Genomic DNA, 282,047 nt, shown 5'->3' with positions numbered 1-282,047 from the left:
AGCCGGCATTGGTGGCTGGAAACAAACTTTATGGGATCACAGGAAACTTGTCCACATCTATGATAAGTGGTCATCCGGCTAACTAAAATCATGCCAGATTATGGAGCTTGTCCAGTGTGAGAGTTGCAGGTTAGAGAGGTTCAACCTGTAGTATATTAGTACAGTGTGATTTAGCAGATACTGATATAGATACACTCCCTCTCAGGGGTGTCCTCTTTTTTTTTTTTTTAAAAGGTCAAATATGATAACCCTAGTTTTGTCATCTCCATAAAGCACTCTTGGACGGGAGCTGGAGCTGGAGGTGCTCGGTAGCTAATAAATGCCTCAAGGTTCTCGTATATTATTCCACTCTGTGCTGAACACCACCACAAGGTATGTGTTAATCCCCAATAAAATATGCCCTGGAGTGTTTTATTAAACAGAAATCTGTCAAATATACTATATAAAAGTCAAATGCTTGGGTGCTGCCAGCTGCAATAAAATAAACCCAGTAATATAACCCACCTGTTTGCTTAGATACAGTCCTGCAAAATTTTTAGTAGTGCATGAGGAGTTCAGTATGTTCACCAAAAAGACATCTGGATTGCAGACATCTGGGCAGGCTTTTCAATCTGAAACAGGTGACACAAGTAATCCTCTCTCCTGCAGTGGAACTGTGGAAGGAGTAACAGTGAAGAGTTTAGTAGCAATGGACCAACTCTGCAGCAGAGAATTGTTTTTTTGTATTGTATACAGGGTTCTTTATATATAAAAAATTAAAAAAGGCAGAGAGAAGGCAGTACTCAGCTGGCTTGCCACTCCAGCCAATCCCGGGGCTAGGGCTGCCAAGGTGCCCGTACCAGCCCAAAAAAGCACTGGCTGTACATGTTTCTGAAACTATAGCTACGTAAAATAAACCTATCTGGTGTTGCCATTGAGCGAAACCTGAATCCAATCTCAAATGTCTCACAAATAGATCAGTCATACTTAGCCATCAGGGTCTATTTATTAATAGTTTACAGAGGGTTAAATACATTATTAATAGATGTTTTAATAATTGTCAAATCAAGTGTGATAGTCCAATGGGTCATATAAGTTGCTTGATGACACTGGCTCCACCATTTGTGATGCTTCGTATTGATGGGCTTAACTGTCTAGAACACATACTGCTTAGATCATTAATATACTCATAACTAGGGCTTTTTTTTCCTGGCAGAACATATCAGAATGGTGTTCCGGCACCTTTTATTCCCATGAATCTGGCCCTTGGAGCCAGCAGTGCTGCCATTTTGGAAGCTGGCTGGGCAGCTCCAAGCCACTTGTGACTCTTTAAGGAGACATTTGTGGCTCCTGACACTGCTGCTGCTCATTCCTCCAGCTTCCTGCCTCCCATGGTGAAAGAGTAGGACTTGATTTAATTGGTTTAACAGCTGGCAGGAGGGAGCCAGCTGTTAAACCAATTAAATTGAGTCCTATTGTTTCAGTGTAACAGGGCACTGTAGGAGGCCTGGGGGGAGCCATGCAGCTGTGGTGAAGAGAAGATGGCAGCTTGGTGAAGGAGCAGTGGGGGGCAGCAGCATGTGGCGCTCCTGAGTAAGGTAAGTTAATTCTGGGTAGCAGTGGGGGGCTGTGGGGTTAAGCCTGAGGTTGGGAGGGGGTGTGGTTTGGGACTGTGCGGGGTTAAGCCTGGGGATTGCGGGGAGCAGTTTGGGGCTGAGGGGGTTTAAGCGTGGGGGTGGGGGGAGAAATCATCAGACTTGAGTTCCAGCACTGTTTTTTTTTCTAGGGGAAAAAAATCACTGATAACATTTATAAATCATCAGTAAATGTGACCAGTATAATCTTACCAGGGATCTTCTTAAAAAAAAAATCATCCCAAATAAAGTTTTCCGAAAGTTTATTGGAGTTTTTGCTGAGCTCTGTTCACAAGGATGCCTGTTTTTGACCTGACTGGTGACACTTCATTTAGAAGCAGTCAAGGTGCATGAGTAGCATGCATTCTTTTTTGCTCTCTATTTGATAGCTATGAATTCAGCAGTGAGCGAGTGACTGATTTGGCTAGAGAATGTTGCAAATTAAGCTGCAAGTGACTGACCTGAGGCCTGTTACTTACACATGGAGGGTATTAAAGTTCACAAGTGGCTTCAGAACATGGAGGAGATGATTTCCCTGAGCAAATGGTGGAGGGAACCAGGCTTTGGGAAGATAGCCTAGAGGCAGATGGTGGGCATGGTTAAACTGTCCCAGGCTAATAAGAAAAATTCCCATGCTTGTGTTCCTGTGTGACTGCCTCAATGTGTGTGGATGGGAGGCAAAATGGGGCTTCCTGGTTTCTGTATCTGAATTGTCAGGTCCTTGCTTCCCTCTGTTGGCTGGAGGTGATTGGTGAAAATTGGAGGCTGGATCGCTGTGAGTACAGCACTACTCAGCTTTAGAATATGCCTTTGAAAGTGTAGCCCTCTTTCAGGTCTGATTTCTGTGTAGTTTATGAGGGTAGGATGCAACTCACTCTTTGCATACAGGAGTGTCGGCGTCAGCCAACTAGCCTTCATCTTAAGCCCTCCTCTATTTCAGAGATTGCATCATTATTCCCCTGAATAAAGTGTGGATGAAGAACAGGCAGGTCGGGGTCACCATTGCAAAGACACTATGCTGTATGTTTCCTAACCCTGCCCCCAAAGCCTTGCACACAATAAACAGGAGCGACCACAGAATGAGAATCCTGCAGTGTCTCACCTGAAATGCAAAACTTCCCAAAATTATCCTTTGGGACCTTTCACATTAAAAGGATCAGATCCCCTCAGACCCCATCTCCTTCTGCTGGTTGCTGCAAGCAAATCCTCAGCTTCAGAAGATGTTATATTAAAGGCAGCTGGAAGTTTTATCAGAGTCAGCATAGGCTGTTTTGTCTTCACCCACGCCAAGACAAGGACAACAGATGAAACCAGCAGATCCTACATTCAGTTCTGAAGCATGATTCACAGGGGGTCTAAGAAATCTAAAAGTTCCAGATACTACTGGCATTACCTTACTGCTATCTGCTGCGGTCCTAGGACAGGAAGACTGTACACAGGTTGGTCGCTGGCAAGATGGTCAATATCAAGTACTCTGTGGAGCAGAAACCTTACAAGTTTCTCAAGGCCACCTTGCCCTCCCTTTCTGACTGAGGTCCTCTAACCAGCAACCGACCCTGGGCTGGCTGGCTTGTTTTTGACCAGCTAGGAAGGAAATGTGTTGTGTTGTATAGTCTGGAGCTCCCTCCCAGTGTCACTAGATACACAGTTACACCAGCTGAGGACACAACATTAATCCCTGCACTGTCACCAAGGAAACAGTTCAGTCCAGATCTGAGCAATTTCTTTCTGTCCTCAGAGCAAGCACCACAACTATGACTGAATGGGTGTGGAATGGGTTAGCAAAATGCCAGTGTTATGGTACGGTGGGGAGAGTTTTCTTCCTGTGCTGACACTGGCACTGACCCCCAGGCATCCTCCCATCTACGGTACAAGAAAAAGAATTACTCATGGAGTCCCTCTGATGGTCGAAATGACAAACTGGACCTATACATAAGAACGGCCATACTGAGTCAGACCAAAGGTCCATCCAGTCCAGTAGCCTGTCTACTGACAGTGGCCAGTGCCAGGTGGCCCTGACGGGGTGGACCGAAGACAATAATTAAACTATTTGTCTCCTGCCATCCATCTCCAGCCTCTGACAATCAGAGGCCAGGGACACCATTCCTACTCTTGGCTAATAGCCTTTAATGGACCTAACCTCCATGAATTTATCTAGCGCTTTCTTAAATTCCACCAGCGTGCACAGGCAGAAATTGTGGAAAAGAGGCATCACTTACCCCATAACCTCAGCCGTGCAGAACGGCCATCAACAGCCTCAGAAACAACTCTGACATCGTCATCCAAGAGGACGACAAGGGAGGCACCGTTGTCGTCATGAACAGGACAGACTACTGAAAGGAGGCTGGCAGACAATTCTCCAGTACCATATTCTACAAGCCTCCGTATGAGGATCCCACTGAGGAATACATAAACTACAGCATCTGCTCAAGACTCTCCCTATAAAAACACAGGAACAAAGTTACACAGATACACCCCTTGAACCCAGACCAGGTTTATTCTACCTGCTACCCAAGATCCATAAAGCTGGGAATCCCAGACACCCCATCATCTCAGGCATTGACACCCTCCCCACAGGATTGTCTGGATATGTAGACTCTCTGCTTAGACCCTATACTACCAGCACCCCCAGCTTTCTTCGAGATACCACCAACTTCCTCAGGAAACTACAATCCATTGGTGACCTTCCTGAAAACACAATCCTGGCCACCATGGATGTAGAGGCCCTTTACACCAATATGAAGATGGACTCCAAGCTGTTAGGAACATTATCCCTGATGAGACTGTGGCACAAATAGTAGCAGAGTTTTGTGACTTGGTCCTCACCCACAACTATTTCAGATTTGAGGACAAATTATACCTTCAAATCAGTGGCACTGCTATGGGCACCTGCATGGCCCCACAGTATGCCAACATTTTTATGGCTGACCTGGAATAACGCTTTCTCAGTTCTTGTCCCCTAGCGCCCCTCCTCTACTTGCACTACATTGATGACATCATCATCATCATCTGGACCTATGGGAAGAAGGCTCTTGAAGAGTTCCACCGTGATTTCAACAGTTTCCACCCCACCATCAACCTTACCCTGGACCAGTCCACATAAGAAATTCACTTCCTGGACACTACTGTGCAGATAAGTGATGGTCACAAAAATACAACCCTATACCGAAAACCCATGGGCTGCTATGCTTATTTACACACCTCCCAGCTTCCATCCAGGGTATACTACATGATCCATTGTATACAGCCAAGCACTAAGGTACAACCATATTTGCTCTGATTCATCAGACAGACAAACATCTACAAGACCTTTTTACCAAACTTCCCTCAAACTACAATACCCACCTAAGGAAACGAGGAAACAGATTGACAGAGCCAGACACGTACCCAGAAGCCACCTGCTATAAGACAGGCCTTGCAAGGAAAACAAGAGAACACCACTGACCATCACATACAGCCCCCACCTAAGGCCTCTCCAATGCATCATCAGTGATCTGCAACCCATCCTGAGCAATGATCTTTCACTCTCTCAGACCTTGGGAGGCAGGCCTGTCCTCGCCTACAGACAGCCCGCCAACCTTAAACAAATTCTCACCAGCCACTATAGATCGCAAAACAGTAACTCTAAGCCTGGAACAAATCTCTGCAACAAACCCCTCTGCCAGCTCTGCTCACATATTTACACCAGTGATATCACAGGACCTAACATCAACCATACCATCAGGGATTCCTTTCCCTGCACATCTACAAATATAATATATGCCATCATGTGCCAGCAATGCCCCACTGCAATTTACATTGGCCAAACTGGACAGTCTCTCCGTAAAAATAAATGGACATAAATCAGACATCAGGAACGGTAATGTACAGAAGCCTCTGGGAGAGCACTTCAATCTCCCTGGTCACTTGGTAGCAGGTTTAAGGGTGGCAGTCCTGAAACAAAAAGAAATTTCAAAAATCAAATGGAGAGAGAAATCTCTGAGCTGCAATTTATTTGCAAATTTGACTCCATTAACTAAGGATTAAACAGAGACTGGGAGTGGCTTGCACCTTACAAAAGGAGCTTCTCTGCCCTAGGTGGTAACATCTCCACTTTAGGCAGACAATTTACATGAGTTTACATGCACTGCAGCTCTAGAATTATTGATATTTTTACCAAATTCAGCAAAAAAGTCTCTTGCTATTTTGGTTGCCAGCCCCTGGTCTAAATGAAAAATTTCAGTTTTCTGGACTGAACAACTTTTTTGGTTTTAAAATTTAAGGTAATTAGACTGAACAAAAATGGTTTTCAAAAAGAAAAGCATCAGCCAGAAACAAACAAATTTTGGTACACAAATATTTTTCAGATTTTGACTTTTGATCACAGTTGAAGTGGTGGTGGTGGGGTGAGGGGGACAGCAGAAAATTCAGATATTTACAGGATGCAGAAATTTTCCCACCCAGGTCTGGAGTAAATCCCTGCATCTTCCAGGTCACCAATGACAGACAGAGCCTAAAGCAGGGAAGGCCAGACATTCGTTCTAACCCTCTAGATGTGCACTGTGTACATCTCCAATAATAGGCAAGGGAGAGCAGCAATCCCATTTGTCGTGTGTGTGCGCGCACACGCTCCTCACCAGCTGTCAGCATCAGACTTGCCAGCACTGGTCACAGTCTAGACCTGATGTGAGCAGCAAAGGCTGGTGAGTGGGCCATACGACTGGAGTTGGGCATATGCATTAACCATGGCCCCAGGAATAAGATTAAATACATTGCACTTGAGTCTCCTCCTTTATCATGTCTTTTCAGCACAAACAGATCCCTGATTAGGGGCAAATTCAATTGCCAGAAGATAAGACAGAAGCAGAGGGAGCACACAGGTCTTGCTGTGTCAGCCTGCACCTTGCATGTGCCCCTGCTTGAAATGCTCCATCCAACGCTCTACTCCAGGACCCACTTCCACCAGGCCTCTTCCCTGACTCTCCCCCAAGCATGTCTTGTCCCTTCTCCCCTCCCTCCAGGCATTTCCGGAGCACTGATAATTGGCTTCTTTGCACCCTGTCCCCACTCCTCAACTTCCCTTCCAGGACTTTAAAGGCTGTGAATCAGCTGATTGGTGGCATTAAAGCTGGGGAGGAGGGGGTGGAGTAGGTAAGTGTTGTACCCCCAGTGTGCGAGAAGCTTGTGGGGAGGGGGCCAAAAAGGGGGTGAGCTGCACATAGAACCGCAGTGAGCTGCAGGTGGTGAAGACCAATGTTTCCCGTATGCTGAGTGCTTGGACAGCTGCTCAGGAGGGATTCCGGTGCCACTCAGCTGATCAGCAGAGCACCCCCAGCTGCCTGTAGCCAACAGCGTGTTTCTATTGGTGGCACACAACTGCGCATGCCTTGGTGCACAGAACAAAATTTATTTGGCACATGGATAGCCAAAAACAAAGGGAATGTTGGTTAAGACCCTTGCTGCTGGTGTCCCCATGAGCTCATGTTAATCTTGGGGCCATGTTATGGTTTGCAGATGGAGAGTCCTTTCTAACGATGGCTCACCAGGCAGGGGCTGAAGAGGTTACATAATGCTTTTCCAGGCATGCTGTTAGGCATGTGGGTTGTGTGGGGTAAGCAGAGAGCCCTGCTGTCAGTCTTGCTTGTTTCTTGCTTCTGGCAGGAGCAGATTTCTTAAGACACAAAGCTCACAGCTCCCCTGCTTTCTCTTCAGAATAAACCCTGCTCCTGGTGTCCCTGTAACTGGTGAATGGACTATCCTGAAGACACCTGTATCAGGTACTATGTTGTACTCAAAGTAGTGAACTCCGTGCTGACGACAAGTAATGAGGTTAATATTAGTACACACATTGTGTGGGTGGCTTTTAGGAGACTGTGCTTGAGCATGGTCCTTCAGGCCTATCTGCCTCCCCACTTTATTCCCCTGTTTCTAGTTCCCAATTAAAAAAACAGACAGGTTCCCTCCCTCTTGCCTGCTGCTGCATCACACCATTTCTCTGCCAGTCTTTTGTGTGCTACACTGTTCATGTGTCAAGCTACAGGAGACAGGTGCAGGGCATAGCCACGTCTGCTCATTGGGCATGGGAGTGACTCGTGTCCGTAGTCAGCTGAAGACACTTCAAGAGGCCTGATATTGTGGAAGTGATGAAGTCTCATCCTCTGTGGGCCAGGCACAGGCAAAGCATCTCATGTTGGGCACCCAAAATCTCAGGCACTTAAAATGACTAATTTCTTCTGAAAAAATCTTGTCCGACATCTGTTCAATGTCACAGAGTGAGTCAGTGGCATGGCTGGGCAGGGCTCCTGGCTGCAGGCAAGACCAGCCCGTCAGCCTAAGATGATGTGCTGTTGATTTTCAGGCCCTGGCAAAATATTCCCAGCATTTGTAGATTTGCTCAATTGATACCAGGGCCAATTTCACATGATCTCTGGCTGTAAGAAAATAAGACTGGCCACACTGAGTGGGCCCAAGGGTCTATCTAGTCCAGTAGCCTATTTTCCAACAATGGCCAATGCTAGGTGCTTAAAAGGAAATGAACAGAACAGGGAATCGTCAAGTCATCTCTCTCCTGTCATCCGTTTCCAGCCTCTAGCAAACAGAGCCTAGGGACACCATTTCTACACATCCTGGCGAATAGATTCATAGAGGTTAGGTCCATCAATGGCTATCTAGCTTTTTTAGAGCCCTGTTGAAGTCCTGGTCTTCAGGATTCTGTTCCTATGAAGCTCTGCATTTCCTACAGAAATGCACAGCTTCACACACCTTCAGGACCGCCAACAGTGTTGGGGGGGACAAATGGTGGGGGGCATAATTGCACAGAGGCCAAGAGGTTCAAAGGGACCCACAGCTCCTGGCCACAGCCACTGCTACTATGGTAGTGGTGATGGCCTGAGCCCTGGTATGTGTGGCTGTGAGGGAGGGGCATGAGGAGATCTGAACAGCATGAGGGGCTGACTGCCAAGACCCTGCCACTTCCAGGGGGGTGGAGCACCCTTCCCCTTGCCCTGGAGCCTGTGGTGGCTGTTGGCTCCACTGCACACTGATATGCAACCTCTAGTTTCTCCTGAAAGTACGTATTTGAAGGGGTCCTCAACTGGCTCACATCAGAACTGTGTCTGATTTTGCTTTGCTTTTTTTCTTCCCTTACCAGCCAAAGAATCTTTGGTCTCTTCTGTTAGCCTAAGTCTAGCCTGAATAGCAGCAGGTCCAAGCCTCTCCTTCCCCAGGGGCGTTTAGAAAACCAGAAGGGAAAATAAACCAAGGATACACCTAAGACACTGAAAAGCCGTTTGCCTCCAGAACAGTCCTCTTGTCATTTCCTGTTTATGTGTAACTGCTAATTAGATCAGTCAAAGCCGCTGCTTCTCAGTTCACAACCACCTCTCCTCACCTCCTTGCTTCCAAAATGCTCCCCCATTGCCCTGGCCCCAGGTGTAATAACGCCAGCCATTTTTTTTGATTCCCAATGTGATTTGACCAGGGCAATGAGGTGAGTGCTCAGGTCTCTGAGTTCAGGATGCCTGTGTCAGAACGCGGGTTTTGTCTTGCCCTCTCTGCTTCTCTCCTGTCTAGCATTGGCAAGAACATCATTTCTTTGTGACCACGGTGACTTGTACAAACTCTCATTGGTTTTCTCCGTCTTCTTTCTGCTTTGCTTTCATGGCCTTTGGTGGGATCATCAACTTAAGTTCCCTGCTGGGGAATTCTAGCTCCTCTTCGTTTGTATCTGCGTGCATAAGTATGTCTCCACTTAATGCTTTATTCATGTTTTAATACACATTTGAACACAATTGTAATTCTGGGTTGACAGGGTGCATACATTTGTTCCTGACTGTGGTTTGTTTAGTTGTGTCAAAGGAACCTACGCTGCAGGATAATGTTCTGAGTTGTGCTGGGAATCTGACTTGATGTAATGATCCTCTCTGGTCTTAAACTCTTTGCAACTAAGTGGCTGTTTGTGCATGGCAATAGATATTTAAATTGCATCTGTGCATGCTGGCTTATATTGAAGACTTAGAGCTAAATTCACACTGATGTGTAAATTTCATTTGTGAGCTCATCAGGGCAGGGACTGTCTGTTCCTATGTGTTTGTGCCTACTTTAATGAATTCCCTGTTCCTGGCTGAGGCCTAGTAATAATGTTATGGGGGGGATATGTTATCATGCTGTATTTCCATTTGGGATGTATGGATATTCATGCACACTCTGAGAATGTCACTGATTGATTGTTTCTGGCTCTTGCTCTGCAGCCTTTTCAACAAAGTAGGTTTTTTAAACAGGGAGTCTTTTAACCAGTGCCGGTTTACTTCTTTGTTTGTTCGGCAGATTCCCTTCTGTTGAATTAGGACAGGTTCTGGAAAAGCAAGCCATTTTGGCAGCTGAAATGAAGGGCAGTGTTACCATTTTTCATCATTTCTACAGAAAGTTGCAAGGCTCATTCTAGCTCTAACAATTTCCTGATGGGCAAATAAAGGCTTAAACTCCCCTCCCACAACCTGCCTCACCCAGTTTACTGAGAACCACCCAGCTTATCTGATTCAGGAACACACCCATCCTAATAAGCCTAAAGTTTCTTCTACAGGAGCTCTCTCAAAGCAACTGTTTCTCAACTGTAGTGTTTGAAACAAAATCTGATCAATACCAAAACTTTTCACGCTCTTCTAACTTTGCTATAATTCTCTGTTACAAGGGTTTCAGAAATCTTCATTTGGTGGTCTCAAAGCACTGACTCCCTTTTGTGTGAAGCATAATGGTCTCCGTTGAAAGGTCGGGGCTCAAGGACACATCTCAAATCAGTGGCGGAACTGAAGGCCCCTGTATTTCTAGTCTAAGGCTACGTCTACGCTAGCTCAGAAGAGTGACCCACTCAGGGTCAAACTTCCGAGGTTTGATTTCACATGTCTAATATTGACATGCCAAGTCAACTTCTCAGGGGTTCCACTCAACCCTTATTCTCCTGTCAACCTGCCCCTGTGTGGACAGCCAAACTAGCTGAACGCAGATAGGTAGATTTTAGCTACACAATTGCTGTAAGTAGAATTGTGTATCTGTGGTCGACTTACTTTGCCTAGTGTAGACCTATCCTTAGTTGCCTATTGGACCATACAACCTCCCTACCAAGGCTCAGAATGCCATCTATATGCTTTATAGTACAGGTGGACCTGAACTAAAGAAGTTGGGCTCAACAATGAGATTTGGTTATACTCAGGTTTGTGGTTCTGGTTCAGGCCCAAATTGTGGCTATTAGAAGCAGGAGAATTGAGTGGGATTCTGAAAGTTATAATTCTTCTGTTTGCTTCTGATACGACTGTTGCTGGAATACTGTGCCCAGTTCTGGTGTGCACAGTCAAAGAAGGATGTTGATAAATTGGAGAGGGTTCAGTTGAGAGACACAAGAACAATTATATGACTGGAAAACATTCCTAATAGTGATTTGAGCTGCTTGAGTCTATCTTAACAAAGAGGGTTACAATGGAAAACAGAACTGTGATAATTGAATCTAGCAGGCCAACGCAATACAATCCATCAGCTGGAAGCTGAAACTAGGAAAATTCAAACTGGAAATAAGGAACACACGTTTTGTAGGATGAAAATTTGCATGTCTGGTAGGGATATGCAAAATTGACCTCAGGGATCACAGCTGACCTTGGCCCTCCTCATGAGATGTGAGGAGTAAGGTTAGCCAAGCAAAATTAGCTGAGTGTCAATTCTAGCTATGCAATTGACATAGCTGAAATTGTGTATCTGTGGTAGATGTAGCCTAAGTGGCTTCTTCTGTATTCTGAAGCTAGAAGATTTGTTTGTCTTGCACTGATATGTGGGAGGAACAGGAGTCAGGGCAGGCAGGTGGGAAGTGTGAGGCCTCAGGGGTGGGGGTGGAGTAGCCCTTAGCTGCTCCCTGGGACTGGCAGGGGGCAACAGGGTCTACACTACCTGGCTGCTCCCTGAGGCTGGCTTGGGACAGTGGGGACCTCTACCCCTGGCCAGCCAGGGAGACGGGCTGTGCTGGGCTGGGCTGGGCTGTGCTGTGCTGTTCGTCTGGCAGCAGTTCTGTGGCTCCTGGGACTGTCAGACCAGGGGCCACACTTGCTTCTGCACCTGGCATGGTCATTCTGGAGTATAACTCTCCCTGCTACCAGAGTCCTCCCTTTCCATTTGGTGAGAAACAATTGCATTTCATATGCAGCCCATTGTCCTGGCCAACCAGCCCCTTACTTTGCTTTAAGTTACGATATAAGGAAGCAGCGTACCAAATTTGGTGGTCCTCGCTCTGACCATTTAGGAGGAGCTCTTGAACAAACAAACTCATGGGCAGACAGATGCACAAACCCTCTCAAATATATACAGTACAGCTCAAGGCCTTTGGCAGTAGACAGAAATATCAGTCTCTCCAGCCTCTTGCAGCCTGTAATTTGCAAGTTACACAACACTGCAATTGGAAAGATATTGCTTTTCAAGGAAACAGAAGATGTGTTCTGGCCCGTACAACCTTTGCTGTTTGCAGGGGGAAAAAAGTAAGAGTAGAAAAATTTAATAATCAGATGATGACTTCTCATGAGATTTATTGAGTCTGGAAATAAGCACTGACCACAGTAAAATCACAGCATCTACTTTGATATCAAGAATGAAAAAGTAAAGAGCAAAGTAAATGGGGAAAGGCTCCAACACTGGGCACTGGATGCTTAACCCTAGGAAAAGCAGCTAGAGAAAGCAGGGAGTGTGGAATTCTGCGGGGTTCCATCCCCCAATGAGTCTCTGTCTTCTTATATGGCCTCTCAGAAGGAAGGCCCTGGTGGGATAGTCTTAATACCCAGTTTTCATAACTGCTCAGCACCCACTGATCTGTAAGTAGCTCATGGCCAGGCAGGGGCGAGGGTACTGTTATCACGCAAGGCTCTAAGTAGTTTTACTCCTTGAGAAGTCCCATTGAAATGAAGGCAATTAATCAAGGAGAAAGGTACATGAGTAAGGATACTGGAATCTGGCCGGGGGCAGGGGGAATAATAGATTAGAGGAGATTAAGCCTCCTCTAACCCAGGCTCTAGCCCTGTCCACATTGCCCTGAGGCCCCACCCTCACTCTCCCCTCTAGTGTTCCCTGTAAGCTGAGTGCTTGGGCAGCCGCTTAGGAGAATTTCAGGTGCTACCTGGCTGATTAGCAGAGCTCCCACAGCCGCTTTCAGTGGGCAGTGTGTGTTTCTGTGGGTGGTGCACAGAACAAAATTTATTCTGATCATGGGTGGGAAAAATTAGAGGGCACACTGCTCCTCTCCCCTGAAGCTGTCAGGGATTCAGCTTGGGCCAGCCAGTGGCCTGGAGCTGGGGTCAGGCTGGCTAGCGGACCACGATTGGTGTGCGGTGGGGAGGGGCATAGTGGGGGCAGGGCTACTTTGGCCAGAGTGGGAAAGTGGGGTTCGCAGTAGCTAGTCTCCCCGAAAGTGGGGTTCACGTGCTGCTCATGAAACTTTCCTTCCAAGGGCCTAGTTACACCAGGGTGGAAACCCCACAGTTGGTTCTGGGTTAGAGGAGTGGGGCTCCTGGAGCTGAAAAACAGCTGTGTGAACATTCGGGCTTGTGCTGGAGCCTGAGCTCTGGGACATTCCAAGGGTGGAAGGTCACAGAATGTGGGTTGGAACCTGAGACCAGCACATCTACCCGGCAACTGTTAGCTCCGTGGGCCTGAGTCATCTGACCTGGGTCAGCCAGAGCTGTGCTCTGGGTCTCTTACCCCAGGCTAAGCTTATCCTGAGAGATCATGAGTGTTGTGTTCAATACACACAACTTTATGCATGTTCAACTACACTGACCTTCAACACAAGTTGTTCCACTTCATGCACACTTCTTGTTGGGAGTGATGCAAGCTGGGCTTGGAGCCCAGCTGGGACAACATTATCTCTTTGTGGATGGCCCGGCTGGGTACAGTCTAGATGAGTGTGAAATACCCACTCCAAGCATTCCAAACCAGACTGTTTGACCTATGAGTAAGTGATGCCATAACGCTCTTGCAAGCTACAGAATGGCTGGAGGTTTGCTACAGTAGTTGGGTTTGTTGCATTTTCTGCTGCAATTTCTGCCATATTAAGGAATATCTCTTTGGCTAATGTTTGTTGGGTCATTCCATCTTGTGGGGGATGGAGGGGAAGAATACTGCTTTCTGTATCAGCGTTTACCCCGTGGATTGGGGGAAATTTCCCTATTTCATAGATTTTAGGGTCGCAAGGGACCACTGGAAGGTCGTATTATTTATTTTCATTATTGCGGCACATCAGAGCCCCAGTCACATGCCAGGATCCTGTGAGGCTAGGTGTTGTATGAAAATAGGATACAAACATGGTCCCTCCCCCAAAGAGCTGACAGTGTAAGACATGAGGCAACAGATGAATGTGGATAGAGACAGCGATGCACAGAAACTGAGACCACTGACTATTCTGCTAACCTAATGGTGGTGGTAAACCAGGAGCTGCCCTGTTAAGTTCATATGGGCAGAGCTGTCCCACCTATAGGATGAATTGGGGTGACTGCTCCTGGCCCTGTGCTTTTGGGGGCGTCATATTGGCTGCCCTGCCTGTCCTCTGGGCGAGAAGGACCTGTGGGATTACAGGGCCTGGCTCACGGCAGCAGCTGGACTGCCTCTCCTCTGCACTCCTAGCTCACCAGAAGGGCAGTGGGATGGAGAAGCGAGATGGGGTGGAGCAGGCTGCGGAGCGACTCTTGTTTCCACTGCTGGTGTGATGGTGTCAGGGGGAGGCAAAACCTGCTGCTACTGTGCCCAGCCCTGGTAATCCCCTGAGCTACGTTCCTTGGGGTGGGGAGGGGAGGATAAGGGAGCAGAGTGGGGTTAGGGAAAGGGACGGAGCTGGGGTAGGGCTTGCGGCAGGGGGGTTGCCCTGGATCCCATAGGGGAGGGGTTGTCCCAAGCCCTGTGCCCCCCCTCAGGGTGGCCCTGTCTACAGGCATCCCAGTGAAGGGGAATGTTAAGGAGGGTTTTGAAGGAGACCAGTTAAGAGGATTTGTGGATGTTTAATCCTGTGCCCTGTTCTCCTACAGGGTTTAGCCCACGGGACTTTACCTTGTGTTCCCCGTGGTCCTGGACTCCAAGGATGGGCTGACATTCCATAGAAAAGGGAGCACGTGGAGTGAGCGTTGATAATACTTAGCACTTATTATACATGTGACATTATTATAGATAGATAGATAATGTCGCGTCTTCGCTGCACCCCTGTAACAGGGCCTGCTGCATGGCAGTCATAGTCGTGAAGTTTTGAAACTCCTGTTGCAGTGAAGGTTAACAGGCACTAATACAAATAGTGAAACAGTGCAAATAATGACAGGCTTACCCAGCTCAGTGCTGAAGGGTAATTAACTGTGGCTCTGTGTACTGCACCTTTAAATTTCCAAGGACTCTGGCCACCGAGAGACTGACTGTTTGGGAGCATTGCTTACCCCACTTTCAGAAAGAGCCTTAGTGATGGGGTTTGTGTCCCTCCAGTTGATGAAAGCAGCTAGAACCTCTCTGCTGCACTTAGTATTCAAATACGCCCACCTATGTACGTTATGACTAGCGGAGGCCTCAGCTTCATGCCAGCCAGCTCTTGAGGAAAGCTTGAAATCACGCTATCGGCTGCTGGAGACTCCCTCTTTGCACGAACTTCCTTGAGAAAACATCACCCTGCACTGCGCAGTCCCGCAGACACCAAACAATGCTACATTGTTAAGTGGGACTGCCAAGAATACAGCCTGCACTAGAGGCCGGTTCTGCCCAGTTCCTGTGGAAACTCCTTGGCTGACTGACTCGTGTTTTATTAGATGGTCCTGGAGTTTTGTTTGTGGAAAAACGTACCCAGCTGGAAAGGTCCAGTGACTCATTTCATACTGCTGCAGGGAATGGCTGCTATCTTGGCTCACCTTGAAGCACAGAGGCCCTCTCTGAGTACCTTTGGTCAGCTGTGGCATCTGCCTGCTACTAGGATTAGTTCACATGGGTTAAGTTGCGAATCTGTTTGTGGAAAGCTCTGCCCCTTCATCTGACAAGCTTTGAGTTGCAAACAGGGTGTATGCGCATGGGGCTGGGAGGGGGTGGGGTGGGGGTAGGAGTCGTAATGTTGTAGAAAACAGCTTGACCTGAGGCATCTAAGTGGCACTGCATTTGGAGAGAGTCCGCTATCCCTCCCTGTGCACTGTGGGGAATGAGAGGGCTTGTGTTTGTGTTGGACAGTTCAGTTAAGCACCAAACCACTCAGATACATCTCCAAAACCCTTGTGTCTGCAGACATTGGACAGAAAGCCCACGAGAAACAGCCTTTTATGATGACTAGCACTTCCTGGCTTGGGTTGGATTAGAAATCCTAGAACGGAAGACAGATGTGGCTATAACCACACAGCATACAACAGGGGTCGGCAGCCCCCGGCACGGGTGCCCCGAGTGGCATGTGAGCTGATTTTCGTCAGCACGCAAGGCGAGAGCTCGACCCTTCCCCCGCTCCCCCATGCAGCTGGGAACTTGCTCAAAGCCAGGCTGCCAGTAGATTAACAAAAGACCAGCTAATGCTACCAACCGCCACCTCAATGGTAAAGCGCTATACGTTAATTTATCTACTAATGAAGCTGTTGTAAGTAGAACAATTAGTGACATAAAAAAAGCATCACTGGCACTCATACCATATAGAGAGGTCAAAAGGTCAAATTTCGGCACTCCACTTTGGAAAGGTTGCTGACCCATGGCATAGAATAAAAGCTGTCTATCTTTTCCAGTGCTTCCAGGCCAAATTTGACCCTTGACATGCAGAAGACAAAGGGGGAATGTGACCAAACTTTTCTGAACCTCCTAATTCATCACTTATTTTAAAAAAAAAAAAAAAAACCATAAAGTAACATCACTAAGCCTCAGCCAAGGACTCAGGATTTCTAGTTTTATTCAAATTGGTCTCAACCATCCATATTTTATTTTTAAGGCAGAGGTGCTTTAACTTGGGGTAGTCCAGCCCTGAGAAGAGGTATAAGAGCCCCAAAGGAATGAAGCACTTATGCGAAGGGAGTCTGCCTTGTGAACCTATTCTGACATTGAGCGTCAATGCCCTGAAACAAACGAAGAGACGTGTGAGTACTCTACTCCAGTGCAACATATCTGCAGTATTCAGTTGTTTCCTTAGCAAGAGAGGTTTAACCCACTGCAATCTGCCCACCTCTGGCAGGTTGTTCACCTGGAAATAAATCTCTTGGTTACTTTTTAGAAAGCAAAGGGGGTAACACCACTGTCCATGACCATTGTTTGATGTCTGCGGGGCTTCACAATGCAGGGCTATGTTTTCTCCAGGAAGTTACCTGAGTGCGATTGTGAGCAGATTGCCGGGTGCTCACAATCAGGGGCTGTGCATGCTGGTTGGAAGCCTGGCCTCAGGAGGAAAAAAAAATAGGGGTTTTGTGACTGAAGTGAGTGAGGTCACAGTTTCACTCAAGGGGCTTGTGCCACAGCCAGGGTTACCATATTTGAACTTTCAAAAAAGAGGACACATGTGAGAGGGAGTGTATCTGTATCGGTAGCTACCAACTCCCATTGTACTAATGTGTTATCTATAGTACATTACTACAACATGAATTGATAGATACCAGTATGGATACGCCATCGCCCAAGGAACTGCTGGATTCTCAATGTCTTCTAATCAAGACTGGATGCTGCTTTGGAAGATAGTCTTCATCAAACACTAGCTAGTGTCTTCGTTCTAGGTGTAACAGGGTGGAAACCTGTGGCCTGCATTCCACAGGAGGTCAGACTCGATTTTTGAATGATCTCTTATCTTGATCTTTATATAATAATTTTCACTCTGTATTATTTATAGCAAGGCAAAACTCTTGTGAGCACAAAATTCAGGAGATTATGTAAGCACCACCTTAGTTTCTTTTAAGTCCCATCCCTTCGGTTACAGGCTTGGAAAAGCTGCCATTTAAGTAAGTTGAATGGGGTGAACAGTGATCGCTGCTACTGATTTGGCGATGAACTTTCCATGTGGCTAGTCTGCGCTATGTCCTGTTCTTGTTTATCCACCTGTTATTTACCCACCATATATTCTTTTATGCTGGAAACTTTCTGGACAGGGACTCTTTACCAGCACAATAGGTTGTTTGAGGTTTCTAGGTACCATTGCAATATAAATTATTAGTATTTTAGTGAGTCTGTGCTGAGTTCTGAACTCCAGCTTTGGAATGTTTCAAGTGAACCTGGGTTGGCTGATGGGTTCAGGGTGGAAAGCAGGTAACATGTGATAGTCTTGAGGAGTTGATAGTGGAGATGGGCTGTGTCAACTCCCTAGGTCCAAGTTGTAATCGCAGTTCAGTGTGAGCTTATCCCTGAAAAGTCCTGAATCTGAATGCATCAAAATTTGGTAAAAGTTGAATCTGTATCCAAATTCTGCACTCCCAAGTCTGAGAGCATTTGAAATAGGCATCTTGTGGCAGCTTCTTAGGCTATGTCTACATTGGGCAAAGTAAGTTGACTGTAGATACGCAATTCTAACTAGGGCAGTTGTGTAGCTAGAATCGATGTATTTACGTTCAGCTTACATGGCCATCCTTACTGAAGAAAGTCAATGGGAGAGTTTCTCCTGTCAACTTCCCTTAATCTTCATGTCTTGCAAGGAGCACAGGGGTCAACTGTGACCTCTGAGAGGTTGACTTTGTGTGTCCCTATCAGACATGTGAAACTGAACCTCAGAAGATTGACCCGGAGCAGGTCACTCTTCTAGGCTAGTGTAGACATAGCATTAGAAAGAGTCTGGGTTCAAAGGTGAAGACCAAGTCCACCCTTTGTATCTGTCCCAAAGCCAGGCAAAACTTCACAGCTTTGGCTGAGCTTTCACTTTGACAATCTGACTTCCTTTGCATAGTCACAGATTTCTGAGGTCAGAAGGAGACCAACCTTACCTGCTCTATTGCAGACCCAGGGGTTCTGCATCAAACCCATAATATGATAGCGTTAGAGCAGGTCATTTTAGAAAGACAGCCAGTCATGAGTTTTGCCTCTACCACATCCTGAGATAATTTGTTCCAAGAATTAATTAAATGACCCTTACTGTTAAAAATCTGTGCCTTTATTTCTCATCTGAATGTCTGCCTCTTCAGCGTCTAGCCACTGAAACTTACGTTGCCTTCATCTGCTCTATCAAATCATTTCCTCGTGCAGATATGGACAGACCATAATTAAGTGCTCTTAACTATCTTATGGATAAGTCTCCCTCTACAGCAGGTTTTCCAGGTCTTGGATAATTTTCTAGGAGCTGTCTTGTGAGCTGTTTCCAGTGTGTAGATGCCAGAAATGGACATGTTTTTTTCAGCAGTGGTCTCACCAATGCTGTGTTTGAACCATGCCTTGAGGGCGTGAGCTGGCCTGAGTTATTGTACATAGTCAGGAATTCTGAGATTTTGTGGAGTACTTACCTATGTTCAAAAATCCCACCCTAAGTGAAGTAGGAATTTTTTTCAAATCTCCTAAAGGGCTATATATTGCCCCCACGCTAGCAGCAGAACTCAGATTCCTAAGTGCTGTAGGGCAAACAGGTACTTCAGAAACGCCAGGTCCTTTCTATCAAGTCTGTTCTGTTTACTGATTTTGAGGCAGGACAAAATAGCATAAGGAGCCTTCTTTTTCCAAACCATTTGCAGTTGTATGCTTACGTATTGTCCTTGGAGCCTCTGAAATGCCTGTGCAGAGTCAGAAATCTGTACACACAGGGTTTGCCTGCATCAGTCCAGCCCCTGGACCAAGAGGTGTTTACCCACAATAAGCAAACTGCAAGAAGCAATGGGAGAGAAGGTCCTGTCCTCATGAGACAGTGTGCTTAGGAGCCACACCTAACTTAGAGGGGCCTGTCTACTTCCCTCTGATTCTGTACATGGGCAAGGGAATGGACAAGGTCTTTCTTGTTTCATACATTTCTGGGCTGAAACACAAGCTTTCAAGTCCTGCCTAAAGGCTTCATTACCGCTCATGTCCATAGTGCAGGTGGGAAATTTAGTTTCCCTCCAGGCCACAAGGATTGTCTGTAATTTTTCATGGCTGCTTATTGGAGCCAAACCTTTGGTGGTTCCCCCACAGCTTGTTCCTCTGTCTTCTGTCACCAGCCCCATTTTCTCTCTTCCTCCCTCCTATCTGCTCTTACTGATGCTTCTCTCCTGTTTTTCTTTTCTGCTGCCCCCTGTTCAGCAGCTGTTTCTTACCACCCAGTATTTTTACTATTTACCCAGGTGGAGCTGTTCTGTTGTCTTTAGTCTTTGCGTTTTCCATATACAAATACCAGGCTGAGGAGAGGGAGACAGAGCCACAACGCCTTTGGCTTAAATTCAGCCTTCCACACACCAGCCATCAGTGTGAAATCCCCTTACACTTAAATTCAAATCCCCTTTATAGTTCATGTGGCCCTTCCCTTCCTCTCTGCAGTGGGTTCCTGGCCCCATCACACCTGCCCACCGAGGAACCTAGGGGCCCTATCAGCCTTGATTTTCATACCACTTTATTTTAATCAAAGGCAAATGTCACAAAGCACTTTGCAAATCAAGTGATTTTCATGAATGCTGATGGCTGGAACTACTGTTAGCCAGACAAAACTGCTACAGGAAATGACACACAAGCTGGAGGACAGGTCTGAAGGGAACAGCACAGCAGTGTCCCTAAACCGCCAATGAACCTTTGCTTTTGGCACACCGCTTCTCTCCATGTTCAGGGCCAAAGGCCAGAGAGGACCTGCACTAGGTAATGGGCAGTCAGTGTTGGTCAGAGCATCCAGCAGAGGGAAGGTAGTTCTGCATATCCTTACCTTAGCCTGTCTGGGAACTACACAGTAAAACAAAGGGATTCTGCTGAAAATTCCTTTTGTTCCCGCTAGTCCCCATGACTGTTCTGTGCCCAGACTGACCATCTCGTGTGGAAAGGCGGTGGGGAGAGAATGTCTTCCTGCTTCTGCCAGGCTAACCAAACACATGAAAGAAAGCAAGCAGGCATGCAACAGCCTCAGAGGGAAAATGGAGAAGTGCTACGCCCAGTGGGTCTCCACCAAACAGCTCTGGAAACTGCCAAGAGCAGGGTGCTCGGGAAGAGCTCAGAGGAGATGCTCGACAGAACGGCTTCATTCAAGGCCTCGACTCCAGCTGTCTGTGTTACGTAGCATGAGAGTTTTAAAGGTACCGTGCCCCACAAAGGGATTGAGAGCTACTTGTGAACTCCTTGGCTGATGGGGGGATGAATTTTTGTACTTCTCTTGGACTTTAGCTTAATCCCAGAGGGTGAATGAGTTGGGGGTTTGACAAAAGGGCTGAGCTACTGAACAAGTGAAAGGAAGACTACCATAGAGTCATAGAAGAGTAGGACTGGAAGGGACCTCAAGAGGCCATCGAGTCCAGCCCCCTGCCCTCATGGCAGGACCAAGCACTTTCTAGACCATCCCTGAAAGCCATCTATCTAACCTCTTCTTAAATATCTCCAGTGATGGAGATTCCACAACCTCCCTTGGCAATTCATTCCAGTGTTTGATCACCCTCACAGTTAGGAACTTGTTCCTAATGTCCAACCTGAACCTCCCTTGCTGCAATTTAGGTCCATTGCCTCTTGTTCTATCCTCAGAGGCAAGGAAGAACAAGTTCCCTCCCTCTGCCTTATGACACCCTTTTAGATACCTGAAAACTGCTATCATGTCCCCCCTCAATCTTCTCTTTTCCAAACTAAACAAGCCCAATTCTTTCAGCCTTTCTTCATAGGTCATGTTCTCTAAACCTCTGATCATTCTCATTGCTCTCCTCTGGACCCTCTCCAATTTCTCCACATCCTTCCTGAACTGCGGTGCCCAGAACTGGACACAATACTCCAGCTGAGGCCTAACCCAGCGCAGAGTAGAGCAGGAGAATGACTTCTCCTCTCTTGTTCACAACACACCTGTTAATGCATCCTGGAATCATGTTTTCTTTTTTTGCAACAGCATCACACTGACTCATATTTAGCTTGTGGTCCACTATAACCCCTAGATCCCTTTCTGCTGTACTCATTCCTAGGCAGTCCTTTCCCATTCTGTATGTGTGACACTGATTGTTCCTTCCTAAGTGGAGCACTTTGCATTTGTCCTTATTAAACTTCATCCTGTTTACCTCAGCCCATTTCTCCAGTTTATCCGGATCCTTTTGAATTATGACCCTATCCTCCAAAGAAGTTGCAACCCCTCCCAGCTTGGTATCATCTGCAAACTTAATAAGTGTACTCTCTATGTCAATATCTAAATCGTTAATGAAGATATTGAACAGAACCGGTCCTAAAACAGACCCCTGCGGAACCCCACTAATTATACTTTTCCAGCAGGATTGAAAACCATTAATAACTACTCTCTGGGTACGGTTATCCAGCCAGTTGTTCACCCACCTTATAGTAGCCCCATCTAAGTTGTATTTGCGTAGTTTATTGATAAGTATATTATGTGAGACAGTGTCAAATGCTTTACTGAAGTCTAGGTATACCACATCCACCACTTCTCCCTTATCCACAAGGCTCGTTATTCTATCAAAGAAAGCTATTAGATTGGTTTGACATGATCTGTTTTTAACAAAACCATGCTGACTGCTCCCTATCACCTTACCACCTTCCAAATGCTTGCAGATGATTTCTTTAATGACCTGCTCCATTATCTTTCCTGGCACAGAAGTTAAGCTGACTGGCCTGTAGTTTCCCGGGTTATTCTTGTTCCCCTTTTTATAAATGGGTACTATATTTGCCCTTTTTCAGTCTTCTGGAATCTCTCCTGTCTCCCACGATTTTCCAAAAATGATTGCTAAAGGCTCAGATACCTCTTCTATCAGCTCCTTGAGGAGTCTAGGATGCATTTCATCAGGCCCTGGTGATTTGCAGACATCTAATTTTTCTAAGTAAATTTTAATTTGTTCTTTTCTTATTTCAACTTCTAAACCTACCCCTTTTTCACTAGCGTTCTCTATGTCAGGCATTCCTTCAGCTTTCTTAGTGAAGACCGAAACAAAGAAATCATTAAACATCTCTGCCATTTCCAAATTCCCTGTTACTGTTTCTCCCTCCTCACTGACCAATGGCCCTACCCTCTCCTTGGTCTTCCTCTTGTTACCAATAGATTTGTAAAAAGCCTTCTTGTTTCCCTTTATGCTTGTAGCTAGTTTGAGCTCATTTTGTGCCTTAGCCTTTCTAATCTTGCTCCAGCATGCTCGTGTTGTTTGCCTATATTTGTCCTTTGTAATTTGTCCTAGTTTCCATTTCTTATACGATTCCTTTTTTATTTTGAGATCATGGAAGATCTCCTGGTTAAGCCAAGGCAGTCTTTTGCCATGTTTTCTATCTTTCCTACGCAGCGGGATAGCTTGCTTTTGGGCCCTTAATAATGTCCCTTTGAAAAACTGCCAACTCTCCTCAGCCATTTTTCCCCTCAGTTTAGCTTCCCATGGGACCAGCTGTCTGAGTTTACCAAAATCTGCCTTCCTGAAATGCATTATGTCTATTGTACTGTTTTCCCTTCTACCCTTCCTTAGAATTGTGAACTCTATGATTTCATGATCACTTTCACCCAAGCATCCTTCCACTTTCAAATTCTCAATAATTTCCTCCCTGTTCCTTAAAATTAAATCTAGAACAGCTTCCCCCCGGTAGCTTTTTCAACCTTTTGGAATAAAAAGTTGCCTGCAATGCAATCCAAGAATTTATTGGACAGTCTGTCCCCTGCTGTATTAGTTTCCCAACATATACCTGGATAGTTGAAGTCCCCCATCACCACCAAATTCTGGGCCCTGGATGATTTTTGTTAGCTGTTTAAAGAGAGCCTCATCCACCTCTTCCACCTGGCTAGGGGGCCTGTAGTAGACTCCTAGTAGGACCTCATCCTTTGTTTTTTACTCCTCTGAGTCTAACCCAGAGACTTTCAACCCGTCCATCTCCACCTCTGTCCAAGTGTGTACATTTTTAATATAGAAGGCAACACCTCCTCCCTTCTTTCCCTGTCTGTCCTTCCTAAGCAGGCTGTATCCTTCAATACCAACATTCCAATCATGAGTATTATCCCACCAAGGTTCTGTGATGCCAATGATATCATAGTTTTTATTCATTTATTAGTACTTCCAGTTCTTCTTGTTTATTTCCCATACTTCTTGCATTTGTATATAGGCATCTCAGACATTGATTTGGTCTTGCCTCCCAGTTTTACCCTGGCCCTCTTTTTACTCTCCCAGTGCTTCAAAAACTGCTGGATCAGTTCTCTAAAGCGTGCAAGGACTTTGGGCTTACCATCAGCCTAAAGAAGACAAACGTACTCGGTCAGGATGTTGCTGAATCCCCATCAATCAGCATTGACAACTATATGTTAGAGGTCATCCACGAGTTCGTTTACCTCGGATCCACCATCACTGACACCCTGTCGTTGGACACTGAGCTAAATAGGAGGATCGGAAAAGCAGCCACAACTCTGTCCAGACTCAGCAAGAGAGTGTGGAATAACAACAAGCTGTACACTCACACCAAAATGCAAGTCTACAGAGCCTGCATCCTCAGCACCCTCCTTTATGGCAGCGAGACTTGGACCCTGTATGGAAAAGAGGCTGAAACGTCTTCCACTTGCACTGCCTCAGGCACATCCTTGGAATATCATGGAAGGACAGAGTAACCAACACCGCCGTCCTCAAGGGCCTTCAGAAGAGCGAGATGAAGATCAGACAGCTAGCAGAGGAGAAGCGAGCGCACAAAGCACAATAAGGACTTGCCAGACACCCACTACATGTGCAAGAGATGCAGCAAGGACTGTCACTCTTGTGTGGGTCTTCATAGTCACAATAGACGCTGTAAATGAAGTCCTCAACTGAAACTTTAAAGGGCGCGATCCATAGTCTATACAGACTAAAGAATGCCTACTGTAGCCCATACTCCCTCCCATTTCAAGTTCATCTCCCAGGTATCCATGCTCTCCACTTACCTGCAGGCTTTGCTCCCCTGCCTCCGTCGAGCCTAGTTTAAAGCCCTGCTCACTAGGTTAGCCAGCCTGTGTCTGAATATGGTCTTTCCCCTCCTCGAAAGGTGAACACCATCTCTGCCTAGCAGACCTTCCCGGAAAAGGATCCCATGGTCAAAGAAACCAAAGCCTTCCTGGCGACACCATCTATACAACCAAGATACCAGTGGGGAAACTGAGGCACAGCTGCATCCTGAGAGCGAGAGGTAAGAAACTCCTGCATCCTTATCTCCATGGTGCAATGTCTGCCTTCACAAGTGTAATGATTTTATGATCCTTTTCACCCAGAACAGTGAGTTGGGCCCACAGTGTCCGCCTCTTCCTATGCTCACACTGTCTGTACATGTGCTTGAGCTGACATGATCTGCTTGATTGCACTTCCCCAGTGTTTGGCTGGCTACAGTTAGGTGTGATCCTTTGTATGTCAGGTATCTGAGCTGCAGGTTTTCAAGTGCTGAGCACTCGGGTTGGATTTTTAAGCCCTAGCCGCACCCATCGAGAGACATCTAGGTTCTCGGAATTACTCAGCAAACATGCTCCTTTGCGATAAGCTCTTTGGTAAGTCTGGTCCAACATCTGTCCAATACAGACACTTACTGCAGTTAAACGAATGCTGCTGTTTTGTGATTTGGAACCCCCAGGCTCACCAGAGTGACACCGACGGCCTGCCATTTGTGTGACACCCCCACCCCCACAGCTAGTGAATAAAAATTGCTTCTTTGCACTGTTCTTGACTGTAGCTTTTGCTATTTTCCTTCATGCAGCAGGAGATGCCTAAGCTGGATGTGGGAGGGCAAAGGAATTTACACACAGGCAAATTGAAGGCTCAGTGCAACAGGAGGTATGAAGAATGAGTGTCCTCTAAGGAAACAGCAGGATGTGCGGCTCTGGATTTAGCTTCTCATCTGCATTTGCATTGGAAATTCCAGCTTTGAAATGCAAAAGGCTCAGTGGCTTTTGACGTTTAATGTGAGGCTTGCCTACCTATTACCAGAGGAAGGACGGCTTTGTGGTTAGGGCATTCGCTGAGAATTTGGGTGACCTCAGTTCAGTTTCCTGCCACAGATTTCCCATGTGATCCTGGGGAAGTCGCTTATTGGCTCTGTTCCTCAGCCCCACAGCTGTACAATGGGGATAATAACACTGCCCTGTCTCAGAGGAATATAGTGGAGATAAAGAGATAAGATTGTGAAGTGCATTGAGATCTACTGATGAAAAGTGCAGTGTAAGAGCCAGATATTATTGTTTTCTTAAAAGCAGCTGAATAGTCACAGAACTACAGTGTGATTGCCCTGTGGATGTTTCCATTTTAAAATCCGTTTTTTTTTCTCAGCAGTTTATAATTCAGCCTAAATATTTATTCTGGTATTAACTGTCCACAGTGCTAGAAAATGGAAAATCCTGAGCTTTTCCTCTGCTGGCCAGCCCTTCTCCAGAGTTTTCTTGATTTTAAATTAATGTTTTTTCTAACAAACCATGCCCCCCCCACCAGCCTGCAAATCCAGATAACTTTCCCTTCTCTGAATGAATATGGAGAAAAGTGAAGCTCGGAATTGCCTTCCCTGCAGCCTGTTGAGGCTTTCTCTTCACCGGTTGTAGTATTTTTGCTCATAAAACAGTTGTACCCATTACCCATGAACATCTTGCAATTTGAGAGGCAGCACCAAAGATCGAATAAATCTGTCCTTGCCCCCCACCCACAAAGGTAACAAAGGTAACCCAGAGGTTACCTGGGTGTCATTGTGAGCAATCTCCAGTGTGCTCACAATCAGGGTCTGTGCACGCTGGGGGACACCTGGCTTCAGGAAAAGAACATGGAGTTTTGTATCTGAAGTCAGTGAAGTCAGTTTCACTCACAGGGCTTGTGCCACAGCCAGGGTTACCATATCTGAATTTTCAAAAAGAGGAAGCCCCTGAGAGAGTGTGTCTATATCATTATCTACCAACTCATCTGGTATTAATGTGTTATATGTAGTACATTACTGCAGTGTGCATTGGTAGATACCCATACAGATACACTCCCTCTCAGGTCCTCTCTTTTTGAAAGTTCAAATATGGTAACCCTAGCCGCAGCCCTGATTGGCACATGTATTGGAGGATTTATGTTCCAAAGCTGGCTGTGTTTGACAAGTGGACCCAGGTGTAGAAATAGCAGTTGACTCCTCTTGTGAGGTAAGTATTTGAGAATAATCCCCTTGGACACATGTAGCCAAGCCTGGCTGACGAGCAGTTACAATGACAAACTCCTCTTGCAGTAGTTTTAATGATGTTTTATACCCTTTGTAATGGACTTCTATCCTACACTTTGGGGAGGGTGGATCTCCATTGTACATGTGACATTACAATACCTAGCACCAAGAGGCTCTGATCTCAGATGGGCAGGTGCCTTTGGAGACAAAGGTGTATGGAACATCCTTCTCTCTCTTTTTCCCATGTGGCATTCATGGCTATATGGAAACCCCACTGGCTGCGCTGGCTCAGGCTCCCATCAGAGAGAAGCCGATAGGTTATTGAAGTCACCTCCCAGCAGAACAGCACGTTCTGATGTGCAGGGAGGGGCGTGGGGAGTGGCTTCATTTTTTTTTTTTTTCCCCCTCCCATCTGCTATCACAATAACTAAAAGCAGATCCATGGAAGCCTGCATCACCTGCTGCGTAACCCAGTGTAACAATAACACTGCCCATCCTCTAGCACTGGAGTGGGTTCTGCTGTACTTTCAGGGGGACAATGCCAGTTCATTTCAGGCCTCAACTAACATAATATTTGCAACCAGTGAAGGGGCGGGGGAAGGTCACAGCTCAATTTTAAATGCAGAAATTACCTCCTGGGCCCCAGACACGAAGCAGCTTTGCTTAGCCAGGGTGTTTTCTAACAGCATGTTCTTTGAGGGACATCTAAATTTTCCAGGCTAAGCAGCGCGTGAAGGCTAAGCACTGGTGCTGCTCACAATGCGAAAGGAAAGTTGGCAGGTCTCTGCTCTATTGTGAAGGGACTTTTAAAATTAAAGAGCTGCGGCAGGACTTCCTATCAACTGACCTTATCAGGGCAAACATGCACTTGGTTCTTCCTCAGTCCAAGCACGCTGGCTCCAACGCTGCCCTGAAGTGCCCTGTGGCTGCTCAAAGTGTGGCAATGACAGGAATGAGTGGTAGAGCTACACCACCATGGGTCAGCCCCAGTGTGGGAAAGCACAGACCCATTCCTAGCCCTGTTTTGCTGCCTTTATACCTGCTGCCATGCCTGCTTCCCGTCAGTCCCCTGAATATGGCAGGAATGATGGAGAGTGACCAAATTGTTCTACCAATCCCCAGCAGCCAAGTGATCCTCTTGGAGCCACAGACAGCTGATGCAGGTTAGCACAGTAGCAGAACAACGGATTAGAAATTTAATTCAGACAAGTTCCTAGGACAGGGATCTGCAACCTGCAGCTCCAGAGCTTCATGTAGCTCTTTAAGGGCTTCTTTGTGGCTCCTGACACAAAGTGTTAAAAACCCAAACCCCCTCCTGACTATTTTCAGTAAATGGTGAACCTCTAAAAGCCCAAAACTGAACAACTCCTATCTATGTAGCAAACAGTAGGTGATCTCAGAACCTTGGAGAACTCCCCCTTGTGTCCTCCAGAGAGAGACAGTCAGTTTGGGAGTGAAAGTCAGGAAGACAGTGGTACAAACACACAGGTGAAGTATGAGGAAATAGAATGTCAAACGTTTGAACATCCTGCAGTAAACATGTATCTGATTACAAATCATTATGTGTGCTGTTCTCACAATGGGGGCTACAAAAAGTATGGTTGGACATTATTAAGGACCGTCTCATACTCTCACGCACTGCGGCTCTTGCATTGTTTTGTTTTTTTTTACCAAATTGGAAAATGATGGCTCTTCTTGCTCTATTGGTTGCTGACCCTGTCTTAGGATATGCACAAAACCAAAAAATGTTGTTGCCTAAATGGCACTCAGATTAAGAGAGGATCCTGTGTGTCTCATCTCCTAATTTAAAATGGCAGTGGCCCATCTAACAGCCCATTATGATGCAAGGCATGTACGGGCATTGGGCTCTAGGATCATGCACTCTTATAGGTTGAACTCTTCTAGTCTGGCACCCTCAGAACCTGACCAGTGCCACATGAGAGAAATGTCTGGACCATGGGAGGTCAATGTTGTCTAGCAGCATTACCAACACGTCCACTGCTTAATGGGCTCTTAGAAGACATTTAGGAGTAGATTAGAGCTAAATAACAGCACAGAACACTGAGAAGCAGGACTGGTGGCTGGAAACAAACTTTATGGGAACCACAGGAAACTTGGCCACACCCAAGATAAGTGGTTGTCTGATTAACTAAAATTATGCTGGGTTGTGGATGTTGCCGGATGAGAGAGTGTCACTCTGGCTAAGCTGGCATTACACAGGGACACGTATTGTGGCAAATACAAATGAAAATGGTTTTTAACAAAATTCATAAATGCTTAAATATTAATTATTTTTAAATCATAAAATATTATTGTAATGGAATTTTCTCACGGAACTCTTATTTTCACTTTGTGGCACCCCAGGGTTCTGTGGAACACCATTTGGGAACCAGTGTTCTAGTTCCTTCCTGGACCCAGCACCTGCTGCCTGGCTTCTCTCTCAATTGAGGTTTTTCTAACTGTTCCCTGCAGGTAACTCCTCCCAGACCATCTGGCTGCTGCAGAAAGCTAATCCTGAGTCCTTCTGGTGACCCTTATAGGAAGTTCTGCCTCTAAACATTCACCTGACCCTGGGTCATCTGACTTACCAAGCCAGCCAGAGCCTTGACATAAAGGCACTTGTTACACAGGTGCTTTACAACCGCATCTTGCCTTAAAGAAGAGGTTATCCTTTGATTCCGTACTCAGACTTTCTGGGTTCACTACCTTAACTCCTTCTCCTGAGGCTCAGAATATCGGTTCTTGTTCCACATACAAGCACCTATGAAACAGTTACATCACACTCCCTCCCTGGCTTGCATGTGCAGTGTGGCACTTCTCTGTGTCTACCATGTGTGCAATCCCTCAAGAGGCGCTGTGTGCAAAGAAAATCAACATTGATGGAGAATGTTTCCTTCAGCACATGGTTTACTGTGTGTACTCATTTTGCCTGGAATTTCTAGGTGTAGTGTTTCTTTGCTGTTGACTTCTGCCAAAGCTTGGGCATTAAATATTCGCCAGGAGTTGTAAAGCAACTGTAGATAGACTTGGGGTTAAAGCATTGGATTGGATTTCATGTTATCTAAATTCAAGGCCCATCTCTGTCACGCTTTCGTGTTGTGACCTCAATTAAGTCACTTGGCCTCTCCAGGACTCAGTTTCCACCTCTAACTGGAGAACTGGGGGTTTCAGAGAGTTAGTCATGTTAGTCTGTTTCAGCAAAAGCAAGAAGGGGTCTGGCGGCACCTTAAGAGCCGCGTCTACACGTGCACGCTACTTCAAAGTAGCGGCACTAACTTTGAAATAGCGCCCGTCGCGGCTACACGCGTCGGGCGCTATTTTGCAGTTAACTTCGACGTTAGGCGGCGAGATGTCGAAGTCGCTAACCTCATGAGGGGATAGGAATAGCGCCCTACTTCGACGTTGAACGTCGAAGTAGGGACCGTGTAGTCGTTGCGCGTCCCGCAACATCAAAATTGCCGGGTCCTCCATGGCGGCCATCAGCTGGGGGGTTGAGAGACGCTCTCTCCAGCCCCTCAGCTCACTGGTGGCCGCATGGAGCGGCACAGACTCACTTCATCAGATGCTGGTCTTGGAAATCTGCGGGGCCAGGTATAAATAAGCCAGAGCAAGGGTGGGGATAACAAGGTTAGCTCAGTCAGCAAGGGTGAGGCTTACTACCAGCAGTTAATCTGGAGGTGTGAACACCAAGCGGGAGGAGAAGCTGCTTCTGTATTTAGCCAGCCATCCGCAGTCTTTGTTTAAGCCAGAGCTGAGGGCATCGAATTTGCAGATGAATTGTAGCTCAGAAATTTCTCTTTGGAGTCTGGTCCTGAAATTTCTTTGCTGTAGGATAGCTACTTTTAAGTCTGCTACTGTGTGGCCTGGGAGATTGAAGTGCTCTCCTGCGGGTTTTTGTATATTGCCATTTCTGATGTCTGATTTGTGTGCATTTATTCTTTTACGTAGAGACTGTCCAGTTTGTCCGATGTATATAGCAGAGGGGCGTTGCTGGCACATGATGGCATAAATTATATCGGTAGATGTGCAGCTGAATGAACCCACGATGGTGTAACCAGATCAGCCACACCATCGTGGGTTCATTCAGCTGCACATCTACCGATATAATTTATGCCATCATGTGCCAGCAACGCCCCTCTGCTATATACATCGGACAAACTGGACAGTCTCTACGTAAAAGAATAAATGCACACAAATCAGACATCAGAAATGGCAATATACAAAAACCCGCAGGAGAGCACTTCAATCTCCCAGGCCACACAGTAGCAGACTTAAAAGTAGCTATCTTACAGCAAAGAAATTTCAGGACCAGACTCCAAAGAGAAATTTCTGAGCTACAATTCATCTGCAAATTCGATGCCCTCAGCTCTGGCTTAAACAAAGACTGCGGATGGCTGGCTAAATACAGAAGCAGCTTCTCCTCCCGCTTGGTGTTCACACCTCCAGATTAACTGCTGGTAGTAAGCCTCACCCTTGCTGACTGAGCTAACCTTGTTATCCCCACCCTTGCTCTGGCTTATTTATACCTGGCCCCGCAGATTTCCAAGACCAGCATCTGATGAAGTGAGTCTGTGCTCACGAAAGCTCACGCTCAAAACTTTTCTGTTAGATTTTTTTAGTGGCCAATATCAGTAAAAGTAGATTGTCAGTTTGGCTGTAAACAGTGGAAAAACTATTTCTGTTTGACACAATTGAAATTTACACATAGTCAAAATAAGAAAAAATGCTGGTTGAGAATGTAAAGTTTGGATTCAGGAGGTTGATGTTGTATATGATGGTGATGACCACTTATGTGTTAAGGGTTAAAAAGCTTTAAACTCTTTGAATCCATGTCACCTGTTATAAAATAATAGTTTGCCCTCCTCATAGTTTCCTGCAAGTGTGAAAATTTTAAACAGCTAAAAATAGAGCTGAAAAATAAACATTGAGATTATCTATCAAAATTTTACATTTTTAATAAAAATGGAATCCTGCCAAACCTAATTATAAGCTCTTCAGGATTGAAATGCTTTCTTACAATGAGTCTCCACATAGCACAATGTGGATGTGATCTCAGCTGGAGTGACTAGGTAGTAATATAATGCAAATATTAAATATGAATAGCTGGTGCTGACTTTATTGATCCCTAAAAGTTTACAGAAAAGTGGAATTTTAACAAAGTGAGGCTGGAGAAAGTGCAGGGTCTGTGCTAATGAAGGGAGTAGCCCCGTGCACTGTTCTAAAGCTTCCTGTGCTTGCAAATGAATTCCCAAGCTCTGTAAAAGAATTGTAAACATTCTAGTCATCTTTTTTTTTTTTTTTTGCATTTTTATGTTAATGGTTTTCTGTAATTAAAAACTCCCAATTGATGGGTCAATGAGAAGACTGTGTGTGGGCTCAGTGCTTGGCAAAGTTTCTTTACATCAGTCAGATTGCACTTTAAATCCAACTGGATTTAATAATTAAATCACTAGAGAGTGATGCAGTGGTGGCTGTATAATGACATGACTAATGTGGTGAATTTTTTGCTTTGAGGCATAGCATGAAGGACTACTGAAAGCCCAGGATTTTTTCCCTCCAGAAACTGGCTGTGGTTTCCAGGGACTTTTTACCCTCAATATACAAAGAAGACAGAGGCTGATGCTACACTACCATTGTCCTGTTGGAGGGAGCATCGTAATGAGGCAATTCAAAGCAGGCTAATGAGGAGCTCACATGCATATTCAGCACCTCATTAGCATAACAGTGGCCGCATGAACAAACATCAAATTGCAGATTGACCGTGTAGATGGGGGCAACTTCGAAATAAGCACCCTCCCCTTTGACATTTCTTTATTCCGATCTAGTTCTGTGGGAGTCAGGCAATGTCAAAGCAGGGCGCTTATTTCAAAGCTGCCCCCATCTTCACTGTCAATCTGAAAATCAACATTTGTTCATGTGGCTGCCATTATGCTAATGAGGTGCTGAATATGCATGCTGGCATCTCATTACCCTGCTTCAAATTGCCTCATTACCATACCCACTCCAACAGGACAAAGGTAGTATAGCAGCAGCCAGAAAGAAAGAGATTGAGACACACACCTCAAAGCTTTAGCACCTTGTGTCAAAGGTGGGGGTCTGGTTCAGTTCCTTTAAAAAGAGAAAGAAATTGTGTAATAGACTGGTGAGACAGGGTGTGTCTGAATTTAGATGTCACAGTGTGCCCTAAAGGAGTATTCTGGCAGAGCTTAGTGTAATGTTTGCCCACTTATGATTTATTCACCGAATTCTACCACAATTTTATTCATGAATTGTCTTCTCATCCCACTGTTGCTTAGTTATTTGCCAGATACAGTGTATGAATAACTCTTGGTAAATAAATATTGCACTGGAGGTTCATTGCTGGAATTGAAAATTCTAGTTGCATTGGTCAGTTCTGATTAGATTTGTAGGGTATATGGTGAACTTTTTGTTCTGAGGTGGATCCCCATAGCACTTTCTTTCATATTTCCAGTATAAACACCCAGGTATATGTGTTAAAGATCGGTCTCTTAAAATCCACTGTTTCTCTGAATGTTGCTGCCAGTTAATGTGTTGGCTAGGCCAGAGGTGAGCAAATCCTTTATGTTGGGGCCCCACTTTTTGTCCCTGCAATTAGCAAAGCCACCACCCCCTCAACCCCTCCAACTAGTCTAATGTAATCCAAGCCAACAGAAACGTTGGTTATGTTCATAAGAAAAAACTCTTCTGGTGTGAGTAAGACAAAAAGTATGTAGAATGTAAAATTTTATTTATTGGTATATAAAGGGGAATACTGTACACGTACATGAAAACAGTGACATATTTCAACATTTTTAATGAGATGGATGAGCCTGAGACCCAGCAGCTGAAATTTCACACCTCCCCACCACCCCCAGCAGGGACCTGCCCTCCACTTTCCTCACCCCAGGCTAGAATACAGTGTCTGCAAGAAAGCCCATGCAAAGAAGGTTCTAATGCAATGGTTTTCAAACCCAGACCCCAAAGTGGGTCATGAGCCCATTGTAATGGGGTCGCTAGGGCTGGCATTAACCTGGCTGGGGTTCAGAGCCAAAGCTCGATCTCCACTGCCTGGTGTTGGGATTCAGGTTTTGGCTTTGCCCCTCTCCATGGAGTGGTGGGGCTCGGGCAGACTCAGGCTTTGTGCCCCCGGCCCTCCAGGATTTGTAGTTTATTTTGTCAGAAGGGGGTCACACTGCAATGAAATCTAAGAAACCCTGTTCTAGTGCAATTGGAGTGAATTCACACTATGGGAATCTTTGTTCAGCTTTAGTACTCAGACTTTCTCAGATACAGAAGTAGCTATCTAAGTACTTGTGTTGTCTTCACTGAAGTGCTTGAGCACCTCGCTGTCCTCACAACCACCGGTGAGACAGTTACTTCCCTCTCATGTTACAGTGAGGAACTGAGGCAGAGAGCAAGTTCAGTGACTTCCCCAGGGCCCGCAGGAAATATATTGCTGATTTGGGACGTAAGCTTAGACTTCCTGTGTCTCAGTCCAATCCATGAGGCCGTCTTCCCAAAACTAGTTGATCTGAAGGCTAGACAGAAATTGAGAGAGATGACAGTGTCCATGGCTCCTCTCCTTGTAGATTACAGCAATTCCAAGATCAAAATGGCCACCCGCTCTGCAAACAGGCTCAGTTATTTAAAAATGTAAAGGCCTGGCTCTTAGGCGATCCAGACTCTTGCTTCATGCATCAGTGTGTAGGTGTGGGCGTTTGGCTCAGACTGTTCTCTGTGCTAGTATTAGTGTACCTAATGAGTAACTCAGCTACCCTGTCTAGTCAGCCCCAATAGCATAAAGGCACAGGTTTATCTGGTGCCTTAGAAAGGCTTCTGTGAACATGCAGGTGAGAAGGGCGGTGACACCAGCCTAGGAAGGCAGCCAGACATATGCAGAGCCATTCCCCTTACCCCTCCTATCCCATATTGCTGAGGATTTGAGGCCGAGCTGCAGGTGGCCTTTTGGTCCCAGCCCCAGTGCTACTCATATTTCTTAGGCCTAAGCCTATTGCCAGCATCACTTCCGGGCAGTGTTTGGAGTCAGTCACCTGTTGGTTACTTCAGCTGTTGTGTTTCACTGATCCCTCTTTGGTCAAGGCTGTTAGCAAGTGTTCAGACACCTGTATGTATCTGCACACCACAATAATGTGATGAGACAGTTGCCATGGCAACACTTTCATTAAAGAAAACAGCAGCATATTAAGCCCCTTCAATTTTGCAGCATGAGCTACGGAGGGTGCTCTGGAACTGCAAGAAACTGTGTCTGCATCCTCATTCTGTTCAGTTTTTCAACGATTAGGAGGAGTCTTGTGTTTTAAACCCTTTGATCCCTACTTCTCCTGGCTCCTTATCTACTGGAAATGAGTACAGATGTGCTGGGTGAGAGAAGTAGTCCCTTCTAAAGCAAAGGACGAGTCTTAAGAAATAAACCTCTCCTGGGAAATTTGCAAACTGAAGAATGAATGCACCTTATCCTGAACATTTCTACAAGCCTTCCAAAAAAAAAAAACAAAACAGTCCAGTTTAGTTTGAATCTATTCTGACCTCAGGGTTTGAAATTTATCCACCAGAACCAAACTGTTTGAAATTGTCACATTTGTAAAATATTGCCCTTCTATAGAGTCTTTGTTTCAGATTCTCAGAGCGCTTTACAGACAGCTAACAAGTATCCTCTCTGAAATGGCTATGCATCGTTTAGCTTCATTTTACAGATGGGAAAAGCAAGGTAGGGAGTTACAAGATAGACTTATCCTTATTAAACTCTCCAATATTTTCTCCAAGCCCTGTACAGTATTCAGTCAATACTGTAATGCATTTATCTGAAGAGAGTGACATAGCCAGTTAGTTACAAAGCCAGGAATAGATTCCAAATTCCTGAACCCTCCTGCTCCACCCTGTCATATGCTCCAACCTCTCAACACTTTTTAGTCTCTTGAACTGTTCCTTTTAACGTTTGAGTAAGATCCCCCTCCCACCTCTCCTCTACATCAGAGTCCACAGGTTGTAGGGAGACTGGCATGGAAATTGGAAGCATGGTTAAAGGTGCTGCCAGGAGTTGTGTTTAACTCGTCATGTATAAGTGTTGGAGTTTTGTGTCTTTAGCTCCTGGTACATCCTGGAATTATAACTACAAGCTTTATCTGTCATTTTGGTGCTGCTTGTGTTCATGCTGTTCACATTAAGCTCTCAAGGTTCTGTCCAGTGTTCCCTATAAGCTGTGAGTTTGGGCAGTTGTTCAATTGAAATTCAGGTGCCAGCCAGCTGATTAGCAGGAGCGCCCCCAGCTGCCCCCAGCTGGTGGTGTTTCTATTGGTGGTGCACAGCTGCACACACCGAAGTGCATATAGCAAAATGTATTCTTCCCTTGAAGGAAAAAAAAATTGGAGGAAACACTTGTCCTGTCCTAGTACTAACTGGGTTTACTGTGGAGCTTGGATGGGTTATTTGTCAGAATCTGCTTTTGGTGTCCTACTGGCCTAGCCAGAATGCCAGGGGGAACAAGTGTTCACCACAGTGGGGATAATAACACAGACAGGACCAGAGTCATTCAAAATATTTGCAAACAGCAAGTTTGCTCAAAAGTCCTAGTTGACTTAAAGTCCTGGAGCAGGTGCGGTGCCTAAAAAGTTGTGAAGCAAAATATTTGCTCAGAGTTTTCCATGTGATGTCCACAGTTCTTTTAGGTAAACAGGATTAGGTAGTGCCCAGAGCATGATAAGGACATGTCAATACAGAGTTGAGTGATGCAAGAATGAGATCAACTCAAAAATATTTATCTGCTGTCTGGTCTGATACACCCACGCTTTCCTCTGCCGGAGGAGCTTCCCTCCTCTATAGTTCTCCCATGACACCCAGAGCTTGGTGACACAGGTGCTCAGGAGCAATTTCACCAGGCAGTGAAACACCTGGGCTCACACCTGACCAATCTCAAAGTAACAGCGCTAGTGCGGTATGATAGGCAGGATTTGGTGACTGTATTGCTCTTCAGGTGTCAGGCCAAGTGAGATAAGCATCACATTAAATGGCTGGCAATGCCCTTTAAAAGATAAAGCATTAGACTGGTACACTGGAGGCCTGGATTCTGGTCTTGGTTCTGCCACTGCTCTGCTGAGGGATCTTGGACTGTTACTTTAACTCCTGGTGCTTGCCCAAATGACCAATGGATAATAATTGCTACTTCCTCTTTACAGAGCACTTTGAGGGCCTTTGATGAAAGCACTAGATAAACCCAAGGTGGTCCGGAGTAGTGTGATTATTACTGGTGATCAATTTTGTTTTGTCTCCTTTACTTTGGTACAGAGAGCTTGTGGAGAACTCTCCACACTGCTAGCCCCAGGACAGGGCTTGTTTTGGAGTGAGAGTGACAGCCAAAGGTGGAAAAGGTACCCAAAAAGTTACTTGAGTAAAAGTGCAGCTGCTGGCAGGGGTGGTGGGAAATGAACTTAAGTACAAGTTAGTGTTGCCACTCTTGAAAACTACTTGAGTAAAAGCGCACACATCGCATCTAGATTGTACTCAAGTATCTAGAAGTGAAAGCGGCTGCACCTTTACTCGAGTAATTTTTTGGGTACTTTTTCCATCTCTGTGACAGCACAGTGGCACTCAGGAGTCTGCATGCCATGGAGGTGCCTCTGTTCTGACTCCCACCTGGACCAATGGTGAGAACAGCATCAGGATCAGATGATACAGTGCCAATTGTGCTTCTATTCTATGCAAGTGCTGCAGAGGGGCCAGAGCTGCTTTCCAGCTTCTTGGCCAGAGCAAGCTGCAGAAGGAATGAATGCTGGGAGGTAACAGGATTGCCGCTTGGAGCCCTGTCCCAGATTGGAAGGGTGGACTTCCAACTAGTTTTTAAGGGAACGATGTGAATTTCACCCTTTCTTGGTGGAATCCTAAAACTTTCAGGGAATTCCTTTCAAAACCCACTGCTGCGCACTGGGTTTGCTCACTTATGAGTGCAGAATAGGGTCTAGGAGTTTTCTCCTACAGAAACAAATGTACGTACAGGGATTTTTTGTTTGTTTTTTAACCACAATTTATGTAGATCATAGGGCTCTGTGGCTTACTGTTCATCTAATGTTGCAGAAGATGATAAACCCAGGAATGTTTATGCGAATTATTAATATGCCCTGGAAATAGGCCATAAAGTAACTATATAAGGGGGTGTTTTGCTTCCCCAAGGCAGTCTGGACCAAAGAGATAAGAGACAAGAACAGGAAGCTGGTCAAGCTCGTTGTGTATATGTCTCCTTTTAGCTCTAGGGCTTTCATAGGGACAAGCAAGACAGGGCCTGCAAAGCCTAGATCGGATCTAGGTATTACCCTTTCCCAGGGAGTAATTAGTGGTTTAGTGGCTCACAACACAAATAAACAGCACACTCTTGTACTATGGCAATAGGCAAAGGAAAATATTCAAATAAGGACGGACTTCCCTGTCTGCTGCTGCAGCAGGTGCAGGCATATAGTGTGGGGAACTCCCTTAGAGCAAGTGTTGGTTTGAAAATCAAACTTTTAGCAGCAAAACCTCCAGAGGGACATTCCCAGAGTGGAAGATAACCCCACAGCTGAAATGGCTGAGAAAGCAGGCTGCTGCTGGAACTTAGACAGAAGACTGGCTTCACTCCTAGGTGCTTTACCTAGAGAGGTGGTGAAATCTCCATCCCTAGAGGTTTTGAACTCCTGACTTAACTAAGTCCTGGCTAGGATGCTTCAGTTGGGGTTGATTCTGCTGTGGGCAGGGGGCTGGGCTCGACCTCCTGAGGTCCCATCCAGCCCTATGATTGTCAAAGGAGAGCTCAGTGAGGGAGGGGCGGTCCGCAGGCAGTGTAGCAGGAGGAGCACTGACAAAGACTTGAGCCCTACACCAGGTATTTGTGTAACTAGGGCTGGCTGGGCTATCGGTAAAACTGTGGGACCTGAAGTGCTAAAACCATGAGCCTCTACTGTGCCTAACCCCCACCAGTAACATCACTGTCACACCTGAGCACCTCTTGCTCTTCTCCTCAGAGTGCCTCTGTGAGGCAGGGAGTCACCCCCACTTCTCCGGTTGGGAACTCTGTCTCAGTGAGTTGCCTGAAGTCATGGGAAGTCCTTGGAGAAGGACTTGTCTCTTGAGTCCTAAGCTGGTACCCTCCCCACTGCACTGTCCTACTTGTGACAATGGGAGGCATAGCCCCTGCAACCAGCATCAGCAATAAAAGGCTCATTAACTTCAGGTGCAGACCAGCCTATAGAGAGGGACAAAGTTGCATCTTTTCTCGTGTGTGTTATGCCAGCATTCATGGGAGTAATTTACTACTCAGGCTATTAAATAATAACACCCCTCCCTCACCCTGCTTGTTTTTCCTGAACCTGAGATAGCAGCCATGACAACCTCCTAAGCAGAAGAAGGGGGAGAAGCCCTTTGTTGTGGGGGCGGGGAGCAGAAAGGAAAACACCCCTCGGGAGTTTGTACTCTTAAGAATGGTGCACAGTGTCACTATGAAGCAGTTAAACAGTGATTCTGCAAAGGGCATCGTGGAGCTCCGTGTCTTGCTCTCCATGAGTTCTGCATTGAATGTGCTTAGTTTATTAATAATAAAGCCATGTCTCTAAATGCCAGCTCCACAGACTCAACCCAGGCTCTGACGGTCATGCTGGGCTCTTCCCTTCTCATGCAATGTTGCTGCTGACATAGGTCAGATTAGGCCTGCAGCAATCCCTGAGCACCTCCATTTGTATTCTGAGGTGTTGCACAGCTTTAACTAACCAGCTCTTAGTAAACAATCCTGTTGATGATGAATGGTGTGGGGGGCAGGGGGAATAGAACCCAGCTCATCCTCCCACTGATGTGCTGAATTATTTTAGTCTCTGCAGTGCCACGGGGCTGCTCATGATGAAGGGTGAAAATCCGTAAAAGATTTCCTTACAGAAATAAATCAGATGATCTGAATCTGAAATTTAATACATGCAGGGACCAGGCCTGTTGAGTCAGAAAGCGCCATTTTTCAGTGCAGACTCCCATATTAGGCAGGGATGGTGTATCTGAAAGCTAGTAAAGTTCAAATTGATTAAATAGATAGCTGGGTCCAGAACATTGTGTCCAATTTACTTATATGGATAGAAGATGTAAATCTCCACTGAATCAGACGAGACCCAACATGTACTAACGGACCCTGTAGAACTAGCATCTGTGGCTTGACTTTTCAGAAGCTCACAGGATCCCCAAATGGAGCTAGATTTTCAAAACTGCTCTGGTACCTAAATAAGGGCTGGCAATGGGAGCTGATGGCTACTACAGCCCTTTTGTAGTTTGGTCCTACCGGGCTTAACTCTGTTGCCATTATTTTAAGGCTGTTTGTTTGAAATAATAATAGTACTTAGTGTTTGTCACAGTTGCAAGGAAAAATGCACCTGTATTTTCCTTTCCATGGTCCCTCGAGGGCGCCTTCTTAAAGGTTTCTAGTTCTTAGCCATCTTCTGTCCAGTGCAGAGACTTGCCTCTCCCCCTTCTGGTTTTTTTTTAAGGCTGCAAGGCTCCCAGAACTACACTCTGAAATGCCCAGCAGGCCAGTTTGCCTGAAAGACCAGTGCTCGGGTTTTGCTTTCTCTCCATGGGCTATGAACAGTGTACTGCCACAGTTACACAGCGTCTTCTGGACAAGCACATTTCTTCTTAAGGTAAAAGTGTTGGAGACTGCACATAAAATGGTAAAAGAACCTGTGCCCACACTAGGAATCTTACCAAAGATCACCCCAAGTGGCTAGACTCAGTCCTCAACCCCCAACAACTGGGCTTTCCCTGTGGTTACAAGTTCATACCAGTTTTTAGATCAGGAAGCAGAACCAAAGCCCCAGGTCTTTTTATTCTAAAATCCTTTCTTTGTCTGTTGCTCTCTGGAGAATCCAGTTTGAACCAGAATATGCAAAAGCTCACAGGGAGTGGTTCCTCTCTAGAGGTGGTCTGTAACCTGAGAGGTTTGCTTTAATTATCCTCCTCCATTTTTACTTCCTGCTGGAGTTGTGGTAAATTTCACCCTGTGGAGTGCAAATAATCCTTAGCCCACAATGACACCTAAACCATTCAAAATATAGTCTTCCAGGCTATAGCTACAGAGTTGTTGTTCTTTCGGGAAACAAATGTATCCTGAAATGGCAACTCTGGGGCTAAACCCCATGCGCAAAATAGAAGTGCTATTCCATTTCTGCTACCCCTTATTGAGAGAGGGGTAGCGCAAACCTCAAAATAGTCCCTTATTTTGAACATCAGTGTTGTTTGGATGACACTGAGTTTTGGGTGCTGCATGAGCAACAGTTAACTAGGCCTCAGAGCACATCCTGGAGGGTTGATACATATCTTTCTTTTATAAATAGGAAAAGTGAGACTTAGAGAAGTGAAGTGCCTTCTACAAAGCCATCAAAGGATTTCTTAATGGGGTCTGGAGAAGCAGTGAGGCTTGCCTGGATCTCTGCTCTCTCTTTAGACCACCAAACATTCCTGCTGTATGAGAAGAGGCAGAGGAGCTGAACAGTTACTTGAATAATATGATCCCTTGCTGTGCATTTTAGGGTTTTATTTCTTATCAATAATTGATTGAAGCATTTCAGTCCTAATGGAAGGAAACAGGGAGGAACTGGTTCATGCGTTGTGTTCGTTTATCAAGTGTTGGTATAAATGGCTAAATGGCTTTTGCAGTTGCTGGAAATAGAATTGATTACACGTTTTTGTGTAAAAAAGCCAGTTTGGACTGTGACTGAAGTGGCAGTTACTTGGACTTCATGACACTGACTATCTTTCCTGAACAATAATTTTCTTGTCTTTCCCTTTCCTCCCTATCTTGGCTTCTTGCCATTAGTACAATATATACTGGTGTCCATTGTACTGCTGCAACCAAGCTCCGTCAGTGTCGCATCCCACCCCTGAGCTGGTGTATCAATACCGAAGGAAGAGGTTACTCTGCTGTTGCTTATCCCAGGAGAAGAAATTTTATCTTTCCCCTTCTTAACATCAAGCCGTTCAGATGGCATATAATGGTTGTTCTGAACCTCTTGCCTGTGTATAATTCGATTAGCCAAGTGTTTCTCAACCTCTTTTTATAAAGTACCCCTTTTAAAAAAAATAAGTAGCCCCAGACTTCTCTTGCTTACCCACCAGTTGAGAAATATGGTCCTCATGTAATCTGAGGTCTTGAAACTAGTGCCAGTCAACCTTTCCAGATTATTGTACCCTTTTCAGGAGCCAGATTTGTTTGCATGCCTCCAAGTTACACCTCACTTAAAAACTACTTCCTTACAAAACATGCAAAAATATCACAGAAGACTACTACAGAAAAATAGCTGACTTTCTACCATCTTAGTATCAAATAAATGAACGAGAATAAAAAATATTATACTTATGTTTCAGTGTAAGGCATATGAAGCAATACAACCGAGTCAATGTCTGAATGAACTTTTAGATTGTACTGCCTTTACTAGTGTTTTTTCTGTAGCCTGTTGTAAAACTAGGCAATTATCTAGATGAGTTGGTGTACCCCTGGTTGAGAAACACTGGCCTAGCCTCTTGTGAAGTGTGTTTGTTGGCTGCAGATACCACAGGTTGACTTGTGCAAAACCAGTGATATTTCCACTAGGTTTCACACTAATTTTCACTATGCCAGGCCGATCCTGCAGAGAGTATGAAGCAGAGTACCAAAGCTGCTGCAAAGTACTCGGGATGGGGGGTTGGTGGGGGGGCAATTCACTGAAGGGTTGGGGCATTTTTGAACACTAAAATTTCTTTTCTGCTAAGTTCAACAAAATTGGTTAGTTTTGCACAGAGAACACAGGGAACTGGACTCAACGACCTCTCAAGGTCCTTTCCAGTTCTAGTGTTCTATGATTCTATAATTTCCCATGTGTCTTTTGCCTGAGAATGAGCCTGCTTTTGACGCCTTAGAAATATGAAGGAGTAGTATGGGATGAGTATGGTGGGGGGAGTGGGGTCAGAAGTTAAATGAGTGCATTGATCGTAGTAACAAAGTGTCCCACACCCTAGCATTCTTGCTAGCCTCAGTTTCTTGTTGTGCTGTTATTCTGAAGTCTGTGCATGACTGCAGTCTCTTCCAGAGAATTTAAGCACTTCTGTTTCTAGCGCTAATCAGGAAATTCAGAACCAATATGAAAAAATGAAAACACTGACTTTGATTTTTAACTGAACTTTTAAACTCCTTTAATGGCAGGCTCTAAAGAGAGGTTCAGGTTAATTCTTACTGTATTTGAACTTGTTCCTGAAATCATCGCGTGGCACAGACCTGGGATAGGTGTATTTCCTAACCTGAAATGCCAGAGTATCTCTGGTGTGTGCCCGGAATGGTTATTCCTGTGTATGCCACATTCTGTGGCCAGGGCTTAGACAAAGCAGTCTCCATTGACTTCAGTAGGAAGTAGTCCTTGGTGATCACTGAGATTTGGGAGATTAGGTTTTGTACCCATATTGGGAAGCAGAGAGAGTTCTGCATTATCTGAGTCATTTGCCTTTTTTTTTTTTCTTCTAATCCATTTAACAAGGGGTTCAATTATGTAGCAATGAGGAATGATTGGCCCAGCGGTTAAAGCAGACCAAGATTTGATTTTTTTGCTCTGACACACAGATCCTGTGTGACCTTAGCCAAGTCCCACTACAGGAAGATTGTCAAAGATATTTTGAAGCCTGCAAATGTAGTTCCCTGCTGAAGGAGGTCTTTTTTTTTCTGGCTGGAGCAGAGAAAGACAGATATTTAATCCTGATCAGGCTTAATGAATCCAGTAAATATTCAGGCCAAAACATGATCTGGGCATACAGATATGTAAGTAGAAAGGAAATGTTTTAGTTATTTTAAATGTTTAGTTAGTTTAGTTAGATATGATCAGGTTATTTTTTATTTTAGTTTTGCTGCAGGACTTCTTAAGATGGCTGAGGTATTCCCCCATGTGCACTATCTTCTAAACCAAATCCCATGGAAGTAATTCTCTGTGCTTTAACCTTTTTTAGCTGCTTTGTAACACCTAGCAACCAAGTATGCTTTATCACGTTTTTGATATACTTTATATTTTGCTTGTTAATTATTTTTAAAGGCAATGATTTGATTCCTATGTCCTAGAGGAGGGTCTCTGTATATCTAGTCCTAAGAGTGAAACATCAGCAATCAGATGGCAGCTTAATTTCTTCCTCTTTGTTCCCAAGCTCTCTCCTAAGGGAGGGGTAAAAGCTTGGGGTTACACAAAAGGGAAACATCCCAAGGGCATCTTCCTGGGACTTAAAGATGGCTTTTTTTCACTTGGGTGGTGGCAGCTACCTCCCACGGTCAGGGAATCTGTGACTCTGGGAAGCTTTTATGCAGAAGCCTATAGAGGCAGGGAATTTTAAGATATTTTGCTGGCCCCCACCTTCTGCCCTTGGAGGTTCAGAGTGGTGAAGAGCCTTCACAGAACTGGAAATCACGGATAAATGGAAGCTACTTCAAGGCAGGAGATTCTGCAGCACCTACCACACGCCCTAGCTTCAGAACTTGTGGTTCCCCATCTGTAAAATGGAGATAACAAGGCTGCCCTGCCTCCCAGGTTGGTAGTAGGATAAGTTCATTGGACTTTGTGGCACTCCAGTAGGACAGTGCTGGTGACAATACCTGTGCAATAGGTAGATCATGCTGTGTGTTCTCTTTTGTTCTCTAGTAACTGACTCACAGAAGAATAAAGGACATACAACTACTGCCAGCTTGTGAAGATCTCATTTTGCTCAAGTAGCAGAAACTTGTGGGCTTTGGAGCAGAACAACCAAGGGCCTAGTCCTGAATCCTCAGTAAAGGTGGGTCTAGTGATTTATTTTCTTCTTGGTGGTTCTTCTTGGCTTCTTCCATGGATTTGTTTAAACTAAGGGTTTGTCCACACAGCAGTTGGGTGGATGTACCCACACTATCTCTGCACGAATTAGCACCTACAAACTACAGGGCTACAGTGGAAAGGAGGAGGGGGATGGTTCAAGCATGATTTGTGTGCAGGTAATTATCCTGAGCCTGGGCCCCTACCACGGTGGCCACATTTCTGTTTTTAGAATTGTGCCTAAGCTAATCGCTGTATGCTTACCCCAGCTGGGAATCATATCTCCCAGCTTCTGTCTAGTTGTAGTCTAAGAAAGATGCTAATGTCCATAAAAGAGAACGCCACAGGGTGAAAAATAAGCCCCACCATTCTGTTCTGCAAAATTCTCACCAGCTGTTCTTGGAAACAACATTTCAGCCTCCAGGCTGCATATTAACATTAAAAGTTTTTCTTTTTCTTTTTCTTTTTTTTTTAAAGTGATGTCATACTGGAAAAAGGATGGGGAGAGGATGGCAGCCAGAGCAGATTCTCTCCCTTTTCAGGGAATGCAAGCTAAGGTTTATGCAGATAGTCAGATGACATTCAATAGTTTTTACCTGCAGAAGAGCCCATGATTAATTAATTATATTAATTCTGCCATAATAAAGCTGTCTAGTGCAACTGATATGATGGTACAGAAAGCTGCTATATACAGAGCCTTTGGTGAATACAGCTTACTGGTTTAGGGCACTCCCCTCAGGAGCCCTGTGTCTGTTGCTAGCTTTGCCACTGACCTTCTGGGTGATCTTGGTCACATCACTTCACTGCGCTGTACTTCAGTTTCCCCAGCTATTACAGAGACACAAATATTGACCTTCCCTTGTCAAGTGGTTTGAGAGTTATCACTAGACTAGCAAGTCTACCCCAATGAAATATTAAACCAATGTCAAATGATGGAAATATTGCAGCAGAAATTTTCATGGACGATAATGGAGATATTTCAAGTGAAGTCTAACACCTGCTTTGCAAAATGCAGGGTGTGTGCGCACACTATTAGATCACACACTCTGAGACGGCTGCAAATATGTCAGGGATGATTTAGCGGAGGGAGAGTGACTTTATCACAAGCAATGCAGGTACCCCAGTCTTCTGCTTGATGGAGTGATGGAAATTTTATTAGGATTCCCCTTTAGCCACTGCCATGATGCCACAATATGATCATGAACTAGTAGTTGGGCATCATTTTCAAAAGTGATTTAGGAGCTTTTATGTCCCATTTTCAAATGTGACTGGTGACTTTTTTCGGTGCCTGAATGTTGGATGCTGAAATTGAGGTGTCTTAAGGAGGCTGACTTTTTGTTTTTGTTTTTTGTTTGTTTTTGTTCTTGTTTTTCCAGTGCATGGTTGCTGTTACTTTTATGATGTCTTAAGTAGGGAACTCAAAATCACCATTCAATTCTGAAAATCTTGGCCCATCTCCCATTTTCAAAAGTGACTTAGACATTTAGGAGCCTAAGTTTCATTGAAAGTCAAAAGAACTGAAGGCATTTTTAAAAAGGCAACTTTAGCTCTTAAATATTTCAATATGCCTTTGAAAATGTTACTTTTTCTCTCGAGTAACAAAATGCTCAGGAATACTCATTTAAAGTGAATCCCTGGACGCTGCTGTGCAAAGCTTTCAGCATGGCCTGTCAGCCAAAGACTGAAAAACCTAGCAACAATTACATTGTTTTCTATATTTGCATCACTTAAGTATTAGCAGAAATGATGACACACTGTGGAGCTGGCAGTAAATTTGTTACTGATGCCATCTGTAAGAGCCTCCCACTCATGATGCTAAAATTAAATTTACTTAACTGTTTGTTTTACATTTCGAAGCAGGGCTGCCTCCCCAGCCAGCATAGCCCACACCAGAACATGGATTGTTGCTTAAACCATACTACATGACAGCCCTGCTGAAATCTGTCACAGTCACACACCGAAATGGATCTTTTTTTTCCCATATCTTTCTCAGCGAAGATGGAAGGGTACCAGTTCTGGTGCTGGTTCATTCTCGTTTCTCTTGCTTTGACTGTTCCCAGGTGCACACAGTGTCATGCAGACTCTTTCCAGGTATTGTCCACCTTCTGTTACCGGTATGCAGAGTTGCCCGTTCTCATGACTTATGCTAGGGGACCAAGAGACTTAATTAGATGATCTCTACCCAGACCTCTTCCTTCTGCAGGGAGGATGGATGAGAACACCACTTGTGCTTCGTATTCCTTGTTCTTTCTTCCTAGGGTTATGTAATCCGTTGTGATCTCATCAAGGTTGCTCTTGGCTGTATCATTAGTTCCCACATGGAGAAGTAGGAAGGGGTAATAGTCTACAGGTTTGATGATTTTTGACAGAGATTATAACATCCTGGATGCTAGCTCCCAGCAAGCAGCAAACTTGCTGGGATTCTAGGTATGGACGGCAGATGGATGACTCCATCCCTCTTAGGAAGAAGTCCCTGACCACCACCACCTATCTTCTTCTCTTAGTGGTGGTGGTCATAGAACCTATATCCCTAGGACGGTACATCGTATGTCTTAGAAGCCATGGGGTCTCCTTCTGATCCATTCCCTGTGAGGTATCGGCCCTAGCTGTCTCTACCACGTCACCTGTGCCGAGAGGCTGAAAGCGGTTACTTAACTCCACTGGAATTGGAGAGACCTGAATTCGTTTTCTCCTCCAAGAGGTAACATGTTTCCAGTTCTCTTGCTTGTTTTGAACAGCCTTCTATCCAGAAAGTCTTCACCTTCTCTGATGGATCTGAGGGTTGATATTTGGGCCTCACATCCTCTAACCGTGTCTTTCAAAATGGTTACCAGCTTGCACTTACTTGCAAATCATTTGTTGAGCTCAATAACAGAACTATTATCTAAATGAACAGGCCATTTTGTGTGTTCTCATCAACTTGGGAAGCCAAAAAAAGTTTCTTATATTTATAGCTAATCTTGGCCTTGGATTAATCTAATCTTTGCAAGGAAGAGAAGCAAAAAAAAAACCTAACACCAATACATTCTGCCTTTAGCCAACACATTTAGCCACACGAGTCGCCTTAGAGATATACTTGTAAAGACATGGTGATAGTCCAGAAAAAATGTAACATTATCTGTACTGCACATTCTCTGTCTTTTGTAAGATGTGAATGCCATAATTAAAGAGAGAGCAGGTCCAGCTACAGATTTAGATGCAGGCCATTTACATTTTGATGGCAGGGACCCCCTTTTTATTCTGGGTTTGTACAGCATCTAATGCAATGGGATCCTAGCTCATGACTGGACTTCTATGTGCTACCACAATGCTGCTGTTCTGAAGACTTTTAGAACCTGGGCCGAAGCCTGTTAGAGCCAGTGATGGTCTTTATACCTCTCTTCAGCAGAGAAGGCCATTAGGTATCTACGGACACATTGACAAAAGACATCAAGCTTGAGAATTAGTGTCCCTAAGGTAGCACAAGCGGCTGTGGAGAAACATGAATTCACTAATCCAGCAGTGACATCTATTATGGGCAGCTGAGCATCTATCCACCTAATTTGACATAGTCCCAGAGCTGGAAGCTGGTGAAGAAAGTTAGGCTATGTCTACCCAGCAGACTTATTTTGAAATAAGCTATTCTAGAATAGCTATTTAGAAATAGGGCTGCTACACACAAATGTATTTTGGAATAGGTCTTGGCTATTTTGAAATACATAGTGAGCACACAGTGATTATTTCGAGATAGTGCCTATTTAGAAATAACTATTTCAAAATAAGCACTGTTGATACAGGGAATGCTGCTTATTTCAAAATAGCTCTTTAGAAATAAGCGCTACTTACTGGTCATGGCTACACTGCCCCTCCCTTTCAGTAGGGATACATAAATTATGGCTGTTCAAAAATGCAAATAAGGCACTGATATGAATATTCAGCACCTCATTTGCATTTTCAAACAGCCACCATTTACATGCCCCTTCTAAACGGAGGGGTAGTGTAGCCACAGCCACTGTCTTAACAGCATCTATTTTGAAATAGCTGTTTCAAAATAGGTGCTATTCCTTCTGCAAAGAGGTTTACCGATTTTTCAAAATAACTTAGCCACTATTCTGAAGTTATTCAAAATAGTGTGTGCATAATGTAGATGACTGCAAAGTTATTTCAAAATAACAACTGTTAGGCTGAAATAACTTGGCTGTTTGACCATAGACTAAGTTGCCAGGGCACAGCTTCAGATCTGAACCCCTGAAAAGTTCTCGAGCCCATCAGCAGCCCTCTGAGTCACCAAGGTTCCCTGCTGTTTTGGAGCAATAGCTGAAAAAAAAATTTCTCATCCACTTAAAATCCATAAAAGGGACAAATCAGATTAGGGTTTTTATGAGGCAGGAGCAGGCCTGTGAACACTGAAGGAGTTCTTTATTAAGTTATCTTTGTTTGCCCCACCACTGACTACTGCCAAATCTGGGTCGAAAGTTGTTCTTGGTATGGTTAATATGTCTGATGGACAGTTTTTTGTATCTCAGTATAAAATAAACATCCTCCCTTGGAGGTGACTAGAAGTGCAGCTTGGCTGAGTTGTACTTTTGCCTGTGGGCTTCCCTTCCTCAGAACAGAGAGTTTTTGCAGGTTTGTCTGGTTGTGTTTTGCTTAGTGCGCAAGCATAAGAAAGAGGAAGGAAGCAGACACCACTGGGTCTGATACGTGGTTAAAAATAACAATGCTCACTCGGCCGGGGATCCCGTGTTTGCTAAAGGTCATTTCTCTAAGCCCTGCTGTTGAAAACAAGCCACTGAGCTTCCCGTCAGGACTCATTTGTGACGGGTTTGCCCCTGGCAAGAAACTATTCGCAAACTCTGTCTAATACCAATCAAGATTTTACTTGCTTTCCTCACACCCTTCTTTCCATCTGATTTCTGGCATCCTTTCTCAGGGCCAGACTGAAATAACCAATGAAGTTCACCCTTCATTGATGTCACCTTTCTCTTGCACTGAAATCAGTAGGGTCATGGAGGAGGAAAGTGTCACTCAACAAGAATAAGGTATTATTGCCTCATTGTTTCCTTGTATTTTGCTGGTGGTCTGTCTCCAGCCATTTTCTCCCGTTGTCTTATACTTTCATTGTAAACTCTTTGGGAGCAGGGACTATCGGGTTTTTTTTCCTATTCTGTTTGTACAGCACCTAGCGCAGTGGTGCACTGGTCCATGAAAGGGGCTTGCAGGTTTGATAATACAAGTAATAAATAATATTGCATGTTGACTGTTACCAGGATAGAGGTCTGTGGTCCTTCCTTGCATCTCTAATACTGTAGCTACTAATTGGTGCAGGAGAGTGATAAATTAGTAAGTTCCCACTAATCTTTTCCATCCATGTGTGGAATAAATTTTATGTGCACTAAGGCACCACCAGTGGAAATAAACACCTAGCTGTGGGTGCTCTGCCCATGAGCTTGGTAGCATTTGAATTTCTCCTGGGTGGCTGCACATTCACAAAAGGAACATAGGTTTCCTCCCCATTTCCTCTCTGATGAAAGTGGCTGGGTGAAGGGGAGGAAGGCTTAGCTTTTCCTGAGCTGTAGATAGAGCTCAGAGAATAGGACTGTCCATGCTAGGCCCCATCTGCTTCCTCAGGCATTGAATTGCTCGTGTGCCCTTGAACTCACAACTCAGAGTGGGAGCTCATACAGAAGGGAATTGCATGTGAGTTAACACCACCATCTTGCTGAGCACTCGTAGGCTGGTTTGTCCAACCATCTTTGAGGGAAGTGTGACCCAGCTGCCTTCTTTAAGGACTGTATTTTATTTCCCCAAGGAAATCTCCACTTCTCTCACCAGCAAACCCTTCCTTGCCCTGCTCTGGAAAAGTTCTCCTGTGGGCTGCTGCAGAGACTGTGACTGACAAGCCCCAACAGAGGAACTTCATGGCAAACAGCACATGGCTAGGTGAGGGGGAGGGGAAAGAGCGGATGAAAGAGGAGGATGAACGATGGGCAAAGGAAGAGGACAGCCCAAGCAGCACTTACAGTTCAATGTATTATTAGTCATCACTGGCAGTGACTAGTGGGTCTCCTAAGTAACCAGGAAAGTGAATCATTAATAGCTGAACGCTTCCGCTTCCCCCCGCCCCAACATTCCCAAGCTTGCAAACCAGGAAAGGCAGCTTGAAAAAAATCCCACACCAAAATTGCTAATAAATAACAGTAACAGTAATTAATTGCTAACCAGTGTAAACCTATGTAACCAGTGTAGCTTCTCAGCAATTAAGGACCACACTTGCGCCTTCCTCCGACTGTGACTTGTGTAAAGCTGCTCACAAAATCAAAAGCAGGAGAGTATCTGAATCAGTAGCTGTATGTGGATACTTGAAAGACCAGTTAATTTTAGTGTGTTGTTTACTCCTGGAAGCAACCATGTGAGGCTACTTCCCAGCATGTGTATTGCCAAAACAAGCAAGTCTTGGCACTAACTGGCCAACGGTGTAGGCCAACTATTGGCAGACTTGGTGGAGAAGCCAATAGGGGTATGGAAAATGGAGGCTGAATCATGCTCTCAAACAATGATAGATCATGTCCACCAGTGCCAGGATGGAGGCCAGCTTGCACAACTGCTGTCCTTGCTGTCTAGATGCTCTATTGGGTGGCTACAGAGTGTGCTCTGATGAGCAGTTTATCCAGGCTCTGCTTCCTGCTTGACAACAAACCCAGTAGTGAGCAGAATGGAGGTTTGCTGGATCTCTTTAGAAAGTCCAAATGGTTTATGTGGTTTGGTTAAGACCAGATTTTTTTCCATCTTCTGCTTATATTTAGTTTGAAGTGTGAATTCTTAGCCTCATTGAGAAGAGCCAGGTCAACAACCCTGATAACTTCAAAGACTCTGTTTACCCACAGGCTGGGCATAGAATGGGCAGAAAAAAAATGTTGCTCTCGTCCCTGAACCAAATATGCATTTCTTCTGGCCCCTTTTACTCTCATCATTCCACCAGCCTTTTCCAAGCTGTAGTGAAAAAATGCCAAAGCAAAGAAATGTCACAAGGATAATGTATCTTCTTGGTGTTTTAGAACCAGGAAAGCTGAACTTTGGTTCCAATGTCACAATGTTCCCACTGGATAGATTTAATATATTTTACTAGCATTGAAAGGCATTAAAGTAAAGTAAAAACAATGTGCCCAATATAGGTCTGGTCTCGTAAACAGACACTCCTGAACCCATTGCTGTGGGTTGAAGGAAATGCCAGGAAATTTACAAACTCACTGGAGAGCCCCAGTCAAATCCAGCATCTTTGAACTTTGCTCTTGGAAACAGTGGGCCCATGTTAGTGTGATTGTTCCCAGTTACAGTGTTGAAATGTTCCTTCAAAGGCTGCAGCATGAGCACAACGCTTGGTGCCTTCCTGCTTAAAGGAGAGAAGGAGCAATGCTTAGGGTCTAGTTTGTAGAGACAGAGCCAGGAGTTTTTTGGGGAAAAACACGGGGTGGGGACTTCAGTAATATAAGGTCTTGGCACAGAAAACATTGCAAGTCTACCAGTGGCCCTCCATCTGATTCTGGATCCATTAAATGTTTGCTTTCTTGGGCTCTGATGTGGCAGGTGCTTATTTGAGTGCTTTTACTTTAAGCAGATCTCTAATTTCATTGACTTCATTGGGCCTAGTTCTGCCACAATTTAAACATGCACATAAGTGTTGCAGGATTGGGGCCATAGTCTCGAAAATCCTTCCTCACTCCAGCAGTCTTCATGACCTCCACTTTCCCTCTGTTTCTATCACCCCAGCCGTGTGGAACAACCTATCTCCTGTTGTCTTGTGTACACTAGGATTTCCTGTAAACTAATACAGTGGTTTCACTTTTGCATTTAATTACTAAGCTCTGAGCCATAATAAAACAGCCTTATTTGTGACTATATGGGGTGAGGTATGCAGAGTTTCCAACTTCGTTGTAGAACCAGGAACAGAATGGGAGGAGGAGTGTGTGCCAGGAGTACAGGCATGTGCATACACTCCTTATTTTGTGCACATCAGGTAGAAAATTTGTCTTGAATTAGGGATGCCACTTAGTAAGGAGCTTTCCTTCTTCTATTCATTCCAGTGGGGGGGGGGGGAGAGAATGAGGCCAATAAACAGAGATGAGGCCCAAAGACATTATTTCGCAATTGGGAAGACTTTATAACCTGATGGCAAATAGTCTCAGAGGGGTGGCCATGTTAGTCAGTGGCTTCACAAAAAAGACTAGCAGTCCTGTAGCACCTTCAATACTAATAGTTTTATTTATAAGCTTTCATGGGTAAGGCCCACTTCATCAGATCTGGAGCAAAAGTTAGAATCCAGGGTTTATATATTGGGGGGGCAGGGGAAAGTCAGGAGGGGAGAGGGGGTCACCTGTCATTAATAGGTCCAGTGGAAGAAGTAAATTAAGTGGGATGGGTGCCAATCCTGCAAATATCAAAGGTTTAGAAATTGCCTTTGTAATGCCTAAGATAATATATGCAGGAATGGCACCCATCCCACTTAACTTATTTTCTTTCTTCCACAGGTCCTCTTAATGACAGGTCCTCCTGCCCCTCTTTTTCCCACTTCTTCTTCTCCTCATATTGCACCCCCACCCTCGATTCGTATTTTTACTCCAAATCTGATGAAGTGGGTCTTGCCCACAAAACCTTATAAATAAAATTGTTAGTTTTTAAGGTGCTGCAGGACTGCTTGTTTATCCACAGGGTGCTGTTTTGTGCGGTTAAAATAGTCCTTATTGAGCCTGAAGGATTTTTTGGATCAAACCCACATGAGGCAGGATATCTCAGAATGCTGGATTTACTTTAGAATAAAATCCTAGTCCTGAATCTGGACGGTATGATTTTACTCACTCCTCAGTCTTTCGGTTTAAACATTTTCCTCTGCAGGAGAAGCAATCTTGAAGTTGCAGAAGAAAAAAAGCCCTTTCTAAATGTCCATAATAACGTGGGAGGAGGCTTACAGCACATGAACTTGGGGAGGATGGCTTCATGCGTGACACACTCTCTGTGGGAGAAAAGGGTAAATGAACAAATGGCAGAGGCGTGGAATGATCACAGGAAATGGGAATGCCACTGCCAGCTTAATAATAATCATGCCACCTTGTGTTACAGCCTAGCAGCAAATAGAAGGGTTGGGAGCTTGTCTGATTCCAATCTTGAACAGTGCAACTGGTTCTTCCCTGCATAGTTTTATGACCTAGTCAATTGACTTGGCCTCTGAAGAGAGTTCTACCTCCTTGGACTAGCCCCTTTTGGTTTTGAGCAGGTGCTGGTGAGTTATTTCTCCAGAATGAGGTAGCTTTGGATATTTTTCCCACTCCTTTACCTAGACAGAATTGCTGAATTGGAAACATTTTCAAAGGAGAAGATGGGGCAGTTTTACGAATTATCTTTATGTTCAGGAGGGCTGATATGAAGTGGGGGTGTATGTGATAGGAGCTTAAGTGGCTTTGATATTACAAGCTAAGGATCTGGTCCTGTAGTACTTACTTTCTCAATACTTCCTTTTGACTTCATTAGAAAAATAGGGTTGAAAAATTCATTAGAAAAATAGGGTTTTGAGAGAAGATTGTAGAATTAAGCCTTAAAAGCAAGTCCCAGGAGACAATTACCTGGAAGAGATGATGAGGATGAGCTTGCTGAATCTTTGTTCACACCTCAAACCAGACTCTTGCTGACATCCTTTTGGTTTGGTTAGATTTTTATTTTATTCCTTGTCATAGACATCCACATTTTCTCTGCAGCAGCACAGGTGCCAGAATGGGGATGAAATAGGCAATTCTCTCTGTGTTCCTGTCAAATATTACTTTATTCACAGTTTAGGGAAACAGAGTCCTGCATGGGTAGGAAAATTGTTTCTGCATCCAGTCTGGGATTCCCACGTATGGTCTGTGGATAGAAAACAGATATCTGCAGATTAGCAGGGCTCTAAAAATAGAGACAATGGCCCAGTCTTATGAAGATTGTATTCGCCTTGGGACAAGGACTGTAGTTTCTGTCCAAAGCCATGTAGGAGTCTTTCCATTGACTTCAAGGGCTTGGCTCAGGCTCTATTATGTGCCTGCTTCTCTTAAATCATTTTTACACCAGTGTAACTCTGACTTCAGTAGAATTATTGCTGATTTACTCTCAAAATAACAAAAATCAAATCAGATCCTCATGTAACATTCTCTGTCACGAGTGCAGCTCAGTTCATTGTCAGTATCTTACAAACCAGTGCTTTTCTTTTATTACCTGATGCTTTCTGTTCTATATTGCATTCTTCACCCTGGTTTCAGAGTATAAATTAGTAAGTAAAATTATTTGAATTTATATTTCATTTAACAGAGGTGGAAAAAGTACCCCAAAAGTTAGTTGAGTAAAAGTACAGCGGTTATGCAGGGGTGGGTTGGTGGGGAGTATGTACTTAAGTACAAGTCACCAGCATCCCTCGGCGGGGGGGGGGGACCTACTTGAGTAAAAATACATACCCTCTCCACATCTTGATTGTTCTCAATTATCCAAAAGTGAAAGCAGCTTCACTTTTACTCAAGTAATTTTAAGGTGCTTTTTCCCCCCTCTGCTTTTTAATAAGTATTTTAAGTTTCTTTACCTTCTCCTCCCATTTTTTTAAAGTGATGATTGTGGCAAAGCCAAGTCAAATATGCAAGGCTTGCATTTTGTTCTGAAGGCGGTGAGATTCATGGTTGGTCTGATGTGTTCCAGAAGGGAATCCCCTAGTTCTTGGCTAGCTGCCTAGAAAGCTCTGTCTCCTATGCTCACAGGTCTTGCTCTTGTGGCTGGCTGTTCCAGGGAAATGCTACTGTCATTAACCAGCTGTTAGGCTGGTATCTGCTGTAATAACATAGGCTTTAAATTGGAATTACTGTTTTATGGCTGGTTTTATAAAGTGTTTTCCACACTGGTTGTTGTTGATCTGACTAATGTACTGCTTAAAATTGGTAATTATATTTACTTACTGACCTATTGTCAGAGCAGTTGGTAGGGCTGCCTGTGATTAAGGTTGCCATAATAACACCCTATCATCAGTTATTTATAACTTTGCCAAACTTTAGCCATTTGGGATGAATTTTTATGTGCTGAGTGCCTGCCTTGGGTTGTTTCCAGAAAATCTCAGTCAAAATCATGCAGCTTTTTGAGACCACTGTGTCGCCCATTTTTCTTTAAATTCTGACAACCTTTCCTTTTAAACTGCTCTAGAGCGTCCATGATTTGAAGCAGGGCTATGAAATGTGGCAGGGCCCTGGCCTTTGCATCAGGGCTATATGCCTTTTGCTATCCTTGTAAAAATCTACCCATGCTTGGGCAAACTTAAAGCTTTTGCAAACTAGCAAATCACACATGGTCTGTAGAGACTTGCTTGAACTTAGCTGAAATCTCCACAGAGTTCATCCTTACTAAACATGCTCAAGCCTCTTGCAGTTCCTACCTGTGATTGAACTGTACATGTGCTATCTGTGCAACTGAGTATACTCCAGGCTAGGGCTTACAGATGTTCAGATGGACTTGCCATGTAATAGCTTCTCCCATCTGCTGTGGGAAATGAGTGATCACACCACAGACATGCAGGAGATGCCTGAGTCAAATGCAGAGGGGACAAAAGTTGGACCAGTTGGAGACAAGAGTTGATTGGGACAAGGAGTTTGGTAAGGCTGGGGCTGCAGAAAGGGGAGAGAGACTGAGAGCAAGACTGACTGGAAAAGGAGACAGACTAGATAAGTGTGTGGGTGGTATGGACTTGGGGTGAGGTGGAAGGAAAAGGAAGGAGATTCAACAAGGATCTGAGAGTGCGAGGAGAGAATGGGGACCAGCTGGGGTGGGAAAGAGTCAGGACTGGAATCATTTGGAGGGGATAGGACCCAATGTACCATGTGGCGGGGAGGGCAACTGACAGAAGAGTCTGTGTCCACTGGAGTGTACTACCCCTCCTGAGTCTAGAATGGAACCCAAGGTTCCTGAGTGTCACCATTTCTCTGCTGTCAGCAAATATCTGTGAAACCCACTGGCAACATGTGGGTGTGCTTCCCACTGTGGATAACAACCTACTACTGCTATCATGTATTCTGTTAACTTCAGTGGCAGAGATCTCTGCAGTGGGTCAGCAAGTTCTGAATCTACCGATGACCAATGTGGTTGTCGTCATGGTGCTAGATCATGGAATGTGTGTATTTGCAGTTGGATTGGTTTTAAAAACCTACAACCCTGCTTTTTCTCGCACTCAGTCACACATATACACAAAACACAAACACCATCCAAAAATCACACCACCATCGGCCAGACCATTATTAAGCTAGCAAAATCAAGCTCTCAGAATGTAAGGAATGGCAGAATTAAGGTTGCTGATGCAACCTTAATTCAGCCACCTTGTGTGTGTGCTTGTCCTGAATTCCATGATTGCATATGATTCTCCAGAATGATTTCCTCCCCCCCCAAACTCCTACCTCATTCAATGCCTGGGGAAGCAGAGGTGAGAACTTCATATTGTTTACTATTGGCATAGTTGTTGTTCTGCATCATCCTACAATTAGTGAGGATGAGGAAAACAATAAATAAGCCCAAATCAACCCAATTATCTATAAGGAGCAGAGGAAATATGACACATCCTTCACTAATTAGAGACCAGAATGTACATTGCTGATTCAATGAAGCAACTAAGTAGCTAAAACTTCCATTTAAAAGTGATGCTTATTACAAACAAGTATCCTATTATTAAATTTAATTCTCCAGGCTTCCCACTTGTATTCTGCGCTTCCAGCTCTCCCTCTTTATTATATTCTGTTATAATCTCTTCCTAGGGCATGGTACTGAGAAAAGTAACAATCATCCACCATTACTGTTGGACTCTTCTAGTCACCAGTAGTTGTCTAGCTGCAGCACCTTTCTGAGATCAAGCTTCTTAGGCTATTTGCTCTACAAGAACATATCTTGTGTGGGGCTGTGCTCCAGAGCTGTTGACTTAACCCTAAATCTTAACTCATGAGTTTAGCGCAAGTGTGCGAGTTTAGGGCTTAAATCTTCCAAGCTCATGCTGCTAGTCTTTACCATGCCAACCATGTCTTATCTCTAGCTGCCACCTTATATTTGTAATCCACTGTACTGTGCCCTTGTAATTGGACATAGAGGTTGTTAAGCACTTGTATTAGCTCAGTATTAATAAGGGTATGTAACAGTGAATAATATTCTATGCAAATTTATTTGCTGCTGCATTTATAGTCAGCTCAAAGAATGGCATTAATCAGTTTTTAGCCTGTAGTGTGGAAACTTAATTTGTAGCCATAACATTAGTGCAGTGTAAGTACTCCCCTTGACTTCAGTGGAGTTACAGGTCTATAAGCTTTCAGAGCCTTGAGGACATTCCTTTCTCCGCAGGTGTAACTCACACACCTAGGCGTAGTTAACTGTTCCATGCTGTGGCACCTAGAGCACTTACACGGAGGAAACAAGCATCAGCTCGCTTTTAGCCAAAACTGTAGAGGCTCCTATACTGAGCTTTGGGGGACCCAGGTTTCAGTCTGTCTGTCTGGGGTTACACAGGCTCCCTATGATGCATCTTGTAATGAAGGAGGGTGTGTGAGTGAGATTTTCATAAACACTCAGTTTTGGTTCTCCTTTGCTCCCAGGGCAGGCAGTGGCCCCTGAGCAAGGCAGATGCTGAATGCTTTTGAAAATCCCACACTGAAATAATGAAGACCCCCCAGGTAGCACTGCACCCCTGCAGCTCTGTCCCCCATAACTCTCCCTCACCCCTCGTTTCCACCTGTCCTCTTCTGCAGTCCACCACCACCTCCTGGGGGCAGTGAATTAAAAAGCTGGGTGAGATGCCCCAGCACTGTTGCGTGGCCATAGCTTCCACCAGCAGTGAGGGGCTGCTTCTCTCCTCGGGGGAGACGGGCTCCCCTGCTCCCCATCCGGGGAAGCAACTCTTTGAAAGCGAGAAGGGCAGTGCAGGGGCGTTAGTAGCGCGGCTCCCAGCGTCTGCGGGAAGGCGACCTGAGACGCATCCAGGGCGGGCCTGACAGCAGCGCCCAAGTCACCGGCCGCTCCCCACTACGAAGGAGCTGGGTAGACAACATGCAGATTTGAAAGCCCAGCCCCGCCAATCACAGAAGGACAGGAAGGTGTGTGGGCGTGAGGGAGCCAATCAGGCGGCGGCAGGTAGCTTGTGAATGGGGGTGGTGGGGAAGCGACACTAGATAATCCCCTATCTGCTTACCCTGGAGGCACCGTGCAAACAGACACTCGTCCGCGGGGGAGGGGGCGCTGTGGGCAGCACCCCTGCGGGAGGGGGGAGTGTGGGGGCTGAGGGGGAGGGGCAGCTCCCGGGCTGAGCGGCTCGTGGCTCTGGGCGGAGGGGAAGTTACTTGGTGCGAGTGGCTGGGCAGGGCAGGGCATTGAGCTGCTGCGGCGGCGGGGCGCGCACACGGTAGCCTGGGCGGCGGGCAGGGCAAGGCAGGGCTGCTCCCAGCGGAGGCGAACCCGGGGCTAGGCTCTCACCTTGCAGGGGCGCGGGGGAAGGTGCCGCGCTGGAGGAAGGGAGGACCGAGCCCTGGCAACTTGAAAGCGGACACCGCTCCCCTTGCTCCCGGGAGCTGCCGCGGCTGCAACCCAGCTCGCCCCCTCAAGCCGCCGGCTGCTGCACGCGCCCCTAAAACCCGCGGGCTCCAGCTGCCCCCCTAAGCCAGGAGCTCCTGCCCCCGTCTCCTCCTCCCCCTAGACCAGCTGCCTCTAAACGCAGGAGCTCCTGCCCCCGGCTCCAGCTGCCCCCCAAGCCCAGGAGTGCCGCACGCCGCTGCCCCTACACCAGCTGCCTGCCCCCCCGGTACCCCTCCCAGGGCACCAGTCCCGGGCGAGCGGCTGCGGGGATGGAGAACGCGCACAGTTTGCCGGTGGCCGAGGTGCTGCGGCGCTTCGGGGTGCGGGAGAGCTGCGGGCTGAGCCCCGAGCAGGTCCGCCGGAGCCGGGAGAAGTACGGACTCAATGGTGAGTCGGCTTCGCTCGCGGCGTCCGGGGAGGCTGGGTCACTGTGCCGGGGGAAAGGGGGGTCAGGACAACCTGAGGCGGTTTGGGGGCGTGTGGTAGGGGAGGGGGGAGCGGGAAGGTTTGGGGTACCCGAGGAGGAGTGGAGGGTTTGGGGGTACCTGTGGGAGGGGGACATGGGGCAGAAGGTGGGGTATATGGGGAGAGGGCTGAGTTTGGGGGTATTTGTAGGATGAGGATGCAGAGGGTGGAAGTTGGGGTATCTGTGGGGCAGTGGAGGGTTTGGGGGCCTGTGGGAGCGGAATGCAGGGGACAGAAGGTGGGGAATATGAAGGATCTGTGGGAAAGGAGGAAGTAGGGGGCTTGGGGTATCTGGAGGATACGGGGCAAGAAGTGGGGAGCCAACCTGAGGGCATGGGATGGGGGTTACCCTTGGGTATGTGGATTTCGTGCGTGGTGGGGAAGGTTTATTAGTTTTGATGGGGGCTGGTTTAAGAGGCTGTTTCTTTGACCTGTGTGTTTAGGATAATGGGCAACAGAGGAGGGATACAGGTTAAGATACTTGTTTAAGGGCACATGAGAATGGATGGAAGGATGTGAGATGTTACCTTTGTCTTCAAGAGACATTTATGGAGAACTGGGGTAATTTATAGTGGAAGGCCATCTGAGTGATTAGACTAAAGGGTAAAGGTCCCAGTTAAGGCATGTGCAGGTTACCTGTGTGATTGATTTGGATGGAGACTGGATAGATTAGGTAGTCTGAGAATTTATTTATTAAACACTGATTAAAGAGCAATCTTTTTTGTTTGGTGAAAATAATACTTATGGAAACAGTAAATAAAATGACCACACCTCAATATGCAGATCAGGGCCTGGGAAAGCAAGTCACCCTGGGACAAGGGGAGAGGGGTTTGCTGGGGAAATGGGAAAGGATTGGTTGCTCTGTTGAGTATTAGGGCAGGGAGAATGTAATCTGCCCAAATCAATATTTGTTTTATTTAAGAAGCTCCCTGGAAAAATCTACTCCACCTTGTGCAATATTTGCATATGTATCTTTTCACATAGCTCTTGATGAAGTTGCAGTTGATGAAAGAGAAACTCAGGTAGTGGGGATGTGGCAAGTGATACGTGGATGGGTTATACTGTAAACCAGACTGAATTTGATAAAATGTTTTTGAACATCTGAGATATTTTTAATGTTTCTATAAAAAGGGAAAAGCGGCTCAGAAAATCTATTAATGATTGCGGGATAAAGGATTTCTGGTCTGATGGTTTCGCAGCTTGGGAAGCCCACTCTTGAGGCTTTTGGAGTAGGTTTGGGAAGAAGAAAACATTTCTAACTGATTTCTTGTCATTAAGTCTATTCAGGTTCTTTGAATTATGAATATAGCCTAGAGTGGTTCTAGTATAAGTGAGTGTAGGTCCACTGTCTGATAGAGCTATGTCATTTGAAGATCTTCTGTGTAGTGGAAGAAATCAATACACATTTATTTTTTATGTAATTTTATGTATTAGTGGAGTTACACTGGGAGTGATTTTGGCCTGCCAGTTTATGGGCCTTATTCTAGTTTCTTCCAGACAGCAGGAGTTCAAGATCTCCAGTGGATCTGAGTTTCTTGTTGTTGTTTCTGTGTTCTAGCCAGGAGTGTCCTATATCCAGCACCATTGGTTCTAGCATCTTGTAATCTGATCTTCATGTTTCTAGGTTAGGGAAAGCACAGACCATATAAATTCTGGTAGGTGTTGCCCACTGTACCTTTATTCCCTTAAAAAAAGAATAAGGATAGCTGTGGAAAATATGCAAATCTTTACACCTGTGTTTACAAAATGAAAGGCGTTCTCTTACTCACTGGTAAAATTTGCATCCAGTTCTGTAGGTATTTTTAACTGTGAAATTCAGAACTTGTGGTGTTTGGTAATCTGCTCTCCTTCCGTTAAGTCAGATAATTTAGGGTCAAATCCTGAAGTCCTTCCTGCTCAGTAATCTGCAAAAATGTCATTGCCATGTAAGAATTTGAGCACTTGTCCTTCTTTCTGTCAGAGTGCTGTGGGAAGAATGGTTGGGGAACCATACCTTATATGTAAAGGGGAATTACCACTGGGTGCTGTTGAGAGTGGAACAGCATATGAAGCATTATTCATTCTACAGAAAACAATGAATGCCAATGGCTCTGGATCTAGATGCTGTTTTCCCATTTTCAAAGAAACTCATTTTATCTCCTTGAAAATCGGATAAGTAATTGGAAATAATTGCTGCTTTCCTTGTATTGCCTCACCCTTTGGTTTGCATGGGAACATGAGTATATATTAAAATTGTCTGCAGCACTGAATCCAAAACAAAACAAAAAATCAACCCTGGGTTTTGTGAGAGTTTTGCCTTCTTGCCATAGGACTTGGAAAGAGAGGCTTGTTCCAAAGTGCACTGAAATTTAATGACAGTTTTCTTAGTTCAATAAATAGACCTTGGTTCAGGCACTAGACCACTGGTTCTCAAACTTCATTATACCATGACCTCCTACTGGCAACAAAAATTACTACAAGACCCAAGGAGTGGGTATTGAATCCTGAGACTGCTCAAGTCTCACTGCCCCAGCTGGGGGAGGGGCAATGTTGTCCAAGGGTTTCAGTCCTGGCCAGGCAGCATGTAAGCTGACCCCTGCTGCTCTAGACTGAAGTCCTTTGCAGTGAGGCTGGGCTTTGGCTGTGGGCCCCAGCAAGTCTATCACTCACCTTGACTACCCTGTTAAAATGAAGTAATGACCAGTGGTCCCTCTAATCTTTTCCATCAATATGAAGAATAAATTTTGTGTGTATCAAGGCATGTGCAAATGTGCACCACCAGTAAAAACAAAAACTTAGCAGTGGGTGTTCTACTAATCCGCTGGATGGTATTTGAATCTCTCCTGAGCAACTGCACAGGTGCCTAGCTTACAGGGATCACTGGTATGACCCAGTATGGGTCCTGATGCACAGTTTGAGAATCCCTGCACTGGAGCATTACAGGTGCACAGAGGTGCTGTGTTTTCAAAAGCAAAAGAGGCTGAGGCAGTGCAAGATTTATAAGCTAAGAGAACAGGCAAGTTGTTGGATTTAATTAATTCTGTCAAGCAATAGCTATGTAATATTGCCCTTCGGCTGGATGACTTACCTTGGTTGTGTTTCTGTCAGAAGCAGAAGGCAACTTCTTGGGCAATATTCTGTTGTCATAATCCTTAACTCAGGGAACTATGTATAATGTAGACAGTGAGTTATAATGGGAGGCACAAGTGCTCATGCTATAAAGATGACAGGGCAACCATAAAAGTGAAACTGATGCTTGTGATCAATTTTTGGAACCCAGCGATATACCCGGATTTCTTATTATTTCTGTACTCATAACTTACTGATGGATCATTCAAGTTATTGCCAGAGAAGCATATTTAAAAAGTTACCCAGGAAGGCACCCTGCAAAACTTTCATTGTTGAAAAATTTGGGCCAAATTTTTCAAACCTAAATGACCTTTGTTAAATTACTTAATCTATGTTTTTAGGCAATCTGAATACATGTAGCCTGCTCTTTTTCAGAGGTGCTGGGCACCCACAAATCTCTCAGCCTATTTTTTTAATGAGGTTGTCTCAGAATGAATGTAGGAAGTTAACTTTTGGAGCCAAGCTTTGAAAGTGTTGGATTTGGTGTAATTGAAGCTATTAAATTTACATGTAGGGTTTGATTTGATACACCGTCATGTCGCCTAAAATGGAGAAATTAGACCTTAACATGGAAATTAACTAGGATGAAAAAGGTTTATTATCCTAATAGTCAGCAGACAAAAAGTTTATCTTGTGAGATGCAAAACTGGTATCCGCATCTGTAAAAATGATCTGTGGATATTCACATCCACAGATGCAGCTACCCAATGATATAAAGCAGATATTCGCAATACAATATATGTACCCATAGCTGTGAAAATGAGCTGCAGATATAAAGTGGGTATCCATGGATTTGTAGGGTTCTAGTTCTCTTTTATGCCACCAGTGCAGCATCTGTGCATAGGGGTTTGAGGTGAGACGAGAGACCCCAATTATCTTCACCTATCAGGAATTGCTTGTGGCTGCAAGGGGAGATTAATGATCCCCCAACTGCTTTCCTCATGAGTTGTCAGAGGGAAGGCACAAAACTCCTCTGCCTTGCTCACTGGAGAGAGCCAGGGAGTGGAGCAGGCGAGCTGTAACCAAGTCCCCAAAGTGCTTTGCCAGCACTACAGCGCCTACTCTGTGCACGTGGAAGCACTTCTCTGCTGTGATGTGACCATACTGTACGTTTTACTATCCGATACAGTGACACACATACACCCTTGTTTTGTTTTAATCAAGGACTAGTGAAATCAGTGGGATGTAAGCCTATGCTGAAGGTTAAGCGTAGGGTGAAGGACTCCTCTAAATTGGGGGCCAAGGTGAGTGGCTCTGTGAAGGATGATCTATAACATCACTTAGATTTAGTTTTTCAGCAGTATCTCACACCTGCATTTCAGAAAGCGCTCTGCAAACACGACAGAACTCACCTCATTCCTGTCTGAAATGTTAGAGGTGGGGGGGTGGTAAGTGACATGTGGAGAATAAGGGTCCTGCATCAAGTTGCAAAGCAGGGTTTTTATGTTGGGGGCAGAGGTTGGCTTTCATGACTCCAGTTCTGATGCTTTACTTGCCAGAACAACCCTCCTTTACGTTTACTGGTTTCACTTTCTCATCTTCCTGCTTCTTATCATTTGCTTCCTTGTAAACCTGAAATCAAACTGCCAGTTTTGTTATGAATCACAATCTAAACTATAAATACATTATCCTTCTGCTAAAAGGCATTCTAGTAAATATTATAGGCCTATTTTCTTCTTTGTCTATAGGTGCATTTTTGTGCTGCTGAGGCATTTCAGAGCCATAACATCTGTAGCTGTGCCTAAACATTGAAACGTAAAGCACTATCATTGACAACTGCCTTTTATTTTAAATATAAATATTCTCCTCAAGCATAGAATAGCTCTTTCAATTCCAGTACTCACATTTAAACTTGAAGAAGAAAATGGAGATAGGATCTGTTAATTAAATATCCCCAGTTAGTGATGTGGTAGCAAAATGATTAGATATGGATTTATATGGCCTTTTTGTGTGTGTGTATTTTAGAAGGGGGGGATTTTATTCTTGTTTCATAGTTATTGTTGTCAACATATATATTTTATCTGCATGGAACCTACAAAAATGTAGATCTCCCCATAGTACTACTTAGGAATCTGCAAACAAAATCTTAAGAAATTAATATTTTGCAATGTTTCCACATATTTGATGAAAGATCATTCCCTCATCATTTCACTGTTGCCTTTAAACAACATGTTGTTTAAAAAAATAAAAAAGGCAAATCTATAATAATGAGTTGTGGTTTCTAGAATGCACAGTATAGAATGTGGTAGAAATGCAAAAATCTTTCTTCCCATCTTTCTAGGTTAAAAAACAAAGGTCTGAAATACCTCTTTGTTGCTGTATTGGCATAACTTAGTTGATTTTAGTGGAATTATGCGATGGACAATTGGGTCTTATATGGCTAATTGTTTTAAAAAAAAACATTAGTTTTCCTAATGGAAGTAGTTTTCATGTTTGAAGAAATTTACAATTTATGGCTTAAGTGTGTGCATAATGTTGCTTCCATCTTTAGTCATTGACTTCAGTGCGGTGTGAGTATAGCCTTGCAGTCAAGTGCATGCACGATAGGCTCCCTAATCTGTTTTGCATAAATGATATCACTGGGATATAGGACTCCTTCTGGCTAATTAGAACAGAATTAGTTCAACAGCCTCTAATAAATGAGCCCATATGTTTAGACTCTTTCTCTGGGTCATAGTTGTAATTTTTTCTGGAGCCTTCAAATTGATGCATACTGAAATCTGCACCTGAGGTTTCTAAACCCTGGCACATTTCTGTACAAGACTTTATTACTAGCCATGACAGAATTTGATTTTTAATTTCAACTGGAAGTGTCAATGTTTATTTTTATCAATTGCAGTCTTCATATTTGCACAAAATTATGAGTTTTGCGCTTTTTTCCAATTTTTATCAACTTAAATTCTTACAGTTGTAGGAAATTATGGGGAGGAAGACACCAATAATTATTTAGTGTCAGTGTACTTAGAGATTCAAAGAAGTGGACCTTTACAGTTGTTAAAACATGGACTGTCAACATCACAGATAAAAATACACAAAATAAATATCAGTATTTTTCTTACTTTGCCTACTTGTAAATTTCAGCTATTATCAATGGAAGTATTTTCCATCACTTTGTGTGTGTATATGGTGAAATCAGTATTTACCAACGTTTACCAACAGCCATCTAATCCTCCCAAGCCTATTAATTCCTAATAATAGGAATAATATTTATGAATTAATATTAAGCTCCATCTTAGACATATACTGGTCCAAAGCACTAATTAATTAGTTGAGATTTCTCTTTGTTTTGATTTTCTGATTCTGGGCTTTGTTTGAAAGAGGAGTTCTGCACAGTGCTTGAAATGGTAGTGGCAGTTAGGTGCGCCAGACCTATTTATTGAGGGTTTAAAGAGGAGAAACAAGGTAGAGGAAACCTACCGATCAGAACCAAAGCATGAAATGGAGGAGAAACATATTGTGACTACATCACTATTCCTTATCAATATTCATGCCTTGATGGATAGGGTTGTGTGCTTGTGAGAGGAACTATGTTGGTTTTATGCTGTTCGAACATCACAGCTTTTGAGCTGTTAAGACAACAGAACAGAGTGATAGAGTGTGTGACTTCATTATAAGCAGTGTCGAAATGCACTTGACTTTTAGATGCACTCATATTTTATTTTCTTCTGACAACATATAGTTGAGTGCGTGTGCGTATGTATGTCTAATAGAAATTTGCTGACGTATTGAATTAATTATAAGCAGTTACTAAACAGCCAAGGTTATATTCAGACTGTTTCTTGAATAAGAGATTCTATACCGCTCTAAAATATTTAGCTTCCTGAGAAGCTAGTAGGAAGAGGAAAAACACCACTTTTTTTTCATTTTCTGACTCATCCAACTTCTCCCTCCATTCCTCTGTGCGTCGCCCACCCTTCCCACCCCCAAAGGACATGCTGAACAGTTTGATTCATGAACATGTTCCCCCTCCCCATCCCTTCCCTTAGGAGAAATGCTGATGCATTAAAACACCTTGAGTGTCTGTAAATATACATACATAAACACTATTCCTTTAATCAAGCCACAGAAAATCCAGATTTTGATTTCTTTTTCCATTTAATAATACCTGACTTATGTTTTTAGGAAAAAAAAATTTGAGGCTAACTTAAGAAAATTTAAACTCTTCTCATTTGTCTCACTGCTGTAATATTATAAAATATTCTATATGAATTAGTAGCAGATGCATTATTATAAATAGTTTGTGCATATAAGATCAGTGGGTATGTGGAGTATTACTGTTAATTTTTCTTCTGCTGTTTGGCTAACTTCCTCCTACTTGGTTAATTTACATTAGTAGCACAGTGTTGTTCAATAAAACTGCACCTATTTTTTGTAACAATCTGCATTTCTTGGGGCCATCGTAGAGGGAGAGCTGTACAAAATATTTCTCATTTAAAATGCCAGAGTATGTGGCACTCTCCACATCTTTGGTTTCCTTCTGAACGCAGACTGGGTTTGCTGGCACCTTCGTGAACCTGAACCAGTTTATGCACGGTTATGGAGGTTTTGCTTTGAGAATTTGGTCTCTTAACTTCTTAGTGCCTCCCCCTAAAGTTCTCTCTCTTAAAACCATTTAGTTTCTGTATCTCTTGAGGAAGGGTTAGTCATTTTAGTCCTGGCTCAGCACAGGACTCATGCTGGTGCTGAAATCCCCTCTGCAGCTCACATACTGAGACTGGCCTCTTACACTTATCCCTGTGAAGCAAAATTTAACTTTACTAAACTTTAGCCTGTTGGATCTGAAATGCTGAGGACTGTGTAAATTGAGTACAATATAATGAGCCGTTTTTCACCTTCACACCCCTGGATCTGAACTCACTTCTTCTGTCAGAATTGTAGGTCTGAATCAAAACTAGAATGAACATGCTTGCTGGGTGAGCTGTAGTGATTGCAACTCCATCATAACTGGAGAGAGAAGAGAAGTAAATCACAGGGTGAGATGGCAAGAGATCTGCATTCTAATTCCAGCTTTACAGCTGACCTGTTAGGTGGGCAAGTTATTTCACTGCTCTGTCCCTCAGTTTCACCACTTTACACATGTGGCTAAGTCTCTCTTCATTAATGTTTGCAAAAACACTTTGAAATTATTGGTGGATAAGCAAGTTAACAAAGTAGGAAATATACAGCAGTGTGATGTCATCTGCAGGTAAACTGAATTGCTTATAGAAACAGAGGATAGTGAATAAAATCATATTGCAATGGTATATACAGCTGAATAATTTGCATTCATCATGTAAAGTGTCTAACAACAAAATAAATCCCTGTGTAATGACCTAGACTCTTTACTGAGTATGTGAGATATTGTTTTTAATCTTTCACTTTGAGCTACTTTTTCAAAATATTTCTCGCCCTCTTCTAATAATTCTTACTCTGCTGTCTCCAAACAGTTGCATGGTTGCTTACTCTTAGTTTAATTAAAGATGGTTTATTCTGGTTTATTTGTAATTACTGCCATGTGATAGAATAGGTTTTATGCAAGTTTGTTGTGTTTTTAGCGTCTCTCCCAAGAGTTGTGTCTCGAGCTTGTTTTCAAAAATATCAGCAAGTTTATAGAATAGATATTACCATTGAAAAATTTCCTACGAAACCAGTTAGGTTTTTCAGTGCCAAACTGAAGGTTTTTTTGGAAATAATTTTTGGCGTGGTGGTATTGAGAGTTTTGATTAGTTTGAAGTTTTTAAAGTTCCTTATGATGGTCTGCAGAAACCTGCTATTTTAAATTGTTTGTTGCCCTTGTACTACATAAAGGGCCACTGCTTTGCATTTGGTGTCCAAGTAGGATCTACGTCAGGCTGCCCTTATTCAATGTGTGGGTCCCAGACAGGAGAAAGTGAAAAGGCAGGGGAGGCCCTCAGGGTGAAGGAATATGGCAGGGAGAAGGGGGAGAATGCAAAGGACTTTGAATTAGGGCAAGATGGAGGAAAAAGCTTTGAGGGAAGGAGCAGGAGGCTGCATTTGGACTGGAGACTGGAGGGAAGCCTGGATGGACATCCGGGTGTGAACAGAGTAGGAGGTTTTCAGGAGGGCTTTAGCAGGGGAAGACTTGAGAGTCTGGTGAGAAAGACAGGTGGAGGATGGAGAGTGATAGAAGGGCAGTGTTTCCACCCCAGAGATTAGGGGAAGGCAGGTGCAACCCCCCTACTAGCACATGGGTGCAGATGGGGGTGTCAGGGTAGAGGAGGCGGAGGCTTTATTTGAGTGTGCATGAAAGTTTTAATTTCCAGTATAAAGTGATTGTATGCAAATTGTGGGTAGGGTCAACATAACTAACGGCACGTAAAGCCCAGTGACAGCCCAGTAAACCCCTTCTGCCTGTGTATTATTGTCCAGATGGTTTTTGTTGCTGTTCTAACATATGATTATTATTTAATTCTTAACTTTGCTCATCCTGGGAGTAAGATCTGGAACTGTGACCGCTTTTTTTTCTTTAAAGGAAAAGTGCAAAATATACTGCAACTGATTATTGACTGCTCCAATAATCACTTTATAAAACACGGAGCAAAAGTATAAAATTGCAGGTCCAGAAACATTTGGCAACTAGAGCTGAAAAGCTGTAAAGAGAGATGTGGTTACTTGAGTATTTCCATGACGTGTGCCTCTGTGTGTGAGAAACGCTCCCCAGTTGCGGTGTAATCCTGTTGCTTTAACCATTTAAAGGAATGCAAAGACCAAACCTTTTCGAGGCTATGAAAAATCCATCCAGTTGTCTTGGCAGATTGTGGACATTTTACTCACTTGAGTGGTTCCATTGCAGTCACTAGAATTGTTTATGTGAGTCAGACATCAATGAGGTCCATGTTGCAGAGCAGTGTGAAGAAGGGGTTAAAAAGCTGTCCCTGGGTGAACATTTTTCCTATGAAGAAAGTTATTTGCTGAAGTAAGCTTGCCTCATGCTGATTTTTAATAGGTCATCAACCTCGTGTTCAAAATTAGTCCACGATAACTTTCACAGTATTAAGGGAACTGAGGCCGGTGGGAGTTGAAACAAACATGAAAATGCCTAGAAATGGTTGTCTTTGTTTTGCTGTCATTTTTGGACTTTTGGGATAAATCTGTTGCTGATGTAAACAAGTGTTTTTCCAATAACATCAGCAAACTCTAGCTCAAAATCAATGACCTGACATTAATGGAGCTGGGCCCTACTTACAGCAATGGGTCTTTCTGCCATTGGCTACTCTTGGTGGAAGAGTCAGTGAAATAGGTAATGCCATGTCAGGCTGCTTAAATCCAAGGTCCTGAGCACTTTAAGACTGTTACACTTTTTGCCACAAATAGGAGTTATAAACCTAGTCTGTCTCTTAGTCAGACTCTTTCCTAGATAGCTGTGTTCTGCCTACCTACAGTTCCCTGACTCGCTGAAGTTTGAATTATGCTATTGTTCTTTTTCATTGTTCATATTGCTAGGTCATTAAACCACTTCCAAGTTCTGCCCCAGTGGTAGCTACATTCTTACAGCAGATGAAACCATTTGTGAGTTTCTCTATTAAAATTCTAAAGCACACTGGTGTTCACATAAAAGGACCTAATTAAATATAAGCTTACTTTCTTGCAAGAACAAGAAGATCTGTGCTAAGCCACAGGTTTGCAATGACTGGGACTGGGAATGAGAAGAAACTGGGAAGGAATAGGACATATACAAACAAGGAAAGTTCCTTAAATGTGTCTCAATGGAGGATGTCGAGTGAAGCACCAGAGTACAGCCAGCCTGGTGCTGATGCTGTGTTAGCCATTTTTATATTTTGACAGTTATGTACTCAGTGGTGAAGTTGTAACTTTAGATAAGGAAATCCTCTTCTTGCTCGCTCTCAGCATGTCCTCCGTGGCATTTAGTTCCTGTCCCCGACTTGTATTTTTGAATCTGGTGTCTCCTGGTGTTTTCAGTGATTTATATATTTTAGTTCATTCTAATCATATGCTGGAAGGGAGGGAGGGAGAATAAGAAATGTTAAGAAATTGGTGTTTCTATGATTTTTAACCTTTCAGCTTTTTGGGGACATTGGCAAAGTTTGATTTTCATGGTCAGAGGTGGGCAACCAGAATAGCAAGAAGAGGCATTTTCTCCAATTCTGTAAAAAACCCAATACTTCAAGAGTCGCAGTGAATGTGAGTACAAGACAGCCCTTAATAAATAATGTCAAGCCATACTTTTTGTAACCTCTATTTTAAGAACAGCGCACAAACAACGATTTGTAATGTGACAGCGCATTCACATACTTCTTACATATGCTGTGTGTGTATTTGTACTACTGACTTTCATTCCTGAGCCTTCTCTCTCTGGAGGCTGCTTGGAAGAGTTACGAAATGTTTTGCGATCACATATTGTTTGCTATTTAGAGAAGTGGTGTTCATTTTTGGGCTTTTAGACGCTCGCCATTTATTGAAAATAATCAGGAGAGGGTGTTTTTTCTTTTGTTTTGTTCTTGTTTTTTTAAATTGTAGCGCTGGGAGCCACAAAGAAGTCCTTAAAGACCCACATGTGGCTCTGGAGCTGCAAGTTGCAGACCCCTGTCTATGCTAAATGCAGAAGAAAGTGGAATTAGGAAAACACATTTGTGGTTCTAAATGCTAAACCCTTTCTCTGATGTACATTCAGAAAATTGATCTGATTAGCATAGGATTCATAGCCTGGATAACTAAGTTGCAATCTTTCTACAACACGTGACTAGCTACAGTAGTCTTGCACAAGTCGCTTAACTTATTCATAAGGGGACATCTGTTTACGTTATGAGGTGGTAGAGGTTTATATGAATGCTAAGTATTATTGATCAGGAGGAGCCTTCTCTTTACTGGTTGCTGGGTTGTGTTGTCTGTGCTGTCCTTTAGGACTCAAGTGGTTTATAGAGAGGTTTGAGGTTTTTACGAGATGGCCTCTGTTTGATCAGAAACCGCTCACTGGGAAGTCTGAATGCTCTTTTTTTTTTTTTTTTCCAGAAGTGTGAGAATACATTTTGATGGAAGAGGGTTCTGAGTGAATGACTTGGTTCTAGCTCTTTGGAACGTGGAGTAGCTGCATAGGCTGTGGCTTAAGCTATGTCTGCATTGCCGCGGAAGATTGACTGCTCAGGGTCAATCTTCCGGGGCAGCACTTTTCTGGGGACAACATCGACCTTGTAAGTCCTTGCAAGCCACGAGGATTAAGGAAGGTTGGTGGGTGGAGCGCTCCTGTCGACCTACTGCTGTGAAGACAGTCACGCAAGTCGACAGCTGCAAAGTAAATTTTAGGTACGCAATTGCCATACCTAAAATCGTGTAGCAGCCGTCAGCCTTCCAGGTAAGTATAGACGTGGCCCTAGGCTACATCTACACTTACCATAGAATATCTACCACTCTGGGCGGATCTTCCAGGGTGCCATTTTGCACAGCTGTGAGGATTAAGGAAAGTCAATGGGAGAAGTGCTTCTGTCCTTCTTGTGTCATGAAGACAGAACAGAAGCTGAAGGCTGCAAAACTGATTTTTTGGTACACATTTGACATACCAAAAATGACATAGCAGCAGTCAACCTTCCAGGTAAGCGTAGACCTAGCCTTAGTAGCTTAGAAGTGCTGGCACCAGGAGAGGGTGGGAAGGCTTTTTCCAAGAAGTGCAGTTATTCTGGATAATTGCTATTTGGCTTCTAGTCTCTAGGCAGGGCAATTCATATGAGATCTATAGTGGTGAAGGTGTAAGTACGGTATCCAGTGTAGTTGGGCATTTGCAAAGAAGGGGATTTTATATCCTTTCAGATGGAGGATGAAGTTATCCAAGCTGCTCCGGCTGGTGTAGGGCCTTGGATGCCCCCAGGAGCACTCCCGAGCATGTGGCTGCACTCAAGCCAGAGGCAGCTGGAGAGCAGCGCACTGACCTCAAGGGAGGGGGAAGAGCCCCACCATTTGGGGCAGGCGTGTTGGGAGCGGGAGCAGGAGTGGCATGGTGAGGTCTTGCCATGGGCTGTTGGCGAAAAGGAGGTCCCATGAAGGAGGAGGACAGCCTGGTGGTGCAGCTAGTGGCAATAGCAGCTGCTGCACCGGCCCAACCATAAGCGGGAGGGAGCTGCTGCCCGCCATGAGGCGTAGAAGAAGGAGCTGAGCAGATACTCATAGCCCTCTTTAAGTCTGCTTTTGTGTCTCTCTGGCAGCACAAAGCAGGACTAAAGCTTTTCTAAGTAGAGAGCTGAGGATTCTAATTTTACATGAGAGTCTCCTAATCGGTATATTTGTCCCTGCAGCCACTCTCCCTAGCTCCTGTAGAGGGGAGCCGAGCTGAGGAGAAGTATGACAGCCCCCTCCAGGTAGACATGGAGCCACGTGAGGGACCTGGGGAAGACACCTCTCCGTCACCCAGCACGTTTGAATATCCAGCAACCTCCTGGTCCCAGAGGTGCTGGATATGAAAGAGTTCACTGTATATCCTTGCCTCTGTTCCCACTTTATTTTCAAGAGCAGTGGGGACCGTACTAGCTCAGTCCTCCGGCTTCCAGTCCCTGCCCTGCCTTGCTGCGCTGAAATGGAACTCCACTTAATTGTTTTAATGGCTGGCAGGAGGGATGCAGCCATTAAACCAATTAAACTGAGTCCCATTTCAGTGTCGCAGGGCAGGAAACTGCCTGTGCTATAGGTGGGGGAAGGGTGTCAAAGGGCTGAGGGGAGCCACATGGAGCAGCAGTGGCTTAGCAAAGGAGCAGTGGGGGGGCAACAGTGGTGTTGATGTGAGGAGTTTAAGACTGGGGGTGGGGAGGTGGGAGGCAGATCAAGATTTATTTAAAAAAAATTCTCAGGGGAGAACCTCCACCACCCGGTTTTGAATTGCCTTGGGTCACAAAGTTATGGAATTGTCAGAATGGGTTGCAGTCTTGAAAAGGTTGGGAAGTGCTGCTTTAAGCAGTACCTAAGCTGCTAACTTCACAGGTCACTTTCAAAATTGGTAGGGATGATGTTTAGGCTGAAGGCTGCTGCTCTTCTGGGTTCAGTGTTTTTGCATGAGGGTGTGGATAAGCTGGCTGTGTGCTTTGCAACTCATCCGTCCCTTCTGTGTTTTCACTTTTGTGAAATCAAACGCCTTTCTAAACTTTCTGTAACACAGTTCTGTTTTCTTCTCCCGGAAGTACAAGGGGACAGACGCCCAGCTACATGACACTCGAATGGGGAATAAGTAAAGCAGAAGAGAAAATTGTATCTAAATATGGGATCTTGATTTGCATTCATTGCTAAGAAGCATGTATCCTGTAGAAAAAGGTTTGTGAAGGCAAATTCGTCTTCAGCTGGTAACACCCTGTTGCAGAACAGCAGAGAGGCCCCATTAATGCAAAAGCTGAACTCTCCTTTCAGAGCTTACAGTTATTGGCATTACCACTGGCAATTGCATCTCTTCGTTGTTCCACAGGAGTCCTTTCCCTGATTACAGGGTTTGCTGATGCTCAGCTGCAAAGATAATGTCAGCCAGCTAAGCAGCTAGATCTTAGATCTTGGTTTAAAATCAAATATCAGCTGTCACCAGGTGACATGGCTGAGATCTGTAACTGTAGAATGCTCATGCACGCTCCCACGTGTACTGTTCCGGAGCTGTGAAAACAATTGCCTCCTACTGTCTTTCTGTAATGCGTCACGTGTGATCCAGGTGATCTGGCATGGACACTGATTCTACTTGCTTTGCCAATGGAGCCTGTGCTGGTGTAACATTCATGCTTTGTACTAGGTTATTTGCTTTTTTCAGTTTCTGTGTCGGCCTTGTACAGGTCTTCCTTGTGCAGCTGCTTATAATGCAACCTTGTTTGCTGATATTATGTATGACCATAGTTCTTGGTGCTGTGGCCCAGCTTTAGTCTCCTGATAATTTCATAAACCTGTCAAATTAACAAGACTGCATCAGTTTTGGTATTTTATTATATGTTTATTTGTTGTTTGAATTTCAGAAGCTGTCCTTCCAGTTAAAAGTCTGGCTAAGCCCTGAAAGTTCACCTTGCCAACTAATTCAGTGCACATGATCTTCATTTGCAGATGTTTGGTTTTAGCATGAATGCAGAGACTTCACAAAACCCCCCAGCATCAGAAGGTACCTTAAAATCAAAGGCTCTTACTGTGCAAAGCATTAAGCATCCTTGGTTAGAAAGCTATTACTGGGAGCTAAGGGCACTTAAGCACTCCACAGGAAGTGCTCAGCATGGATCCTAGCAATGTGATACCTTTCTGGCCTGTGATGGCTCATCCACATGCAGAATCTGATGCAGCTTTCGAATTAAGGAACCTGGATTCTTAAGTTAAGCAGTGATTGGCCTAATGTGGATTGATACTTCTAAATTCAGATTAATTTGCTTTTCATTCCTGCAGACAGTGACCTTCCATCCAGTTGTGTGTAATCAAATAATTGTGGAGCCCTGTTTAAAATCCTGTCTCTGGTCAACAGACCTTTTCCTACACTGTGATTAGAATAGACTTTTTTCTTGTGTTTTGTTACAAAGAGTGATAGCCGTGAATGAAAATTGGGGATGGACAGCTTTCCTCCGCCTCCATATGGTTTGTTTGGCTCATTAAGATATTAGGTTTTTAGCATTTTGCCAATTAGGTAGTGTTTCCTAGTTGCATAAATACTAAAACTGTTTTATACATTTTTGCACCTATTGATAAGCATATGATGTCTGTGCATTAATATGGTATCTCCATGCACTGCCACGATACTGTGCATGTTGTCTCATTGCCTTAACATAATTCTTGGTTGGTTTCATTTTTTTATTCCCGTAGCTGAGGCTTTAGTATGTGAGAGCTGTTGTATAACTCCATACACAAATTTGGTTGATTTGGTAGATCTGCATAGCTGTAGAGTAAGCTTATGGAAGTGGGGTCCAGTTTCCAGGTGCTTCACAGCTTATTTCTAGGGGTTTCAAATTCTGACCCGCCAGAGAACAAAACTGCAACATCTCTGCTGTTGAACTAGGAGGTCAGATTTGCTCCTTGGAAAGGAGATAGGAAGTGAGGGGATATGCAACTCCACTGGAATCTTTTGGATACCTAAACTGGTCACATCTTTCTAGCCAAGGTTGCATCTTTATCAGCTCATGGTTTGCCTCTGCATTTGTGCTAGCCATGGACAAGTTCTCTCAAATGGTGAATGAAAATGGCTGATTTGTAAGATCTGGGGAAGGAGGAAACTGTTGTTGTGAATGTGTGATTCTGTAACAGAAGAGTGAGGAAGTGGAGCCAACCACCCAGCTAAAAGGGAGAGGTGCAGACTGATGAATTGGACAGAGAAAGAAAAGAGCTGTTAGATTGTTTCAGCAATTCTGAGTTTTTTCAGGAGGGTGGAGATTGATGCAAAGCTGAGCAGCCTCTGATATGAGTCTATTCCTCTTGACTGTAATAGCAGACCTGTCTGCAGTGGTCACTGTTAAAATTAGCTGGGGAAAATGCAAATATGCTCTCAATCCCTTAGTTTGTTTTTACCTTCTGAAGATGAACAGACCAAATGTGGAGCAACTTAATCTGAAGATTAATCAGTAGTAACAGTTAGTCTCCTATGCTTCTCAGAGTCCCAGTCCACATACAAAATAAACTGAAAAGTGTGATGTTGGCTAATCCTGACAGAATTGCCTGCTGTAAAACAGTGCGTGTGGGGGACGACGCTGATCAGTTGTAGCCTCTGATGGAAGGGAGAGCCCACTGCTTGGATGAGTAAATGTTACATGTGTGTTCACTGTTTTTATTCCATTTTGTTACCTCCAAGTCAACAAAGGATCTAAAATAAGGAAAATGTGGTGAGTGAGTGGAAAAATGAAAACAACCCAGGTGTTCAGTGTATGGGACAGGAAACCTGCAAAGCGCTTATGAAGTTGCAGTGTCAACACTGAAATGAAACATTTGCTGCTGCTCCTGAATTTGATTGAAAAATCATCTTTGAGTGCAAGATTGATGTCTTAAGTTTCAGGCTTGTGTTTGCTAAGGTGTATGAGGGGGTATTTTGGTTTTTAAGGATTTATTATTATTGTAATGAATGAATGTCTTTAAAGGGTTAAACCCAGAGAGAGTAGGTGGGTGCTGTGTTGGCAAGCAGCCAGGTGAGCCAATAGGAAGAGAAATGGGGTGTGGGGGGGTTTGAATTGAAGCAATTTCCTCTGGCCAGACAAAAGAGGGACACCCCCCCCCCCACCCCGTTAGGAGATGAGAGAGACAGAGATGGTTTAAGCCTGAGCAGACTTGGAGGATTCAGTAAATATCCAGGCCTCAAAGAAATCTGAGCATACTACAGTAAACTCTTTCATATCTGGCAGCCCCAGGATTGGGAAGTTGCCGGATGTTCAGATATTTTGGATAAAAAGAGGTATACTGAGCAATGCATAACACTGAAGAAAAACAAGGTTAGCTATTAAGAAAGAAACATATGTATCCAGAGTACTTTTACAGTAGTATTGTACACTGTAAACTTATATTGTATTTATTTGTATTTACTTTCACTGTACTGTACTTAAGGAAAATGTAACTTAAAGTTAGTTATGGTTAAAATTCCAGTGATTTGAGAGTTCCAGATGATAGAATCTGGATATGAAAGAGTTTGCTATAATATGTAAATAAAGAGGAAATGTTTAGTCAGATGTGATGAGGTTATTTTCTTATTTTGGGTTTGGGGTGGGGTGTCTCAGTCTGGCTGATAAACCCCCTGTACACTGTATCTTTAAACTGAATACCAGGGAAGTAGTTCTCTGTGCTTTTATCTACTTTTTTTTTTAAGATGTTCTGTGTGCTTTATCGCATATATCTTTTTTTGTTTTGTTAATAAATCACCTTTTTTCTCTTTTTTTAAGGCAATGTTTTGACTCTTCTGTCTTAGAGAAGGGTCTGTGTGTACGCATGCCTAAGACGGAAAGGTCAGCTATCAGCAGCTTAATTTCTTCTTCTTTGTTTTCAAGCTCTTTCCTAAGGGAGGGTTAAGAGCTTAGGTTACCACACAGGTATTGTTAAGGTCTCTTGTTAGCCCCCACCATCGGGTTGGAGTTTGAGTGGGGAGCAGCCTTGACCATTATTAATTCAATCTCCTTGTATTTTTCTCTTGTTTGAACATTCCTGAGGATGAGATATTTTACATACTGAATGTATCAGTGCACAGTTGAGTGAGCACCAAGAATTTTTCCATGAAGATTTGGTGCGGAGGGGGTGCAGAGGGAATCCCTGTCTTGTTCTTTAGTTTCAAGTATCAAAAAGAGACTGGATCTAATGTATGGGCAGGGTTAAGCAGGCCTGTCAATTTAGGGGTGGAGTGGGCTGACACCACAGCTGCAGTAGTGATGGCTGGGAGCTCCAGGCCCCTCTGAAACGCTGTGGGGGCAGCACGCTGCACAGCTTCTGAGGGCTGCGGTGGGGGCAGCACCACGCTCCAGGTGACGTGAAGGTCTGACTGTCCTTGGCCCCGACTCTTCTGCCCAAGGCTTTGCACCTTGGCTATGGTGGCTGTCAGCCCTGCTACGGTCGAGCATTGTTGAATGTGATGCCTCTGTTACACTAGACCCATGGGCTGAAAACTGCCTAATTAGTTTTTCTGTAGAATTAACAACTGGAATTTGGCTCCAGGTCCCTCTCTTTCCCCTTTGGATCTTAGAAGTGTTTTCCTTCTAGATGTGGAAGTGCCCTTTGTTGCGTGCATCTGTCTGTCCCAAGGATAGTGGGGGTCTCCTCTTTAGAACCTGCTTTGTCAGGACAGGAGAGCAGAGGGATTGTTTTTCAGAAGTCCAAGATTTTCCACGAAGGTGTTTTTTTAGGCCAGTAGCTTTCAATTTATCTAGGGGTCAATTGCAGAGCTGTGTCCTTTTTATTAGCCTCTAATGTGAACTGGAGCAATTTTATCCTTTGTGGGTAGGATTTAATCCATGGGCATCACTTGGAAAGTACTGTGCACAATCAGGGCTGGATAATCTTGCAACCAATAATATTTAGAGTTATTGTTAAATCTCCTGCTCCAGGATGTGATCCAGTAGCTACATGGCGTCAGGAAGGAATCCCTACCCCAACATCATGAGCAATGTTGCACAAGTACCTACGCTATGGTGCATTACCATCTGTACTTGCCTTTCTCTGAATTTGCTGGGTAAGGCGGCTGCTGATGGTTGGGTGCACCTTGCAACATTGCTCTGGCCATCAGTGCAACTCCACTGGTGTGATTTTTAGCCAGATTATTTTGTGTCCGTCATTTAACTACACTATGTTGTGATCTAGACCAGCAGTTCCCAACTTCTTCACGTATCAGAGGGGTAGCCGAGTTAGTCTGTATCTTCAAAACAACAAGAAGTCCTGTGGCTCCTTATAGACTAACAGGTATTTTGGAGCATAAGCTTTGGTGGACAAAAACGCACTTTTTCACTAGTCTGGACCCCCCACTCACACTCTCCCAAACTGTTCCTGGACTCCTAATCACCCTCCAAATAGTTTGCAGACCCTCATCAAAGCCAATTATAGCCACTATCTACACTTCATTAAATGAAAAAAGAAACCACAAGATAGATTTTCAGACAGCAATTAATAACATTACTGGAAGATGTTTAATTTAAAAATAATTGATTTAAACTTTGCAACTTTTTTACAACTTATTTTCTGTGATCATTTTTTTTTATTTATTTTTTTCATGGCCCCCCAGTAATACCCATGCCAACCCCCAGGGGTCCGTAGACGCCAGGTTGGTAACCACTGGTCTAGGCCTCTCTTGAAGGTTTAGATAAGCCTATGTGCAGTATCACTACCAACCAATGATGGGAACTGTGGTGATGTTTTCTTGGGGGAGGAAGAGGGAAAGACATATAGACAAAACAAAATGGACGACTGTTTCATCAATCTAGACATCTCTTACCACAAGACAGAAAAGTGTCTTCAGTACAGAGATGACTCCATGAAAGTTACTCCTTTACAGGTATTTTTCTCCTCCCTGTTTCCTTCCGATGCACTCCAACAGAACAGATCTTTCATACACCACAGACATTTTTTGTCTGATATAATATAAACCAAGTGCACTGTACATTTCATTTTCCATGAAAATCCATCCAAGAAGGTTGCTGAAAATAGACCATGTTCTGAGAACAGATACCAGAAAAAGCAAGCATATGTGTGTTGGGAGGGAGGTCACTTAAGGGGGGAAAAATTCATCATAACTGAACTACAATTTTTCGTGACTGAAAAGAACATAAACTCCCATGTAGATTAGGATTGGACTGTGTATTGAGGGTTAAGGAGGACATGTTTTATAACACTAATTTTGTTTATCAGCAGATGGGGATCAGCTAGAGATTAGAACTGTCATGTTTCAAATTTCACAATCTTACTCTGATGGGAAAGAAAGTTTTCTTCTCCCCTTAAAATATCATAGACATTCCCATGAAAACAAATAAATCCATCTCGCATGCAACCCTGGAATCTACGTGGTCTTAAATGTAAACTATTACAATTTGAAATGACAATATTTGGAGATCCATCTTTTTCTTCCATTATCTGGCAAGATCTAAGTTCTGGGCTCTGTTTCTCTGGTACCACTTGGTACCTTCCTGGCTCCTAAACCATTCCTTTCACTGTTTCACATGATTTAACAACAATCATAATCTGTAACAGGAAAAATGCTGAGTCTGAATCTTGGCAAGTGAAGGAGAGAGAAACTTGTTCAAGCTGTTTGGGCTTTATTCTCACTTAACTATCAGCAGCTTAGAGTCCCAGTAAAGTCAAAGTATTGCTGCTTGTGTGAGTAGATGGTTGCAAGATCAATTAGAATTGTTTTCTGTTTTTTTTTTTTAAATTTAACACTTCCTGGGCGATGCTTTGAATTTCTACACATCTGTATTGTGCTGTGTCCATGTGAGCGAGTGAAACTGACCGTATTATTTTGTGTCCCAGTTCTGTAAAATGCAAAAAGTCAACAAACATGGGAAAACAAATTAGAGGTTTTAAACTAGTTTCAATACAGTACTATGAGTGGATGTTAGTAACACAAAGATAATGTTTTTAGGATTTTTATCTTGAGATCCATTTTAGCAAGGGTACTTCAAAATATATTTTTGCAAACCTCACTAAAGCAAAGTTTGATGGTTCATGATTTTAACTGTTTGCCGGCACAAGTGAATTACTCTGATAAGTTCAGAACAGGTGCTGTGTCCCCCCCCAAAACCTCTGCAGAACTACCTACTACTGGCGTGAGCTGTGCTTTGCTTTTTCCTTGCCAGGTGTAACACACACATCTATTACAAGAGTGTGTTGGAAAATGAACCCTTCCAGTCTGGAAGGCTAGTGAGTAGCTCAAGATGTGAAGATAGGGATGATCAAGGAGGAACATTTCTTAATTGCTTATGGCAGCTTTGTTCCTCTGATAGCGTTTGGTGTTTTTCATGCAGAGGTTAGGAGGGCTTACTGCTGTGGTGTCCCCACAGGTCTCCAGTTCCGTTGATGATGATAATCGGAAGGCTTCTTTCATATGTGCTCAATGGTGTGGGCCCGATGACCACAGCACACCCTGTGGGGGCCCTTAAAGACCACAAACCAGATCAGGATCGAACGTGCCAGGCCAGGTTTATTGTTAAGCAAAGCACATTAACAGTTGTCAGTAGGCTCTACTGAACCACTACACATATGTACCTGTCACAATGGAATGACTCAATCAGTAGGGAGTTTCCGTTGCATGCTAGGTCATACAAAGACTGGCCTCCGCAGGACATCATGTTATGTATAGGTACAAACAAATTGCACTGCACTACTGACGTATGAGGTTGCTACCCTCTGATGTTGTCAGGTTACCACCCATCTTCCTGTAGCCTGTGGTTTGATTAGATCCTCTCTATCCACCATGCTGTCGTTTTAGACTCTTTCCTGAACCTGGGTCTGTATTTATGAGGAATTGGCACCACGAAATGAGCTGGTGAGTACCAAGTGTTTTCAACTGATGACCTGTACCAATTAGTGTTCTGCACCTGGGCTGATTACCAATCAGTGGTTTGTGCTCTCAGCCCTCTTTGTGCCAAGTTCTGTTATCAGGGGCCTGCTCCTGCTCACAGCTTAGCTTTGCTTTATGTTAGCCATGTTTTATCCATTGTTAACTAGGCCTCAGGCTTCAGACCAGCCCTGTGCTGCATGGGCATAGGCCTTCCTCTTACCACACATGCTACAGTTGCTTTGTTGCAAGGTTTCACCTTGTTTTACCAGCTCTCCGTGAAGCTCTACGTTACCCTCATTTTTACATGGAGGGTAAACAGAGGTAGTGGGGTGGGTGACTAACACAAGTCTAACAGCAAATCAGTGGGAGAAAAATGGCACCTACGAGTACTGGTTCCCAGTGCCCCCATTTTACTACTGTCTCCTGCAAAGTTCCTCTTATTTTTTTTCCATCCGTGGATGGAATAAATTTTATGATGTGCATTAAGGCATGTGTGGATGTGCACCCCTAGTGTAAATGCATGCTACCTCTATGGGTAGCTGTGGATGCTCTGCTAATCAACTGGGCAGCTCTTAAATTTTTCCTTGGTGGCTGCTCAAGCTCTCAGCTTATAGGGAACACTGGTCTCCTGTCAGTTGTGACCTCTACATGTTAGATAGTTATAATGAAATAGTGACTTGTGCTTAGAAAATCCCATGATCAGTTCACCCAGGTATCCACCGCAAACAAATCAGGATTCTGCACCATTCCAGCTCTCTCTTGCTGGAAAGTACTGCTATTGCATACATGCATTCGTGCTGGAGGCAGTGCCTTTGGAGGTGGTCCAGGTAACTGTCTGTGGCGTGGAGCTCTACCAAGACAAGAGCAGGATGTTCCTGTTTACACTTTGGAATGATATTCTGTGACCATTGGTGACTGTTAACTTTCCTTGGAGTTGTATTTTTAAAATACAAACCTGTTGAGGTGTTTAATTTTCCAGGTGTTCTTCTGTGGCCCAAGCATGAACCCACCTTTCCAACTTATGCTGTCCTAGGAAATTTATTTAAAAATTTATGTAGAACTACGTTCACCAACGCAGTGTTGTAGAAGCTCTGAGGAGGAGCGTGTGAGATATAGTAGAATGACACCAGTGGTCAATAGCCTTTGACAGAGTTGCTGTGGGACCAAGCTCTCCTCCCCACAGTGAGTGAAAACACCCAACCCTCACTTTTGGGTCAGTGCAGTGTTTGGTCTGGGTGTGCTCAATAGCCCTCTCTTGGCATGGCTGCATGTTGAGCCACGTCTCTCTCGGCCCTTTGTGTCAAGTGAACCTTGTCACCAGGCATGTCCCCCTCTGCATGTAAAGTTTCCTTGTCTAGTACACACATACCAATGTGTATCTCTTCGATTGTGTGTGTAACCTTCCCTCCCATGCATTCAGAGGAAAGATGGCGCACTCTGTGCGTTACTTCCCCCAGCCCCTCAGCAGCTGTGATGGAAACCCATCAGTTCTAACCCAAATCCTGCCCCTGGTCTTTCCCTAGCAACTGGGGCCAGGTGCAAGCCAGCCTTTCCCTGGTCCTCTTGAGCTCCCGTTACTGGCAGGGCTTCTCTCCTTTTCTGCCCCACCCCCCCATGGAGTTTGTTGCCATGGTGTCCAGTTGGCCAGACCTTGAGAGCGTGCCTCAGGCTGTCCAAAGGAAGCCGGCTTCAAAAGGGGAGCTGGTCCTGGCCGTGATGAATCCAGCAGCCCTGTCCTTTAGGGCAAGATCAGGAAGCTGTACAGGCAGAGGCTGTCCCAGCAGGCTGTGCCTATCTCAGTGGGGGCCTCCATTCCCTTTCCCTGCAGAGAATACACCATTCCTGTATGGGATACCACTTTCTTCACTGAGGCCCCTGGATCCTCCATCTCTCCCTGGCTCTGCTGTCTTCCCCCACTGGAGAGTCTGGTTCCTCGGAGTCCAGTCCCAGGAGCTGCCTTTCTACAATGGGCTGGATGACCAGGTGCTGAAGACTGTCAGCTGCCGGTCAGCACCTCTCTGAGGTCTGATTGACCCTCACACTAATGTTGGAGCTTCTGGATCCTCTCTGGGGCACCACAGAGTTGTTGGAGCAGCTAGTGTGACTTTGGGGTGCTGCTTCAGCTAAGATTTCATTTGTCAGAGACCACTGTGCTGCATGATAGATCCTCCCCTCTCACCACCCAACGTGGCAGTGAAGGTGAACGGGAAACTGTACCACCCTCCAAGACTATATCCTTCTCGACAAGAAAGGGCTCAGATGATGCTGCCCATCAGCATCACCTCATCGGTCCACTTGCCCTACTTGCCATCAAACATACCTTCAGCATCCAATGAGCTGAAGTACCAGAGAGAAACTGTTCTGTGGCTGTGCATCTTACAAAACATCTCTGACTTTCTGTTGTGCTGCACAGGCTACAAGACAATGGGATGCAGAAGCCTTACAATTCCAGAGGGCTAATTAAAGAGCAGGTTTGTGAGAGGTAACCATGTTAGTGCAATGTTACATTTCATTCTTTAGAAAACATATATAGACTCACACTTTCCAACTGCGGTTTGTTTAACTCGTCAACCTGCTGTTGTCTCTCTTTTGGTCATTATAAGGTGTAAAGGGAAATGTTTACTGGATGGTTTGTCTGAAAATACTTTTTTATGATAAACTTTTGAAAACATGGCATGTTTTCCTCGAGGAAGAAAGTAGGCAGCTCATCGGTTTTAAAATCAATTGGAAGTTTGTGATATGAATATAGTGTATCAGCATCATTTAATGCTGCTGTATCTCTGCTAGAACATGCAGATGGCAGGTTATCTGCCTGAAAGACTGGCTCATGGAATTAACAGTAGGGCTGCCTAGGCAAATCAGACCCTCGAAGAGAAAACTGTGCTGCTAGTTGTCATTTGTAAAAACATTGTGTGCAGATTAGATGTTAAGGGATAATATGGGCTCCAGAGGGTGCAAAATGATATCGTCTTTTATTGGTTAGAACCCAAACTCTTTTTGGACTGTATACCTAACAGTCTGTAGGACCAGATCATCACTAACTTGTTAAATTGGAAACCAAGTTTCAATATGGTCTCCAGTTTCTCTTACTGGACCAGAGTGGTGGTTGCCTAAACAATTTGAGTATATGTTGTGGGGGAGGGTAGCTAATCGGCAGGTAACCCAACAGATTCGCCAGGCCCCTAGGCAAGGTGTAGGGGGTGGGGCAAGACAGGTTCATCCCCCTGGATGGGGTGGTGCCAGGCATTGGGCACTCTGTGCCATCCAGAGAGCATCCCCCCACCCAGTTGTCTGAAGTGTGCCACTGGGTGCTCTGCAGCACAGCCCATTGCACTCTGGTGGTGATTTTAAGAGCTTAGGGCACTCGCTGCTCTCACAACCAGGAGCCCTGGGCCCCTTTCAGTCATGAGGGCTTGGTGCTATTGCACACTCCCCATTGGTGAGCCTGTCAGTGGGACATACTGTATTTTCCTCAGACTGCGTAAAGGCTGCACTGTGCTACCAAAAGCTCTCCAAACCATTTCCACATGAGTTGCCTAATGGAATATTAGTCGTTGACTTTCTTTTGTATGCTAAATGAGCAACGTGTCCTCTCTGGTTTCATAGTACCTGATCCAAAAGCCATTCAAGTAAATGGCAATTTGCTTTCATTGGGTTATTACGGTGGGATTTTCGAATGGGCTTATGATTGGCTCAGCTTTGCTCCGACTGAAGTTGATGGGAGTTGCTTTTAGTGGGAGCAGAATTAGGTCAACGCTTAATGCTTCTGGAAATTCCATCCATAATTTTGTTCTATGGCCAGCTGATCAGTATCTTCTGGTGTGGGTTTGCTTTATTAATTAATTCATTGTTTGTATTGGAGCTGGAGGTGGCTTGGCAGCTTAAAAATAGGTCGTATTCTATAATTCATTATAAAAGAAGAGTTCCTGTCATAGTTTGGTTTTAATTTTCAAAACATGCATGCAGGCCATACTTAGCAGGGACAGTCCAAATTCTTAATTTTTAGCAAAATATTTATTACTGCTCAATCCCTGCCATTCAACAATGTTGTCGCAAATACAGTACATCTGCATTTAAACAGCTTCTTGTGTTTTTTCTCCCCAAATGTCCCTCCTTGTAGCTTTTAAAATCTGACTGGTATTTTTTTAAAGTGCTCTTGGCAAAGAACTGATCTACCTTGACAACGATCCTTTCTGGAAGGGCTTAGTTTTTGGTGTACTTACTATGTTTGACTTTTTGTTTTCCTAAACTGTTCCATGATGTTGCCAGGAAAAATGTGTTGAGTTGAGTATTTGGCTTACTGTAAGTGACCTCCTTGGGTGTAGCATGGCAGACTATGTTGTGATGTGTCACCGAATTGACAGGTTGTTATTAAGAACACTTAAGTTTTCATCAACTTAGCCTAAATTCTCAAATGTGACTAATTTTGGGTGCCTCTGTTTTGGCTAGGCACCCGTTCAGCCTCTGCCAACTCTAATTTTCAAGAACAAGGGTTCTCAGAACTTTATGAAATCTGGCCTATTCCAAGCATCTGAAGTTGGCCACACAAAATCATTGTTTTAATGTAGTCCATTGATCCCAAATGAATGACATTATCATCAGAAAGGAAACAATTCAGATAAGTCTAAAATGAAGGAGACAAGGAGGATGGAGGAAATAAGAAAGGAAACAATAAAATAGAACTGAATACAAATTAACAGAATGTCACACTCTTAAATTACTGTTAATGCTATTTGGCTTGTATGTATAAAAAGACTGCTGCGCTGCTGCTGTAGTGAAAGAGCAGCTAACTTTCAGATGTGAGAAAAGCTTCTCCAGTTTTTGTTGAAATGCTTTGAGACTGCTGAAATTCAACATCACATCCTTCTTGTAAGGAAAACGAGTGAAAAATTCCCTGTGACTTTTTTTTTTTTGGGGGTGTGTGTGAAGGGGCTGGATGGGGGTGATGACAGACTAAGGAAAAGAATTAATTTTTAAGGGTGATCTATCAAGTGATGAAAACGAATTTTTAAACTATTTTTTGGTATACTTTTTCCTAAAACCTTTATTTTTGGGGAAGGAAGGAGGAAGAAGCAGCTCTTTACTTGAATGTCAGGAATTTCTTGTTATAATGGAGATTTTTTTAGTTGGATCTTTTAATAAAAACTCTTCCAAGTGTTTCTGCAGATTTTTGGGTTCTATTGACACTTGTTTCACTCTTAATTTGAATAATAACTGCATGCCTTGTCAGGTTTCATTTCCTTGGTGTTTCTGAATTGTGTAAGCCTATTTAAACAACAAGAAGTCCTGTGGTATCTTATAGACTAACGGATATTTTGGAGCATAAGTTTTTGGGGGCAAAGACCCACTTCATCAGATGCATGAGTTGGAGGGTTTCAGAGGTCATGAGGTTTTGTGGGACAGTTCCACTTTTTCAGGTCATAGCCTTACCAGAACAGACTGAATATACAAAGCACAGAGGTCCAAAAATTATCAGGGTTGACCAATCAGAAAAACTGTTAGATTTTTAACTAACATCATATATGCCATCATGTGCCAACCATGCCCACACACCATATATATAGGACAGACAGCAAACACTCTTCAACAAAGAATGAATGGACATAGGGCAGACATCAAAAATCCCCAAATACACAAACATGTCAGCCAGCACTTTAATGGAGTGGGCCATTCTGTTAAAGACCAGAGGGTTTGTGTTCTGCTGAAAAGAGAGTTTAACAACGGTCTACAGAGGGAATGCTCAGAACTAACATTCATATTCAAATGCAACACATTAACACGTGGTTTGAACAGGGACATCAATTATTATTATAAGGACTCATTTACATACTTTGATATTTGACAGCACTCTTAACTCCCCCTCATCTCTGTCTCTCTGCTCTTCTGATTTGCCAACCTTGGTGATAATTTTTGGACCTCTGTTCTGGTATGGCTATGATCTGAAGAAGTGGATCAGTCCCACAAAAGCTCATCACCTAATAAATTATTTTGTTAGTCTTCAAAGTGCTACATGACTGCTTTTTTGTTTTCTTTGCATGCCTTTTAGAATCATTAGGGATCACACCGCCTTCTACTTGTCATTTTCTAGTGTTTAGCATTTGTGTCTCTTACAGAAATCATTAGAATTGGCTTTAATACACATGTTCAACCTCTCTAATCTAGAACTCTCTTTTCTGCCAACATCCGTAATTCAGTATGATTTTAGTTATCTGGAGGACAATTTATTATCTGTGTGGCCAAGTTTCCTGTGGTCCCATAAAGTTTGTTTACAGCCACCAGTCCTGGCTCTCAGTGTTCTGTGCTGTTGTTTAGCTGTAATTTACCCCTAAATGTCTTTGAAGAGCCCAGTAAACAGTGGAAGTGTTGGTAATGTACTAGACAATACTGACCTCCCATGGTCTGGCAAATTCTCTCATCTGGCATGGTCAGGTCCCAAAGGTTTTGGATGAGAGAGGTTCAACCTGTACTGCCTTGCTTGGGGCATTTCACCACTGCACAAAAGTTAAAATTAAAAAAAAAAATCTATGGGAACAAACAGGAGTCTCTCCATATACTGTTGTGATCTTTTAAGCTTTAGAAACTCGTTGATCCCAGTAGTGCTGCTAGATTATTCCTAAACAATTTGGAAACAAGAATGAGATGAAACTTAGTAGGGGAAAATTGAAGGCTAAAGATTAGGGGGAAAATGAATTTGAACAGAAAGATTTTGTTAGATTGCAACAGTGCCTGAAGGTACCAGGCAAAACTAAACTGGGCAAAGTACCTGAATGCGCAGAAGGAGAATTCTGTATGGGAGTGGGGTGGCAAGAGCTGTAGATGGTTTCAATTACACATAGGCTTTGCTTGTGATTTCAAGGCGGTGGAGTTGTTCTGTTTTACTCCCCTTTCCACCCCACTGAGCCCTCTACCCAGTGACCTGCTGAGTCTGCAAAGCTGTTTTATATATTTGATCGTGCAAGCATTTGTCCTTGTGGATATGCTGACTCTTGCAGAGGAATAAGTAATTCTGTGTTGGATTATACGTTTGGATTTTAGGACTTTTTCCTGCTTGTAGGAGCCTGTCCTGATTACTGGGCTATTCTGTGTCTCGGATCCCCTCAATCTCTCTGTGCACCTTTGCTCAGGTCTTGGCTCTTGGGCTATCACTTTACTTTGGATGGAATTCCATGGTGCTCCCACTTTTATCTTGGTCCAGAGTTGCATTCCACGCTGTGTTAACCAGATTACTTCAGCATGTACAATTTATGTTCAGTAACTGCAATTTTCTGTCCTCTCCGGGAGCTGTGATGGTGGTAACCAGTGACCTGATAGCCAGCAAAAAACCAAAGCATTATTTAGATTTTTGGAGAAAACATACTGTGTGGCACATCTAGTTTACCAGGTATGTAACCATCTTCAATGTGATGAACCATGGATGTCTAATCTTCCTATAGATTTCTCTCCAGAGCCTCTGTTTGTGTCATTTGTTCTCCTGGAACACCCCAGGCAGCTGATCCTACACACCCCACCCCCACCTTTCTCCTGAAAAGGGCTATTTTACTGTTTGCTGTCCCGTTGCTGTCTAGTTCCCTGGGTGAAAAAACAGCTGTGTCACTTCTGACTGGAGCCTGGAAGTCTGCCATTGTTTGGTAATTTTCCCCCTTCTCTTCCTAAGAGTCTGTTTGGAAGTTACTTCTTCAAGAAGCCATTGTGTGGTTTTTTGTGTATTTCTTCCACGCCCTTTTAAACTCTATCAGTGAATTCCCACAAGAAAGTCTTATTATTAGGCCCTTACCAAATTGCTCAGCGGTTTGCGTATGTGCCTGCCTAACCCAGGGTTATGAATTCAATCCTTGAGTGGACCACTTAGGGATCTGGGGCAAATAGATTTAAAAAAACATCTTTCAGGGATGGTGGTAGGTCCTGCTGTGTGGTCAGGGGACTGGACTCAGTGACATCTGAAGGTCCCTTCCAGTTCCATGAGATAAGTATATCTCCAAATTCAAGGCCCTCTTTTGGTCAGTTTCATGATCATAATATTTAAAAACTGATACCTTTCAAGATTTCAGTTATTTAAATCTGAAATTTCATGGTGGTGTAAAGGTCTTGACCCAAAAAGGAGCTGTGTAGAGGTTGCAAAGTTATTGTATGGAGGTTGTGGTATTGCTACCTCTTATTTATGCACAGCCGCTGGCAGCCACATGACCTTCAGAGCTGGGCAGCTGGAGTGCAGCAGCAGCTGCTGGCCAAGAACGGAGTACTAAAGGCAGAGCTACTGCTGCTAGCGCAGCACAGAAATAAGGATGACATGGTTATGGCATTGCCTTCAGAGCTGGGCAGCCAGCCAATGTTACAACCATCGCTCTCCAGTTGTCCAGCTTTGCAGGCAGCACAGGAGGGCAATACCATGACCCTCCTAAAATAACCTTGTGATTCCCTTGCAACTCAATTTGGAGTCAAGAGCCCCAAATTGAGAAACACTGGTCTCCCCTGTAAAATCTTTATAATGTAGGGTAAAAGCATGTGTGTGGGGGCGGGAAAGGCTTCCCAGGAGGACACCAGATTTCATAGTCTGATGTGTTCTGCATGGATGTGAGTTTGGTAGGACCCTATTTATAATCTAATGTACATTAACTTCTCCTCACTGACCAGTCTTGTAAACTGTTCATCAAAATGTACACCTCAGTATTCTGATATTATTACGTGACATTTCCACCTCTGTCACTGAGTTTATGGCAACTCAGTTTCTGTCTGCTGGCAGTGAGGGAATGTTTGTTTAAAAAAACAAACAAAAAACCCCCAAAAACCTCCTTAAGCTTTATTTTGTTCCTGCTCATGTGGATTTTTACTTTTTCCAAAACCAGTGACTATTTAAATGCAGATTTTAGCTTTCTTTCCACTCAGGGGATTTAGTGGGAAATTGTTTCCACTGTGTTGGTTCAGCAGAGAACAGAACTCCCCTTTTAGTTTTCTCAATGAATATGTTCTAGGATGTTGCAGTGAGCTTTTGAAAACCTTTCCCCTCCACCATGCTGACGCCCCCCTTCCACGCGCACTGCATGCCAAAGCAGTTGTTGGAAAAAGGGATAAATTACCCTGCAGGTCAGGATTATGACTTTCCAAAGAGGGAAAAAAATAAAAATTCAGGCCAGACAAGTTTCTGCAGCTGGCAGCTTAACCGTTCCAGGGCTGGCTCTGTTTGCTTCCCTGTGTGTATGGGCCGCGGGGGCGGGGAGATAGTCTGGGCTCTTGGAATGCACTTGGGCAGGCCTGGCGGACAAGAACAACCTCTGAGTGGAAAGGGGATTCCCTTGATCTGGCATGAAAGGAAACCCCAGGCTTGTGGGTCTGTTACTGTGCTAGGAAACCAAGGGCTGGTTTTACGTCAGGCAGTTGCTTCTGCCGCTGCTGGAGAGCTGCAACTGTGCAAACACAAGGGAGGAATGGAAAAAAAGGGAGGAGAAGCAAAGCAAACAGTGCAGCGTCTCCACCCTGCAGAACAGGGCATATCAGCCAATCTGTCTTCCTATTCTTACTGCCTGACCTGCCAGAAAGCCACATTTGCTTTGGGGTCAGGCTTAAAGCTTGGAGTCTGGAGCATTTTCTTGACCTTAAACTCCTTGGCTTGATAAGAAAAGTCAGCTTCTAAGAACTGCTGCCTGCTGAGGTAGTTCATTTCCGTTCTCTGCTCACTCAGACTTAACCCGTTTGTTGCCTGATGGACTGGTTTGGTTTTGTTCCGTTTGTTTTACCGCCCCACCCCCAGCCAGTTCTACTGACACCAGACTTTGAGTGCAGGTTTTGTGGCTGGCATTTGCCGCAAGGTGATTCTCAAAGGGCCACCACCGTCCTCCCAGCTCCTGCTACATTTTTTGTGAGAAGGGCAGTTTTTTGTTATCACGTGTAAAGATGATTTGAGGTTCCTTCTCCTCAGATAGGGTTGGCAGTTTGTTTTGAACCTGCCTATATGTTTTTTTTTTTTTGCTTGTTTGTTTTTTGCTTTATTGTGCCTCATTTTGGTGTAGGACTGCTCAGAGAACTAGGCACTGTCCTTCCTCAGCTCTCAAATAAAGGGCTTGGCTTGACTATTTGGAGAGTTTTCACCTCATGTTGCTAGCACGAACTGCAGTTAAACAGATTTTGGTGGGTGTCAGTGTTGGGTATCTCTAGGTCTAGGCACAGGCACAGGATGGGCTTAATCCAGAGCCCGTAAAGTCAATGGAAAGGCTCTCCTTCACGTCCACAGACTTTGGGTCTGGCCCTGTCTGTGACCATGGATTTACTGTAGTTACTATTGCCGCATCTCCCTCAACCCCAGCCCCCCCAAAAAAACACCCCCAAACATAGTTGTGACTTATTTTCAAGATTGTATTTTGTCAGTGAAGGTTCCAGCTAACGTGCTGTAAACATGGATACAATTTAAAAGCACGTTCATCAAATACAGACCAAACCTGATAACCAGCCAGCACCACTGCCCAATCACCCCTGCGGAAAGAGGCTGGTTGGATAGATAAGCCTTGTGCTGTAGGGCTGGGGTGTGTCACGTTAACTGAGCAGCTTCTGAAACGTGCTGTTGGAGGGGCATGTTTTAAATATGCCTGAGCTTGGGTAGCGATGGGGCTGTCTAGCTGCTTGCTACTGTGGGGCTGTGAATTTCCTGTTATTGGTTCATCATTTCCCAATTTCTTCCTAACCACCCCCATCCCAGGTAGAGAAAGGCATTTGTTTTTCAGGAGCCATGTGTGAAAGGCCGGGGCTTGTCTTATCTTTGCCTGAGCTGCGCTTGGGCTTTCCAACTGCTCATACCGTCGGGGAGCACTCAGCACCAGACAGGGCAATGACATTCACATCATGGCGAGTGCACATGATGCCAGATTGGCCAAGACCTGTTGCTGGAACTGTGCTAATTTGGCTCCCTGGAAAAGAAGAGGGCAGGTCACAGTTGAGAAGCAGGTACTCTTGTTCATTGAACTCAGCAGTGCTACCACCACAGGGAGCTTTGTCTGAGAGTAAAATTAGCAAGGAGTTATTTGCAAAGTGCTGGGTTGTGCCAGGCATAGTACAGGCGCTAATGGCTAGAGCCCTGTGCAGATACAAAAATCTGCATCTGCCAGGCTCAACTCCTCATCCAATTCACGATCCAGAGTTTACTTGCACCTGTACAGTAAATCATCTGTAGGGGAGGAGAGAAGGAGCAGAGATGAGCAAGAAGGGGACGGGGTCGTGCAGGAAAGACAGGCCGCATGAAAATGGGCCGGGGCGAGGGGCAGCAGGAACCACTGGTAAGGGACAATAGGGATGTGGGGGGAGAGGGGCCGGTCACTTGGACCCCCGTAGAGGGATTTAGGATGGAGCTTTTTGCATAATTTCCCTGCTGACTCTTCAGGGGCCTGCATTGGTGACCGCCCCCCCCCCCCCCGTTCCCCATCCCCACCTGGTGGCCGTGTGAAGGACACAGGGAGAGCCCTGCACCTGCATATATACAGGAGTCTATTGATGGCCCATCAGACCCCTCAGGAGGTGAGTTCAGAGTTTAACAGTCCTTCCCTGAAATCTCAGAGCTCTCAGCTTGGGTGTTAAACTGGCAGCTGCTGATCTGGGTGCCTCAGCAGGCAGGAGATGTGGTTCTAAGGCACCTGTGAACTAAAGCATATTGGGCTTGGATCAAGATCAGTAGCTGGGCTTGGACATTGAAGCAAAATGGTATCTAGTGGGGACTACAGCACGCAAATTAGAGGAAGAAAGCAGTGGAGTTCCCTTCAGTGAGATTTCACGAATCTGTGCTTGAGTTCTTAGCCTCATTATGTTTTCGGTGATGAGTTATTCTATTACAGGTTCATTCTCTAATCAGTCTAGTCCATGTTTTGCTTCCCTTTTCTCCATGCATCACAGAACCAGTAAAATCAAGGAGGTATGAAAAAAAGCAGATGTCGGATTTCTAGGTGTTCAGATTTCTGCAATCAGCATGGCCTATTGTTTGGCAGTAAATCATGTTGGCTCATGGGCAGATGAATCATGAAATCTAACCTTTATTTTCTCTCAGATTTATTTGTAATTGAAAATACAGTAAACCCTCAATTTCATGGGCTAATGGGGGTAAAAGGGTTGTCCATTAAATCCACATCTGCAGGACTGGAGGCACCTTCCAAAGTGCACTGGGGATTGCTCAGTCTGAGATCTGGGAGGAACGCAGTGGGCTCTTCACACTGTTTATAGAGCAGAGCCTCTGGGCTCTCCTGCCATGAGCCGCTCATCAGTCAGCCAAGGCTGGGCACTCCCACAGAAACTGTTTTCCCTCCTCCACCTCCAGCGATGGCAGCTCTGGTGACTCACTGTCATTTATTGGAGCGGGCGGACGGCGTCCATTACTTCCAAAGTCCATTAAATCAGGGTCCGTTAAATTGAGGGTTTACTGTACTGGATTAAATAATGCTGTCTCTAGGCAGGTGCAAGTGCAGAGGCTTTTTACTTGTACAGCTGTGCCATTGCACTTCATTTCTAACTTGCAAGTCTTTGCTTTTCCTCTCCTGCACCTTACCAGTGCAAAGCTGGAGAGCTGTGGAATAGACTCGAAAGGGAAATCATGGAAGCCCCACCACATTTTAAGGGCATTTATGGAAGGACTAGGCACAGCAGTGGAGACTAAGTTGCGTAGTTCTCTCATTTGGTCATCTGTTTCAGTGTGGAAGGGAAAGTTGGTTCCCAACTGTAGACTATCCTCCGCTGAAGAATGAATCTGTCTGCATATTGGTAAAAATAAATGGAGTTATGTTTTGGTGCCTTTTTGCAAATCTGTATGCCAAGTGAAAATTAACAGCAAAGATTTCCAGTTCTGCTGCACTGCAGGGAAAAACCTTGCCATTGCCAAGGGACAGTAGAGGAGGGAGTAGCCAAGCTGCATTGTATGTTCGTGATGGGTCATGTGGCTAAACTGTTGGAAGAGTGGTCATGTTGTTAAGATGCTGCACTGCCTTTACAAAACCTTGGTTCGGTTCCCAGCTGTGCTACAAACTTCTTGGACAAGTTACTTAATCAGACTGGGGGGTGGTAATTGTTTTTAACGTTGAGGTAAGAAAGTGGTGAGGCATTTCTTTTAATTCATACATTCGTACAAGGTTTATATTTGGTTCATGTTGGAAGGGACTCACTACAAAAAGGAAGACCCCTATCCATGGTACATCAAGTTAATGTTTGTGTGTACCTTGGCTGCCACAAAGCACAACCAAGAATTTCTGGTCATTGAGCTGTTAGTAGCTTTATTGTAAACTTATCCCTTAGAGGTGGTAACTGAGATTTAAGTCCCTTTGTATGGGTGCTTTACACACAGAGTAAAAGAAGTTCCCTTTCCTCAGTAGTTTACAGTCCATAAAGAGAAGACAAATGGTGGTATGAATAGATTATTTTTCCTGTTCTACTTATGGGAAACAGTGGCACACATTCAGTGATTTGCCCAAGTTCACACAGGAAGTCTGTGGCAGAGTCTGAAATTGAAACTGAGTTCTCAGAGTCCTGGTCAAACACTTTAATGAGAGGGTCATCCTTCCTCTGATTTATAGCAGGAGTCAAAGGTCATTCAGTTTCAGTCTAGTTTGGGCTAACTCCCTCCATTCTTACCTCTGGGATGGAGAGAGCATAATACTTAAAACTCATACCCAGAAGCTGTATGTCAGCACATACTGTTAGAAGGGAAACACTTTGCCCTTTAAAGTGTTGAAGTTCACCCTGAGGTTATATTTAGGTATAGATATTTAGATTAGAGGATTTTGTTGACAAAACAATTGTTTTGTCGACAAAACCCGTACAGCATCCAGATTCCCAAAGGCATTCTGGCAGAATGCAGTACTTTTGTCGACAGCTGTACCCAGCTTGCCACAAGGAAGAATGCCTCTGTCAAAAGCCGTTCTGGGGGGTCTCTGTGTTGACAGACAGGTCTTCCGGGACACCAGGCAACCCTATCTGCTGTGCTTCCTGTTGGCCGTTTTGCTGATAGAATGGCTGAGCAGTCCAGCCGCACTCTATCAACAAAGTAGCTTTGCTCTTTTGATCCACTTTGGTGGTCTGGCCACAATCTGTGGACAGAAGTTTTCTCAGGAGATATTTTCCGAGAAATCCCTCTAGTCGAGGCATAGCCTGCACGTGAGTCGGGGAAGCTGAGCAATGCTGAGAGAGCAGGAATGCTTTGGGCTCAGCTGATGGTCAGTTGGGCAGTGTGGGCAGGAGGAAAGGATGTGTTTCCCCTCCATTCAGGCTGGAGCTGTCTCATGGCCTCCCAGTGCTATCTGCCAAACCTAACTGCTTGTGTGCACTGAGTGACAAAGAACCGGGCAAGCATCCATTCAGCAGGAGCAAAAGGGGAGAATAATGACACATGGGAATCGGGCAAGCAACAAAGGGAAGGTTTCTGCCAGGGAATGTGGGCAAGAAATTGATGTGCAATGCCAACCATGCTAATTCTAGTTCTTGGGGTTAGGAGTTGCTCACTGTAATGAATACTGGAGACAAGTGTTTTTTCCCAGCCAGATCCAGGGGGAGGGCGTGCTCACGTTGAGTGGAAGATTTCCCTAATGGGAAGAAGTGATGGTGAAGGCTCTTTCCACGTTTGTAGCAAGAGGGCTCTGGTGAGTAGGCTGTGCATATGCAATGCCTCTGTGTGGGCATGTTTCCTGAGCCCAGAGGAGAGGACCCACCCTCCAGACCAGTGTTTGTGCTGAGAGGAAGAGGGTTCCATCATGTGTAGTCACACTGTTGGCCATTTTGTAGTGAGACTGGATAGTAAGACTGCTTGCCCCACAGGGGGAGAGGGGTACTGCCATTTAGATTCTGAATTCAGATTTGTGAAAAGATTAGAAATTGGTGGTTTCTCTTCCTGCGGTAGACAAAGTGAACTGTGTCATGTGTGGACAATGGCATGTACCTAGGAGGAGAAGCAGCCACCCCTTAAAGGAACTCCGGATAGTGGTTTAACCCTTTAGTGGTGGCAGTCGGAGCGAAGCACCTGCAGGTATAACTGCTGGCAGGCAGACACAAACCGGGGACCTCTGGAGCTTAGTGCATGAGCCTTTACAGTGTGGACTAAAAGCCATCCGGCTCTCAGCTCAGGCTGTAGAGGAGACTCATTCTTTCCCTCTGTAAGTGGTCTGGGTGCCACTACTTGGAACAGTGAACCACATCCAGTAGGAGTGTGGGTTACACAAGGATGAGTGCTTGTTACAGGACTGCCACTTAAGAGCGTGTAACAAGAAGTCCTGTGGCACTTTATAGACAAACAGATATTTTGGAGCATAAGCTTTCGTGGGCAAAGACCCACTTCATCAGGTGAGTGCGTGTTTGGAGGTGGAAGGGTGATATCAAATGGCTGATTTGTTCAGTATCTTTCTCATTTGGAGGCTGTGTGGCTGAAGAGTTCATGGGTGAAACAAATGTTCTTCTCTGGAGAACAAACATTCTTCAAAAGGGGAGTCTAGTGGCATTAAAATCCTTTTTCTGGAAAGGTTTGGCAGCCTCCCTGCCTAAAGCCTGCTGCTGCTGTGAAGTTAGCACCTGGCCCTTGTGATACGCTCATCTTAAAGGAGCTGCATTTTGCAGTGCTTCAGACTCAAACCATCTCTCTCCTTTTTCTGGGCAAGGGAACAATCTATCTACGTGCTGTGCAGAGACCCAGAGTATTTCATACAATTTTGGCAGAGCTAGTGTTATTGTTCAAGACAGTAAGGGAGCAGATGGGAACAATGTTGTGGTGTTTCACTGTCCAGGAGACTTGGTGTGGCTTTGAGTTTCCTGTTCCCTGGGCTAGTGGAGATGAACTTACCTTGTAGGAGAAGGAACAAATGACCCATTCAGTTAATTACCAGCTGCTACCACTGGGTTTTGAGTGGCCCAGTGGGAAGACCATGATTGCTACCATAGTGGGTAAGTATTGTAGTTTAGTGGGTAATGCAGTGAACTGGTAATACTGGCTGGTATTGGTATCTGGTAAATGAAATACTAAATTGTTTGGAGGCAGTTAGGTTTGATGAATAGGGTGCTGAAGCTGAACCCAGCAGATCTGAATTCTACTTCCATGTCTGCCACTGTCCTGCTTTGTTGGGTCTTGGCAAGTGGCACCCTCCCTCTCTGCCTCTATTTCCTCTTCTGTAAGAGAGGGATGATAATTTTCTCCTTCTGTAATTTTCTTTGAGCTCTATGGATGAAACTTGCTGTGATTTTTGAATAGCTTAGGTACCAGGGAGAGGCAATTTTAGCCAAAACAGAAAATTCAGATACAGCTCAGTAGAACAAAGAAAAGATATGCTATGATTGGGTGTAGTATGGAAGAGCTGTAGGGATGTTTAACTGAAAAATACTTCCTGAAGAAAATGAGTGGTCACCTTAGACCAGGCATGGATCACATCTTAATTCATTTTGGAATAAACCCAGTGCTGCTGCACGTGCATGTTACTCTTTGGGACATATCCATTTGGCTCTGCCCATATGGCAGTTTTAAATTTGACCTGGAATATAAATGCTTCTGCAAAAGAGCAATAAATTGGTCCTGGTCACCATGTCTCAGGTATGCACAGAAGAGAAGGTTTACAAGTAAAATTTTGATGCTGTAATTTTTAGGGGGAACTCCTATATATTGGAAACTCTTCAAACACCCCCAAATTTGGACCCTAATAATATGGCTCCTGATTCTAATGAGAAATTTTGAAGACCATTTTAATAAGCTTGTGCTAGAGCGCGCTTAGAAAAGCCGCATGTTAAACAGTAAGGAAGTCTTAACTGTAGCAGACCTTCTGTGTTATAATCTTGAGATTGTCTAATGGACATCTCCTCTCCGATCCTGATCATGTAACATCTCTTTGGCAACTACAGTAATTGCTTAAATGGAAAATTAATATTACGAAAGTATTTGTTTTCAGCTGTCTCTTAATGAAATTAGGCAAATAAAAAGGGCAGGGCCAGCTGCTTGTGGACTGGCCAGCTTTCCACAGGCTCTCAGCAAATACTCTGCTGATCTCTGGGGGTCCAGGGACCATGATTTGAGAACCATTACACCAGTTCTAGTGTAGTATTATTCCTAATACTATATATTTTGGTGTACTATGCAGAAGTTAAAATGTTACATTCAGGTAGAAGAAATACAAATCAGTATACCCCACCTTCCCCTGAAGTGAGGGAGCTGCTAACTCTTGGTTTAGTAATCAGCCCACAGCTGACATTGTACATCAATGTTTCATAGTCTTGGCTCTGGCTGGCTGAATGAGTTCATGAGATGATTGTGTCTTTCTCTTGGGAGGGGGATTTAACTGAGTTGTGGGTTTACAGTATGGACTGAGGGTATGTGTTGTGTGTCAATGTTGTATGTACCCCTAGAACAATGGATAGACAAATTTTAAATAACCTTAAATATGGGTGACTGGTGCTTGTGGGAAGCGGGGGTGGTGGTGGGGGGTACATGGAGGGCCCCCTTGAGGAATAGAGAGGAACTATGAGGGGCACCCCATTAGCAATTAAAATTTTGGTGGGGGCATGGGAGGCGTTTCAACAGTCCTTCCCCAACCCGAGTGCTACTGCGAGTCGCCTGTACCTTACATGATACCATCTTTGTGTTCTGCATTACTTAACACTGATGGAGGTTGTAGTTGCTCTTGAACGGCTCCATCCTCACACAAAGCATTCAGGTGCTCTGCACGTGTGCAGTGTACAATATTCAGTTAACTTTTTTTTTCCACAAAGAAGTTTGCTGTTGTGGTTTGTAATTTCTTCACCAAATGGAGGCAGCTTGGGTTTCCAAGCTGCAAGCCTGAGGCTTAGTGCCTGCTTACCAGTAGGTAGCAAACAAAACAAGCTTCCTTTTGTGCAACTAATTTCATTTTGGACTGTTTCCCCAACCTCCCCCAGTTCTGCCCTGCAGAAGTGCAGGGGAGAGAACCCTACACACAGAGATAAGGGGATCTGATAGGCTGTCAGTATTTCCTGTGTGAATCGAATTTCTATCCCATTCTGTTACACTTCTGCTTTGTGACTACCGGTGTTTACTGTACAAGGGCTTTCTCATTAAATGGCTAACTTGATGCTGTGGTATCCCTTATCTATCTCTGTCTCTGGTGTGCAATAACAAATGTGATTGCTGCTGCTGCTTCTGAGGGGCCCCTGAAGCCTTTCTCCTCTCCCTACTCAAACTACAGTTCAGGAACAGGTGTTTTCTGCATGAGCCTACAGAAATGAATTCACCGAGTGGTACAGAAATGTACTTTTTGTCTGAAGGCCCTGCCAGCCTGCTACACTAAAAGTACAGAGAAAACCATTTACGTGGGTCTCCCCTGGAGTTCTCAACCTGGATGCAGCTCACAGAGGCCACGTCTACACGAGCAAGTTCTTTTGGAAAATCAGGCCTTTTTCAAAATAACCCATGGAGTGTCCACACACAATGCTCTCTTTCAATCCGAAATCGAAAGAGTGCAGCTCTTCTTCCAGAAGCCTCCTTCTGCTTCCAGATCAGGAAGAGCACCTCCTTTCGAAAGCTTCCTTCAAAAAAACACGTGTAGATACTCTGTGGGCCAGGATTTAAAAAAAAAGCAGCCCTCGTGGAGCTGGATTTTTTGATCCCTGGCCCTTTCTTTCAAAAGGCTGTGTAGACACTCTCTATTGAAAGAGCAGATTGATCTTTTGATCTGCTTTTTTGTGTGTGGACATGCTCTTTTGAAAGAAGATCTTCTGGAAGATCATCTTTTGAAAGATCTCTGTAACATAGACAAGGCCAGAGTGAGCCAGCATCAGGTGGAATTGCATGGCTGGGAGCACCAGTTTATCAAGCATTCCAAACAATTGGTGGAGTTGTGAAATGTGCAGGATGCTCCCCTAAATAAACTCCATGGGAGAAAAAGCAAAACCTTTCTGGTCAGAATTGAGTCTTACAGCTTTCTGTGTTGTTCCAGAGTGACACCACAGCCTTCAAGAGACCTGATAGTGTAAGAGTTCCACTGAAGAAAATGGTAGGGGGAAGAATCCTTCACTGGCCCTGGCAGCACTGTTGACCTAGTGTTTTCTCATTTGATGCCACTAAGCCTAATTTTCTTTCTGTGTCAAGTTAAATCAGGAGTAGCTCCATGAAAGTCAGCAGAGCTTCACCTGTATAAAAAATGTGGGTGTGACACAAGAATGACTGTTCCAAGACAACAAACTATATTAGAATTAAGTTAAAGTGAGAGTATTTAGGTGGGGAAATTAGGGATATTAGTTATTGGCAATGTGAGCATTTACAAACCAAGGAAATTGAGTTAAGTTTGCACTTCAAAGAAAATTAAACATGGTCAGAGAGATGTAGTTAAGGCACTCAGATAACCTTAACTCTGCCCTGTAGTAATAATACAATTGTGATTGTAGCTTGTTTGAGTCTAGGTTAACTTAAATCAGTTGTTTTAGATATACTGCTTTTTTTTTTTTTTAAATATCTCTCCTCCCCTGCCCACCATCGCATCTCTGTAAGGGTGGTACTCTGTTTAACTCAGGTGAAACTAATGGTGGGACTCCTGTCTTCAGGTTGGATATTCTCCAAACAAGTGATCAGCCAAACTAGCTTTTAAAACAAAACAACAAAAAGTTTTAAAGCCAATGAAATGCATCAAACGCTTTCTGAAGAATGCAGTGAAAAGCTACCAATCTGAAATTGTGTAAACTGTCGCTGCAGTTTGAAACACACCAGATTATCTTTTGTGATGAGAGTTTTTGAGCCTAAGTGTGGGTTGAAATTTAGTTGGTTAAAATAACAATTTATGTTTCATGACATCTTGATGAACAATGGTGTCCCAGAATGGTACTGTCCAGTTTTCTGTTTTGTCATGTATAGGACACCATATCCTGGCTAATGATAGTCTGGGGATTCTTGTTCTTTTAAATGACCTGTTTGCTTGTTTGTTTTTTTTTCCCCTTCGATGTTGGCAGAATGTAGAAAATGAGGCATGTATCATTTAGTGCAGTATATTAAAAAAAAACAAAAACAAAAACCCTGACTCAGCCACTCCCTTCCCCTTTCAAAAACTCAAAACCTTGTAACATGAGAAATACCACTTGAAGAAACCTAGCTGCAGCAGGCATATAAGCACCATTGTGGCAGCTGATCAACATCAGCACTCGCATTCTTCAGTAAGAGGGGACAATGCTGAGATGGTAGAGTACTTGTCTTTCACTGTACACGATTATTTGACTTGAGTGCTGCTGTTACCTCAAGACAATATCAAATCCCCTCTTACTGCCTCACCTCCTGTTCTCTTTGAGCTTAGGTAAGTGACTGAAAGATGGCCACCTTCATCTCCCTGCCTATGGTGAAGTTATTTAGAAGTACCACATTAAGTTTACTTAACCAACAGCTGCCCTTTGCTGAGTCCACCGAGCAGCTATGCTTGCAGGACAGTCTGTCTTTATGGGCTTGATTTTACATTTGGCAGAGTTTTAAGGGTGCTAATGGGGAGAATCTGAGAGCAGTTTTGTGGAGTGAATGTCTTGGTTTCAAGAAGAAAGGCATTGTGGGATTACCACTCCACAGGTCTTTCTGGGGGACAATCTTGATATGTTCTTTATTTCTCCTTGTGACAGCTGAAATACCTTTCATTTTGGGAAGGTTCAGTGTTTCTTACGGACATTCCTAAGGTGTGGGGGGGAGGAATTCTTAAAATAATTTTGTGTAAAGGAGACTGTGGGCAAAGCACTGAATGGAGACTTGAAGACCTGGGTCCTTGGGGCTTGGACAAGTCACTTCCTCTATGCCATTCTGGAAAATCAAGCTATTGATACTTTATCCATAGACATCAAAGCACTGAATAAAAACTGTGGTATGAGAGGATCCTGACATGGGACCGGGGCCCTTAAGCACTACCGCAGTATGTGTAATTTAAGGGTCAAAATATGTAGCTAGGCAAAGCAAGACCCACTAGACTGGCACTTTTTAAATATGTAAGTTTGTGTCTTGTGTTTAGTGCTGTTCTTCCTCCCCATGCCACAGGATATATCAGAACCTTCTCTTCTATGTGTATCACTGGCTGGAATTCCAGTCCTTGTTGGCAAAGCAACATGTGGACAAAGCAGCTTCTTGGGTGCATCCCAGGCTCAGTTTTCTTGTGATCGCCTGAGTGTTGTGCCCTTACTCCTTTCTGTTCCCAACCTGAGGGCATCCATCCCAGAAAGGCAGTTTATCTGGATTGGCAAAGGGTCTAAACTATTAATGTTAGTCAATATCTGTGATATTCCAGGTGCCAGCTCCTAATCTGCCCATGATAACCAGTCTCTGTAGATGACTTTAGAGCAGTGTTTCTTAAACGTTTTGAGACCATGGGACACCAAGCAATAATATTTTTATACGAAACACCTGTGTAAATTTTCATTAAAAAATTGTTGTCAGACCATATCATAGCAATGCAGAAGTAACATTGTATCTGTTTTTAAGAACAGAAAATGTATACTGTTGTGGCACACCTGTGAGTTGTTCACAGAACACAGTTTAAGAAACGCTGCCTTAGAGGACCTCATGTCCATAGTTTGCAGCTCAACCAGAGCAGGAATTATTGCCTGGGTGGTAGGAGGGTGGGAAGCAGAGTGGTCCAAAATGACAAGCTTAGAGTACGTGGCAAATCTTTATAGTAATCCCTCTGGGTATCCACAATAATGGGACTAAATATGAGGAAGTTGTTGATAGTCATGGCTGCTCTGTACTCAGAATGCCATTGAACCTAGTGTAACTGGACAGGGAATCCCAGATTGGCTCACAGATGTGCAACATGTGGACATGTGAGAGAGCCCTTAAGGCACTGTCTGTCTGTTCTGTGTGTCTTTTTAAATTGACCTGACTTTTGAAAGTGGTTATTTTGCCTGATAAAGTGTGGGAGCTCAGCATATCAGCTTTATTGTGGCTTGATTAACATGCCTCATGCAATAAAATTGTACAGTGCTAAAATTCCACATTTTCTCCAAGGGCAATGTCTTTGTTTTACAGGGTGTCAATATTATTTTATGGGATTTCCCCTCTAGGGTACGTAGAATATGAAAGCTCCAGGACAGTAGCCTATATACAGCTGAATGAAATGACTTTCAGGAGATAACGGCAGTCACTCACATTAGGAAATGAAATTGCACATAGGGCTGTAAAGAGTTATTCACCTCTTTGTTCCACTGTTAGAAATCTGTCTGTAATTGGTTGGCTCTGCTAATCACAGCATTTTATTCTCATTTTAAGCTGGATGGCAGGTGTCCCTTCTATGCGCGTGAGAGATGAAAACATGGTGAAACAGTTTGTCCTGCCACTTTAAAGGGGAAAAAAAAACCTTCATGGATTGGCATTATGACCAACCAAAGGCAAAGAGAAGCCTATGCTTATCCCATAGGGCAATCTGGAAAATTTAGTGGGCATAGTTTGAGTGACATACAGCTTTCAAGTCACTCAAAGGTTGTTACAAGAAGGAGGGAACAAAATTATTGCCCTAATATCAGAGGTTAAGGAGCAGAAACAATGGGCTTAAACTGCAGCAAGGGAGGTTTACACTGGACGTGAAGAAAAGCTTCCTAATTGTCATGATGATTAAGCTCTTGAATAAATTGTGAAGAGACGTTATGGAATCTCCATCGTTGGAGATTAACAGCTGGTTAGACAAGGACCTGTTAGATGGTTCTGCTGTTAGTCCAGGGGACTGGATGTAATGACCTCTCAAGGTTCTTTCCTGTTCTAGTATTCTATGATTGTTTAAGATTTTAGATTCTGAGATACAGTCTGATTTATATCTTCCCTTAGTATGATTATGGTAGATTATGGGCCTAGGAGACACAGTAACAGAGGAGGATCCCTTTCAGCTAGAAACTGAGCAAATAGAACAAAAATATTCATCAAAATGATTTTTCAACAAATTAATTCCTTGAAATCCCCAATTTTAAAATTTTCCAGAAGAAAAGTAACGTGAAATATTTAATTTTGGATCAGTTTGACCTGAATCTAAATATTTTGGTTTGTTGACCTGAACAAAAGATTTAGACTCTGCTCAAAAGTGTAATGTTGCCTCATGGGAGTTTCAGTTCTGGATGTTTCATATTCTGTTGTTCCCTGTAGGACAGGTTAAATGGCTAGACTGTATCTCCCATGATGCACCATGCATTCTCCTCTATAGCTGTTTATGGGGGGGTCATGAGAGTCAGTAACTATAGAGCCTGGTGGAATGTACCATAAAGTCTGACCATAGGGGATAGTGGAGTATGAAGCACTCATAACTAGAGCACCGATGATGCAATGTGTCTCTTTATGGAAATTCAGTTTATTGTTGACCTGCCTCCAAATGAAACATTTTGGCTGTGTCTACACTTACCAAAATAACTTTGAAGTTGCTTACTTTGAAGTAAGCAACTTCAAAGTTGAACGTCTACACACACCCTACTGCAAAGTTAAACTTCGAAGTAGGGCACTACTCTGTTCCTGGGAATGGAGTAAGGACTTTGAAGTTGGCTCCCTACTTAGAAGTTAACTTCAAAGTAAGGGAAAAAAATATGTGTAGATTCTCTTTTGGCTACGTCTAAGTAGTACCTAACTTTGAAGTTAGCTGTGAAGTTAGGTCCTTGTGTAGACACACTTTGTTTTGGAAATACAGATAATTTTTGTTTTGATCAGAAATGTCCAAAACAAAACACTCTGATATTCCCAAATTGAAATTTTTGAAGGCTTCTTGTTCCATAGAAAACTACAATACTTTGGCCTTTTACCTTGCCTCATGATGGGGCAGGGGAAGAGTCAATATATCTGAATTTTCCACAGGACAGAAACTCCAGTTTTCACCCAGATGATTAACACTATTGAAGCAGTTAGAAGCTTGGGCTTCTTTATTTGCTGTCAGCTGTTTTGAGGGCAATAATTGAAAAATGTGAGGGATGATTTTCTTGTGTCTCTCTCCCCAAAATTAGGTTTATTTTTGCCACTGTGTATGCAAACTTTGGTGGCTGCTGTCAGCGAGCCCCACACGCATTGCCTTAAATTCGTAGCTGTGAAGTTCCAGTCTAGTCCTTTGGAGGTCAACCTCTGGCTTCCTACAATCCCTCTTCAGTTTCACTGTGCTAAGAGCTGCCATGTGGGTCACTTGTTCTGTCCATTGGGTGTCTGTGTGGCTATGTAGCAGAAGAGCCTCAGTAACCTTTCTTATTCTTGCTTTTGATTTCAGTGGGAGCCCGGGTGCCCTCCATTCGTTGACAGGGTGAGGGTGATGGTGGTCAGTTGATAATCATTTTATGACAGCAGGGTGTGGAGAGTCAAAAAGTTGAACATTTATAAATGTTCAAACACTCGTCAACAGCGCACGTCAAAATAAACAAAATATACAAAATAAATAGCTCTTGAGCAAACTCTGATTTCTGAAGCATCATTTTTCTTGCTCTTTGTAAATTTAGATGGTTATTGATGAAAATTGTTTTTTTGTTGGTTTGCGTGTGTATAGTGAACTCAGCAATTGCCGACATTTACAGATGAAAATCTCATCCTTCCAACCCGAAGTGTAACTATTTGAAGAGGATGTAGTTTCCTAAAAATTAATAAGGCATTGCCTTTGTTATTAAGACTTGATGCTATTAATTGACATTTTGACAGGAAAAAAAATTAAACTTGTTCATTTAATCTGTACATTTCTTTGAATGAAAATAGACAGTGGAAAATTAGTTGCTTTCACTTCCTGATTCTCATTCACCAGCTTTGTATTGTTGCTGCTGTTCTGATGATATGAGGTTCATAATTTAAGTTTGAGTCACCTTTTACTTTACACAAACACAGCCTTAATTTGTATTTACAGTAATTCAAGGATATTTGGTTGAAATCAGTTCTGGTGAAACTCTGTTAAACTTCAACCAGAGACAAATTTGGTCTCTTAATTGCTATCAGTGAGCGAAAGGAAAGCTTGTGTTGCTGTCAGTTATCTATCTCAGCGCTTCACTAATAAAGAAAAATATCAGGCTGAAGACTAGACTTTCTCTCTCTCAAGATCATTGACCTAGAACATGAGTAACTCCTTTAGTCGTCTTTGAAAATTTCAGTCAAATTGGTAGTTAATTGCATGGAACTTTGGTTTTTATTCTGGTGAGAGAACAGTCTAGTAATGAAAGTGGCTTCTATGCCAAATTGCCCCTTAGCCGCTGTGATTGTGAGCAAGGCTCATGTATCTGTGTGTCTGCCTCTCACTACCTGTCTTATCTATTTAGATTATAGTTTTTTCAAGGCAGGGGCTGTTTTTCACTTTGGGTTTGTACAGGGCTTAGCATCTTGATGGCACTGTAAAGGCACTACCATGCTGCAGGTAAATAACATTGATTCTTTGTGGGCTTGTGAAAGCTGGATTCCACAGTCTGCCTTCTGCTTTGTGACACTGAGACAAATCTGAGGAAGCTGGTGAGCCAAATCCCCAGCATCCTGTCCTGACTTAACTTATGATATAAATCTACTAAGAAGTCAACTGTGGAACTTGCAGAAAGATTTGTTTGCTCTGAAAGACTCTGCTGGAAGAGTTTAATAAGCCTTGAAATGTCCCACTCCTGGTCTCAGGCATCCATCAGCTGGAGACTCCAGTGTGCATGTTTCAATGCTCCTTCACAGAAAAATACCTGTTACCCAAGGTTGTTTTTTTTTTTTTTTTAAGTGGACATTTTCAGCACTGGTTGGTTTTGTTCACTCTGGTTTGGACAATGGTCTTGACTCTCAGGTTTATAGCTGAGCTTTCTTAAATTCAAGGGTGTTGGATTTGAGTTTGTTTCTCAGACTCCTCTCTAATCTGGGCATTACCTCTGGCCTCTCACTTTTCATTTTGAAATATATCAGAGGGGTAACCATGTTAGTCTGTGTCTGCAAAAACAACAAGAAGTCCTGTTACATTTTATAGAATCACAGATTTTTTGGGATAGTAACAGAGGTAGCCGTGTTAGTCTATATTCTGACAAAACAAACCTGCAGTCATCTAGCACTTTAAAGACAAACAAAATAATTTATTAGATGATGAGCTTTTGTGGGACAGACCCACTTCTTCAGATCAATCACATTTCTAATATAGACTGACAGTTATACAGCACAGAGGTCCAAAAAAAATGAAATAAAAACTGACCAATCAGATACACGAAACTTAAGGGGGGCGGAAATAAAGGGGGAGAGATACTGTCTTACCTGAGATTATTATGAATACCAAAGTAAGGGAAACAGCCCATGTAATGCATGAGATAATTGCTCTCTCTACTGAGACCAAGTGTTAATGTATCGAATTTGAGCATGAACTCCAGCAAAGATCCACTTTGTCAGATGCATTTTTGCCTCCGAAAGCTTATGCTCCAAAATATGTCGGGCTATAAGATGCCACAGGGCTTCTCATCTTACAGTTTTTATCCCCGCGTCCCCTCTGTCCTTGCATTTTAAGGAGGAAATCTCAGATCTGAAGTGCATTGAATACTTATATACTACAGCACATGTAGTATAAATACCTAGCTAGACAGCGCGGGAATGTGTCTGGCTTTGTCCTATTACCTACTTGGTTTTACTTGTTTCCTCCACAGAAGGAAAAATCGAAGCTTGCGTGAGATGTTTTGTTCATTTATTTCGAAAAGATTCTTCCCTCTGAAATGTCTGCGGTTGAGTCACCAGCGCTTTGCCATGAAATGAGAATTCATTCACTGAATGCTAATGATATTTAAAAAAAAAAAGAGAGAGAGAGAGACCAAGCATGTGAAAGTGAATGCCTTGGCTACCGCTGAAAGATACGGAGCCAGCCATTTGCATGAAAAATTCAGTGCATCTTCACAGCACAGTGCTTCCCTTCTCCTGCTCCTCTGTGGAAGAACAGATCCATCTTTGGGCTGAGACTGACTGTGCTTTAGTGGACCAGATTTGTACTGTGGTAGCCTTGTACTGTGGAATTCTGCATCTCAATGTATCCCTTTCTACTTTCAAAAAAGCTGCCTGAAATAATATGAATGTGGACCCTGGTTGTAGGATGGTTTCACAGCCCATGTTGGAATGTGTACATGCAATTAAATTATAGTGCCCAGTCTTGACAGCAAGTTGCAGAATCTAGGGAAAGTGGAAGAATTGGGATGTATCTTTTGCTCTTCCAGCTCCTGCAGTCTTCCTCTGTCCTCACTTGTGAGCCCATCTGCTATCTGGGCCAATATTCCCCGGCCTTCATCATTGTCAGCTAGATGAAGCTCTTTGCCACACTAAAACCAGCAAAACAAACAGTGGCAAGTACGTGCTGTGTGGGCTTTGCCAGACTTCTGCATAGCTCTGTCAAACTATGCAAAATCCCATAGAAACCTTCATAGTGCACTGCGGGGGAGGCTAGTACAGTCTAGCAGAAACCACTGTTCTTCCTGATCTCCAGTCTCATTACAGGGCTGTCTGAATAGAGAGAAAAATCTGAACATGGATCAACTTTAGCTGTATTTGCTCCTCCTGGCCTTAGGTGTGGATTGCAACAGGGAAAGTTATTGTAACCCCTTGATGGCCAGGGAAAAATAAAAATGTTACGGCTTTAAAATGCATTGTTGTTTGACTTTTGAGAGCTAGATGTGAGTGCTCTCTGTGCCACTAGAAAACTGGTTTTCAGTTAGAATAAAATCCCAGTGGGAGCTGGCGTGAGAGGTAGACAAAAGGGTGCGATAAATACGTTTATCACTCAGCTCTGCGATTCAGCACTTAGATATCACCTTTCGCCTGTGTGCGTGTGAATTGAAAATATTACATAACATAGATTTCCAAAAGTAACAAGGCATTTTGGGTGCTGGACTTGATGTTTTGAGATGCCTAATATTTCAGAGCCTGGGTGTGATTTTTGAAAACTTAACCCTTTCAAATGGCTCAAGTAAGGCACACAAAATCATAGGTCACTTCTGAAAACCTTGGCGCACGTGCGTGTGCACGTGTGTGTGTGTGTATGTGCCAACATTCATTCTCTAAAGTGTGTGCATGCAAAGAATGTAAACAAAATAATTTTTCTGGGTGATTATATGTAGGTGCATGTAATTGCAACATATAACATTGCATAGCCCTATACCTGTGTCATTATTCTGTCTGAATGTGGAAACAGTAGACTGTTAATTATATCTTTGGATCCCGAGGGAACTTGCTTTCCTCTTGCATTATTACAGTTCAGTATTTTTCCTTAGGAACATTTGAGAAGTGTCTGTTGTTTGTAGTCTATCTTGTAACTCTTCTTTGTCAGGAAGTTTCAGATTAGGAGAATTTTTTTCCTTTCAGGCTTTTATTTTCAGCTTGGGGTGGTTATCAGTTTTTGCTTGCCATGATCAAGATGCAGAAAGCTCTGCTTGGCAGACCTATCCAGGACTGTGCTCCTTAGAACTGACAGATTTACCTCAGAATGGCAGACCACCCAGTGACTGGTTAAAGCCGGTTGCACCCTCAATTGTGAAGGGAGCTAAGGCCTCTGTTGAGCATGAGTTTTTGTCGGGGCAGCTTGTAGGAATTCTTTCTCTAGGTTCTCACAAGCAACAGCTAGTAACATCAGTGACCTGTGATTTATTTATGGCCCAGGCAATTGTAGCTATTGCAAGGTGGGGTTTAAATGTGGAACAAATGAGCAGGGGCTAACGGGGTGAGAGAGCTAATGACCAAATAAAGTGGTCAAAATATATGGTTGAAGATTCTGGAGAGCAGCCTATAGCAGATACTGAGACCAATATAATTACTGACTTGTGCAATCTCACGGGTGTTTAAGGTTACCTTGCCCTTCCACGCCTTGTTTGTCTGCTCATCCTCATGTTGTATATTGTCAAAAATGCTAGGCTGGGAACTCTCTGGAGCTATATTTGCACAGCTTGTTTGTATAATGGCTAGCATGAAGAAGTCTGAGTTTGAGACCTGGAGGTGCTACCACAATAGAAATTATAAATAATAAATGCAGCTGTTGTTAACACCAGCAATGTTTGTATATGCCAGGCATAGCAAAATACTAGTGAGGTTTGTTGAGAGAGAGAGCGTGGACACCTGAACTGTTTTTCCAACAGGTTCCATGTTTCCGACTTGCTATCTGTTTTGAGCAATATCCAATCATCCTGGCACATTTAATGTAGATAACACTAATGTCCAGAATGTGAGAGTCAGACATCTCCACCCGTATAGGTGCATCTCCCTGGGGGGAGAGGCTGTATCAGAGCTCTTCCAAACAGTGATCTTTCTGTCCAGTGACGTCTCCTAGGAGAAGAATTAGGAAGAATTTCTGCAAGGGGAACCTTCCAGAAGTCCTTCCAGCAGGTTGTCTCATGGGAGTAGCAATCTACTCTGAATCTCTGAAGCAAATGCTGTAAAATTAGAAGATAAAGAAAAGTAGCTGTCCCTTGGGGGAATAAATTGTGGTGAAGCCTGTTGCAAGCATTCAGAGATTTTAAAAAGGAAATACACCATGGGCTAGTTCTGGTTTATTCATATGTGGGCAGACATTCTCGTCAGACTTACAGGGATTTAATCAGGTGCCAGTGAAGCAACTGGAGGCATGTGCGATGTCCAGACAAGATGGAATTCTCATTTGTGTTTATTTCTCAAGAGGTTGCAAGTGTTCTCAAGTAAGTGGAAGAAGGATGTTCTTGAAATCAAGGCACTACCCTAGGACTCAGCAAATGTGGTTCAGTTCCTAGATCTGTTACAGACTTTTTGTGACCTTGGGCCAGTTGCATCATCTCAAAGTGCTTCAGCTGTAAAATATTCCTGTAAAATGGGAATCTACTTCTCCGCCTTACAGGTGTGTTGAGGTTACACCAGGAATATGCTAAACCCCAGATAGAATAATATAAGACCAGATGCTGGCAATGGGACTCCATGACAGTTCTGACAGAAAGGGATTTTGAAAAATGCTGGCCTAGTTCTGCTCCACTTGAAGTCCGTGATATAACTCACAGGCTGTGTCTGCACTGCCTCCCTACTTCGAAGGGAGGATGGTAAGTAGGGTATTGGGAGTTTATTAATGAAGTGCTGCACTGCATATGCAGCACTCCATTAAGCAAATTTCCCCCTGTGGCAACTCCGAAGTTTTAAACTTTGAAGTGTTGGCTCGCGTGTAGCCACGGCTCACCCGCTGGTACTTCCAAGTGCCTGGGCAACTTCAAAGTCCCTTTACTCCTCACAATTTTCAAAATACCAGTGGGTGAGCTGCAGCTGCACACGAGCCGGCACTTCGGAGTTGCTGCAGGGGGGAATTTGCTTAATGAAGTTCTGCATATGCAGCACACTACTTCATTAATAAACTCCTAGTCCCCTACTTACCATGCTCCCTTTGAAGTAGGGAGCTAGTGTAGACAAGCCTACACTGGAGCAGACTTAGGCCAACCTTTGAGGTCTTTGAAATATACCACCTTTATTTTCAGTCTGGTACTCAGAGGAAAGTGTGAGTGATGGAAATAAATTGAATGAACACCCTCAGTCACCCTCCCACCCCCAAAGCAGCTGAGCTAAGTACTTAATAAAAAATACAAGGCTTGTGAGAGGCATTGTAGCTGACAACTCTGTCAAGGTCTGAGAGGGAGTTTGGGTGAAGGAGTGGGTTGTGGTCTGGGGCAGGGTGTTGGGATGCAGAGCCTGGGAGGGCGTCTGGGTATAGTAGAGGTTTCTGGCCTGGCGGAGGAATGTAGGAGTGGGCGCAAGGTCTGAGAAGGAGTTGTGACCTGGGATGAGGGGGAGAAGGCTGCAGGGGGATAAGGTATTGGGGTGCAGGGTCTTGGAGGGTATGAGTACAGTAGAGGATTCTGGCCTGGGAGAGGGGTGTAGGAGGAAATGAAGGGTCTGGGAAGGGGGTTGTGGTGTGAAAGGAGGTGGGGTGCCAAAGGTAGGCTCTGGATGGGAGGCACTTAACTAAGAGGCTCTGGCCAGCAGCACGCTCAGGCTAGCAGCTGCAGACCGCTCAAAACGGATGACTGTTCCAGGTGGCCTTCTGTGCTGGTGGAGGGAGGGCTTCACACACTGTCCCCGGTCCCAGCAAAATCTCTCAGCTCCTATTGGCTGGAAACAGGCCAGTAGGAGCTGAGAGATTTTGCAGGGGGCAGGAACAGAGATACAGGGAGCAGCCAGCTGCTTTGAGCAGTCCTGTTTATGCTGCAAGGGTGGGCTGCAGCTGGATCAAAAGGGTTGGTGGGTCAGATCCAGCTTGCAGGCTGTATCTTGCCTGCCCCTGCCCTAGGAGGCTTCATGCACTAACTTCCCTTCATTAAGATGTGTTAGTCTGTCTTGTTGTGTTAAATACATACACGCCTTTTTTGTACCCCAACAAAGTTCTTGGGGCCTGTGGTCTGTGTGTAAGAATGTGTGGTTTTCACTAAAGCGTTCTCCTTAACCACTCAGCCAGTTTGTTGACTGCTGATTTTTTGTGTCTGTTTCCAGATAATAATATCTCTTCTTTTTCTTTTCTTCCTTTCTCCATCTGTGTTTTGGCATCCTGATGGAAATCTGCAGAACTCCCTGCTGAAGAAGGTAGGTGGAATTATATTGGCTCTACTTTTTTTTTCTTCTTTTTTTGACCTCCTCTTCACTCTTGGTGCATGTCTCTATCTGGGGGTTGGAGAGCTCAGTGTGAGCTAGTCCAATGGAGACTTCTGGTTAGCTCACAATACCCATGGGAATGTTTTGAACTTCAGCAGCTCTTCTTTTAAGCCTGTGGAGAGAGTCTCAGGCCTCAAAAGCTTTGTCTATCAGAGCCAGATTTGCTCATGCTGGGGCCCAACTGGAGAACCTGTGGACATCTTATGCAAAAGTACTGAGCTTCCAAAACTCCAGATGCAGCCATAGAGAGATGAGAATGCTTAGCACGTACTAGAGGTGAAGCCGGGTTGAAAATGTTAACTTCCCCAGGCCCAGAGGACATCAGAGAATTGCCTTTCCTGTATTTGGATTAGTCTTGGAAGGGTGAGACTGAACAGCAACACTCCAATGCAGAAACTACAGAGCCCAAACCACCATAAAAGGAAAATCAACTGCTTGCTGGTGGCACCTGACACAAGGGGGTAAAAATGAACATGCTTTGGTCTGAACGGCTTTGGGTTGTTATTGAGCAGTATCCATCATCAGCTTGTATTCATGTTTTCTAGAATAGTGATTGAAGCCTGAAGGCACATGTGAACCTTTAGCCGAAGATGAAGTAGGGGGTAGCATAGGGACAAGGGGAAAAAAGATCAAGTGCCCCTCTTATAGGTTTATTTTTGTCTTTGCTGCATCAAGTCCTGGAATGGGCTTTTCTGCAGATGTTGGTACATGCGTGTTATGATTTAAATTCTTTGTGGGAACCTCATGTTCTACCTCTGCAGTTCTAAGGGACAGTGAAAACAGGGCTTGCACCAGGAGCAATACATCCTCAAAGACAAGTGTTCCAATGGTTAAAAGTTGTATTAAATATACCAGAGTGTTTTAAAACTGGAGTTCTGTTAAACTTAGTATCCAAAAAGGCAAACATGGCTAGCACAGGTCCCGTTTCTGAGTCTCTCTGGAGCAGACCAAGTCAGAACTCTTGAGACTACTCCCACTCACCAGGTCTGTATCCTAGAGCTTCTGCAGATACGGCCACCTACTGCTCCCAGGGGCCACACTTCATTGTTCCTGGCCGATGGGAGTGACGGGAAGTCATGGCCAGCACATCCCTGCAGCCTGTGCAACTTCCTGCATCTCCTATTGGCCAGGAATGGTGAATCGTGGATGCACAATATAAGCAAACTCTCACAGCCCACCCAGGGATTACCCTAGTGAGCTGCACTTAATTGTAATGCCACATAATTTATTGGGCTGATAAAAATGTGTTGGTGGGCCAGATGTGGCCCACCAGTTGGCATCTGGGGACCCCTGCTTTAGATTTAACATAGTACCTGTCACTCTTGCTTCTCAAAGCACTGCATAAAGATATATACTTACACCCATTGTGCAAGTTAGTAAACTGAGCCCCCAAGAGGTTTGAGAGAGAGGCCCTGTGTCACATAGGGAGCCAAAGGCATTCAAAAACAGAATGTGAAAGTTCTGTCTTAAGTACAGATCCTCTTAGATATTTAGGTGCCAAACTCTCATTGGTTTCAATGGGAATTAGAGGCTAAAATAGTTTGATCTAGACCTTCTCTCCCTGCTTTAACCACTAAACTGTTGACTCTCAGGTAAAAAACCATCTGTTCTACACTGATCTGTGGCAGGGTATGAAGCAGGGCAGCACAGCACTTTTAAGAAGAATGTAACTCGTGTGTGTGCCATTTTCCAATAGCCACATGAGGGGAAGGAAGGGGGCTGAGTGCTAGTGTCTTTACCTGAAAAAAGCATAGTTTGTAGGTGGATCCATGTCCGATGATGGCCTACAGATAGGTCCAGTGTTGGATGTGAAAATTCTCCTTGCTGTCCCCCTTGAAAGGTGAGTTACCTTGCTCCAGATGTTAGCGCAATGCGTAACTCTGCAATGGCAGGCAAGGACCTCGGTTCCACTGACAGAAACATCCTCAGGCTTTACAAAGTGTGTATCTCTCTCTTCTTTTGTAACCCTGGAAAGTTCAGGTGCATTAATTTTTAGTGATATCGTTCTGCACAGGGCGATTCTATTTCCTAGCCGTCAGGGATCATCAACAGGCAACACTGCCTAGTGTTTTGACTGCCTCCTTTCATCCTCATTTGTCTTCCACTCAGGCCCTGATGTAGCTGTATTTCATGCTGATGGGGCTTAGCGTGAACCAGTGAGGCATCAGTATGTTTGCCACAGACATCCTTTGAGCTGAGCTGGCAATGATGAGAGTCCAGATTCAGGACAGTAATTAAACATGTGCTTTACATTAGGCATGTGGCTTAACTTCACTGGGAGTTAGCCATGTATTTAAGTGCTGTCCCGAATAGAGATGCTTTCTTCAGTCAATCCCTCGGTTAGTAATGCCAGTAATCCTAACCCAGATGTGTCCTCAAAGCAGAGCCCAGCATGTTTGTTCCTGAGCAGGCTCAGTAGCTTGTGATCCAAGTTCATTTTCAGTGCTTCTGTAATGCTTATGGTGCTTTCACATTTTTGTTTTGATAGGAAAGTCACTCTGGGAGCTGGTGCTGGAGCAGTTTGAAGATCTCCTTGTGCGCATTCTTCTCTTGGCCGCTTTTGTGTCATTTGTAAGTATCCTCCTTTCTGTGCTCTGCCTTTGGTGCTCCCAGGTAAGTAAATACCAGTCAGTGCTGTCTGTGCTGTCAAAGCAGCGAGAGTGTTTCATGCCTCCTCTGAAGTTGCAGGAGAGGAATTGATGTTGCATCAGGGAAACGGGACTTGCAGGAGTCTGTGCAGGCGAATGAAAAGTACACAGAAAGAGGTCTGGAATAGCGCTTGTGAATTCACTCTTGGGCACTGTGCTTGGAACCAGCAGCAGCAGTGGCGTTGTGACTCAGGTGGCTAGGGAGCACAGGATTCTTACCCCATTTCTTACCTTCTTTTGTGCTAAATTTTATCCCCTAAATTATAGTGGGTTTGGCACAGCAGAGGTGTGTCTAGATAGAACATAGAGCTGTAATCCAAACAGATATGTGGGATGCTGTGTGAATCTAGGTGCTTTACAAAGCAGCAATACCAGCAATGTAATAACTAATTGGGTCGATAACTGACATCAAAGCTTGCACATGGCTATCATTAGAAAATATTAAATATTTTCCCAACGTTTCCTGTGTTCTTTAAATTTCACACAGCGTTCTACTACTTGGGGGACAGACAGGACCTCATTGGCACAAGTGCCACTGACTGAGCTATGTGTTAGATATTTCAAGTCAATCCCCATAAAATCCACCAAATTAGAAAACCCACAGGATCTATGTATCTTATGCTTTGCAATTGCCAGGCTCTCCTATTGAGTTTATTGGCAATTAGGCGGATGTAATCCTTTGATCCACATAATTCAGGCTGAAAATTCATGTCAGACTTCCAAAAAGTCACAACTGTTTAGCTGCATAGGTTTCACACTGTGCTGTAATTAAGTTCCTTCCAAGCTAGTTCAGTAACTGACAAGGTAGAAGACTGTGAGTCTATTCATTTAATGTGTTGCTTTTTACCTTACTTGTGGCTTGCTAGCTAGTTCCTGAAGATAAACAGCAGGACTGTGTGTGTAGTGGACAAGGGCACTGTACTGGGAGTCAGGAAACGATGGCTCACCTGCTGTTTAATCTTGTATGAAACACATCACCTTGACAGTCATTCACTTTAAGTCCAGAACAGACCACTGTGATCACTTAGTCTGACCTTCTGCATGAACTTCCCTTAATTAAGTCCAGCTTTGAGTCCCAAAAGCTGTGGTTGGACTTGTTAATGTCATTTAGAGACGGGCACTGTCTTGATTTAAAAAAGTTTAGTTATAGAGACTCCACCACAACCCTTGATAAATCATTTCAATGGTTATGTATCCTCACCATTAAAAAAAAAAAAAAAAAATTGTGCCCTGTTATTTAGCTTTCACTTGCTCCCACTGAATCTTCTTATTCCTTTATCGGCTATAGTAAAGAGCCCTCTGTTATCAAGTTTCTGTTCCCTGTGTGGATATTGACATGTTGTGTTCAAGTCAGTCCAACTGGGACTGAGGCTGTGTTTTGCTAGGTGCCATACAAATGAAATAAAATACTGTGCTTGCCCAAAGCATCTATAAGCTCAACTGCATGAAATTCAGGAACCATAATTATGAAGCATGAATACAGTGCAAAAGATCTATAAAAAGGAGGAATTTTAATTGGACTGGTAAAATCCATGTGATGGAGGAGTCACAGTACAGATTCGAATTGCTCAGCATTAAGCTTGTCCCCTGTCAAAAGTTTATATTGACAGATCCAAGAATGTGAGCCGCTCTGAGGAGCGAGCGCAGCAGGGCGATCAATACATTTATTTAATCCTGTGAATGTAGAATTAACGTCCAAGCATTTTAATACGTGTGGAGCAAGAATAAAAGAGGACCGCATGTATGTATAAAGTAGTAGGCAAAGCAGCAACCAAAGGAAGGTTGATGTGCAAAGAGACATAAATGACATGAATAGATCTGGTGGTTTTTGTTCTCTAAAGTCCCAATTTAGCAAAGCATTTAAGCATAACATCACTGTCAGCGTGTGCTTAAGAACTTTGCTGATTTGGGGCCTGAGCAGCCTGCCCTGAAGTCATTTGGGCAATCTCAGTTTTGAACCATTGAGTCTCAACAGCTTGCTTCTTTGCTGCTATCTTTTAATGATTTTTTTCCCATTAAAACTTCCTTTTGCAAGCTATTTGACTTCTGTATCGATCTCAAGGCTAAGACAGAAAACATAGGGAATCCTGTCACATACATGGACATGTTCCCCTTATTTTTGGCCAAAACGTTCCAAGTTACTGCATGAAAAGTCCATAACATTGTATGTAGCATCTCCCATTGAGCCCAAGTGTTGCTTAGTGAGTGGTGGTCTGCTGCAAGATTTTTGTAAGAAACTAAATTCAGCTTCCTGACGAAATGGGTCTTTGCCTAAGAAAGCTTCTGATCCAAAAAATCTGTTAGTCTATAAGGTGCCACAGGACTTCTCATTGTTTTAGCAGATGCAGACTAACACTGCTACCCCTCTGATACTGTGGCTCAGCTTATAAGTGCTAAGAACCAATAGATGTACCCTCGGAAGACCTCATGATACATGGGGAAGTACAGACCCACTGTGTGCCCTCTCACCTAATGGGGCTTTGTAGTGTGGCTGCTCACACCTGGGCTACGACCCATCGGCCAATCATTTGAGTTACATCTTCAGTGAAGATGTCCTTTTGTGCCAGGAAAAGTCTGCATGGGATGAAAAGAATGGAGCTTTGATCTGATCTTCTGCATAGAAGGGGAGTCAGTGACTTATTCCCTTCATCTAGGCCCTGAGTGTTGGGAATCTGTAAGGATGAGTAGTGCTATGAGAAATCTTTGAAGCTTTGGTCATATGCCTGGAAGCATCTTTTTTTAATTTGTTGGAGACAGGCAACTCCATGTCTCTTTTTCAGTACACTAAAGGGGTAGAAGGGGCAGAGTTTCCTTAAAGAGATGTCTTTTGGAGCAAAGGGTGGAAGGATTTGGCACTGGGAGATGTGGTAGGGATTCCAGGTATTATGGCACTGTGCAGGGGAGACGTACGCGGAAGATTGTTAGAGAGGCTCCATGTGCGTATTGGAAATTGTTGGCTGGGGAGGGAGTGACTGGGTGCTGGACTTTGGATCCCTGTGGGGAGATGCAGAGCTATTCTGCTGTTTCTCTCTGCTCGCTGGATCAGAAGGGTCTGTGGAGCCCCAGCTGTGATACAGAACAGGCTTTAGTGGCTTTCTGAGGAAGAGAGCACTAGAAGGCGGGATGTGAAACCCAGCTGAGAAGCCCTTTTTATTTTGGCAAGTACAAACCTGTGGCAGAGCTGTGCTGAGGAAGGAAGGAAGGAAGAGGGGCGAGGCTTATGTTTAAAGCAGCAGTTCCCAATCTTTTCCACACAGAGACCCATTTTGACAAATCAGGAAGATTTGGTGACCCAAGGCAATTCAAAAATGGGGCAGGAGGGGGAGGTTTAGTGCCATACCTAGCTAATTTTGCACCTGAGGCGAGAATATAAAATTGTGACCCCTCATGTTTATATATTCATACTAGTTATTTCATAGAAAAGGGGAAATACATTAATAAAATAATAATGCTATATTTACTATAGTTAATCAGAGTTGTGGTGGTGGAAAGACACTCATCCCCAAACTGCTCCCCTGGCTTAAACCCCACAGTCGGAGGCTATGGGAGTTACATTGAGGGGCTAGGAGTCACATTCAGGGGCTGCAGGGGGCTAGGGGAATCGTATTTGGGGTAGGAGTCACTGAGGGGCTGGAGGGGATAGGGGAGGCACAGGGACCCCTGACCCCCACGTCTGGAAGCCGGCAAGGGTGCAGAGCCTAGGCCGGCAGTGCCAGCTGCAGGAGCCCTGGACAGGTGCAGGCTGTGGGGGGGAGCGATCCCTGCAGCTGGAAACCGGCTGGGGCAGAGCCCTGTCTGGCAAGCACCAGCCGTGGGAACCCCAGCGAGGTGTGGTGGGAGGGACCCCAACCCATGCAGCTGGGAGTGTCCCATAGGTTGGGAAACCCTGATTTAAATGATACCTAGTGGTGCAACTGAGAGAGGATGATGTGAGAACTCTGCCTGTTCACAGGTTGCATGGGTCATTGGAGGTGAGACAGGAAGCTTCTTATATAATGAAGCTAATTTTAAAATTCCACATGCAGTATGCAACAACATTCTGATCTAAACAGCAGGAACTGAGTCCACGTGGCTGCACGTATCAAGGAAGGAGGAGTTCTGAATTGTTTACAAAACCTGTTTGGATGCTTGTTTTGACATAAAGCCTCTCTCTCTTGACAGTTTAATGTCTGGGAGTCTCAAAGACACTTTAATGTTAGTCAGAGGCATTACATTTTCAATTTTAAAATCTAGCATTTTATATTTTCTTCAGCTAGATTCTTGGGTTGGAATTTTAGCAGTATGTCATCATGTGTAGGAGTTGCTCTTACACCTGCTGTTAGCTTAGTCAAGCCTGTTCTGTTTAAAAACGCCTATTGATGCCAAAGTCATGAGTGAACGAGAGTTTGAGATACTGAAGCAAACTCAAGCTTCTCACTGTTGACAAAAAGAATTTTATCCTTTTAGGAAAGGGATTTAATGACATGGCTGAGACTTAATGCTATTTGGAATTTATAAATTTATCTTTTCTGTAAACCTCTATTGGAAATGGTGAGTTAAGCTCGTGCTGCAGAAAATGTTGCATCAGCCAAGAAGTTCTGATTGTCATTCGTTTTCTACTGTGGCACAAATGCAAAGAAAGACAGTCTTTGTTCTGAAGAGCTTGTCATCAAAGCATGTTCTGAAGAGCAAGACATTCAAGCATGGGGAGAGAAACTGGGGCACAGAGAAGTGACCTGTCGCATAGTAGGTCACTGGCAGAGCTGGGACTAGAACCCAGCTCTTCTCTCTCCTCTTCCTTATCCAAGAAATGGTGAACCTCTCCAGAATGTAGGCTGGGCACTATAAACATGCCAAATGCTGTTTATTCAAAACTGAGATGGCAGTCTTATGAGAACACGTTTTTCTGTGAGATTTCTACGACTTCCTGGACAGCTTGGAAACACCACCGGAGTAGTTGTTATAGGCAATTGTGGCACAGAAAATGAAAAATGAGTGATGGGTGGACTTTGAATTTGACTTTGGAGTTGTTTGGTTGGTTGTTGTTCATTCTGCCTATCACTACTTCTTTCTAAGCAGAATATAGGTAGATCTTAAGAGGAGTCTCTCCACTCAGCCCCTGGTGTTTAATTTTTCAATGGAAAGCTTCAAAACCTGTGCTTATTTGCTAGGGTGGAATGTTGATTCATTTGCAACAACTCTTGCAGATGCAAAGTGTACTCTGTAACTGAGTCATATATGCAAACCTTGCCCTGGCGGTTTACACATCCTGAAGCTTTACTAATGTGTGACCTCTCCCACATCTGTTGTTGTTCTGAACAAATGTATAGTGAATCAGCACAAAGTCCATACATTAGCATAGTAGTTGGTCACTCCAACACTGAAAATAATCTGAATGCTGATTGTTGATTCATTTGCTGTCAAAGATGCTTAGAAACTATATAGCTGAGTCCCATAATATTAGTGGTGCCTGGTGCTGTGTTGTCACTGATTTCACATATTTTCAGGCGTGCCTTGAAACTATGGTGCTGGCTGCATTAGAAATGTCTAATATAGCTAAACATATGTTAGATGCCTTTTAGGTGATCTCCAGAGAGTATGTTCTTGCATGTGAAAAAAGTATCTGTAGGTATCTCTTTTTAAGGCATGTGGTCAGGTCAAATTTGTCTCCACATTTACACTCTGTGCAACTGAGCTTTGGAAAACCTAAATTTTCACTGATTTTTTTTTAAAGGAAATTGTCATGGAAATAATTTAGTCCCCAAACAACTCCAGCTTTGTATGTAACATTGTGCCAGAATCTGAAACTGAATTTTACACACAATGCCTATAAAAATATGGACATATGTTTGCTCCTGTGAAGAATTTTGGTGTGGGTGTGGATGGCATGTGTGTTTCTTTCTGGTGGTTCTTTCTTTGAATGCAAAAAACAATAGCTTAAAGCCTGCATTAAGATGATGATGTGCCAGTCAGGTAACTGTATCGTGCTCCATTGCCCTTGTTTGATTTTGCTGCTGAATAAGGGACTTTCCTATAAAGGTTCCAAGTGGTGTGTCTGAAAAGCTAAAGCAATTGTATAGTCTCAAGACCCTCCTTTCAGAAAGAGTGAATGTGCAAAATGTGTGTTCATTTGCATGGGTCTAATTTGTACTTGTGACTGCCTGCCTGTATAGGTATGACTATACTAGGAAATACGGTCAAATTTATTAAGGTTGATTTTTGTAGCCCCCGATTTTGTAAAGTCGAAGGTGCATGTCCACACTGGTAAATGAAGTCGATGAAGCGTGTCCCCCATTAGCGCTGCTAGGTTCAACTTTGTCAGCAATGCTTTTACAGGTAGCTATCCCATAGTTCCTGTTGCTCCGCTGCATTGTGGGTTTTTGTCTCAGGGTGCGATGGGACAAAAATGTGCCACAGGTCATTCTGGGTATGTCTCATCAGCATTCCATAGTACACTTGCCTTCTCCCTGCCCCTTTGGAAAATATGGCAGAAAGAGGTTTTATGGCTTTTTTCCATGCCCATGCCAATGCCATTGCAATGCTAGCATGTAGCCGGTGCATCTTAAAACTGTCGTGGCAAAGATTATGCCTGCATTGTATTGCAGTATGTGCAGAGCCTAAGCAGCTGTGAGAGCAATGAAGACTCTGAGCAGGACATGAACATATATGAAAGGGAAACACTGAAGTGGAAGAAAGGGGAGGCGTTGACTGCACTGGATGCTTTGTACATATTTGTGGTGCCATGAAACAAGCTCAGGTGGGTGGGACCACATTGTTCTGCAAGTATGGGACGATCAGCAGTGGCTACTAAACTTCTGCATGTGTAAGGCCACTTTCATGAAACTTTGTGAATTGCTTTCCCCATGCTGCCATACCAAAATGAGACTTGCTCTAACAGTTCAGAAGCGTGTGGCAATTGCTCTGTGGCAGCTTGAAACACCAGACGACAATCAATTTGGGGTGGGCAAATCTAGATGTGGGGGCTGCTGTGATCCAGGTATCCAAGGCACAAACTGCCCTTTTACGAAAGACTGTGATCTTGGGAAATGGGCAGGACACAGTGGATGTTTTTGCTGCAGTGGGGTTCCCTATCTCTGGTGGGGCAATAAATGGAATGCACATCCCTATCCTGGCACCAGACCACCTTGCCGCAGAGTACATAAACCACAAGAGGTGGTTCTCCATGGTGTTGCTGGCACTGATGGATCACGAGGGCTATTTCACCGATATAAATATGGGATGGTCGGGAAAGGTGCATGATTCACACATCTTTAGGGACTCTGATCTGTTAAGAACACTGCAGAATACCAATAGTGAACCCTGGGTGATCCAGCTTACCCTTGACTCATGAAGCCGTAGAAAAGCATCCTGGGCTTCAGTAAGGATCAGTTTAACTAGCCTGAGCAAGTGCAGAATGGTGAGAGTATCCTGGCTCGGTTAGACTTCAGCAAAGTGACATGGTGGCAGCCTGTTGTGTGCTTCATAAATTATGTGAGAGCAAGGGGGAAATTTTCATGCTAGGCTGGAGGGCAGAGGCAAAGGCAGATCACCTAGCCAGTAACTGTGAGCAACCAGACACCAGGACAATAAGGAGAGCACAGGGAGGGGCGCTGCTAATCAGGGAGGCTTTGAAAAACAGCTTTCTGAATGATTAGACAGTGACATGACAATCATGCCTGTTGCCCTTAAGAAGGTGTCCCCTGCATGATGTGTGCTGATTTGTAAACCACTGCAACATAAGCAATAAAGACACTGACTTTGCAAGCTTTATTGTTTTTATTCAGGGGACACTAAAGGAGTTCATGGCATGGGCTTCGGAGGTTGGTGAGGTGCATGCGTGAGTGAGAGAGAGAGAAGCTGACGTGACTGGAAAGGGGACCCTATAAACATAAACTATCAGTAAATGTGGATTGGCTGATAAGATGTCACAGCTACTTCCTTGAGCAATAATCGCTAGGGCTGTATCTAGATTTGAGCTTGCTCAATGTGCACAGGGGGTCACACACTCCCCGTCTGCCATACTCACTGTGAGAAGCATGCCGCTTCTGATGAGTGTGGGGACCTCCCTCGGAGTGACACAGCCTGAGAGCAGCATGACCTTCCTAGCTCATCCTACTCCTAGGCTGTACTTCTCTAGGGGAAGGGCAGGGTGAGGGTAGAGGGGGTGGACTGTCCCAGATGCATGGGGAGTGGCTGGTGGGCGAGGGTAGGCATGAGTGGAGTAGGGGTGGGGCATGGCCAGACCAAGGGTGAGGAGGGAGCAGCGGCTGGTGCCCCCTCCCTATTATCTCCACAGCAGTGGTCTGTGCTCACAGGTGCTTGACACCCCTCCCTGCCCCCGCCCTCCAATGAACAACAGTGTTTTGCCATGGCAAGTGCATGTGTGAATGCTGCTTTGTGCTCTGCAAGGCACTTGATTCTCAGGCATTTGGTTAAATACACACAATTACTCATTGAAATGTATTATCTCAGGCATCACAGAATAGTGAGCTCTGAACTCTATAGTGTTCAGACACCGAAACTGCCTCTGAACGATTTGAAGTATTATCTGCCTGTTAGGGACCCTTCTCTCCCGTCTTTTACGGAACTCACATGACTCTTACTAGACTCTCTGCTTCTATGAGTACGGGAACAATGCTGCATATACAACTCCATTTTCCTTAGAGGACAGCTGTCCCCAGCTACCTCATGTATTGGTTTTCTGGTTTGAACATAAAAGCAGAGTCATGTCCCAGAATTATTGACTGGCTGAGCAAGGAGGAATTATGAATAGATGTGGAGGATCACGTTTTAATCAGTATATATCTGGGTTCCTTGATTTCTTGGTTTTTTAAACCTAAGGGGGAAAACTTCCACATCTGCTAATTAAGATTACAGAGAGGGAATTTTAGAAAAAAGTATTTGGTAAATACCTGGAGATTTTCCTAACCCTGGCTGAAGTTCAAAGGAGTCTTTCCATTGAATTTTTTGGGCTCTCGCTCCGACTCAAGCCCATCGTGTATGCTGCTCTTGTCATTTCTGACTTTCTCATGTGAGAAATCTAATGTAAAATAAAAACAAAAAAGCAGCCACGTAGCACTTTAAAGACTAACAAAATAATTTATTAGGTGATGAGCTTTCGTGGGACAGACCCACTTCTTCAGATCCATTTCTACAGCCCTACCAGAAGGGAATCAATGTATAGAGCACAGAGGTCCAAAAATTATCAAGGTTGACAAACCAGAAAAATTGTTGTCACTGTTGGCAAATCAGATAGAAGAGCAAGGGGCGGGGGCGGGGGGTGAGAGGTGGGGAAGTGAGGCTTAGGTCAAACATCAAAGTATGTAAAAGAGTACTTGTAATGGGTCGGGTAAGTGCTGTCCCTGTTCAAACCGTGTGTTAATGTGTTGAATTTGGATATGAATGTTAATTCTGAACATTCTCTCTGTAGATGGTTGTTAGTCTCTTTTCTGCAGAACACAGACTCTCTGGACTTTAACAGAATGGCCCACTCCATTAAAGTGCTGGCTGACAGGTTTCTGATTTGTCAACCTTGATGACTATTTTTGGACCTCTGTTCTTTATATATTGAGTCTGTTCTGGTAGGGCTGTAGATCTGAAGAAGAGGGTCTGTCCCATGAAAGTTCATCACGTAATAAATTGTTTTGTTGGTCTTTAAAGTGCTAAATGACTGCTTTTTGTTTTGATAGCATACGGACTAAGACAGCTACCACTCTGTTACTATTCATCATGTAAAATAAAACTTGGAGATGCTATTATTTCTGAATCCTGACTTGCACAGTCATAACATTTTGAATAAGGAGCTTTTAGTGCCTTAATCTTATTTTCTGCTAGTGCAGAACTTTAAGTGGATAAGGAGAGAAGCTAGTGGAAAAATAAACAGATCTGTTGGAATTCACTGAAAATAACCCATACGGTGTTTGATTCCTTCCAAGCCCAAATATATGTCAATGAAGTGTAATGTAAGCCATTCATGAGCTGGTGAGCTAACACACTGGTTTCCAGTCAGTTTGAATAAGCAGCCATCTGACAGATCTTCTACCATCTCCCACCCTCTTTGCTTTGTCATTTTTAAAATAATAATTCCATATCAGCCAGTAATTGTCTTGTGAAAATGACATGTTATCATGCCACTCAATGGGCAATCAAGTCCTGAGTGGCTCCATTTTAAGCCTGACTTATCACCTCAGTGATGCTGGCAAGGAAACCAGTTTGCCTTGTAATTTGTCCTTGAGCAGCTCTAGGTGGGAATGGTTTCTGACGGGAGGAATTGAAGCGGGACGTGGGAGTCGGAACCTCTGATACCTACACACCTTTGATCGTAATGACATTTAAGTGCTTTCTAATGTTGTTGTGGCAGTACTGTAATTTTGGCATACAAATACTTTGACAAGCAGGTCAAGGAAGAGAAAATATGGGCATGAGAGATCCCCTGATGTCCCCCCACGCCAGCATTTCTGCTTTTCTTCTTGGGTATCGGATTCATAGCTCTGGGTGCCTCAGGATTGTAACTAATTTTTAAAATCCAATTCAGCAAGAAGCTTAGGCAGAAGCTGAACTTTAAGTGCCAGAGTGGTCCCGTTACATTGAATGCAATGCAGGTAATTGTGTTTTCAGATTAAGCAATAAGGAATCTAAGACGAAGGGCCTGATCCGAAGGCCAAGGAAGGACTGCCACTGACTTCCACAGGGCTGAGTCAAGCCCTAAACAGCAAGCTGTTCCTAGAGTTACAGTGTCCTTCCGTCTTGCAGATCCTGGCCTGGTTTGAAGAAGGCGAAGAGACGACCACGGCATTTGTAGAGCCAGTTGTGATCATCCTGATTCTCCTAGCCAATGCTGTGGTGGGGGTGTGGCAGGTAGGTAACTGCTTCTGTCAGCTTGTTTTAATTCCTACGTGCACTGAGGTTTGTTTGCAGGCACGGGAGCTTTTTGCTAGGTGCCTGGAACTGAATGACTGGCTTGACAACTGCAAATGGAAGCTCATGAGCTGGAGCAGCACTTCATGGGCTTAGGTTTACACAGCAAAGTTAACTCAGTTCCCTGCAATTCAGTTCACTCTGTTTTTGAGCTCGTCAGGTTTGACTCAGAGTGCTCATGTTATGAAATTACACTCAAACTGCACAGAGCTGGCAAGGTGTATTAATTTGAGCTGTGGCCCTTGCTCTCTTGCGAGAGCCAGGCAACTTGAGGTAAAAGCAACAGAATACTTATATGCAAGGAACTCAGGTAAGGTGTAACATAACTCAAATGAACTTTGCAGTAAAAACAAGCCTGAGTTGAGAGAAATATCATGCAGCTGTGGAAAACAAAAACGAGACTGTGGGGACACTGTGGGAAAGAAGAGAGACATTTTGGTACGGAAAACATGGACTTGATTGAGGCTCATTGAAGCAGGCTTTTAATTACCAAACAGTAATGAGAGTGAGGAGCCAGACTCTCAGCTGGAGCCTCGTCTGCACGGGGGAGAACTCGCCCAACAGCAAACACTTCCCCTCCCCCTTACAGTTTCTGAGAACAGTGGTTCAGCTCATCAGACATTGGCAACGTGAGTAACTAGCGAGTAGAACGCCCCGTGCTGGTGAATTCTTGGCGTAGAGCTTGCTGAAAAAGAAATCTACAAGAACTTAAAAAGACTATAAAATGTCATCCTGAATAAAAAGAGAATAAGAGTGACGTTTACTACCTTTAATCTTTATTTTGGCATCCCTTAATCTTTATTTGGCAATTCCTGTAGTTTGGAGTTTATGATGTCACACTTTATTTACCACCCAGCTTAACACCTCTTACCTGTTGGCAGTGGCCAAATGCATTTTCATGAAACAAACTTCTTAATGCTCCCCAAGTGAAGTAGCAGTCACAGCCAAGTGCTTTTGTTTGCCTATTGTTGTTCCCTGGAACAGCTTGCAAGTTAGCATCCACTCTGATTAATTAGAGGACATGGGGGAGATGTTTAATATTTTAACGCAGCCGTTTAATTTAGTTTCAAACTGGTTTGAGAGAGTCCCAGAGAGGTAGCTGTGTTACTCTGTATCTTCACACCACAAAAAAGCAGCCCTGTAACACTTTAAAGACTAACAAAATAATTTATTAGGTGATGAGCTTTTGTGGGACAGACCCACTTCTTCAGATCAGATCTGAAGAAGCGGGTCTGTCCCACGAAAGCTCATCACCTAATAAATTATTTTGTTAGTCTTTACAGTGTTACAGGGCTGCCTTTTTGTGGTATTTGAGATACTATAATTACCGCATCCAGTGTTCAGTGGTGCTGCTAGTTAAGCCAAAAAGTGTCTGGGTAGAAAATTGATATTAAGAGCAAGACACAATTAGGCCAAATAGTTCCCCCCAATCTCCCGAAGAGCCTGTTATTCCACTTGATGACGTTTCAAACTACTAATGCTCCTTTGTATGTTCAGAACTGTTCCTTCCTGTGCAAGAACCTCAGAACGCTTTCCAAACCCTCACTTACTTAAGCTCCACAGTTTGGTTGCACTAGTCAAGCATTAATCCAGTGGTCACAGGTAGGGAAACTGAGGGAAGACTTGGTTAAATGACTTCCCTATGGTCTCAGAGCGAGTTTGTAGCATAGTTGGAGCTTGTCCTGACTCTGTTGCTCTAACCAGTATCTCTCAGATCATTACATACCCCTTCCAAGATTTAGCACAAAATGTAGCATCTCATATTCTGCTTTGCAGCCATTCACTAACTCTCCCCTGTCTGAAACAGGAATATGTTTCCTTTTAGCCTATGGCAACAGTGAGGTGCATAGCAAGGTTAAATATCACAAGACAAATACACTTCAAAGCCAAGATCAGAATTCAGGAGCTCCTGTCTCCAAGTCCCTTGTTCACACAATTAGGTTACACCTCTGTCTAGGCAGCTGACTAGGGGAAGGGCTGCTTATAAACAGGTGCCGTCCACCACCATGTGTCACCATCATCTCATGATACACCTGCCTAACACTGCTGCATTCTCTGTTCACAGGAGAGAAATGCAGAGAGTGCTATCGAAGCCTTAAAGGAATATGAGCCTGAAATGGGAAAGGTGATCCGTGCTGACAGGAACGGAGTCCAGAGAATCCGGGCTCGGGATATTGTTCCTGGGGATATTGTGGAAGTGGCAGGTATGGTAAAAATGTCCACCTCCTTTCCCCTTGGCTGTATGCATAGAGAAGTAATCCCTCCTCAGTGAGTTTAGAACTGAGCTGAAGATGCATCTAAACTCAATGACAGCCCCCACCTCCTTGTTCTTTGTATTTGAGCAGCTTTTGTTGGGAGCTACCTTGTCATGGAATAGTGAGCTGAAACAGGAACTGCTCCACTATTATGTGCTGGCTTCACCTGAATATCTAGCACTGTGCAGACTTCATGCCTCTGAATGAAGTTATATTTTGGTCTGCCTGCCTGCCTTTGCATCAAGGATACTGTCTCCCTTAAGGGCAGGTTGTGGGATAATGGTAGTCAACTTAGGTATCTGTGATCATAGTGGGGGAAACGAAAGAGTTGTGTGTGCTTTCGTTTTTGCATGTCTGTCCAAATTCAAAGCATGCTAAGATTGGGAAGGAGAGATGAAGAAAGTGGAGACCTCTGAGTGATAGTGGGTACCCAGTTAGGCATGAGCTTGCAATACGAAGTGGCCCCGTGTGTTATTAATAAGACTTCAGGAAGCAGACCCAGAGACAGTGCTCCAGGAAACAAGTGTGTGAGTCAATATTCCCTCTAATTTTTTTTCTTCCAAGTGTGGAAGAAATTTTGTTATGTATCCCAAGGCACATGTGGATGTGTACTACCTGAAGAAACACATGCTTCTGACTGTGGGCACTCTGGTAAACAGCTGGGCAGCATTTGAATCTCTCCTGAGTGGCCACCAAAGGGCGCAGTTTACAGGGAACACTAGTGTAAGTGGTATTTTCCATGTGGCTCTGGGGATGATGCACCTGAAGTAATACTGCTTAGCTCTTAGGCCCCTGAGTTCTGTTCAAGGGAAGATGATTATTGTTATCCTTGTTTTATGATTGCGGGACCAGATGCAGATAGATGAAGTGATTTGTCCCAAGTCAGGGAATGTAGAGCCCCTTGAGTGTCTTCCAGGCCCGTATCCACTAGAGAGCAAGAAGCAAAACTATCACTGGTGCAAGGTACTGGCATCAATGGGGGTGCACCAGGGATGCATTTTGCCCCAGGGTTTCCCAAGAAGTTGCTTCTTTGGAAGATTTCTCTCATCATGTAGATTTCTCTTCTTTTTAAATAACTCCACCTCCTGCACATCTGCCATCCAGACAACACTGAGACAAAAAACCAGCCCACAGCACACTTCAGTACCTTCCTTTCAATACCACAGACAATACAAGTGTAACATTTACATGAGCTGAGTTGTTAATGCCTTAGGAAATGTCGCTTGTTCTGTGTGGGATGGAACCCTGGGTAATTTGGCTTGTTGTTCATGGAAGACATGTAGCACAGGAGCAAAGAAGGGCTAAGGGGAAAGCATTGGCTTGTGAGCACTGGGGAGACTTGTGCTTTTGGATTTGGGTTTGGGGAGCCTCTGTTTGCACTTGTGTACTTCATCCTGTGGCTTATCCTCCAGTCCCTCTTCTGCACATGCAGCAGTCAGGATTCAGGCACAGAAAAGATTCCATTGTCACCTGTTCTGTGTTAACCTGAGAAGTGTCTCATATAGGTTTCCTCTTTTCCAGCCATCTCGAGCAAAACCTCGGGGGAAGCATTCTTGACCACTCTGCCTTGTGGCCTTTTGCCACAAGCTTAGTCTTTTGTCCTTGTGCCGCTAGTCAGTTTAGTCCTGCTTATGCAATGAACAGAGACTGCTGGGGCATAGGGGGTAAGTAGTTTCTTACTGAAGCTAGATTCCAGCTAAGCTGAGTTGTCTATATACTTAATGGCTTTCATCACCAAGATCAGTCGATTCACCCTTCACCACATGCCTTGTACTATCCCCATTCTACACACAGAGAAATTGAGGTACACAGGTATGTGGCAGAGGTAAGAGTACAATGTACATTTTCTGGGCCTCAGTCCAGTGCCTTAATCCATCCTGTTGTCTACTCCTCTGAGCATCTGTGCAGAGCCAGCCAGAAACCTAGCCCTGCATCCTATTAGAACTCATTGTAGGATTGTTTTCGTTATTCTTTGCCATTCACTATAGAAGATTCTATGGGAGGATAAAATAAAAGACACTTGGGCGATGTGTACACTAGGCGTAGAAGTCGACTGCGGGTACACGCTGTTAGCTACGCCAATCGCGTAGCTAAAATCAGTTAGTCTGTGGTTGACTTTCATGTCTGTCTACACAGTGGAAAGTTGATGGGAGCTTTTCTCCTTTCCACCTTCCTTACTCCTTGCCTCTCACGAGGAGCACAGGGGTCAGCTTTGACCCCTCACAGCATCATTTTGCATGTGCACAAAATCAAACCCCCGGAAGACCCACCCTGAGCGGGTCAGTCTTCCATGGTAGTGCAGATGTAGCTTTGTTCTTTTAGCTCAGTGCTCCACTCCACAGTGGATGTGCTGCGAAGTGGCGCTTGGTGTGCCTCAGAACCACATGCCGGGAGCATCGTCATCCTCTTCGCACACATCCGCCTCTGCTTTGTGGTGGCGGCGGCTCTGGTGAGTCGCTGGCATTGAGTTAGAGCGGGGAGGGGCTGGGAGTGCCTGCCTCTGGGGGAGAGGTGGGCAATTTGTTCATAGTGGGGTGCTGGGGGTGCTTGGTTCTGAAGGAAGGGAAGAGAGTTTTGTTAAAGCGGGGATCTGGGGGTGCCTGGCTCTGGTGTGGAGGGAGGTGGATTGGGTTATATATATATTGGGTATGCCTTGAAATTACAGTAAACCCTCAAGTTATGCTGGGGTTGCATTCATGCAACCCCAGCGTAACATGAGTTTTCGCACAAGTTTCAGGGGGAGAGGGAACCAGGCTGTCACTTGGTTCCCAGCTTCCCTCTGCTTGCACGACTAGGAAACTGACCAGCCCACCAGGGTTGGTCAGTTTCCTGGCTGCTTCTCCCTGTCTTCCTCCAGTGGTGCGGCCGTCAGCTGTGCCGCTGGGGAAAGGCATGGGGAAGGCGCTTTTAGTGTGTTGAGCTGCTTGCAGCTGCAGGCAGCTAAGCAAGGTAAAAGCCTTCCCCTTTCTTTACTCCAACCATGTGGCTGTCAGGCTGACAACTGCGTGGCTGGGGGAAAAAAGGGGGAAGGGACCACAGAGCAGCTTCAAGTTGTGCTTAACTTGCATTAAAGTGAGTTACGCGCAACTTGAAGCCATATATTGCAAGGGTTTGCTGTATAATGAGTGCTGAAGTATGCCACGACGTGGTGAAGGTTGCTGAGCACTGTTCTAGCTCACGATGACACACTTTTTATTGGTTGAAGTTCAGGATTTGCTGTGCCCCACCTTGCTCCAAAATGAACACGTTTCAGTTTGCCAGCACATCTTTTATTTTTTTAAGACATTTTAAGCCGTCAAATTTCTGAAGCTCATCTGCTCTTCTTTACTTTGTGGACCTGCTGGTGGAAAAATACTGTGATTCCTTGTGCACTAATCCAATTCTGTGTTAAGTCTTCCTATTGTACTGGAAGATAGATCTATCTAAAAATGATGCATGCAGGATAAAGGAGATGATCACAGGCCAGCTTCATAGTACAGCTTTGCTGATTTGGGGCCAAGGCCTGAATTTCACATAAATGTGCTTTGAACTGTGTATGGAGGAGGAATTGAGATGTGGTTGCACCTAAGGCACGGGCGGGCAAGATGTGGCTCACAGGTATGATATGGCCTGATGTGGCCTGCCAGGCCTTTTAGTCCAGCCCTCAGCCAGCTTCAGTGGCTGCAGAGGGGAGGAGAGCTTCAGGTGGTACCCAGCCCCAGCAAAATCTCTCAGATCCCACTGGCTGGTTTTCGGCCCATAGGAACTGAGTGATTTTTGCTGGGAACAGGGGCAGCGCAGTACAATTTCTCAGCTTCCATTGACCAGTTTCCAGCCAATAGGAATTGACAGATTTTGCTGGCATGGGACCAGGGCAAAGCCCTCCTTCCAAACCCAAGGAGCTGCATGGGTCAGCCAGTGGGTTGGGGTTGCTGGCAAGCATGAACGCCTGCCTGAGAGTGCTGCTGGGAGCTGCTTAGGTAAGGTCTTTCTGGCCAGAACCTGCTTCTGGCACCACAACCCAACTCCTTCCTGGACCCTGCACCAGCTCCTATGCTCCTCTCCTAGGCCTGACTCCTCTCCTATATTCATGCTTCCTCCCAGACCCTGCCCTATGTCACCTCCCAAACTTTCTGCCCCCTCCTCCTTCCCACTCTGCCCCAGGTGACAACTCTCTCTAAGACCCCGCATCTGCTCCTACATCCGCCTCCAGGCCAGCATCCTCTTTTGAACCCATACTGCTCCCAGACCCTGTATCCCAATATCCTGCCCCAGCTCACAACCCCCTCCTTCAGCTAAACTCCCTCTCAGACCCCACACCCTCTCTCTTACGTCCCAGTCCCCTACCTCAAACTCCCTTCTGCATCTCCTGTGTAGAAAAGTGTGGCCTTTGACAATTTACCAAAGTCTTGGAGTGGCTCCCCAGCAAAAATTATTGCCGACCCTGAACTAAAGTGATGTCTGACTTTGCTGGGCCTCAAAACATAGACTTTTGTCTTTTTGGTATTGGGTGGGTGCCACAAAGCTCCTTTTCTATGTAGGCAAAGTGAGCCCATGGGGATTGGCTGGACAAGATGGTCTCTGGAAGAGGAAAGCTTGTGCCTTTCTCAGAAAGAACAAACTGTGAAAGGCAGCTGTTGCAGGCCAAACAGCTCAAGGATTTTTCCACCAGGGGAAAGTGTCTCGGCCAGCATTGCCCTGGTAGGCTCTCCAGTCGTGTGGTCTGGCTGTCTCTGTGGGATTTTAGGAGAATGCTGACTCGAGCAGTCAGAAGTCATTAAAGTACACGGTGCTGGAAGTGGGCTGCTGCTCAGCTTCTGCCCTGTCCCTGTCTGTCTCCTCCTTTGCTCCTAGGAGGAGCACAGACCCACCACTTTGCTGGAATGTAGAGAATTAAGCTGCTTTTTCTTGAACCAGCATTTTAGAAAGAGAAGTTGAAATAAACATCAAAGAGAAATTGCAAGCTCTTAGGGGGAGAGGGGCAATTTCTTCTTGAGCTCTATTGCAATTAGTTGATCCCTGAAGGGTGCTATTTGATTACCCCAGTTTAGCAAGCAAAAGATGCATTCTGCTTTTGATCCTAATCTGTGCCACCATATTTAATGCTCTGACCTCCTACGGTAGTAGTGAATTCCATTGGCTTTGGCTAAACTTTCCAGGCATTTGCATTCCCTGTTAATGAGGTGGTGCGCGTGTGTATGTGGGCACATGTGTAGGTGAGAGAGAAGTGTTGGGTGTGGAGGACAGATGGGTGGGAGGTTGGATGACTGAGAGAAATACAAACAGTGCATAAGTGACTTTAAAGGCTTGTGGGTTTTTTTAAAGCTTAGTTTTTTCTTTTTGATGAATCCGAAATCACTAATGGAGTGAATATCAATTTTAAAATGGAAAACTGTGTATTAACAGCTTAGAATGAGCGCCCCTGCAAGCGTGAATTTCATTTACCTTTGCCGTGACTGCGAAACTCTTATCTATCAGCGTATCATGGCAAGCCATTCATTGTTGCAGCTCTTCCTTGGCCACATAGGGGAGTGGGGAAGAGGTAAGCATCCCTGATTTCTCTTTTTGAGCAGGAGCTACCTGCCTGGACATTCCCTGTTCAGCAGCCTTGTGGGCACGGAATAGGAGCAGTGCTCTGGCTTTGCCTACTCCGCACACTGGCCAGTTAGCTGGTCAGGAACACAGAGGAAGCAAATAGCTTTCTGAGAAGGGGGTGAATTAATTTACAGCCTCCTTCTCAGGGAACAATTTGATGCTTCTATGCTCCTGATCAGTTAACTGGCCAGCAAGGCGAGGAAAGAGGAATTGTGGCTGATCCTGGCTCATTCCCTGACCTTCTGGGTGAAGCACACCTATGCACTGCTCCTTGTGTGTTTTCTCGTTACAGTCTAGCCTAGTTTAGGATTTGGGTCTGTTAAAATCATGGCCTAATGGGTAAAAAAGAAGAACAATGTAAATAATTTGTTAAAATTGCATTAAATACTTCACTTTGGTTTGCATTGTAGAAGATTTCTTAAAGCTGGCTTCAGGTCTTCTTTCCCAGGCCTGTCTAAGTACAGTTGCCTCTCTCTCTTTTTGTGTGTGTGTGTGTGTGTGTGAGAGAGAGAGAGAGAGAGAGAGAGAGAGTTTGGTTTAAGAAATTAAATTGAGCATTACTGCAGAAAGGCAGAATGTCCTAGTGGCTAGAACATCAGCTTAGACAGCCTGAGTTTGGTTCCATGCTTCATCACAGACTTCCTTTGTGACCTTGGGCAAGTCACTTTGCCTCTCTGTGGCTCAGTCCTCCAGTTGTGAATTGAGGATTATATCATCTGTGATATTATGAAGATAAATTATGAAGATATAAATTATATCGGAAAGACAGAACAGGTCGTGCGGGTGGCGGAGTGGTACTATATGTGAAGGATAATATAGAATCAAATGAAGTAAAAATCCTAAAGGAATCAAAATGTTCCATAGAATCATTATGGATAACAATTCATTCCTCTAATATGAATATGGCATTAGGAATATATTACCGACCACCTAACCAGGACAGTGATAGTGATGCTGAAATGTTAAGGGAGATTAGAGAGGCTATCAAAATAAAAAACACAGTAATAATAGGAGATTTCAATTATCCCCATATTGATTGGGTGCATGTCACCTCAGGACGGGATTCAGAGATTAAATTTCTTGATGCCTTAAATGACTGCTTCTTGGAGCAGCTAGTACAGGAACCCACAAGGGGAGAGTCGATTCTTGATCTAGTCTTGACTGGAACGCAGGATCTGGTCCAAGAGGTAACTGTTACTGGACCGCTTGGAAATAGTGACCACAATATAATAACTTTTAATATTCCTGTGTTGGGAAGAACACCGCAGCGGTCAAACAATCTGGCATTTAATTTCAAAAAGGGGAATTACACTAAAATGAGGAAGCTAGTTAAACAGAAACTAAAAGGTAGAGTAATTAAACTAAAATCCCTGGAAGCTGCATGGAAACTGTTTAAAGACACCATACTAGAGGCCCAACTTAAATGTATACCCCAAATAAAAAAACACAGTAAGAGACCTAACAAAGAACCACCATGGCTAAACAGCCATGTTAAAAAGGCAGTGAGAGAGAAAAGGGCAGCTTTTAAAAAGTGGAAGTCAAATCCTAGTGAGGAAAATAGAAAGGAACATAAACACTCCCAAATTAACTGTCATAATGTAGTAAGAAAAGCCAAAAAAGAGTTTGAGGAACAGCTAGCCAAAAATTCAAAAAACAATAGTAAAATGTTTTTTAAATACATTAGAAGCAGGAAGCCTGCTAAAAAAGCAGTGGGGCCCTTGGATGATAAAGATATAAAAGGAGCGATCAAGGAAGACAGTGCCATTGCGGAGCGATTAAATGATTTCTTTGCTTCAGTCTTCACGGCTGAAGATGTTACAGAGGTTCCTAAATCTGAGCCAGCCTTCTTAGGCGACAAATCTGAGGAACTCACTCAGATTGAAGTGACATTAGAGGAGGTTTTGGAATTAATTGATAAGCTGAATAGTAACAAGTCTCCAGGACCAGATGGCATTCACCCAAGGGTTCTGAAAGAACTCAAATGTGAAATTGCGGAGTTATTAACAGTGGTTTGTAACCTATCCTTTAAATCCACTTTGGTACCAAATGACTGGAAGACGGCCAATATAACACCAATATTTAAAAAAGGCTCTAGAGGAGATCCTGGCAATTATAGACCGATAAGTTTAACATCAGTACCAGGTAAATTAGTAGAAACACTAGTAAAGAGTAAAATTGCAAGGCACATAGAAGAGCACGAATTGTTGGGCAAAAGTCAGCATGGTTTCTGCAGAGGGAAGTCGTGTCTGTCTAATCTATTAGAATTCTTTGAAGGGGTTAATAAACATGCGGACAAGGGGCACCCAGTGGACATAATATACCTAGATTTCCAGAAAACCTTTGACACGGTCCCACACCAAAGGCTTTTATGTAAATTAGGTGGTCATGGGATAGGAGGAAAGGTCCTTTCATGGATCGGGAATTGGTTAAAAGACAGAAAACAAAGGGTTGGAATAAATGGTAAATTTTCACAATGGAGGGGGGTAACTAGTGGTGTTCCCCAGGGCTCAGTCCTGGGACCGATCCTGTTCAACTTGTTCATCAATGATCTAGAAAATGAGGTAAGCACTGAGGTGGCAAAGTTTGCAGATGACACCAAGTTGTTCAGGACAGTCAAAAGCAAAAGGGATTGTGAAGAACTACAAAAAGATCTCAGCAAACTGAGTGATTGGGCAGCAAAATGGCAAATGAAATTTAATGTGGGTAAGTGTAAGGTAATGCATGTTGGAAAAAATAACCCAAATTACACGTACTACATGATGGGGTCAAATTTAGCTACGACAGATCAGGAAAGGGATCTTGGAGTTATAGTGGATAGTTCTCTGAAGACATCCACGCAGTGTGCAGCGGCAGTTAGTAAGGCAAATAGGATGTTAGGAATTATTAAAAAAGGGATCGATAATAAGACAAAAGATATCATACTTCCCCTATATAAAACTATGGTACGCCCACATCTCGAGTACTGCGTGCAGATGTGGTCTCCTCACCTCAAAAAAGATATATTGGCATTAGAAAAGGTTCAGAAAAGGGTGACTAAGATGATTAGGGGCTTGGAAAGGGTCCCATATGGGGAGAGGCTAGAGAGACTGGGACTTTTCAGTTTGGAAAAGAGGCGATTGAGGGGCGATATGATAGAGGTATATAAAATCATGAATGGTGTGGAGAAAGTGAATATAGAAAAATTATTTACCTTTTCCCATAATACAAGAACTAGGGGACACCAAATGAAATTGATGGGTAGTAGGTTCAAAACTAATAAAAGGAAATTTTTCTTCACACAGCGCACAGTCAACCTGTGGAACTCCTTGCCCGAGGAGGCTGTGAAGGCCAGGACTCTATTAGGGTTTAAAAAAGAGCTTGATAAATTTTTGCAGGTCAGGTCCATAAATGGCTATTAGCCAGGGATAAAGTATGGTGCCCTAGCCTTCATAACAAGGGCAGGAGATGGATGGCAGGAGATAAATCACTTGTCTTCTGTTCTCCTTCTCTGGGGCACCTGGCATTGGCCACCGTCGGCAGATGGGATGCTGGGCTTGATGGACCTTTGGTCTGACCCAGTATGGCCATTCTTATGTTCTTATGTTCTTATGTTAAATACATCAAAGATTGTATGATCTTCAGGTGATATGTTGATCTTATAACAACAGCAACACCTTAGATAAAATGATTTGTTTCCCATGCTATTGACAGTGATCCTAATCCCACTGCCCTTAATCAACTGAATAACGTAACACGAAGTCCTGTGGCACCTTATAGACTAACAGATATTTTGGAGCATAAGCTTTCATGGGCAAAGACCCACTTCATCAGATGCGACAAAGCAGGTCTTTGCTCACGAAAGCTTACGCTCCAAAATATCTGCTAGTCTGTAAGGTGCCACAGGACTTCTTGTTGTTTTTGAAGATACAGACTAACTTGGCTAGCTCTCTGATACTGAATAATACCTTATTCTACAAGTCCCACTTAAATCAGTATCTGCTGTCTCCTACTTTTATGTAAGCACCACAATGGGAAACTGTCTCAGCTCCAGTTTCTAGGGGCTGCTGAAATACAAAATCAAAGACTGGCATGAGCTAGCCACGGAGAAGATGTTTTGCTGAGCAAGATGGAGAACAGCAATGTCCCTTGTGAGATTTATTAACCAGTTCTGATCATTTGATGCCAGTGCTGTTCCTGCTTTTCTTGTGCCCATCCATTATGAAAACCAAGTCACGTCTGTCCGTTGGCTAAAGACAAACTTTTTTCCTTTGGCTTTTGCCACAGTGGAAACATGCAGCCTTTGATTTGGTAATGATTAGCTTTTATTTAGTAGCTGTTTAAGGATGGGTGATGTCTGGCGGCAGAGCAACCCCTTGCTGTCCCTCGGAGAAGAAAGTTTGTGTGTTAAATAAATAAACTAGTTATAAATCTTTCATCTGAATGAATCTTAAACTGTTACTGACCCAGTGGAAAAAAACTCACTGGGGAGGCTGCGCTGCAGACTGGAGGGCTGATTCTATCTTTGCGAAGCAAGCGGAGTTCCAACCCGGTGATCTGCACCACAGATGTTGGCTTTAGAGATTTCAGTTCCTTCCCAGCTCTCAAAACAGGCCCAGCAAGGTAAGCTGTGAGGCTCATGGCCTATGTTCTGACCCCTGTCCTTAAGCCATCAGCTCAACCCTATACCGGTCCAATCACCATAGAAGAGACAGGTTCTCAGCCTTTTTCTTCCTCAGCCCCGTCAGTCCCCACAACGTGCTATAAAATCTCCTTGGCCCAGCTGTGCCACAGCTGTTTTTCTGAATATAAAAGCCAGGGCTGGCATTAAGGGGTAGCAAAGGGGGAAGTGTGCCTGGGGCCTCATGCCACAGGGTGTACCACAAGTTAAATTGCACAGGTTTCAGGTTCAGCCCTGGTAGTAGGGCTCAGGGCCTTAGGCTGCAGATCTGCACGGGCCGGGCTGTGGCTTTCTGCCCTGGACATGGGTGAGTCTAGCACCAGTCATGCTGGTCAGATCCCTTGAAGCCTTTCCCTGGCCTCAGACCCCTGGTTAAGAACTGATGGTATAGATGCTGTATCTGTTCTTTTCAGATCCTGCCAACAGAGTTCAGAGAGAGAACATCTCAAGATTGACAAGCCATTCGTGCAAGGGAAGTAGGGCACTTTGGCCATCATAAGGGTGGTCTATTTATATAGACACTACAGAAAGCCAAAGGAAAAAAGTTTGCCTTCAGCCAATGGACAGATGTGACTTGGTTTTCATAATGGATGGGCACAAGAAAAGCAGGAACAGCACTGGCATCAAATGATCAGAACTGGTTAATAAATCTTACAAGGGACATTGTTGTTCTCCATCTTGCTCAGCAAAACATCTTCTCTGTGGCTGGCTCATGCTAATCTTTGATTTTGTATTTCAGCAGTCCCTAGAAACTGGAGCTGAGACAGTTTCCTGCGGTGGTGCTTACATAAAAGTAGGAGACAGCAGATACAATCTCCTGCAGAGTGGGGCTTCAGTTGCCTTTATCATGCATTCTTTGACTCAGGGATGTAGAAGTAGCTGTGATGCTGTCTTTTCATTAGGAAAAGCAAATTGATACACAGAAGCAAGGAGCAGGAAGCTCCTCTCACTGGAAACTGTATGTTGTGTGCAGGATCCTAGAATGAGGAGGACCAGGCTCACATCAACCTACCCAGCTGAAGGTCTGGAGAACTTTTAATAAGACACCAGAGAAAAAGCACTTTAATGTCTAGTGTTCAAATAAATGTCAGTTGTTGTGTAATATGGGGTTACTTGTGACCAAAGATTCTATCTACGTCAGTGTTTCCTGACGCAGCTAGTCACTGTATTGTCCAGGTGATATTAGAAGTAAAGAATTGAATAAGTTATGCACTTAGGGTCTGGAAGAAAGGAGTACAGCAGTGTAAGCAACTTAAGAGGGTATAGGAAGGATGGTTTTTGAAAGTAGGACAACCTGCTTTAATGCCTGTCCCTTTGCAGTGGGTGTTTTGCCATGTACTACATCCTTCCTTTGGGCTTGCACTGCGCAACAAACTCACATAGATTGTGAGTGTAACTGAAATCCCAGGCCATACCAAAATGTAGCTTTTATACCAATATAATATTTTCCAGGTAGGGGAAGATTTTAATATGAATTGTACTTAAAGCAGTACAAATACCTGTGGCATGGGAGCAGTTATGCCTGCCCTAAGGTACTTCTACTGGGATAACTCATTCCTATACATTTAAGGGGAACAAACTGTACAAATATACAACTTTACACAGGTTATAACCATGTCTACACTTGCTGGTAGCACAGTTTTAATGGCATCAGTTTCTAAAAAATATAGTCGGAGCAGCACAAAACGGTGTGTAGACAAGCTACAGGATTTTTGAAGGGAAGTTATCTTGAGATGAATGAGGGTCCTGAGTTGTACAAATGGATAATTTCTGTGTAAGCATCCAGAAGGAGTTCCTAGCAGCTGACTATAAATGAATCGGCTGTCAGAAGTCCATGTGTGAGCTTCACATGACTGGCACCACAGTGTGCTAGTTCCCCTGATTTTAAAGTTTTGATTTTACTACTGCTGCTCATTCTTTCTTTGAACATCCTTGCAGGGGGACTGTCACTGGTATTAGGTGACCAGAGCCAGGCATTCAGAAAAGAGAAGTTTGTTGGCTTCCTCATGCAACTGTCAGACATTCTTGCTCTTTCTTACAGTACTAGGGTCAGCAACCCCTGCCCCTCCTCCCCCGATGCTTGCTCAAAGCCAGGCCACCTGTGAATGAACAAAAGACCCGTTAGTGCTACCACCCACCACCTCAATGGTAAAGCTCTGCCTCTTCATTTATTCATTAATGAAGCTCTTGTAAGTAGGACTATTAGTGACTTTAGAAAGGATCACCAGCACTCAGATTGTACATAGAGGTCGAAAGGTCAAATTTTGGCACTCTGCCTTGGAAAGGTTGCTGACCCCCGCTCTAGTAGCTGCAGGTAAATAGAGGATGCTGCCTTTGCCGTCTCTTCTCCCTGCAGTTCAGGACCCACAGAGAGCCAGATGGGCCTTCTCAGGCTTTTGAGCTTCAGGATTCCGCCAAGGGCTGGAAGTAGAAAAGCCTCAGCTGTTGCACACTTGATGTTTGCAGCAGAAATCGCAAAAAACCTTGCAACAGAATCTGTTCTAGGCATCTCAGCTCGATGCGGCAGAACCAAAATGGTTGGTGAGAAGCCATACCTGGGATATTTACCCCAAATAAATCTTCCAACTGTAGGAGATTTGCCCCAAATGCCTTGGCTAAACAGTTTACAATATGTCATTTGGCATTTATCCAATAGGTCTTGATTCAGTGCCCGTTCAGGTCTGTGAAGACTCCAATTGATTTCAATTTGTATTAGATCAGGGACATAGCTATGGAGCAGTTGGGAAGGTGGCAGGAGGGCAGTGGCATCAGGTGTAGTGTATCTCCGTTTGGTATGATACTGATTACCTGTTACTGTTCTTCCTCCTCCTGGAGACTGCTACTTTTGTTGACTCCTGAACTATCTACATTATTCAGCCACTGACCACTTAAATGAATTCCAGGCCAGGGCTTTTTTTTTCACCTCCCATTCTGGCCTACGCTCCTGTAGAGGAGGCTATTAAAGGTGTGTGTCACACCAGATGAGTCATTTTCTATTTAAAACAACTGTTGACCAAGCCACTCTTACCTCCAAAGCCTTTGTTAGGCAGCTGTGCCAAAGGAGCATTCATGTTTATCGAATCAGTTCTTTATAGCCAAGAGTGTGGCTGTATGGCTAAGGAACTGGATTGGGATTTCTGATGTTGCCACAGACCTTCTTTGTGGCCTTGGGGAAGTAGCTTAATCTCATCATCTTAATCTTTCCTCCCAGTGGTCTTGAGGATAAATATGTCTGTCTGGGGCTCGTGTACTGTGTTAACGAAGGCCATGTGAGGACCTGGCTTACTTGTATTACTATGGGGTCTCGTGAGGTGGGGTGAGGAGGGGGGAGATCAGTGTCCAACCCATTCACTCATTGGCGCCTCTGCTGAGAGATTTAGCAGGGGACTGTGGTGGTACAGGTTGTACCTCCCTTGACCAGCGCTGTAGAGACCTGAGTAGTCCCAGAAAAGGGGATTTGCTGGAAGATGAAGGGTCAGTCCAGCTGTCTGGAGGGGGGTGGTCTCAACTTCTGCTGGGCTCCTCCCATATGGCAGGGGTCCCCATGTCTGTGGGGCTCCACACCCCAGCCAGCTCCCAGCCCCAGGGCTACCGGGGTGTCCCGCCCCCAGCTGGGGTCCCTGCAGCTGCCGGACTTCTGGTAGAGCACCATGCCCCAGCTGGCTGTTAGCCTCAGGACTGCTAGGGACCCCTGCACCCCCCTGAAGGGGCCCCTGCAGCTGTGGGACTGTTGGCAGGCCCCTCCCCAAGCCAGCTCCCAGCTGTGGGGCTGCTGTGATTCCCCCACCCTGCCTGGGGTTTCCACGGCTGTGGCTGCCAGAGGGACTCACCGCTCCAGCTTGTTTCCAGCTGCAGGAATATTTTTAGTTGTTGCAAGGGAAGACAATCTGTTGCATTTGATCTAAATTGTTAACTGTCATTGGAGGGATATCATTCAGATGCTTCAGCTTCCCCTACCTGTTCCACTAAGTGGTAGTTTATTCATTAAAACAATAAATATTTGGTAAGCATCTTCCTCTTGCCCCAACTGAAACCACCGTCACAGCTTGGTTGTACCTGGAAAATGGGAATTGCTGGGAATGAGTCTGTTTTCCTGAACATGGAAAGGGCAGAGGGAGGCAAAAGGGAGGGACACAGAGAGGAGATACTGAGAGTAGCCACTGATGCACCAAGAGTGGCCAGCAGGGCTGGGGCTCCATCATCTTACGTGCTACAAAGATCCAGCAAATAGCTCCCCTGCCCAAACCCAGAGCCTAGAGGCTGCCAGGGGAGCTGCTGGAGCAGGGGCAGCCCCCAAACAACCTGCAGGCAATGGGAGGGGGTGCTGGAGGCTGGTGGAAACCCCCAGAACCTCACCTCACCCAGACAGCTTGCAGACTGTGGGGAATGGGAGCAGCTTGGAGAGGGGACAGTGCCCCAGAACTTGGCCCCTCTCCAGAGCGTCTGCAGGCCCTTGAGGGTCTGTTCTAGGGTGGGGCCCCTTCCCAAATAGCCTGCAGGCCACCGGGGGGCTGCTGGAGGCAGCTCCCAGAGCCTTGCCCAACCTCAACAGCCTACAGATTGTGGGGAGGGGATCATCTGGAGGGAGGAGTAGCCCCCAGAGCCTGGCCCCCTCTAGACAGCCTGTATGTCATGGGTGCCTGGAGTACCTCACCAAACAGGCTGCAGGATGGAAGGGGTCGCTGGATGCCAGGGAGAGCTCCATGGGGGCAGCTGGAGGCCAAGGCCAACTTCCAGACCCCTAGCCCACCCAACAAATGTGCAGTTGACCTGCTCTGACAGTTGAGAAGGGAGTAGTGATAGCCCTTCATAAATTTGTAATGCCAGACTGCTCCTGGTCATTTGGGAATCGATTCGAAGTGGGTAACTCTAGGGTGGGGGCTGCTGTCATCCAAGGAGCCAGGACAATCAATACTAGTGACTCTAGGAAATGTGCAGGACATAGTGGATGGCTTTGCTGCAATGGATTCCTTAACTGTGGTGAAGCAATGGGGCCATGTGCTCCGTCTGTGGTCACCAGACCACTTTGCCAAAGACTATATGCACTGCAAGGGGTATTTCTTAAAGGTGTAGCAATTGCTAGTGGATCTCAAAGGTCATTTTATCAACATCAAAGTGGGGTAGTTGGGAAAGTGGCATGATTTGCGTATCTTTAGGAATGCTGGTCTCTTCAGAAAACTGAGACCGAGCTTTCCTCCTAGACAACTGGTGATGTTGAAATGCAGGTAGCTCTCCTTGGAGGTCCAGCCTACCCTTTTGCTCCCATGGCTCGTGACACTGTACCCAGACAGCCTGGACAGCAGTAAGGAGCAGTTCAGCCATAGGCTGAGCAAGTGCAGCGTGGTGGCAGAGTGCGCCTTTTGGTGTTTGACAGCACACTTGCACAGTTTACTTATTAGGTTAGACCTCAGAAAAATCAATATCCCCATTGTTGCTTCTGCTTGCTCTGTGCGCCACAGCATCTGTGAGACTGAGGGTGTTTTCTATATTTCGCAGCTTTTAGTGACGAGGCATTTTTATTATCAAAAATGTCAACAAACACTCAAAAGAGGCAGCAATGAGTAGTAAAGATAACCTGGGTCTAAGAACCTAGTAACACAAGGTGGGAGGGACAAGGATACCTAACTCATGATCGCACCATATAACAATCAAACCTGTGGGAGTGAGTGTCTTCTGCTCCATGAACTATGCTCTGGAGTTAGGTGCAAGTGATACCAGAGTTCCCCTGTCCCTGCATTTTTGGATGGCTGGGTGAGTTGTATATGAAACTTGGTGACGAGGACATTACAGCACATACAGTGTTAAAAACAGAAGATTAACTCTTGCAATGAAGGAAATACTTCGCAGCAGTAAGTACCAGAGAGGCAGCCGTGTTAGTCTGTAGCTTCAAGAACAACAAGAAGCCTTGTGGCACCTTATAGACTAACTGGTAGTCTATAAGGTGCCACAAGACTTCTTGTTGTTCTCCTAGCAGTAAGTACATTGGCTGTGTATGGTTGTCACAGACTCGCAGGTAATGGCCATGCTTGGCCTGTACAGAGAACACCCTTCAGTGCAACAGCCTCTTCTCGGAGAGTCCACTCTCCCTCAGGATTAGCCCTTCCACCTTCTGGAAATGCACCTCTCGGAGCCTTCAGCACCCTGATCTCTGTTGTAGATCTCGGGGACTCCACTTGCTGTGGACCCCCATTCTCTAGATGGGAGCAATTCTCAGTCAACGTAAAAGGAGAGTTTGAGCATTGAACACAACATAGGAACTTTCAAGCCTATAGGTCTGACCTCCCTTGGCACAGCATATCTGAGTCTTCCCTGCAGCCAAGTGGGTTCTGCCAGGTCTCTCCATTGCCCCTCCAGAAGCTCCTCATTCCAGCTGAGCCTCCAATATCCCTCTCCACAGTGCCTCCCTTGTCCTCTGTCCAGGTAAATAGCATCACCTGGACCCCGTCTTCTCAGTCTCTCTTCTCATCTACCCTTTCCCCACCCCTCTCGGGCTGGAACCAGCTGCTTAGGTGACCAGAATCTTCTCTCCAGAGCCCATTGTCCTTCCACTGGCCAGAACTGGCTGTGCCATCTGAGCTGGATCACCAGTTGCTGGGGTCTTCATTCTTTGCTGGTCCCTGCAACAACAAACTCACTCTCCCTTCACCTCATCAAACCAGTAGGACCCAGGGACATTGAGTGCCACCTCCTCTGCATGCAAAGCCTTCGAAACCCCCCGCCCCTCCACTTTATCGCAATGGTACAAGGTCAATTTTTGTCTTTTAAAGGAAGTGCCTACCCTTAAGGGAGAACACAGAAGAGCTCTGGGCAGCAGAATTTGGTTTGCAGGCAGGCATAATAAGCACACAAGAAAAAGTAGAGAGGGGTCTTTTGCTGCCGCTTTCCAAACATCTGCGATTAATGATGGCAAAAGATGGCTCTCCTTTCCCACAGCAACGTGGATGTTGCTTGAGTGCTTGCTAATGTTTGCTTTTGTAAAGTAGTGGCACTAGGTTTGCCCAATCAACATGGCACCACTCCCTTCCTGAACATGCCAGCTGTGGTGTAGGATGATCTTTTCCAACGCAGTGCAAACAGGGCACACCCAGGAACATTTTTGGTGGGGAAGAGCAAACAGTGGCAGATTACTTCAGGGCTGGCATTTATGAAACATTCCCCACCCCACCCCCAACCCCCTATATTCACCATGTGCAATATCAGTCTCCTGAAGGTAATGGAGCTGACAAGGGAGTGGTTGCTTCAGAAATCTGGGCAGAGACCTGGACCTTTTGCTGCTATTCTTTGTGCTACGATGATGACAGATCACTTAATATTGGTGTGGCAATGGAAAGTGTCCTACCTTGGTTGATGGAATCAGGCAGCCCTCCCCAGAAACCTTCTGCAAACAATTGCAGAGTACCTCTGTGAGAGCTTCATAGAGATCTCCACAGAAGATTATTGTCGTCCATTCCCAAGCTCACAGACAGGCTTCTCCAAGGAACATCTTTTGTGCAGGTGGACTAGCCACCACTACAGCCCAATTGTTTACCTCAGATGAAATGTTAAACACAAGTACATTTAACTCCTGGGGCAAGGCTCTTGTCACGCCCTCTGGATGCTGTGTGTCCATGGCGAGCCTTCCACTGCTTCAGGCCTTTCCAGAGGCTTACTGAGCCATGCTAGTCATAGGCAAATCACTAATATAAGGCAAATCCCTCAAATGGCCCTGGCACCCTGTCCTGCTGTGGCAGCTCTCCAGGAGAAGGTTGTGAGGAGCCCAGGCTTGCCCACTACTGAGCTTCGGCCCTGGTACCCTAACCAGTGGGAACTGATGAGGGCTCTTCCTCCACCCCGATCTTGTCGGCCTTTCCCTGGGCCACTTCTCCCTCCACTTCCCACTAGCACTCTGGGGCCCCTACCTAGTCTGTCATGCAGCTGTTTTCAGAATTCAAGCAGCTGTTTGTTTCCCTTGTCTTGTGGTATGCTTATCTGGCGTTACCATAATACAACGTGACTTGGTAGATACTGATACTCTTTTTGAAAGTTCAAATATGGGAACCCTAGAGCCTTGTCTGAGCTTTATTTTCACACAGAACTACTGTGTGTCCATGGTATAGCACTTCACTCCCCTGCCCTGTTTGATATTGGCATAGATGTCAGACTGTCTTCTGCTGGTTCGGAGCTCTGCCTGCACAGACTCTTCTCCCCCACATCGCAGTCAGATCCAGTATCTCCTGTATGCTCCAGGGTGGAAATGTGTTCGGGGTGAGCGATGCTGCTGAGCACTCCATGCTAGAAGAGGAAATGAAATTCAGAAGTTTCCAGGGCTTTTTCTGCATACCTGGCTGAAGTGCAGTGGAGTTGCAACCACTGTCCAGAGTGGTCACAGCAGAGCACTCTGGAATACCACCTGGAGGACCATCCTGTTGAATTACACAGTGCAGTGTCTATGCTGACCCTAGTTTGGCCCAGGAAAGTCAGTTCTAGCACTATGATTCTCACCAAGGTGGAGTACAGGCATTGATTTTACAAGCCCTTCAGGTTGACGGAAAGGGTTCACAAGGTGGACGTGAATGTTCTAAATTTGACCTAATGCAGCATGTGTTGACCTAATGCCATAATGTAGACCAGCCCATAACTCACTCCAATTTCAGGTGCTTCCCATTCCGCTTTTCCCCATGAGTACACTGGGTAGGAGGGCTAGTGTCAGAATTCTGTCTTACCCAATAATGTACAATATACAAGATACAGAAGGAGTTAATTTCACTGAGGGCGGGGTAGGGGGAAGCAGGGTTATCACTTACTTCCCCCCAAAAATGCTGAGAGACTTACTCCAACACATAGTTCTTTACTAAGTTCTCCAGGTCTTGCCCCATATCTTGCTGTGTCTCCATATTTGAGCTGAATGTTGCACATGGTGAAGACAGTTGCAACATCCCATTGATCTGGAGAAAGAAAAGAAGGAGATGGAGAAAATGTTTGTTACATCATCGGCTGCCTCTTGTCAGCCTCAGCTGTTGTCCAGTGTATTTTTAAACATAAAAATATCAGATCATGTGAACTTTAATGAAGGCCTCATTACTTTTACAAAGATGATTTGCAACTGATTGCATCTCTTTATTTTTTGATGGAGCTAGCAGTTGTAGATTTCAGAGAAAGGCCCTAGCTTTGGAAAGAAGGAATTAACAGGCAGCTGTTTCTATTACAGCTGGGGGATTTGCCTATAAAAGCCCTAAGATTGGGGCCACAGTGTATCAGGTGCTGTATATACATGTGTTAAGAGGTTGTCCCTTCCTGAAAAGCATACGATCTAAATGCAGTGGGCAGTAACGTTATCCTCCTCATAAAGACTGGAAACTTAGGCACAAGGAGATGAACTGGCTTGTTGAAGGTTGTGGCAGAGCCAGGAATTGAGACAGGTCTTCTGAGTCCAAGTCCATGCACAAACTCTCCTTACTCTTGTCTAGTTCTCATAGTTTATGAACCTCCCTTAATAAGACTGAGTTCAGTCACAAATCAGCTTAAACATTTTTAACTTGTGGCATTTCTTTCCTCTGTCCCTCTGTTAGTTGGTGACAAGGTGCCAGCCGATATCCGGATCATCGAGATCAGATCTACAACGTTACGGGTTGATCAGTCGATTCTCACAGGTATGGGCAGTTGTGGGAGGCTGTGCCATAACTGTGTGCATGGTGGTCTTGCAGAGAATGACTTCTGCTAGAATGACTCCTACTTGGTGTGGAGGTGGGTTGCATTGGGCTTGGTGCTTTAAGCACCCACATACCCACAGAACCTTCAGTGGAATTTCTATCCAGAGTTCTGAGTTTTGAAACCGGCAGGTTCTCCTCTTCATGTTTTCATTTTCACATCTGTCTGCTGAGACTGGTGGCCAGTCCTCTGTAACCCTTTCCACAGCAGTACCCAACTAGTCCAGGCACAGGGCAAAGCAGTCTCTTCCAAGTCCTCACAGAGCCAATTGGTTAGCACTTTTATAGTCCCTCTGCACAGATGGAATGATTTAAGACTAAGGATTAAGCATGGGGTTTTCCAATGCTTTCAGCTTTGACCCTACTCTGCTCCCATTGAAGACAATGAGCATGTTCAGTGGGAGCAGAGTTGGGGTGAGATTTTCAAAATTGCTTTACATTGAGCTATGGGACTTGCCCAGAAGGGGAACCTGCCGCAGAGCTGGGATTAGGAGATTCTGGCTCCATGTCTCATGTTCTGACCACTGGACCACAGCTGACTTTCAGCAGAAAGCACCCAAAACCTTGAATGTGTGTGAGATTTTAAGATTTCAGCCACATATTAATGATGGCTACCATTTTATTGCAGAACAGGTATTATGTGGCTGTCATTCATATCTATCTTGTTGTGTATCGGTTAAAGGGTAATCATTTCAGATGTGTGATATTTGCTAGAATCAGATATCATCAATGAGGGTAGGGGAAATTTTATAAAAATATAGATCAAAGAACCGTTTGAAATTTTAGCTTTAAATATTACATATCATTGCTACTGGGGAAAATGTATCCTTTCTTTTCTGTTTAAATGTGTGATATACCCAAACTTCAACTTTTCTTTTCACATGATTTTAAAAAATCATTAACTTAGGAGATGGCAAAAAAGGAAGGAAAAAATAGCAGAAATTAAATCAACAGTCTCCCTGTGACACAATTTTTTACTGATTCAACTTTTCTGCTCCCAGGTGACGAGATGCAGCAGAGGAACAAAATTATTTTGTGCTCATTGCAAAATAGAGACCTTCAGGAGAAACACTCTTGATACTTCCATTGTGTTTCACAAGGGATTCAATCTCCTTTTGAGGACATTGATTAGTTTTTGCGGCTTTGAGTTGTCCTTGAATAAGTGGAACTGCTTCCTCTGATTTCAATTCCTGTGTCTGAGGAGAGGCGCTTCTCTTGGAAGTGGCTGTTGTAAGCTTCCTGGAGCAGGGAGCCATCTTTTGTTCTTTGTTTATACCGTACCTAGCACAATGGGGCCCTGGTCCATGACTAGGCTTTGTAAGCACTACAGCTATGTAAATAATTGGTCGTAATAGGGTAGACAGCCTCCATGTCAGTGCAGGACTATTACTTACAAAATGCAGAAGGTTTTTGGACTGAAGAGTGTTTAACTTTAGAAGACTTTTGTGATTTTTTTTTTTTTTTTTTTTTTTTTTTAAGGATCCCTTCAAAATAGAAAAGCAGATAGTATAATCTTCCCTTCCACCCTCATGAATAATATTTTCTTGCGGTTGCAAAGCACCCCTCAATTCAGGATTAGTTTTTGATCCCTTCAGAACCCACCCAACTAAGCCCATGCACGAAGTATTAATCCTTGTTCTATCTGCTTATCTTCTCACACAACTAATGCCAAGAAGCAACTTGGTTGAGATTCACCAGAACAACACTTGTTCTCTGGTGCCAGTTCCTCTGGAGGAGTCTTCCCTAGTTACTTGGTGGCAGTTAAAACATGTCTGGAACCCTGAAAAACCTTTTCTCTGTGTTTGTGCAAGACCCAGCACAGCGTGACTGGCGCCTGCAGATGCAACAACAATATAAACCACAATAATTTAGACAGCAGTATTGTCATCCCTGGAGTCTGAGCAGGCAGCAATTGATTGGTAGTGAGACCAGGGATTTAAGAGTGTAAACTTATAGCAGGCCATTTATGTGCCTAAATATGGAGCTAGGTGCCTAAGCTTCCTGACTCAAATTGGCCTAACCCTGTTGGGGTTTGCTGTTAGCTTAGTGGCTTTTGGCTCTGGAACTTTTCACTCGTGTTTAAGATATTTTTCTGTAACTATACTCTCCATGGTGAACAGATGATTGGACCAGCTGTAACATCTCACTGATGCATATCCAAACACAGTGACCTAGTGCCAAAGATCTATTGTTAAGGTTACTTAATTGTCAACAACAGAAGCTTCCAATACACCCTAATATAACCCATTGCTGGATCTGTAATGAAAATGTACATATTTTTTTCTTTCTCCTTTTGTCTCTACAGGTGAATCTGTGTCCGTGATTAAACACTCTGACCCAATCCCTGACCCCAGGGCTGTCAATCAGGATAAGAAGAACATGCTTTTCTCTGTAAGTTTTTTCACATTCATCACCCTCTCTCTTACAGAAACAGCCTTAGGGTAAAGAACCTCATAGGCGGGTATGGGCTTGTATCATTTTGAGCAGCAAATTATAAAGGGTAACTATTATTCACTGAAGGACATGGACAATATAAAGTGGGATTTTTCATAAGTGCTCAGTGCTAGCATAACTGCTATTGTTGAAGTCTCTGGGAACAGATTTGGGCCAATGCTGAATGCCTCTTTACAAATCACACCCTTCACAGTTGTCAAAAATTGGCTTGTCATCTACTCACTGGGCCAGGAACATCTGAGTCTTGGATGTACTGCAATATAGAGTCTTTATGAAGTAATAACCGCGTGGTAATTTTAAAGTTGTCGTGCGCTAGATATGGATCTTGTATCTTTGTGACACTGTGTAGTACATCGACACTCTCGGTCCCTTTGGTCTTTTAGAGACATTTGTAACCCTGAGCCAAGTGAGTTTTGTTAAATTAATATTTCTTTTTAAAATGAGGCTGAGAACAAAAGTCACCCCCCGCCCAAACCAGGCAAATACTCAGTTCCTCTTGCAGTTGTCATGAGTTGTGACAAAATCACTGAAGTCAATACATCAGAGCATGCTAGAATTGACTAGTTTCAACCCCCACCCTGAAATGTTACAGCCTACATAGCTAATGAAATTAGAGTCTGTCAGGGCTTATTCACTAGAGGAATTCTCACTTTGCTGTTTGTGGCAGAAGTTTTCAAAGGGGACAGACTAAGCGAGCTCAATGCCAACTTGAGTTACAGTTGTGTCAGAATCCCAACTGTTGCATTTATGGTTTTCATGTGAACTCATGGACTTGAGGTGTTGCAGACATTCATGATTAAACATACAGAATTATGGGGTCTGATTCCCCACCTACTTCCCCTAGACTCTATGGGAAGTAACACTATACCGGTACAAAACTTGCGACAGAGTTGGGCCCATTTTGAGCGGTGTAAAGCTGGATTATGAATGCTAACTGAGTAGTTTTCATGACTTTGTTGCAAAAGTTCTTTCATTTAGCAGTTTGTACTACACATAGCATCTTCAACTTTTCTGTGCTCCTTAGGACTGAAGGGTATGCATTGCATGTGGAGATGCTTCTAACTCAACCCCATCTCCCCCCAAAAGAAATAAAAACACCAAAAATTGAACGGTCTGTGGAAGGGTCACAGGAAACAGGAGTTACTGTGTCTAGGCAGGAGAGAAGTTGGATAGTGAGTCAGTGACAGGTCTCAGGAAAGAAACGAGGAATACTGACTGAATCCTTTACTCTAATTGGTGGGTCATATTTTTTTTCCTATGCAGTGAGCTACGCATTTGCTGCTGCAGGCTCAAAGATATAATACAGTGAACCCTCGATTTTACGGATCTCCTAACCCTCCTGTTCCTGTTCCCCCTCAAAAAAGTTAAGGGACTTACTACTGCTGCCTGGAGGAGCTGCCGGTGGAGGCGCCCTTCTGTGCATGACTGGAGCTGCCTCGCCACACGCAGCTGGAGGGAACCACCACGTGCTCCTCCCACTGGGGTGGGGCACATACGCTAGTGCCGTCTGCCTGCATACATGCCCCACTTCTGGTGAGAGGAGTGCGTGGCATCTCCGGCGCCGATGGTGGCTCACAGCTCCTGCCACATGCGGTGGGATGCGTCTAGCTGTGCATGGCATGGTGGGGTCCCAGATGTGCAGTCTGGCAGCTACAGCCAGGCCGCAGGCTCTGGCAGTTCTGGCTCCTGTGGTCACAGTCTGGTGAGCCCTGGCTTTTTGAGGGAGGTGGGGAAGGGAGTCTGGGGTTGGGGGAACTTAGAGGGGGTGGGTGGGTTGTAAATCCTCAGATTTAATGGACTTTCGGGATTAACGGACAACCCATTAGTCCATTAAATCGAGGGTTTATTGTATTTGTATAGTCTATACATATAAATGCCTTCTCTCTTTTCCCCCCACCCTCCAGGGTACGAATATTGCAGCTGGTAAGGCTGTTGGGGTTGTCATTGCTACTGGGGTATACACGGAAATTGGGAAGATTAGGAATCAGATGGTCGCAACTGAGCCAGAGAAGACCCCATTACAACAAAAGCTGGATGAGTTCAGCCAGCAACTCTCCAAGGTCATTTCTCTGGTCTGCATAGCAGTCTGGGTCATCAACATCAGCCATTTCAGTGACCCAGTCCATGGCGGTTCTTGGTTCCGCGGGGCCATCTACTATTTCAAGATTGCCGTGGCCCTGGCTGTGGCAGCCATCCCTGAGGGTCTCCCCGCGGTCATCACCACTTGTCTGGCACTGGGCACGCGCCGTATGGCCAAGAAGAATGCCATTGTGAGGAGCCTTCCTTCAGTGGAAACGCTGGGCTGCACCTCGGTCATCTGCTCTGACAAGACTGGTACCCTCACCACCAACCAGATGTCTGTCTGTAGGGTGAGTTCTTGAGACATGCAAAAGTGTAAATGTTGTTTTGCTTTCCCAGAAGATGTACAGGTCCTCGAGGCCAATGACAGGGCTGAGAATCAAAAGATCAGAGTTTTGTTCCCTTCCAGTTCTTGTGTTCTATGATTCTATTCCTAGCTCTGTGGCCTTGGGGAAGTCACTTGGCCTGTGTCTCAATTTACTCATCAGTGGAATATGGGTAACAACATTGACCTTCCCCATAGACATATTGCATGACTAAAATGTTCTATCTCCTGACAGAAAATTTGCTAATGGGGAATTTCAAGAACGGCATGAGAGGTTGGCACTGTTGGAAACCTGTATAAACCTGATCTTCTTTTCCTCCCCGTTGGTGGTGGAAATTAGTTTGTTGTTGTTTTTGCAAGGGTCTAGCGCCACAATGGTATACCTGACTTGCTTCTTGCATACCAATTAGATATCTCTTTTAAAGGTGTGGCTTTTCAGTGGTTATTTTAAGGACTCTACTATCTTGGAGCATTCCCCTGTGGTGGGAATCTCCTTGAAATGAGAGCTCCTGGAGGTGCATTTGTTTAGTTTGTTCTCTCCCAGGCTTGTTTAACCAAGCTGATAAGAGAGTAAAAATTTATAAGATAAGCTTCTATCAGAAGTCAAAACAGAGATCCATGTAACTCCTGGTTTTAATATAAAAGAAGGGATCATCATAAGGTGATCCAGGGGTCAAGATAAAATTAATGCAACCTGGATAATCTGTGCTTTTTTTAATCCATGTTTTGTTATCGGAAAGTTTTGTCAGCAATCCCTTATAGCTGAATCTGGAATCTAAATACAGTATAAACACACAAGGTAAACACTGTGGTCACCCCAGATGAGGAATGTGTCTAATTTATCTGGTATAAAAAGGAGCTATTTTCTGGGGAGCATCTTCCATTTCCCTGTCCTGTGGGTTTGGCTATATTTGGATTGACAAGAATAGAATAGGGCAGGAAAGCTGGGATAATACAAGCACTCCTCGGTTTCCTCATTAATCCTCACTTCTAAGAAAAGCCTTTTCTTGATACTAGCACTTCAGTGTTATAGGAAAACATTGGAAAATGTTTCATCAGAGGGAAGAAAAAAAAAACCCTGCCTAGCATCTCTTCTGCTGACACCCCAGCTTTCATAATTTTGTTAGACCTGTCCAAAGTAGACAACATGTATCATGCCTGTGTGAGCACTGCCTGGTTATAAAACTTACAAATTATTGGAAAGGCTGAGATTTCTGGTACATAAATTATTTAAAATGGTGCAGCACTGGAGTTAGCCATTTTAAAAAATGCCATTTCCAAGTCTTGATTAGAGAGGATGGACAACATGCACATTTTTATACATAACTACTTCTTGTTCCTCTGCAAAGAAGATATGTTGGAAGACCAGAGGTTCCTTCCATCTTCTTCATCACGCAGCCAACTAAAGAAGAGGTTCTTGTAGTTTCCTTAGTGAAATGGCAAAGTGAATGGCCCATGTTCATCTGTATAATGAATGTATGGTATTCTAAAGGCATTAAATGAGCAGGTGATGGTTGTGCAGACAGATATGGATGCATCTCTTGCTGATCAAATAGCTGATGTGTAGTATGGGAGAAACCTTTAACTTTCCAGGAGCCTGTTCACAACAATGATGCCAAAGGTTGCCTTCCCACATGATTTCTTTACTAGGAAGACTGCTGATTTCATCAAGCCTTTTTGTTTTTTCCAGCTCATTAAGGCATCAGGGTTGCAAGCAAACTTCTGCACCTGGTTTTGGTCTACGTGCACACAAATTTTCTGTGTTTGGACAAACCAGAAATTCAAAGACACTCAGCCAAAGCCACCAAAATGTTTCGGGCTTTGGAAAAGAATAAGCCCGATTCTCTGCATTCAGGAGTGTCCAGATCAGGGACAGTGATTGAAACCCATCTCTGAATCAAGGCCATGAGAACCTCTCCTGGCTTCCACCTAAAACCCTAAATTAATTCAGATGATGATGATGATGATGTGATATAGTGGTAGCACCTAAAAATTGCATCCAGGTTTGGTCACCGCTGTGATAGGTACTGTAATGTACATACAATTTTATGTAGTAAATGTCAGTCATCTGCTTCTACTGAAGTCAGTGCAAGAGTTCTGTTGTAAACTTAAAAATCAAGACCAAACCATGAAAGGCAGACAGAACAGCTGGGGGTGAGGAAGTGGGGAAGAAAGAGAGAGAACAGAGCAGTAAATAAGAGTGGTTAATATCAGCACTAATCACAGTTCTCTCAAACCTCAACCCAAACCCTTAGCAAATGTAGCTTGAGCTTATAACTAGTCATGTTAATTTACTCCTTTTTCAGTATCACTTTAATTAGTCAACAGACTTGGGGATCTCTTGGATAAGATTATTCAAGGCCCATTTAGCTTATTGTTGTCATCAACATCATCAATAACCGTGGGCTCCGCGCCCGTTGGTATCTGATGCCTCTCTCACTATTTCCTTCCATCTTTCCCTGTCCAGTGCAGAGTGGGTTAGTTTCTGTAGACTAGCTCTGCACCGATCTACAGTATCATCTGTCCATTCTCTGTGGGATCTGCCTTTCCTATTGGAACTGTCGATTATGCCGCGTTGAGAGACAGAAATTTTGTGTTTAATGTTTAACCTTGGGAGTTCCCTGGTTAAATAAGGTGACTGTTTAATGGAAGGAATATGAATATTGTTCACAGATTTGCAGCCCTGGTGGATGGTTAAATATTTACATTGGGTGGTGATGACTGCTGTTGAGCACTTATCCTGTAGGTGTTCACTTCATTAAACAGACTGGCTCCATCTTGAATGGGAACTGTACAGAAACTGTCAATATCCTGCATGCAGCCTTCTGTCAGGATTGTAATGATAATTGTGAGGGTTGTAATGGTTCAAAGAAAGCGATTGTCCACAGAACTGCCGGGACTGCACTGAGTAATTTTAAAGATGAGACATCCTTTGCAGACATGGATATACAGTAAGAAACTAGATCCCTGTTTGTAAATGCTTCCCAGTCTGAAGGCTTTCTGCTTTTTTCCACCTCCAGCTTTGCTTAATTCCTTCACCTGGAGTTGGATGGGGCGGGGGGGGGAGGGGACATTTCTAATTTGTTGTTGGATTCCCCCCACCCCTTTAAAGTTTTGAAATTCAGAGCGTTTGAAATCCTACTACCAGCTCTCTGACCAAAAATGAAAAAAATTCTCTTAGCATTGTTGTTGAAAGCAAAATTGTTTTTTTGGCAAAACTGAAAAAAACAAACCAGTGGTAATATTCAACACTTCTCTTACACAAGCCTCTGACTTTCCTTCTCCATGGTGGTATAGTAGAAATTATTTGTTTTCCCATTGTCTGATCATCACCTTTGAGTCTCCATGGAATAGGACGAACCAAACTTGGCAAATTTTCTCCAGTTGAATCCCCCCCATTCATGATAATCCATGTCTACTTTAGATCAAGTCCTGACATTTTATTCCCTTTTTACTCAGCTCTTACTCGGGGGAAAACAAAACTACTTATTAATACCAATATACAGTTAAGGACTTTAGTATTCGGGCCTTAATCCACCAAAGAATTTAAGCATGTGCATAACTAGAAATGGGTGAAAAGGCCGAAAGCACGTGCGTAATTTAAGTCGTGTTTAAAGGCCAGCCCTTTAATGAGAGCCAAACATTCAGTGGAACTTTGCAACCATCATGACGCTTGCTGGCAGACCTGCCAATGGGGAGCGGGGGAGGAAGGGGGCAGTTGCCCCTGGCCCAGCATTTCAAAGGGGCCTTGAGCTCTGTCTGCTGCCACTCCTACTTTGGCGGTGGTGGCAGTGGCAGCTGGAGCTCTGGGCCTCTTTGAAGTGCCTCAGCAGGGCTGCTCTGTCTGTGTGCTGCGGTGTGGTGCAGGGGACTGGAGGGCACCCCTGTGGTCCAGGCAGCGCTGAGAGCTGACTGCCCTTGGTCCTGCCTCTTCCACAGCGTGAAGTTGGGCCCCCACCCACCTTGCCTCGGGGCTCACAGTGGCTGTTGGTGGTTCTGCTTACTGCTCCTACTTTATGACAAGAATTATATACACCCGACCAGCACGTACCCTTTATCGCTCTTGTGCTTTCATCATAAAGCTTCTTCTGCCATAGTTTGGTGTGATAAACCCAGAGCCTGGGGTCAGAGTAGCCCGGGGAACTGGCTTTCCTGGTGAGTTCATAGGTCTGTTACCTGCTTTCCATTTCATCCGTGAGTGTCCACGTAATTGATGAGTTTCTCTCTTCTGCCGGAGCATGTTTGATGCATGCTGATAGGGGTGTTGGAAATTGTTATATAATCCCACAGAGAGGGTTGTCAACTTTCCAACTGCACAAAAATGAACACCTTTGCCCCTTCCCTTTTCTGAGGCCTCGCTCCTCTGCGAATTCCACCTCCCCGCCTCACCCTTGCTGACTAGTTCATTTTCACCGGGTGAGGGCAGGTGGTTGCGGTACAGGAGGGGGTTTGGGCTGAGGCAGGGGCCTGAAGTATGGGATGGGGGTACAAGCTCTTGGCTAGAAGTGTAGGCTCCAGTGTGGGTTCAGAAATGGGGAGTTAGGGCATTAGGGAGGGGGCTTGAGGCTGGCATATGGGACAGTGGTACAGGAGGGTGTGAGGGCACTCTGGGCTGAGGCTGAGGGGTTGGAGAGACAGGAGGGGCTCAGGGCTTGGGCAGTATTGGGTGTCAGGGGGGGTTCCAAGCTCAGGCAGGCAGTTGGGCTGAAGAAAGTGATGCAGTCTCAGGGAGCCATTTTGGGTGTGGGACAGGGGTCAGGGCTGATGCAGGGCTTTGGGGTGCAGGAGAGTGTTCAGAGTATGGCCTCTGGGTGGCACTTACCTTAGGAAGTTCCTGGGAAGCTGCTATGTCTCTCTGGCCAATGGGAGCTGAGGAGCAGGTGCTCAGAATGGGAGCAGCATGCAGCCACAGAGCTTCCCTGCCTGCCCCTGTGCCTAGCAGCAGGAGGGAGCCCTACACAACCAAGTAGAGAGCCTGCCTGCCCTGCTGTGCCACTGGCTGAACTTCTAGCAGGCAGGGCAGCAGTGCAGACTGGAGTGCAGGGTCCCTTTTCAACTGGATGCTAGCGATCAAAAATTAGACACCTGGCAGCCCTACCCGTGGCAGTGGTCAGCATAGTGGGAGACTCAGGTGTCTTTTTTTTATAGGTTCTTTGGGTGTAGAGAGCTAGGTATAACAACACATCAGAGTCACATGTCTGAAAGGTGTAAGGGACAAATATAATCTTCCATCTGACCTGCGTAATAAAGGCTATAGAAGTTCTCTAAGTGATTTGAGTATCTTCAACAGAAGTGATGTAATCTGCAGACAGACCTGTTCAGTCTCTGTTTCTCATTGTCAGTAGTAGGAAACTAAAGAATTCGTACTAATCCCTGCTTTCCACCCAGAGACAGAGCTGAAAGCTTTCTTATGATCTGCTAAACACAGCTAGTAGTTAATTAAATTATTTTTTTTCTGTTCAGAGTCAATCCTTAAGATTTTTGTGATTTATTTCTGTCCCATAATCATCTTCTTCTTTTTTTTTTTTTTTTTTATTAATGGTCATTTTAAAAATGTTATGCAACAATGAGCTTTGCTGGCCTGTATTTCTTGCCTTTGCTTCAGGGCTTTCAGTTCAAGTTTTGGTACTGGATGCACCTCTCAAATCCCGTACACCCTCGTCCAGCAGGTCTATCGATGTTCCCAGATGAGAGGGTACCAGGCTGGTGCAGGAGCTCCAGTGGGGCTGGGAGTGCAGCCTCTGCCTGCCCCATGGCAATGCAGGCACGAGGATCTGGAGCCCCTGCCTGCCCCATGGCAGCACGGGAGATAGGGGCTGGTCGGAGCCCGGGCTGGGGCCACAGTCCCGGGGGAGGGAGGCTGGGACTGCAGAAGCCCTGGAGAACAGGGCTGTCAGGGTACAGAAGCCCTGGACCTCCCCTCCTCTGGCAAATTCCCTTGTTCAGGACCTGTCAGGTGCCAAGCATGCTAAATAAGGGAAGTGCAACCTGTAGCTGATTTTTCACCAGCCTATTATCATCTCCAGTTTGCATTTGACAGCCAGCCTGTTCAGAATCTGTAGTGTAGCTCTAGAGCCCTCATTCGGCACATTACTTCAGGGTGCGTGTAAATCCTTCTTTGATCAGCAAAGTGCATAATGACTTCAGTGCTGAAATAACACTGAGGCCTCTTTAGGAGCTGTAGTGCCAGTCTGAGTCAGGGAGATGGGAGTCATAGGTGACTCATGGTGCCACTGTGGAGGAGCACCACTGCTCTTCCTCTGCCCCAGTGCCCCTGTCCCACATTTTAATTGCTAAATTGGGTGCCCTCACGTATCTGCTTCCTGCCCTTCTGGAAGGCCATCTCTGCCCCCAACCGCAGTTGCCCCTGGTGGGAGGGTTAGCCAGCACAAGGCAGGGGAGTGACTTTCCCAGAGTTACACAGCAGTGACTGAAGCCATGAGTAGCACCCACGGTCTTGCAACGCTGAGCCTAGTGTCCATCCCCTAGGCCTGGGTAAGGGAAGACTGCACCGCAGTTGCTCGTATTTTAGCTGTTCTATGCACGGAGGGCTCAGTCTTCTACTCAGTCAGCCTTGGATCTTGTTATAAACATGATGCTTGCTTAATTAGAGGAATGAGGCAAAAATATTCCATCAGGGTGAGTAGGGTCATTATATGGAATACAGCTAAACCTTCCCTCCTCCTTACCCATGAGCTGATTGACTTTTCCGGTTGTATAACAAGTTAATTGGGGGGGAGTGCTTATCAACGCTTCCTAGCCCATGATGGTCAAGACAGGCAGTGTACTAGCTGTCAGGCCTGCCAATGGGAGTGGGGTGGGGAAAGGGGGCAACTGCCCGGGGGGGCCCAGCAATTTAAAAAGGCCTGGGGCTTCTGTCTGCTGCTAGCAGTGGTGGCCGCTGGAGGCCCAGGCCCTTTTAAATGGCTGCTGGAGCTTCTGTGAGCACTGTGGACTGCTTGGAGGAGGCTAGTTCTAGCCCTGCCCCTTCTGCCTTCTGGGGATGCAGAGCTGGACCCCCTACAAAACCTCGTCTGGGGCCCGGTGAGTCTGTCAGCCTCACTGCTAGCTAGAGTCCATGTTTGTATTGAAACCAAAACCTTGGCGGGAATAATTTTAGAAGTTTCCCACTGTCTGTTTGGGTTATTGTCTCTTGTGCGGCTTCTTGTACAGGGGAGATGATATAGGAGGAACCCATTATGTAATTACGTTAACTGCAAGCATTATTTAGCATGGGGGAGGGGGAGAAAATGTTTTACCTCTGCCCTTGCAGATTGTTTCCTTTTTATAGAAGAAGATTGCAGGATCTGTGTAATAAGTTAATAACTCTGAATTAACCTCATCATGGAGTCTTTGAACAACAGTTACTGAAATTGACATTCAGGTTAAATTATAGCTCTTAAAACTTGGCATATGGCACCCTTTTATGCTCCATTACTTAATACAACAAGAGGCCAAGATGCAGAGGATGACATTTGGAAGTTATGATCTGATGGGCACATTTGGAAAGATAAGTACATGCTTTGTAACCCGTTGAAACAACATTGGATGAGCTGAACTTCCTGAGGGGACAAAGAAGAATGTGTTCTTATTTTAAAACCCGCTGCCTGACTCGTCTCTTCTAAATAAGGACAACTGGCGCTGGGGTTATGTAAACACAATGTTATAGGACCTGATTCTGTTGAGATACTGAGCGTCTTCCCAGCTTTTAACACTGGTGGGCACAAGGGAGCTCAATGCCTTGTTTGTTTGTAGGTGCTCTGCACTTGACTGGACCGGCCCCTGTAACTCTGGTGTTGCTGTGCTGATCAGTGATAGTCAGCCTTCCTAGTGAGGTGGAGGTGTTGTGGCAAGCTTTGTACTGACTTTACATACACTGTGCACTGTGGAAGAGGAGAAGGGTGACACTTAAACAGCCGAGTAAGAGATGGGTGCAGTAGATCCATTGGATAGAAGAAACAGGTGCATTTGTATTTCCATGACAGTCTGTTATGCAAGCTGACTCAGATGACTCTGAGTTCGTCTCTTCTTAACGATCCTCATTTTTGGGGTCATTTTGAATGAATTGTTTCAGCAGCTCGGATGGACTCTGGCTAACATGTGAACACTTGAATGAGCATCATAGAAAAATGCTGGAGGCAAAATAGGTTTCCTAGAGTCATGTGGTTTGTGCCTGGATGCCCTTTTGTTAAGGCCCATCTTCAGAAGACTGTATGTGGATTCAGCAGCTTCCATCTAAAACAAACCCAGGTTCCTTGGTTTTAGCTTCTCTTCTCAGGGTTCCTTTCGCCTCCCCTTTTGGAACTGTGGGACCTGGGTGCCAGTTTGAATCCAGCCCAAGCTGGTAGTGATAAAGGGACCGAGCAGATGTGTGGGGGTCTTGATCAGCTTCTCAATAAATGTGAAAAAGAAAGTATAAATGGATGGCTAGCAGCTTTTAGGAATGTTTTTAAATCAGAGCAGTTACCTTGTGTCACTTTGCACTTTTCTAGTGCATGTATCCACATGAACAGCTAAATACAGCGTACAAATAGTATGTTCTGATCTGTATTTTGTGGGTCGGGAGCCTGAGGTAGAGAGAAAGTTAGTCTCAAATCCAGTTCTCCTGACCAATGTTCCCTTTAATTTTTTTCCATACGTAGGTAGAATAAATTTTGTTGTGTGCACCAAGACATATGGTGCACCACGAGTAGAAACACGTGCTGCTGGCTGTGGGTGCTGTGTGCACTCTGCTGATCAGCTGGGTGGCACCTGAATCTCTCCTGAGCTGCAACACAGATGCTCAGCGTACAGGGAACAAAGCTCCTTATTCGTAGTCTTATGACCCAAAGTCCGTCCTTACTCCTATGCCGTCAAGACACTTGTCCACAGCTAGGGAACCTGGGAAGGTATGAATAGTTTTTATATTAATCCCCATTATTTTTTTTTAAACTTCTTGCAAAGTAAATATTTACTATTAGGAACCTGGTCACCATTGTTAATGAGCCCCTGACTTCCCATGCCACTGTCCCATTTTGCTAGTATTTTTATGGATTGCTTTTCCAACAGAACAGAAAGTACTTTTAAATAAATACACTCCAAAATGAACACTCCTTGTCTTGCTTCTCTCCTCTCAAATGAGGCTGCAGCAGAAGTGGCCAGCATTACTTAGAGGGAAGTATTTTTATGATCCAGTTGCTTTCTAAAATGTGTTGTGTCATTACCCTGAGGGAAGAAATGGGAACTCAGCTGCTGCAGGACCAACATGTGTACATGTGTGGGTGGCAAGTTCTTAGATTAGTTTTTCCTCCAGATTTTTAATATTACTTTTTGCACGTATATATGGCTTTAAAAGGGTTAAATGCAGAAGTACACTTGACGCAAGAACTTTGGTCTGGGGCCAAGTGAGTTCCCTTCTTTGTGTGACACAGGAGCTAGCATGTACCGCCCCCCAGCCTTATAAGGTAAACAGTGCAGCAGTTTATAGAGATTTGTTTGGCTGGCTCAGCTCCTGTAGCCTTTCACAGAAAGGGCCATTTAAACTGCTGGGGCAGATAGGTTCAGGTTTTTATGCCCTCCTGCCTAAATGAAATGTTGCCTATCCTGTTTATGGATTAACCTACAGCTATTTCCTCTTTGCTATTCACAGTTACTGCAAATGTACTCCTCGGCTCACTCAGGAAACAGTCTATAATGTAATTCTGAAAACTTACCTTTCAGATACTACAATCAAAATCCCCCTTCCCACCAACCCAGCTTGACTAAATGCCATCCTATTAGTCACTGAGCACAATCTGGGATAGGAAATGTAATGTTGCGCTTGGTTGCCGTGGGTTACACAACACCATGTTTAAATAGGTTTAGGTTAGAATAATTAAAGGGGCTGTGACCAGTTTAAAAATTTGAGATACTGTTGTGAAAGAGTTAATTGTTCCACAACACAGAGTGCTTTAAGAAAGAGGACACCATTCCAAGCAGCAAGTGTGAACTGCTTCAAAGGTTTGGGTTACTTTCCGGCACCAGTTTGCTGACCAATGGCTAGTGCACCTGAAGTGATCATATATAGCCGATCATGGTTCAATACATGGTACTCAGCTTTCAGAAGCGGGCAGTAATTGTTGGTGTCTTTTTTTGGAGGAGAGCACTCAACTTGAAGCAACTTAAAAGGGGGCTTGAGTTTCAGGAGATCCTGAGCGTCCACATTCCAACAATCACCCTCTAAAGTGGGCGTTAAGAGGTTGAGGCATCCAAAATTGGTATTCAGATCTGCCCTAAGCTTTTGCTCCTTTGTTTATCTGTCCAAGCATTTATTAAACTTTACTCACTGTCATATCTGAGCACTTACTACCTTAGATTGCAACTGGCCATGCAGTGTTCTTATGCTGTTCCAGATAAATCTCTGAGTTTTGCCAGTCATAGCGCACACAAGTCAATCAGCCCTCTTTGCAAAGTCTTTACACTGGTTCTTGAATCTCATGCTGAGAGAGGTGGGCTGCCTTTTGACTTGAGGAAAGACTTAAAATTCTCAGAGGAGCAGACTTGGTTCTTTCAGAATTTCCTGATTAAGTTTTCTCAGATATCCTTCTGAGGACCTGAAATTCCATGGTGATGGGCTGAAAATAAGAACCATAGAATGGGCCATACAGGATCAGACCAAAGGCCCACCTAGCCTAATATCCTGCCTTCCATTATTGGCCAATGAAAGATGCTTCAGTGGGGGTTAACAGAAAAGGTAATCATCAGGTGATCCATCCCCTGTTGGCAATTCCCAGCTTCTGGCAAAGAGGCTAAAGGTAACCATCCCTGCCAAGAGTCATTGATGGACCTATCCTCCATGAACCCTATTACAATGTTGCTCTTCGCAGCATTCTCTGGCAAAGAGTCTTTTAGGCTGACTATATGGTACGAGGAAATACTTTCTGTTGTGTATGTTAAACCGGTTGCTCATTAGTTTCATTTGGTGACCCCTAGGTCTTGTCATGAGAATAGTAAATAATGCTTCCCCTCGTTTTCTCTGTGCCAGTCTTGATTTTATAGACCTCAGTCATATCACCCTTTTAGTCATCTCTTTTCCAAACTGAAAAGTACCAGTATGAGTAATTTTTCTTCATATGGAAACTGTTCTATACTCCTAATCATTGTTGTCCTTTTTGACGTCTTTTCCAGTTCCAGTGTACCTTTTTTGTGAGAGGGCGTGATCACATCTGGGCACAGTATTGAAGTTTTAGGCATACCATTGATTTATGTCTAGGCAATATTTACACTCAGGGCTGTTCTGAGGTGGGGGGACAAAACCTGGGGCAACCTCTTCCCAGTGCCCCGGGTGCAGGACCTAAGACAACCCCCACCTCTCTCCTGTCCCACCTCTGCTCAGTTCCCTTATTCTCTCCCTGCAGGTAACAGGTCCTGTGGATTCCTTAGGGATGAGGGTTGGGCAGCAGGGGTCCCCTCTCTCCCACACTCACCACATGGTGGCAAGAGCAGCAATCTGCTCTGGCTTGCTGCACACCTGGCCTGCTGTGCCTCACTTCTCCATAGGTGGCAGGTATTGGAGGAGGGCCTGGCCCGGCCCAGCAGGGTGGAGCAGGCTGCCATTCCCACCAACTGCATGGTGAGTGCAGGGGGAGGGGAAGGGAGGAGAGGTAACCCCTACTGCCTCTGCTGCCTGACCCTCAGCCCCAGGTAGACCCCCGTCCCTTTCATCCATAGGATGGTTGGGGTGACCGCTGTAGAACCCTCCAAAGTGCAGAGTGTAGGGTGGCTGCCCCATTTCGTCCTGTAGATGGGATGGCTCTGATTTTATTTTCTCTCTTATCTATTCCTAATAACTTCCAATGCTCTGTTTGCTTTGGGTTTTTTTGACTGCCGCTGCATATTAAGAAGGTATATTCAGAGAACTACCCACAATGACTCCAAGATCTCTGAGTGGCTCGTTTAGATGCCATCATTTTGTATGTACAATACGCATTCCTTTGCCTTTATCAGCACTGAATTGCCATTTTGTTGCCCAGTCTTGCAGTGTTGAGATCTGTTTTTGTAGCTCTTCACAGTCTGCTTTGGACTGTCTTCAGTAGTTTTGGATCATCTGCAGATTTTGCTGTCTCACTGTTTACTCCTTTCTACAGATTTATGAACACGTTGAACAGTACTGACCCAGTATGGACTCCAGGGGATATCAGTATTTACTGCTCTCCATTTTGAAAACTCACCATCTATTTCTACCTTTAGTTTTCTATCTTTCAATCATATACTGAAAGTACCTTCTTTTTTTAATCCCTTGGCAGAATACCCTTTCATTAGAGCCTTTGGTGAGGGATTTTGACAAAAGCTTTCTGAAATATTTTAAGTACAGGCATGCTACCAATAAGAGGATGATTAGGGAGGGTGGGAGGCCCTTACTGGGTGAGGGAGGTAAGTTTATGACAGATAATTTGCAAAAAGCTGAAGTACTCCACGCTTTTTTTTTTTGCCTCTGCCTTCACAGACAAGGTCATCTCCCAGATTATTGCACTAGGTATGGGAGGGAGGTTGACTGCCCTTAGTGGGGGAAAGAACTGGTTAAGAGCTATTTTAAAAAGCTAGACATACACAAATCCTGGGGTCTGGATTTAGTGCATCCGAGGGTACTGAAGGAGATGGCAAATGCCATTGTAGAGCCTTTGGCCATTATGTTTGAAAACTTGTGGAGATCAGGAGGGGTCCCAGGTGACTGGCAAAAGGCAAATGCAGTGCCCATCGTTTAAAAAAAAAAAAAAAAAAAAAAAGGGTTGGGGGGGGACGGGAACAAGGACAATCCAGGGAACTACAGACAGGTTCAGCCTTGCCTCATTCGCCAGAAGAATCATGGCGTGGAATAGTCAACGTGGATTCACCAAAGGCAGTCATACCTGGCCAATCTGACTAGCTTCTATGGGCCGTGTCTATACGTGCATGCTACGTCGAAGTAGCGGCGCAAACTTCGAAATAGCGCCCATAACGGCTACACGTGTTGGGCGCTATTTCGAAGTTGAAATCGACATTAGGCGGTGAGACGTCGAAGTCGCTAACCCCATGAGGGGATGGGAATAACGCCCTACTTCGAAGTTGAATGTCGAAGTAGGGCATGTGTAGATGATCCGCGTCCCGCAACATCGAAATAGCGGGGTCCGCCATGGCGGCCATCAGCTGAGGGGTTGAGAGATGCTCTCTCTCCAGCCCCTGCGGGGCTCTATGGTCACCATGTGCAGCAGCCCTTAGCCCAGGGCTTCTGGCTGTTGCTGCTGCAGCTGGGGATCCATGCTGCATGCACAAGGTCTGCAACCTGTTGTCGGGTCTGTGGATCTTGTGTTGTTTAGTGCAACTGTGTCTGGGAGGGGCCCTTTAAGGGAGCGGCTTGCTGTTGAGTCCGCCCTGTGACCCTGTCTGCAGCTGTTCCTGGCACCCTTATTTCGATGTGTGCTACTTTGGCGTGTAGACGTTCCCTCGCAGCGCCTATTTCGATGTGGTGCTGCCCAACGTCGAAGTTGAACGTTGACGTTGCCAGCCCTGGAGGATGTGTAGACATTATTCATCGAAATAAGCTATTTCGATTGTAGCATTCACGTGTAGACGTAGCTATGGTGAGGTAACTGGCTCTGTGCATATGGGGAAGTCAATGATTGTGATATACCTAGACTTTAGCAAAGCTTTTAATACAGTCTCCCACCATTTCTTGCCCACAAGTTAAAGAAATATGGACAGAAAATAGACTGTAGGGTGGATAAAAGGCTGGCTAAGTGGTAGGGCTCACCAATACTGATCAACAGCAACTCAATGACTGATTGACAGTTGGTTTCAAATGGAGTGCCCCAAGGAGAAGAGTGAGTGACAATTTGATAGCCGCTTCAACTGCCTGAAGGGGGTTTCGAAAGAGGATGGAGAGAGGCTGTTCTCACTAGTGATGGATGGCAGAAAAAGGAGCAGTGGTGTCAAGTTATAGTGAGGAGAGTGGAGAGGTCTAGGCTGGATATTAAGAAATCTATTTCACCAGGAGGGTGGTGAAGCACTGGAATGCATTATTTAGAGAGGTTGTGGAATCTCCGTCCCTACAGGTTTTTTCTGTCCCAGATTGACAAAGTCCTGGCTAAGATGATTTAGTTAGGTTTGATCCTGCTTTGGGCAGAGGGCTGGACTCAATGACCTTCTGTGGTCTTTTCCAACCCCAGAATTCTATGAGTCTATGAAAATTTAATTACTTGTTGCACCTCCCTGGTTTGGCACCCTGACGACCTCAGTGGTGTGGAATGGGATTTTGCTGGACCAGGGGAGGTTAATGCCGGTTAAAGCCCACTGTGGTGGCCTTACATGTAGACCTTTCTCTTTCCACCTGTTCATCTATGTGTCTAATAATTGCATTCTTTACTATTGTTTCAACCATTTTGCCTGGTGCTGAAGTCAGATTTACCAACCTGTAATTGACAGGATTGCCTCTGGAGCCTTTTAAAAAAAATTGGCACCTTGTTAGTCATTCTTTGGCCATTTGGTACAGAAGCTGATTTAAATGCTAGGTTACATACCACAGAAGTATGAACAATGTATGGATATCTACACAGTACAGTGTCCACACCAAGCTTAAGCTGTACCAGAGCTGTGTAATGTCAACCCTGCTATATGCCTGAGTGTTGGCGGATGACAGAGTGTGACCTTGCCAAGCTCTGATACTTTCACACCACTAGCCTTCATAAGTTACTCCACATCTTTTGGCGAAAGACAATCTCCAGCAGCAACCTGCTCCTGCGATGCCACTGGGAGGACATGACCACTGTCCTTGTGAGAAGACACTGGAAATGGATGGGGCATGTGATGAGATGGGATGCAGACACCATTATAAAGGTAGCACTTCACTGTATGCCTGAAGGAAATGTGGGAGGCCCAAGGTAACATGGCAGACATGAAGAAAATGAACTACAACTGGGAGATGGGAGAAAATGGCCAAAGACGAAAGTGGAAGACTTCCATTGTTGCCTTACACGCCAGCGGGCGTAATAGGCTTTAACTAACTTTACTGTTACACACTATACTTAGTAGTTCTGCAATTCACATGTGAGTTCCTTCCATACTCTTGGTAGATACCATCTGGTCTTCCTTGCTTATTGTTTAATTTATCAGTTTGTTCCCAAACTTCCTCTGACACCTTAGTCTGGTATAGTTCCTCAGATTTGTTACCTAAAATGAATGGCTCAGGTTTGGCAGTCTCCTTCACATTCTTAGCCTTGAAGACTGATGCAAACAAGTAATTTAGTTTTTCCACAATGGCCTTATTGTCTTTGAGTGCTCCTTTAGCGTCTTGAATGTCTAGTGTCTGTTCAGCAGGCTTCCTGCTTCTGATGTCTTTTGCTGTTACTTTTGAAATCTTTGGCTGTTTGTTCTTCAGATTCTCTCTTGGCCTCCCTAATTATATTTTTATACTTGAATTGCCAGAGTTTATGCTCATTTCTGTATTCCTCTTCAGGATTTAACTTCCACTTTTTAAAGGATACCTTTTACCTCTAACTACAGTTTTTTTCTTTGTTTAGCCCTGATGGCACAATTTTTGGTCCTCTTGCTGTATTTTTAATTTGGGGTATACATTTAAATTGAACCTCTATTATGGTGTCTTTTAAAAAGTTTCCATGCAGAGATTTCACCTTTTGTATCTTTTACTTTCTAGTTAACTAAATGTCCTCACTTTTGTGGTGTTCCACTTTCTGAAATTAAATGCTACCATGATGGGCTGTGCTTTGATGTCCAGCCTGCATCCTGAGGTGTCAAATTGTATTATATTATTACCAAGTGATTCAGCTATATTCACTTCTTGAATCAGATCATTTGCTGCATTTATGACTAAATTAAGGTATTACTTCTCTTTTTGTGGGTTTCGGGACTAGCTGATCCAAGAAACAGACATTTTAACATGTCAAGAAGTTTGTCTGCATCCCACCCTGAAGTGACCTGTTACCCTATCAATAGAGGGGTAGTTGAAATCCCCCTTTGTTGTTGGTTTTTATTTTTATAGCTCTCTAATGTTCCTGAGCATTTCACGGTCACTATCACCATTTTGTTCAGGTGGTTTTGACGAGCAACCCAAAAAGCTAGAGAGGAAGATCTGATGAGCAGTATTAAACATTTTGTGGCTTGTGGCTGTTTAGTGGGATAAGGCATTCAAGGCATTTCTGTGTGCATTGTGGGTGCCTTGAGACTATCCACTGTAATTATTTACAAGCTTAAAGGTTTAAAATCAGCCTCCATGCCTGGGTGCTGTGCTGTTTGAAACCAATACAGAAGTCACTGAAAATTTTCCTCCTGTGCTGCGAAGGTGGTGCTTGTTATTTAGTATTCATTTGCTGGCATTGCTCAGCACTGGGCTGTCCAGTAAACTTATGGAGTTGCTTCGATGTCTCCTATCCCTGCATTATCCAGGTGCCTCAGAAAGCATAACAAACTTATCCTTACAGCATCTCTGTGATGTAGCGAGGTAGTCTTTTTGCTCATATCATGCATGGGGAAGTGGTGATACAGGCAAATTAAATGATTTGTCTAAAGTCACAGATGAAACCTGTGGCAGAGCAGATAATTGAAACGGGTTTTTGAGTCATTGGCTAGCAACCTAGCAGAGCCTGTCTTCTGGTCTGCCAGCCAGCAACTAAACCCAGTTTTTCTGGGTACTAGCCAGGTATCTTAGCCACATGACCCTACTTCCTCATCAATGGATACATGGTCCTTGCCTCAAGGAGTTTACAATCTCAATAGCCAAGAACTCAGCAAGTGACCAGGTTGATGGTGATAAGTTAGAGCTGTGATGTCCAACTACTTCTGAAGCAGTAGCCACTACAGTGAACTAGCCACATCATTCTGAAAATGTATTTATTGTTCAAGCCAATTAGTTGCACTCAACTGGCCAAATAGCCACATGTGGCCAGTGGCTAGCTTGTTGGATGCCACGGAGTTAGTGTTTAGTTGTTGGAACTAAAACAATAGCCATTAATGGCATGGCATTGGTGTGGATTGGTGGCTTAAAGCCACCTGGGAGAAGTACATTTTTCAGGCAATACATCAAAGTGCAGAGTAGGAGCTGGCCCCTTGGGTGGGGAAGTTATTGCTTCAATGGGTAAGTAGAATGCTGGCCCAGAAGAATGTGGAGTTGAGTCCTGTCTTCCTTGTCCACCCAACTCGTTCCATGGAAGCCAATCAAAGTAGCCATGTACTAAGACAAACAGATTACAGCCCTGCTCTTTCAGTGCTTTCTGTGTATGTTCAGGGGGAAGCATGTACTGTATAAAAAGTGTGTGTGTGTGTGTGTGTGTTACACCTGAACATTAAGCTCACAGTATCATTATTCCTTTCCATCATTAGCTGCTGAAAGGTTTCTCACAAGCTGCTTTTTCGAGGCATGTGCAAATGATCATTTGATGGCTTTCTCCATTTGTCAACACCCTCCCCTAAGTGCTCAGGGAGATCTGGAACATTAACCAGATTTAGCCAGTGCTGACAGGCAGTCTATACGGAATGAGATCCAAGAGGAAGTAGCCTGGTGTTTGTAGGAGAGAGTGACTGACTGCCACCCATGCAGAGTTTTTAAACTCTGGCCTGTTGATATTCGACTTCGCTTCCTGATGATTGAAAAACTCTTCAGTTTCTGCAGGGGCTAGTAACACTGAGGGGCTGAGCTAAGAGTTGTGGGAGGGGGCACCAAAATAGGACGGATTAAGAATGATGTTGGCTGCTGCCTCTCTGAGTGGGTCTGGGCTATTTTGGGGCAAGCTGGATTAAGAAACTCACAAAAGCATCACAGCTGGCTGCCTGAAGAGTGGCAGAAAGGTTTGCACTGGGATTAATACACTGTAGAGAGATGGAGAACTGCAGGTTTTTTGTGTTTTGTTTTGTTTTGTTTTTTTTCTGATGAGAAAAGCTACCATAGTGGCATTGGAAGGGGGTTGCGCTTACGCAATATACGTGAGTATCTGTTACCTGTAGGAGCCCAGAGGCCAATTGCTAGGCTATGGAATTCCTTTCTTCTGGGCGAGAAAACAGCCCAGACCCTTGTTATGATGCAGAATTTCAGCCCTATGGGCAAATGTTGGCAATGCTGTGCAATGCCAGAGCAATGTGTTCCTGGAGTAACTGTGTTGCCTTATCTGCACACAAGGAGGGGGTTCAAAAATGCGGGGAAGGAAGAATTGGGTTGTAAAGTTGAGGAGCTTTTAAAGTTCATCTAACAGATGATAGATATCAGTGTTATGCCTTGGGGAAGGTAAGCAGCTAGCTGGAGCAGAAGGTAAAAACAAGCTTGGTGTTATGCAGCATTAATTCTGTCCAAATGTCAGAACTACATTACCCGATTATTGGGCTTGACTGGTAATGCCCCTGAATGGATGGTTAAGGAGGATAAGGTGTACTGGGGAAGACTGTTTGCCACTTTTATCCCATTGTGCTATATTAGCAGTGACAATCCCCTTTCTGTGCCCTAACCAGTGTATGTGTTGGGGGGGTGGGAAACGTGGTTCTATCTTGCCCAGGCCTGGGCTTTTCCTGTTCTCTGATGCTGTTAATGTGCTCAGAGTACCAAGCAATATATTTGCTATTTTAAGGCTAGAGCTCTTGGGTTGCTCATTTATTCAACTTAATGCCTTGAAATAATGTGTCACTAAAAGCAAATGGCCTGATAGATGGAGAGGAGCCAAAGATGAACTGTAAATACAGGTCCCCGTTCAGGAAGTCAGTCAGTTGCTGCCATATTTTGGCATATTAGGACACTCGGATAAAAACGTCAGTAGTGGAAGCAAAAGATGTGTTAGTGGTAACGCTTCTCTTGTGACCTATCTCTACTGTACCCATATGTAACAGGCATTGTGATAGCTTGTACAAGAAATACAGGGTAGGTGTCTCACTCAGGTGCCCCAAGGTTCATGTAAGCTGGTGAAATTGCCCTGGGGGAAAATCAGTTGTAGTCAATAAGGTCTGTTCCTGGAAGGACACTGTTCCTTGCAAAATCAAATAATTTAAATGAGCAGAAAATTAGCAAGAACTCCCCAGAATGGGCTTCAGACCATTCCTCTCACCTTGGGATTGGTGCTTAGCCTGCCCAAAGCCACCCCAATCCCAATCTCTCAGGCAGTAGCCTTTCACATTGATCTTACTCTTTTCCATCTGAAAGAGAGCTCAGCTTGCTTCTTGAATCCCAGGATAAGTTTGCAGGGTTGGCAGCATGTTCTGTATGTACTTGTTCATGGCTAAAATTGCACAATCTCCTCTGTGCTACTGGCCACTAACATCTGAGAGCAAAATTGCCCTTTTAGGGCTGCTCCTGCAAGCTCTAGATATGCAGATATCCCAGTGAAATCAATAGGTTCTGTGGGTTTAGGTTCCAGTAGACCTGATTTTTGGGGCATTGGACCTGAACCACCACCGCTTTTGACTCTGTGGAAGTTCAGTTCCAGATCAGAGCTGCCTGGCTCCCATCCATTTCAAAACAGAAATTCCATTTTAGAATGCAGCCTTAAAAATACTGAACTTCTATTTGGGGGCATGTAAACAAGCCTGATGGGAGAATAGTAATGAGGTGCTGTGCTGCATATGCAGCATCTTATTAGCATAATTCCTGCTGCGCAAACTTTGAAGTTGCTAACTTTGAAGTGCCGGCAACCAGTGTAGCCGTGGGCACTTTGAAGTTCTCGGTCAACTTCAAAGTTTCCATACTCCTAAAATATTTTGGAAGTAAGGGAACTTTGAAGTGGCACGGGTACTCCAAAGTGCCTGCGGCTGCACTGCTTGCCGATGCTTCGAAGTGCCCATGGCTAAGTTGCTTCCCACCGCTTCGAAGTTAGCAACTTTGAAATTCCCACAGTGGAAGTGATGCTAATGAGGTGCTGCATATGCAGCACAGCACCTCATTGCTATTGTCCCATTGAGCTAGTTTACATGACCCCTTTGAAGAAGGGGGCTGGTGTAGATGAGCCCATTGAGTGTGGATGATAGCTTAGAGAGGAAGAAGGAGGCTGTACCTGTAGCAGCCAGCATTCTTTAGTGCTATATGATGACCCCAATAATCTCCACTGCTTCCCATTCAGGAACCATATTCCTTTGTCAAATGTTCCTTTACTTTGCCTAGTTTCTACACTTAATAATTTGTTAAAATTAATATTGAAAATCACTACAAACAGGGAAAATAATCTGTGGTGCATAGGCGTGGGTGAGGAGCACCCTAATTTAGGAAGCACGTGTGATCATAATGCATAGCTTTGTCTCTAATACTGGTAGACACCAACAAAGACAAGGGAAGAAATATGAGATAGGACAGTTGTCAAGGTAACTTCGCTTGTGTGTTTGTATGGATACCACAGTAAACAAACTTGTAAAACTAATGTGAATTGACAGTGCCTCTAATAGACTAGTTGCTGCTGATGGGGTGGCCAGAGACATGGTAACTGTTCATCTCATCATAGCGATTACACTCTGGAGGCAAAATCTTCTGCACATTTACAATGTGTTTTGGTCAGTGGAAACTCATTTGTCGCTAGCATTGTCATCAAAAGACATGGTGAATTGTACTGGATCAAGAGCCTCGGAGATTCATGTCTGTGGTTACATAAGAGGTGTGTCCCATGTACTGACCCTGCACAATCTATTACAATGCTGAAGAGGATGGACTGAGCTCATGTTAGATGACATGGCTGGACCAGAATTTCTCAGGCTTCTCTAACAATTTATACTGCATTTAAGCTATAGTTTAAAATAGTTTCCAGCCCTGAAGTGGTTGCAAAGGAGACCTGATGTGGTGCTGTCCTCAGGGTCTGCAGAAGGCCTAAAACAGTTGTGCTAGTACTGAAACCCAATGATAACAAAAATATTGCTAAGTGTTGTGATGCTGAATGGAGGACCTTAGTTCCATTCTTTCTGACTCAAGTCCAGTGGGCCAGGATTACGTGTAGGATGATGACGGTTTTGATGTTTATTTTGGCTGCCTGGCAATATGAACTGCAGGCTTGATAGGTGAACTGACCAGACTATAGTTCTAATCTAGTATGTGCCACTGTATCCTCTGATGAAATGTTGTGTAACTTTGCTAAAGCAGCTCTTAGTAATCTGACCACAAAGTCTCTCTAGGCTTCCTCACAACATTGCACTATCCCTGCCACGACTTTTCTGCAGTGGTGAAAGTACATCACTTCCTCAACTGCTAACTTCCTCCCTCCTGGTAATATTCACCTACAATTCATGCTTGTCTGTGCAAGGTTTGAAACTGGAGTCTCTCCATTTAACTTCAATAGCTTGAAAAGCTACAGGCAAACGCAGCTACCCCTCTGAGTGAATAGCCTGTCAAAGTTGCAGCCCTGGCACACAGCCTCTAGTGTTATAGGGGTTTGTTCAGTAGGATGGGGGAAGAAAACAGCTGCTCATTTATTCTTGGCACCTTTTCTTCACATGGATTAATCCTGTTGTAGAGCTAATTATTTTTTTCATGGATCTGGCCCTAGCTCTTAATGACTTGCTGGCTGGCAGGTGAAAAACATCACTTGCCATATGTGTCTGGCAGTATCCTTTTATGTGGGATATGGTGGATGTGTTGACTGTAGTCTGGTTTATGAAGGTAGGAAGTGTTCTGGTGTGAGCAGAGGCTGCAGAGAGCTTTATCCTGCATGGCCATTCAGCTTACCTTCAAAGCTTGCCCAGGGCTGGGAGTCAGCCAGCCCTCCTTTCTGCTTTCAACCTTGCCATTGATGCACTGAATGACCAGAGCCATTTACACTCTTTTTGCCTGAGTTTGTTTAGTCTGTGAAAAGGTGATTGCCCCCCTTTTCAATGCACTTTGAGAACCTTGGATGAAAAACATGGTGCAAGTGCAAAGTTGTTATACATGAAGTAATTGAGATTCATTAATTCTTCTATTGTGGCTCACTGAGGGGGCACCTGTTTTACAGGGAGCGCCAGCTAGGCAAAAAGGTTGTCGTTTCCCTGTTTCCAATGCTAAACTGTATTAAAAGACAGCTCAAAATATATTACTGCTATTAGCTGTATTGCAATATCATGTGGAGGCCCCACCAGCAGCCAGGCTCCCGTTGTGCTAAACACTGTGCTGGCACATATTAAGAGACACTCTCCCTGCCGTGCAGAGATTTTAATCTAAATAGGCAAAGAATTGTGGAATGAGGGGTGGGTGGGTGTAAATGAGAGGCACAGTGACTTGCCCAGCCCCTAGGAAGTCAGTGACCCAGTTGGGTGCAGAACCCAGGCTCCTAGACCGGATGTGACCAACCAGTGAGACTAAGTGCTAAAAGAGCTGTGTATAGATTGCAAAGACCCACATAATATGTATTTATTTTTATAGCTATAAAATAGATATATAATAGATGTCTGTAGATAAAATAAATACTGCTCCTTGTAAAACCATACAAAACAAAAAGAGACAAGCAACAGACAGGTAAAAGGGGCTTCTGGGGGTGCCCTGCCCCCAGCCTCCCATCCCCATGCACCTTTTAGGGAAGGCAGGGGGTGGGGTGAAGCTGCCACACTTCCCAATTCATATGCAGACATTGTTGGCTGTTCCCCTTCATCAGAGAGCAAAGAGAAAGTGCACAGTTTGTTGCATTCCTCACTCTGGCTGGGCAATGCAGGGAGCAGATGAACCTGGACCTGGGGATGGGAGGCTGGGGGCAGGGCACCCCCAGAGGCCCCTTTTACCTGCCTGTTGCTTGTCTCTTTTTGTTTTGTATGGTTTTACAAGGAGCAGTCCCATTCCAGGTACATCTCATTTTCCTGGCCCAACCAGACCCTTATGATGCTTCAGGTTGTACGAGGAAGCTGTATACCATATTTGCTGATCCTAGCTCTTACCATTTCGATAGGAGTTCTTGAACAGACAGACAGGCAAACTCTCTCAAATATATCGCAAATTACATAGTATGTAATTGGGAAATTGAGTTTCCTGCCTTTGCCAGTGTTGCTGGCAGGAGAGATCCTTGTCTAACAGCTTCCCCCAACCCTTGGCCTGTCTTACAAGTGAGTAACAGACACAATCTAAATAAACAGTGATTTCCTTAGGACCTTCTCTCCACTTGTCTCTGTTTTAAATTAAGTATTTTGACAGCTTGGAGGTGCTTACCAGCAGGTGGTGCTGCTTCCCAGTGACACTGAGGTCAAGGGAATCCTTTTAGTTACATGAGTTTTTTTGTTTTTGCTTTCACTCCCTCTGGTGAAAATCCTAAATCACGGTACAGGCAAAGTGAGTATCAACAAACTCTCTTGCAACTTGTTGCAGGGAGAAAAGGGGGCCACCGATCTTAGTCAGCAGCTTGCCGGAGCAGTCAGGGAAAATGCGTGCAATTTTGAGAGGCCAGGTTTTGATTTTTGTTGGTTTTTGTGCTGTTGGTACATCAGGGAGGAACAGCTCTGAGGAAGCTGCTCCGAACACCCAGCCCAAAAGGGGCGAAAGCCACAACGGGAAACAGCTGTGGTAAAGAGCCCTTTGTGTGGCCCTTTTCCAAGGCCTGGCCTTCAGCTCCAGAGACTAACAAAAAGGGATTACAACCCCTTGTTATGCTGTGTGAATGTGACAGCTGTAAATAAGACCTTCTGGGCTGGGTGCACTGAGTGGCTTCCTCAGGTCTGTGTGTTTTCCAGTGTGGTGTGGACAAGCTGTGTGCCAGACCAAGAACCATAGCCCTTTTCTCCCCCATTCATAGACAAATACAGACAGCTCTTTAGAAGCTGGCTCTCTGGCTACTCTCAGATAACGAGGTGAGGTGGGGTGTGAGAAATGCTAGAGATGATGAAGAACATGGAAAAGTCAGAGTATGCTTGGAAGGACTTAGAAGCTGCCAGAAACTGAGTGGGCATTACATAGCCTGGAGGAGAGCACTGATGTAAGCGTGGTACTGGTGGGATACGGGCTAGAGAGGACGCAGTTGACTCTACCCTTAGCAGAGCTGGCTTCTAGTCAATAAAAAATAATCATATATCTGCTTAATGTCTGTGGCTCCATGCACAAAATTCCTAATGTTGTGTGTGTGTGTGTGTGTGTGTGTGTGTGTGTCTCTCTCTCTCTCTCATTCCTGCAGATGTTTATTATTGAGAAGATTGAGGGGATCCATTGCAGCCTACATGAGTTCAGTATCACAGGATCCACCTATGAACCTGAGGGACAGGTGTAAGTATTGGCGCCAGGTGCAGACTTGATGCGAGGTGCAGTGACAGAGAGCCAGGGGTGTTCAGCGTTTTTAGTGTCTCACTGGTGCTGAGCAACTGTTCGTCTCTGTCCAGAACTCGCTTTCTGCAGTGTGGCCTAGTGGATAAAGGACTGGACTGGACTGGGCTTCAGGGGAAATGGGTTCTATTCCCAGCTTTGCCACTGGCCTGCTAGGTTACCTTGGGCAAATCATTTCACGTATCTGTGCGTCAGTATCCCCATCTATAAAGCGCCCTATTTCATAAAGCACTTATGGCTTTTCTTCAATAGATCGCAAATATGAGCTAGATGTTATTTATGCACTGGCTTTCCATGTAGCATAGTGAGAAATGAGACGCTCTGATGGTGCTTTTACCCCATAAATGTGGCCTTGGATGCACAGTAAATGAGAAAGTATCGGAGGGGTAGCCGTGTTAGTCTGGATCTGTAGCAGCAACGAAGGGTCCTGTGGCACCTTATAGACTAACAGAAAAGTTTCGAGCATGAGCTTTCGTGAGTTAACTCACTTCAGATGCTGAAGAATCTGAAGAAGTGAGTTAACTCACGAAAGCTCATGCTCGAAACTTTTCTGTTAGTTTATAAGGTGCCACAGGACCCTTCGTTGCTGCAGTAAATGAGAAAGGTGATCTTGTGGCTAACTTGGTGCCAAGTTCTGGGCCAACAGTTCCAGTGTTCAGTTCCCAGCCCTGCTACAGATTCTCTAGTCAAGTCACTTAGGCTGTGTCTACGCTAGAGTGTTTGTTGACAAAACCCATGGAGCGTCCACATTACCAAGATGTTCTGTTGACTGTAAATTGACGGAAGGCGGCACTTTTGTTGGCAGCATTCTGCAGTTCCCCCGTGAGGCAGAATGCCTCTCTTGACAGAGATCTGTCAACAGAAAGCCAGTGTGGACGCTCCGGGGAGCGAGCAGGGGCACTTTCTGGTGACAAAAGAGGCCTCCAGGGTACCAGGCAGCTGCCCCAGGGGACTCCCTGTCCACAGCAAGCAGAGCTCTATGGTCCCTGCCTCTCCCCATTCTTGAAGCTGCAGGGTGCCCTGGAAACCATGTGGCAGGTAAAGAATTGAGTCAGGCCTACACCCAGGCCGGGATGCAAGGTGCAGATCAGGGACAGGATGGGCCACCTGCTCCGCCTGCCCCTGTGGACACTGCAGCTGAAGCCTGAGGAGGAGGACCAGGAGCATCCCTGGACCCAACCTCTGCCAGAGCTAGAGGTGGACATGGGGTCTGAGGGCAGCAGCAGCACCCTGGTAATTGACCTGGACTCGGTCCCCTCCAGCCAGGCCACTGCCAGGGCATCCTTGGAGCTGATCAAGGGACCCGCCCGTAAGTACCCCGTGTGTCACATACCCCAGTGTGTTGGGGGCGGGTGCTTATGGGGTAAACTGTGAGCCTCATCAGGTCGGCTCAGGTGGGACCTCACACTGTGGGCCTGGCATGTGGAACCGTGAACAAGGCAGTGTGTCCCACCCAGACCTAGGAGACAGCCCCCAGGCATGGGCACCAGCTTGCTGCCAGCCTCACAGGAGCCTGGAGAAGCCCCAGGCTCTAGGGGCAGGGGGACCTGACCAGCCAGCCCCTGCCACGGCTGGAAGCAAGCTAACCATATGGGCACTGGCCTGACCCCAGAGGCACAGAGGTGTGCAGCTCTCGGCACGTGTGCATGCCTGCAGGTGAGAGTCAGCACCCACTTCCGAGGGCAGTGCTGCAAGCCGCACATATGTGAGTGGGCCTCAGGGAGGGCCAGGCTGCATCCGCCTCACCCACCATCCATGCAGGGACCCTTCCATGGACAGACACTCTCCCTTGGCCACTATCCCATTGGGGTGGGGAGAAGGCTTTTAGCCATCAGCCTGGTCCACAAGGCACCACATAGTGCAGGTCACACATGCCTGTGCTCCCGGGACATCTCCATCCCATGGCCCAAGGGGTGTTGGTTGTTGTTCATGGGGTGGCGGGGGGGGGGCAGGGGCTCAGGTGCTGTGTTGCATGCAGGACTCAGCATCCCCCCTCCTTTTCTTCCTTACAGCTGGACCTGCATCAAGCAAGGGCCGAGTCAGCCTCACCTCACTGCCAGGACTAGTCAGCTCTGAAGCAGCACCAGGGTGAGCTGGCACCGCACACCCTACAGAGGGTGGGCCCATGGCTGGAGGGGATGTTGGCGGGCACACAATGACCTCCAGAGGGCTCACACTGCTGCCCTCTGGAGGCTGACCAACCTCCTCAAGCGGTGACTGCGGGATGACCAGGAGTGGCATTTACGGGCCTTGGACCAGCTGATGCCCTGCTTTGATGCCACCACTGGCATCTGATGGGACCTGATGGCCTAGCAACGCGTGACTGCTGCCACCTCTTCTCCCCCTACCAGCCATCCCACAGGTCATCCTGGACCTCCTGGAATGGCCGGCCATGCCCACCCCCACACTTTCCCTGCTGACCCAGACCCCATCACAGCCCCACTGCTGCCGTACTTGCCCATCTTCCTGGCCCCAATCATGCCCCTAAGGGGACCCTGAACCTGTGGTGAGAGGGGATCTTGAGGCTGAGGCTGCTGCTTAGGGTCGTGGCCCCACGCCCCCTTCATGGATTGATGCCTCCCACCCCTTGTCCCATGTCCCTCCACTGTATATAGTACATTGTTATTGCACCTTGTAATAGTTTTTTTTATTACAGAATTTACTTTTGTACTGCTTTTCTTTGTTTTGAGTAAGAAATTTATTTGAACACCACCCCCTCATCCCTCTTTGATGGGAAGGGATCAAGGAGAGGTGAGGGGCTGAAGGGAGAGGTTGTGCTGGGAACAGGCTAGGGCTGTGGGCCCAAGGTCCCTGCTGGGGAGGCCCTGGGGAGGGTCCTTGGGAGCTGCCGGAGAAGCTCTCCCTTGGGGCCTCACAGATCTGCAGCCCATCCCGATGGGACTGGTGGATCAGAGCTGCACTCAGCTGCTCATAGCTGTGGCAGGCATCTGCTCCCCACCACAGGAGGAAGTCCTCCCCTTCCCCTCCACAATGTTGTGGAGGGCACAATTGCTGCTACAACTTGGGGGACATTGTACTCCCCCGTATCCAGGTGGGTGAGAAGGCACCTGAAGCATGCCTTCAGGCAGCCAAAGGTACACTTAGCCTGCATCCATGACCAGTTGAGTTGGGAATTGTACACTTCTTGGCTCAGGTCCAGCTGCCCACTTTAGGGCTTCATAAGCCAGGGCGAGGGGGGGTAAGCCTCATCCTCCCAATGCGCAGTGGCATGTGCATATCCCTGACTGTCAGCTCCCAGTGGGGGACCAAGGTGCCCAGCTCTATTCTCCACAACAGGCCAGAGTTGCAGAACAACCACACGTTGCGTGCCCAGCTCAACACACCCCCACCCTTTGCAGAAACGTCAATGAACTGTCCCCAGTGGTTGACCAGGGTCTGCAGTGTGATGGAATACTATTCCTTTTGGTTTATGTACTAGGCTGCACTGTAGTCTGGGGCATGGATGGGGATATGGGCCCTGTCGATTGCCTCTAAACAGCTGGGGAGCCACAGGGTGGCAAATCTGGCCATGACTACATCCACATCTGCCAGATGGATCACCCTCCACAGCAGGATGGTGTTGATGGCTGTCACAACCCGCAAGGGGAGGGGATCAAACACATGTCAGGGATTAAGGGGAGGAGCCCCTGGGCCCTGCGGGGCTTGCCTGCCACCTCCTGTCCCTTCTCCTCTGAACTCTCTGGGCAATCCCTGGGAGCAGGGCTGTGAGAGGGTGGGGCGGCACGGTCCCCCAGGGACAAGGCTTCCCCCAACCGTGCCTCCTGAGGGTCCCCCTTGGGTGAGATACCTCTCCCACCCTGCAGGGCCTACAGCCCAAGAGTGCCTTACCTGCATGAGGGCAGCCCCAACCGTGGACTTCCCTACACCGAAGTGGTTTCCCCCTGAGCAGAAGCTGTCGGGGTGGTCATCTTCCAGAGGGCATAGTGACCTGCTTCTCCACAGGGATGGCAGGCGGAGCCAAGTGTCCTGTCTCCAGAGGGTGGGGGTGAACCAGGCACAGAGTTCCAGGAGCACGTCCTTCTGCATGCAGAAGTTTTGGAACCATTGTTGGTCATCCCACTGCCCTGTGACAAGCCGGTCCCACCAGTCGGAACTGGTGTTATGCCTCTGGACGTGCCTGAGCACCTGCGGGGTGCAAGTGTAGGTGGGCTCGTGTGGCAGCAAGAGCGTGCTCCTCCAAAGTGGTGCTAGGGTCGTCCTCTCTGGGGAGGAGGAAGAGGATGTCCCAGAGGATGTGCAGCAGATTGTGAAGCACCTTTGGGTGGGGCCAGTGCAAGCCCGGGGGCTGCTCTGGCACCATGGCTATCGGGAAAGTGCAGTGTCTCTCTCAGAAAGTGTGTGAGCCCTGCTGTAGCAGCTGTGCTGTTCCTTAATGAGGTAGGCAAGCCTCAGCATGGCCAGGGAACAGGCATTGACAAGGAGGGGGTCCTCGAAGGACACATCTCGCTGGGGCTCCTGGAAAGGATCGCCAGCCATGCAACCCTGTCTGCAGGGTTCTGGGGACTGTTCTGTTGAGACAGTGACCTAGCAGTCTGGCCACTCTCTGCTGACAAAGGGGATCAAAAGAGTGATCCTCTTTTGTGGCTGGCCACCATCTGTGGACAGATGATTTGTTGGAAGATATCTTCTGACAGAAACGTCTGTCAACAAATCGCTCTAGTGTAGGTACAGTCTTAGGGTAGGTCTACATAGCAAAGCTATTTCAGAATAACAGCTGTAATTTCAAAATAACTTTGCTAGTGTCTACACAGCACAACTGCTATTTCAAAATGTTGAAATAATGGTTGGCTTGTTTTGAAATAGGTAAACCTCATTCACGAGGGCTGTGGCTACACTACCCCTCACTTTTGGAAGGTGCACGTCAATTACGGCTGTTCAAAAATGCAAATGAGGTGCTGATATGAATATTCATCACCTCATTTGCATAATGGTGGCCACAGCATTCTGTCAAAAGTGCTAATGTTGAAATAAAAACAGCTGTGTAGCTGGGGTTCCTTCAAAAGGGTGCCCCGATTTTGAAAGCACGCTTCTTCCCAAATTTATTTATTTTATTTGTTTTGGAAGTTTTTTTTGTTGCAGGATGGCTACTTTTGTATCTGTTAATTCATACAACAAAAAAACTTCAAAAACAGACGCCAAAGAGAAACTGCAGAGCTGCAATTCATTTGCAAATTTGACATGACCAATCAAGGATTGAACTGGGAATTGCTGGCCAGCTACAAAAGCAGTTTCTTCTCTTTTGGTGTTCACACCGCCACATTAGCGGCTGAAGGTGGGCCACATACCCCGACTGAATTTACTTCATCAATACAGGCCTTCCCCTTGACTGGGACTCCCTCCTTTTCATGAGCCTATATAATTAGACTCTCCTCTGGAACCCCCAATCATGCATCTGAAGAAGTGGGTCTTTGCCCATGAAAGCTTATGCTCTGAAATATCTGTTAGTCTATAAGATGCCACAGGACTTCTTGGCTGTGTCTACACGGGCACAAATCTTCGAAATAGCCATATTTCGAAGATTACTAACAAGGCACTGAACTGAATATTCAGTGTCTCATTAGCATTAGGACGCTTCCAGCTGCAGCACTTCGATCAGTGAGCGGGATAAGGGGATTTCGAAAGGGACAGGTCCTTTCAAAAAGGACCCCCTGTGTAGCCACGCCGAGTCACGCGCTTTCGAAAGCGGGGCTTGTGAAGCACCGTGGCTGGAAGCGTCCTAATGCTAGTGAGGTGCTGAATATTCAATTCAGCACCTCATTAGTAATCTTCGAAATGGCCATTAGCATGGCTATTTCAAAGATTTGTGCCCGTGTAGACACACCCCTTGTTGTTATAGCCTAGGGAGTTTATGGAATCTTAATTATTGGAGATTTTTAAGAGCAGGCTAGACAGACACTTGTTAGGGGTGGTCTAGATTAGGAGTTGGCAACCAAATAGCAAGAAAAGCTATTTTCTTCTAATTGAGTAAAAAACTCAATAATGTGGGAGCCACAGTGCATGGGAATATGAGATGGTACTTAATAAATACAGTAGACTCCTGAGTTTTGCCAGGGTTGCACTCCTGTGCACCCTTGCATAACTTGAATTTCAGGCAAATCGGGGGTGTGGTGGGAGCTGGGAGAAACAGGAGAGAAATTGCGCTTATCGGGGGTTTACTGTGACATCAAGCCATACCTTCTGTAACCCTTATTTCTTCTTCAAGTTGTGTCCCTGTGGACGCTCCACTCTGGATGTTGGTGCGTCCTTGGGCTGGCGCTCAGACATTCTTCCATAGCTGTGGTTTCCCATGCCGTGCATGCACAGAAGCACCTCCTGGCATGCTCTCTGGTGTGTGCGCAGTGCAGCACCGTGCCAGCTCCTCTGTTTCTTCTCTACCATCCTTCCCTGCAGATGCCACAATCATGGCACATCATACAGGCCCTCCTTGCCACAGCAATTGGCACCGAGAGACCCGCAGTACTATCTGCCTCCTCCAGCATGGTTTGCCCACCAGCACTCCCAAGTGGAACAACAGTGGCCCTTGTTGCATGAGGTGTCATGGCACTTCCATACACAATTGGCACGTCATCCATGTCGGAACCACGCCAACCTTCACCACGTCCATCCACTGTGCAGTTTCCTCAGTTGGTGCACCCTAGCACTGAGAGGTCTTTCTGTAAGGGGGAAAGAGCCTCTACTCTGCAGCCGTCTTCCTCATGACTAGATGATGCAGTGCTTGCCTTGTCGTCTCCCTTGACTGGTCATTCCAGGACCTTTTCTGCCAGGTGGCACAATCTTTAGATAGGGACACTCAGGAAGTCCCAGTTAATCAGTACAGTAGACCCCTGAGTTATGTGAGGGTTGTGCTCCTGCACACCCTCGCGTAACTCAAATTTTGCGCAGGTCGGTAGGGAGCCAGGAACCAGGCATCAGCCTGGCTCCCAGCTTCATGGCATATGTTGGATGCCGTTGGGAATTAGCCTTCTATATTGACTGTGCGAAGCCATGGCAAAAATCTACCTGGCCCTTCCTGTCCTTTGTGGAACAGTCCAAAGGCTGCCTATCTCATCCCAAAGGCTTTCAAAGTGGGTTTCCTCCTGTATCTACACTTGTTATGCACTTCATTGGAGAGAGTTGCCAGGTGCTGTCACAGCCCCCTCAACCCAGGCTGTGTCTTCCACCACTGCTTTCCTCAAGAACATACTTCTGATGGACATTTATAAGGTGGCCATGCGGTCTTCCAGTAACGCATTTGCCTGACACTACGTTCTCTCATCAAACATCGCTTCTATTCAAGTGGGCTAAGCTGTATGGTCTGCTGCGGTAGTGACTGAGCTCCAAACCCACTTCCATTCTGCGACTACTGCTTTAGAGTCACCCAGAGTGGAGCACCCATGGGGACAATACTTGAAGAAGAGCAAGTTACTCACCTTGTGTAGTAACAATGGTTTTGTGAGATGTGTCCCCTCTGGGTGCTCCACTTCTCTCCCTCCTTCCCCTCCTTTGGAGTGTCTTGCTCTAATTGTCAGGTAGAGGAGGAACTGAGGAACCCACGCACAAGCTGAGAGCACAAGGAGGTGCTTCTGCTCATGCATAGTGCAGGAAACCACGGCTATGGAAGAATTGCCGAGTGCCAGTGTGAGAACACACCGATACCGAGAGTGGAACACCCACGGGGGCACACATCCTAAAGAACCATTATTACTGCACAAGGTGAGTAACTTCTTCTTTAAGAACAGTGCGCAATGATTTGTAACGAGATGCATGTTTAGTGAAGGACATTCACAAACTTTTTGCATATTCTTTCAAGTTTGCCTTTTTTGGTGTTAGCAAATTTCTCATTGCAAATGAGATATAAAGGCAGCCCAGACAAATCTGATATAACTGTGAAGGATTGGGTCAGTTCAGTTTGAAACCTTTGTTTTTATCTTTGTTTTTCCTTTTCTTTGAAGCCATTCCAACCCCACTGTAATTATGCCAATTTTAGTTCTTATTTGATTTGCATATTACCCTTTCCAGGAGGAATGCTGCAAGTTTCCTTTTCCTTTTCAAAATCAAGACTTTATTACCAACATGATCAAAACACAGATACTGTATCATATCCAACAATACACTGCACATATTAAAGGTGGAGTTATCCAACGCTTTGAGATCACGTATGACTTGCTATTTAGATATGAGTTGTTCATTTTTGGGTTCTTAGACATTCAACAGTTATCGAAAATAGGTGGGTTTTTTGTTTTTTACTTTGCAATTATAGCGCTGAGAGCCACAAAGAAGTCCTTAAAGAGCCACATGGGACTCCAGAGCCACAGATTACCGACCCCTGTGCATAGGGCATTGTGAAGGTTTTCTGGATGGTGTGAATTTCACCTGTAAGATCTCATATTCACCTATATGGATGGACATTAAGTTTCCATATAGGATCCAGTTTGTACAAAGGGGCCATAGGACTGTTGCATGGAAATGCAAGCAGGGGGATATCAAAAAACCGATTGGTCAGGGTTCTTGTTTACATCAACATTCTGTGTACACAGCACATCCCAGTGTGGGGGAGTGCGTCATCTAGCATGTTGTCATATTAAGCATCCTAATGCAGTTTGACTAACCCTGCCTCCCTCCTCCTGTCTAAGCTAAGAAATGAGCATCATACAGCTCTCCTTGTCAACTTACACCTACCTTCATGTGAAGAGTTGCTCAACAGATTTGAGCAAACTCTTTGCTTTCATACTGATGCATATGTAATAAGCTGCCTCTGGGATAAGGACACTCAACTGTACAGGTAGCTTAGGTTCAGCTGGAGACTGATGTGTCTCGTGTGAGTGAGGAGCTCCTTTAACTAAGACTCAGTAGTGGGTGACATAATTCTGAGCTTTTACTGCTGTCTCCCTGTTTTGTGAGAGTCAGTATTCCCTAGATCCCTAGTACTCCCACCCTCTGTGCGCTGATTGTAAAACCTGGAAAGGATTTTCTGGGGCAGTGCATTATGGGCTGCTCACCAGTCCTGATCAAGAGTATGGAGTGGATCTCCCTGGAATGTTGCTGGGACTCTAATAATGCTTAGTAAAAGCATTTTCCCAGAATGGTCTGAATTCAAACTAGAAGTGGCTGAAAAGCTCAGAGCAGATGGCCTGTGACTGAATACAGGGCTGGGAGCCAGAAGATCTATTCCAGATTATTTCCTTTTTACTACAAAAATGTCACTCAGCCTCTGTGTCACTCTTCCTCATGTGTAAGTTTGGAATGTGTTACACTCAGTTTGTAGGCTTAATAAGTAATGTTTGACAAGTATCAGAGGGGTAGTCATGTTAATCTGTACGTGCAAAAACAACGAGAAGTCCTGCAGCACAGTATGGATTTAACAGATTTTTTTACAGGGCAGAGCTCCTTGAAGTTAGTGGAATTACATTAATTTACACCAGCATTTACATCAGCTTTGTCAGAAGTGGGTCTGCCCATGAAAGCTTATGCTCTAAAAATCTGTTAGTTTATAAGGTGCCACAGGACTTCTTGCTGTTTTTAAGAAAAGTTTGTAAATCCACTGAGATCCTGGTACAGAAGGCTCCATTGAAAACTATGAACCAGGTCCTCAGATGGTGTAAATTAATGTAATTCCACTAACTTCAAGGAGCTCTCCTGATTTACATCCACTGAGGATCTGATCCCATGTAGCTATCTGCCTCTTAAATTGCAACAGCTGTTTCAAGGTCTGATCTACACTGGAGCAGCTAATAGAAAACTACAGTTGGAAACGAATTTTTTCCCCCTCATTTTTCTCTTCATTAGCATCTTCCTCCCAGCTCCTTCCCATGTATTGAACTGGACTGAAATCAGTCTTACTCTACCAGTACCATATTAGTAAGTAAATGCACAAAATCCACCTCCAGTCTTCCTCAGGCTGTCTGGAATTATGTACTTTGAGGAACAGCTTTCCAACCAAGAACTCACAGGACTGGAGTGCTCCACAGGGAGCATTCAGTTCCTTTCTGCAACTCTTAACATACTCCTGTTCCATGCCAAAAATGACTTTAACATCCATGTCCATAATAAATGTCTGCATAGATGACTCTTGTCCTTCCATTCTCTGAGGAATCAGACCTGTGTACCTGTCCTAGGTGTTACAGGAAGTCTGTGGCAGAGGTGAGAATAGACAGGTGTGCTTGCACCCAGTCCAGAGTGCTCCCACTGGGCCACCCTGTCTCTCCAAACGGATTCTAGCATTTCCAGCTCCAATTTATATGTAAAGTTTTCTTAATAGCTTTTTAAAATGTAAATATCAAGCATATTTTTTTTAAAATTCCTTCGCCACAGCCTTCTGAACTTGAGGCACTCCCTCACTGTCTCTGACCAGAAGAAATATTCTGGCCTTGCTGCATCCTGTATATAAACTGGATGGCTTTTTGTCACCACAAAAACAGGTTTTTCCAACTTTTTTTGGCCCTTGCCATCTTTCCACTCTCGAGCTGTAACAAGGGCTCCAGAATGTTCTTTCCGTTAGGAACTAGCAGTGGAATAAACTGATAATAATGAGCGCCTGACAAATTATTTTTCCAACTAAAGAATGACCAGCTGAGTTTATACAGCCCTAACCTGAAGTTACCTCTGCTTGAGTTAGAATAATTTTCCTGTTTGCCCTGAAGACGGCTGCTGTCTTTTAACCACAGTACAGCAGCCTGCTCAAGCAAACAAGAAATGGCATTTGGTTCCTTAAATGGTGATTGTGCAGAGCCATGACTGATACCTTTCCTGTGCTGGCTTTGACTCTCGTTCCCGGTCACAGGTCATTCAAGAAGTTCAGGGACCTAGCAGTCAAGTCATTCTGTTCTTCTTTAGGGACTGTTTGAAAGATGTTACCATTGGATTTACGTTTACAGGCCTCTGTGAAATGAGTTTTCTAAAATCTCGCCTCCAGAGTTAATAAAAATCACTAGATAAGAGCTTGGTGTTATCAGTAGATCTCAAAAACACTTTACAAAGGAGGGCAGCAGCATTATCCCCACCAGTTGGGGCCCTAGTTAGCTGTCTTGAGTGGAGAATTTTGCTACTGAATTTAGCATGGAGTTTGCCTTTTCTAATGCAGCGCCTTTCAACCATGGATGTTGCAGTACTTTAACTGTTTATGAGTTAACACTAGGTGCCTCACAGCAGTGTTAACCCAGTGCTACACATGGGGAAAATGAGGCACAAATAAGTGCCATATTCAAGTTCTCACAGCTAGAGTAAAGTGTACAAGGTGTATAACTCAGGACTGACGATAAACCTTAGGAAAGAAGCAAATGGAATAAAGAATGTTATAACCACATACACTGAAGGTTGACCCTGTCTTGTCCAGAATCCTCAGGATGCTGGTGATGGCTGAGAGAATTTTCTGGACCCTGGGAGATAAATATGTCTAGCACAGTAACAACACTTCCACTGCTTCCTGGGCTCTTAGAAGACATTTAGGGGTATATTAGAGCTAAATAACAGCACAGAACACTGAGAATCAAAACTGGTTGCTGGAAACAAACTTTATTGGACCATGGAAAACTTGGCCATGCCCACGATAAGTGGTCATCTGGCTAACTAAAATCATGCCACATTATAGATGTTATTGGACGAGAGAGTTTTGGATTAGAGAGGCTCAGTCTGTACTAGGAAGGAAATAGAACCTTCAGTGTGGCTCTCTGAAATCAGTAAGGAGTTTCTAGTCTCTTACTGATGGAGCTAGGATCTTCAGAGGATCTGTCCTAACTTTGACCAAACTGGCATTTCTACAATTATTGGTCAAATGAAGGAAACTGAATAATTATTTAATTATTTTTCTTGCTTTAGTCCTTCCTGCTGTGAGCATATCAGTCTGTTTCTCTAGGTTTCTGATCATTTGATTCTTCTCATGGTTTTACAGCACCTCTGCCTGTTTAGGATTCACTATTTGTATTACAATAATACCTAGAACCTGCCACTGAGTTCAGGGTCCTATTGTGCCAGGTGCTGTACAAATATAGCAAGGGACAGTGCTGTCCTGAACTATTCCCAGTCTAGGCAGACATGGCAGACAAAGGGTAGGAAGGGAAGTTACTTGCTCCTGGTGATTCAGTGTGTGAACAGCAGTAGTAAAAATAGAATTAAGGTCTCCCATTGCCCTATCTGAGAACACTTGATTCTCATTTAAAAAACAAAACAAAACATGAGGCATTAGCATGTGTGTACTGATTATATTCCAAGTTGGATAGCTCCATTCTGCCCACCTAAACCTGCCCTGAAGAAGCCATTCTTCTTTGCCTCCTGACTCAGAGTGCTATACAGTGGTGCCATGCGCTGGTTTCCCTGTCTGAAGTTTTGGTGTGGGCAGTGGGATTTCAACACAGGGAATTTGTAAAGAACTGGTGACTCCTTTGGGAGGAGACTCATTAATGTGTGTTGTAACGAGTGGACTGAATGTAAAAGTGTTCAGCTCTTTGCACTTGATAGTTATGTAAACATCTTTGCCCTCCAGTGTTTTTGAGACATTGGTTCCCCTTCTGTTAGCATAGTGTTAGTGTACTGCAGCTGCACTTAGGCAAAGATGTTTATGAATGCCTCATCAAAGGTTACAGTTTTTCTCCCTTGCTCAGGAGCAGCTAATCAAGAGAAGTTGTTACACTCAACCACCTTAAGTGTCCTTGCATGCCCTGTTCTACTCTGCACCACTCTAAGGAATTGCTTAGTAGGTGGATGGGAAGTTTTTGCCTCCAGTTTTGAGGCTTGTCTGTGCTTATTGGGAGATTGACCTGTTCAGGGTCAATCTTCCAGAGTTCAGTTTTATGCATCTGGTAAAGATGCATGAAATTGATCTCTCTGGGGGTCATAGTTGACTCCCTGTATTCCTCCTATCACAAGGAATAAGGGAAGTGGATGAAAGAAATCCTCCCATCGATGACTCTCGGTGAGGACAGACCTTACAGTTGACTGCAGATCTAGCTATGCAACTACTGTAGCTAGAATTGCGTATCTGCACTCAACTTTAAGGTCTGGTGTAGCCATGGCCTTCGGCTCTGTTGGGTACAGGCAGAAATCTTGAACCCCTTGGGCCATTCAGTCTTCACGCTGTTCCATATGCTGCCAAGTTTCCTTTATCCCTTCTTTATTCTCTCTCTCCTTTCCTCATCCTTACTGTGGGTCTGAACCAATGCCTGCTGAAGCGTTGGGTCAGGACATGTGTTTGTGTTTGGCTCATCAAAGCTGTATGTTGTCTTCAGCAATGAGGGTGAGGTTTCCAGCCTCCATCTCTGAGGGATGCCCTAACTGGTTTCAGAGTTGAGAGACCAATGCTGGTCCTTTCCTTGGAGACCAAACAAGCAATCTCTGAAACACAGCTACATGCTATGTGCCCCTGAAGAAAAAGGGTTGTTTCTGAATCCAGATCTTCTATGCTATTGGAATGGTCGTCTATCGATGTTACTAATGCCATTGGTCAAACCTGGCCAGCAAAGACAGACTGCGTTTTATTTTCCTTTCCACTCAAAAAAGGATACTACAAAAAGTAGAAATTAGGTCAAATTACAAAGGATGAATATAAGCAAATAATACAAGTATATAGGGACAAAATTAGAAAGGCCAAGATACAAATTGAGATTAAACTAGCTAGAGGCAAAAAGGGTAACAAGAAAACATTCTCCAAATACAATGGAAGCAAGAAGATGACCTAGGAGAGGATAGGCATGGTTAATCAAAGAAGGTGTGGGGAGAGATGGGGAAACAATAGAAGAAAATGTGGAAATGGCAGAAGTGCTAAATTACTGTTTTGTTTTGAGATTAGTAACAATTGGACATCTAACATTGTGAATGCCTTTGAAAAAGAGGTAGGCTCACATGGAGAAAAAACAAGTTCAAAATTACTTAGACGCTGCATTTCTATAGTGGGCTACACCAGGAATGAATTTTGCTTAATTGAGCCTCTAATGTGACACGCATTCCTATCCCCGTTTTTCAGAAGCTCAGTAAGATTGCCCAAGATGACTCGGAAAACTTTGTGACAGAGCCAGGAATAGGTTCCAGTACTATGCTTTAACCACACACTCCTCCTCCTTTTCTTCTTAGTGTCTTGGATAGGAGATGCTGAAAAAATGCCGAGAACGAGTGTATCAGAGAGGTAATCGTATTAGTCTGTATCTTTGAGAACAACAAGAAGTCACGTGGCACCTTATAGACTAACAGACATTTTGGAGCATAAGCTTTCGTGGGCACAGACCCGCTTCATCAGATGCATTCATCATGCGTCTGATGAAGCGGGTCTTTGCCCACGAAAACTTATGCTCCAAAATATTTGAGAATGAGTGTAACTTTCAATCAGGGAAGTGCTGAGGGTTTGATTTGGTTTTTCATTTGCAGCCTGAAGAATGACAAGCCAGTTCCGTGTGGACAGTATGATGGCCTGGTGGAACTAGCTACTATCTGTGCTCTCTGCAATGACTCCTCTCTGGATTATAATGAGGTGAGTGTGCTGGATTGTACCATATTCACCAAATCAGCTGTACAGAGGCTTTTTTTTTTAAAGGTGTTCCTGCAGCAATAACTGTCTGTGTAAGCTCTTTCTAACATAATATATGTTTGGCACAACAGAGTGGGGCATGCTACAGGAAAGTCTTGGCCAAGACCATCCACAACCTACACATGCAAAGTAGAGCATGGGCACAAATTTCATATGGATGCAAAACTGACTGCTCAACTCCATTATTTTATGGTTTCTAGTCATGTGTGCAGGGCCAGGGGAAGAGCAGTGCTCTCATGCTTTTAGATTTCTGTGCTTTTGTTTGCTCGGGGGGGTGGGTATTTTTAGTTTGATGTAATGGAAATAGTATTTGCTCTGTCCCTACAGCTGAGTGAAACTGAACTATGCATGGGTGGGTTTTCAGAAGAGTGGCCTTCCTTTTACAAGTACAGATTGCACCTGCATTCATTTTGTGCCTGGGATGAGATCCTTGTTACGCTGTGGGTGCAAATCAGAAGGCCAGAGGCACAGATACAGAGGTTTGCACCCTCCACCCCCAGCAGTGTGTTTGTGGGAGCACAGAGCTATCAACTGAGCCTGTACCAAAGGAAGATCAGCCTTGCTGGGCTTAAAGGTGTTCCCCAGAACAGTGTGCATCATCCTTAGAGGAAGATTGTTATATAAATACTCAACTTCAGTAGCAAGTCAGCTTGTATTCCAGTATTCAGCCTTTAATATGCAGCTTGAGTTGACTCCCAACAGCACCCTAGAATCAGAGCAATGCTTTTGGAATCCTAAGAAAAGGGCATTAAATTAAATCACCCTGGACTTAGTCTTGCAGGTTAGGAGACAGAGGTCATGCAGCACATGTTTTTCTTTTACACTGAATGCTTCTGTTCCTGTCTTCTTGCTGGCCAGTCAAAAAAAGCATATGAGAAGGTGGGAGAAGCAACTGAAACAGCCCTGACCTGCCTGGTGGAAAAGATGAATGTCTTCAACACTGATACAAGCAGTCTCTCAAAGGTGGAGCGAGCCAATGCCTGCAACTCTGTGAGTAGGATAAAATGTCTAAACCCCTGTGGTCCCTTTTTTGCACTGCTATTTGTGCAAAAATTCTTCTCAAGTTAGCAGCATGGGGGTGATGGAGTTAGAGTGGACCAATTTATAACTGATTCTCCACCCGCTTAGCTCTCAAAGAAAGTGAGATAACTGCATCCTATGGCAACATCTCACCACACAGGCCAGAATTTCCAAAAGTGACTAGTGATTGGAGACAAAGTGCCTGGATTTCCAAATGTGCTGAGCTACCATACCGCTACAAAATCATACCCCTTTAAAGTGGTTCGCACTGGGCACCTAAGCCACCAGCACCAACTGAAACTCTTGGACTTTATACCTCAGGATATAGCACAAAAGCTGTGTACAAAGTTTCCTGAGCTAGCCTGAATCTAGGATAACGGTAGTAGCAGGGACAGCTTTAGCCATGGGTAGTACAAGCCCAGCTTGGACTCTATGTACACCTTCTGCACACTAAACCCAAAAAACCCTATGTTGTTTTCACTACTGATATCTGCAGTAGCTTGATTCAAACTAGCTCGTATATGCCAGCCCAGGCACAGCATTTCCTGTGTAGAAATACCTTTCAGCTACACAAAAGGGCAGAGATTTGCAAAGCCAGAGTGTTTATCTGCCCACTTCCCATGAACTGCAATGGGAACTGAGCATCCAAACCCCTTTGTTGGCTTTGACTATCACCAAGCTAGATGTTTGCAGGCAGCTGAACAGAATGATCCAGTATAGAGCTGGGAATGTCAGTCTAGACAAACATGCTCCTTTAGACCTACCCCAACATAGTGTCTTTGTCTACCTTAGATGTTTGCAAAAAAATGAAACCAAAACCCCGCCTGTTGCCCTGTGATGGAGCTGAACCATGAGCACCTGCTGTTTTTCTAAGGCTAGGTCTACATTAGACAGGTAAATCAACTGCAGATATGCAATTCTAGTTATGGCAATTGCATAGCTAGAATCAACCTATCTGCACTTGGCTTACCTAGCCTTCCTCACTGAAGAAGGTCAATACAAGAGATGAGGGATCCACCAGGCTTGCAAAATTGAACTCTGGAAGATCCACCCTGATTAGGTCAATCTTCTGGGGTAGTGTAGACATGGCCAAAGTACCATGTTGTCTTATCCTGTTTGGAGGAAATCCATATCATACACCTGTTGGAGCATAGTCCATGCTACCACTCCCACTGATGCTATCTGTTGCCAATGGAGCTGAAGCAGTGGTGATAGCAGTGGGTGATTTAGCAGAATAAGTCAAGTGTAAATTGGCTTCTGTGTCTTAAGAGGTGGTGTAAAAGTTATGATCAGGGGTTTTTCTGTGATGTTACATGCTGGTACTATGGGATTGGATGGGGAGCGTGTGGGGCAGCTGAGTACTGGCTTCTTTTTTAATTAAAAAAAAAGCACTGGTTATGATGAAACTAGGAAGCCTCTTTTGCATCTGGACTCATTTCTGCTGTAAACCTGCAGGTTTTTGCACAGATAGGGAGAGTGGGCTTTTGGCAGGAAAATCGTCCCTCTTTATTAGCTTATTTAGATTTACATAACCATACGTTACAACTAACACATATACTGTCAATTGGAATGTGGAACATCCAAACGCTGTGGGCAACTGGAAAATTAGAGCTGCTTCGGAAGGATATGGAGAGATAACAATGCATTATACTTGGACTGGCGGAGATGTACTGGATGGCATCAGTAGCAATGTGTGGTTGCAAAGTCATTTGATCAGGGAATGAAATGAAGCAGGAGGCAGGAGTCATATTCCTTATTAGCAAAAGAGCTACAGGATCATTGGTAGGATACAAACCTGTGAGTGCAAGAATGGTGGTAGTGAGATTCAAAGCAAAACCGTTCAACATCTCAGTCATTCAGGTGTATGTACCCACGTTGGACAGTACAGAGGAGAAGATTGAGCTATTCTATAAGGACTTGACAAAGATGCTGGAAGAGATACCAGAGAGAGATGTGTTCATCAGAGGAGATTGGAAAATGAAGGTTGGAACAGATAACAAATGTAGGCAGAGAGTCATGGGAAGGTTTGGATACAGAGAGGAGGAAATGAACAAGGCAATAAACTACTAGAGTTTGCTGTGGAGCACGAGATGATGTGCAACACAAGATCCAACAAAAGGACTGTAGGAAGTGAACATAGTGATCAAATGACAGGAAGTCCAAGAACATGATAGATATGATTTTGATAAGAAGAGATACAGCAGTGCCGAACTTTCCAAGGAGCGGATATCAACTCAGACCACAGTCTAGTGTTTGCAAACATCAAGATGAAACTCAAGCATAAGAGTAAGACCCAGTTTAAAGAAAGAAGAGAGTAGGTGAAGAAGAAACAGGGAATGCATACAGAGCAGTACTTGAAGAGAAGATTAGGAATGCAGCCACAGAGGAGGACCTAGATGAGAGAGTCAAAGTGATAGCCATGGTGATAGAAGAGGCTGTTTTGGAAGACAAGATCAGTAAGAAGTGGATTATGCAGGAGATACTGAAGTTGGTCCAAGAGAAGAGGGTGCTGAAGATCAGATGGGGATGTTTCCAAGAGGGTGGAACAGCAATATAGGTTGAAATGCAATGAGGTAAGGAAAGTGGCCAGAAAGGGTAAGGCAAAATGGTTAGAGGAGCAGTGTGAAGATACAGAGAGGTATTATGTCGAATGTAAGACCAGGGAGGTGTATAAAATGATTAGGAATATTAATAGTAAGTGGCAGCTGAAGCAGATGGCGATCAAGACGAGAATGAAGAGGTGCTCATGAGCAAGGAGAAGATTGCGCAGCGATGGATGAGATATTGCACGGATCTAACCAAAGCACAGTTGGATCCGAGTGTCTCTGAGAGACTGACCAAAGAACTGAAAGAGATATCTCCACTGAGCATCGAGAGAGACTGAAATTTCAGAGGAGGAAGTAGAAAAAGGAATGAAATGACCAAATAAGAACACGAACCCTGAAAATGATAAGATCATAGGAGAGATGATTAACTATGGCAGAAAAAGTATGATTCAGGCAATACACCAACTATGTAATATAGCATGGAAAGAAGAGAAGGCACCTAAGGAATGGACAAGATCCATGCTAGTGACAATACACAAATGAAGTGCATTGGAGTACAAGAACTACAGAACGATTGCCATAATGAGTTATCTAGGCAAGGTGTTGTTGATGATACCAGCGGAGAGACTAAGATCGCAGATAGAAGAACATCTAGCGGACAAACAAGCAGGGTTCAGGAAAGACAGAAGTACCATACAGCACATATTGGCACTAAGATCGACAGCTGAGAAAGCTCAACAAAAGAACAAGAACATCTTCACTTGTTTCGTCGATTTTCAGAAGGCATTTGACAGTATAGATCAGAAAGTGACTTGGGCAGTGTTGAAATCATATGGAGTAGATAGCAGATTGATATGGTTGTTGAAGATATCAATGACAATGCGGAGGCAGCGGTGAGAATGTGCAGAGAGTTGGGAAGTTGGTTTAGAACAAGTAGAGGCACAAGACAAGGAGAGCTGATATTGTCGAGTATCTTCATCTTGCATGTAAAGAGAACAATGGACAAGATCAAGGAAGAGGTAGAAGGGATATCTGTGCACAGGATAAGAATTAACAACTTGAGGTTTGCGGATGGCATAGTTATCATTGAGGAAGGTGAGGAGAAGCTAGTGAAAATGGTGCAGGTGCTAAATAAGGAAGGGAAATGGTATGGACTGATGATGAACATTGATAAAACAAATACATGTATCTGGGAAGCAACATAACATATGATCTAGACTTTAAGAAGGAAATAGTGACTAGAATAGTGAAAGCAAGGGTGAGTATGAAGTCAATGAATAAGATCTGGAAAACCAAAGTGATTAGCTTAGGAATGAAGCTGAGCGTCTTGAAAATGTGTGTATTCAGCAGCATGTTGTATGGATGTGAGACATGCACGATAATGGACGATTCGAAGAGAAGGATATTGGCGTTTGAGAGGAGTTGTTATAGAAAGATCCTGAGAATAGGATGGATGCAGAAGGTCACCAACGAGAAATTATATAGGAAGATACAGCCGAAAGAGAACCTACTGCGGAAGGTTATACAATGGAAGTTACAGCTGTTCGGGCACATTTGCGAATAAACAATGAACAAAAAATCAAGACCCTGGTATTTTGGCATAATGGATGGTTTGAATAGGAGAGGCAGACCCCACAGAGAAGGGGTAGATGATATAGTAGATTAATGCGAAGCTAGTCTGCAGAAACTAAGCCACTCTGCACTGGACAGGGAAAGATGGAAAGAAATAGTGAGAGAGGCATCAGACACCACTGGGTGCTGAGCCCATGGTTGATGATGATGATGAACAATAAATCACTGTTTATAGGTGCCATCATGTTCACACTTAGAATTGAAAATGATGAGCATCCAACAGAGGAGAGAAAAAGCCACCACCAACAAATCGTAGACAAATAATGAATGTAGCCAAGCAAAACAAATCAAGTGAGCTATATAGTCACTTCACTAGCCTCCCAGAAACACACTTTCAGGATTCCCCAAAGTCGTGTCAAATGGCTTTTGGTGGGATAAATCTTTGTTCTCCCAAGGCCAGGCAACTGCCACCTTTGTGTGGTGTAATAATAAAGTGGTCATGCAAAAGGAAGAAGCCATAAATCTTTGGAGCTCAGAGAGGAATGGATTTAATGTGGCCTAGCAACTATCTTGCTGAAGTCTCAGCTATATAAATTATTTAAACTAGCAAATGCAATAAGATCAGGTTATGTCCTAAACATGTAGGCTGTGTCTACATTACATTCCCCTTTCGGAAGGGGAATGAAAATGCAGCCAATCAGAAATGCAAATGAGGCACTAATTTGCATATCATGTACTTCATTTACATAATAGCGGCCACTCGCTGTTCTGGAAGTGCTGTTTTCAGTTAAAAAAGGCAGTGTAGACAAGTTCATTCAAAAGGAAACCCTGCATTTGAATGCACCCTTCTTCCTTGTATTTTTAGGAAGGAGGGTACTTTTGAAAACAGGGTTTCCTTTTCAATGAACCCCATCTACACTGCTTATTTTTTTTTTCCTCCCCAAAACAGCACTTTTGGAACAGCAAGCAGCTGTCATTATGCAAATGAGGCACACATTATGCAAACCAGTGCCACATTTGCATTTCTGATTGGCCACGTTGCATTCCCCTTCCGAAAGGGGATGCAGCCATGGGTGTGTGTGTGGGTGTGTGTGGGTGTGTGTGTAAATAAATTTGCTTTTAATAAATAAAAATTTCTTTGTAAGTGTGGACTCCAAATGACCGTTCTGGTCTTGGGAGTTATAGGCATACAGACACAGATCCTATGTCTGAAGCGAATATACAAGAGTTGATGAGCTGAACTAGCCCATAGAGTGTATGCATGTGTGTGCATACAGCTTCTTTCCCCAGACTGCTGGGCGAGGAAAAACTGAGCCTGTCTGATAACAAGAGCATCAGGTTTGAAAATAAAATATTTTTGTACCTGTTGTTGATTAGTACCCCCTGCTGTAAAATGTGAAGTGCAATGCTTGTCTACTGTGGGACTGAGTCTGTCGCAGTACAAAGTGAATGCAAAGCAAGAGAGTTTGATGGTTCCATGTCTAAATATTGAGTGAATTCATGGTGCCGCTTGATCTTGGAGTGAAGGCACAAAGGAAGCTAAAGCACCCAGATTCAGCTGAACTTGCAGGCAGCTCAATTTCCTTGGGAAAACTGCAGGGCTGAAAGTCTCCTTTGATGCTTTTCTTGTCATTGCTTAAATTACAGAAGCCACCTTGCCATCTTGTGGAGTGTGTGCATTTCTTATGAACTTGCACCATGTGTTGAATCATCAGGCTCATTAGATAAAATTAAGTGGGGCCTGACCATTGCCAGCCTTTTTGCCTGCATTTGACAAAGCTAATTACACTCTGTTGAACTTGGCATGTCTGTCTCACCACAGGTGATCAAGCAGCTGATGAAGAAAGAGTGCACCCTGGAGTTCTCCCGCGATCGCAAGTCCATGTCTGTCTATTGCACTCCCATTGGTTCCAGCCACAACTCTGCTGGCAGCAAGATGTTTGTCAAGGTAACGGACACATGCTGCATTGCCTGGTGCAGGGAGCTTAGTGGGGGAGAACTTGTGATGGTTCCACATGCTGAGTGAAGGTGGGGAGGAGCTAGTGTATCCCTGGGGCATTGTAGTAATTGTTCCAGGTCTCACTTTGGGAGTCTCAAGGTGCTACTGTAAGATGAATAGCAATAATTACCCTCTTCTCATGTGCACCTGTGCAGGTCAGAGTGAGATTTGGCTTTAACGTTGAAAGCCAGCATAATCCTCTTTATGAAAGTACTTGAGTCCTTGGAATGCTAGCATATGTCCTAGGTGGAAGCTTTGTGTGTCTTCAGTCTCCCAAGGGTGAACACACTAAGTTAAAAATTCTGGAAGTTATTGTGGGTTTTAAGATGCCCTAGGTAGCAGAGCACTTGAAAGTGCCGAGTGTTTGGCTTGCTTGAGGACATGAGACAGCTTGGAAAACGTTAGTTCAATGCAGGAGAACTGCTGTACTTCCCTCACAGTGGCTTGTGATCCAAGTTGGTCCCTCCTCCACCCCATGTTCTAACCTTATGGGGAAGCATATGTCACCTGTCGCTTCTCAGCTGTTTTCCTAGGGACTTGGAGGGATTTTGGTTAGTGGACAAGAGGATATTGTCAGGAGGGAGGGATAATACAATTTAAGGTTGCTTCTTACAAGTATCATCACTGTCGAAATACATCTATGTATTTTGTATTATATGTATGCCTGTGAAGAATCAGAGTTCACCCTGTCATGTTCCCTGCAATGCGTAAAAGGAGAGAGAATCTGAGGTGGGATTTTCAGAACTCCTTGTGTTCCCAAGTCAGCTAGGTCCTTGTGAATATCCTCCCTTCCCCGTATGTGTCCAGTAGTGGGTATGTGTTGTTCATAACATCTCTGTTAAGTCCTGTGGACTTTGGCCTCCATGCAAATCTGAGTACAGCATCAGGTATCAGGCTGGGTAACTGAAGGAAACATGCAGGTCATTTAGGGGAAATCCGCACAGCAGCCTAGGCCAATGGACTCTGGCATGCAGGATTTGAGTGCCACACTCAAAATAGCCATGTAGATCTCACATCTTAAGCTGTGAAGCCCATCTGTGGCCTCAGCCTTCACAACCTGTATGTGGCTGTTTTTAGCAGGGTAGTCTGAGCCCCATGAGTCCAAGTCTGTTGCCCAGGTTCTGAGACTTGCTGCCCCAACCAGTCTCTGAAAGACTAGACTGATTTCTGCCTCAGTCTGGATTCTTCTTTCTTGAGATATAACTGAGTCCATCTTGTCAGGTGTCACCTTTGCCAGCTCACAATGTTGGTGCTGGAGAACTGGAGCTTTCTATGGGCATCACCATCTTTAAGCATTGACGAGGTAGTATCACCTACAGGGAAGCTAAGAGTATTGAGTGACTTGCCAGGAAAAACCTATGCAATGGGCTTATCAGGCTATGGCTACCCCACCTGAGTTCAGAGCAGCGCAGCTGCACCATTGCCACTGCAGAGCTTCTAGTGGCAGTGCTCTGGTGGGAGGGAGCTTTCTTTTTGACTTAATTACTCCACTCCCATGAGCAGCAGTCTGTGGCAGCAAGAGAAGCTTTCCCACCAGTGTAGCGCGATCCACATTAGCACTTAGGTCAGTGTGATTTACATGCCTCAGGGGTGTGGCTTATTCACAGCCCTTACTAACACTAGTTATGTAGTACATAGCCTCAGTGTCAGGATGGTTGTGCTTTGTGGTTTTGTTTCTTGAATATGTTATCTCCTTTCCTGAGAAGTTCTGCACTCCAGGATGTGCTTTCCTCAGTGACTGCAGTGTGCGCTGACTGCCCCGGTGGTGTAAAGTGGGCTTTTATCAACAGGGAAGATTTCACTCAGTTGAGCTTTTTTTAGAAGTTAGGTTGCGAGGCTGTATGTGCGAATGGCTCTTGCCCTTTTTGTTTCCAAAGGGTGCCCCTGAAAGTGTGATTGAACGCTGCAACTTTGTCCGGGTTGGCACTAGCCGGGTCTCCCTCACACTGTCCACTAAGGAGAAGATCTTGTCCAAGATTCGTGAATGGGGGACTGGCATTGACACCCTACGCTGCCTTGCTCTGGCCACCCGAGACACTCCCTGCAAGAAAGAGGATATGCAGCTGGATGATTCGACCAAGTTCGTTAACTATGAGGTGAGGTAGTATTAAAGGTGACATCTGACAGGGCATGGGGCCCGTTTCTTGCAAAATGAGGGGTTATCCCCAGCTCTCCTTCCCCTGGCTGGCACAGATATTGAGGGGAAGAGCTCTGAGAGCAGCTGCTTGGGAGGCCAAGTGGAGAGGATGTGTTGGAAATGCTGGGCTGCATGTGCCAGGGGCGTGAGCAGAACTCATAGTCAAGGAGCCTTTTGCCATCTTTCTGCACGTGTAAGTTACTCTGCTACGGGATCGCTGCCTCTTGAAACATGCCATACCGGCTGAAAATGCCTTGCTTTCCTCTGCTGAGTCTTCCTATCGACTGGCAGATGGAAGTTGTAGCAGATGTCATGGTCTCTGAGGGTTTCTCCTGGAGAACCAAGTAGCCCTGTAGTCCTGCTGCTTTGTTGCAAACCATAGCTGACAAGAGCCATGTAAATGATGTCAGTCATGATGCGCAGGCCCCAATTCAGCAAAATACTGAAACGTGTTTAAGTCCCACTGACTTGAACCCATTGACTGAAGTACGTCAGAGTGGCCACACTGAGTCAGTCCAGCCCAGTATTTTGTCCTTGCTGTGACTGGTGCCAGATGCTTCAGAGAGAATGAACAGAACAGTGCAATTTGAGTGATCCATCCCGCTATTGTCCCATCATAATTTCTGGTTGTCAGAGATTTAGGGTAACCCAGAGCATGGGATTGCATCCTTGACTGTCTTGGCTAATAACCACTGATGGACTGATCCTTCATGAACTCATCTCCCAATTATATGTCTGGCCTTCACAGCATCCCTGGCAGCGAGTTCCACTGGTAGGCTGTACACTGTGTGAAGAAGCACTTCCTTATACTTATCTCAAATCTGCAGCCCATTGAGCATGTGCTTTGCTGAGTCTGGGCCTTTATGTACTCCCAGGAAGCATGCATCTACCTAGCTTATGGGCACGACCTAAGAACCTGACCAGAATGCCATGAACAGCAACCCACTGCTGTCTGTCAACTAGAACCTCCCTGATGAAGAACAATTATGGAGTCCAGGTGAATTAGTGGAAGTTTTGCCATTAGCTATAATGGGAGCAAATTCAGGCCCTTAGAGAGGAAAATATGCCACCTGCTTTAGATTTTCACTATGTGGCATGAATTAAGGGCAGGAGAAACAACATGGCTCTGTCCCTCAAAGGGAGGGGCACAGAGAATGTTAACTTGTTTCCTCTTTTCTTACCCTCAGACTAACCTTACCTTTGTGGGCTGCGTGGGGATGCTGGACCCTCCCCGAAAGGAGGTGATGTCGTCCATTGAGATGTGCAAGAAAGCTGGCATCCGGGTCATCATGATTACTGGAGACAACAAAGGCACAGCCGTGGCCATCTGCCGGAGGATTGGGATCTTTTCGGAGAAGGAGGATGTGACGGACAAGGCCTACACTGGCAGGGAGTTTGATGATCTCCTCCCGGAGACACAGCGTGAGGCCTGCCGTTCGGCCCGTTGTTTTGCCCGAGTTGAACCTGCTCACAAGTCCAAGATAGTAGAATACCTACAGTCTTTCCATGAGATTACAGCTATGGTGAGTCATATGCAGAGGCCTCAGGTGGCTTTACTCATATTAATCATTTTAGGGGTCATCTCCACAGCCTAGAACGGGGATTGGAGTCAGTAGTGCAAGATCCCAGCCTGAGCTTTAAGGTAGGAGTGTTGCCTTGTATGGTTACAAAATTTTTATCCTCCTGTGATCTGTAAACGTTGTCTGTATCTCTGTGGATACCCACAGATTTTCAGGGCTCTAGTGTTAGTGTGGGTTTGGAGCAAGGGTCTGCAAATCAGCCCATCTGGATTCTGTTCCCAACTCTTCTGCTTTACTCAGCGTAGCCTTGAGGAACACACTTAAGTTTACCCATCTGTACAGTGGGGTGTAATAATACTTATTTACATTGTAGAACTGAGCAAAGCACTTGAAAATGCACCACAACAGTGCCAAGGGCTGGTGGTTAAAGAAGTAATCAGTAGGTAGAAGTCCTGCCAATGAACGCTTAGGAATGCTACCCAAACTTGGTTCTTGGGTGTGCACGTTCTGAGCTAGGATCTGTGTTTCGCAGCTCCTGTAGGTGGACCAACGCCAGCTTTCACTCTAGCATACTGAAAACAGTAGTGTATCCTTGGTAATACCGGCAGCCGTGCATGGTGCACAGACTAGCCATGCTAAGTACAAACCCGCCTGAGCCCTGTGAGTACTTGGTCTCACCACTGCCTGTGTTCCCTTGACTACCTGCTGTTTTGCAGGCTAGTGCTCAGAGTACATTTGAGCAAGCTGGACTTCACACCCCTAGCTCATAGTATAGATGTAGCATTAGTTTCGTGCCTCCAATGCTTCTTTCTGTCAGATGTTCTTTAACAAAACACCTGTGCTTTGTCCAGACAGGGGATGGAGTGAATGATGCCCCTGCCCTCAAAAAGGCTGAGATTGGCATTGCTATGGGTTCTGGCACAGCTGTAGCAAAATCAGCAGCGGAGATGGTGCTGTCTGATGACAACTTCTCCACCATTGTGTCAGCCGTGGAGGAGGGCAGAGCCATCTACAATAACATGAAGCAGTTCATCCGCTACCTCATCTCTTCTAACGTCGGAGAGGTCGTCTGGTAAGGGCTTCCGATTCACCCCTCACGCTAGGATAGTATGAGGGATGAAAAGTATTTCCAGGACACAAGTGTTCTCTCTGAAACGTAAACGTATGTCCCAGCTGGTGTAAATCAGATGAGCAAAGGAGCTATGTTGATGTACATCAACTGGAGATGTGCACCTAGATAGCAGTGTCCCTTGAGTCCCACGTGCTCCGCCTCAGTTCAAAGTGGCCTGGATACTTCCTTCATTTTTCTACAAATTCGGTGGTTGCTACTGTGAAGTCGGCCTTTACCTTGTGATGTGGGAGTCTCTTGCTGTATTTTATAGCCTTTTCAGTTTTGAGCACAGAACAGGAAATACTGTGAAACACTGTGGTGTGATCAGATACCATGGTGTGATAAATAGGCTTCTCCTTCCATAACACATACTGTAGCTTGCTATTAGTGCAACATTATGCAGTCCCACTGTGGTGTTAATAGACTCTGTGAGGGTATTTCTGCCTGGCAGGGTGAAAGAGAGATTCCATTACAATATACCCAGGTTCCTTCACTGTGAACAATCTCCTGACAAAGGCTTTCAGAACAAATCCATGTCTTCTGGAGCACTCCTGGTGGCATAATGATTGCTTGCAGAGTTGTCTTGTAAACCACTTATGCCCAAATATCAGTGGGGACACCCGTACTGGTGACAAAAAGCATCTTGAACAGTTGTGATGAACTCCTTGTGCAAATTTACAAGTCAGGTCTCCAGTTGTAAGATGGGTTGAAACTGCAAAATCCAGATTGGCGTTTCGGATTCCCTAAAGTTTGGAGGTGTTTGAACCCAGGGCGTTGGGATGAACTGTAAAATCCAAATCCAGGTGTGGATTTTGATCCGCATCAGTGTTCAGGGGCATTTGGACCTCGGGTTTGGGATCACACTCATCTCTAACTACAAGTGCAATCCTTTGTCTCCCTGGAATGTATCTAACCGGCACGGTTATGTATTTTTCACCTGAAGCATTTTTCTGACGGCAATCCTGGGCTTGCCTGAAGCTCTCATCCCAGTCCAGCTGCTCTGGGTGAATCTAGTGACAGATGGACTACCTGCCACTGCTCTTGGATTCAACCCGCCTGACCTGGACATCATGGACAAACTTCCCCGCAACCCCAGAGAACCCCTCATCAGTGGTTGGCTTTTCTTCCGCTACCTGGCCATTGGAGGTGAGAGGCCCTGGCTGGAGATAAAGTGCCATACATCCCCTTGGCTTAAAACAACTGCTAACTAGAGTGTATCAGGAGGGTGCCATCCTCCGTGATACCTGGTAATGAGGGGGACTGACTCGCAGCACAGAGAGATGCAGAGATAGTGTCCAGGGGAAATCTATTCCTTATAACAGAACAGGACTTCCACACAACCCAAAGCAGTCAGCCCCTAAAGAATCCGTCTCTGATGAGACCCAGTGCATTGGAAGGGTTTAGTCAGTTCAGCTAGCCCTTTCTAGACATCAGACAATAGCTGATAGCTATTGTACCTCAAGGAATCCTGTGGTTGCTGTAGTGGGAGCAGGGGAGTGTTGTGGTCCGGGTGACACGACTTGCTTGGGATTCTTGCAGTGTGCGCAGTTGACTACCTCTGCTAGGAACCAGCTTTTTGTTTTTGTCCAAGCTCCCCGTTTCTGCTCCCCCAGTACCCAGCCACCCATTGCCTTTAGTTCTCTCCAGCCCAGGTAGCCGTGCAAGGCACTGTGTGTGTGGAGAGGGCAGGCAGGACAGAGAGCCCGTAGCAGCATTGGGATCAGACAGACGGCCAGTGTGCAGAAGGGACCAGGTGGGTCTGCACCTCCTTGGCCTGGGGGGTGGGGTGGGGTTTGTAGTGAGAGTGAAGACAAAGGAAATATGGGGATGGTAATCTAGTGGCTATGGTGGACGACTAGCATTCAAAATACCTGGGTTCTATTCCTTGATTCACAGCAGAACTCCAGTGTGACCTTGGGCAAGTCACTTATTCTACCCTGAGTAATCGCTTCCCTACCTCTCAGGGGGGGCTAGCCCCATGCTCCTGGAAGGGGTGGGGCTGGGGGCAGCCAGCCCTCAGTGTTGCCTGTAGCATGCCACTCTTCCCCCTCACCACCACCCAGAGCCCTGCGAGCTGCCCAGTCTGCTGTGCAGGACTTTGGTGGCAATTTAAAGGGCCTGGAGCTCCAGCTGCTGCCATTCCAGGAGCATGGTCCCTTTGAATTGCCGGTCTCTGTGGCAACTGTGCCCTCCCTCTGTCAGTGGGTCTGTTATGTCTGAATGACAGTGAGCTGCTCAGTGATATACCTACACAGAGAGGCTGAAAGGGACCTTGTTTAAGAAAGGGGAAGAGAGCCCTTAGCAGGTGTAAGGTGAAGCTGGGAGAGTGAGAGGAGGGCGAGCAGCGGAGGGGGAAGGGTTTGCAGAATTCATGCTCCAGGCGCCGAACAATCTGGGATGGAATGTGAAGAGAGCCCCCGTGTGCTCTGTCTGGATTTAGAGGGTCAGAACGGTGCAGGTCTCTCTTCCCAATTTGCTGCTCTTCCGCTACTGAAGGAGCAGCAAGAGCCATAGCAGAGGACGGAATCTATGGGCTCACCATCCAGCACAAGCCAAAGGCCCCTATGCTAACCAATAACACAGATAGCAACAAGCAAGCATGAATCCTATCCTTAGAGGGTTATACCATCTGCTGTCTCTTTGGTTGCAGTGTATGTTGGCTTGGCAACTGTGGGGGCAGCTACCTGGTGGTTCTTGTATGATGCTGAAGGGCCACAAATTACCTTCTACCAGTTGGTAAGTTGCAGCAGCGAGGGGAAGGCTCTTTCACCTGAACACCACTGCAAACTCTGTCATGCTCGCTAGCTTCCCCAGCATGATCACCAGAGGGTTGTTTTCCTGCCCATCCCCTTCTTTTAAAAAGGTGTTTTGAAATGTCCCTACATAACTAAAGGAAAACGTGTCAGCTGGAACAACAGCAAAGGCCCCTTCCAGGTGAGAGCCCGTTCCCATCAGCTGGCTGGCACAGCAGTGAGTTTACCTAAAGGAGCATCCCTCATGTAGTCGATTGCTGCCACTCAAATCAGCTGGGGCAAAGGTGCTTGGGGAACTGGAAGCTTCCCCATCACAGCTTTAAGGTGTCAATTATAGGATCCTTACAAGAGCAAATCTCTTAGTACACCATATGTTTTTAGTGTGTCTGGTGCCAGACTGACTATGCTGAGGATTGATTGTTATTTGCATTGAAGTAACACCTACAAACTCCAACAAAGTTTAGGACCCCATTGTGCTAGGTGCAGGACAAAGAGTCAGTCTTCCCCCAAAGATCTTTCATTCTGTATTGATTAGACAGGTACAGAGTTGGGAGGGAAAGCAGAGGGAGGGAAATGACCTTGCCAAAGGTGTAACAACTCATGTAGAGCGAGGAATAGAAGACGTGTTTCCCACTTCAGGTATGATTAATGCTAGCTGCAGAGGTAGATTTATTTTTTGTAATGGGGACATGTTCATTTGGAACTAAACCAAAAAAACTAATGAATCCATTTTGCATAGAACACCTAGACACTGTCATGTGATCACCACTACCCTATTGCATGGTCTGGATTCGAACCTGAAAGCAAATGACTTCATGTCCTCTTATCAATCCCTCCGAACCAAGAACTATTTAACAAAACAACTGATAACCAGGGGTAGAAAAAGTATTCAAACAGTTACTTGAGTAAACGTGCAGCTGCTTTCACTTCTGGATACATGAGTACAATAGACATATGAGACGTGTGTGTACTTTTACTCAGTAGTTTTCCAAAGGGAAACCAGTTTCTTGTACTTAAGTAGAATCACCCCCCCCCCCCCCCGTCCCCCAGCCCAAAGCAGCTGTACTTTTATTTAAATAACTTTTGGGTTACTTTTTCCACCTCTGCTGTTAACTCAGCAATCTGCCGCTTCTGCCTGCTTCATGCCTGTTGTTATTTCTTCTGCCAGAGGAACTTTATGAGATGCACAGAAGACAATCCCATCTTTGAAGGCATTGACTGTGAGATCTTTGAATCTCGTTATCCAACTACTATGGCTCTGTCAGTGCTGGTGACAATTGAAATGTGCAATGCTCTTAACAGGTACTGTACATATGGGAATATCAAGTAAGGTATTCTGACCTGAATAACATTTGAACTAGGCAAGAAGCATGTTACTGACGTTAGCGATGGCCATGTGAATACATTTGGATCTCCTAGTGGATGTTTTGGCCATATTAGCAAGTCAGCGATATCTGGATCCAGACTTATTTTGGGTTTGGTGCTTACGTTCAAAACCACTCAGGACTAAGGTTTAGGCCTGGATCTGACAAGGCTGTAATCTCACTCCTGTTTCTGGTAAAAATCTGGAGCCAGAACTAGCTAATAATGCCCTTTGCAGTTTTGGCCCTGGACCACTGATAGGTTAGGGCTTCATATTGTAGGTTCTGGTATCGGCTGTCATGGTGAGTAATGATTTGGTGCCAAATGGTACAGCCTGTCCCAGACTTCCAAGCTCCTTGTACTGAAAGAATAGTATAACCTCAGCTAGTCTCAGGCTGCCCCAAAGAGCTCTGTAAGCTTGGCCCTCTCACCACAGTGGTTGGTCCAGTAAAAGATCTCACCTTACAGATCTTGTCTCTCCATCTGAGCAGTGATGTATTGCATGAAATTCACTTCAAAATATTCATCTCCAGGGCCTAAAAAGCTTGGAAGGATGAATAGTTTATGGTAATGGTTCCGTAGTCTTTTCTTCTTGGAGGAGGCTTTTGTGCAAAGTTCTAGCAACATATTTATACTGATTAGGAAGGCTTATAGGTATATGGATTGGCCCAAATTATACTCGTAAGGCCTGGGGGTGTTTAATCAGTCATTTGATCTAACCTCTGCCCTCTCAATCTTGCAGTGTGTCTGAAAATCAGTCACTGCTGAGGATGCCACCCTGGCTCAACATCTGGCTGCTCGGAGCAATTGTCATGTCTATGGCCCTGCACTTTGTGATTCTCTATGTGAAGCCTATGCCTGTAAGTGACGCAGCTCTCAGGGCTGGTCTTTTGACAAGAAAATGCCACTGTACATTTTTGTTTCCCAAGTCTTTTCTGACTCTCAGTAGGACTTCCCTGTCCAAGGATTTCCAGGGTTGAACCTTGTGATTCAGAAGGATGCAGGACTTGGAGTTAGAAGTCTTGGGCTCTAGTCTGAGGTCTGCCCAGGAATTACTGTGTGACCTTTAGCAGTTACTTCCTCGGGTTGTGCCTCACTTTGTCCATCTGTCGAGTGAATGTGAGGGTGCTTATTGTCCCTTGCCAAGTCCCATATTGTCTGTACTAGCCTTAACAAAGTCCCTCTCCTTGCACATAGGATATTATCCAGAAGCCCTGGTTTCTTGCCTCAGTCCACATCCATATGTCCAGAAATGGGTCTCATATTTGTCTGCCTCTTTCTCCTCTCTTCCCTGTTAATAAATATATTGACTTCTTCCTGCCTTGCAGCTGATCTTCCAGGTGACTCCCCTGAGCTGGCCGCAGTGGGTGGTGGTACTGAAAATTTCCCTGCCGGTTATCCTGCTCGATGAAGGACTCAAGTATCTTTCCCGGAACCACCTAGAGGGTGAGAGTGTTCTGCAAAGTAACTGCTGACTGATTATGTTCCATGGTGCTTGCTTTGTGCTTTTAGGCATGTGCCATTTCACATCTCTGCTGAATTTGCAATTGGTCCATGCACGTGCAGTCATACTTACTTTTGCCCCAGTGTGGTATGTTGCAAAGGACACGTACTTTTCTATTTTTTATTGACCACTTACAGTGGTTGACACTAAAATCTTGTAATGCATTATGGACTTGACCACAATGAATTGGAACAGCCTGCCCCGTTGTCTATCCAAACTACTGTCCTGTCTTCTGCGTTGCTTGTTTTCCATTGAGTTCAGTGGGAATCAGACCAGTCCTCTCTCAAAATCTGTTTCTTACAAGAATTCTTCTTGCCTTGCTCTCTTGACTCTTTCTGCCCCAAATGGTGGTTCTGTCCTGTTTGTGCTGACATACTGAGCATCTGAAACTTTGATTGACTTCAATGGGAGTTGCAGATGCTCATCACCTCTCAGAATATGGCCCTCAGGTTGTAAACAGGAAATATTGGGTTAGTCCTGCACTATTTACGTCAATTGAAAGTTTGCCAGTGTTTTCAATAGCAACCGGTTTTGTGCACATTTACAGAGCTCCGTGAAAGAGATTTTCGTGTTGCAATGACAGTGAGCAATCTCAACATCCTAAATTAGATCTTTCTTTTCTTGACAAACATTGTAGTCTTTGAATATTTCAGAGAATAGCCTTCAAAACTCTGCCCCACTGCTTCCCTGACATTATTCTAAACAGACCTCTGGAGTGTGTTCTTCAGTTAACTCAGTTCTCCAGAAGTTGGTGCTAAATCAGAATCTGGGCTCTGACATTTTAAATCACCCTCATTGCAGTAGTGGAATAGCTAAGTGGTTAGAGCACTGGCCTCCCAAACCAAGGGTTGGGAGTTTGATCCTTATTGGGGTGTTTTGAAAGTGACAAGTATCAAAGGGGCAGGCATGTTAGTCTACATCCACAAAAATAATAAATCCTGTGGCACCTTATAGACGAACAGATTTTTTGGAACATAAGCTTTCATGGGCAAAGACCCGCTTGCAGATGAATCTGATGAAACCTTATGCTCCAAAAAGTCTGTTAGTCTGTGAGGTGCCACAGGACTTCTCATTGTTTTTTAAAGTAAGTTTACCCAAACCAACAACATTGGCAGAAAGAACGGAGACCTTAAGGTGGGATCCTGTCCTGCTCATTTTTCTTCTTGAAATTCCCAGGACAGGAAGAAGGCTAAGGGGTTCTGGGTGTCACATTGCAAAAGGAGGGAACCTAGGTGGCGAATCAGAGGTTACATTTCTTGCTCCTCCTCATTGTTGGCTTGCCTGAATGTTGCTTTCCGTATCATAGGTGAGTGGTGGATAACCTGCCAGAGATCTCAACTGTGTTCTTTTTTTCACCCTGGGTAGATAGTTTGACCATATCATTCCATTATGGTCAGGTCATGTCCAGGGTGCCTTTCTTCTTTCATTTCACACCTAAGGACAAGTCTCTTCTGCCCTGTTGAGAAGGGTTTTCTTGGGATTATAATCGTTGTGGGACAACTTGGTCACTGGCAAGGACAAGATTGTGCCTTCTGAGATTGTAGCTTTCCATAAGCACTCTTCGCAAGCCCTTTGCCACCACATGGTTTGTGGATGCATGTGAAGCCCTATTGACTTCCCGTTCTACACTGACATCTGATGTGTGGCTGCATCAGTGCCCTTGTGGCCCTGCTTTGGCCCACACAACTCTTATTACTGGCGATGATCCACAAGAAAGGCCCCAGCTGGTCTCTTTCCAGCCTGCAAACTCACCCTGAACTCTGTTTATGTGACAAAACTTAATGAGACTTACAATCAGTGCATATTTTTATATGGAAATATTGAATGGGGAGCCCCATTGTACTATTTTTAGAGTCATTTTAGGGCAGAACCACCTTTTAAGATTGCCAAGTGCCACAACTACTATACAAGTGATCTCAGAGTGCCTGTGTGTGCATGTATGGTTTTAAACAGATACACGTGCTCCTTGGCGAAGATCAGGTTGGCTCAGTCACGCAGTTGCTGTTGCTTGTGGCTGAGTGATTCAGAGCCAGGCAGATTAGTCAGGTACCCCACTAACTAGAAATAAAGGTTGACGGATTTTTAAGAGCAGGTGTCATTTTCAACAGAGGAGACTTGATGACAAGCCACTGACTCTCAGACAGTTGTGCTGACGTTGTACAGCAAAATCAATCCTGTGTAGGAGTGATGGCAAAATTGAAGATGAAGGTTGGCTGTTTTCTCCCCTCTCTCTCCCTCCTCCCACCCCCAAGCATGCACTTCCCTGCACTGCCTCTCTTCAAGAAGTGTGCTAGTGTTTTTAAAGGTGCCGTCGCTTTCTTGCCCCGGATTAGATCCACCTCCACTTGGACTGTGTCAGAAGGTGGCAGGTGAAATAATCCACTGGTGAAGGTGTATGTGCCAAGGGCATGCTGGATTTACTCAAGGATGCATTAGTCAAACCTGCTACTGCTAAGGAGAGTCAGCTAGCATGGTGAAGGCCTGTGCTTCCAGAGCAAGTAAACACTCCAGTTATCACCATCTGGTCTCTGGGAGGCCAACACACATGGTATAACAATCTCTATGAAGCCAGCTGGAGCTGTAATGAAAGATAAGGCAGCACCAGCTTCGGATAAGGTCAGACCCTGTGGTTGCCTCATCTGCACTTGGCCTTGTTCCACGCAAAGCCTTCCAATCCTTGCTGCAGTCCTCTTCCTGTCTTGTTCACCAAGACACCCAATCTGGTGACCACCATGAGACTCATCTGGCACAGCTGGTTTGGCCAAAGAGGATAGTGGTACTGCAATTTCATTGTGTGTCCTTCTAGAACATCTTCCACACCTCTAACCAACCCTCCTAATGGACTTCTTTGGGTGCTGCCTCTCTTTCTATTAGCTTAACTGCGAGGTCTTTCAGAAAGTTGGTCAGACTTGCTTTGCCCTACCTTACCCTCAGCTCTCAATTCCCAAGTGTGACTCTTGTCGTACAGGCCTAGGAGAGCTGGGTTCATTTCCCAGGGATTCTGCCACAGGCTCCTTTTGTGACCCGCATCTCCTCATGGGGCTCTGGCTGCTATTGTGATACAAACAACAATTTCCACATGTAACTGTACCAGCTGTTGAGGTTTCTAGCTGCTGAGTCCCATCTGCCATGCTTCCAACCCACCCTGTCATCCGCACTGTTTGCCAGGGAGCCATATCATGCTAATGCTGATTTCTGTGAATGGCCTTTGTCTGAACGCTGCATCACAATTTCTTGCCACTATGTACTCACAGCAAGAGACTGAAAGCGTACCAGCCTGTGCTTTAGTTGTTATGTTTTAAAACAACCAAACTCCTGTGTTTAATCCACCTAATTCCTCTGAATTTATTTTAAAACCACTCCTTAAATCCAGCATTGTCATTTTTTACCAGGAATTCTCAGGACAGTCAAACACACGTGGAGCGGGGAGCACCATCTGAAAATCTGCGGGAGTCCAGATCAAACAGGGTTGGCTCTGTTGTGTGTTGTCCCTGTCCATACTGTTTCTGTACCTCTGCTTTACTCTGTTCATGTGCTGTCATGACCTGGTGGTACAGCATCTAGGTGAAACCTCAGAAACAGTATAGGCCCCACTCTGGAACATGTCCAGCAACTGTTTAGTCTGTGATTGTTACCCAGTAGATGTAGGAGAACACAATCACACAGCATCTCCAGTTCTTTTGTGAATCACAGAACTGTATTGTGTTTGTGTATGGGTGGGGCATGCTATCTGAGAGAGTCTCACAGCTAAAATAGATATTACATAGCTGTGGAAGAGTCACGTGTTGTGCAATAGCTTATGACCTGGCCTTAGGGTTGGAATTTTCAGACATGCTCAGCATCCACAAGCAGGACCAGATTTTCAGATGACATCAGCACACTGGATGCTGAGCTCATTTTGTAATCCGGTGATTATTTTGGTGCCATGGGAGCTAAGTCTCTACACCAAATGTCCCCAGTTGTGGGTGCTAAGGAACTGAAATTCTACAGAGTAGAAAGCTGGCTGGCAAAAGGATGCTTAGCACATTGAAAAGAGGAGACTCTTCCAGCTGTAGGGAGCTGCACAAGGAAGGAACTTACTGGACTTTGCACCATAAAACCATTACAGGCTGAACCTCTTTAATCTGTTACTCTCTCATCCGGCAACATCCATAATCCAGCATGATTTTAGGTAGTCAAACAACCACTAATCATGGGTGTGGCCAAGTTTCCCTTGATTCCATAAAGTTTGACAGCCACCAGTCCTGGCTCTCAGTGTTCTGTGCCATTATTCGGCTCTAATTTACGCTTGAACATCTTCTGTGAGCCTGGTAAGCAGTGGTAGTGCTGGGAATGTGCTAGAAAAATATTGACCTCCTGTTTATCTAGCAAATTCTCTTCTTTAGCACTGGTTAACTCCCCAGGGTGCAGGATGAGGGAGGTTCAACTTGTACTTCCAATAATACTCTCCCTAAAGTGAACAGTCCACCAATACAACATTTGACCCTACGTTCCCTTTTCCAAGTCTTTCGAGTGGCTTTTTCTGCTAAACATATTAGAGGTAGAATCAGGTATCCAGTTAGAACAAGTGCAAGCTCGGGAGGCTGAAGGGGTCATCCCACGCACTCAGTCTTGTGCTTTACTGCTAGAAAGTCACTTCTGAGCATGCAGGAACTGGTAGACCAGACCAGTGCAATGATCCATCTCGTCCAAGACCTTTTCTCTGACAGCAGCCAGCACCCAGATGCCTCGGGGGGGGGTGGATAGTTATGGAATCATTTGTCCATAGCGGGGGCTCTGAGAAATCCCTGGAGATGTACAAGAGTTTTTATCTCTTAGATGGTTGATTTTTCTAAAGCACTCAAGAGTTAGGCCCTCAGTTCCTATGGAGGATCAGTGGAAGATGAGAGCTTTCGACAATCCCACTCATGTTTTTCACTCTATGTAATGTAAGTACAGCGCCTCTCATTATCCACAGAAATGTCCAGTCCTTGTTTTGAATTCTGCTGGACTCATGGACTAGTCACAGCTTGTGGCAATGAGTTCCATTGATACATACTCTGCATGAAAAAAGTGCTTCTTTTCATCAGTTCTACATTTGTTACCTGTATGTTTGATTGAATGTCTCCTCATGCTCATACTGGCAGAAGGCATGGACACGTCTGTTTGCCACGTCATCTGTCTCATCTCATCGCTTTATATATCTTCATCATGTCTCCCCTGACCCGTATTCCTTGTAAACTAAGAACTTTTCAGTCTCTCTTCACATGGCAATTTTTTCAAGCCTAAAATAATTTGTCACCTGTCTCTGGACCCCTTCTATATTTGTGTTCTGATTTTTTATTTTTTTGGCATAGCATGACCAAAGCTTAGCCTGGTGTGACAAATAAAAGCACATTGTTGATTTATATTGCACAGGGCTACCCAAAACAATGCCCACCTCTTTTTCCTGAGTCATTTCAGTTAATTTAAATTTGGCTTTGTAGTTGAAATTAATCTTTCCAGTGACCTTTACCTTTCATTTCTCATGTCTAAATTCCATGTGCCATCATGCTGCTCTTTGCTCAGCTCCATTTCATTTTACGTATGTTAGATTCAGAGATTTTAAGGCTTGATGACCCATCACAATCATCTGGTCCAGTGGTTCTCAACCAAGGGTGTACATACACAGATGTCTTCCAGAAAGTACGTCAACTCATCTAGATATTTGCCTAGTTTTGCAACTGGGTACCTAAAAAGCAGTAGTGAAGTCGGTACAAGCTAAAATTTCCTACAATGACTTGTTTATAGGGCCCTATATGTTACGTGCTAAAACGTGAATATAATATTTCCATTCCAATTGTTTTTATAATTATGTAAGAAAATGAGAAAGTAAGCAATCTGTCAGTAATACTGTGCTTTGACACACTCATATTTTTATGTCTGATTTTGTTTCAGATGATGTGAAACAAATCAGACTCATGAAAGGGGTACAGTAGTCCAGGAAGGTTGAAAGCCACTGATCCAGTCTGACCTCCTGTACGTTGCAGGGAACAGAGCTTTACCCACCCACTCTGGAGATAGACCTGTAACCTCTGGCTAAGTTACCTGAATCCTTAAATCACAATTTAAAGATTTCAAGTTAGAGAATCTGCAATTTACAGTACTTTGAACCTGCCAATAATCCATGCCCCCTGCAGAGAAAGGTGAAAAACCCTCTGTGTGTTTGCCAGCCTGAGCCTGGGGAAAATTTCTCTTCTTCCAACCTCACATATGGTGATCAGTTAGACCCTGAGTATGTGGGCAGGACCTCCGTCCCCCCGCTCCCCCCAGGCACCTGGGAAAGAAATCTCTGTGGTAACTTGGAGCCCTTACCACCTGCTATCCCAGCACCAGCCGCTAGAGAGATTTACTGCTAGCAGTTGCAGATTGGCTACATGCCCTGGTAGGATGTCTCCTCATACCATCCCCTCTCTGAACTTGTCAGGCTCAGTCTTGTTTCTCATATATTTCACTTGACTGCCTTTAAGTATTGTTTTCTTATCTGAAATGTTGTCAGTGCTTTTTCCAGACCATTAACTTATATATTGGGCATCACTGCTAGAATGGAACTTTGGGCCCCTGCACTGATGATCTTTCCTTGTTCTGTCTTCGGGTCAGTTTAGAACCCATGATTGAATTTTATTCCCAGGACGTCCTAGTTTCGGTGTTAACCTTCAGTGGGAGATTTTGTGAAAAGCGCTTGAAAATATCATATACATTGTCAATTAATTCTCCTCTATCCCCTAAGCCTTTCAAACTCTCAGATAGTTCTAGGCAGTTGCAGAGATGTAATTTCCTTTTCCAGGAATTGAGCTGGTTGGTCCCTAAATCATTTTGTTTAGTTTTCTTTTTCAGGGATGATCTTTAATTAACATTTCAACCAATTTCACTGTGGAGTGAAGTATAAGTCCTAACTGGGGTGCAGTTCCCAAGAACAACTCTAGTGCCTTTCTGTAGGTACTCTTGCTGTCTGCCAGTTCTGGGTTACAATAGTTGATTTTAACTACAGGCTGCCTATAGAAAGGATGAGGATACATTGGAGAGGGTCCAGCAGAGGGTAACAAAATGATGAGGGACCTGGAGCACATGACTTAAAAGCAGCAGCTGAGGTATTTGGGCTTATTTAGTTTGCAGAAGAGAAGAGTGAGGGGGGATTTTGATAGCAGCCTTCAACTTCCTGAATTGGGGGCTCTAAAGAGGATGCAGAAGGGCTGTTCTTAGTAGTGACTGATGGCAGAACAAGGAGCAATGGTCTCAAGATACAGAGGGGGAGGTGTAGGTTGGTTATTAGGAAAAACTCTTTCACCAGGAGGTGAAGCACTGGAATGAGTTAGCTAGAGAGGTGGTGGAATCTGCGTCCGTAGAGGTTTTTAAGTCACACCTTGACAAAGTCCTGGCTTGGGATTGTTCAGACAGAGATGATACTGCTGTGGGCAGGGGGCTGGACTCAATGACATCCTGAGGTCCTGTCCAGCCCTAGGATTCTATGATTCTATCTATACTTATGTTAGCAGCTCAGCTATTGGCCCATTATCTGCCTATGAGGTCAGTTCTACTTCATCTCCACACTTAAACCCTCTGACAACATCTGGTACAATGACAATTGAGCGTGGAGATAATGGACATCAGTAGGGCCAGATTCGGATCTTGCTTATGCTGCTCTAAATCAAGAACAACTTTGTCAAAGAAATTACATCTGTGTGAGATGAGAACTGGGGTTACAGGTCCTAAAACCCAACATAAAAGTTTCACTATAAATTCTACTGATTGTAAATGAGTGACAATGTGTAGGAAAATCCTCTTCTTTCCCTCCTCTCCCATCTCACAAAAATACCTGCACATTGAGACAATAACCAACCATAAAAGGAATTCAAAAGCACCGGAGAATCTCCATAGCAATGCATTAACAATGTGGATTAAACAGTTACTATTGCTAATGGTGTCTGAGGGCAGTAGAGAAGATGGTGTTAAGTTTCCACGTCTATCGAGTGTCCTTGTATGTTAATTTCTCTCTCTTGTTACTTTAGCCAAACTGTTACGCGTGAAGGAAAAGAATGTTCCCAGAGATAAGTCAGGTTGTTAGAGCTGAAAGACGTAACCCAGGAGACTGTTGCTGCTTGCTGCCTTTGGACCATGTCATCTTCCCCAGATGGGACTTTAATGCCATTCTGGCTCTTTGAAGGCTCTCTTTACATGCGTTAAGTAGTGCAGGAAGAGAAGAATGTTTCAGGGGCAGTCAGTTATTCTCCAAGGAAAATGATAATGGGGTCTGTTCAAGAGTGTCTGGCAGTGAGGATTTCTCCCACCATCTACCCTCTGACCCTTATAATACGTTACATAGGTCTGGGGCAGTTCCATTTCAGGGAGTCTGTGCTCATGAAGGGGCTACAGCAAACTGAGAACCTTAAAAGTGGAAATCTTTGTTTAGCCACAGAACAGGGCAGCATGAGCTTCCTCAACAACGTGCCTCAGCTGTTCCAGAGGGAGCATCTCAAGGCGCGAGCAGATATGTCAGTTTCCATCCCTTTTCAGGCACTTGGTCACAGCTAAACTTGCCAGCACGGGTCCCAGCAGTGTTTGGCACAGTTATAATGCCTTGTGTTTTGTGGGCATATGGGTTGGGGCATCTGTGGCCAAGCATCTGAATTCCTCTAGTGTCTTCTGTTGCTAAGAGAGTGGTAAAAACACGCACACCGAAAAGGCAGAGGTCCAAGGTCTTGTGTGAGCCTGGTAGATATCCTTCTGCCAAAATTTACAAGCATTTAAAGCAATGACTACATTAAAGACTCTTGCATTGTGAGGAAGGAATAAAATATGAGGTGGTGAAGTGGCCCTGCCTCTCAACTGGCTGTTTGTGCTGTAGCTCTCTGACTTTTGCTGAAAGTCCTTCCCTGATGCTCAGGGAGATTAGACAAGGGTTTTAAAAACAGCATACTGCAGCTGGATGCCAAGTCCCATTAAAATAAGGTGGCACTTGACTCCTCTGGGCTCCTTTGAAAACGCCAGCCTAAGGGCAGGGTATGACAATTCTTCTCATTTAAGGTGATTCTGTTAGAAGCTTGTGGATAAACTTTTCAAAAGGCTGTAAAGCGTTAAGAGCCTAAATCCTAGGACCTGGTCTCCTAAATAACAAAGATGCTTGAGAAAATATTACACTATCTTAAAAAAAGAATTCTTGTAGTTCTTGATTCCATTACTAAACTCTGAAGTGCCAGTTCTGAACTTTACAAAAATCCTTAACTCAATTGTTTTTACCCATCTGTATGTGTGCTCAGAAGGTACAGCTGTGAATGCAATTTAAATACACAGACCTGCGTACTTCCCACATCACTCTAGGAGGCATTGCTCATTTTGCCAAATTTGGTGTGTACAGCTCTGCAGTAGATGAAACTTCTTCACACATATCTGAAAACATGCCATGGCGTGTACACAGAGGAAGTGGATGTAGTTCAGTGTTCCCTGTAAGCTATGTGCTTGGGTGGCTACCCAGGAGAGGTGCAGATACCACCCAGCTGATTAATAGAGTTCCCACAGTCGCCCACACCTGGCAGCCTGTGTTTCTATGAGTGGGACACATCTGCACATACCTAGGGGTACATAAAATTTATTCCACAGATAGATGGAAACAATTAGCAGGAAGATTGATGTGGTTGTACGTAATTTCCATTGGAACTGCAATTGATGGCAAGTGACAGGGTAATTTAGGTAACACTAACATGGCTGGAAACTGCAAAGGAATTAAGTATCCAACCCTGTTGCATCCCATAGAATTTGTGTGCCTCCCTCCTGTGGGTTCTCAAAAATCCAGCTAATGCAAAGAAAATGAACAAGTTAAAAATGTTTCTTAAATATAATGTGAATAACTAGTCTAATGAGAAGCTGCTGGCTTAACAGTTCAGTCTAAAGTGGGTCTGGAAGATACGGCTTTCCCATCAGTAAGCACTGAAAGTAAACATTTTGCAAAGTGAGAGTTCTCTCTCCAAAAGAGAGCTTGCCTTAGAGTAACTTGGGTTTCTAAAGCTGAAACTGGATCTCTATCATACCATACTACTCTGTGTCACCAAAAGGAGTCCTTGCGACTTGGGACCAGTAAAGCAATGGCCCCCTGTGAGAGATGCAGCAGCACAAGAAACTGAAATTCTGTCAAGTATTTGCAAATAACCTTTTTTCTTCCAATGCACGTTTTTATTGCCTACAGGGGAGATCGGGGTGGACAGCCAGGAATAGAGGGAGGACTGCATGAGTGGCTCTTCTTCACCTCAGAGGGCTGCAGAAGCCCAGGGCCCAGGACTTGCAGCCCTGTGGCTCTGTGTGTCTCCCCTGCCCTCATGCCTCTTGTGCACCAGAGCCCCACACTTATCTGCTCCTCCCCCTTCCTCCCAGCATTTTCAGAGCATGCAAATTGCCTGATTTGCACTCCATGCCTGCTCTTCCGCCTCCCTCCCAGAGCTAGAATGCCACAAACAGCTGATTTGCAGCATTCCAGCTCTAGGAGGGAGGGAAGGGGCAAGCGACTTTTGTTGCTCTGAAAGTGCAGAGAGGGAGAGGGGAGGCGTATGAACCACAGGGCTCCAGTGAACAGGTGCACGGGAGGCATGTAGGGCAGGGGGACAGCCTGGAGTCTGCTGGCTGCAGGTTGCTCACCACTGGGCTAGATTTGTGCCACTCTCCCTTGTGTTTTATAGGACCTTGCTTCTCTAAGAGTTTCCAGAGTAGTCACTATGACTGCTCAAGGACTCCATATGAGTCAGTGTGGAGTCTGGATCTACATATTTAAGATGAGATTTTGGGGTTTTTTTCAGTGCTGCCTAGGGATTTGCACACGTTGCCATTTAAAATAATTTTAGCTCTCTAAAGCCGTGTCTACACGTGCACGCTACTTCGAAGTAGCGGCACTAACTTCGAAATAGTGCCCGTCACGGCTACACGTGTTGGGCGCTATTTCGATGTTAACATCGACGTTAGGCGGTGAGACATCGAAGCCGCTAACCCCATGAGGGGATGGGAATAGCGCCCTACTTCGATGTTCAACATCGAAGTAGGGACCGTGTAGTCGTTGCGTGTCCCGCAACTTCGAAATTGCGGGGTCCGCCATGGCGGCCATCAGCTGAGGGGTTGAGAGACGCTCTCTCTCCAGCCCATGCGGGGCTCTATGGTCACCGTGGGCAGCAGCCCTTAGCCCAGGGCTTCTGGCTGCTGCTGCTGCAGCTGGGGATCCATGCTGCATGCACAGGGTCTGCAACCAGTTGTCGGCTCTGTGGATCTTGTGTTGTTTAGTGCAACTGTGTCTGGGAGGGGCCCTTTAAGGGAGCGGCTTGCTGTTGAGTCCGCCCTGTGACCCTGTCTGCAGCTGTTCCTGGCACCCTTATTTCGATGTGTGCTACTTTGGCGTGTAGACGTTCCCTCGCAGCGCCTATTTCGATGTGGTGCTGCGCAACGTCGATGTTGAACATCGACATTGCCAGCCCTGGAGGACATGTAGACGTTATTCATCGAAATAGCCTATTTCGATGTGGCGACATCGAAATAGGCTACTTCGATGTGGGCTTCACGTGTAGACGTAGCCTAAGGTAGTGTATTTAAATCTCTCACGTTCCTTTAAGACATAAATCACCTAATGCATCACAGCAAGCATCTAGTGCTGCCATCAACAGGGTGAAGAAATTGGAGGAAAATGTCTTGTGGCTCAAACACAGGACGTGGACATGACTTACTGAGAGACCTTGGGCAAGTCACTTACTCCCAGTGCCTTAGTTTCCCAGTTGGTAAAATGATGTTAGTACCTAACTGGCAGTGATATCATAAGGCTAACTTCTTTGAAGTGCTTGAGAATCCTCAGTGGAGAAGTGCTGTCAAATTCCCATGTAGTAGTGTTCTGTGTTGGGTGTATTGGGTTTTTGTATCCCCACACGGCATTTCAGAAGTGAAGCCAAGCATTGTGTGCAAAATCAGCAGATTCTGCTCCATACTCACTGTGATTGGATAGTGTTCACCATCTGTATTAATGACCTGGATGATGGGATGGCCCTAAGCTAGACGGGAGAGTTAGATATGTTGGAGGGTAGGGATAGAGTCCAGAGTGACCTAAAGAAATTGGAGGACTGGGCCAAAAGAAATCTGAGGAGGTTCTACATGGACAAGTGTAGAGTCCTGCACTTGGGATGGAAGAATCCCAAGCATTGTTACAGGCTGGGGACCGACTGGCTAAGTAGCAGTGCAGCAGAAAAGGACCTGGGGATTACAGTGGAGTAGAAGCTGGATATGAGTTGACAGTGTACCTTTGTACCAAGAAGGCTAATGTCATATTGGGGTGGATTCGGAGAAACACTTCCAGCAGATCTAGAGAAGTGATTATTCCTCTTCATTTGGCACTGGTGAGCCATATCTGGAGTATTGCTTCCAGTGTTGGGGTCTCCAGTATAGAAAGGAGGAGGATGCATTGGAGAGGGTCCAGCAGAGGGCTACCAAAATGATGAGTGGGGCTGGAGCACATGGCCTATGAAGAGAGGCTGAGGGGTTGGGCTTATTTAGTTTGCAGAAGAGAAGAGTGAGGGGTGATTTAATAGCAGCCTGAAGTGGGGCTCTAAAGAGGATGGAGAGGGGTTGTTTTCAGTAGTGATAGATGGCAGAACAAGGAGCAATGGTCTTAAGTTACAGTAGGAGAGGTCTAGTTCGCATATTAGGAAAAACTGTTTTATTAGGTGGGTGGTGAAGCACTGGAATCTGTTACCTGGCGAAGTGGTGGAATGTCCATCCCTAGCGGGTTTTAAGTCCTGACTTGACAAAGTTCTGGCTGGGATGATTTAGTTAGGGTTGGTCCTGCTTTGGGCAGGGCACAGTGATCTCCTGAGGTCTTTTCCAGCCCTAGGATTCAAGGAGTCTATGTGCATAGACACACCCTTTTCATAATCCGTCAGGGGTTACATAGCATCTTAACCAGCTATGTGACTCAGTGAAATGTTTGTCTTGATAATGGAAAATAGGTTTGGTGTGCCTTTTAATCATTGCCAATTTCCTTTTTTGCAGGAGAAGACGAGAAGAAATGAATGACCTACCGGAAACTCACTTTCTAAATAGAGAAACCCTAAGCTGTAAATCGGACTGAAGTCTTGCATGTTAGACCATCACTAGAAGCCAGCAGGACATGCATGTGTCCGACTAGCAGACTAATGCGGGTGAATTGTCAAAAAGAATACTGATTTTGTTTTTGTTTCGTAGCTTTTTTCCCTGTACATAATGGTGCAATTACTGAACAGCTAAATCATCGTTTGGGGATGGAATTATATGTAATTGAGTCATTGTAATACAACTCCTTGGGGGTCCACTCCTGAAAAGTTTGAGACCCTTTCTTTAAAAAAATATAGCCCCTGTGTTTGAGCTCAGTAAGCCATCTTTTGTTTTGTACAAATGTGGTAGATGGGAGGCCATGCTTTCACAGTGGTGCACAGTATCTGTGCATGAGCAATGACAAGAGAGGTGCATTCCAGAGCTGGATAAGATGGTGTGATGTAGCATAACCGACGGCATCTCAATACCAAGAAAAAGATTATATATGTGTCCATGGGCTGGGGGCGGGGGGGAAGCCAAGAAAGGTGCATCTGATGCAATAGATTTATTCAAATTGACTTCCAGTGTAGTAGTGTGACATCTACTAAAGTATAATAGCTACCTGGCAATGTTAGTGCTCTGGTAGCCACATTGCCTAGACGTCTACTTTTGATGGTTTCAGCGTGCCTGTATCCTGGTATAACTACCAGTGTAGTAGATCTTGTGGACATGTATTTACTTGCAAAGATTTTTCTATTTATAATATTAATCTCTATTGTATTTCCTCTTGTGAAAATCTTCCACCTTCTCAGGCTCATCTGACACCAAAGCATGACCCAGACCTCTTGTCCTTTCTCTTCTGTATAACACCTTGTTGGTTCCCTTCCTGTGCTAAGCATCTCCCCAGAAACAGCTTGAAACAAAACATGGGAATGGAGAATTCTTGATCTCACTGCAACCAGTGCTCATCCCTGGTTAAATTTTCTGACTGCATAAATATAGATTATCTGGTGCAGAGGTTCTCAAACTGGGAGTCATGAGGTTATTACATTCAAGCTGTCAGCCTCCATCCCAAAACCTACTTTGCCTCCAGCATTTACAATAGTGCTAAATATTACAAAAAGTGATTTTAATTTATGGGGGGAGGGTCGCACTCAGAGGCTAGCTGTGTAAAAGGGGTCACCAAAAGCTTAAGAACCAATTACATAGAGGGTAGAATAAGACTTCAGTGAATGTTAGTTTTGGGAGACAATCTGAGCTCCCAGTGTAATAACGAGAAAAGCAGAAGTGATCACATGGGAGCAAATATGATCTCCCAAAACTTACTGACTAGACTGACAGCCTTTATGACTTTTATTCTACCACTTAGACAATCTTGTTTTTTGAAACTCACACAGTCAGAACATTTGACCGGGAATGGGCAGTAGATGTGGTAGGATCCAAAGTTCTTGATGAAGAGAAAAAGATGCCTACACTTTTCCTTCCCTCTAAACTTCACCCAGCAGGAGCACCAGAACCAGATACTGCTTTGCTTTTCTATTATTTTGCACCATTCCTATGTGGACCAGTTTTTGGTTTGTTTTATAAGTCTCTTAAACCCTCCCAGTACTTTTTGTTTCTCTTCTGTGCAGGCCAGCTGGCTGAACTTTGACAAGCTGGCTCCTATTGGTACATTATGTGCCAAAAATCATGCTTTCCTTTCTCTCCATCACCAGCATTGAAAATAGATGGATCATGCCCCAAGACCAATGGGAATGTACAGACTTGTTCTACTACTGAGCTGATTTAATTGTACAGAAAAACTTGCATGAAATGTTGTTTACTGTATTTAATATAGTATGTACTCAAGAAATTTTAATATGAAGCTTTTAAAAAACATCTTTATAGATACTGTGTGATTACAGGAAAATCATTCACTGAAAAATTGCTATTTGTTTTCTTTGAGAATTGTTCTTGTTCCAACTTGTTTTGTATGTTTCAGTTTTTTGAGCTCATTTAGTTGGTGATTGCACAGGCTGATTCCTTTTTAGAGAGAATTTTCAATGTGGGGAACTTACCCTCAAGCAGAGGGCCAGTCAGTGACCTAAACACTTATGATGTTCTTTCAATTCAGCCCTCATGTAACCAGAGCAACTCACTGATTGTAGGAGAACTGTGTCTGCTCATTGCATGATGGAGATTAATCCACACCATCCTGCTCATCCTCTTGGGGGGTGTGTATGTTTCCAAGGAACACAGTACAACAAGAACTTTAGGCTACCTGGTCTATACTTTGCTCCTGGTGCATGTTCATATCCATCAGAGATCCATATTGGATTATGGGGGATTATGGGTAGTCTTGACCAGGTCTGCAGCTCCTAGGACTCAGTGTTGCTCTACTGTATTATGTTGAATTACACCAGCTGAGGATATCAGGGAGGTAGCCATGTTAGTCTGTATCTTCGACAACAACAAGAAGTCGTGTGGCACCTTATAGACTAACAGATATTTTGGAGCATAAGCTTTCGTGGGTAAAGACCCACTTCATCAGATGCATGAGTGGGGGTGTTGGGAGGGTAAATACTCCTCTGAACCCCGCCCCCAACTCATGCATTTTACGAAGCGGGTCTTCACCCACGAAAGCTCGTGCTCCAAAATAACTGTTAATCTATAAGGTGCCACAGGACTTCTTGTTGTTCTCTTTTAGTACCCAGATGTGTTCGAAAGCTTTTGATATTCTTACTTTAAATTCTCTAAGAAAGAGGCTTTAACATATTTACAAAACTTGTGGGGCAGGGAAAAGAGATGACACTGGTAACTTCTGTCTTCTATTAAATTTCTTTTGGTCATTTTGCTTTGCCTCATCTGATTCCAGGAACGTGGGAACAATTATGTTAAGTCATTTTGATTGCAAGGAAGAAGCAGGGGCAATATTCGTTTTTGTTGGATTGGTTTTAATGTATGCTCAACAGAGCTAAAATGCACTATAGTGGTTTGTTGTGCCTGATGTTGGATTAACATTGTGAATTTACAGGATATGAAATTCAGCAAATAGAGTCCCACAATTCACAGCCATTTCCATGCCAAAGGTTTACTTTTCCCAGTAGCAGCAGGTTTGTCTTAAAATTCTGTTTGCTCTTTTCACTGAACACATCTGGGTCAAAGTGGAACCTGCTCTGAAGACATCCCCAACAGTCATTCACTCTACCAAGGATGACCTACTTTAAAGTATCCCTAATTGGAGAACCATGTCTCATTTTTTCTTTTGTTATTGGTCACTCGACTGACTGCTTGAGACTGGTTTCCCAGTAGACATTTTGGCGTTGCAGAGGGTTATGGGTCAAATATGTTAATAAAGTAGAAAAATATCCTTAGATCAAATTTATTTTTCCTTTATGGTTTGGTGAAGGGTCAGGATAAATCACGCGCGATTGTTTATATGTCACCAGCAGTATGCTGGCAGCTTTAATATGCTATAGTAGTCTTTTGCGAATTTGAAGATGATTAAAGACCTAATCCCATTGATTTCAATGTGTTTTGGATCAGGTCCCTACTGCCTCTTACCAAAACATTTGTTTGTGTGAAATAGAATGGATTTGTGCCCTGGAGTGGCCTTTTTCCTGGTAGTGTTTCCCCACAGGCCTCCTTTTGCAACATCTGATCTAGTCTCACTTCTGCTGGAAACCAGAATCTAGGAATCACACCTTTTGCCTTTTGGTGTATTCAGATTCTTTATCATAGTTTAGTCTCTTTCCAACAATACTTCCAGCCAGCCTTGCCCATTCCTGTAGTTCCTCCTAAACAAAAGAAGCAAATCCTTCATCACAGCCTGAGCACCAGAAAAGTAGCCTGTGTGGCTGTCCATGAGCACTTTAAATTTATTTCTCAGGGGGCCATTGAACATGTTGGATCACACCTGCAGAATAAAGATGGAAGCAAAGAAGTCTCTCTCTTCCATTGGGCAAGCACCAAGTATGAGCATTGGGCAGTGGCAGTGAAATCTACATTATGTTTTTTGAGGACCTGAATATCCTTGTGGCTGATGACTGGATAAAACTCTCTTACCAAGAACTCTGCCATGGAACATCTGGGACGAGTGTTTTATATATGAGAAAAGACTGTTGTTACTTGGTGGGAAATTACTAGTATCAGAACCAAAATTTATTTTCTCCCTTAATTTCTCTGTTGGTTAAAGTTCTTTATTCTGATTTTGTCCATTGATTGGCATGTCATGGGAATCTGATGCTGTCATGATGACATTCTCTTGTTTGCATGTTTCCAACCCTTGGCTGAGCTGAGACCTGGGTGGTACAGAAGGAGTTGTACATGTGTGTGATTCACATGTCAGAATAGTGAAAAACTGGAGCTTTGGCCTTTATGGGAAGAATTGATAGGTAACTTTTTTTAAAGGGACCCTTTATTCATGCAACAAAAGTGGGGCTGGAATAAAGGGTGGGTAAATGGAGCTGTTGGGAAGCCCTTTCCTGTTTAGAGAGACAGTGCAGTGGATGCGTGGGTTTTTAAAAGCAGATCAACAGAAGGATCCAAAGAGTGCAAGTCCTCTAATGTGCTGCTTAGAAGTTAAAGCCTTGGTCCTGCCAACCTGCAAATGTAGCTTTATACATACGGAGCTCAGTCTAACAACCATGGTTAAGCTTTGGCTCAAACTGATGAATCAGTCCTATTAAACTTTAGCAGACATGTATTTGTAAGATTGAGGCCTAGGGTTTTCCCCCAATGTCTTGGAATAGCCGTCACCTTAAACAGAAGAATGACTGTGAGATTCCTGACTGAAAAATCGATGGGTGAAAGAGCTTCGTGTTGCGGAAAATTGCAGGACCATCCTACCCCACTATTAATACTTCACATTCTGAAACACTGAGGGTACAGGCCGGGCAAGGCTTACCAAACACATATCCAGTGGGGACAATCTTTGAAGGAATATTCTCCAAGCGGGTTGCTTTGGTTGCTGGCCATGGTCCTGATTAAAGAAAAGCCAACCATGGAGCTTTGATTGCAAGGCCTTACAATGCATATGCAGGGTTTTCAGTAGGATTTAATATCTGTGTGGACCTTCCAGAAATCATGTGGTAATTATCTATCTTCCCCTTGCTCTCCCCTTTCTCTCTGTCTCACACACACACACCACTACCCACATACCTACCTACCTTTTTTTGGTGTGGGCATTTTCTAAGCCAGCCTGTTCTTGCCATGGATGAAAAATGCTTCATACCCCCATAATGCTTCTCAAAAGAGTTGTGTACATGCAACCTGTGTTCTTTCTATGGTGTGATACATATTTTTATAACAATCTACATGTTTTTAGCTCCATTTTTCCCTTCCTACCATCAACATATCTGTCCAAGCAATTCCCAATGTTGTTTTTTTTTTAATGCTTGGATTTTCACTGCCACTTTCTTCCACCAGCTTTTGATTTTCCTACCAACCCTCCTGGGCTACCTTAAATTGCAAGTCAGCCTGTCCATTCAGCTTAGCAAGAGAAGTGGTCTGCTAGCTGTTTCAGTGCAGGTCGTTTTATGCTGTTGAAATAAAGGTATCGAGACCCAGTGAGATTTGTAACAGTGGTTTCTGCTGAGCATGGATTGAGATGAGCCTGGGTTTAGGATATGTTGTTACAAAATCAGCAAAGAGACAGGTATGGTGGTGGCAGGGGTGGGGAATATATGTGTGTCTTGCATCCTCTCCTTTTGGTGCCATTCAGCTTTTGGTAATGTAAGAAAGAGAAATGAAATCAGTCTAGACTAGATCTCTGTGCTCTATATATACCAGAGCCTAGATAAGTATGTGTGCCCTACCTTGGGGCTATCTATATAATAGATTCATGCCCAGGCTATGTGGAGTCTGCTGTGTTTTGTCAGTGTACTCAGGACCATGAAGAGAGAATCACCGACTTGTTTACAGGTGTCATCAGTGTCTAGGCTTAAATCTCTGATCGAGCAATTTTGCTATGATGTCTGAAGAGCTGAATTTAGAAACCTTGTTGAGTTTGCACTTAGTAGTGAAAGATAAATTGTCGCATCTTTTTAAAAAAAGCGTTGTTTGGGGGTAGAATTGAAACAAACAAGGGTTCCTATTTTATTATGAGAAATATTTTTCCACTAAATTACTGATTCCTAAATGGTGTACTTTGTCTGATGTAAATAGCCAGAGGTATCATGAAGACTTAAGAAGGGTCATTGTAGTCACACATGTATGATCCACTTTGTTCGCACAATATTGAGCTGATTTGTTTTATACTTATGAAATTACAGAAATAAAAACAATTTTACTGGATGTCTGTGATTCTGCTTTTCTTCTCTTCTTTCTTATTCATTATTCACTTTGGGGTAAATAAAAGAACTAATGAGAGTCATGCATATTGCCTGTGGCCATTATGTAGCCCCTAATCTGTGGCATAAAAGATCGTGAAATGTGGACTCAACTTTTTAGGCCAATCTCTGTTTATTTCTAAATAGTAACAGTTCCTTAAAATTTGTTCAGATCTTTAACTTAAGGATTTTTGGTGGAGCATATTAAAAGCATAACACAAAAGAGGTGGCTGGGCTAATATCTGTTGAATCATTGATTTTACAGCATGCTGCTTATATAATTAAGAGGTTAAAAAGAAAATAAGTGGTCTGAATGGCACTAGATCAGAAGTTCTCATGGATTCTGGTAGCAGCCAAGATAACCTATAACATGACGTCAATCACCAGCAGCTACAGGTGGTATGTCTGCTTCCAATTCTCATTGAAACTGAGATGTGGAGATGTGGGTATGGATGGTGGTAGAGAATTTTTAGTGTGGGCAAGTTCAACTGGAGGGTAGGGCACTATAAAAATGATTTCCAAAGGTAACCAAAGTAGTTCCCCAACCCACAGCAAGTGTGTTGTGAAAGTGTCCTGCACCTGTAGTGATCACCAGAAATGCTTCATGTTTTCATTGCCTTTTTGGTGTGTGAAAGGGTCTACTGAGATCAGACTCTGTTGACATACGTACTAGCTGAGGGTCCAGCCCAATCATGTGTTCTTTGAGAGCTTGCTCATATCTATTTGAGTTAGGTGTGTCTGCGTGTGCACGTCTGTTGGAAAGTTTTCCCAAGCAACTACGGCCGGGGAGCCCCCTGGAGTAGCATCTATGTGGAGCCTATATATGACCCAGCCAACCTGGCACCCCCCATGCACTCCCTTTGATGGTGCACTCAACACCGGAGTGAGTACCTCTACCACTGGATCCTGCCCTGCCATTTCTAAACAGACTCTGTCCTTTCCTTCAGGCCTGGTCAGGCATCACATCAGATCTCTGGGTCCCCGGGACTGTTGTCAGATACATCATCCTGTCTCACTCTACTTCGCCAACCCTGCCCCTCACCCCATCCCCCTCTCGTCAGGAGCCCTTCTGACGAGCAGCTCTTCCTCACAGAGGTTCAGCTCCAGCTCCACCCCAGCCCTGTGGTGAGGCTCCGGGAGGGGGGCCCCCCAGCATCATACAGGGTTCCAGCCCTACCCCTGTGATGTGTTTTGATGGGGGGCTTTGCACTCATGTTGTGCAGGGCTCCAGCCACAGTAGGGCTCTGGTTCCACCCCACACCCATGGCAGGAACTAGGAGTGGAGGGGGATCTTGCAATGACTCCAGCCCTGCACTACAAAGGCCCCAGCTTCCTAACTCCAACCCCAACTTTCATGCCCCCCAGCTCCATCCCCCACCCAACCAGGCACCTGAGCAAGGCTGGGGCTGGCAGTGGCATCCCAGTGGTGCAGCAGGGAAGGAGCTACATTTTAAAATAGCAACGGCTGGAAGAAAAGCCCTGCGAATCTCCAGCCACCACAGGAAAAGGTCACCAGGCAGGGGCCAAATATGGGACAATTGGTCCCATTGGAAAAAATAAGTCAGGATGCCTTTTTGGCTCCCGAGAGACAGGACCGTCCTGCCCAATACAGGATGGATGGTCACCTTACTCCTATATCGACAACCCAGCCTTTCTGTAAGACCATGCACCTCTTTTTGACCATCACTGAGCGCCTGACGGGATGCCTGGTTTCATTGCAGCACATCACTTAGTGGCTCTTCTGGATACCAGTCTGTTATGCCCTCACTAAAGTTTCTCTGCCACCAGTGATGGTACACACCACACAAGCTCAGGCCGCCTCCTCTACCTTCCTGGCACACGTGCCTTTCCAGGAAATCTGTCATGCTGCTACTTGGGCCTCTCTGCAGACAGTCGTATCATTATGCCACTGTGCAGCAGTCTAAACGAAACGCAGCCTTTGGGGCTGCTGTCCTGAAATCAGCCACACATTGGCTCCGATCTCTCCTCCTGGGTTTAGCTTAGGAATCACCTAAATCCAATAGATATGCGCAAGCACTCGAAAAAGAAAAACGGTTACTCACTGTTATAACTGTAGTTCTTTGAGATGCATTGCTCTTCTCTATTCAAACCCCACCCTCCTACCCTGCCGCTGGAGTGGACAGCAAGAGGGAACTGAGGGGGTGTCAGGTTGCCTGGGTCATACACAGGCTTTGCATAGGCATCACTCCAGGGGGCTCCCCAGCTGACCCACCTGGTAGTTGCTAGGGAAAACTTCCCGACAGCCATGCACGTGTGCCTGCACAATGAACTGGAATAGATATGAGCAACGCATCTCAAAGAACAGCAGTTGCACCGGTGAATAACCACTTTTTGTCCTACCTTTCTGGAAAGCCCATGTTTGTCAGCACATGCTGAGCCTGAGAGATGGAGCCTTCGCAGGTGTTATATAAATTGCCTGTTTATAACATGGTTAGGCAGTGGCCAGATAAACAAATGCAGCACTTTCCTAATGAGAGTCATGCTCCGGTAAAATATAACTTCTTTCCGTTGGAAATGGAGCACAAGGGCAGACCAGATCCTTCCCTCGTTAGTCATTGCAGAGTAGTCCTTAGCCTGGAGGCCTATAGTGCACTGGAATCAATGAGCTGGCCTGACAAATGAGTGCTGCAGGCCAACAACTGGTCAATGTTTCTGCCTGGGATTAAAATGGAACAAGCAGGAGACTTACTGGGAGAGAACAGGTATAGCAAAGGGAGTGGGTTAGCACGGAGGAGAGGGAAGTTGCCTGAGCGTCCTCTTTGTGATCTTCCTAAATTTAGATCAAAATCTTGCCTCTACTTGATGTTTCAGAGCAAAGTGAAGCCATGCGCCTTGCCTCGCCTCTGGCTCGCCTCACTTAGCCAAGGGCCGATCATAAGGGCACTAGTGTTTTAATTCAGCAGTTTGGCTTGGAGCTGTATATTACCGGTTGGTTCCCTGGTACTGTGCAAGAGACATGTACTTTGAACAGTTCTGAAGGCTGCACAGGGCCGTGCTGGTGATACGAACAATATCCTCCTCCTAGTGCTTTATCCAGTCTCCAGCCAAACTTTTCAATGAAAGTTTATTCTGTTTGCCCCCCACGATGGCAGCAGAGGCCCTGGGCCATTTTAAATTTCACAGGTGCAGCTAGTGGGTTGGAAGATGTGCCTGGGGAGTGAGCAGGGGTGGCAGGTGGAGTTGGGGAGAGACTCGGCCCCAAATTTGGGTGGAGCTGGGCCCCAGTCCAGGAAAATTCCTTGCACCTGGGCACTATAAACCCACAGAACTTGCTGCCCGTTTTTACCACTGCTGCATCCTAAGTCAGATGGTTTTCAAAGCTGCCCAAGCTGATTTCCTATTAGTTTTAGTGGGAATTGGACCTATGACCCCCTTGGGGTGACGTTTTTAAGATTCCTAAGTGTTTATTTTAGAGTTGGCTAAGTCAGTGCCAAGTTATTTGTAAGGTTGGATGTGTTGTTATGACAACTACGGAATGCAATGCTAGTTCTTTCCCCGCCTTCCTCATATAGCTTAGTTAATGCTAGCAGAAATATTTGTCAGAGCGCGCACTGTAGGTCAGGAAAGCTCCAACACACAATGAAGCTGAAACCATCAGGAAGAAGCTCATGGAGGTAAAGTACAAGTTAAAACTGAAAATAAAACTGAACTTGCTGTTTGGCATGGGACATTACACAGACTGACTTGTACGTGCCACCATTGCACATCAGTGCTGAAAGCCCCATCTGGGAGCAGGGGCCCCACTGTGTTAGGTGCTATATACACACAGTGAGATGTGGACAGCTGGGGATTTTCATTAGTGCCAAAGGGAGAGAGGACTTTCATGGAGCTGGGTGACAGACAGCCTTTGGTGCTATTGAAAATCTCAGTCAGACTCGCAGGAAGGCAGGACAAGCAGGGTCATTAGGATGTCATGTACTCTAGTTTTGTTGTGCTGAGGCAGGAGATAGCACTATCTAGACCATCCCTGACAGGTATTTGCCTAACCTGTTCTTAAATCCCTTCAGTGAAAGAGATTCCACAACCTCCCTATGCAAGTTTTTTCCACTGCTTAACACCCATGATAGTGGGAAGCTTTTTCTAACAGCAAATTTAAGTTTTCTTTTGCTGCAATTTAAGCCCATTACATCTTGTCCTCACCTCCGTGATTAAAGAGCACAATTCATCTTCCTTTATATAACAACTTTTACATACCAGAAAGCTAATGTCCTCCTGAGTCTCCTCTTCTCCAGACAAAACAAACCCATTTTTTTTTTTCAATCTTTCCTCCTAGGAATTTTCTAGACTTCTAATTATTCTTGATGTTCTTTCCTGGACATTCTGCAATTTGCAGTCCCGAGATCGCCCTGGGCCTGGAATTTCAAAGGGGCCTGGAGCTCCAGATGCCATCGCAGCCGAAGCTCTGGGCCCCTGTGGAATACGGCAGAGTGCTGTGCGCTGCTCTTTGGGTGTCGGGCTCAAAGGGGTGGAGGCAGCTGACTGCCTGAAGCCCCATCCCTTCTGTGGGCAGACAGCCAGGCCCCCCCACTCCCAGCCTGCCTTGGGGCCTGTGGCACCTTTTGCCGCTGCTGCCAGTTTGTCACATTTTTTCCCAATATGTGGTGCTCAGAACTGGACACAATATTCCAGTCGAGGCCTTATCAGTGCTGAGGTGAGGGGAACAATTATTTCTTATGTCTGCTTGCACTACTTCTGGTAACACATTACAGCATGATGTTCAGTTTTTCTTAAGCCTCAATATTACATGATTGACTCATATTTACTTTAGTTTGCAATCCGCGCTAGCCCCCTGCATGTTTTGGCTGCTGTACTCCTTCCTCAGCAGTCTTTCCATTTTGTACTTCTGCAGTTGATTATTCTCTCCTAAAAGTAGTACCTTGCAGTTCTCCTTACTGAACGTCATCTTATATATTTCGGACCATATCTTCAGTTTATCCAGATCATTTTAAATTTTAATCCTGTCCTGCAAAGCACTTGTAACCCCTCTGTGGTGGGTATCGCCCAGAAACTCTCTAAGTGTTCTTTTATACGCAAGAATCCAAATAATTTACCATGATGTTGAGCAGGCCCAAATCCAGGAGAGCTCCTTAAAGGCAACGGTCCCTCCAGTTTGCCTTTTCGGTTTGGCTGAGATCTGTTGATAACTATGTGGTACTTCAACCAGTTGAGCACATATCTTTTATGTAGTGTTATCTAGGCTGTACATCCTAGACAAGTAAAGATACCCTAAACACTTAAGCACCACCATCAGGTTAGTTTTAAGGTCAGCTCCACAGGCACTAGAGAGAGCTACTATTTTTAAAAACACTTTAGAGATGGGAAAATCACGAGAGAGCATTTCACTTCACCTAGTGACCCAGCGGGGAAGAGGTACAACAGACACCAGGAATTAAATATTTTTCTCTTGCTCTAGGCCTTGCATGGTACTCTAGGGATCTGTACATGCGCTAATGTAAAACCCAAGCTGAGGACAGCTGAAGATAGCAGACCTTGGATTTGTTAGCTTAGGGCATGAGTATCTATGCGCATTTGTAACCCCAGGTTGGAGACTTTTGAACATGGGCCCCATCCTGGGCTTCAGCATCTATGCTGCCTTACGTGGGCCTAAATCTAACCACACATATCCCAGACTGCCTAGAACCTACCAAAATGATGCAGCTTCAGCCCAAAAAACAGTGTGTCCACCAAAGAAAGTCAGCCTGTGGGATTTGGGGTACTTTTGGCAAATTCCCAAAGCATGAGTCCACTGACCATACAAAGCTGTATGTCCCAGCTTGCCTCAGGCTTGTACCCTCCAACGCCATGGTAGCCTGGGCTGGATCTGAGCCCTGGGTTGGCACAACTCATATCAGTTCAAGTCTAACCCCCTCCCACCTGAGGTTGACCCTTTTAAACATTGTGACATAGCCAGACCCAAAGAGTATGTTGTCATTTCAATACTACTCCAAATGCTTGCTTGTGTGATGTCCCTAATTTCACTTGTGTTCACACACACAAGAACACAGTCACCTGAATTCAGTGGTGCATTCAACCTGGGGGCGGGGGGGCGGAGGGGGCTATAGATGAAAACCTAAGTGAAGATTTCCCTTGTGGTGCTTGCAGTCTGGACACAGGCTCAGTCACTTAACAAGCTGAGAGTCTTCCACTGCCTTCCCACAAACACACACGTGCTCTGCAAGACAAATTCTCCCATGTTTCACTGGGGAAAACTCAGGGTGGCTCAGCCCACTGCAGCACTAAGAACCATGGGATATGCCCCTAGAAGTTCTAGTGATACATGTAGGTGAGCACAGCACGAGAAAGGACACAGAAGCCAACTTGGCAATGATGATGGACCCTTTGATTGACTTAAGCTGCTACTTGGTCTTTTCATTCCTCCAGACACCCGGTGACTAATCTTTCAACCCTACCTCTCCGACAACCTGATATCCCAAGTGGTAGGTATAGCATCTGTCAACAAAGTACACCTGTGGAAAGCTTTGTGCTTTTCTGATGACTTCAGAGTTCCTCTCCAGTCTTTGTTGGTCTCAAGTATTTAAGTAATGTCGGGTCACTCCAACAAATACTGATTATGTGCTAAGCTCTGCATCATTAAAATGAATGTTATGCCATTGACTTCTGTGTGAATAGGATGAAGCTTTTAATGCTTATGATCATGCGTCATGAACAGAGGGTAATAACTCTTTATGAATTCTCAGTGGACAAGTCCACAATGGTTTCAGGGGCCTGCCCTTATTTGGGAGCAAACAAATAAAAGTTTAAAATGCAAACAATTCGTTTTGCCTTAGCAGTCAGTTTGGCTTTCATACAAGGGAGCCAGCCCTGTGTGAAAAGGTTTGTCTTTTCTGTTTTTAAAATGTAAGTATACATAGGGCTTCTGGCCATCAGTGTTGTTTGCTTTAAAAATCTGTAGCTTGCCCTTAGAAGAAGCCAACAAGGTTCTACAGCACTACACATAGCGTCTGCAGCAATATGAAGCTATATGAGTTTAGAGTGTGGGGGTTTTTAAGTGTGGTAGTGGTGCAGTATATCTGATGTCCTCACTGGTCTCCTAGACCATCACTTTGCAGTGTGGAAGTCCACAGTCGTCCTCTGCCCTTTTGAAATCTTATCGTGACTAAACAGGATTGGGAGGGGTTGTGATATCGTTGCTATTTTGGGATACAAAATTATCCTGAAATAGGAACTCCATGGCGAAACATGGAATCAACTTATCTGCAATCGACCAACCTGTCTACCTCCACAGAGGAAGGTCAATGGGAGAAATTCATCTGTCAAGGTCCCTTACACTTCATAATACAGGGGAGTACAGGAATGGATTGCCATTCCCAGATAGAGATGCATGATATCGAACTACCAGGTGCATGAAATTGAACTCAAGACTGACTCTGACTGGGTAGTATTGGTATCCAGACACCGAACAAGATTGTTTTGAATAATATGCGCCTTAGTCAGGCTTCAGTGTTACTGACCCTAATTATGACAGGCAGTAACAGGGAATATTTACCAGTTTGTAATTACTGTATAAGTTAATTGTGTTATTTGTTTTTTTTCCTTGCCTTTGTTATATGCTGCCATTCATTTATTGACTTTTACCTGTGTGGTGGTTCAACATTTAGCAGTGTTATGCATGTTGTAAATGATATACAGCCCCCCAAAAAAAGTTGCTTTTACACTGTAGTGAAAAGTAACTTAAATGACAGTTTAAACTGGCCCAGCTAGTAGTTTTTGGCTGCTTGCTAGCTTAAGGGTCCTATATGGTAGACTGAGATATAGCTCTGCAGTTTATTTGTGAAGCACTTCTTTTTCTTCTTGGTGCTTGCTGGCTCTGTTACTGTGTACAGCTGTTTTCTGGTGCTTCGTGGTGTGGTGTATTTGGACAGTAGGCTGAAACTTCAAACAGCTAAATAGCATAATTTTTTGAAACAAAAAAAAGCAGTAAAGTAGCACTTCAAAGATGAACAAAATAATTTATTAGGTGAGCTTTTGTGAGACAGACCCACTTCTTCAGACCATAGCCATACCAGACCAGACTCAATATTTAAGGCATAGAGAACCAAAAACAGTAATCAAGGTTGACAAATCAGAAAAAAAAATTATCAAGGTGAGCAAATGAGAGTAGATGGGCAGGGGAAGGGGGAGTCAAGAATTAGATTAAGCCAAGTATACAAAAGAGCCCCTATAATGTCCCAGAAAATTCGCATCCTGGTTCAAACTACGTGTTAATGTGTCAAATTTGAATATAAAAGAGAGTTCAGCAGCCTCTCTTTCCAAAGTAGTGTGAAAATTCCTCTTCAGTAAGACAAACTCTTAAGTCCTTAACAGAATGTCCCATTAAAATGTAAGCTGACCGGTTTGTGGATCAGGAGTGTTTTCCTGTCTGTGTTTGTGCCCATTAACTCTTTGTCTAAGAGAGTTAGAAGTCTGTCCAATGTACAAAGCATCTGGGCATTGTTGGCACATGATGGAATATATGATGTTAGTTGAGGAACATGAGAAGGTGCCCATGATTCTGTGACTGACCTGGTTAGGTCCAGTGATGGTATCTCCAAAGAAAATATGTGGACAAAGCTGGCAGTGGGCTTTGTTGCAAGGAAATGTCTCAGGACTGGTGTTCCTGCGGTATAGACTTTGGCTGTTTGGTGAGAATCCTCATAAGGTTGGGAGGTTGTCTGCAGGAGAGAATAGGCCTGTCACCTAGGGCCTTCTGGAGTGTGGCATCCTGATTAAGGATAGGTTGTAGGTCTTTAATAATGCATTACATTTCTTTCCATTTTTCGTAACCTAAATTTAACACACACATTAACTTGGTCCCCATCACATCGTAAACAAACTGGCTTGTATGACACAAGCTAGGCTTTTTTTAACTTTCATTTTTACTTGCTGTGCATTACTAATATTTTATTTTAAATAGATGCTTGCAATTTTATGAGAAGGTATATTGCTTTTTCTAGCTGAGCCTTTTCTTTTAGCAAAAACGTTTAATATTAAAATGTTTATCCTTGTTTCAGAGACCTGAACTAAAGTATTGATCAAGCTTTGAAGTTATAAAGCAAAGAAGCAAAGTCAGGTTCTGCCTGCTTGCAAGCAGAGAGAATAAGGCAAGAATGGGGCTCAAATTGCAGAAACGTACACTCCTAAGTAGTAACAGGCACAAAAATATATACAAAAACACATTCTCAAAAGATGGGACCAGAATACTTCAATACCAAACACACTCCTAGAGAGAACAGGAACATGCTGAGCCATCTTAAGAGCACAAGATAGCAGCATGATGAATCAAGATGTTTTGCTCAAACTACTATATACAGTGTTAATGGGTGGTCCCTAAATATGCCAATGGTCGTCACCCTATTATGTCAAAAGGTGGCACCCTGGTATGTCAGAAATAAAGTGTAGCTTGTTTGTGTCTGGATATAAAAATGTATTGAGGGGAGGGGAGGATTGGAGCAGGGGTTCTTTGCCTGGCCTAAAGGAAAATGCAAAGTTCCTCCATTCACTGAGCTAGTACAATGCAATAGGCATGCATGTGCTAGTGTACCTGTAGCCGTTGAGCCAGGGCATGAGGACTGTGCTTCACTGGCAATAAATCGAATCAAGTGCCTTCACTACGAACCAAGCCTGGGGATTTATTGGGCATTTTGACTGGTGCCTGCTGTACTGGCTCATCGGCCAAAAGCTGCACAGCATGCAGAAAGAACATGCCTGCAGCCAGCCAGACATTTGACAGCACATGAATTCGTTTTGATTACATACTTCATGAAAACATTTGTGCTTCCTATCAAAGTTTGTAAAGTCCATAGATACTAAGCAAAGCCTACGTTTAGGATTAAAGCTGCCACACACAATCAGATGTCAGGCTGGTGTAGATCAGCATAAGCCAATGACATCAGCTAAGGCACTTTCTCCCAGCTATGAGCGGCAATGGAGCTATAATGGTTTATAGCAACTGAGGATCTGACCTCTGGCTGAGGTGTCTTAATTATTTTACCTACAAGGCAGATGCTTAGCATAGTACTGGCAAACATTACCTAATTTTTAAACCCCAATCTAAACAATTTTATGTGCCACCATATGGTAGATGAGATTACCTCTATCATAAGTTCATGAGTTTTATGGACAGTGAATCAAAGTTTAACATGAGAAGTATTGTAAAGGGTGAAAGTTAGGGAAGGTTACAGATTACCACAAAGCTCTGTGATAAAGATCTAGTGGCAGAGTTTATTTTGGGCAGGGAGAATAAATAACACAGTGTGTTATCCAGCTGTACTTGCTCTACTGTTTTGTCACCACGTAGCTTAGCAATATACTTTCAAGGCAAGTTGGTTACTGATAGTAAAGCAATTAAGACCATACGAGGCCCATTTTAATGGGTGACATGGGGTTGAGTGAGGATGGGGAGAGGTTGGGACTCTAAGATGGTGTGGAGAAGGCTTATTTAGGACTTGATTGGGGAGCAAAGATAGGAGTCATGCCAGCGAGGGGTGGGTAAAGCCTCTCTGTGGTGTGAATGCGTGCAAGGCCAAAGGTACATCTTGGGATATTGGGGAGGAGACTAATCTGACATTTTAATATGCTTTTTGGGTTTCCAATTCTGACAGCTTGCTGCTGCTGCTACTACTACTACTACTACTACTTCACCCTTGTCCTCCGAGTGGAGCTTAGGTCATCTACAAGTCTCCTCCACTTCACTGTGTCTTGGGACAAAACTTCTAGCTGACTCCAGGAGTACCCCAGTTGTTGTCCTTCAACCCCAGTAGATCTTCTCACCATTGTCTGAGGTCTTCCTCTTTTATGTTTTCCTTGCAGGGCCCATGTGACAACTTGGTGGACTATGCTGCATGATGGTTTTTCTGACAGTGTGGCTTAGGCATCCCCACCTTCTTCTCTTAATTTCAAGACCAATTCTGAGAAAGTGGGTGCTCAACTCTTTTGCAAAAAATCAGGCCCTGTTCAGCTGTCTGAAGTTTGACATCCAGCACTAAGTCACCATTGGACTTTGCCTGGGAGCTTGTCAGAGGAGCTCAGTTGCAAATCAGGGCTGCCTGAGGAAAATTTAAAGTTGGAGATGAATAGGGTCTCCTAAGTAACCTCCTTTAGCTGAAAGATTAGCCATTCCATTGAATTCAAGCTCTGGAGAGGGTTACAAGTTTCTCTTTTATAAGAGAGTTTGCTGTTAAATTTAGATGTCCTATTTTCCTTATTCCCGTTTCTTTGGCAAGGGTGTGCAGCCTTCCCTAAAAGGCTTTCTTTCGTACAGTGTGTTATGATTTATTCCGCCCCACCCCACCAGAGGTCTAAGCTTATAAGGTCTGTTCTTCTCAATAGCAATATCGGGCCTCGTTCTTAAATGGTTATCATCAGCATTTAATGTTTGCTCTTGGCTGCCCATCTGATGGTTTTCCATGTCCTCTAGGGCTTCAGTGCCTGGATTACTTCACGTCACTGAGAAGTAAGCAAAGTGGTACCATATGATTTAGAGTTTTAAGCTCCATGGTATGCCCAAAAGAGTTTCGATGAAAGTTCATTTGTGTTTTCATCTGGTCTATTTTAAATGCACCATGTGTCTCTCTGTCGCCTTTGGAAAGGATCTTGTTCTAATCAATTTGTTCAGCTCTTTTCTTGTTTGTCAAGCCTTCAACTTACTGAGCCTCATACGTCAAAGTGTTGCCAGGCTATAGCCAGGTGAAAGTGAAAAGTCACTGAGCGAAGATATTGCCAGGTCTGTGCCCTGCATGTACTCAAAGCCCTTAGTGCGCACAGGAGAAGTTTATTTTAAAAACATGTTTTACTCCCCTTAGTCTGATGCAAACACAATAGCCAAGGGAGGGGAGAGTTGGTGTCTACTCTGGTTCCTAAATCCTTCAGCTCAATTGTTGTGAATAACTTGGTGGTTGCTGGAGATATTGCATACATCAGGAAGAGCCTGGCTTGACCAGGCAGAATCTGCGCGCCTGGCAGTGGGGATTGGCGGGTGGAAAATCTCAAGCACTTAGAGGACAGAAAGCTTTGAGCTGGTAATTATAGAACCTCTTGGAGCGCTGGTCCCTGATCCGCAGGTGTCATGCAAAATCACACTTTCAAAGCTGCCACCCTTGAAAGCACTTGAAAAGTTGCCAGATAATCTCACTCGTTCTCCTGCCATGGGATTACTGCAGTGTACCTACAGTTTTCTCCCTAGTGAGTAGGAGCCAAAACTACACATGCAACCCTCCCGCCAGTCCAGGCCCAAGTCTCAGCCTGAGGCTAAGAGGCCATCCAGGCACATTTATTGGCACTCATTTAAATGCCACAAACTTCATGCTGAGAAGCCATGCCCAGCCTGCTGGGACACTGTGACTGTAGCTCTTTGCTCCCTTCCTCCTGAGATTCATTACATTCATCACATGGCAAGTGGGTAATCCTAGCTGATGCCATGCTAGGTGACTGCCTTCACTAGCTTGCCCTTCCACAAAGCAGAGAGGAGTCCATAGCTTTATTTTTCTAAAGGGCATTCATCCCAGTGAAATGCAAACATCAAGGCTACTCATTATTATGGGCCATATCCTCAAGCACAACCATATTCTGCTCAATATGAGCACAAGGGGCTTTCTACCACCGTTCTATTACAGGCCAATTTGTCCCGCAACACAGATAGAGAAGCAGCTCTCTCAGGCTGCTCTATCTTGTTCCACCTGCAATTCTACCTCCAGCCCTCAGTTCCAATGTACTTGCACTGGCTAAGGAGAGGCAGAGTGGCTCTGTCCCTTTTTTGTTCCTGGCACAACTGCAAAACACCAACTGTACTAAAGGGACTCAGGAACATGTGCCGTAGATCTGGCTACATTAAGTTTATGCCATCCAAGGATTCCCAAATATAGTTCCCAGATGCCACATTAGGCAGCTCTCTTATCTCATCTGTGCCATGCTACTGCTGTAAAAATGTGGCTCTGTTAGTATCTGAGCTGTGTGAGTACTAGGAAACCTTCCTGACCCAACAGAATGTGCCCTGAAGCATGAGAATAACTGTTGGGTTTATTCTAAATCCTCTCAATGAAACCTAAAATGTTTGGATTTCAGTTTAATTTACAGGCTTGAAACACAATAGTCCAGTAAATATTTTCCAGTACTGAGATTAAATGGGCTGATTTTAAGGGAGAACAAGTGAAATTCCCAGTTAGGCAAGCTTCTCATTTGAGCTCTGGCAATTTTGCCTGGATTCTGCTTTGTGGTGCCTCTGACCCAGAAATCAGAGTAAACAGTGCTGTAAATCAGAAACTCATGGGGACTTCTTCAGTGTACATTCCTTAGTTTACACAGTGTTAACTGATATGATTGTATCTTTCAACTCCATCGCTTGGAGACATTGTTGAGTTATACAGTTCAGCTATGTATCTAACCTCTCCCACAGTTCAGGAGTGCGTGCATTTGGCTGGCAGAGTGAGAGAGGTTGGATTACACCTATTTCTAGTACCTAGGGTTAGTGCAAATGGCAGTTAATAAGATAGGTAAGGTATTAATCTGATCCCGGGTCTGGGAACCGAGTTCTTAATGCTTTTCCTCTGTCTTTAAAGGATTTTCTCTTTTGGTGATTTCCGTGGTGTTTCAGTGTCTGTTTCCCCATTTACAGAATTATTATTAAATGGCTCTATTTTCATAGCACTTAGGTGCTCCAGTTTTGGCTTAGCACACCCATTGTGCTAGGTGCTGTACAAATGCAGGACAAGACAACAGTCCCTGCCCATCTATAATGAGGATGCCACTCACATCCCAGGTGTATTGAAAGGCAGTTAATATTTGTGAAGCTCTTTAGAGCTATGGCTACACTACAGAGGTATTTCAAAAATAAGGTATTTCAAAACAGCTGTTTCCAAATAGCTTATTTTGAAATAACACAGCTACACACAAAATGCATTTTGAAATAGCCCCTAGCTATTTCAAAATAGCATTTCTGGACACATGGTACTATTTCAGTATAGCGCCATTGGAGCCCATTGTGGCTTATTTGGAAATAGCATTATTCCATGGCTTAATAGTGCCTATTTTGAAATAGGCATTTGTCTTCCTGAAACGAGGGTTACCAATTTTGAAACAATGCACTCGCTACTTCTAATTTATTTCAAAATAGCATGTGAGTAGTGTAGACGCCAGCAAAGTTATTCCAAAATAACAGCAGTTATCTCGACATAGGTCTGCAGTGTAGATGTAGCTGAGGTGTTGCCATCCCTATTCCTGGGCATGACCAGTCTATATTCATACTGAAACTATACTATTTGCTAAAGATAGGCCCAAACTTCAATCGCAGAGCTGATTGGCTGCATACCCAAGCTTTGGTGAAGTGCTGTTCCAAGCTTAGTGGCTTGCCCTTATCTGTACAGTGGACCAAGCCAAACCCTTGGATGTGAACCCCACGGAACATTCAGATCTGAATCTCTTCCCTCCGGCTGTTGTTTTAAGATCGTGACTCTGTCGTGACCTCCCACTGCAATGCTCATGCCAAGTGAGAACAGAACTGTAACAGACAGTGAAGTGTTAGGAGCCGGAGGATGAGTTACTAGAGAGCTGTACCACATTCAGTCATCAAGAAGACCCTCAGCCCTCAAAAAACCCCGCAGTAAAAACCATTATTTCCTAGTATACAGTTGGTTGGGGGGGGCAGCTTGCAACAGGAAGGGGAATAAAGCTCCGTGTGCTCTCAGTAACCCACCACAATTTACAAACCGACCAAGCCAAGGCTTTTTCATTTCACAACATCCACTGTTTGCTAACAGGCAATTTCTATTACCCTGGGATGAATTTAGTTCTGAGAAATTACACAGGGCAACTTGCTGTTCCTGACAGCAGGTCTGCCCCAGTCCCATCAACCAGAGTCATAACTCCTAGCACTTTACACCGAACTCTGCATGATTTGAACGCTTGAAGAGTGAATCCAGCCTTCCTGTCTTGCACTCTGTTCCTGTGCTGTTGGATAGCCTGGGCTGTATGTTTCCGTTACATACCACATATCTCCACCCCCAAACCATGTAAGGACACACTCAGTGCATGGCTGCACCCAGAAGTGAAGGTATAGGAAGAACAAACTTCCATCCCCTCCCAGATGTGCAGAGGGGAAAACTGATCCATTTCTGTGCAAACAGAAGACCTGACCTCTTGTAGCCAGGAGCTCCACCCACAGCGTCAGAAGTCACAGTCTGTGTTTGGTTTGGGATTAAGCATTTGCATAGAAGAGCCCTAGTCCTGCTGCATCGGCCATGGGGCTCAAGCTCAGGGAGACAGCTGCTTCCTTCTTCTTTGAATATGACACCCCTCGGATGGTGCTTGTGCGGAACAAGAAAGTGGGACTCGTTTTCCGGCTCATCCAGCTTGTGGTCCTTGTGTACATCATAGGGTAAGGCTTTTGTCGCTTATTCATAGACTTCAGTGAGAAACATCACCTGGAAGTGCCTCTGAACTTGCCAGATGCTACGCCATCTGACCAGCCGCTAGGCTCAGTGCTGGTGTGGCCACAGAGTCCATTCCTGGTTGGCTCGGCTATTTGAATTTCTGGGTGAGAAGTAAAGCTGAGGGCCTGCCTGTTTGCCATCCATAGAAACCCTGAGCAGAGGTATTAGCTGGATTTGAAGCTTGTGGGTGATTGTATTTTGCTTCCTTACATTCCCCTGGCAGTTTCAGCGGAATACAGTATTTGCTGTTTGTTGAACAGTTTTGTGCTGCACTGTGGAACAGTTGCTGTGTTAAACCCCAGAGATAGCTGCATGTCAGTGACAAGTAACACAGTCCCAGTTGGTGAGCTCTTCTATAAGGGCCTGATCCAAAGCCCATTAAGTCATTGGTTCAGGCTCTCAATGCTGGCTGCTGTTACTATTTTGGTTATACTAAATGAAAGGCAGTTAGGGTTGGCTTTGTAGTTTATGCTCCCCAGTGGCCTGAAAGAGGGGGGTGGAGGGGGCTGGAATGAGGAAATAGATTTTCTCCCTCTTCGAGAGAGAGGTAAGGCCCGCTCCTGGGTGGAAGAATGAACACAGGATACCTCAGCCCCCGCAAAAACAAGGTGCCCATATCTGCTTTGGGCTGGGCCTAGAGGCCGCTAAAGGTCAGCAGAAAGTGCTTTAAACCACAAGTAAATAAAGCAAAGCTGTCTAAAGCTCTTGGCTGAAACTCAGAGGCAGGTCTCTGGCTGTTGAGTGCTGCAGAAGGATCGCCCAGCGAGAGTTCCCCTGTTCTGAATTGCCTGGGAAATTTTCAGCATGTTTGTTTTCAGAACTGGTATTGTAGTGGCCCCCCGCAGGCAGCCGTCAACTTCTGTGGTGTGGCAGGAGTATTTCTCAATAAGGTGGCAGAATTTCTGCACAGTGGGCCCTATGAGCCTAGCCACCTGCTAAACAATCTCACCACAAAGCATGCACACAATTCAGTGTGCATGTGGGCCACCGCAGATGCTGAAAGTCACTGAGGTAGGCAGTAAAGTTCATGCACCAGCCTACATTTCTGGACAGGCCAGCTAACGGGCATGGCAGATTCAGCACATCTGTTGTAGCCGCTCTTGGTGATGCTCCTGTGTGTACTTAGGGTTACCATATAAAAAGAGGACACCCCCCAAGACGAATTGAATCTGTATCGGTATCTACCAACTCATGTTGTATGAATGCGTTATAGTGTCTAGAGTGCATTAATACAAGGTGAGTTGGTAGATACCACTACAGATACACTCCCTCTGAGGGGTGTTCTCTTTTTTGAAAGGGCAAATATGGTAACCAATGGGAGCCTTGAAGGTGGACAGCAGTGGTGGAATGGGAGTGGGAGGCCAACATCTGCTCTGTAGCTGTTTGCCCCTTCCTGCACCAATGGGATGGATCTGGTGAGGTGTGTTCCTTGGTGGAACAATATGGATTTCACATAAGTACAATGAAGATGGGCAAAGCCCTAAAGAGGGACTGTAATTCCCTTTAGGAAATACCTGCCAGAGGTTTTCTGGCAGAAAGCTCAAGGCTTCCACAACAGAAGGCTTAACACCTCATGTCTCTTGGCAGGCAGTAGGACTGATTACTCTGCTTGTGGCTGAGCTGTACTAGTGTGAATTAGCAGCATTTGCAGGAGGGGCAGGGCAGCAACCTCACAAACCAGGAGGGTGATGGCAGTGAGACCAGTAATAGCTGCTGCTGGGACAGAGCAAGCCTTGGATTACTAAACTTGCTGTCTGGAAAGGGGATGAAAACTAACTTCACGTTTGGGGGGGTCCTTCCCCTGCCCCAGTTTTTCCTGACCAGCCTCATCTTCCGTCTGAGCTGTGGGACTATTGCAGAACTGGACACACACCAGAGGAGCCAGGGAGGGGAATACAGCCTTTAGAACCACACCAGAGGAAGGCAGCAAAGTCTCTGCTGTGGCTACAAAGCCAGAATCCAGCAGATACGGGCCATAAAGCCATGAACCATGATATGCTGACTGCATGGGCAATAAAAATGGCTACCAGGTGGGTAGGGGTATAGTTCTAAATCCAACCACCCACCTTTTTTAAAAAAAGGTGAAACTTGTTTAACTGCCAATATCAGGCCTGGGAGAAAAGCTCCTTCTCCATGTGTGAGACCTGCTTGTAGACTGCGTTCACCATCTCTGCCAGATTACATGTGCTGCAGCCTCTGATGGACCCATATGCTCAAGTGGCACAGCTACCCTGTCTTTCTGAGTGAGCTTCTTCCCTGGTTTCCTCAGCTTTCTGCACATTATAACTATGTTCTCTTTTAATGAATAAGCCTGAGGAAATCTGATGATTTTTTAAAGCAAGTTTGCCAGGCAGTTTTTTTTTCTTTTAATTTAATATATAAATGAGCCTAGTTTTTGCAGTGAACAGTTTGCTGGGAGATTTTTACAATGCTGGGCAGCCTGTCTGCTTTGGGGAAGATGTAGTACTGCAATGACACCTACTACTGCACGTGTAGCGTGATGCTGTGGTCATTGAACGCAGAGCGAGAACCTTTGCCTGCATCAAACCTTCAGGAATTTAGGCAGAAAATTAGAGCAAAGGTTTTTAACCACCAGAGGAGAGAAGTCCTGGAAAAGATGCCCAAAGGAAGCAGTGGAGCTACAAAGCCTGCCCGGCTGGAAGACTGGACTGGATAAGCTCATAGAAGGGATGGTATGATGAGATTGCCTATGATGGCATGTAGCTGATCTGTAACTATTAGAAGCACCTATCCCCAGGGGCTGGTGATTGGACGCTAGATGAGGAGGGCTCTGAATTACTAGAGAGAAGGCTTTCATGGGTGTATAGCTCTGCTCAAAGTCTAACTCGTTTTCATATCTGAGGTCAGGAGGAAACATTCCCCTCAATAAGATTGGCTGAAACGGGGGAAGGGATGGAGTGTCATCTTCCTCTATAACAGAGGCATGGGTCACTTGCAGGGCTAAAGGAGCACAAATGGTGAATTCTCTGTTACTTGCAGTCTTTAAATCATACATTAAGACTTCACTAACTCAGACACAGGGTACGGTTCTCCTACAGAGGTGTACGGGTGAGGTTCTGTGGGCTGCAACGTGCAGGTCAGACTAGATGATCATGGTGGTCCCATCTGGACTTAAAGGCTATGACTCTTTGACTCAGTTTTCAGTAGCCATAGGGCTTGTACTGTCTCTGTGGTCCAGTTGCTTGAGTTACATGACTGCATACACTTAGCTAGTGCATTCTCTTACTAGATGCAAAGTCAGGACTAGCTCAAAAAAAAGAAAACCCCAGAGGCAGCTTTGTCTCTGTGGCTTCCTCTTCCTTGGTACCCTTTTTTCAACTGTGTACATCTTAAGATACAGTTATCGGTGAACTCCAAGCACATGCAGGCTTTACTTCGTGGGCCTGTGGGTTTTTTTTTAATCTGACAAGTTTACAGGCAGAGACTTTTCTAACTGTGGCAAGGCTACAATGAGATTTGTATTTTCCCTCTCGTTATCAAGGGGAGGGCTCAGAAGGAAGTGAGCGTTAGGATAGGCCATGTGATAGAAACATGTTTTGTTTGTCTTGGTGTTAGCCGACACTAAAGGGGTGGCTGATCGGTGTAGTGCTTAGTGCCAGAAGGAGTCCTTTTTACATCCAAGTCTTTAACTGCTAGGACAGACTGTCCCTTTGCAGTGGGCAGCCGGGGGGCTGACAGATGCCCCAGGAGTTTGCCCCTTGGCAGGCGGCCAAACTCAACGCCCAGTTTCCAGCACACTAGCACCATTGACCCTAAGGGGTTAATTAGCCAGAAACTAGCTAGGGTTCTTTGGTTGCGTATGGCTTGGTGCAATTACTGGAGGAGTCAGGCTTAGCGTAGTGGTTATTATGATTTATTACAGTGAAAAGTTTAGCATGTAAGAAATGTGAACTTACAGGTAATTTTAAATTATTAAACTTAACTTTAGTTACAGCAACAATGAGACTTAACCTATTAAATGCATGCAAAATAATACATAGCAGGTATAATTCTCACCCCTGCATCGTCCGACTGGTGTTGCCAGCATCTGTCACTCAATCCCTCGGGAAGAAGAGTACGAGGAGGGCGTCCCCTTACCTCGGGAGGCAAAGGCACGTCCTGACCAGCAGGTTAGGCAATTGCAGCTCAGCTTGTTTCTGCTGCTAGGCCCTACTTTATACCCCACTGGTTATGTACACCCTTCATTATCTGAAGACACCAATTGTGCTGGTCCGTCTCAGAGACGCCAGTCTCAAAAGACAGTTACCAGTTAATTTACACTTGGTAGGTGAAGATAGCCAAATGTTAGCCAAATCATAAAAACAAAACATTCTTTTCTCATGGGCGTAGGATTTCTCTCCTGTAACGTTATGTGGGCGTATCACTTATAAGTACTGTTCAAGGGTAGCCCAAGGCCCCTGGTTCCCAGAACAGCCTGCTTGTCCCCTTTATCTATTTTCTTGTGCTTCCCATGGTTTCGATGCCTCAGCACATCTGTGCTTTGTAGTAGCTACAGTGAAGGAGGAAGCGGGGAGTTGTCTGGCTACACTTGGTGTGTGGTATGCACAGAATGCAGACAGCAGATAGGATGCATCCTGTTCCAGCCAGCCCCTGCAACAGTAAGGCTGGATCTGAGCCCCAATCCTCAGTCTGAGCACCCTCAAAATATGGAGGAAGTTGTTATAGAGCAGTAGCATCAGGACACCAAAAGATCAGGGTCCCATTGTTCTGGGTGCTGTATGTACGTAGTAAGACAGTTCCTGCCCAAATAGCCTTCAGGAAGAACAACATAAATGATTAAGGATATGAAACAGCTTCCAAATGCAGAGAGATTAAAAGTCTGGGATTGTAAGGTTGAAAAACAGGCGACTGGGTGTGTGTGGATGTGAGAGAAGTCTGGAATAGTGTTTCCCAAATGGTATTCCTTGGAACCCTGGGGTTCCACGAAGTGAAAAGGAGGGTTCCATGCGAACATTCCGTTACAAGAGCTGACGTCTTTGTGGCTTCTTGCCCTGCCGCCACTGAAACAGTAGAACTCAATTTAATTGGTGTAACGGCCAGCAGGGCAGTGGGAAGGATCCAGCTGTTAAACCAACTGAATTTAGTTCCACTATTTCAGTGGTGACAGGACAGGGAGCTGCAGAGAGCCCCTCACTAACTCTGCTACCCAGGTGGCAACACCACTCCAGAAGGCTTGGCTCAGCTCACCCCTGCCAGCAGAACACCTCTCCACCAGCCTTCCTTCTGCTGGGCACATGGCTGCCTGGCGTAGGCTCCCCAGCCAGTGCCATGGATGGGTTAGTCCCAGGGGTCAGTTTGGGGCTGAAGTAGGTTAATCCTGGGGATGAGGGGTGGGGGCAGGTTTGGGACTGAGAGCAGTTAATCTTGTGGAAGCGGGGTGGGTTTGCTCAATGCACATCTGAAGAAGGAAGCAGTTAGAGAATAGCAGAAGTTATAACACTGTGACTTGGACTCCTGCACATGTGCTCATTGTTAAAAAATGGACATGGCTAAGATTGACCCCAATTAATGCCATTTAGCTGCTCTAGATAAATAAGCCATGTGCTGTTCATTGCTCTTCACTGAGGTCTATGGGCTATATTCATTCATGTTAATTGCATCTGGTGCTGCTGAGGAAAAGTTGCAAACAAGGCTAAACTCCCTGCTCTAGCCTAGGAGCTCACAGGAGAGAGTATCAGAGGAGTCACAATATCTGCAAAGCAGAGAGGTCTGTATCTGCAAAAACAATGAGGAGTCCTGTGGCATCTTAAAGACAAACAGATTTATTTGGCCATAAGCTTTCATGGGCAAAGCCACCTTTGTCAGATGCATACTTTTTTGCCTACCAGAGCTCATACCCAAATAAATGTGTTAGGCTTTAAGGTGCACAGGACTTGTTTTTAACTGGAAAAAGTGTCGGTTTCAGGTCACCAACTATCTAATACTAAGCCAGAAACTAAAATGTAAGTCTGGTAATAGGTAAGACTCTTCTTTCCACCCTTCCAGTCAAAACAACAAGTCCTGTGGCACCTTATCAACTAATAGCTATTTTGGAGCATAAGCTTTTGTGGGCAAAACTTTCTCTTTGCTCATGAAGGCTCCAGGAGCCCTCTGCTCTCGGGGAAGTCGGTGGTTTGGTTGGAGGTTTTCCTGGATTCAGGCTCTTTTTTTCTAGACTTCACTGCTGAAAGTACCTCAGTGCTCTTCAGCCTGCTCTGGCTGTTGTTTCAAAATGGGAAAAGGAAAATTCTGAGGTATGTGCATTTTTTTTGCTTTAGCGTCTGCCTGCAAGTAGCTGGGCTGAGACCACTGAATTTGGTCTCTTAGTCACTGCTGGTGTAACATCCCTCTCCTGGGTGGGACAGCAGCAGCAGGGGCTGAACCTGGATCTCAGGATGGAAAAATCGCAAGTCTCTGTCATTATTAACACCACCTGCTACTCAGCAGACCCCAGCCTCTGACATGTCCTGCGCAGCCTTTGCAATGTGGCTAATTACACACACCCGCAACAGCTAGTGATAGATGTTCACCACCACTGCCTCTATGCTCAGCAAGAAAATGTCCCCAGCAGAGCACTCGCTATGCATGCCAAAGCGACTGGGACCAATGCCCACATTCTATAGAAGATGAAAACCAGATCTCTCCTTTTTTAGTCTGACTGACTCTTACACAGATGGGTCTGCGATTTCTTGGACTGCAGTGCAAAATGGTCACCTGGCCTGTTTTACAATATCTCACAGAGTAAATTAAAAGACAGTTCATGTAACAGGTTTCTTAGTGTCAAAATCTGGCCATAATGAAAGTATAACTAGCTGTGTAAATGTGGTGAACCTTTGATAAAGTAATCTGTACACTAATATTTGGACAACATGTGTAATTTGTTTCTACTATCCTGAGCTTGCCAGCTGTCAGCTGAGACCACAGATTGGCTAATTATTAGTATGAATTATACCAGATATACTGGGGGCAGGGTGATGTTTTGGCCATTAAGCATTCCTCTGATTTAATTTAATCTGACAAAGGTTTCCCTCATCTCTTGATCATGTGGTCAAATTCGTATTTCAAGTGGGGGAAACCAAGCAGGTTTCTCTCCCTCTCACCCTCCCATAGACTGCATTGTGGCTAGCAAAACCAACTCATGCCAGAAGCAAAAGCTGCTAAATTCATATAGTTAAAGGACATGCATTTTAGTTTGAAGGTCTCTTACTTTGTGGAATTATTACACAACCCTCCTCTGGACTTTCCATTACATTGCACCTGACAAAGTGGTCCTTTGCCCATGAAAGCTTATGCTCCAAAATGTCTATTAGTCTATAAGGTGCCACATTGTTATTATACATTTTGTGCCTCTGTTGAAATCTGGAGACAGCGACATTAAAGATGGGTAAGGATTAATAAGTGGTTAGAAAAGAAGACTGGAAGGTGAGACTTTGAGGACTATGTGGTCTCTTTCAGGTTTGCAAACTGGCTGCCTTAGATTTTTTTTCAGTTCCCAACATTACACGCTTTTAAAAGGGGGGGAGAGAGAGAGAGAGAGAGATGCTATTTCCCTAATTTGTGGAGTATAGCATGGCTGACCAAGTTATTTCTGTAGAGCCCTTTGAAACCTATTGATGAATGATGCTATGGAAGAGATTGAAAAGCCTTCCAGGTAAGGAGATTAATGTAGGTCTATTCCTGGAACACTTTGTGCAAGTATCTGCTGTAGAATCAGCAGACTTGCCTGTGTGAGCTAGACTTGCAAGCTCTGAAACACAATAATATACCACCTGCAAGAGTGTGCAACTTGGCTAAAGCAAGTTTGAAAATACCTTCAAGAAGTCTTGCTCTAGCTGTTTGTGGTTCTGGTCTGAGTTCTGACCAGGACTTGCAGGGTTGTGCAAAAAGGAATGGTGGGGTTTAAAAAACAAACAAACACCAAAGCTTGGTTTGAGCTAGGTTCCAATTTTGAATGGCTTCTTGTTTTGTTGTGATTTCTGTTTGAACTGAACAATTCCTGTTCCCCACCAGGAATTTCAAAATGCATTGCAAGATATTTTACACAGCTATAGCTCAGTGATGCTTCCCAAACATACCAATAGCTCCTTCCAGCCACAGCAACCTTTCTGAAGAGGAGTGCCGAAATTTGACCCTTCGACCTCTATGTACAGTCCAAGTGCTGGTGATGCTTTGTAAAGTCACTAATAGTCCTACTTTTGGCAGCTTCATTAATAAATAAATGAAGATGCAGAGCTTTACCAGTTAGGTGGTGGTTGGTAGCATTAGCTGGTCTTTTGTTAAACCACAGGCAGGCTGGCGTTGAGCAAGATCCCAGCTGTATAGGAGAGGAGGGTTGGGGCTGAGCTCCCACTTCACATGCTGAAGAAAACGGGCTCATGTGCTGCTCTTGGCACCCGTGCTGGGGATTGCTGACCCCTGACTCAAAATACTTTAGCAGCATGGCTGGGTTAAAGCTCTCGGCACTCCTGTGAGATGGGTAAGTTTTGTTACCTTCATTCTGCAGATGGGAGAATTGAAGTCTGTAGATTCAGTTAAGGAAAAAGATTTCTAGGATGGCCTCTACTTCTGAATGTCTCCGCAAGTGTCCAACTTCAGAAGCCACCTGGGTCTATTTTCAGAGGAGCTAGCACCATCACAGGCCTAGCACTGGGGATGCTCAGCACTTCTGGAAGTCAGCCCCCCAGCTTGTAAAGTGGGAGACCTAAAAAACCTGAGGCCATGCTTGAAAGCTTAGTTACATAAGGCGTTAGTGGCAGAACAAGGAACAGAACTCACCTCCCCAAACACATTGCTGTGCTTCAGCTCCTGCACAATGCTTCCGCCTTCTACACTATCTCTGGTTTCCCTCTTCCACAAATGGAGCTAATCTACGTCTACTCCATCCTGGTAACAGGTAACTAGACAAAACCAGACAGACACCCCACTGTAATCCTATGAATGTGATGTTCTGTTACTCACCTGAATGACTTTGTTTGCCTAGGTGGGTTTTCCTCTATGAGAAGGGTTATCAGTCAGAGGATGGCATCATCAGCTCGGTCTCGGTGAAACTCAAAGGTTTAACGGCTACCAACATTAGTGGGATAGGCCCACACATCTGGGATGTGGCTGACTATGTTTTTCCACCTCAGGTAAGGAGGGTAGAAGGCTTTTTTCTAATCACTGTCCTTTATTCACACTCATGGAGGAGAGAAAACCAGCGAATGACTCACCAGCTGTACAGCATTCTCTGTGAATTGGCTGCATGCGCTGAGCTTCCACTGTCTGAAGGGGAGTCCATTCTACAGCACACTCAGGGCTTTATTTCTAGATGTCCTGAGCATTTGCTACTTCCCTTAAGGTCAACTGCAACTGAAGCACCTCCTAAAAAAAATCAGACTTTGAGTTACCATCCATTAGTTGCCATTTCTTTTGTGCCAGTATTGTAGTGATGGCTGAGCCACTTTGTATAAGCATTAGCATATATATTTTCCATCCAGCCTCCACACTTCTGTGCTCTGACTCCCATCTTCATTGCTTCTGACTCTTCTCGTCTTCAGAGGTATGGTGGGGGTCAGACCTGAACTCCCCCTTCTCCCTAGTGATGAGGGGATCCAAACTGCTGATGAGGTTTGGGGCGGTGCAGTGCCCAACGGCAGCCCAAAAGGATGTGTCCTCAGGAGACAGAACATCACAGATAGTGATGGTCTCATTGTTCCTCCTTTCTCTATTTGGCTGGGTGGTATTTTATCTCCACTTCCTTCTGCTGTGCCTCTCTGTGCAACCCATGGGAGAGACTGCATGCCTCTCATGAGCAACCACCTGGACAAATCTTCACAGCAGTGGTGTTGGTAGGCATAGGAAGGTTAAAGGTAAGTCTGCCAAAGGGTGGAAGGAGTCATGGGCACCCTGATCGCCTTGGCCAGCATGTGCTCTAGGAGGGATTATTTGCCGGCTGGGCCATGGTCAGATGGAATGTTTTTGCACAATGATAATATCCTCCACCCAGTAACTCCCTGCCCCACAAGAAGGGCCACTTGAAAATAAGTTTCCACCATTGACCTGATCGCATTTCTCTTTTGTAGGGGGACAGTTCTTTTGTGGTGATGACGAACGTCATTATTACCCGTGGACAGAAGCAGGATATTTGTCCTGAGGTAAATTAAAGTTTTATATTTGCAAGATTTTTTTTTTTAAATTTAGATATATGAGGGATGGGTGAATCAATTCAGGAAAAAAAATTGGGCCTCTTCCCTCTCTCCCTGGTGTTTGCCTAAAATTCCAGCCAGTCCCTCAAATGAAAGAACTTAGAGAACTTACCCAAACTCAATCACAACTCAGTGTTTAAGTTCAAGTTTTGTGATAGTTTCACACCAGTTCTTACTGTGCCACTCTCTATTAATCCAGCATGCATCACCGCCCCATTTCACAGATGGAATAACTGAGGCACAGCAGGGGAAAAGATTTGCTCAGGGTTATAGAGCAGGACAGAAGTAGAGCTGGGAACAGCTGCTCTCCTGACATCCAGTCTAATGGTCATCCACTGAATGGTGAGACCCTGGAACTGTCTCACATTGCTGAAATATGTAGTCACCAGTTTTCTCTATGCACAGTGATAGACAAGTCAGTTCACAAAGGGCTTCTGCCTGATGAATACAAGACAGTCTCTAAGCTACAGCAGGTCAGGGTGCAATAGTTCCCTGGGGTAGTAAAGTCCCATCTCTTTTGGGGTAACAAAGCCTATAGTTTTCCCACTAGTTTCCTACTAGTGAGCTTCAGATCCTTAGCTTTATGGATATTAAGCTGATTATTCTTATTCAAAAAATATCTTGGGAACAGAAGACTGCTCTTAGGCCCACTGATGGGGGTGGGAAGGCAAAGGGGGCTGTTACCCCCAGGCCTGGCATTTCAAAGGGGCCTGGAGCTCCGGTCACCATTGAAACACTGTGCATGGCTGCCAGGGAGTGGGGGAAGAGTCCCAACACTGTGACTGCCCTTGGCTTTGCAACTTCTAGGGTGTGGAGCTGGGCTCCCCTCCCACCTTGCTCCAGGGCCCACAGCTGTTGGTGCTGCTGACTATTGTTAATGTGTTTGGATGTATTGTATTACAGTAGCCTTCTGTAATAAAACACTCTGGGAACTAACAATCTCATTAGCAAATCTATTTTTAGCCTCCCCACATCCCCCCACAGCACACATGTGACTCTTGATAACTCTTATTATGTGGTTTCCAAATAATTTGCATTTGCTCAGTGGAGACATGGCCATGAAGGACGGTTTCCCTTTACCTGGTCTTGGAAGGATTTGCCTCAGAAATCTCCCAGGGTTGCAGGGCACCTTGTATTACAACACATAGTCTCCTGCAGCAATCTGTGCTCTCACACCCCCAGGAATACCCTCTGCAGTGTGGCTGAGATTTTCCAAGCCATTTAAAGGATTTGGATGCTCAGTTCTCCCTCAGTTTGTCAATTTGAGAATCCACGTCCCCTCTAGCAGCACTGAGAATCCCGACTTGCATATATAACTGGAATTGATACAGGCCCTCTTGAAGTGTTGCCATATCTGCTATGGTTGATTAGCTGGCTTGAGTTTACCATGGCCTCCTTTATACATGTATTTGCAGGACACGCTCCTTACTGAGGCAGAGGATGGCACTGCAGTACCTGCTTAGGCTCAACAGCAAAGACAGTCAGATTCCCTAGGGATTTTCTCCCCTTACATTCTGAGACCAGTCACCTACAAGCTCTGTCACCTGGAGAGCAAAATTCTCAATGCAGTCTGGGGCTTCTCTTCACTGAAGAGTTGCCTGGACTTAAAGCTCCCACTGCCCCTAATTCAAATCCTGTCCCCATGCAAAACCCCTTTACATGAGTGTGGTATACTTTTAAGTTGAGGTGCCTGGCCCATTGCAGGGGTACAGGGTGTGTGCTCAGTGAGTACAATTTGTCATCTGCCAACCCAATCATTCAGAGTAGCATTATTTTGTATTATCTAGTGCAATGTGGCTGTTCTCACGCAAGCTCAGGTAGCCATGAGCAGTGATAAGAAGTTTCTCTGCAGTAAAGACATACCTTCAGGTCTGGTCTATGAGGAATGTTATGTTCTGCAAGCTAGTAAGCTGTAGACTTGCATCCTAGTTTGTTTCACAGAAATACCCCATGTAGACAAGTCTAAATACAACTGGAGTTCATAACTTGTGGGGTTGAAGAGGACATTCCACAGACAGTACAGAAAGATTGCAGGGCACCTGATTCTCAGCCACTGAGAGATGTCTGCTTTCTTTCTCCTCACAGCTGCCAGATGCAGGACAATGCAATACTGACAGTGATTGTATCCAAGGGAAGTACAGTCGCCAAGGGCAAGGTAAGAAGGGAAGCAATATGATTGTGAGCTCTTCAGAGCAGGGGCTTTGTCTCTGAAACCCCTAATTTGTTTTTGGTACCATATGAATAACAGGCTGTGAACAGTTCTGAGTCTAGATGGTACAATGAGAGGCATAACAGAAATGCAGAGACTAGATTAGATGGGTGCTTTTGTTACTTTCTCATGGTGCAAGGAAGGTCGCTATATTCAGCAGAGATGGGTTGAACTCATTTGGAAAGAGTCAGAGAGAAGATTGTCTTATTCCCATGCTTTGGAAAAAGGGTCAAACACGCCCACCATCACATGCACACTGGCCTGTGCATTCTGCAGTGGTGCCTCATTGGCAGCAGAAAATAAGACCCCCGCAGATTCAGTGCAAGTTTTTCTAACTTCCTTCTCAAGGATTTTTCTTTCAGTCGTAAGCAGGTGGAGGAAATTCCATGAAGCAAGTTGGTGGGAGCTATGTAATTGGGCATGCTGGTCAGTTGGTCTCTGAATAAGCATCCCTTCAATGTGCTCTTGGATAGTATGCAATTATAACCTTTCACTTCCAAGTAGTTTTTAGAGCAGAAACGTATTTGCACCTAAGCAGCTATCAACATGAAGAAACTGACAAGGGGATATGAATGACCCTAATAAGTTCTCTCCAAACCACTCTCCTATTCTGTGCTGAAGAGATCAGAATCTAACAGTCGGAGACGTTGAACTGGTTACTTTTGGGGTTCTCTGTTCCATAGCTGCAGTTGGTACATTTTTAAATGTCACTTGGGCAAACCTGGAAACTTGTGGGGAGAAATACAGGGTGACTGTGGGGACAGTCTCTGTACACTGCATGATTTCTGGCTGATACTGCTATTTGCATGATGACAACTTCACAACACAGGTTGTACCTCCCTCATCCAGCACACTTGGGACCTGAGTGGCCCCAAAAAGAGGGGATTTGCCAGACGAGGGGAGGAGAGGTCAGTCCAGCTGCCTGGAGAGTGGCCCCCTGCTCCTGCAGGGCTATGCTGTAGGGCTGTGGGGCTCCCAGCCCCCAGACAGCAGGGGTCCCCACAGCTGTGGATATGCCAAAGGGGTGTGCCCCAGCTGGCTCCCAGCTGTGGGCCTGCCAGTGGGATTCTGTGCCCCAGCCAACTTCCTGCCACAGGGCTGCTGGGGTACCCCCAGTCAGGCAGGAGTCCCCACAGCTGGGGCTGCCAGCAGGGCTCTGTATGTCAGACAGCTCCCAGCTTCAGGGCTGCTGGGGTTTTCCCCAGTGGGGGTCCCATGTGTGCTGTGTGGCCCAGTATCAGCCTTCAGGATAGCTCAGTGGTTTGAGCATTGGCCTGCTAAACCCAAACCCAGGGTTGTGAGCTCAATCCTTGAGGAGGCCATTTAGGGACTGGGAGCAAATAGATATTAGGGATGGTGCTTGGTCCTGCTGAGAGGGCAGGGGACTGGACTAGCTGACCTCCAGAGGTCCCTTCTAGTTCTGGACGGTGTGTGTGTGTGTGTGTGTGTGTGTGTGTGTGTGTGTGTGTATCATGTCAGATGAGGGAGTTTGAACCTGTATAATTGAATGCCTTTACGTGAATGTAGACCACCCTTGCCAATAAGGGAAGTTGGGGATCATTAGAACATAACCACTACCTGTTCAGGTGGAAACACCCTGGGACTATGATGTAACTGGTTATCCTCAGCTTGAACTTCCTCCTACTCCTCTGAAGAAGTTGGGGGGGAAGCAGAAAATCCCAGATGCAGGGCAAAGAAAAAAGAAAGCCTCAGGTGTTGATGTTTGTCTTTAACAACCCCAGAAGTTGTGTGGATATGAGGAGGCACACTGAGCTATCCAGAGAAAACCACACAGGAAGCTTTGAGCAGGAACTGGGCGGAGATAGGCAACCTTTCCTGGGGGAAGGGTAATGGTGGTGGTTTAGCTGCAGGCTCAACCAACCACAGAAAACAGCAAACTGGCAGAGAGGCGACAACGAACAAAACGCAGCAGGAGAGAAACCTGTATACCCACACAGCACTTTCATCCCAGCCCAGAGAGTAGAGAGCAAACTGAGGCAGGGGAATGCCTGTAGGTTTTATTGTCTTTGTATAAATATGGATATTTCTCATGCTACCGTGAGAAGAGCAGCAGTTTTTTTTATGTTCTTGCAGGGTCTGCCTGTGTTGTACATGCTACACCTGTCACATATCCTTGCAAAGTTAACCTATGAACCCAGGGCATCCCCACAACAGGAGTTTTGGGAAAGGGTGTGGTTAGGGTTGGGGTGGAAAGTCTGAAGGACTGCTAGTGGTTCCTGGGCCAGGCAGTTGGACTGTGGGGTCTCAAGCCAATCCTCTGTTTCACACTCCCTGCCTAGAGGCCCAGCCAGAGACAGAGACAGAGCCTGAGCATTACCGCTCACAAGATTCAGTGGCTGGGTTGCTCACAGCAGTGTGGTGCATAGCTAGGAGGAGCCATTCAACTAGATCTACAACAGCAGGCACTGCTAAAAATTGAGCAACTAGCTGGATTCCCAAGGAACAGGATCTCCAGATCCTCAAGGCCTGACTGTCCCCTAACAATCAAAGTGGAATAAATCTGGAATAAATTGCCTAGAGAGGTTGTGTCATCTCCATCACTGACGATGTTTAAGAGCAGGTTAGACAGACATTTATCAGGAATGGTCTAGATGGTGCTTGGTCCTGCCATGAGCATGAGGGACTGAACTTGATGACCTCTCAAGTTCCCTTCCAGTTCTATGAATCTATGATAAGGTGAACTATGTCAGGGAGAGTCAGAACTCAGGGATCAGTTTATAGCTTTGCCGTGGACTCAATCTTTGGCCGTACCCAACTCCCTTAACTTCAGTCTTCAAAGTGAAATTCACCCCGTGCACAAGGCTTATTTTGCTGGTTAAATGCTGCATAGATCTTGTGCTGACCATCTGCACAGGTGTGCACCTGACCCATATATGCATATAATGTTATCTCTCTGAGTTTTAGAACCAAGTGTGTTAACCACAGATCAATTGCAAAGCCTCATAGATACTCATCTTCAGCATTATTCCATTTCTTGAGGCATGTGTGACATTTGCCACCATGCTTTGTCTATTATAATTGTTTATTTGTTAGTTAACAGTAACATCTAGAACTCGGAAGTATGATTGGGGCACCGTTGTGGTGTATATAGGAAACACACAGTGTGAGAGACAGTTTATGTCCCAAAAAGCTTGCAAATCAAATAGACAAAAGAGACAAAGGAAGGGCTGCTATCTCTGTTTCACAGAGGAGGAGTGGAGTCACAAAGACACTGTGTGACTTCCTCTAGGTTACATGGGGAGTCTGTGGCAGAACTGTGATTTAAATCTTAGTCTCCACTGCTCTAGGAGCACAAGGCTGCCCTTTGTCTCAGTAATGTGAGGTCTGACAGTGTGAGCATCTCTAGCTGTTGGACAGTACTATAATCCAACTTCAGGTGTGAACTTTAAACTCTGTTTTCTTCAGGTATCATGACTGGGAAGTGTATACATTTCACCTCTGATGTCAAGACCTGTGAGATTTTTGGGTGGTGCCCCGTAGAAGTGGATGACCAGATTCCTGAGTAAGAAATGATCCTATTTTCAGTCATGCTTCCTTAGCTGGTTGTCAGGGGTGCTAGCTGGTTGTGAGGGTATTGCTGGTTTTGGATGTAACCTCAGGATTGCACTGGACAAGAACGCTGATTAACTACTGCTGCTCATGAGCCAAATATTGAAGGTCCTACTCAGGGCCAAATGCTAACACTGCTGCTCCATGACTTAGACCATGGCCACAGTTTTGCAGAGCAGCAAATATATCCTTGGTGGTGGAACTGGTTAGAAGATTTACAGTTAAAAAAACCTGCTTGTGTTCCAAAGGCTGCAGCAGGAGAGCCAGCACTAATCAGCAACATCACTCATTGGAGTGTGTGTGAATACACAGGCATCGCGAATGGAAATATACTATGATAATGTATTCTCCACCATAATGTTATTACTCAGTCGCAGTCAGGAAGAGGGTATTCATTAAGATAGGCACAAATATATAAGAAGAGACAGTCCCTGCCTTGAAGAGCTTACAAATGAAATGAATTTAGCTTCCAAGTCTTCAACATAAGCCTGCATGCACAGATGCAATTTAGATTTTTTATTGACATGTACAAACCGGCACTTAAACTCTTAGGAACTAAGGCCTTTGCTCTCCAGATGATTACCAGCCAATGGCCTTCTCCTCAGGACGCAGCTGGGGTTTTGGCTGACTGTGCCAGTCACATGATGTTGTACATCAGCTCATGTGTTATGGGTCTTCTGACCAGCCCATCACCAGGATTCCCTCTCTCTGTGGGTGCTTTCAGGCTTTGGGGTGTATTGTCATGCCAGGGTTTTACTAGCTTCTTCTCTGCCCAAGCAATGTGGTCATGGAAGTCCAGGATCCGTGGAATCCTGAGTATGTGTCAGCTCCCTGCCCCCTTCTGAGGCTGCACAGGGTCTCACCATCACTGGGAATGAGAGCCTCTCAGAAACCAGGGGATTTGAGCGTGTTGCCTTTTGCAGGAGTTTTGCTTGAGGATAAGGACTTCAGAATTTGTCCAACATGTTCAGCAGAAAATTAATTCTGGAGATGATTTAAATTCCTCTGTTCCAACTTGCATCTAAGGAAGCGGGTCTTTGCCCAGGAAGGCTTATGCTCCAATAAATCTGTTGGTCTATAATGTGCCACAGGACTTCTCATTGTTTTTGCAAATACAGACTAACACGGCTACCCCTCCGACACTCTGTTCCAACTATAAAAAAAACAGGTGCCCCCAGGGTAGCCAGTCACAAAACCAAAGCCTTCCAAACTACATCTGATTTTAGCCTCTGCATAAGCCAATGGGGTCATTTCTAAGTACAATACTAAAATGTACCAAATATTCAGACTTCAGTATTATTGCTTCTTCATAATAAAGTCAAAACAGCATGTAATGAATGGAAGCTTCTTAAACAGGGACAGGAAAATGTTGTCTGCACAGCAAATATTCTCCCTTCTCTGTAGTGCTTCTACCTTGGAAACTTTGGAATTCATGTTTTTACCTAGAAAGTGCAAAAACCAGACCAAAATAACTTTTGGTTCCAGATTGTGATCATTTGTACACCATCCCACATAATTTGTTTGCATCTGTTTTGCTTCATTGTATTGTAAAATTATTTTAGAGGTAGGCTCACTGAAAGACAAGCACTTGCTAACATGTGTCTTTTTCAGCCCCCCATTGCTCTTAGAAGCTGAAAACTTTACCTTATTTATTAAGAACAGCATCACCTTCCCCAAGTTCAAAGTCTCCAGGTGAGTAAACTTCTTTTTTAAAGAGATCAAAGGTTAAATTTGTAGGACTATTTTTTTCTTATCACTCATGAGTTTGATACTTGACACTACATACAGAGATGTAGGATTGTACTTAGAACTCTTGGCTCATTTCGTGCAGAAAAATACTATCTCTTGTCCCTGAGTTTAGTAGATGTTTGATTGCAGCAGTCAATAACAGATTGCCTAGCATGATACTCAAAGGAGTCACTAACCAAAACTGGGAAAAAATCAGACTGCTCATGTGAACAAAGGTATGAACTTGCTCAAGACAGTATGGCCTACTTTCATAACACATAATTTAGTGTAGCAGGGAGTGAGTCTCAGCCTGGGCAGACAGATTCACGCTGGCACACTAAATCAGCAGTATTTGTATTGCTGTGCTGGGTGGCTAGCCCGAGCCTCTGCAACAACATTCACACTGCTATTTTTACCACACTAGCTCAAGCACTGCTAGCATGCATCTGTCTGTTGGGAGGCTCGCATCCAGCTGCTGTGCCCCTAATGGCACGAGCACTGGCTTGGGACTCAGGAGGCCTAGGTGTACTACCAGCTGTGCCTCTGACTTTAGATAAGTCACTTTTCCTGCTCTAAGCCTCAGTTTACCATCTGTAAATTGGGGATAATGATACTGATCTCCTTTGGAAAACACTTGGAGATGTACTGATGAAAAATGCTTAGATAGGAAGCCGGTATTGTTATAAGGAATATTTCAGCTATGTAAAACCTGCTGTCTTGGTGCCAGCTTTCAGCTCTATTTGGCTGTAAACACCGTCTAATTTCAGCCTTATGAATCAGAGGCACAGATTGCAATGAAATTAACTGGAGATCTCAGTTGTCATGGTACACAGCCCTCTCCTCTGTCTCTGTCGTCTTACTCTTTTGAAGACAGAAATATAAAATAATGTACTACAATGGGAGCCATTAAAGCACCAGGGTAACCTAGATTGTGTAGAAATTGTCAAAGAACCATCATATTAGTAGAATTTCTGATTCTATTACCGTAATTGATTTAGGAAATAATTCTCTGTGCTCTGCTGAAAAATCTCTCTCTCTAACCAAAGGAACAAGAGTTAAGAGGATTTGTTACTGATCTGATTAGGAGTATGGTCCAGAACAAATGAACAAAAGTCATGGCAAACCTGTACTGTCCCTGTACTATTTATAAGATTACACAGTAACCTGACATTAATCCATTCTGTTGTCTGAAGTAGCATGAATTCAGTAGAGTCTGTCCAGCCAATTTTATGTAGTGCCATGGATTGCCAATTCACCCAAGACTGTGTTCCCAGGAGAGGAGGAAAAGTATAGAATATTCTACAGTGGTGGTAAGGTGAAAAGCAAAGAACCCAGCTAAATGAATCTTTGTTCTCCTGCCATATTTGCCTTCACTCTCCTATTTCTGCAGAAGAAAACCATTTTACAAAGCCAAAATGGGACCAGTTACCCTAGTATAAATCCAGAGAAACCCCAATAGACAGGTTACTTTGGTTTATAATAGTATAAGTGAGCATTATGCCCTTTTGGCCAGGACTTTCTTAGTATGTGTTAGTACAGCACCTAGCACAATGAACTCATCCTCACTATGGCCTGTACAACTGCAATATAAACAAACAATAACAGAAACAAGCTGGATCAAAAGGAATAAAATCCACTGTGTCCGTAAGGGGTTATAGCCAAGGTTCCCTCTAATTTTTTTCCATCCATGGGCAGAATAAATTTTTAGGTGCAGCAAAGAATATGGGGATGTGCACAACTAGTAGAAACACATGCTGCTGGCTGTGGGTACTGTGCTAATCTGCTGGGTGGCACCTGAACGTCTCCTGGGTGGTAGTCCAAGCACCCAGCTTAGAGGGAACCCTGCTTATAGCTATCACTCCCTCTTCCACTGCTTTGAAAACAGAGCTCTAAATCTTGCTTCAATCCTTATTTCCGTGGGTATGTCCACACTACAAAATAAAGTTGAATTTATCAAAGTCAAATTTGTAAAACTCGATTTTATAAAGTCAAAGTTGGATGTCTGCACCTGCCCACAAAGCTGACTCAGTGTGTCCCCACTAATCACCAAAGTTCGACTGTTGCAGCAGTGCATTGTGGGAACCCATCCCACAGTTCCGTGAGCCCCGTTGCATTCTGGGTTTTTTCACCGCTGCTTATTTGTCATCTGCATCATGGAACTTTTAACCAAATGTACCCTGATAGCACCCACTGTCATCATCCCAGACTGCACTGCTCTCATTCCCCTCCCTTTGAAAACAGTCTATTTTCAGAAGGAAATTAGGAAAAGTGGGAAATCCCAGAGGGCATTGGTGTCCAGAGGTTAGCAGCACTCAGAAGAGAAGGAAAGACAGAATGCCTCACTTTCTAGTGGTCAGGCTCTCTTCCCCCATTGAAAATCATGTGAACAGGCACCAGGTGAAAGAATACCTTCAATCCCATAGTGGATTAAAGCCAGATCCCATGCAGGAGGTGAGGGAGGGAATGCCAGAGGGTTCAGGTGTGTAGTAAAGTAACTGCCTGTGTGCAAGAGGGAGCACCCACAAGCTCCCTTTGAAGTGCAGGGAGCTGTCAGTCCCACGTTAGGGTGTCTGGTCTCCAGGTGCCTGTTCTCCCAGTGTCTGTGCCACGTGAACCAGAACCTCAGTGGTCCCCTGAGGAAAGAGCTAGCTGAGAGTGAGAGCCTCCTGAGAGAACTCTACGGTAGCCAAACAGATCAGTAAAGGTGCTCAGGCTACAATAATCCAAGAACACTTCAGGAAACCTGTAAATTTATGTGCGTGCAGGCGGGGTGGGCATCTGTTGTCCCCACTCCAGAGTTATTGAGCCTGTGAATAGCAAGGATACCTTTCCCTGTTCTGATTGTGCCATGCTAACAGGAACCTCAGTGGTCCCCTGGGGAAAGAACGCCTTCCACAGTGCAGGGCAGCGAGTCAGAGCTGTCAGTCCCACATATTATGGTGTCTGTTCTCCAGGGGTCTGTTTTCCCCCCTGTGAAATGCAGCAAACAGGACACCGCAGAGACTGTGTGGCTCCCCCAAGCCACGCTCTTTGGGAAGCAGGGGTGGAAGTGGGGGGGTGGATGGCCCACAATGCAGCTTTGGCCAGGGCTGGCCCCTCAAACCTTTGGAGACGGGCTGCAGAGAGGCTCCTGTTAGCATGGTACAGGCATCAGACATCTCCCCACAGCAACAGCCAGCCCCTGAAAATCTTTCCCGCCTTTGGAACCTTCACCATGCACGACACAGGACAGTATGGTCTGCACTGCACCACAGCCATGTGTTCTTATTGGGTGCGGGGCTAGCCACGTGGGCATGCTTGGGTGGCATGGTGCCTGTGGCGGCGGGGGGCTGCCCCTGAACAAATGTGACCCGCATAAAAGAAGTTTCTGAGCCCCTCATACAAGCATGTTCCTCACAGCCAAGCTGCCACAGGGGCTAGCCTACAAGACGAACTGGGACACTGGTTCTCCTGATGGCTCCATGCTGGAGCTCTGTAAAGTAGCTAGGTGCAATCGACATGCTGATCGTAAAGAAATGAATTCAAAATGCTGGGCTTCCTGTTTCCTATTTCCTGCTCACCTGAGCTGTGTCTACACGTGCACGCTACTTCGAAGTAGCGGCACCAACTTCGAAATAGCGCCCGTTGCGGCTACACGCGTCGGGCGCTATTTCGAAGTTAACTTCGACGTTAGGCGGCGAGACGTCGAAGTCGCTAACCTCATGAGGGGATCGGAATAGCGCCCTACTTCGACGTTCAACGTCGAAGTAGGGACCGTGTAGACGATCCGCGTCCCGCAACGTCGAAATTGCTGGGTCCTCCATGGCGGCCATCAGCTGGGGGGTTGAGAGATGCTCTCTCTCCAGCCCCTGCGGGGCTCTATGGTCACCGTGGGCAGCAGCCCTTAGCCCAGGGCTTCTGGCTGCTTCTGCGGCAGCTGGGGATCTATGCTGCAGGCACAGGGTCTGCAACCAGTTGTCAGCTCTGTGTATCTTGTGTTGTTTAGTGCAACTGTGTCTGGGAGGGGCCCTTTAAGGGAGCGGCTTGCTGTTGAGTCCGCCCTGTGACCCTGTCTGCAGCTGTGCCTGGCACCCTTATTTCGATGTGTGCTATTTTGGCGTGTAGACGTACCCTCGCAGCGCCTATTTCGATGTGGTGCCGCGCAACGTCGAAGTTGAACATCGACGTTGCCAGCCCTGGAGGACGTGTAGACGTTATTCATCGAAATAGCCTATTTCGATGTTGCTACATCGAAATAAGCTATTTCGATGTTGGCTTCACGTCTAGACGTAGCCCTGGAGCGACAACCTGAAAGGACACCTCGAGGGGCATTGTGGGACAGTTTCTGGGCTAATAAAATCAATTTTAACCCTGGTTAATCGACAGTTTTAGCTCGACATTGCGCATTCGATTTTTTGAGTAACTTCATTGGGAAGTCAGCAGCGCTGAAGTCAGCATTACAGCCAATTCAAATAGACTTACTGAGCCTTGGGGTGTAGATGGAGAGTTTTTAAAATCATCCATAGAACCTTAAATTCGACTTTAATCTCCTAGTGTTGGCCAGGCCTGTCTCTAAATCTCCAGATTAAACGATTTGTGAAATAATGTAAGTTCTTTTCTCTCATGTAGCTGATTTTTAAAGCACGATGTTCACTATGGCCTAGCTTTTCGAAAGAGCTCAGTACCCCCTTAGCACAGAGACAAGGGTTCAGGTTTGCAAAAGAACTTCGCCCAGTGGGTACAGAACTCTTATGAGATTCTGAATTTCAGCTGCTGGGTGGTGAATACTGAGCTCATTTGAAAATTTGGCCTTGTATGCCATAACTAATCGTAAACTATCACCTTTCATTCTGCTGACATCAACTCTTTTTTATTCATAGGCGCAACCTGGTGGAGGGCATTACCACGAGGTATCTGAAACAATGTACCTATCACAAGAAGAAAGATCCCTTTTGCCCTGTGTTTGAGCTGGGACACATTGTGAAGGAATCAGGCCAAAATTTTCATGCCTTAGCCCATAAGGTACACAGATTTTAGTTGTTGATTCTTTCAGTCATGAGAATACCCTAAGTATGTACCTAGCTGACACGTCTCCTCCAGCTCTAAGTGCAGGCTACAGGGAAATATGGTCTAATCTACAAGAGAGTAACCAGGATTAGCAGAACATTTTGTGCTCATGTTAACAGTGATTGTGTACATTTGCCACGTTGATGATCCCAAGTGGCTATAAGGTTGTTTGAGAACAAATAAGGAGAGGTTTTTTTTGGTCTCCACCCACCTCATCCTGTTTGGCTTTTGGACGGGGAAGCTCATCACTGCTTTTGTTCAGGCTTTTCTTGCTTCCTTACTGTGTCTTGTTAATGTTTCCCTTTCCACCTCCACGAGAGCCCATGCCTGCTTTGCACACAAGCCACCTGTCCGCATGTTAGCTCTTACACTGGTGAAGGAGAAGAGGTGAAATGTGTTACTATGCAGCTGTGTTGATCTTGCTCAGTAGATTAGAGGGAAAATGAACTCATTAATCCAGCTGTATCTAATCTGCCCCCATCCCCAGCTTCCTCTCTCTTTCCCAACCACAAGAATCTGGTGTGTTCTCTCCACCACAGGCCTGGCCTGATAGCCTCATGATTAGGAGCCCATCAGATACGCAGCTGTGAAAAACACATCATGGACCATGAAATCAGGTCTATCCCTCTTTCCTTCCCTGCAAATCTGGTCTTTTGAGTGCTTTTACCCTGTACTATACAGGTGTCGTAGTAGATTGGTGTGGAGCTACTCTATAGAAACTAAGCCACTCCACACTGGACAGGGAAAGATGGAAGGAGATAGTGAGGGAGGCATCAGACACCAATGGGTACTGAGCCTATGCTTGAGGATGATGATGATGATGTTGATACAGATTTCATGGGAGACACCAGTGTTTCTTAAATTGGGGATCCTGACCCAAAAGAGAGTTGCAGGGGGTCACAGTATTGCCACCCTTCCTTCTGCATTGACTTCAGATCTTGGTGGCTGAAGAGCAGTGGCTGTTGGCTGGGTGCTCAGTTCTAATGTCAGCCCCCCACATCAGCTATACAGAAGTCAAGGTGGCAATACCATACTATGCCGACCTTATTTCTGTGCTGCTGCTGGTGGGGTGCTGCCTTCAGAGGTGCTCTCCTGCTGCCCTGCTCTGAATGCAGGGCCACCAGCAGCAGCAGCACAGAAGTAATAGTAGCTATACTACAAGCTGCCCATGCCACAATAACCCTCACCCGCAAACACACAAACACTCACAATTTCTTTTTGGGTCAGGACACTTGCAGTTAAACCACCATGAAATTTCAGATTTAACTAACTGAAATAATGAAATTTATGATCTTTTAAAATCCCATGACCATGAAATTGATCAAAATGAACAGTGAATATGGCAGAACCTTACTCATGAGCGACGGTTGAATCCCATAGTAGTGGGCTATTAGCTATTGATTAACTGAACTAGCTAAAAAAGAAAAACACTAGTTAAACACTATTTACTGTATGTGCAGAAACTGGTCTATACATGAAGACACTATACTTCCCTGTTTCCATTCTTTTTATTTGTTATTGTATTTCAAATATCAGCCAATGATAACCGATTGAGAGATTAATCTTTTCATTCTGATTGGCCAGCCCTGTTTAAGGGGTTCCAAGTTTAACACTCTTTTATCCAAGAAGAAATGTCCCTAGGGAAGAGCATGAGCTTGCAAATTTTAGGGGATTTTTGGATGTAGGCTTCTGGCTTGGGCCTCTCTCTAATAATCACCTAGTGAAAGTCCCTTCTCCTCTCACAAATGCACACAGGGTGCAATCGCGTTAGGCTTTGCCATCAATCCTGCAGCCCCAGGCCTTAGTTGGCAAGGGGCATAGCTGCTTCTAGATACAGGTGACTGAACAAACAGGAGGCAGTGTTGCAAGTGCTGCAATACTATGTAGATGGCAATAGACACTACAGCTAGCAAGCTCCTATATTGAAGATCACGACTTCCCAAGGAAAATCTTGCTCTGCTCTTTCCAAATGGAGCAGCATGATATTGGGGGAGGACAGGAAGGCTCTGCTATGAAATGAAGCTAGCATATTAACAGTGTCATGCAAAGAGCCAGATGGCTGCAAAGTGGCGTCCTGGGTGGAGAAAGAGAAAGACAAGTCCTGCCAATTTGTGTGTGTCATGGATGAATCTGGTCCCTCAGTAGCATCTTTGCAGGCAGCTGTGGAGTGAATTTATGGGGATGAAAAGAGCCTCCCATTACAAATGAAAGAGCTAACAAAACAGCATTGTCCAGAGCACAAATTCTGGCATGATATTAATGTGGGTATTTCTTGTCTTTTTGCTGCCTCTGCAATAGGGCGGGGTTGTTGGTATCACCATAGACTGGGATTGTGACCTTGACTGGCCCGTGACATACTGTAAGCCTGTTTATCAGTTTCACGGACTTTACAACGATGACAATAATGTCTCACCAGGCTTCAACTTCAGGTGAGCTGGTCCTATTACCTTCTGCTCAACCTTCATAAGTAGTACCTTTCATCCCAAAGGATCTCCAAGCACATTACAGGTGCTATGAAAGGCTGGATACTCCCTCCACTGCTAAAATAAATGTCACCCTTGTGTGAGCAAAGTGCAGCCATTCACTTTAGAACAGGAAGTGAAAAGTAACTTGCAATGCCCCCACCGCCCTTTAATCAGCCTTCCTTCCCCTCTGTCCTCTCACACAGCCATGCACTCACTCCAGACTCCCAGCTCTAAGCCACTGCAAAATCCTCCCAGGGTCACCTGTATGCCCCAAATTATTAGTTATGTTTCAATCACAACACTGTACTCATGTGTCTCCTTCGCTGAAATGGGTTAGCAGATACCGCTATAGCAATACAGGGCTACAGCTGGCACTGCACTTCATGGTAACATCAAGCTCTTACAGAGGACTTTGCATTGTGAGAGCTCACAAGACAGGAGGCCAGTATTATTACTGCCCCTCTGTTATGACAGGTAAGGTGGCTGGATCAAACTCATATGACGCTGATACCCTTTGTGCCAGGCTCGAAAGTCTAGAGCAGGGAGCTAAGCCAACTCCATGAGACAATAGTCACATGTTCAGGCTGAGTGCAGGGCAGCAGGTTTGCGCTCTGACCTTCCCTCCCCACCGGATTTCGTGATACCATGCCAGCAGGTGCTGCTGAGAGTGGTCAGTGCTCCCTCTGTGGGCTGAGGAGGAGCAGACGTATGCTAGCCTTTAAATTAGGGGTTCCCAGCTCAGAAACTAGGATATTGGGTGGGCTGCAAAAAGAGACAACACAAAGTTGGTGGGTTACCTTATTAATATGTTCCATATGTAGTGAGGTCACAAATTTATTCACAGCACATATTGTCAAGAGCACGTTATTTGGGAACAGTAAGAGAGAGGTAGCCGTGTTAGTCTGTACTCCAACAAAACAAACCAGCAGAAGTGTAGCACTTTAAAGACAATCAAAATGATTTATTCAGTGATGAGTTTTTGTGGGATGGACCCGTGAGTTAGGCCAAACTTTCCTAAAACCAGCCAGGTATCTTCTAATTTGGTACCATAGTGACTCGACCCTTCGTCCCTTCACCCATTAGTGATATAGGATTCTCAGCCAAATGCCTCTTCCTAGGCTGTCTAACTATAGATTTGAAATACTCACCCATTATTTGTTTATTCATTTCTTTAGATTTACATAATAGTAGCAAAGGAAAGTTCTATACACCGTAATGCTTAATTATTCTTCCCAAAACAACATAATACACCCCATAGCATTGAACAAATGTTCAACCAGGCGTAAATAACTTCATCTTATCTCAGCCAGCTATGAAATTTTCAGCTGAATATTTTCAGTTCATTCATTTACTTTGATTTGATAGAGTAATAAATAAGTATCAGGCTGTTATCTAGCATGTTTCCTCAGCTCTTATCCTCAAAGCACTTTACAAAGGATGTTGTTGTTATTAGGCCCATTTTCCAGATGGGGAAAACCAAGGCACAAAGCAGGTCTGTGACTTGCCCTAGGTCATGCAGCAGGGCAAGGGTTCTTTCAAGGGCATGTCCCGTCCTCTGTCCCCTTGTTCATAGAAGTTCTAATTCCTCTGTTTTCTTAGAGGTTTATATTAGTTTGGTTTATTTTTTGTTTTCTAAAGACTGTGAAAGGCCATTTAACATATTATCTGTCTGACTGGAAAGGTATGCGAAATACTACAGAGAGAATGGAACTGACTACAGGACTTTGTACAAGGTGTTTGGAATCCGGTTTGACATTCTGGTGAATGGAAAGGTAACATCCAGTGTGAATTCATTTTAATTCATAGATTTCTCATCATCTTAGCTCTTAAATTCCCTGCCTTTTCATGTGTTGTCATATAATCCACTCCTCTATATGAACTTCATGCCTATCAGGGCCTTAGACTCAGAATATGTCTTCACTGCAGGGAAGATTGACCCGGTCAGAGTCAATCTTCTGGGGTTTAATTTTGCATGCATAGTAGGGAGGCACAACATCGAACTGTCTGGGGTCGACAGTCACCTTGTACTCAATATTATGAGGAGTAAGGAAGGTCAATGGGAGAGTTTCTCCTGTAAGCCCCCTCTGTGAGGACAGCCTGGTAACTTGATCGTAGATATGTCAATTCTAGCTATGCCATTGCCATAGCTACAATTGAGTACCTACAATAGATTTTAATGTCTGGTGCAGACCTGGTCTCAAAGGATGAATGAGAATCAGGATGGTGCATATGCTATTTCTGTATATCACTGGAGTTTATTTACTGAAGTAGAGAGGTTGATTTGTTTCAACGAACTTTGCATGGATGGATAAGTTTTCTCCTGGAGTCCTAGGTGCTTCCTACTGTCACAGAGCTCTGTCTTGAGATGCAAGTTAATAGATAAATTGCCAGTAAATAGCACTCAGGAATATATAGCATAGTTCCTGCTTTTGTAGAGCCAGTAAAACTTTCTTCCAGATAGTGTTGTCTGATTTACACCAGCTCTTTATACTTTCCACAAAGGCTGCTGAGCACTGCTAGTCATTTTCTAAGGGTGGTGTTTAAAGATAGTAGGCCACAGTCACTGCTAAACTAATGGTTTAGTCAATCGGAAACCAATTATTGTGAGCTGATGGTCTTGTCTTTTACTGGTACTCACATCCCAGAATCACCACTAAATTGGTATAGGTGGCACTCCGATTGGCAGTCTTCGTGCAGACACTAAGATGAGTGTGGAGATAGACTTCCCCTTGTCACTGGAAACTGGTTTCTTTGGGTCATGAGTAGTTGAGGAGCATTATGGAAGTATCATAAGGAAAGTGCTTGTTGGACCTGCCCGTGCTATTCCTGACTCTAGTTGCATGGACAGAAATCCCAGAGCATTCAGTTCACAAAAGAAAATAATAGCTTGATATCTAAAATGCCCAGTCACTCCACCTGCTTCTCTAGAAGAGCGTTCACAGCTCCTGCAGGCCTTTGAGAGGGAGTGAACTCCTCTAGTGGTGGTCGTGGCAAGACTCCATAGTAGGGTCATCCCTAGCCCTACTTTTGTCACTATTTCCTTCCCCCTGCTGGATTCTTCTGCTTCATTATGATATCCTGCCTGTTTTCTCTGGTTTTATTCAGGCAGGCAAATTTGACATCATCCCAACAATGACCACAATAGGCTCTGGAATTGGTATATTTGGAGTGGTGAGTATTGACCTCTCCAGCCTGCATGTAAATGTGCAAATTATTCTGCTTGCATGCAGCAGTGAAGTACAAGGGACCCTGAGGTACAGCAAAATACGAGCTCCACATAGGCATCTGCCTGTCCTTTTGCGTGTGAGAAATGCAAAATGAAGAGGGAAGAAGTTTCCTTGCAGTAGAGCCCATCTAGCTCCAGATCGTCGATATAAACAAAGCACGGTGCAGTGGGGACTTATGTTAGATGGTTTGCTCATCAGCGTGGGCTTCCATATTTGCTGGGGGAAGGGAGGGATAGTGGTTAGTGCATTGGCCTTGTAAACTCAGGGCTGTGAGGTCAATCCTCGAGGGGGGCTCTCAAAGGTCTTGGGGCAGGTTAGAAAAACAAAATCTGTCAGGGATGGCGCTAGGTCCTGCTGTGAGGGCAGGGGACTGGGCTCAAGGTCCCTTCCAGTTATATGAGCTAGGATATGACTCAGTCAGGTGAGGGAAGGTCAGGCCTAGTTCATATTTTTCATGGGAGATGTCCATACAAAGTGCTGGAGCAAATATTTCGGCTGCTAGGTGGCGATCTTCCTTTTTCATATGTAGTTGAACCAATACCCCAGCATGGTTTCCAGAGGTGAGCTCTGTCTTTAAGGAGAGATGCCACAGTGGGATCTCAGCAGTTGGTGGCCTGGCGGTTGGTGGTTGCATGGCACTAGACTCATCATATTAACCAAATTCCCATATAAGTAATTACATTCTGCATACTTTAGTGCCCACACTTGAATCCTATATGTGTAATTTCTGTCCTAAGCTAAGGTGTGCCTGAGTGCACTATTAAACAGTTGTCATGTTCCCCAGCCAAAGTGGATGAAGCGGGAGCTGTTCATAAAGTGCTTTGGGATGAATGGTATGTTATAGGCATAGGAGACTGATGCAGATTTCTGGTTTAGAGAATCTAATATTTGAGGTGCTGCCCTAACCACAGTTTGGTTTCTGTGTGGTGCTTTGTCTGATTTAAGGCATCTTTGGTGTGTGACCTGCTTCTGCTGCACTTTCTCCCAAAACGGGATTATTACAAACAGAGGAAATTCAAATGTACAGAAACGAAGCCTTCCAAGTCTGTAAGTAACAATTCATTCCTCTTTTACCTGAGATTGCAGAGGGCAGGAGGCATTTCTATATATGTATGGCTATCGTCTGAAGAAGTGGGTCTGTCCCACGAAAGCTCACTGAATAAATTATTTTGCTAGTCTTTAAAGTGCTACTTAACTGCTTTTTGTTTTGATAGTATATAGGCTAGCACGGCTCCCTCTGTTACTATACATGTATGTGTGTTCGTGTATAGAGATTATACAACAAATTTGTCTGATTGTATATTAAATATATAGAGGAGAGCAGCTAGACCGGGGTAGCCAAAGAGTTAGACGCTAAAAGCCAAAATAACTGTGGCTAAAGTGCAAAGAGCCACATATTCTATATTTATTTTTATCTATCTGTACAGATAACATATATAAAGACATAGCTAGATAGATAAAATGGCTCAACTCCCCTACCCACCCCAGGATCCCGGCACCCCAGGATCCCTGCTCTAACCCAATACCCTTCTCCTCAGCCAGAGGCCCCCAGCTTCCTGCTCTAACCCTAAATCTTCCCCTCCCCAAGAGCTGGGCACCCTCCCCCTGCCCGCTCTAACCCAATGCCTGGGATTCACCAGAGCCACTGCCACCACCGCAGCAGCCACATGCTTACGCCTCCAGCTGCTGGGGTGTGTGTGAAGAGTGGCTCTGAGTAGTCCGCACATGCAGTTCCAAGCAGGAGCCACGTTTCAGTGAGCAAAGAGCCACATGTGGCTTCAGGGTTGCAGGCTGGTCACCCCTGAGCTAGGCACTTCCTTGCCTGGATTGGTAGACTCTAGTGATTGTCAAATCCACCCCACTGAACAGAGACTAGAACCCATAATCTTCAGCTCTGAAGTTGCAAGGCCCTTCTATGACAAGAATTTCCATTAGCTACTTGCTCAATCTGCCAGTGGTCTAATCACCAAAGAGTGATATGGGCATGAGCCTGCAGGGAGAGGTTTTCAAAAGCAGTCAGTGTGTGAGTAAAGTTAGCTCACACAGGCGGCATGGCAAGACTCCCATTAGCATCAGTGGGCACAAACAAGGCCAGCACGGAGTGCCTTTAAAAGACCCACCTTAGAAAAACATCATAATATTGCAACACCGCAAATCCTGGGCTATGAGCTGTCAATTTCCATTCAACTGAACAGCTGTTCCGGAAACTAATGTCAATGAACACTATGCACTCAGATTGCCTAGGTGGGTTCAAAAGTCTTAGTCCTTATGTCTGATGATCCACACTCATAGTCCTGAGGTTGAGTTGAGGTTAAATCCTTTGCTCCATCTACAGTGCATAAAGGACAAGAGCTGATTTGCAGAAAGAGTTTATTTGTGGGTGTTTTAAAATAATATCCTTTTGAGATCTGGGGTAGTCCTAAGTCCCAGAGCCTACACTTACTAATCTTTCTAGGCTACCTGTTAACACAAGCCTACTCAAATTTCCAAAGGGTGGGTGGGGGGGAAATGTTCCATGTACAAATGCTCTAAGCATGGCCTGACATATTGAGACCAAATGGCTCGTGGTTACTGTTGCACAACACAGAGGGGTCTTTATCACTAATGCCATTGTGTGGTAATCCCAGAAGGAATAATTGTTGCATTTGATTTGGACTAGACAATATCACAGGAAAAAGAAGAGACTTCTCCTTCACCCATGTGCAATCTGCAGAACAACATGACAGGCTCTCAGTGAAACGTAAGTGGCCTCCACTGTCTAAGTTAGATTCACCACTGAAAGTTGATGGACTCATACCATTTGACCCAACGATGACTTTGGGCCTCCTGGTTTCACACCAGGCTTGAGAAAGATGCTGTTAAGTTAACAGAGAACTGAGGAGATCAACAAGTGAGAGATTGAAATGGGGTTGCAGATATGCCTTAAGGTTGATTATAGCAATCGATAAGGACCAGGAGGACCATGAGCTGTCTTGAGTGTAACTCTGGCAAATCAGCTGAAGTACAGCTTAGCCCAGAGATGTGCCTCCTGGGGAGATGCTGGGCAAGAAGACCCACACTGGAGATGGTGGGGATGACTTTCTGAACCTGTCTCTCTTTTTGGCAGGGCTTGCACTGAAAGAAGAACCTGCTTCCTCTTCAGATGTTTTTTCACTGCCCCCCAGTTCCTCAGGCTGTTAATGATCACACAACAACTCACCATTTTGTATCTTAGAATGAGTCTTGCTTGCTGTTTCAGCAAACAATATTTGTCAGGATAGGCACACATACCTTCATGAGCCCCCTAAAACGGGAGTGGAAGGCTGGTGGACTGAAAGATGACAGTTGGTTCTGATTTAGTCATGGGTACAGGCACTGATGAGTGGTAACTAAACTATTCTGGCATGGGGGAATCACCCCTGACTTCACTCCAAGAAAAGAGGTGCATGAAGCCCCATTAAATTAAAGCACAGAGGAAATTTTTCATTGTGGCTTTTTTTTTTTTTTTTTTTTTTTTTTAAAAAAAAGCCCTCTCGAGTGTTACTATCTCTGGGCCATGCACAGTAAGAATATAAGAACATAAGAATGGCCCTACTGGGTCAGACCAAAGGTCCATCTAGCTCAGTGTGCTGTCTGCTGACAGTGGCCAATGCCAGATGCCCCACAAGGAGTGAACAGAACAGGTAATCATCAAGTGATCCCTCTTTAGTCATCCAGTTCCAGCCTCTGGCAGACAGAGGCTAGGGGACACCATTCCTACCCATCTTGGCTAATAGCCATTGATGGACCTAATCTCCATGAATGTATCTAGTTCTTTTTAGAATCCTGTTAAAGTTCTGCGCTTCACAACATCCTCCCGCAAGGAGTTCCACAGGCCAAACGTGGGCTGTGTGAAGAAAAACTTGCAGCACACACATCACACCCAGCCACTTACCTCAAAGGGCCTGTAACTGTGCCTTCTTCACCTGGAGAACTACCACACAAAACTCCGTTAGCTGCTTCCTGTTCACAAGCTCAGAGAGACAGAGTGAAAGAGAGAGAGAGAGAGAGAGAGAGGTTAGGCCAAACTGAATGCTGAGTCTAAAGCAAACATGGGGAGACCCAAACAGTACTGATAACATCCCACTCTTGACCCGGGTGTTGGCATTACCTGGTAAATGTGATAAGACACACACCTGGAGAGGCTAATGAGATCACAGCAGACAGTTTTATTTCCATCTCTAGACAGTTTGTGGTCTATCAAATGCACAGAGGCTGTGCAGAGCTATGTTCTGGATTAGCCTAAACTTTGCCTGATTGGTAGGGACTTTCTTAGTCCTAGCTAAGCCAGCGCCCAGCAGAGGCTGCACTGTTCTTCCTCTTGGTCAATTAGTGCAATTATCTGTGGTGGGGAAATGGTTATTTTGTAATAATGTATTTTATTAAAAATAAACCTTTAGTTTTTCTATTAAGTCACCTTTCTATGCCAGTGCTTGTCCTTGGGGGAACACGTAGATACAGGGTGCTGGCAGGCACTGAAGAATTCCATATTCTCAGGAAGGCTGGACATACACCTCTCCTCCTCTGGCTTAAAGAATGAGACCATAAGCAAATCCTGTGCCAGAGCCAGAGCTGCCTGTAGACAGGGAGGATATGCCAACCCATCATTTTGGCTCAGCATGACCCACCTTGCAGCTCTCTGCTCACTTTTTCCTCATGCTGAACATGAAAGGCTGTTCCCCCTAAGCTGTGCTGCCATCTGGCTTCCTATTATGCTCTGCCCAGGGGCTCAAGGCAGCAGTGGGGCTGGGGCTGGGGCTGGGCCTGCTCCTACACAGAGCTGCTGCATTCAGCAGAGGAGAACCCCTCCCCATTGGCCCTGGCACCAATGTGCCAGGGATGCCCAAGCCCCAACCTCTTGACCCCTGCACAAGCCCCTGAGGACCCTCCTGCACTGCAAAACCCTCATCCCTGACTCCACCCCAAAGCTCAAACTCCCAGCCCAGAGCTCATAATCCCTCCTGCACCCCAGCCCAGCAGCCCACCTTCTGTACCCTAAAACCCACATCCCTGGCCACACCCTAGAGCCTGCATCCCCTAGCTGGAGCCCTCATACTCCTGCGCCATGGCCCTGAGCCCCGTCCCACTCCTGCCACATGAATGTTATGTGCACCAATATGAAGGCGATGTGTCATACCTCCTCCATGTAAGAAAATTCATTCACCTCAAGGGTGCAAAAACTAAGAGGGAACCCTGATGCTTGGAGTCTGTCCTTAAAGTGTCTCGCCCTGTTTAATTTTATTTCTCCTTCCAGCTTGTTTGGCGCACTCAGGGAGAAATTCTGCCTGAATCACTTAATGGTTATTTTCCCTCTGCATATCATCTTCACACATGGATAACCTATTTTTGTTCAAATGACATAATGATTAATAATACTTTGCAATCCTTAGCTGCGTCTACACGTGCACGCTACTTCGAAGTAGCGGCAGTAACTTCGAAATAGCGCCCGTCACGTCTACACGTGTTGGGCGCTATTTCGAAGTTGAAATCGACGTTAGGCGGCGAGACGTCGAAGTCGCTAACCCCATGAGGGGATGGGAATAGCGCCCTACTTCGACGTTCAACATCGAAGTAGGGACGTGTAGACGATCCGCGTCCCGCAACATCGAAATAGCGGGGTCCTCCATGGCGGCCATCAGCTGGGGGGTTGAGAGATACTCTCTCTCCAGCCCTTGCGGGGCTCTGTGGTCACCGTGGGCAGCAGCCCTTAGCCCAGGGCTTCTGGCTGCTGCTGCTGCAGCTGGGGATCCATGCTGCATGCACAGGGTCTGCAACCAGTTGTCTGCTCTGTGGATCTTGTGTTGTTTAGTGCAACTGTGTCTGGGAGGGGCCCTTTAAGGGAGCGGCTGGCTGTTGAGTCCGCCCTGTGACCCTGTCTGCAGCTGTGCCTGGCATCCCTATTTCGATGTGTGCTACTTTGACGTGTAGACGTTCCCTTGCTGCGCCTATTTCGATGTTGGGCTGAGCAATGTCGAAGTTGAACATCGACGTTGCTGGCCCTGGAGGACGTGTAGACGTTATTCATCGAAATAGACTATTTCGATGTCGCAACATCGAAATAAGCCATTTCGATGTTGGCTGCACGTGTAGACGTAGCCCTTTTGTCCAAGGAGCTCAGACCATTTCTCACAAAGCGAACTAGTTAAGCTTTATATCACTTCTGTGAGGGTAGTAAAGAATTTTTAGGCATCACATCATTTTCCATGGAAATGCAGCCATCTCTGCAACGAAACATGAGCTATTTATCAGAGTACAGCAACGCTACACTACAGGATAGGGCAGGATGAGAGGGAGACCCATGTAACATTTGTAACAGCAGGAGGAATTTAGTTAGCAGGTCTCATGGCAAACGACTCATTAACAAGGATCCATTTCTCCCTCATTTGTCCGTAAAAGTTACGTCAGCTTTCCAACTATTCTATACAGATTGAACAATTTTCTACCACTTGTAATAACCATCTTTGTACATTATAGCCCTTTAAATCAGTGTCTAGACTGTGGGGGCTATTTCAGGGTATGGTGGTATCCCAAAATAGCTGCCCACATCTATGCAATGCGCCAGTTGGTGCAAAACCGTTTTCGAGATAACAGGTGAGCTATTCCAGCATCCCTGTATACCTCATCACATACAGAGTACAGGGATGCCTTGAAACAGGGCCTTATTTTGACATGTGGTGCCATTTAGACAGCACCACATGCCAAAATATCCTATTTCGAAATCTACTCAAAACAAGGTACACAGTTTGCCTAGCACAAATTGCATGGCTTATGTCAAGCTTAAGGTGCTATGTAGACATAGCCTAACAGAGCTGATGAGAAGAAAGTTCATATCCTCTATTAACTGGACTCTATTAAGGTTAAGAGGCACAGGAAGAGAGAATAGGTCTCTGGCTCTGAGGTGAGCAGAAGTACTCGCAAGCAGTGTGCAGCAATGAATTTGCCAGTCATTAATCAGCAGGATTGTATATGGTAACACAGTCTGACTTTAGACACCTTATTCTGCAGGTTACAAAAATCCTGCCAGTGCTGCACACTATTTAGTGATTCAGTGCCTATGTGATCACTTCCTGGATACTGTGTTACACCAATGCAATGAGTTTCAAATGCTATAGCATTGTACTAACTCAGCCATGTACTGAAAGAACAGATCATTTTGGCAGCAGTCACCACGCACATCTGTGCCATAATCATACAAAGTTGGTTAGCAGCCTCATCCCAGCTCTGTTTGAGAAAAGCACAAGTGCATCACACTTTTTTCTGGGTGGTTTTTCAAGCAACAAATACGCTGAAGCAATAACTGTAGCATTGTTCCCCTTGTAGTGGCAGCGTAGAACCAGCAGATGGAACTAACAGACCATTTGATAGCCTTTGAATTAAAAGGCCGCATAGGAAAAAGCACAAGCACAGAAATAAATGTGTTCACACAACCTCTTGTGCCAGTTTAACTAAATCAATCCTTAAGGTAAACCCATTGAAAGCTGTGTTTAGAGAAACTGATAGTTGCTGGCTTCTTGGTATTTTAACTTTTGAGCCTCTAATAAGTGAGTTGGGGGCAGGATTTGTATTTTTTTTAAAGGCAGAATAAAGGATTTGGAAACATCAGTACTGCCAATTCTAAATACTCAAGACTCAGGGGACACACACGCAAACATCCTCCCGCCCCTCACCCTGAAATTATAAGCGCGTCTTTACAATTATTCTATTTTAAAATATACACATTGAATTCTTTTTATTTGCTGTCTGGTTTTGGAGGCATTTGGGGGCATATTTTCAAGCCTTTGGCAATGAACCACATGGGCTAGAAACTTTCCTTTCCTTTTACCAAAGGACAGCTGAGGTACTCAGGTACTTGTCCCACAGAGAGGGGCTTTTAGTTGAATACCAATTCCCATGAGGCTCATAATAATATCACGAGAGTTAGCAACTGTTTTATTATAGATCTTTTCGCTCCATTGAGATGTAAAAAAAGCCTGTAACATCTCCAAGGCTAGGCCTGGTGGATGGCATACACTATGTGGGCATATAGCATGGGAAATAAGGCCAAATGAGCACTCATAGAATCACTAGCTCTTGGGTTCATTCAGTCTAGGCAAGTAGGTCTTCGGTGTAGCTCTTACATTTCAGTGTTGTCTTCTCACACATCTGTCCTGCTGCTTTTACATTACTTTTTGTGCAAAAATAGCACATCCATGAAAAGAGGTCTTGCTGATTTACATTCTTCTGTCCAACTGGAGCTCCTTTGTCTCCCAAGTGTTCATTTGGATGCGATAGTGAATCAGAGTCACAGCCTGGGAAAATGCCTCTGAAATGACTGGTGAACATCTGAGAAGAAAACTGTCTTTTGATTGTGCCTGCTTTTCTCTCCTGCGAAAGGTAAATAAGAAGAGTCCAAGTGCTATTGTGGGGGATCTGGGTAGCTCAGTGGAGCCCACTACAGTTACTGGATGTATATAATATGAGACCATAGACTGCGGCAGGGAAGATACAGCCCCATGGGACAGATCCCACCTGTAAAGCCTTTAATCTGGCCTGTAGTCTGCCCACATGGCTGTGGAGTAGGGAGAGCTGCATGTACTATCCCCCATCCCCAGCAAAATTGCTCAACTCCTATTGGCTGGAAATCAGCCAATAAGAGCTGAGAGATTTTGCTGCAGGCAGGGATAGCATGCAAAGAAGTGCCCCCTCTCCCAACCAAAATTATTGCCCACTGCTGCCATAGATTATTTTTGTTGTGGGAAGGAGAGGCAGTGGAAGTGTGTAAATTGTGGGAGATGGATTTCAGAATGGACCTTCTGGTCTCTCCCTCTGATTTACTTAAACTTCAAGCTTGACCTATTCTCACTGCAGAGGGCGGGAAGTATTTTCCTCTATTTGGTGCATT

At 44.9% G+C, this 282,047-nt stretch overlaps 2 protein-coding genes across 6 annotated transcripts; both read left to right on the top strand.

Moving 5' to 3' along the window:
• Window positions 1-58,956: 58,956 nt before the first annotated feature.
• ATP2A3 (ATPase sarcoplasmic/endoplasmic reticulum Ca2+ transporting 3) lies at window positions 58,957-225,474 on the top strand. Of its 5 annotated transcripts, none has more exons than XM_075013560.1 (25): window positions 72,184-72,284; window positions 72,982-73,133; window positions 73,858-73,987; window positions 74,750-74,804; window positions 113,050-113,067; window positions 115,625-115,707; window positions 126,516-126,620; window positions 128,746-128,884; window positions 148,715-148,795; window positions 151,158-151,243; window positions 153,211-153,675; window positions 177,740-177,828; window positions 192,238-192,340; window positions 193,256-193,387; window positions 199,358-199,483; window positions 201,412-201,630; window positions 202,859-203,194; window positions 204,043-204,263; window positions 205,246-205,448; window positions 206,953-207,038; window positions 208,224-208,357; window positions 209,160-209,277; window positions 209,746-209,863; window positions 213,314-213,389; window positions 222,948-225,474. In XM_075013560.1, exons 4-25 carry the CDS (start codon window positions 74,750-74,752, stop codon window positions 223,024-223,026), a joined length of 3,072 nt encoding a protein of 1,023 aa, XP_074869661.1. In that variant the 5' UTR covers window positions 72,184-72,284; window positions 72,982-73,133; window positions 73,858-73,987; the 3' UTR covers window positions 223,027-225,474. The 5 variants fall into 5 exon arrangements, with proteins under 5 accessions (XP_074869659.1, XP_074869663.1, XP_074869661.1 ...); XM_075013559.1 differs by having other exon boundaries at window positions 74,665-74,804; XM_075013558.1 differs by lacking the exons at window positions 72,184-72,284; window positions 72,982-73,133; window positions 73,858-73,987; window positions 74,750-74,804 and adding an exon at window positions 58,957-59,551.
• An 18,908-nt stretch (window positions 225,475-244,382) lies between these two features.
• On the top strand, window positions 244,383-277,578 carry P2RX1 (purinergic receptor P2X 1). The gene is made up of 13 exons (XM_075013831.1): window positions 244,383-244,664; window positions 253,700-253,847; window positions 254,781-254,852; window positions 256,989-257,058; window positions 260,539-260,635; window positions 262,294-262,374; window positions 267,270-267,411; window positions 269,755-269,885; window positions 271,603-271,693; window positions 273,027-273,092; window positions 274,094-274,195; window positions 275,808-275,888; window positions 276,255-277,578. Exons 1-12 carry the CDS (start codon window positions 244,528-244,530, stop codon window positions 275,883-275,885), a joined length of 1,215 nt encoding a protein of 404 aa, XP_074869932.1. The 5' UTR covers window positions 244,383-244,527; the 3' UTR covers window positions 275,886-275,888; window positions 276,255-277,578.
• The last annotated feature ends 4,469 nt before the right edge of the window (window positions 277,579-282,047 follow it).

Source organism: Carettochelys insculpta, chromosome 19 (assembly GCF_033958435.1).
Source record: "Carettochelys insculpta isolate YL-2023 chromosome 19, ASM3395843v1, whole genome shotgun sequence".
Lineage (NCBI taxonomy): Eukaryota > Metazoa > Chordata > Testudines > Carettochelyidae > Carettochelys > Carettochelys insculpta.
The sequence above is the reverse complement of the archived record's forward strand: the minus strand, read 5'-3'. Positions and strand labels throughout refer to the sequence as shown.

Bases quoted from the DNA above. Each gene is read 5' to 3' on its own strand.
- P2RX1 (XM_075013831.1), top strand. From the start codon at position 244,528: ATGGGGCTCAAGCTCAGGGAGACAGCTGCTTCCTTCTTCTTTGAATAT. The intron at 267,412-269,754 runs GTACACAGATTT...CCTCTGCAATAG, and splicing joins TTCATGCCTTAGCCCATAAG to GGCGGGGTTGTTGGTATCAC. The intron at 271,694-273,026 runs GTAACATCCAGT...GGTTTTATTCAG, and splicing joins ACATTCTGGTGAATGGAAAG to GCAGGCAAATTTGACATCAT.
- ATP2A3 (XM_075013558.1), top strand. From the start codon at position 59,434: ATGGAGAACGCGCACAGTTTGCCGGTGGCCGAGGTGCTGCGGCGCTTC. The intron at 115,708-126,515 runs GTAAGTATCCTC...TCCGTCTTGCAG, and splicing joins TGGCCGCTTTTGTGTCATTT to ATCCTGGCCTGGTTTGAAGA. The intron at 201,631-202,858 runs GTGAGGTAGTAT...TCTTACCCTCAG, and splicing joins CCAAGTTCGTTAACTATGAG to ACTAACCTTACCTTTGTGGG.